Raw genomic sequence first — 283,363 nt, 5'->3', positions numbered from 1 at the left:
TAATCTTCACCCATTTACCTCCCTCCCTCCCTCCCTCCCTCCCTTCCTTCCTCCCTCCTTTGATTCTTTCTTCAAAAGCCTCCCAAACTCCTGCGTCCTCCTGCAGCGTCTGTTTGTTTGTACATCAATAATTTCTGGTGACAAACGGCGGCCTTTTCATCGCTCACATGCCAACCTGAAGCCTGACACGCTCACTTTCTTATTTCTTTTCATTGTCTCTCTTTTTTTGTTTTTTTGTTTTTTTTTTTAAAGTGAAGCCAGCGTTCGCTTCGACAGGTAGACGTCAGGTTTCTCTTTCTGTTGTCTGCTGAGATAAATACTCCTCCCCCTCCTGAACAATCAAACAAAGGAGGATTTAAAAAAAAAAAAACAAAACCCAAAACAAGCTTAATCCAATTTGGACCGCTGCAGAAAGTTTGAATAAATCAATAACCAACTGGAATTAAATTAAATGTTGACAAAAAAAAGCTTCCGTAAGTCTTGCGTCAAGCGGCGCGATCCTGAGCGAGTCTGCAGGCAGCCAGACTTTCTGGAGGATTGAGACTTCAGGGGGAAGACGAGGAAAACTAAAGTCACTGCATGATGCTTCCAGACCAAAAGCAAAAACAGAGACATCAACTCTCTTCTCACACCTTCTTCTTCTTCCTGGTCAAAACCTGGCAACTACATTACCCACAATGCAACTCAACGTTATGCGAGTAACGGCTCAGCTCATTTCTACAGCGCTTTTTCACAATAAAGTGATTTACTTGGTTGAAAACTGATAATCCTTAAGATTAGAATGAAATGAAAGTAATAGATAAGAACAGAAACAGTAGAATAAATAATAATAAATAATAAAACCGACGGCGGCGGCCATTGATGAAGGTTTCCTCCTACAGATGTGGCCGCTGCAGATGTTTCCAGCCTCAGTCTGAACAGAAAACAATCTGCCGCTTCGCTCTCGCCTCCAACGTCTCTGCGTTAGCGAGGACAGAACGACAGAAGGAGATCACACAATCACCAGATCCCCTTCTGACATCATAAAGGGAGCCAGATCTAAACACATCTCTTTGCACCACCTCGTTTATGTTGACAGACATAACAAAAGTACATTTTGCATGATATGGGAGCTTTAAAAAGAGATTTAAGAAGTGATGTCAGTGATTCTGCTGCCTCAGATCCTCAGTCAGGAGGGGTCCTGACTGCAGGAGGCCTCAAGTCACGTTTTAGTGTGGACCAGGAGCAGGAGCAGTCATTCTAGTTATACGTTACGTGATGACTGGGAGGTCACAGCTCGGACATGTGAAGCTGAGAAGCCCTCGTTAATTCTACCGCCGGCAGTACAAAGGTGAGTGGCAGCAGGTGGAGGTGTGCTACAGCAGCTCCACACACGTCTCCCTGTGAAGGTCTGATTATACTGCTGGATTATAAGAAGCTCTACTGACACATTCAGTAGGAGTCAGTCACCGTCAAAGATCCCTCACCGGCTTCCCACCAGCGACGTCTTCTTCTCATTCTTTTGAGAGGAAAAACAAATAAAAAGTGAGGGTTTGTGTTTCAGGTGAGGTGTTCCTGCTCTCTGAGACTCTTCTGGACGCTGCGCTGGTGTGGATGGGCCTTTAAATGTGTGTGTGTGTGTGTGTGTGTGTGTGTGTGTGTGTGTGTGTGACTGCAGACTCACTGGTACACGTGTACATGTTGTGTGTAACTGTACGTGTGTGTGTGTGTGTGTGTGTCCCTCCCATTTGTGATAGTAAAGAGAACGAGTGACATCCCATCAGCACCCTTCACCCCCCCATATCCACACACACACACACACACACACACACACACACACACACACACACACACACACACACACACACACACACACACACACACACAGAAGCTGCAGCCAAGCAGAGAAAATAGTTTGGCTGCACATCCTGTACTGCTTGTTTAAGCTCCACACTGAGAAACACACCAAACTCTCTCTGTTTCTTTGTCTCACTGTCTCTTTTTCACTCTATTTTGTTCTCTTTGTCCCTCTCTCTTTCACACACTTTACTTTCTCACACACACACACACACACACACACACACACTGTGGACAAAGCCTTCATTCAGGGGAGGTTTTGGTCAAGCGACTCGGCCTGCTGGTGAAACTCAACAATGAGACCGAGGAGCTGATCCAGATCTGACCGACTGCTTTTTACATCTAAATGGCCGTTTGTCTCACCTGGTTTACAGGATATCTTCTAATTAATAAGTTGATTATCTCTTTATGTTTGGGCTGACTGGTTTTTCTCTCTCTAATAGACTCATTCTGAGTCACGGAGGGCAGATTTCTGGGTCGAGTGACTTGTTTTAATTTGTTGTGTTTGACTGGTTTTAAGGTTTTAACTTCCTGCCCCGCAGCTTGACAAATTTACGGCAAGTTTGCCGGCTGTTCCTCATGGCTGACGGACTGTTGTTCTGGTTTTCTGACATGGATGGCTGATTTCTTGGACGGGGTAGCCTGGCCGTCATGATTACTTTCCTGGTGTTTTTTTGTCAGACCGTCCTTTGATATGCTGCATTACCCAAACACACCAACAATAGTACAGATAGTTTAATAATCTAATCCCCCTGAAGTTATCCTGGTTAACCTGGTTAACTTAGTTGGCCGACTGCAACACTAGCATTAAAAAAGAGAACTTTATTTTATTGGTTTCTTCTTTGGTCTGACTTTGTCCTCAGTTTGGTTATTTTTGACGACCAGCTTGAGGTTTGCCGGCCGTTTCTACTGACGACACTGATAATTGGGATAATATCAAACTGTTGGCTGATTTTCATGTTTGTTTCGTGTTTAAACTTTGACTTAAACAGCTGTTTATTTTCGGTTTGATCGGCTTTAACATGATTATAACATTAATTTGAATATGACAGACGGCAGCTTTACATCCGGCCTGGTGCCACAGTGGAGGAGGTCACGGTGGATGAATACGTCAAACACAGGACTTTTTACACAAGATATTGGTGTTTGAGTAGCGTTAAAACCCATTTATCACCCATTTTTACACTTCACTGACACGTTTTCATTATCATTTTGAGTTTTCAGCCGCAGTTTGGTTAGGTTTAGGCGCCAAAACTACTTGGTTAGGTTTAGGACAAGATCGTGGACTCATGGATGGGGCTAGAATAATGATTTCTCCCACCTGCCTCAACACTTGAAGGCACCAAAGTGGGATACAAATACAGAAGGTTGGGTACATTTAACACCTGGGTGCGAATGCCTATTCTACCCCGAGCATTGTGGGTAGCTGAGTTTGGACGCCTGAATTTCAGCTTTGCAGGATCTGGTTTGGTCAAATCTGTCTGTGCAGATTTACTGACCGGCTGGTTACATTTGCTGCCTGTTTGTGTGTCTGTGATGAAAGTTTAGAGAACAATACAGGACGTTTACTGCCAGACTGTGATGCAATCTGCATGTAAGTATGTGTGTGTGTGTGTGTGTGTGTGTGTGTGTGTGTGTGTGTGTGTGCCCCTTAATATGATGCAATTATAAATAAAGTGTGTGTGTGTGTGTGTGTGTAACTCTGTGTCTATAGATTGTGCCTGTGCATACATACAGCATGTGTGTGTGTGCAGGATGATGCAATGTGCAGCCAGCAGAAAGCGGCCACACACTCCAATAAACAGACACACTGGCACTGGCAATGTGTGTGTGTGGGAGAGAGAGAGAGAGAGAGAGAGAGAGAGAGAGAGAGAGTGAGGGAGTACTGTACTACTGCAATGTGTGTACTGTTGGTGCGTGAGCGAGTGTGTAAACAAGTGTGAAAGAGAAAGACGACATGTGTGTGTGTGAGTACTTTTACACATGCAAAAAGGAAAGATCTTAGCAGGAGATGTGTTAGAGCAGCAGGGGAGATGAGTGTGTGTGTGTGTGTGTGTGTGTGTGTGTGTGTGTGTGTGTGCTGACCAGCTGGTATTCCACATGTGGACATATCCTACAGAGCCAGGGACTCCTGCAGAGAGACCCACACTCCTACAGTGGATCTTTGCCCGGAGTGTGTGTAAATGTTAGTATTGTTTATATGTGTGTGAGTTCATAATGCATGTGTTTGTGTGTGAGCGCCTGCCAGTTGGTGGGTGTGTTATGAATTTGTAATGTGTGCATGACTCAGTTTATTTGTATACAGGAAGGAAAAAATGAAGAAAAGCCTCCAAATATATAAATCAGCACCTCTACATGTACGGGAGCCTCGTTCTGCTTAACGAGGTAGCCGAGGTGATCGCCTGATCCATATCTTACTGACTGTCATCACCATCCTCTTACAGCGTTAGAAGGACCTCAGACGCGAGTGAAATCCAAAAATAACCAGCGAGCGTGCCAAAAGAGTTCAGAAGAAAAGTTGAGGGGAAGAAGGGTTCAGTTGTGGCTTTACTGGCAGAGGGAAACCGTCAGCATCAGGTTACTTCACCGCTTCAAATTCAACGAGTTCAAGCAGCAGACTGTGGAGGCGACAAAGCCTCAGACCGGCAAAGACGACCAGGAGGACCTCCGACTCCTTCGGATGACATCAGGTGACCTACAGAAAGAGAGGCGACCCTACATGGCTCCACGGGGACTCGCTGAGGTTGAATCATTTCGACTACACGTGGATTTCATGCCTCTCGTCTTTGAGCGAAAAGATTCACCTTGCAGTAATCTGAGTTCGGCTTATGGCGGCACTGATGATATGGTGGGCGGGAAGAAGCGCGGTGGCTACACACACACACACACACACACACACAGCAGCAGCCAATGAGGTGTCTCGGTTTCTACTAGAGGTCCGCCCACTGATGAGCAGGTAGGTGAGACAGGTAGGAGCAGAGACAGGAAGTTGTGCTCCGTCATACTGTGACTGCACGTCCTGTGGTAGTGCTTCAGCAGCACGAGTACTTTAAGGTATGTGTTGTGAGGAGTCTGTCTGTCTGTCGTCAGGGCAATCACTTCTTAATATTGGCTGCATGTAAGGTTGGATATGTAAGTGTGTGTGTGTGTGTGTGTGTGTGTGTGTGTGTGTGTGTGTGTGTGTGTGTGTGTGTGTGTCCAGAGGCAGAGCAGTGAAGGGGAGCTAATCCAGTAAAGTAACAGAGAACCGACAGAGTCAGAGGTCATTATCATTCACACACCGCCGAACAAAACACACACAGACACACACAACACAATACTTAATCTGCTACACAGTCTTCACACACACACACACACACAAACACACACACACACACACACAGCTTTAGTCACAATATCCATCGTGCTGCATCTTTTTCACCGACTCTTTCTCTCTCGTTTACACACATGTGGAGCTGGAAAAACACTAATTCACCAGTGCTATTCCTTTTCTATCAGCACCCCCTCCCAACCAAACCAAACCAAACCAAACCAAACCCACTACACACCCACCCACACACACACACACACACACACACACACACACACACACACACACTTCTACCAGATGGGTTCTAATCTCCTGTTGCCATAAACAAACACAAACCGTTCGAAGAAGCAGACAGAGAGACCACTGAGTGTGTAACTTCTTGTCATCTAACATCCTGTTAATTCCTGCGACGGCGTCAAACAAAACTCAAACACACACACACACACACACACACACACACACACACACAGAGGACTTGGCCTCGGACAGACACGAGCAGAAAACAAGATAATTCTGCACAGATGTAGAGGTGATCAGAGGCCTTTGCTTTCCACACTGTAGTTTTACGACCACTGATATCTTGTATGAGGGCCGATGCGGTCGCTCTGCGGTAAATATGAGATATCAGTACGACGGAGGAGGATTCCCACCGAACAGAAGAGCTGACGGGGGAAACCGCAGCTACAGCCCGGATTGGCCGGCCAAAGCCCCGACCGTCGCCAAGTTAGCATCTGTTCCACCAGCATCTGCAACGCAATGGGTTTTCTCATTTGCTTCCCCGAGTAGAAGCAGGAAACGTGTTCGAGCGCCAACGAGGCTTTGACGGTCGCCAACACTAAAGTCTAACGCTGCATTCAAGCCACGTTTAGAGATCGAAAACTTTAGATTGTTCATGTTTTTCCAGGAGAAATTAACCAAAAACTTTTTGTCACCAATCTGTTGATTCTTCAGAGATTTCATTGTTTCCCAATTCCCAATTTTACCAACACAGATGTTTGGTAACTTGAAGGCTGATGTGGATGTTTTGTCCCCCAAGTGATGATAATCAATCTCTCCAATATGACGTGAACAACACTCACAGAATGTTTCATTGATTAATGCTAACAATAAGAAAAAAGCAGCTGGAAATATTTGGAAGTTTCACTTAATACAAAATGACAATCAAATGTAAAAATTTACTCAGTTGGGGCTGCAAATAATAAGAATATTCTGAGATTAACCAAAACTATGTAACTGAATAATGTTTTAATCTATAAGACATCACAAAATACTGAAGCACGTCGATCACAGATCAGGTTTCTCAGTGTGACGTCAAACAGCCTCAAAACTAAATATTCAGCTAACAATGAGATATTTTTTAAACAATTCTGCCTGATAAATAACTTTCTCAATTATCAATAGAGTAAATTTTAGGCTGGTTGAATAATCCATTGCTGTTTCAGACCTCATGAGATGATGAGTTTCTTTCTGAGGGACACTGGCGACTCATTCAGGGCTGCAGCTGAAGATTATGTTCATTATTAATTACCGTATTTCCACCAGTAGCAGTCAAATAAAGGCTCTCATGACGGCCTGGGCTGAGCTGGACATGAACAAATAAAAGCCGAAACCAAAAATATAATGTTATATAATGTGCTGCCACTTAAACATAATGTACAATTACTTCATTTTAACTGTTATTACCTGCATTTCATCAGAACAGCGTAACACCTGAACAGGAAGATGGGACCAGATCAGGAAACAAGGAGGCTTGGTACTAAAATATGACAGAAATAAAGAAACAGAGGCCCGTCTCTAATATAGTGCTTCAGACTAAAGGCCTGGTGCCGCCTGCAGCTGAGGTGAAAGAAACTGTTTGAGGAAAAACCGTAATCTGTTGATCGTTTTCTCCATTAAAAGATTCATCGTTTGGTCTGTAAAATGTCCTCAAATGTCCAAACAGGTTCAGTTTACTGTCACCGATGAAGAAAGAAGCCAGAGAATATCCACATTAGTGGAGCTGGAATCACAGGATTTGGATATTTCCTAACTAAATATGATGAATTGATTATCAAAGTGGTCTCCGATTCATTTATTAGCTGATAAGTAATGGACTAATCACTGCAGCTCCAGACCTTCTGCCGTCACCTCTTGGCTGAACTGAACCCGCCGACCCAGGAGGAAGCGCTTAGAAGATATCAAAGTTTCTGTACACGCACCACTGCTCTGCTGTAACTCTTCACGCCCCCCAGGGAAGAATTACTGGGACAGAATCAAGATGTTGTTACAGGGAAAACAGGCTCTGGCCTCTCGGAGAAGATTAACAAGTGTAATGCTGTACAGATGTAGACTCGGTGCGACTCCCACTCGCTGCACTGCTGACGAAGGAGAATCTGTAACATACACAAACACTAAGAGATCAACTAGTTTATTCACATTCTGCATAAACCACAGCATCAGCTTGCTGAGTTCAACTCCAAAACCTGCCTCATTTATTTCCTCTTCTGCTACTGGCTTACCACATTACCCAGAATCCTTTTCACCACATGCAGCGATGAGTGGATGAACTCTCTGACTTTGTTTGAGGGAAGCATTTCTCCCCTACGGATAATTTCTTTGCGAAAGCCAAAAATGTTAAGCACAATAACTTCAGTGTTCCCGATGACAGAAACCGAAGCCTCTAGGATGTTGTGAGCGTCGGCTTTGCACACACTCGGCTTCAAAAGCGGTGACGACGGCGCTCACAAGCCTCGGCGTTAATTAAACGGAGAAGATCCCAGCCACAGAGCCCTGACCTCAACCCCAGCCAACACCTTCGGGATGAACTGGAACGGCGAGTGTGAATCAGACCTGATCAGCGTCGGACCTCACTAATGCTCTAAATGGGATCAAATCCCTGCAGCAGGTTCAACATCTGGTGACAGAACGACTGAAACCAGAGGAGTGGGGGCTGTTAGAGCGGCAGATTAATGCTCATGGTTTTGGGCTGAGATGATCAACAATCACATTTGAGTGTCCACACACTTTTGTCCATGTAGGGAATTAGCAGCATAACTTTGAGCTCTTTGACTGGGCAATGCTCTCTGGGACTGTCAGCTGAAGAGTTTCTGTACTTTTGAGATATGTAAATGTGATTCTTCTCCTCAAAAACCGCCTGAATAAAACCATCTAGAGCCGGAAAAAAGAAAAAATCTAATGTAAATTTTGAACTCTGTGATCAAAGAATATGAAAACAATCTAACACATGTATTAGACATTCAGCGCCAGCTTTAGGTACTTGCCAGTTTTTGACACCTTGAGTATTGGAGTTCGATGCCAAAGCCCTACAACATCAAACACGACTGTCCACAGCAAGAATTAATATACGTCAAAGTCCTAAAAGGACCCAAACATGTGCAGAACGCTGCCAACAGTTGTGTAACAGTGTTCAGGGTGGATTTCTGCTTCAGGCATACACACAAATACTCAGTCCAGGTCCGGCTGTTTCTGCTGTTTCGACCCTTGAGGAGGATTTTTGTGGAAAAATTCATGCAGCATTATGCAAAATAGACTCAGAAATCAAGCTCACAAACAGGGAATCAACAGGGATAATATTGTACAGATGGAGCCATGGTCCAAGTCCCACTTCTCTGTGCTCTCCACACTGATATTGTTTCGTGCTGCGAGAGGAAAACGAAGCAGGCAGAAAAAAAAAAAGAATACTGTGTACTAAAACTGCTCGGAAAAGGGGGTTGAAGTGGCACTCAAACACAACCGACACAGGACGTGTTACAAGAAAAATCAACAAATGCAAAGCTGCTCTGATACAAGACAGATATTAAGCTGCACTGCCATTTTTGTCTCTTTCTCGCTGTTTCACCACCTCCGTCATCGGGGAATTGTTTGGAAAATCCTGCAGTACAAATGGATTGTTGGAGCATTGGGCTTAAATCAGAGTGTCTCTCTGCTCCTCCCAGCTTTTTTCTCCCCATCTTTCTCTCCCCTCGATCGCCGTCTCCTGTCTCTCTCAGCGGGACGTCTCAGGTTTCAAAAAGCCAAATTTAACAGCTCTGAAAAAGACCTTTTTTGGACACTGCTTGGAGTCAAAATACGGCGACCCAGAGGCCGAGTTCTGCACAAACCGACCGTCAAGAGGTGACAGAATAAACTGTGCAGGCGTGCAATGATTTGGGTGAACTTTGTCATGTTGTATCACCACAGGAAGAATAATCCTCATTCATGTTCAAATGTTCTGTAAGAATCTGTGTGACTAAAGAGCGATGAGGATTCACGGTCACATCGTTTCTGATCTTCATTACATTATTACAGCAACATGGGGAAAGGAGAATCCTACAGCTGTGGACTGTTTGGCATCATTTAGATGTAATCCAGCCTTTTAGAGTTTGACTCGTGTGACGTGATGCACACTTGCTGTATTTCAGCGCTAAGATCAAAGTTGAAGCTTGAAAGTTTGGAGGTCATTTGTTTTGCATGCTTTTGATCAGAACCAAAGGAGTTTTGATCGGACGATGGCGCTAGATGGTTAATATGAATGGACGAATTATCCATCCTACAGGTGTTCAGATTTTCACTCAGAACCACAAATCAGATGGCGAAAGAGGAAAAAGTCAAAGGACAGCCAACGTCGGTCAGATTCATCCTCTGGGGTTGGAATATTTAAGTCTGTATGAAAGTAATAACGGCCGACAAACTATCTGATGCTAACCAGGCTGCTAGCATAGCTGGCGCTGCCCATCACTGAACACAGTTTCCCATGGTACACCTGGCAGCACGACGCGGTGAAGCTGAAACAGGTTCAACTTCATGTCAAGATGTCCCGACCCCCAAAAACCAGCGATGAGAATTCACGGTCGCATCCTTTCTGGTGTGTACGCCTGACTTCCTGCCCGCCGAGGGATCCGTCTGAAAAGTGCCGCGGTGCTTCTGGAAGGTTTCATCCTTAAATCCTGGTGGTAGCAACTAGCAGGCAACAACCAACCACAGAAGCACAGAGTTGTTTTCTGCTGTAACACAGCTACATGAAAGCGTGTGAACATTAGGGACAGCTGATCCGCACGGTCGACCTCCCAGTTCTCCACAGTGGAGCGTTAACAAGCAAGAAAAACAGGGAAAGGCACTACTTCATGGTGAGGAAGTCCTAATACTAGAATCACCTACAAGCTTCAGGCTCTCATGACTGATGTTAATTAGGGGTGCAACAAACTCACAAAACTCACACTTTGGACCACTAATAAGCCAAAAAAAAGAGAAAAACCCCACTTCCTCTCCTCTAGCTGTGACTTTCACCAGGCTTTCTGCAGCATGAGCATCCCAGATTGATTCGCTGGGATTCACCGCGGCTGCTGATGTGAGCACACAGCTAGTTTTTTTTTGGTTAATCAAATCAACTAGTTGTGCTTCGGAGTAAAAAGCAGCACCTTCCATCTAGTTGGTAGCTTTTCTCTGCAGCTGTGCATCGAGATTTAGGGAATTATCACCTTAAAAAGTAACAGTGGGGGTAAAACTACATTTCACACAGATCAGAGATCAACTACGGTCCTTTACACCGCTGCTCTTCATTGATCCTGTCGAATGAATGATAAACAGCCTCAGCTCTCCTCGTCGTAGATTCTCCAGGTCTCAGAAGTCTGGACTGAAGCGCTGATGCCCTAAATGTACGGTAGGTGTTCAGCTGGGTGGAGATCTGGCGGCTGAAGACCGCAGAGTGCCACTCACATGGTTTTCATACTCCGCAGGCCTTGGTACCCTGAATGGACGTGTTTGTTTCTTCACTCGGTTATCGGAAGGCTTTGTGCTTTAATTTGTCACCCATCTATTCTGAGGATGTTGCCACTATCTCCGGCAGTTGTTATGAAAGTTGTAAAACCATAAGCCGACAGAATAAGAAAAAAAAAGTAAAACCAGGAAATGATATTTGGGGACATAAAGCCCATCTGTGCTCAGCACAGCAGACAGGAGGCAGATTGTGCTTCTGACTCGTTTCTGGATTAATCAAAGTGGAGATAAAGAGAAAAGAAGCCTCGAATTACATGCTGAAAAATAAGATCCCTAATGACCTTATTTAAACGACTATTAATCTTAAATCCTTAAATCTAGACATTAAAGATCTCTGCATGTGTTAAAAGTACCTGTCGGTTTGCTCTAAATGCTTCCCCGCTGCTGCAGCCTCCCTCCGAGGAGGCAGAAACGCTGCAGCCCGAGCTGCAGAGTAAATGCAGGTTGGGGAATCCTCCATAATGTTTACCGAGTTTACCGACTTGGCTGACGGCTGTGTTTTCTTATCCTCTAACAGAGAGGGTGATTTGACTGATGCTCGTAACAGATTGCATCACAGCAGGAGACGAACTAAAACGGTTTACGCACCGCGGCTCTCCCTAAACTGTCTAACAGTGGCAGCGCTCCACCTTGTAAATTTGGAATAGTAATTTTAGAAATTTCCCAGCAGTCTATCTCCAATTGGCCTTCACTGGGAGTAGTGTTTGATATCAGTGAAGCATCGCGGCGTACCACCTCTGAACGGCAGAAATATGATCTCAGCTCCGTGAAACCAAACACTCTCACTACACTTTTCAGGAAAACACCTGAGCCGCATTAAATTCTGTTTTTATTCATAACCCAGTTACCACACCAAGGTTTATTTTCCTCAGTCAGTCAATGTTCACACCGAAACACGTCTTCACACGTGTTTTTTAAGCGTGTTCTCCGCCGTGACATGTGACCCACACTGACACCGCTAACATGAAGGTGTTTCTGTAAACACAAAAACGCCAAAAAGAATGAATATCATAAAACCTGACAAAATGTTCCAGTTCTTTTGGTGTTATATCAGCACGGAGCCAAGCTGAATCTCACCATATCACATTTTTTCTAATAACTACACGACAGAAATGCCACTTTCACTATACACTCATTTCAGCTACTGCTGCGCCCTCGCTTTAATTGAGCTTTAGGAGAGGCAGCGGGTGCTCTGCAGCCTCTCTTTGCCTCTCTTTGCCTCTCAATCTACAGGTTATCTATCTATCCATCCATCCATCTAGTCCCTTACTGTCTTCCCTCCATTTCTCTTATGTCAGCTGTCTAAAAATGCATTTAACGCCTCTCAAAATACAGAAACATCCCGACTTTGAGTCCCTTGTGTGGGTCAAGCCCCGTAAAACACTACACTACTACATTTCCCATGATGCAACTCCAATCTTTTGTTATAGCAGACGATCCCTGACCTGTAAACGTACGTCTTTCAAACTCCACGCGCCCGATTTATGACGCAGACTTTCGACGACATTATCAAATAGTTTTTCCAGGCTGAGTAGTGACAAGTAAACTGATCTTTGTATAAAATCCCTGTAACAGAACATCTAACTCTCAGTTTTACATTATTATGGACAACTAAACAGCACATTTCCATTATATAAATGCAGGAAATAGCAGCCAGTTTTCGTCACTTCACTGTGTCGCCCCCCTCATGTCTGAAACCAAACTTACTCTCCAGAAAATCACCGCTAAACTTCTGCCCCATAATTTCTAAAATCACCTACCAATTTCTGCAAATTTCAAACCAAATTTCAGCCCCGGACTCGTGTGATTTCTGACAAATGCATCTAAAAAACTGAGCGCTGTTGATCATTAACAGGAGGTCTAAACGGGGGTCATCTGGGGGCTTTCTTCTGCCGCAATTAGCTTGTTTCCCTTCTCCATTTTAAACACAGCAGCCACATTTTCTTCAACTGTAATTGGATTAGTTACCTTTAAAATCTGCATTTCTGCTGTCACTTAAGTCCTTAAAAACATGTAAAATCTGCACCTTGCTAACCCCCCCCCCCACACACACACACACACACCCCCCCACACCCGCTCCAAAAAAGGAAAATCAATTTGTGAATGTTTTTTTTGTGTTCATATTATTATTTTGGAGGAATATCTCTTGAGTGGCACTCAGCAAAATTGAACAAATGTGTGGGTGGGTAGGTGGGTGGGTGGGGAGCTACCTTCCAGTCTAAAACAGTCTAACACTCATTACTCTGAAAAACACTTGACTTCATCATGGCCTCAATTATGTGGTGCTGGATAAACTCCAGTGTTACTGAGCTGCTTTCGCCGAACACAGGGGGGGCCGGTGGTAAAACTCCGTGTCTGGAAGAGGAGTGCTTCGCTGCAGCTTAAATCCTGACCTCCTTATCTTTTATGCACTGGTCTCCTAAGTATCTCTGAGCCCACAAGGGAGAGGCCCACAAGGAGCCACTTTAAACCTTCAGAGACCTCAAGTTGATTAAAGTTTGAAATTTTTTAGATCAAAAAAAAAAAAAATCTTAAAGTTTAAAAAAATAAATAAATCAGCAAATTGAGACTTGTTGATGAGACACTTCAGAAATAATAATTTAACTCCGCTTTGATTTATTTAAGAAGGGAATGACTGTACGTTACTTTATCTATTATAATTTCCTTTTTACTAAAACTACAGATATAAATGAGCCGCCGGTCGTCTGTTGCACGTGTCCAGAGTGATAAAGAAAAAAGTTTTCTGCTGCTGAACCTGGATTTCTCGATCTCTATCAGTGGAACAGCCTGATGTTGTTGGCTCAACAGAAAGCTCAGTGGCTGGAAGAGTTATGAAACATTTTAGAACTCATTTGCCTGGATGATTCCTTATGTCTGTAAACAGATAATATAATTGCCTACTTAGGCCTGATAAGTATGACGTGCTGCTTCAATCACCGCGCTCTGGACGAGCTACTGTGACTCATTAAAAGTCTGGAAAAAACAGGCCGAAGGGACCTTCAGGAAGTTAAAGTTGAGTGAAAAATAGCCGACTGCTGCTCTTTTGTCTTGAGCCCTGCTGCTGAACTGGCGGCTCGGCTGAACCAACTTTGCAATGCATCTTTAAAATAGCGTCTCTCTCTCTCTCACTGTTTCGGTGTCTCTCTCTCTCTCTCTCTCTCTCTCCTTCCTTCTGCGTCTGTTAAAACTGTGTGCTGCAGATTTTACACCTGTTTTTTCCAGATGTTACATTTCAGACACACTTTCCTGCTGCAGCCATAAATCAGCTGCTTCAGGTATTTATGTAAATTTCCATTCCCTCCTCTCATGCACCTCTAAATAAGAAGGGCTTCAGAAATAAGGAAGTGTTGCTGTAGAACGTCTAAACAATGGCTGCACATCGCAAATATTGACCCAGGAGTGTTAACTGATTAACACTCTGCCTCACAATGGACTAAAACCTCATGAATTAAACCACAGGACTTCTCTTAGGACCTCCAAAGTAAGTAAAAAAAGATAGATAATCATCTTTATCTTATTTGGTTAAAAGGTTGGCATGTAAACAAAGGCTCTCCTCGCTCTTCTTGGATGTTTCAGCAGCACTGAAGATCTTCAGAACTGCAGTAGAAGTTTCCCTTCCTGTGGCTTCACATTGGCTCATGTTGTACTTCCTGTTTTAATTATTTGGTTCTCTTCCAGGAAACTGTGCACCTGGTTGGGAACGAGTTGCTGCCCCAAGAGAAGGAGTACCTGGGGGTTTGGTTCACCGCTGGTTCACCTGGCACACTGCCGCAGCATCAGCAGGAATGTGGGCGATGTCCTGGACCGATGTGGAGGAGAGGGAGCCGAGCCTGGAGGCAAAGCTCTCCATTTTTCCAGTCTACGTTCCAACCCTCACCTGCAGTCAAGAGCTTTGAGTAATGACAGGAAGAAGGAGACTGCAGGTACAGGCGGCTGAAGCGAGTGCTGGCGGGACTCCGAGTAGAGACGCTGCTCCATCGTGGTGAAAACCCAGTCGAGGTGGTTCAAGGATCCGATTAGGACGCCTTACGGGCAACTCCCTTTGGAGATTTTCCAGGCATGTCCAACTGGGAGGAGACCCCGGGGCAGACCCAGAACTCACAGGAGGGATTATGTATCTTATCTGGTCTGGGAACGCCTCGGGATCCCCCAGGAGCAGCCGGAAAGTGTTGCCGGGGAGGATGACGTCTGGAACATCTTGCTTAGCCTGCTGCCCAGAAGAAAATGGACGGATGGACGGACGGATGGAGTTATAAGAAAGCAAACCACCTGTAAATTTACTCTAATGCACAAACGGGATGAAGGCTTAAGTTGCCTTGATGTAGAAAAAGTCCACAGAGAGACGAAGTGAACAGATCAGGAGTCACTAACTGTACAAGTGTGTAACAGACTACACACACTTTAACGTCTTCAGACTATGGGAAGCTTTTTTTCTTTAACAGTTTAAAACACATGAGAACTGCTATTTTCAGTGATTCTGAATCAATTCATGAATTCTAAAAATTAATGTAACGGCCTTGTTGCCCCGTGTTGATCGATTCTTCTCTGTGTTTTGTGTGTATGTGACGTATTAAGTGTGGTCCCCTGTGTGAGACAGCGCTCACCTCGACACCTTGAACCAGAGACTGACACTATGCTAGCTAACGTTAGCTTCTGAAATCAACACGGTGACGATAACGTTGAAGCATCCTTGGGTGAACCACAAATGCCTCCACTGTGTGTGAGTGGTTAATCTGACGCTGGCATCAGTGTATGACTGGATGAATGTGAATGTAGTTTTATAGCACTTTGAGTGGTCAAAACAACTAGAAAGGCTATAAAAGGCTGTAAAAGTACAGACCACCATTTGTCTCCCTTGTGAAACCAGACTTTTTATTATCAGACTTAGCTGACTGATTATTTTCAGTTTGGTTTCTTCAGCTTTAGGCACAGAAATGACTCGATCAGGTTTAGGAGGAGATCGTGGTTTGGGTTCAAATGACAAGTCAGCGCTGACTTTAGGCGTCACACTGGACCCTGAAGGGAAACGTCTCCCCTGTGTGACAGAAACATCAGACGAGCTTTATGTTCTCGACCAAGGTGTCAGTCAGCTGTGCCGACAGTCGGTGATGTTCGTAACGCTTTTGTTTATCTACCTTTGGGAGGGGGCCACAGAACATAAACACACACTCACTAAGAAATCCTATGTATGATTAGGGACAGTGGGAGCAGCAGTGCTGCTTCTTCTGCGTTTGGTTGTGGCCAGGTAAGAGCAGGGCCTGTCAGCTTTAGTCCTTTTCTTCATTTCTTTTATTTAGAGTCACACAGACCTGGTTAAAACTCCGAGTCAGCACCCTCACACACTTCCTCCTCTCTACTTCACCTTCTCTTTCTCCCTTTTTGGCTTTTTCTAAATCCAAGTTTCCTTCCAAATAAACAACTATTTCCCCCCCTGGAGCGCCAGGTCCTAATGATCAAACCTTATAAGTTAACGACGTCGTGTTGACAGATCGGAAAAGTTGGATCAAAACTGTGAGAGCATTTGGACTCATTTTGTATTTCATAACTTAATAATTAGCTTTGCAAGATGAATGCGGTTAGCCGCTGGGAGACGGGCGATGAAGAATTTAGAGAGTGCTCCGTACCCCATCACCCAGAGACGAGCGCTGCCGTCATGGAGCACCAAACTCTGACACTAACAAACCGACCAACCAACACACACACACACACACACACACACACACACACTGCTGCTAAACTTCAACCGACTCAGCCCACAGTCTGCTGCGTCTGCTGTGGATAACGATGGGTTTCACTGCAGCAGGGAGGCTGCTCTTCACTGCTGGAGACAAAACGCTAATAACGACCCAGCGGAGAGCTTGTATCAGGTGTGAGTTTTAAGATATTTTTATATGAGCACATTTACACCTTCCAGTGTTAATGTGGAGGCAACGCCTGCGTCCTTAACAGCGACACTGTGAGGGGGTTCACATCTAACACTACACTAGTGTCAAGGAGTGTTACATTTTAACTAGAAAAGAGCTGATAATTAACCTAAAACAGACTCAAAATACCGACTTTAAAACACCAATATGTACGTTTAATGTGTTTTGATGTGTAATTTTGTATTTGCTGGAGAAAACGTAGCTAAAGACCAACAGAGAGGCAGTCTGGATGTGTACACAGATTCTGGATGACACATTTCTCAAATCACAACACCCACAACCAGTTAAGCTAAATTTCAACTACAAAAGAGCCAATAATTAGTCTAAAAGGGAGACAGGATCCCAACTTTCAAACACATTAGCACATTTACACTTGGTGTTATGGGCCGATACTTTTAATGTGTTGAAATGTGCTCCGATTGCTCCGATTGATTGGGTATTTGGGTTTGCTCTAGAAACTGAGGATCTGAGAGGAACTTTGCTAAAGAAGAAGAACAGAGAGGGGGTTTGGATCTGCACACAGATTTTGGATGACACATTTCTCAACTCACTACACCCACGACCACACAACATTTCACAGCAGAGGGAAGAAGAAGAAGAAGAAAAAAGATCACCTAAAAGTTAAAAACTTAACACCCAGGACCTCAGAGGAAGAGCTGAAATCACACACAACCGCCAAGCAAAACAAGTGAATCACCACAAGTAAAATGTCTCCTGCTACAAGCAAACGCTGCAGCAGCTCCGGTGCAGATGTGTTGGTGGAAAACACAACAGAGAAAGATGCAAAAAGAGAAGGGAAGGCAGAAAACGGAGTGTTTTGGTAGTGAAGTTCAGCAGCAGCGAGGCTACGGTTTAATACTACAGCTCAGCGAGAGAGGCGAGCAACAATCTGCCCGGCCACACTGACTGCCCACACACACACCTCCTCCACAGGTGTGTGTGGATTTTTTAGGGTGAGTCATTCTCTCCCACGTAGTCGATACCTCCACCAGCAGTTGTGGAGATCCCATCAGCCCTCATACAGTAGCAGCAGAGCTCCTCACACTCCCACCGCCGGTTCAGATCCCTGCTCGCTTCCTGCAACAGCACCACCGCCGCCGCCGCCGCCGCTGCCGCTCAGATTTAAGAGTAGAGCAGCAGCATTTGGAGGTAACAGATGGCGATTTTATTAACAACAGTCTGATCAGAGAGTGACACCACATTAGGGCATCACATTAATCACGCCGTCTTTGTTTTCCGCAATTAATCATGAGCCATACCAGCAATATTCAAACATTTAGATCTGCTGCAGCTGAAATGTTGATGTGATGTGCAGTCAAATATTTTGATTCTTCACATAATCAAGACAAATGATGTCATTCACACGAGGTATCGAAGGAGCCGCACGCCAGGACTGTGCAGCCATACATACGGTGATGTATCTCCACATATCTGCAGACACTAAACCATCCAGGAGAGGAGCAAACAGCCTCATCCTCTCTTAATGCCCATTCATTTTTTTTAAATGATACAGTAGCTTTTTAATCAGGTTTCAAAGGCCCGAGGGTCATGAAACTCACTCAGCATGAAAATGGCAGAGGGAGTCTCCATGTGAGTCAGAAGAGGAGAAAAACCCACCGATTTAATAGACGCAGAGCCGATTCTGCAACCCCAGCAATGTGCCATTTGTTGGAAGCTTTCATTCAGGGTTCTTCACGGCACCTTTGATGCAAATATTTTTAGCAGGGATGACCCGTGTGCAAACTGCACCCATCACCGTGGCGGGTTAGCTCGGTGCTCCGCCCCTTGAGCTTTACAGAGCCCTTTCAATAAAGCAGAGGGGCCGTGAAAGTAGACCTTCCCGAGCACCCGGTGGGGCTGGCACCAGCCTGCAGGCTGGCTGCAGCCCAGGAAAACGCTGAAAAAGCTGACTGGACTGCAGCCAAACGCTGGTAAATTTTGACTTTGGATGGTCAGGTTCTCTGTGCTAGCGAGCCCTTGGTGACTATGATATGGTGCTGGAGCTGCAGTGGAATGATCTTATATACAAGCTGCAAAAGTTACTCTCAGAGATGCACAATGAACACAATACTTGCTAGTATTTTACACTCCAACAAGCCGTAAGTCAGGAAGCTACTATGTGTAACTACGGCACGACCGGCACTAGTGTTACAGAACAGCTGTCACCTTGAGGCTTTTTATACGCACCTCGTTTTAAAGGGAATCAAACGATTGAGACGAGCTGCTATGAGACAAAACACGTCCAAATTTAATCTCAGTTCTGACGACATACCGCAAAGATTTCCATTAAATTATGTTTAGGTGTAACTGATCCTATAGCAGCTAAAATTGTTGAGTCAAGTCTCTCACGGCCACATTTCTAGGCTCATGGTACAAAGTATAATTAGAGCTTTACTTTCCATCTGTCAGCCATGTTGTAGTTAAAACCTTTTCAGGAGCAGGTACTTTCATCAGCCACACTTATTAGCTTCACACTGGGTTTCCTGCTCACCATACCTGACTGGTGGTAGAGCACCAGATATGCTCTGACGGCTGGCGTCCTGGGTTTGTCGCTAATAGTCGTATTTCTAAGTTATCTGAAGCTTAATTAGGACTAACTAACTACAACTATTCAAATTCTCAGACGTCGATTAATTAGTAATCAACACCTTGACGTCTTGTGGAAAGTTGGGACCGTCTGGGTAGATGTCAGTAGACTCATTCATGTGTGGAGGCGACATCTAGTTTCCATTAGAGGAGCTGCAGCTGAAGGCACTTGAACAAGAACCACTCAGCTGCCGTGTTAGAAGACAGGAAGGACACGTCAAATCAAATATTGGATACTACAATGAATGCCAAATGAGCCTACTGGCAAGTTTGCACACTTCTCATGTAGAAACGTCGTCTGAAAAGACCGACTGTTTGCCGAGAGCTCACAATGTATTTGGCACTGTGGTTGTTTAAGTTGTGTCAACACTGTTTCTTGATGGTGGATCATCTTCTGTATTCTACAAGTCGATTCTTAGGGTAAAAACTTAAAATGAGCACCCAGCCTTAGATTTCAGACTGCTCCCTTCACGGGAAGAATCAATCGTTAGCAGTATATATTCGGCACAGGACTTCGGTGACGGCCCAAGATGTGGTTACCAAAACTTTTGACACAAACTGCAGAGCCTTTGTTGAAAAGTTCCCCGTTTGTAAGCGGTCCCAAATGGCACGACGGGCGAACGCAGCAGCAGCCTCTGTGGCAGCTCCAACTACAAAGTGGGTTCAGTTGAGCGCCGCGGGGGCACCAGAGGCTGCGGACGCTGCCATGTTTAAACGGTTACTGCATGAACCTGCTGAACTGAGCATGTTGGTTCCAGCTGAGGAGGGATCCACGCTGTTTTCCACACACACACACACACACACACACACACATCTCTGGCTGATTCAAAAACCATCTCAGATTCTCTTCTTTCCGTCATCCCTCCCGGCTCTGACTGGATATACAGTTTGAAGTACGTGTCTCTTCCATTAGTCCTCTTTCTGCAGCTCATTTCTTTTCCTCAAGTATCAAATCTCCTTCTCTCAACGCTGCTTCTCATTTTGTTCCCTCTGCTGTTGGACCATTTGATACTTCACTCTCTTATGTGGTTTTTCCTCATGCTCCTGTTTGCCTCTGCTCCCTCAGACCAGCTCTTCCTCGCTCCCTCCACACTTTTTCACTCGCCAAAAGCCTATTTGCTGAAAAACAGGACCTCTGTTTTAAATTTCAAACATGAAATGTCACACCTTTCAGAGTGTCCTTCTGACTTTTTCCCCTGGAGCCACTCTCCACCCAAAATAGGTGCCTCTGCCTTTTCTTTCTCCGAAAACCTCTTTGCTTTCCAGGTGCGACCCCCCCCCCAATCCTTGTCCACCGGCCTCCCTCCCTTTGTCCTCTTTACAATGCCACTTCTCTTCCTCATACTTCAGCAGCAGCCTTTACGTCTGACGACTTCTACATGCTCAAACACCAATGTGACATTTTCAGGACCTTAACGTTCGTTCTTTAATCCTGCCTACCGACCTCAAATTATGGAAAACAACAGAGAGCCAGAAGATAAGACAACAGGAAATTAATTGCTAAGTGATGCGGAATCGTGTCTGGAAACAGAGAGGGGGAGGAAATAAGCACATTTTATTGTGAAACCTCTGAGTGCAAACAGCAAAATAAGAGCCACACTGGATGAGTAAACACCTCTCAAGGCCTTGAATTGGCACCAATTGTGTTTCACATGGTCTTTTCTCACTCTTTGTGGGCCTGAAGGACACTGAGGGGACAAAAGATCGAGCTCAAAAGATGCGACGCTGGATTTGATTTCACTTTTCCAGTTTCAAGCGACTGTACCCGACACCAGCGTGTATTCTCTGCAAACACCTGTGGAGAGTCCGCCGGTGAAGACGAGACGATGCTCTCCGTTTCAAGTCCCTCTGAAACATTCAGTTCTTCCAACCAAACACGGCACTTTTTAGCTTTTGTTTCTTTAACCATCAAGAATCACTTTAGCTATAAGTAAATATGAGCTGACAGGAATATTTCCCCCTTGCTTCTCCTCGCAGACCTCCACACCGAGGATCTGGATCTCTCAGCCTCCTCCCAGACGTCTGATCAGATCCTCCTCTGACTGACTCATCGCTGCCGACTGAGGCTCTGAACTAATCTTTGGGATTTACACCAGTTTGCTTTACAGTCGTCACTCTTTACTACAAAATGTGGGCAGTGCTTTTACCAGCTGACGGGAAACACGTGCCGATGTGGAATAAAGACGAAGAGATAAATTGATGTTCTCCATGAACCTTCTCCATTTCTTCTTCTGTATGTAAAATTATCTTGTCCTCGTATCACCCCAGAATGTCCTGTACTATTTAAAAGCCGCTATTTCTCAACGCCAACACTAACCTGAAGAAACTTATACTCGTTATGTGTTTTCACACTGAGCTTTTGGACGTTCTCCTGGTTACATTCTGACATGTAAATTCGGTCTAGTAACACCTAATCTCCCTCTGTGTTTATCCAAGCTGTTCAGGTCTGGCCTGAGTTTGAGGGTCTGCAAACTGTTTGTTTTACAAGTGATCTGACTAGCTGGCTAATTAATGCCTGCACAGGATTCCCGCTTCATCTCCGGCATTTTTGGCCGCAAATATGTTTAAGTTGCAGCACTCTGCACTGCAGTTTAGAATTATTTTGGATTAACGGCGAGAGAGCAGATGATGGAGGCTGAAGCAGCACGGAACAATAAATGTTTGTTATGTTCATCTCACAGCGAAACAGGACTTTTATTGTCATATTACATGTTATCGTGTTTGTCATTACTGTTTCTATTGATCACGGAGGCCTGGAACATGCAGTGCAATAAATTTCCCATCACAAACCCAAAGGAGGCGTCTTCAAATCACTGAAGTCAGGGGAGATCCAACTCACACTGACACAAAGACATCAGCTGGTTCGTTTGTATGTTCACTTGATAAATCACTTAAAAAACTGAGTTGTTATCTGCAGGTGATTTTTATTAGCCGACATAAACGCTGCTGTGTCCCCGTAACAAGCTCCCCCCCAGCTTTAATCATCGCTTCCCTCGTTTCTCAAGTATTTGACTGCTTTCGCTGAGAAGAAGTCAGACCAGCTACAGAGCTACAAAATCTTCAGATTGGTCTTCATTTCTTTTACGACATTTTTATAATCAAAGCAGCGAACCGACACCACGGCGGCTCTTCTGGATCACGCAAGGAATATTTATAAATCGGAAACTGCACTTTATTTCACCAGTGATGGAAATGTGTGGCTAGAAAAAGCAGCTGCCATCACACTGAAACACCAGGTGGATCACCTCGTCCTTTTTTTTTTACGTCTCCTCCTGCTCCCACGCTCCACCATCCTGCAGGACCGCCATTACACACACACAACTCAAAGCCTGGTGGCAAATGCTTTAAACACAACATCAGCAACCTCTGAAAAATATAGATTTCAGACATTTTTATCTGGTGGTTAAAGCAGAATGACTCCAGGTCCTTTTGTCCAGACTTAAAGTGCTCTTTCCTCTACAGATGCAGCGCTGAAGTGATGTTCTGTGAAGCCATGGTTTGGTTTTTAGAGTAATAAGTAACGCCATTCATTAAAGACACATATCGGATTGGTTAGGTTTAGACAGGACCCTCCTCTGATTGGTCAGTGAGCAGGTAGCCCCGCCCTAAAGCCCCCATCTTACTTCCTGGTGTATTTTCCCCTAAATGGACCATAATTGACTAAATGAACATCCTGCTGTGCTGAAGAAGACTGTAAACTAGAGACTGAGAGCAGAAACTGTTCAGTGAGCTGATAAATCATTTTCACATTGACTTCCATCCAATGACACACCAGTGGAGTCGCCCCCTGCTGGACATTAGATATTAGCTTCACTGTTCAGACCCAGAAGCTACATCCACTCGATCCAAACAAGATAAAACCTTGATGGAAATGCTGCTTTTGATGCTTTGAACTGACGACAAATCAACAGGCTGCGCTGACGTACAGATTTCAAAATAAAACACCTCCCGGACAACAACAATAAAAAGATAAAAACCACCACTTACTGCACTTCCTCAGAGGGGAGGGGCTTCACTGGGGGGTGAGGGGGGGGGGGTCTGTCCGAGGCTCCACCTCCTCCAATCACTGTGTGTCCTCCTCTCTCTCTCTCTCTCTCCCTCCTCTGGATGATCCTCAGGCCAGCGGCACTCTGGGTAATCTCCTGTGGAATCTGAAAGCAGAGAGGGATGTCAACGAAGGAGCGTGTGTGTGTGTGTGTGTGTGTGTGTGTGAGAGAGAAAGTGTGTGTGAAAGGAGGCAAATCAGAGCTACTGTAAGTGTGTGTAAGTGCGACAGTGTGTGTGTGTGTGCTGGAGAGACGGATGCAGGCAGAGTATGTGGAGGTTTTGGTGAAGATGTGTGTGTGTGTGTGTGTGTGTGTGAATAGGAGGGGTGTGTGTGTGTGTGTGTAAATAAAGGAGTGGTGGAACCCAGTATGGGCCTTAACAACTGCACCACTACAACTTGGCCAAAAAAGAAGAGGCAGTGGTTACCGTGGCAACGTGTGCCAAAACGGCAAAGGGAGGAAGCGACAGAGAGAAAGACGGGGGGAGAGAGGGAGAGCGCGAAAAAGGGTGAGACAGGCGGCTGGAGAGAGCGAGACAACGATGAGGACGTGATCAGTGAGGCGTCGATGAGGTAACAGCTGACGTGACGTGACGTTAACGTGTTCCAACGCTCCAACCTACATACTAACACACGTCGGTCCTCCAGGGGGCGACACAGAGTCCTCTCCACAGATCAATAGCTTTAGACTAGAATTAAAGCTTTTTATCTTCCTCTTTTTAAGAAATGTTTGATTATTTGCCTTCAAAGTTTTATTAGAGAAACAAAAACAGCACGAAAAATGACTCAAAATCACCTCAGTGACTTGTTGATCCATCATCACGCCAAATATTTGATATCAACATGACGACACAGCGCCCTCTAGTTCGGCTGTAATAAACACTGTGACACCCAACCTGTGGGACAAACGGCCCCCCTCTCCCCTATTTTTATTTGTTGTAACTCAAACAGGCCGTCCTGGATCGAACTTCAGCATAAAACTAAACGCCGATGTCGTTTTCAGTGTTGTTTTCGGTCTGATGACCCAGTAAGAGATGGTGAGACAGTCAGAGACAGTAAACCCCCCCCCCAGACATACAGCCTCAAAGGCTGGGGGAGCAACAGGATCCCTGCCCATTGTCAACTAAATCTTAATACCCATGCTGGTGCCAGCCGTGAGACCAGATACTCCAAAGGCTTCCAGCGGTGCGACGTGGGAGAGTTTAGCAGGCTTCAACTTAATGCAAATGTCCTCTGAGCTGCAGCCGATGGCACGTTAACCCTCTCCAGACCGGCTCCAGCACCGGGACCGGCTCAGGAGCAGACACGGGACTCATTTTACAGTTTCAAGGGAGCCGTACTGCGAGGCTAGCCAGCGGGGAGGCGAGCCGCTTCCCTGGATTACTGCAGGCCAATCAGAGCGGAGTGTGTGGGTCACATGATCAACACTGACCAGTCAAACACAAGGGAGACAAACGGAGGCAGGAAAGACAAGAACTGAACACCTGGAAAGTGTGTGTGTGTGTGTGTGTGTGTGTGTGTGTGAGACCTGTTGTGCCAGATGTTTCTCTCATCAAAGCCAATTATCATCATGTAACACCGACTAGTTGAAATTTGATTAATTGTTCATATAAGTGTGTGTGTGTGTGTAATTGTGCACAGCTGAATCATGTACAGTCCTTGGGAGTGTGTGTGTGTGTGTGTGTGTGTGTGTGTGTGTGTGTGTCACCTTTGTATTCACACACATTGCACTGCATTGCATTATTTTAGTGCTGTGCTCAGGATTCCATTGACTTCAATTAATTCTCAACTTTAACCTTAAGGCAATGTCTCACTTTGGAGGACACACACACACACACACACACACACACACACACACACACACACACACACACAGCTAAAGTGCAGTCAACCTTCACTGCGAGCTGCTTTCAGCTATTTTTATTTCTTTTTCTCGCTGTGTGGATCGATGCTCTAACAAACCATTACATTATTCGAAGGGAACAACATAAAAGACAAAAGAAAAGCCTTTTATTTTGAAAAGGTCCACACTGTTAATCTCGTGTTAATGTAAAAACTTCCTTCAGTCAAATATCCGGGCATCTGTTTCTTTCTCCGTGAGGAGATTTCATCAGATTCCTGACATTTTTGGTCCCATTTGGTTTTGATGTACGAGAGAGAAAACGTGAAATCAATATTATGCTCTCCAAACTGGGCTAAAACACTGCTTTATGAACGTCAGCGCAGAGAAAAACATGTGGATCTGTTGCAGAGTTTCAGTGGATTCAGTCAGAAGCGGTGCGATTTCTATCATCACCGCTCCTGAAGTCTGCTGCAGAGAGAAATAAACTACGGCTGACTGAAGGAGAATGATATATGACCAGCAAACAAAGACGATACGTAGCAGGAAACACACACACAAAAAAGAATGCATTATTTAAATACACTCACTTAGGCCTCCACAAATGCTTTTGTTCCACCAGCAAACGTGTAAAATTGAATCCAACAATGATTCAATTCACTCTGAACGCTCTCTTTTATTGAAATCAGTTCCTCCAAAAAGTGAAACAGCTCTCACAAGAAAAAAAACCAACCTTTTTCACAGCAGACATTTTGACATGTCAAAGTGGGAAAAGCTCGGGTGTAATTAGCGTTAATGAATGCCGTATTGGGGTTTGAGGCTGGACGTGCAGGCTCACTTGGAGCCGCTCTCTGGGACTCTTAATGGAACGGAGCCTTTGTTAATGATCGTGGCTCCACCTGTGCTGCGGTAAGTCAAAATGTCTGCTGTGAAAAGGCTCCGTTTTAGTCGTTCAGCGGTGGTTTTAACCCTAAAACTTACAGCCAGGCAACGGTATGAATGCTTCAGAGGTGAGGCGAAAGCACTTTGATGACAGGAAACACTTAATTTCACAAGCCTGTAGGTCTACGTAACGCGGGGAGGGAGAATCTGATTTATTTCAACATGTCAGCGTGTCGAGATTCTCTGCTTCCTCCTGTTCAATCAATGTGTTTGACTCCCGCCAATCAGAAGAACCCTCTCAGCCCAAACACCTCGTCTCCAAAAACATCTTTTAAACCACCATTTTATTTTGAAAAAATAACGCGGTTTGGGTTTTTAGAAAAATGCTGCAGTTGAAGGAGGATCAAAGTTTATTTAGGTCAACATGTAAACACGACGGAGCTCCTTTAAGAGGGAATCACCAGCAGAGCTCTCCGCAGGATGTGGTGACTGTGTGTGTGTGTGTGTGTGTGTGTGGGTGACTGAGGCTCTGAGAGTGAGTGGATGAGATCATCAGAGGGCTACAGCACAGCAGGGAGAGAGAGAGAGAGAGAGGGGGGAGAGAGAGGGGTGAGAGAGAGAGAGAGAGAGAGAACAACAGGTCTTTTCCACAGAGTCTGGATCCCCCTCAGGAATGACCTCATCCTCCATCCATCACCAACCTGATACTAACCAGCTCTGCTCTGGGACTGTGTGTGTGTGTGTGTGTGTGTGTGTGTGTGTGTGTGTACAGTAGTGTAACAGCGCTGTGAGGCCCAGTAGTAGTAGCAGATCGTCTCTACACAACCAGTAACTACAGTGAACACACACACACAGACACTGAAGCAGCAGTCTGTCTGCAGCCCCTCATGCATCTGTAGCTGTGTGTGTGTGTGTGTGTGTGTGTGTGTGTGTGTGTGTGTGTGTGTGTGTGTGTGTGTGTGTGTGTGTGTGTGTGTGTGTGGCGTGGCTGCACCACCACACCAAGAGGAAGTTGTTCATTTCTTGTTTCAAAGTTTGTCTCCTGAGGACAGAAAAGCTTTTGTTTCCAGTTGGTTTTCTTCGCCGAACACGTCGATTGATCAGTTGATCAGTTGATCAGTTGATCTGATAATGTGCCATAAGGACCGGACCAGTGAGCTCTGAGGTTCTGTCACCAGAACCCTCACCGGAGCAGGAAGTGAGTATAAAAACATTACAAAAAGATATGGTTGGCGCTCACGTTGTGTTAGAGGACGTTTGTATGAAGTTATTAATAGTAGTAGGACTGATCTCCATATGAATGATCCAATATCAAGTGATTAAACCCCCATGATGATATTTTAAAAGGCCCAAAGCTAAAGACATTGAACCCCCCGTGAACAGAGGTCGACCAGGGTGAAGCCGCCCCCCCACACTTGGGTTAAGGCTCCTGATGGCGGGCCAGGCCCCGTGGCTTTGGGGTGAGCGGCACAGCTGGAGGGGTCCACAGACTAATGGGGGGGTTAAAACATGATACCCACAGCTGAAGGCCGACCGGCGACCGGCCGGCCACAGCCTCCAGTGGAGGACGACGGGAGGCCGGCGAGTTCAGACCAGTGTAACCGCTGTAGGGTCGGTTCTTAGGGTCAGATTTTAAGGGTTCTTGCAGAATTTACAGCATTAATTCTCAGAGAATCTATTTTTGTATCCACGAACAAAAAGGTACTGTGACTAAAACATCTTCAGTCGACTCAAAGTGGAAATCTGACCTCTAACCGGTCCTGCCGATCGCTTCTTATCTCAGATTTCCGATTGTTGTGTCACACCGTGTTGTGTTGCTTTATGAGCCCGGTGTTCTTGGCAGCGCCGTCACCAGGACAATACTTTCCTCGATCCCCGACCTTGGGAAATACCAAGGAAGTTCTCGGATGGTAACTGCCGTCCAAACTCAAAACAACTGAGCAACAACTTTGTCTGGAATTTAGCAAAGGTTAGATGTAAATCAGGAACTCCAAACACCAACACCTCAGTTAACAAGCTCTCAAATATCACCAGACATTCAGTGGAGCGTTACGTTTCTACCAAAACAATACTGGAGTTACATACTGCTAAGTCATGCTGACGATGCTGTTGTTATTACACAAGCTGGTGGTTATTCTGCTGATTTTCGGAGGATGCTCATGAACTGTGTGTGACAGGTTTGTTTATTCTGAACTCACAAGAAGACTTTAAAGGATTTCATTTAACTTTTCATCGTTCTGGAGCCACGTTTGTCTCCATCCTCCGCCCCCTTTAGGGTCTGCTGACTGGAACTGTGAATGAATCTCTTCTTTAATTGCTGTTTTTTGGGGTTTTGGGCCCCAAAAACAGCAACACAACACCACAAATCTGGACAAACTGTATTGTCCAGCGTGTTCACAGCGTCCTGTCCTGTCTATATGTACTGGACTGCGTGTTCCAGGTCTTGCAGTCCTTTTGCATCATCATACGTGAGGTCCAGCTGTCCCTGCTCTCTGTCACTGCACGCTGTATTAATATTTAAGTGCCAAAGTCACCGAGACGAATCCCTGTGCGTCCTGCACTTCCTGACTCTGACGCAGGGAAGCCTCAGATTAATGTGGAGGTTTTCCCGTCCATACCGCTCCAACTACATTTAGGCTGCTGCGCTCATCTGGATATTTTGCATATCTTAATTGGTGCTTACAAAACATGCAAATGAGCCAGTGGGCCCTAATTAATTAGCTTTGTGTGTTTTCTTCTTAAGTGGCAGTAGTGAGGGGGTGTCTATCTGTCTGTCTGTCTGCCTGCCTGTCTGTCTATCTGCTTTATTTATGTCCAAAACTGAATGTAATCAATCAGGTCAGTTTAAGAAGGGATCCTTGTGGATGTGAAGCTGCACAGACAGAAGAGATGACCAGCAATGTGATTATAACAACCATCTTCTCTGATTTGTTCCATAACTCTCTTTTTTTGGGGGGTTTTCATGCAGTTGAAAACAGGAAAAAAAGTATTTCCAGTGCAGATACAGAAGAAACAAGGAGATATAGTTAATAATAGTTATTGTTCACGTATGAGGAATAAAGGAGCATTACAAAATACTTTGCATATAAATACAGACTGAAGCGGTCGCTAACAGGTCGAGTTTGTTCTCACAGCCTCTCGATGAGAATGAGATCTTTCATGATGGCTGAGCGTCTGCTGCCACTTTGACTACAACTTCTGGCATGAAGACTGGTATTATTAGAGGTGGTTTGCACAAGATCACGTCCTTTAAATCCACAGACGGCCGTCAGTGGATTAACATCAGCAGGTTTCTCCAGAATGACTGAAGATTCTCTCTCCAAAGCGACGTTGTTATTCTTGGCCGGTGCCAGAATATGATGTGGACCACAGAGGAGCTCGTCACATCCCAGACTAATGAGGACTGTACCAGCGTCCGGGTCATAGCTCCTCCTAGATCCTTCAACCAGGATGGTTTCAGGTCATCTAAGGAGGCTACACATAACGGCTGTAACAGCTCCATTTACCTCCACCATCTGAACAGCAGATGGACTCACTTTGACAGTGGTGAAGAATGTGGGACGTTTAGCAGCTGAAGAGCCTGATGGAGATGGAGGAGACCAAACCAGAGCTAAAAGGAGACTTTTTTCTAAACATGTGCATGTGCAGTGAGCTGTGGAGGCTCAGGAGTGGACCTGATATTTCACCACCACATGATGAGCCTCAGGAATAAACAAATAAAACGATATAAATAGATTAATATAATCCAGTTCAACCTCTGGCAGCAGCCATTTATATCCACCCAGACTTCCTCAAACAATTGGGCAAACCCCCATCTGCTGAGGAAGATCATGTGATACGACCTAAAGCTCCAGAACAACCACTGAATGGAGCTAAATGGATCAACAATTGCCTCTAAATTTACTTTCAGTCTCAGCTAGTTTTCAAGCCCCCATGTTTAAAATAAAGCATGTGAGGCATTCAGCTGCACTGGTTTCTAAGTGGTGTAGCTGTGTGAATGAAGCACTGGCACACAGTTAGACCCGTATAATGAAACCCCACTTGAAATGACCAGTAGTCATAACAGCTGTGGAGGATTAACATTTAATTTTCCTCATTCAGATGTGCACCTTTTTCACACATTCTTCCGAATCAGTGAGAAATGTTCATCATAAAAATCCCATTATTTTACTTTGCAATTTACACAAAACCCAGTGTGCCACAAATGAAATCTTAAGGAACTGCTAAGGAAACCTGCTCGCTTATTTTTGGCTTAATGACAACGTATTACTGGAACTGTGGGGATTTCCACACAACAACAGCAACATGCGACACGCAGAGACACAACGAGCTCAGAATTTAGAAGTGAAATGTGAGCGAGGCTGTGTGCCGGCGCTCTGGGAACACAGACGAACACACAAAGGCCAGCGCAGCCTCGTCCAATAAGCTCCAGTTATCCTGGAGGGCGCTGATGGGACGCTGCTCTCCTCCTCCTCCCCCCCTCCTCCTCCCACCCCTCCCGCCTTGCTCAAGAGCACCTGGGTGGCAAAAAAATGTGTGTTTCAGTTTATCCTGTTTGAGATGGAGCCAAAGAGCTTAAAGTCACAATCTGCTGCTCAGGCATGAGGGCTGCCGGCGCTGCCAATCTGACTCCCATAACATGTGACGACAGAAAGTGATGATGGGCGGCGACTTATTCTGTTTTGTAAAATACTGTAAACACCTTAAAGACAATCTGATCTGACTGTAAATGCTTCAGAATGAGATAAAATAGTTAGGTTCATTCAGATAAAGAGTAGGAACAGGTGGAACAGAATAAGGTACAATTAGGAATATCCTTTAACATGAGGTGTCTCCCAACACCACGTCCTTCTATCTACCGAAAGGAGGATTAAATGTGTATCGAACATGCTGAAATGACACCTGTTTCATCTGACGCAGCTTATTCTTTCACAATAAACCTAAACTACTGATGAGATGTGGATAAACGTTTCACTGGAGATTGCCGCTCCCGACATGGAGAGACGACATCTGCACAAAATAAAAAACCTTCGGAGCTTCTCCTCTCACAAATGAGGACGACTGCGCGGTGAAGTTTTCCTCCCGAGTGTGACTGACTGAGTTGTTGTTCTCTGCTTTTCCACAACACAATGTAAGAACTCGGAGGGTTTTCCGGTCTCCAGACGTTCTGATGTGCTGCTCTGATTACGCTCTGCGAGGACGACGCACGATGCGATGAATCAATTATTGCTCTGAGCTAAACGAGACACATCCTGACGCGTCTCACATGGTCAGTTCAGTGACTAGATTACAGTGTATGTGGCCTTTGTTGTGTGCTGCTCTTTTCCCTCTGAAGGTTAATGCTATCAAAGCACTTGCACAATACTGAGGTCTCTGCCTTTTTCTGGGACAAACTCGGCTTCCAGCCACGTGTGATGCTGCTGCAGGGACGGGACGGGATTCTACTGATACCAACGCCGTCATCGATTCTGCTTATTGATGGGACTGAAGTCGGCCTTTTTAGCATCAAGGCAGACGTGCTGCTCTGTTGTGACATTCCTGCAGAAACACGACGTCTCATCAGGTTGCTGGTGTTTCCACTTTTGGCCTTTTCTGCTCAGGACCAACCGTCACTTCTCCAGCAGCTTTAGATAGATAGATAGATAGATAGATGGTGTTCCAATAGTATAGAAGTTAAAGTGACCACCACCATGAGTACAAACACTTAAATAAGTAAAATAAAATGTTGTGTGTTGCAGGTAAATAAATACAAAATGTAATACAGACTATAAACAGTGTACCAGATGTGATGTGCAGAGTAAAACCAAAGTGCAGCTGCAGCCTTCGGTCGTCATAAAGTTTACATTCACTGCTATCTTATCTACCGCTCGCCCAACCACTCACTGCTGATCAGCCCTTTATATGCACGTCCTTACTCGAAATGATCCGCCATTTTTATCAAACTCACCAGCTTAAAGGCAGATTGGACAGTTTGGAGCCGCTTCTTACGTAAATGTCTCGACACATTCATGAGCGATATATAACGATATATCTCCCCACAGATGAGCCTAATATTTTTATGTTCTTTATGTTCTTTACAGCATCTCAGACCTGAATAAATGTGTGTCTTTACATAGAAAATAGCTGTTTGATACTGTATTAATGTTCTGAATGATTTATAGAAAACCTTCAGAATAAGAGTATCTGGAAAAAATATAAATCCACAGCTAAAAATGTTTAAAGTTTAGCACAATGACTTTCTTAAAATCTTAAACAAAGCTCTTAAAGACATGAATGGTGTCGCTTTTTTAAAAAAAAAATCTCTCAGTCATTTGGTCCATAAAACATCTCACAGCAACGTTTTCAAAGTGCTTCAGTTCTACCGCCAACAGTCCACAATTCAAAAGTGTTCAGTTCACTTTGATTTAAGACAAAAAAAGCAGCAAATCTTCACATTTGAGAAGTTGGAACCATCAAGTTTTGGGGTATTTTTGCTTGAAACGCGACATTAAAGATGATTTGATTATCAAAAATGCTGCAGATTCATTTTTAACTGACTGAACAATCTGAATGTTTTTGTCTTAATACACCAGAACAGTGAAGCTCCCCTCCAGGATCAATGTGTGTGATGTGCTCAGGAGTTTGAAAACATAAATTAATAAAAAATAAAAGCATGAAAAACATCTGCAAAACATTTGTTCTACCTGAAAAATTAAGAAATGTACAAATTCTTTTTGAAATGAACACAACTTGTGACAATTAGATCTTCTCAGAGTTCAATCTGCACTTTCTGACTTCATGTCAGAACAATGACCGCTGCTGAATAACAAAGACGGCACAGATTTCATTACTGATCTGGACAGCGGCAAATTCCTCCCCCGTTATTGATGCAGGATACCAGAAATCTCGTGTTGGTGAGGACTCAATATGTCAGGATGACCGGAGCTCGACCGAGCTAATAACAGGCCGGGACAAAGAGACGACGAGCTGAATAAAGACGGGGAAAAAAGTCTCCCCCACCTGCTGAGAAAGTAATAAAAACAGACACAACAGCTGTGACTGATCTGGAAACACCGGGTTTACACACACACACACACACGGAGGAAAGAGTAAAAACATCTAATAAGATTTCATTGATTGTATTAGGGCTGTGCAAGTGTAGACAAGGCTTGCTCTGTTCCACACACACACAGTAAGAACAGCTCCTTTTCTTGACGCCATTAAGAGTCTGGCTTTAATCCTGTGGCTAAAAACAAAAACTTAAAGATAAACTAATAATACTGCATATTCAGAATGCAATAATAATCAGAAACAGTGTAACTGAAGGTATTTTATTTTGAAATGTCGTTCAGTTAAAGTGACTCTGCAGTAAACTGTGTTAAACCTGTCTTTTTTTTTTTTTTTTGGCCTACATTTGTTGACATTTTTTGGGAAACTGGCACCATTAAAAGTATGCCGAATTAATTATTAGCAGCCACTGTTTGCAGTGAACCCGTGAACGAGCAGTCAACTGTCACTGGACGACTCTGCCACTGAGGTAAACCTGAAAATGGGGCGAATCTCAGGCAAGTTCTGCAGTCTGATTTTCTATGGTTTCTGAGCAGAATCATGGACGTTCATTGTTGATTATGATATCCTCGTGAAATGACAGAGACAGTGAATCCAAGAAGTGTGTTTCGTGTCTGCGTGTTGAGACTTGACTCACTTGTGACCCAAAGAAGGAGTCCAATGTTTGATGCAAATTGCGGCACTCAGGCGCGACCGGCAATCAGGGTTCAGTCCCATAATCACCACCAGTGCTGCAGCTTCAGCTGCTCATAGACCGAATCAGGAAACCTCTTATTACATCTACACGTTTAGTTTAACGTTTAAAAATACAAACACTTTCCTGCACACGTGTTCGCTGATCCCACTGAGAATCAACAGTTCAGTCTACACGTTGTTTTAAAGGGGCAGTGAGCGTTTTAACGTCTTTCAGCTCCTCGTTTTGGCTTTGCAGCACATAACTTTGCTGTTTTGGTTCAGTCTCATCCAAGTTTGCCATATTATCATTTGAATTTTAATAATTCTGACTCTGACTCCACTTATCGATACCGATTCTTTAACAATTCTTGATTTCGGCTCTTTGAGAGGCAGGGTTTTTCTGACAAACTGAAGCTGAAGCTCCACATCCTGTAGATCCACAGCAGGTGTTTGGGGTAACAACAGTTACTGAAACTACTGAGAGGGAAATTTGTCTTGGAGCTGATCAGCAGCATCGTTCATCAGTTGAAGGACATTCACGCTGTAGCTGGTTTTCAGGGTTAAGTTTTTAAAAAAAAAACAGTCTCACACCTTCAACTAGTACGAAGACGCAGCTGCTCGGCTTTAAAAGAAATACTAGAAGAAAGGATCGTGTTTCAGCCTTTTCACATGAGCCTGAGCCTTGTAGATCCTCATTCAGGGATCTGCTGGATCCTGTGACTTTAGGGTTTTTACCGTCAGGACCACTCAGGTCTGGATCTCCATGTCTGAGGCTCTGAGGCAGCAGAATCACTGACATCTTTTAAATTCACGTCTTAATTAAAACTTTAAAAAAAACAACTGCTGCCAACACTGTTTTTATAATTACTGCTCTTATTTTTATTATTGTACATTTTATTCTTTTATTTTGTTTCACATCTCTGCAATCTGACTTTTAAACCAGTGAGAATTGAATGAAAGCCAATGGCTGCCTGGAGAGGAGGAAATTGAAATAAGCTCTGGGGCTGTGATTAGCCAATTTATTTCAGTTTATAATTTTTCTTTCGATCTATTTACTATTCTTTTATCAACGTAGTAATCATCAATAATATAACTTCAAAGATCAGTTAACAATGATATAAAACAAAGATTCCTCACATTTGAAAAGCTGAATCCAGGGAATGTTTGGGCATCATTGGTAATAACTTATTTATTATTAAAGACAATTTTTCTGCCAATCCTGCTTCAATAAAACCTGCAAAATAATCTGCAGTGAGGATGTAATATTTTAGTTTTTCTGTTAAATGAGCTAAAAATGTACAAAAAAAAAAGAAAAAGAAATGACACGAACTGTTTCAATGCCACTTCAAATGAGATAAATATCAGACATTCATTATTTAAAGAGTAATACCTTCACACAGGATGCCGTCTGCACCACTAACCCTGATCCCACAACAGCTCAATCTATTAAGCGCTGTAATACGTGTTTGGGCTTTAAATTCACATAATTTAAGATCTAAATACTTTGCGGTGTTCAGGACTGACTGTACCACAGGCCTCCGTTTATCAGGGAAACCCTGTCAGCTGTCAACATGTCTCCGAGCCAACGTCACCGCCACAAATTCCCGCATGTTGGTCGTTCTTTTGGCGATTAAAGCGGCTGTGGCAGGGTTCAAACTCCAGCCTGGGTTCGCTAATGAGCGAACAAACAGCCTCTAATAGGGCTGTGAATGCGTAAACAGACTAATGCGGCCGGTTGAAGTCCGCCTGGTGCAATGTGGTGCTGCTCAAGCCTGTTACCAACCAATTACAGGACAAGCATGGCAGAGCTGAGGACTGGGTGAGGAGGGAGGGGGAGGAAGAGGAAAGACTCATCACTATCACTGCACATGCTCAGTGAGGCTCTGGCGAAGGGGGTGTGGTTGCTGTTAGAGTGTGTGTGTGTGTGTGTGTGTGTGTGTGTGCAGAGGGGGGAAATGAAGCAGGGAGTGGGTGGGTGTTTGACTCCATTCCTCTTCCTCCGTCCTCCGGGGATCACACGTTGTTTGTACTGTATTTCTGCACCACATGACTTGCAGATTTTTTCCTTTTAAACATTTTTCCTCCCCTCTCTCTCCCTCCTCTCGCTGTGTGAGCGGCGGTCTTGCCAGGCAGGAAAGGCAAAACAGCTGTGGCAGTGCCGAGCAGTTCCCCATTAACCAAGGAATTATGCAAGCAGGAAATTCAAATAAGATGCAGATGAGTGGAAGAGCCAGGCTCCAAACCGAATACCTCTCCCCTCCCCGGAAAAAAAGAGACCTGATAGGAGCCTCCAGACTGCAGCCGAATCCGGCCCTGCAGTCTGGCTCCAAGTCCGCCAACTTCTCACCATTTCAACAGTTTGCTGCCACAAATTACATTAGTATAATAAATACCAATAATGATTCTACTGTGAGCGCCGCCTCCTCTGACAAAATGCCTCCTGGCACTGGGAGAAGGCAAAAGAGTGTGGCTGTTTAAATACAGAATGTGTAATGTTTTCACACCATTTAATCATCAACACATTCATCTTGAGAAATTAATGAGCTAAAACACACAAAACCATCAGCAGAGAAACTGTCTGTCAGTCTCTGCTTCCACACGAAGATCCGCCAGGATGGATCTGACTAGATCTATCTGCTGGATCGACGGTGGAAGTGGAAGCTTGGATGGAAGTGAAGAAGGAGAAACTACTAGAATATGTTTATATCTTGTAATGTTAAAAAAAAAAAAACACATTATTTTATCAGCTTCTTCCTGAACGCTCTGTTTTAGCTCCTGTCTCTTTAAGGCCCTCCCTCCTGCTCTGATTGGTCAGCCCCACACAAGCCGGAGCAGGCCCCGCCCACCAGCCTCGTCATCCGCTCCGAAGGGGAGCCACGTTAGCTTAGCAACACGCTAATGCCAAGGTCAACAGACTGACGCGACAAGTAAACAGCAGAATAACTTAACAGGACAGATCGGACTGACTCCAGGTCAGAGGTCGGTCTTATTAGCAGAGCTAGCGTTAGCCACGTAGCGATGGCGGACTGAAAGATGGAACAGGAGAAAGAGAGAGAGGACGGTCTTTTCCCTCTCTAAAGACACGTATATAAGCTGAAAAGACATTTTAAAAGTGTGTTTTGCACAATAAATCCCCTTTAAACTCAGAATGGAAGCTGACTAGAACTCTTTACCTTGTTGCTCAACCAGAATATGTGTGAAAGTTTCCAGAATCATCTTAAGGTCTGTTTAACTTGTGCAGCCAACGACTTATATGCCAACGCTTTTCTGTTTCTGCTTCAGACTGTGAACTGAAAAACAATGATGTTTCTTGAGGGTTTAAAGGTGGAAATGGCCACACAACACGTACACACATCTACTTAGTGGGGGTCAGGACACACAAGGGCTCAAACAATGAAGCAGCTCAAAGACGGTAGGAGGTTTGACTAATCTTTGCTCATTTGTTGCAAATGACTAGATACTAGATTTTAATTCTGGGTCTCTAAAATAAAACAAAGGAGATAAAAACAGCTCTCTGGTTAAACTGATGACGGCTTACACAGAGACAGCCATTTATTTTAAGAGGAGAAATGACAGAACAAACAAGTTTCTAAACTTTCTAAAAAACCACAATCTGACATTCACGCCAGCTGTGCAGAGATGAGGCAGTAAATCAGGACTCCACAACAACCATTTCTGTCATTTTTCATGAGAGCGGAAAGCAAAACTCTGACTGTCCTCCAGAAGATATATAACTGTATTCCAACATGGCCGCTCAACACGTCGCCTGAACTATTTCTGACCAAAGAGTGATGAAGCTAACGCGCTAATGTTCGCCACTGTAGTTCTTCATTAAACAAAGTATAACTCACATCTGGAAAAGCCTTCCTGGCGATCCGTCCAGATATTTAACATTTTAACTGGTCAGATTGCTCAAATCAGCGTCTAATCTCTATTTAATTGGACGTTTCTTTGCTGGCATTCAGGTTAATTCAAGATATTCAGACCGTTTCCCACCGCAGCACGCCGTGTCCACATGTGCAGCGACGCTAGATGCACTTAAATGTGCTCCATTGTGGTGGATCATTAAAACTGTTCTCGATAGGGAGCCGTAGATTATCAAGTTTTATTACGATCATAGAAGCGAAGTTTAAACCACATGTACAGTGTGACACAACAAACAGTGTAAATAAAGTTTAAACAGTCCTCTGGCGACTGCTTTTTCCTACAACGCTTTCATTCCTCCATCTGAACAAACAGTGATAGTCCTCTCCCAAATGGTTTTCATTATAAAAGGTAATAGAGCATCTGATTCCTATCCAAGCCTCTTTATCCTCCACAATACTGCAGGGATTCTGTTGCTGGGACACATGTTACAAATAACCCGTCTGTAATTTCTGTTTTCATGCAGTAAATACATTGGAAGTTAAACAGGAGTTTAGCCCCAGACGACCCTAAGAAACATACACTTTTCCTTTTCTTATGTAAGTGGGGAAGGCTTAAAGAAAGCAGAGTATTGTGTCTCGCTGTCAGGTCTTCTCCCTCTAGCCGCTGACCTCCTCTCTTTGTGGTTACTGCTCATGCTGTTGTCCAGCTTATTCTCCTGTAGCAGTCCTTGTCAGAGCCTCTGCATTGTGACATTAAAAACCAGCCAAAGTCCCAGATGACACAGCCGACTGACCTGACTTATCTTTATCGTTCTCCCCTGTAGGATGAAGTGGAGTCTAATAATAGCGGCGCAGAAACTTGGCCTATAGCCATACATTCGGCCTGGTTTTAATACCGCACTGCACACACCGGTGCAACACAAAGCTTCACAATAACCATATTTCCTGCCTCATAGACTTTAACGTTGCCTCTTTATGACAGCAATAATGCAGAGACACTAATGTGTGTGTGACAGCTTCAATATGGAAGCTAGCGAGAGCCGATACAGAACAACGTCCCGAGCTACGGAATAATTATCCCACAATGTTGTTGGTGAAACCAGGCAAGACTCAAGACGGTGCTGTCGGTAAGAATCAGAGTGATGACACACACACACACACACACATATTCTAACAGCATGAGAGCGCTCTGATAGGGCGGAGAGCAGCAGGGAGTGAAGACGGGAAAGCAGCCAATGGGGAGAGAGGATTGGTGGTCAGCCTACAGCGGTCGGCCAATCAAATCCGCCGTCCCGGCTCCCGGGGGGCGGGGCGGTCGTGTTGTGTTTTTGGCTCGGACAGGCTGCCACATTCCTGCCGTTCCCTCTGCTCCATTCCTGGGCTGGTGGCTGGGTTCAATAGGTGAAGCAGGGAACTGTGGGAAACTAAGGAGGAGGAGAGGAGCTGAGGGGGCTTGACAGGCGAGGGGCGAGGGGGGGGGGGGGCGGCGGCAGTGGCACGAACAAGCATGTTTGAAGACCTGAGGGGAAGGTAGCCAGGCAGGCATTAATGCCAGAGGAGGAGAAAACACAGCTCAGAAGGCTCTTCTCAGGGGCCAGCTCCAGACCTCTCCATGACTGTCAGAGTCTTGCTCAGCTGAAATCCTCAGCTCTTGATCACAAGCTGCACATGGCCGAGGCTTACTCAGTAGTTCGGCGGCCGTGTTCCTGTTTCCTGTCGAATTTGCTCAAACTTTCACTGATGTTCGGAGCAGGACAGCAGTAGTACAGTCTGCAACATACACACACATAAATGTCTGTGCAGACCTACGCAGAGAAGGGTGTTATGGGTAAAGTAGTTTGCAGAGCGTTGAATAGTTTGATCCAGTGTTTTGGGCCGAGGTGACGTTAAACGACGGGCTTGATGAGCCTCCGACGTCCAATCAGGACGAGCTGCCGATGAAGCACAGCGGTGTGAAACAGATCAGGGGCGGCCATTTTGGAGTCATAGGAACTGGTGTGAGCACAAAGTTCAGGACTGGAGGCCAACGGTGTTATAGTTTAGCATCACTCTTGTTTTCATGTGCTCATTTGGAGCTTGTCGTTACTTTTAGTTATCTTTGGAATATGTGGCATCAGTCAGAGAAGCCAGATTCGTAGTTTAGGAGACAGGAGATTAAAACACTTCATCTTCAGGCTGCTGTGTCAGAAATTTGAAATACAATTAAAAAACAAAACTAAACAAACTAATATCTGCACATATATACAAACAGCACACGAGGCACTGCACCACTCCTGGATGAGCTTTAGAGAGGTCAAAGGTCAAGGTCACCGTGCCCTCATCGTGCTGCCGAGCGAGCGTGAACGTGGCGAGGAAGAGGAGTGACAGGAAACCAGAAACACCAGAGCTGAGGACAGCAGGTGTGGGTTTTTTTTATTATTTTTACTGCAGGATGGAGGAGACGGGGAAGAAACTGGAGAAGGGAGGATGATTGAGGAGGAAGAAGACGAGGACGTGAGGTACTTCTTGAACAGATGAGTTTTCAGCCTCCGACACTCAGAGGAGAGTGACTGTGCTGTTCTGACTGGAGAGAGAAGGTCATTTCAGCTCTGAGGAGCTGGGAGGAAGAGGAGGGGAGGACGGGGACCAACCGGTGAACTGAAGTCGGGTTTTATAAGCCACCACGGGCAGAGATGGTCCACATAAACGGTGAGTTTAAGCTCATCACAGATCCAGTGGTGATGCCGACAGATTCCTAACACGAAACTGCAGCGGAGACGCGTTAATGGCCAAGTAGAATCACGTAGACTAGTTTGTTTTCTACTGTGATGGGATGTAACGATGCACAGACACTAGAAGGGTAAACTATTAGCATCAGCAGTCAGCGGCGTCAATCATCCCAGCAGCAACGTTACAGTTAGCAGGAGGCTAAACTGTTAGCATCGTCCAACATGGCCGCTCGTCTCCTGGTGAACCTGCGTCACCAACGTGTGGATGATAATAACGTTCCCTCCATGACGGAAGCTAACGAAGCTATCAGCACATCCAGATGCTGCAGGAACCTGAAGGCAGCAGCTTCATGGTGAACTTCTCTTCCTCTCTCAGACTCCTGGTGGACTCTGACTCCTGTTTCACTGTCTCCTCTCTGCACTGAACACAGTTCTTCCAAAAAGGCTGGAACAGAAACTTTTCCTGCGTTGAATCAGACTGTCAGCCACATCTGAAGGGACGTTTGTAGAGCAGCCAATAGGAGCGCTCTCTCTCTCTGAGAGGACCTGTGATTGGACGAAGCCTCCTGTCACCGGGTAGATTTACTAAAACCTGAAAACAGCCCAGAGGAGGAGCACAAGTCTACTTTTCTATCAGACCGGCTGAATTACAACATACTGGAAGGTTATTATGGGATTCTTTTTCCCAATTACACTAAAAATAACCTGCCTAGCCCAGCTTTAAGTACTTAACTTCGTACAACATCTGAACTTTCTGCTTCTTTCATGTTCAAAACAGTCTCCTCACTTTGGTTTTGATGCATTTGAGGGAAATTTCAGCCTAAAAAAGGACGGGACAATCAGACGCAGAGAAGTGATCCTTCGGTCGAGAGACCGCCGAGAGACATGAAGCAGCCAACATGGCCGACACATAAGGGAGCATCAGCCTGAAGAAGTACTGTTTGTACTTCTAACCCTCTGGTAAAATGTCCCATTCAACTCTTTTTACAAGTGAACAGCAGCCTCAAAGGTTAACTGAGGGTGTGCTGAGTAATTTGGCGTTTGATGCAGATTAGTAGTTTGCGTTGAGCAGGACGTGATGTCGCCGCCAGCCCGACCGGTCTGGTTTGGTAACATCTGGTGGATTTCTCTGCGTCACTGTTGATTCTGTCGTTCTGGCAAGAAACCAGCCACTCAGAGATCTGTGTGTCCTTGAAAAACAAACAAACACACACCAAAAAAAAAGATCTAGATCAAATTAATTTGGCTAGTAAAAGAGCAAGGCGTGGCTGCCGAATTTGGAAAACCATCTGCTGCTGCTGTGACTGGTGGCAAAGACAGCAGTTCATTTCCTGTCGTGGCGATGAGTCAGGCACAGAGATGGCAGGATGGCGCAAGTCCTGTGCCGCCTAAAAATAGTGCCCGTGGTTTACGCCTTGTCTACACTTCACCAAAACGTGGAATTCTCCACCACATTAAAACGCTAAGTGGGGAAACTAACATGCCTGAGTTTGGCTGCTCTTTGCCCAAGTTTCTGCCTCCCAGTGCGTCTGACAGCAGCACACACGCCACACAGGGCGGGAACACAAGGCAGCAACGGTAGAAAAACGCCACTGTGTTTGTGTTAGACTCGTTTTCTTTCCAAGTTTACATTTTGCTTCCTCTCCCATCTTTCCTGTAGCCTTTCCACTGTATATACGCCGTCTAATGAAGCAGAAATGCTGTGAAAATAACAAAAGAAAAGCAGCAAAGGTGGTTAAAAATACCACTGTGCTCAGGTTCCTGTTCCATCTCCACTGTGAGCGTTATGAAGTTAAGGTTAAAATATTTACAGCAGACGTCAAAAAGGCAGCACAAGTTTTATCTTTTCTTCTTTAACTACCAAAAAAAAAGACTCCCCTGCATGCTCTTATTTTGAAGAGCACTCACTTCCTTTGACTGACACACTTGACACTGCCCTGCTCCGAGATGAGGAGAGGAAGCCGGTGTGCTTTAATCGCTCTTCCATTCGGACTCACACTCTCTGCGAACGTGCAGAAAGTCGGTGTGACATATTACCGTGGATGTTGGGTAGCAAACAGCAGGGGCTCCACTCTCTACACACACCCCGAGTTTGTCTGTTCACATTTCTGTAACAGCGGCTCTGCAGACAGAGAAAGAGGTCACTATGACAAATACCGGCAGTACACCGACCTGCATACAGTACAACTCTGCAGGGTGGAAGCTGCAAAAAGAAAAATACTCTGCCCTGCTGCTTTCAAACACGCAGGCCGTGCTCAGACAAAGAGCCGGCTCCTGCTCGTGTAATCATCACTCTGCATTAACTACATTCAAAGTCACACAAAGTGTTTGCGTCCAAAAAAATAAAATAAATGGAAGTGAAATGCAGCAGGCTGTTTACGGCGGACTAAACACAGGCTCCATCCCTCAGGGTTATTACCAAAGTGATCTCTGAATATGCTTCATGCTTCTTTGTTGGGGCTATTGTGCTCTTCTAAATAGCGACACAGCTGAAGCACGTATGTAGGACGAACGGTATTTCCTTTAAAAAGAAAAAAGAAAGTCAAGTATAGACTCGTACAAAGGCTGCAGCAGCATCAGCATTTCACCGCACAGCTATCAAGGCCAAAAGAACTACAATGTTATTGTGATAAAATATATAAGAATGGTGATAATAATCAGTCAGAGTCATTTTAAACTTTGCCTATTGTGCAGTTCGTCTCTTTCTCGGTAAATACACTCCCAATACTGCCGATTTTCTTTTCTTCTCCACTTCTCCAGTGTGAGCTGAACCTCTCTCCTGCTTTCTCCACACAACTAAAGACCTCCATGGAACTTTTCTGTCGTCTCCAGCGACACAACGTCAGTACCAACACATCAGTGGTGGGACGTTACTTAGCTAGTAACACTGTGGGGTCGGTGCTCACCTGTTGGAGAGCTTCCCGACTCAGCCCACGACCACACAGACCACACAGACCACACAGACCTCTCCTCGTTCTGCCTTTAGACCGATTATCAGACCTGTTATTAGTGTGTTAAGGCGACAGCTGCTATCGGTAAAGTCATTTATGTTCTCCTGTGAATCAAAGACTGTGCACGCTGAATATAATTACAGCCCAACGCAGCCCACATGTGCAGGATACACCTGTTTGGTGATTCCAACAGGTGAAAGTATCAGTGGCAGGACTGATGTTAGACTCCACACATCAACCACATCTAACTTACCAAAGTTTTTCTGATGAATTCAAAGGTGCTAATCTGTTCAAAACGTCCTGATGAAGAGCTAATAGCAGCTAATAGTGACCTGACTTGGCTCCATCTTTCATTTCTGACTCATTTCAACTCCACAACTGAGATAAAACCCTTTCCTCGGTTCTGTCCACGCTCAGAAAAACTGTTTCACTTCTCAGATCTGTTTTTAAACACTTCTCACGCTTGGAGAGCGACGGAGCAGGACTTTCTGTCTCAGCTCCTGAACCTCTCTTCAGTCCGGCTCTGCTGAACTCAAATGCACTTTAGATGGAACCGATCGGGTTACTTGATCGATTGTGGATCTGCAGCATCAGGTTTCATCCCAACTATGAACCCCCCCTCCTCCTTGATATCATTTTAGTCCTCACAACAACTTCCTCTCCTAAAAAGGTAGACGGGACAGTTTGGTAAGCAGAGTAACGTCTTCACTGCCTGCGTCTGAAACAGATTCTTTCATTAGAGATGAATAAGCCTCCGTCGGGGAGTATCACGTTCGGCACGTTCGGCGCGATGCCGGCCTCGGTGGCAGCGGGCTTTTGTTCGGAGCGAGGGGACAGTGCGAGTAATGTCCGCCCTGATGGCTCTTTTAGTTACAGCTGTGGGAGCCGAGGCAACACGGAGGGCACAAAACAGCCAGACAGTGAAGAGCAGGATGGGAAGATTCACCTCACGTGGCCCGAAGATGTTCTGATGAAGGGAATAAACGTGTGCAGTCTCAGAAATATCTCAATATTTTGGAGGTTTTCCAGGATTTATGTGCAACAGGACGCCGATACTAACACCTAATAACCACACAGAGAGGCCTCTGTAACGTGGGAGACCTGAGGAGCAGTCAGAACTAAAAGATCAAGATGAAAACACACAGAAAGAGACCTGGGTTCAATAGATCACAGGGTCGGGATGTTTTGTTTCATGCAGCGGCTGCAGAGATGATAACGACCGTACTTTAAGTTTAAAAGAGACTGAGAGTGAGCAGGAACTTTGACAACAAGATAAAAACTATAAGTCCGTCTCATCCTCACTTGACAGGAAGAAGGCGGCATCTCCCGTCTACAAAGCTCCGATTGGTCGGCTCTTCTTCCAGCCGGGTAAACAAAAAGATGGGCAGTGATACAGAGGTCTGGTTGGCAGCAGTGAGTCGCCACAGCTCACCTGTCGGAGAGACAGGTGAGCTGTGGCTCTGAGGTGCAGCAGGAGGAATGTCCAAGGGTCTTCATCAAAGTCACTGAACACCAGTCTCCTCCAGTTAGGCTCCGACTGAAGCTGTGAACGTAGTTCTAAAGCAAAGACTAGAAAGGTGCTATACTTTACCATTTAATCATTTTTAACCACCACATCGAGCTGATGGCGCTCCAGGAGTGACCAGCAGTGAACTGGCGCACTGATCTGATCTCAGGGGGTTAAACCACCAACTCCCCACTAAATTAAAACCTGTGTGTAAAAGTTTAACACACTCTACGTCGATCATCTGTTTAACTTCTATCTCACGTGTGTTTTTCCTCCACTAACTACCTCAACCTGCTGCTGATCTCTAGTTACGTGGGAGGAGGGGGGGAGTTTTTGGGGCTCTTGTTACTCACCCTTCCTCCCATATGTCCCACCTGAACGAGACGACAGCGACAGTCTGATTCTTAGAAACGCTGCCTAAATAGAAACCTTCCTCGGGTTTTTTAAAACGGAGCCTTTTTGTGTCTCCGAGCGCCGCTGCCAAGAAGCTATTTCTTATTTCCACGGAGAGAGTGTGTGTGTGTGTGTGTGTGTGTGTGTGTGTGTGTGTGTGATGGAGGCTGAGCGTCTCCTACGTTTGGAGAGCAGCAGGATGGCAGGATGATCAAAATCAAAATAGAAGAGTTATTTTTTCCCAAATAACGACGACTTTACTGCCATTTGCATGTTGGGAACATGTGACCAGAAGTTACATTACAATGAAAACGTGCTTCCTGGCTGAGGTGCATGTTGGGAAATTACATTTAACATACTCATGAACTTTCATTCATGATTTTCTTCTTATTTCCCGATAAAGAAGTCTCTCCGTCTTTCACCTGCAGGTCTGAGGAGAATTCAGGAGTCAATCTAAAGCATCTGTTCACCTGTTTTCCTCTGTGTCATATAAAGAACAGCTGCTCCTGATGTTCGGCACACGCCGCATCATATAATTTAATCTAATGTGCTTAGCCGAGTAATGATATGTAATTATAATGTTGCTGCGATAACAGACACCAGAGATGGAGGTTTGTATCCACGTACACAGGCCATTATCAATAATATATCTATTATTACTGTTATTATTATTATTATTATCATCACCACCACCACCTAGGGTCACTTTCCAATTCCCACCACTTGATGCCAAAACTCGTCTGGGAAATAAAAACGTATCGAATGGCAGTCGACCGCCTGGCAGCCGAGACGGGGAAAAAAAAAAGGGCAAATAAATCAAAAGAGAGCCGCAGCAGAATGATGAATTCATCCCGCAGGTTATTTATTTCTTTATTCATCACAGGACTGGATGTAGATTCATTTTTCCAGTTGTTTACCAGGTAATAAAAGATGCAAATATTTGCAGGATAACCCCGTAAAGGATAATTGAGTTGTATTTCTGTGAATATAAAATGACTGGCTGGAGGTCGGCGTTCTGCCACCGTGAAGGGCAACGCTCCTGTTCTGATGTTCTACACTCTGAGCGGTTACTGGATTTACTGAAATTAAAATGAATTCTTAATACTCTGCATGATTAATTCAAACATTTGCAGCCCTGGTTGTGGCATTACGTAATATAAAGCAATGAGCTCTCAAACCTGAAAGTTATTCATAATTGATCTAACAGGAAAGCCCGGCGCAGCGTGGAGTCATGACGCAGCAGCAACTCTGCAAATAACCGTTAGATTTAACATTGGTTAACGTGTCGCCGTGGTTTTTCTTTAAAACCATAAAAAGATGAGCGTCAGAGTCATTCAGAGCCTCCAAAGTTTGGGTTGAAGAAAAAAAAAAAGGGGCAAGTTATTAGGAAACAGAAGCCAGAGAGCGTTTAGGTTTCCACTTGATGACTTGTATGATTTGTTGTCAACTGATTTTATGTTTCAGCAAATCAAAGTTGATCTAAAATTCTGTTTTTAATGAAATTCGCCTGGCGGACGTGTTGACAGCAGAGAGGCTGATAAACCGATGGAGGCAATTTGGCTGCTTTGAAAGTAAGAAAATAGACTTGTTTTCCCAAACTGCATCACATCTGGAGATTGAGACAGTGATACGATTGTTAGCGTACGTTATTTTCATAGAATTAAAGTTATATGACCCAAAACTTTTACTGGAACATCAGCTTGGAAAGTGTTTATGGATAAAACAACCAGGAGGGAAACAAAAACCCGGCAGACAAAGATATCCTGCTCATTACACTGACTTCTAAACGATTTCATTGATTTAACTATAGTTTTATCGCTTCCTCTGTCAGAACGTCGGCCTGTATAACACGCCGTTGCACAATCGGACCAATCAGAGTCAAGGATACAACAAAGCCGTCTAATAACTTCAAATAACCAGAGAGAGAATTTCAGAATCAGGTTTATCCAGTGGGGGGCCGTTCATTTTACACCTGGGCCTTCAGTGGCGTCCTACCTGAATCAAACCACCTCTTAACACCATCATTATGACGCCACGGCTATAGAAACCATCAGTATTATACAGACAGGCAGTCTAACAGGACGCTGCATCGCAGACAGGTATCTCATGTTAGGAGAATGAATGACGTCACTAAAGCAAGAAACCCAATTAAAAGAATTCAACAAGTCACCAAACACTCGAACCACCGACTCGTTCAGTTGCCAACACCAGACATTCTCAGCAACACAGTCTGCTCCTCGGAGCCTGAAAGCCGAGGGTACCGCTCCTAGTTGCTGACCTGAAAGTGGCGGACGAACCCTTTTCCCGGCTGGGACAGGCTCGCTAGCTTCGGGGGGGGGCGGCATTTCCTCAAAATGTCCAGCTTTTCTTGGAAAGTCCACCTTGAAAATGGATTTCTAAGTAGATCTGTGACCAAATGAACATCTTCTCCTCCGTCAGCCATTGTGGGTTAAAAAACTGCTATTAATACTTAGGATGATGATAAAGTTTTAGCTCGTGCAGGTCGCTACAGATAAGAATCACTAGCTTTGGCTAAGCTCTCTGACCAGCCAATCAGAGGACGTGAAATACTGACGTCATCGTACGTCTGCTAGAAGGCCCTAGGGTCACCAACTGGAAATCTGATTGGTTAAAGCAACAGTTTCATTGTGATGTATTTTAAGCTACGGGCGCCTGCACTTTAGATCCTGAAGGCCTCAGGGCAGATTTCTTTGACCCTGGCAACACATGATGGCTGAAACATGATTGGATAAAAGCTCTAATATAGACATACACTGCTGGAAGCCCCCCAGCCCAGAGACACAGAGACACTATGAGATGAAGAGCATAGACTATTAGGAATAATCTAAAATGATTAATGGGAAAATATTAAAACGTAAATCAGTGATTCAGAGTTTAGGCCAGCAGAGAAGGCCTTGCTGGTCCTGACGGCCCACCACTGGGTTTACCACCAAGTACGTTCTTACATTACAAGCAAGCTGCTTTGGTACGTTGGTGCATAATCAATGAGCATAAATCTATTAAAAGAATATAAAAAAAGAGACTTAAAACTCAGTGAATGACACATTCAGGCTTTCGTTTCATCACCGCCGCCACATAATACCACACGTCTACTGAAGGTTGACCAGCCGCTGTTTGTGGCCCTGAGCCGTTCAACACTTGGGACGCCGAATGATGAAATTCAGCTGCTGAGAGTTTGTGCATCACCTAAAAGACGTTACCAACTACTGAATGTGAGCAAACGCACAATAAAGACGTGCACTGCATGGAGAGTCTGCTACTGCACAGGTGAGCACATGAAAGGAGGCAGGTGCTGAAGCATCAGAGGCTCCCGTCCGTCACGTTTCCTTCATCGTTCTTGGAATCTGGGAAACTCCTCGTTATATTTTTCTTCTTGCCGCACTGACAAACACTTCGTTAATGGCAGCAGCTCCTTGTTTGTGCAGACGAGCTGCCGTCAGACTGAGACCGGAGAGTAGGAAACAACTCAGAGGAGCAGCTGAAGTTCTCTTGAGCAAGGCGGCGTCCTCTCCCGGCAGGGGTTTCGCGGTGAGACGAGCCCCGGGCGGCGTTGGCGGGGGCGGCCCCCAGGTGTGAACACGAGGAAACACATGAATATCAATAAGGGCGCTGATGAAAAAAGGGGGGAAGCGTGCTCAGTACGCTTCTTCTGGATAAATGAGGGTTTGCAACAAGGTTCAAAATTAACGATCCAGACGTGAGGGGAGGGGGTCCTTCAACAAATCACAGTTCAGGAGGGGGTCGGGGGGGTAATCTACAGGCCTCCGATGAGCCCATCAGTGCTGCTGGTCACTCATGTGTTGAGTAATTGAGAAAGACACACTGCAGACTTTAATGAGAAAGTAAGCATTGTTTTCTCTCTTCATGAATAAAAAATGACTTCTTGGAGATTTAAGGGAAAAGAATCTAAGTAACATAAGCAGCGATAACAAACACAGCATCTGTTTTTGAAGTGTTTCGCTCTAAACTTTCTTTCTTTTTTTTTAAAAAAAGAGAGAAAAGAATATGACACCTACTTTCTCCGGATGATTGATGGCATAAAAACAGACACAAACTCAGCTACTTCTTTAAAGGACATTCAGTAAATTGACAAAAGTAAAATGACAAAATGACACTTTCACAGAGTGTATTTTAGGAAAGGATGAATTCTGGGGAAGCGTTTCGTCCTCCACAAGACGCTCGTGGTGTGTTTTCTCTGTTTTTAAGGCTGAGCATCATTACAGCAGTGAGCCCTCCAACACAGGAGCTGTCCCCCCGAGGAGGCACCATCCACCCACAGGACACTGGTGTGAGGCTGCTCTGGTGGTCACTGCTTCTGCGTGGAATTATAAATATCATGCAAAGATTAGGGGAGTTAGCTGAACACCCCTCAGTCCGGTTTCTTCTCACTGGGTCTTCTTTTCTGTGCAGAAAGTCCCAACGACAGTGGTGACTTTGAGGGGATTTTCTGGCTCTGCACAAAACCGTAGAAATAATCCCTCGTTCTGAACTCAGAGCATCGACGCCTGAAGGTCGTCGTATAAAGTGAAAGACTTAGTAAAGTCAGACTGACCACATGTGGACAGCTACACATCAGTCACCACTAAATAATGCAATTTCTGAATGGAAGTTTGAACTGAAGCTGATATGCGATGAGACACTTTGTCTAGATTAAAGCTCCACTACATGTTTCTTTTCTCTGAATATATTTTGGACAGATGATGGGACGGACGTCACGCTGGGCTCTCTGGGACATCACGCCTGAGGAATTATTGTCAAATCACTTTAAATGATTTAGTCATTTTAAATATCTCTTTGTAATGTATGTCTTTAATCTCTCCTCACGGCAGCTACGCCGACTCGATCTGCGTCTCTCGACACAAATGAAATGCAAATGGAGTTCTTGGAAGCTGACCTCTGAGGAGAAACACTGATTAAAATGTTTGTCAGTGGAACAGTTAAACCCTGGAGAAACAAAGAGGTGTATCGCACCGTTTATTCAATAAAAACCTCCCAAAATACACTTTCTTTACTGTAATCAGACGCTGTGACCGTCTAATCTAATATCCTATCAGTAAAACTTATTTAAACGGGGGCACAGTTTTCACAGGATTGTTCCCGTCCTCCTTAAGAAAAAACACACTTTATTCTACAATCTGCTCTTTTTCCACTACATCCGACCCCCCTGACATCATGTGACCCCCCTGACATCATGTGACCTCCCCGTGTGGCGTGCAGGCCGTCAGCGGGCGGGTCGATGTTACTCTGATCCAAAACATAAAGGTGCCAGTGATTGGTCCAGACAAGCTCTTCGTCGTGGGGAGGAAGACGTGTTTGGTGGCGGTTTGTTCATCAGTCACACGGCCCCCTGCGGCGCCTCCTATACCCCCCCGACAGAAGAGGAGTCGGACTGTGTTATTTGCATGTTGCATTAATATTAATTCCTCTACTGAGCTCTCAGCTGACAAGCACACAACCACAACTCAGCTTGTTTTATCTCGTCTGCAGAAATAAAAATACCACATTTGCATTTCTCCTCTATTTTATTATGTGCGTTAAGTTTGATGATGTTCGGTACATTAAGACGCATCAGTGCTGTTTTCTGGTTTGTCAGCGTGTTCGATTTCCTCACATTCAGCCTCCTGCTGCCAGAAGTTTTCAAACAATTAGCAGCAGTCAGTGTTTCCCCTGGTTATTCTTGGCGGCGTGGAAAAGCACCCGAAGCAGCGTGCAGGCCACAGGACAAACTGCATTACTATTAATATTCCTGTTGTTACGCAGATTTCGTCCACACGGATCAATATTTATCATTAGGAGAGATTGCAGGTGATATTTCCCACTCACACAAACAGGTTTCTATTGATTCATGTCACAGCAGAAGCAGAAGGAGTCCGTGAATTGCGTCCGGTCCCTCCGCTGATGTGACTCCATCAGCCGTCCTTCAATTAGCCGGCATGGCGGCCGAACAGAGCGGGCGAAGGAATGAATACATTTCCAGCTATTTTTAAGCGTCTTCAGTGGCTGCTCTCTGCCGCACAGACGCCCGAGACACTTCAAGAATAAGGATGTCAACCTTCCAGAAAAGTAACGACAGAAAAATGGCCACAAAAATACCAAAAAAGCACGAACGAGACAGATGCAGATGTGGAAATTGCTCTAAGTGAAATCTAAGTGAAAGCATGTTTCTTCTACTGGTGACAGGAAATTAAAAGTGTTCTCCAGGCTCGTTGGGAGGAAAATGAGGAGAAACGTTGGTGCCGTTTAATAAGGCGACTGGCTTCAACCTCACCTGTGCACTCCGAGGTTCCCTGGACTGAAACTGACCGAGAACCTCTGCAGACATTTTTATATTCCTGCTGTGATAAACAGTGGAGGGAAGTCAGCTCAAACTCAACAAGTGTTCAGGTGTGTTACTGTCAGAGGTCTGGATGGATGAACAGCAGCTATAATCTGATCAATGCTGCTGTTTGCTCGTGACTTCATGCCATGTTTGGCTTTTCTGTCCTGATATTTCTTTCTTCTCATCGGCCGACTTCTAAGCAGACACGGAAGCGATGAGCTAATAATCTCCTGGTTGGCACGTTCACGAGACACTAACACATGCAAAGACGAACAAATCAGGATCTCCGCTGGTTTGATATTCAGCCAAACGCCACGCCAGTAAAAACCAGGAGGAGTCCCAGCTGTGACTGAGTGGAACGTGATGACTTTTATCAGGTTTTTTTATTTCTCACAACAGCCATTAGACCTCAGACTTCTCTGTGGGGGCCATCTGTGCTGCACTGGAAGCGTGGTTTTTATTTTTTGATGCTCTCACAGGTGGGAGCACCAGTCGGACGCGCCGCCTTCGCTGTGTTCCCAGCTCACCTCTTTCATCGGCTTCAGAGCCAAAATGTCACCATCACACCCCGAAGAACACATCAACGTCCTATTAAACCACCCTACAAACTACACGCAGCCTGTAAATCTCTTTTTGTTTCACTTTACGGTCCAAACAGACACGATATCACGTGACTAACGCCGTCTTCTAACTTACTACTAATGTGATACTAGTTGGATTTGGCTTCTTAATTTGCCATAATGACAAACTAAAAAAATAAAACCAAACCTGTTGGAGCTCATAAAGCAGAAACCGACCCCACCCTGGTGCAGGTGTAGCGTTACTATCTGCTCCTGTCATCTGTACGTGTGTGCATTATGTGCATCTTCTGTCACGTCTCCTTTGTCGAGCTATTTCACCACACATTTGTTGTTACGAGGGAGAAAACTGGAAAAAACAGCCTTTTATATTTGAAATGAATAATCAAGCGTGCAGAGGAAGATATGAATGTTTTGGAGTAGCAGCTCCAAGTTGGAAAATTAGCGTACGCGGGGAGAGTGCTTTTCACAGCATGAACAAATAAATATTGGTACAGATTATTTGTGCATAACTTTTAAAAAATGATTTCACAGTGCGTAATGAAAGCTTCTACAATAGCGCAGAATGTTTGCACGGCAGAAAAGAGAAGAAGAAGCAGATTCACAGGCAGAAATAATCAGCTACATAACGTCTGACAGAAAGACATGAGGTCCACCAACAGGGAACCAGAAGTGGAGATGATTAAAGGTGATCCAACGCCAAAATAAGAGTCTTTTTCCATGTGAGGGGGAGTCACAGAGTTAAATTTGGTCAAATGGGGATCCCTGGTGTTCATGTTCACACTAAGTTCGCCCCCAAACCCTCCCAGTCGACGTGGAAGGTGGGTCTGGTCCAACAGCAGCCGTGCAGATCCAGTACGGCGAGCGTGTGTGTGTGTGTGTGTGTGAGAGTGTGTGTGTGAGTTTCCCCATGAAGAGCTCCAGCAGGGAGGCAGGGCTGACACACACACACACACACACACACACACACACACACACACACACACAGAGTGTCTGACCAGCCCCGTGCTCTCCAGTGACTCACCAAACACACACGAAATCACCGGCACTTCACTCACTCACGCACAACCAGGCACGCTCGTACTCTCTTTCCCAAACACCCACCCACACACCCACACACACACACACACACACAGCCTCTCACTATTTCACACAGCACTGAAATGTGTACGAGTGTGTATGAGTAAGTGTGTGTGTGTGTGTGAGTGAGAGTGAAATAAAGGCAAAAAAGGAGTGAGTGGAAAAAATAAAAAGTCTGAATACGTGTGTGTGCAAGATGCAGCTGTCATGCATGCTTTCTGCATGTGTGTGTGTGTGTGTGTGTGTGTGTGTGTGTGTGTGTGTGTGTGAAATAAATAGCAGTTTGACAGAGCAAGAAAGAGTGTGTGTGTGTGTGTGTGTGTGTGTGTGTGTGTGTGTGTGTGTTTGTTCCAGCTCGTATAGCTGCCATAAACCCTCGTGACTGAATTTCATTCAGGGCAAAACAAACCCAGAATGGGGTCCGTTTCAGTCGTCACAAATAATAATAATAAAAAAGAGAAAAAACATGTGTCGAGCGGCATAAAACCAACGATGTGAACAGTCTTACTACAGGGTGTGTGTGTGTGTGTGTGTGTGTGTGTGTGTGTGTGTGGATTGGGGTGACAGGTCAGGTGGCAACAGCAAATCACAGCTGCACTTCCAAGGAACTGGCAAAATGTGTGTGAGTGTGTGTCAAAGAAATAGCAGCGTGTCAGAGCAGGAACAGGAAAAGCGAGTGTGTGTGTACGTGTGTGTGTGTACGTGTGTGTGTGATGTGATGTGAGAGGATGTGTAGAAGTCTCCAAGCGAGGAAAGGAAAAGCGCACGAGAGCTGTGTGAAGTGTGTGTGTGTGTGTGTTGGCGTTTGTGACAAATAAATAGCAGCCAGAGAGCAAGCGAGCGCGCTCTGATTCGGAGACTGGCAGCATGACTGACTGATCCCTGCATCCATATCATAGGATTAAAAAGCCTGACACGGCGGCGATACAATAGCGGCAAAATATGAGACAAAAAAAGTCGGTCAATGGAAAAGGAAATGTGATTATGAACCAGAAGAGGCGAGAGGGAGATAATATTATAAAATCTGACACACTTTCAACAAGAGCCATACAGTGCGGCGGCTGGGAGGAGGTGGGTGTTAACGCTGTCACCGGGCAGTATAGAGGAAGGAGGAAGAGGAGGAGCTGCTGCCAAACGTGAGCCTCTCCAGTGTTTTCCCAGAGCCAAGACACACTTCAGTCACACTGTCAGAGATGTGGTGGAGGGTGAAACCTGCCCAAATTCAGTTTACACACCTGTTCGCCTAAGCCTGGCACAAATCTGGCCCTCTGCACGTCCTTCAGACGGGGAATCAAACCGCAGAGAGTCACAAGAGGACGGCGAGGAAGGCGCGCACTCAACGAGCTGCTCACATTTTCCTCACAGGGGGGTGGGGGGGGGTCATAGGTCATTTTATGTTTGCCACATCGCTGCATATGGCCTGAACCGGCTCACGAGGCACTCCTAATTATTCATGATTTTATGTAACAACATTTGGGTAGAAAATTAGGTCGGAGAACATGCGAGGGAGGAACTGGCTGAACTTGGAAAAAGGGGAAAAAGTTTGATCATGAGCCGAGTCATGAGACAGAAACTCTCATATTATATAGAACAACGCTCATCCCGACACACACCGGTTCAATAAACACACCATAGAAACCAGTTTGTCCGAACAGCGACTATCTGCTGGAGGTGAAAGCTACAATATAAATAAAGTGGTAGTCAACAAGCAGCCGCCTGGCACACACTGGTTTCCATATAAACCAGTTAAAACCAGTCTACCGACAGCCTGCTCCTTCTACAGAACTGTTTCAAACCATCATACTGTTCAGACAGGCTGCTCACTTCTGCACAAACACACTGGTCTCCACATAAACCAGTTAAAACCAGTCTAACATTAGGACGGCTTTTTATAAATCAGCCCGTCACACACACACACACACACACACACACACACACACACACACAGGCAGCCAGTTCTTTACATAAAACAGTTAAAACCATAATACTGTTGGCTTATTTCTGCACAAACCAGTAAAAAACCAGTCTGTCATACACACTGGTTTCCAGATAAACCAGTTTAAATCCATCTAACCTGCCGCTTCCACACACACCGACAGCCTGCTCCTTCTAGAAAACTGTTTAAAACCATCACACTGTTCTGCACGAACACACTGGTCTCCACTTAAACCAGTTAAAACCAGTCTAACATCAGGACAGCTTTTTATAAATCAGCTGTAAACCAGCCTGCCACACACACTGACAGCCTGTTCTTTATAGAAAAACCAGAATATTGGTTCATTTCTGCAGAAAATGGCAGAAAACCAGTCTGCCATGAACAGTGGTTTCCATATAAACCAGTTTAAATCCATCCAACCTGCCACTGCCACCCTGCTGCTTATAGAAAACCAGTCTGCACACACACACACACACACACTGGTTTCCCTATAAACCAGTTAAAACCAATCTAACATTAGAATAAATGAGAGTTTCTTTACAAATCAGCTAAAAATCAGACTCTGACAGCCTGTTCCTGATATAAAAACAGCTAGAAACCATAATACAGCTCATACTGGGAGCTTATTTCTGCACAAACCAGTCTGCACACACACTGGTTTAACTGTAAACCAGTTCAAACCGATCTGACGTGCCACTGCCTCCCTGCTCCTTATATTAAACAGTGTAAATCAGAATAACGTCCATGCAGACGGCTTATTTCTGCAGAAAACCAGTCTGCTATACACACTGGTTTCCATATAAACCAGTTAAAATCAATCTAACGTGCCACTGCCACCCACACCGACAGTCAGCTCCTTATATAAAACAGCTAAAAACTATAATACAGCTCATTTCTGCAGAAACCAGTCTGCACACACACTGGTTTCCATATAAACCAGTTAAAATCCAGGTTTTTTTTCCTATAAATCTGCTGTAAACTAAGCTGCCACACACACAGACAGTCACTTCCTCCTTTATTTCTTTTAAATAAACTGTTTTAAACTCTAAACACTGTCCACACTGGGAGCTTATCTCTGCACAGACCAGTAGGAAACCAGTCTGCCATTAACTGGCGTGAAGTGTGTTCACCAAACAGGCAACCAGTCCTGCTGCGAGCCAAACCGACGCCACTCCGCATTAAACCATCCAGACAACACGATCCAACTAACTTAGTCCACTTATTGAACCAGTTTAAGGCGTAAAAACCCAATAAAGCGCCGGGCTGTTTTTACTGGAAACCAGTTTAGCACCAAACCGGTCGGCGGTGCGTTTACGGTCCGTTCACCGACGGTCCGCTCCTGAGCCAACAGGCGTCAAAAAGCGGCTCTTTTAGGGGAAAAAAACACCAATAAAACCAGTTAAAGATCCGACAACCATTTTAGGCGGCGGTGGGTTCGTGTCAGAGCCGGGCAGAGAGCGCCGTTAGCCGCCGGTGTGTCTCCGCACAGCCCGCTGACGGCGCCGTCACCTCAGATGACCCAGGCAGCCAGACTGGCTGTCTGCTAGCTAGCCCCGGATGAACCGCGCGTTCGGCGGGCAACAACAACGCTTGAACCGCCGCCGTGCCGCGGCTGGAGCACACCGGGGGGAGTGTGTCCGGCTCAGCTCGGCTCGGCTCGGCTCGGATGGTGGAGGACTTGGAGGGGGGGAGAGAGGGGGAGAGAGAGAGGAGAGGGGGAGCCAGCCAAAACAAATGCGTTTCCCGACATGAAAGCGTAACATCCAGAGACGGGCAGCCACGTTTGGTGCTGTGTGAGCGGGGAAGGGCTAAAGCTAAAGCGCCTAGCCGCACCGGGCTGCCCGTCACTGGCTGGGGGGCTAGCCGGCTAGCGGCTAGCTCCGCTGGCTAATAAATTTATTATGTGCACTTTCACCGGGGGTGGAGGGGGCACGGCAAAAGTTGGCTACCAAAAAAAAAAAAAAAAAAGAACCGGATGACACTCACTTGTCAGACAACTACCCCCAAATACAACCCCGGAGAGCCGCGAGGAAAGTTGCCTGACAGCCAGGTGTCTAACTGTTTTAATTCCAGTTTGGCTGCCGTGGAGGTTTGCTGGCTGATAGCAAGGTGATTCCCACTCTGGGAGCCTGTGATGGAGGGGGGGGGACGGTCGCTAGCAGCAGCAGCAGCGGCAGCAGCAGCGGCGGCGGCGGCGGCAGCAGCAGCAGCAGCAGCCCGGCACAGACACCCAGCCAGGCGGCTAGTCTGGCTGCAACCGAGCCGCTTTAATAACTTCACTTTTGCGGTCACTTTGGCCAAAATTAGTGTCCGGGAGTTGGATAAATAAGAAGTTCCCCTTGTGTCCTACCTGTGTGCGGTCTCTGGGTGCAGGGTGCGACAGCCTGGAAGTTGATTATTCCCAGATATCCAGAGTGGTGCGGTGCGGGGCGCATATAGCTAGCGCTGGGTACAGTAAAGATTGTAGCATAGCTAACCTAAAGACAACAGTAGAGAGGAGAAAAAAAAAAAAAAACCTCCTCGTTGCTCATAGGGGGGATCGACGACAAAAACCACATGATCTTTTACGTCAGCATATATTTGCATAGGATGCCAAATTTATGTTTGGCGTCCAGGTGACGTGAGAATGTACAGAAAAGTTTGCTCGTGGCGCAGCCGGACGCTGGCACGGCTGCTCGGGGTTGCGGTGGAGAGGCGCAGGCATGCTGCAGCCACGCACCCCTCCTCCCCCCCTTATGGGTGTGTGTGCGTGCCTATGTGTGTGTGTGTGTGTGTCCCCCTTCCTGCAGCCCCGGTCCGCACACAGATCCGCTTCAGGGCTCACACACACACACACACACACACACACACACACAGCACCGCAGCCCTCCTGTGTGTCCGTGCGCACACCTGTGGGGCTCCGTGGGCACTTTGCACCCACTTTGCGCCACTTTCCTGCGCAGCTGCACCACCTCCCCCCCCCCCCCCTCTAATGTACAGTCTGCAGGACGCCTCACCTGAAAGCATCTTATGGTCAGAAACTAGGATCTACATCTTCCTAAAGGTGGGAATAACATGCACAATAAGTGATATTTAAAAAAATAACAAAACACCTGTTTGATCCTGGAGCTGACCCCCCCCCTCCCACCTCCCCTCCCCTCCTCCCACCTCCCTCCCTCCCTAAAACAGCAGCCTCACCCCCCTGATGGGAGCAGCTCATGTTAAATCAGCATCTACACACATCTGATCGGAAAGAGGTGTGGAGGAGTGGAAGTTAAGTCCTCCACCCCCCCACCAGCACCACCACCACCACCACCACCATCCACACCCCCACTCCCTCCCCCTCCCTCCCTCCCCCTCACCCTTACACCCCCCCCCTCGTCAGATTGCTGTCTGCATTTAATCAGGCTCATGTATTTTTGATAAATGGGGCTTGTTGTCGCTGATCAGATGCAATAAACGCAGAAACATCCCCACGCAGGGCTGCGATTCCACGACGGAGAGCGACACCTACAGGCGGATCTGAGAGCTGCCCCCCCCCCACACACACACACACACACACCACCACACTGATGTCCCACTGTGGACTCTGTGTTTCTGATGCACCATGTTTAGTCCATGAGTCACCTCAGGAGCAGGACTGGACTCTTTGGCTCCTTCGCTGACCTTTGATATCTTTGTTCTTCAGGACAACAGGAGAGGAAACGAGTGTTTAATCCCCCTTTTTTAGCCTTTAACCAACCAGCTGCTGTTTAAAGGAGAAATATTATACATTATATTATTCAGACTGTTATCCAGCATCGCCGTGTGACTCTATTTATCACTGCAGATTTAATCCCTCCTTAAGATCAGAGGTCAAGTATTTGTAGCTTTTACTCCCTCTTATCTCCTTTATTGGTTTTATTATTAAATGTTTATATCCCTGTGTTTGCATTAGTGCTGCCTTGTTATCAGCGCTTTATCACTTTTCATTGATTGATTGATGGAGCTGATTTGCAGCAGGCCTGTTTGGCTTTTCAACCAAACATAGTTTTGTGCTTATTTAATTTAATATTATGGATATTTATGTCTGATAATCAGCGCTGGTTGATTAGGATGGGGTTTTTGTGGGTGAATAAATTGAGCAGTAGACCAACCAGGCAGCTTTCCAGGTGGTTTCCTGTTAAAGAATCAGAGCTTGACCAGCATTTCCCCCCGAAAACCTGTTAAATTACCGCATGTCGGCCGGATCAGTAATTGACCCTCCTTCTGCAGCAGCAGGTTTGCAGTCCTGCGGCTGTGAGCCAGTCAGGAGTTCATTCAAAGTCAAACACAACCAGGAAACAGATTATTAAGTAGCAGCTTATTTTCTAACATCACAAAATCGGTGAAAATACCGCAGGACCCCCCCTCGAAACACAGAACCGACGCCACAGCCCGAGCCATCTTTGCAGAAGAGTTGTCTGCAACTGGAAGCTCTCGCCAGTGTCTCCAGAATACACAATCAGGTAATGTTGCCAGGCAAAAGTGCCAGCTCTAGCCAATAAGCAGAGTTTTGGCCAACATTGCTTAGCAACAAAAGTTAAAAACTGAACCACTCAAAGCTTAAAATAGTCTTTAAAATAGTAATCAAGAGCCGACAGTGTCACAAACGTCTGCAGATAAAAAGCGAGCTGCCCTCCTCCAAAAAACCGAGAAGGTGGAAAGACAAAGTTTGTGGCGCGCAGACACAAAAGATTCCTGCTGCAGGTTGATGACAGTTAAAGGTCTGGTTTTTTACCTCTGAAACAATGAACGGATTTAAGGACACCTGTGTGTCTCTGTGTCTGTCTGTCTTCTTTTGTCTCTTTGTAGTTGCTGGTTGTAGTTTTTCTTGTTTCTGAGTAGTTTTGTGTCTCTGTGGACGTTTTGAGGCCGTTTGAGGTGTTTTGTTACTTTCTGAACTCGTTTTGTGTCTCGTGGTTGTTTCATGTGTCTTTGTGGTTGATTTGTGCCAATTTTCAAAGTTTATTTTGTCTCTTTGTGGTCTGTCTTGTCTCTGAGTAGTTTTGTGTCTCCAGTCATTTGCTCTTTTGTCTCTTTCTTAGCTGGTTTTGTCTCTTTGTGGTTGTTTTGTGTCTTTTCTTGTCGTTTTTGTATCTTTGTGGTTGTTTTGTGTCTTTTCTTGTCGTTGTTGTCTCTTTGTGGTTGTTTTGTGTCTTTTCTTGTCGTTTTTGTCTCTTTGTGGTTGTTTTGTGTCTTTTCTTGTCATTTTTGTATCTTTGTGGTTGTTTTGTGTCTTTTCTTGTCGTTGTTGTCTCTTTGTGGTTGTTTTGTGTCTTTTCTTGTCGTTTTTGTATCTTTGTGGTTGTTTTATGTCTTTTCTTGTCGTTTTTGTATCTTTGTGGTTGTTTTGTGTCTTTTCTTGTCGTTGTTGTCTCTTTGTGGTTGTTTTGTGTCTTTTCTTGTCGTTTTTGTATCTTTGTGGTTGTTTTATGTCTTTTCTTGTCATTTTTGTCTCTTTGTGGTTGCTTTGTGTGTCTCTGTGGTCATGTTGTCATCATCTTTGTAGTCTGTCTCGTCTCTGAGTAGTTTTGTGTCTCTTTCAATCAATCTTTATCTCTATAGAGCCAATTATTATATATATATATATATTTTGTTTCTATCATTGTTTTGGTTGCTGTGTCTCTGTAGCTGCGTTGTGTCTGTGTTTCTTCTGGTTTCTGAGTAGTTTTGTATCTCTGTAGTCGCTCTGAGTGAGTTTGTAGTTGTTCTCTTACTCTCTGCTGTCGCTTTGTGACTCAATATGCCAGTCCAGTAATCCTTTGTGTCTAAACTATATTTCCTCTCAAACAGTAAACTGAGAAAAGTCAGGTTTGGAGGCCCAGAACTTTAAAAAAAATAATAAAAAATCATCATTGAGTTTTGTTTTAATTCACTTCCACTCATTAATCAGGCGGCCATTAGGCTTTTTCAGTCCACAACAAAACAGGAAAATGAGCGACACTCCCTGGGAGAGAATCACTGTGGTTCCACAAAAAAAAAAGATCACGTATCTGCAAAAAGAGCCTAATAAAGGGCTATCAGGAGCACAAAGGGGGCTTTCAACCACACAGGCTTCACAAGAGGCAAAACACAACTGATGGAAACTTTCAAATCGCACACTGAAAAGTGAAAAACAGCACAAACACACTGAAGTCGTGTGGTTTTCCCGTTTTTTTTATTTTGTCTCGTGACAGGAGCGTTCGCAGCCGCTGGCCTCCTTCCCGCAATTAATCAAATGAAGCCGCCCGAAAAGGAAAAAAATAAAAGTCATTATTTGGTGTCACAGTTGGGCTCACTGTGTGTGTGAGCGGCCCTCCGCCCTCAGGACTGAGAGGGGAACATGTTTGAAAAGCTGCATCAGTAACAGAATAACAGAGGGGGGGGGGTAGTTACAAGGTAGAAGTTTGGTTTGGATTTAGTTTATTGTTCCATAAAAAAGAACATGTTTCAAGACAAATCACCACAAATTAAAATATCTGCTGAGCAAACACACGGTTTAGAAACATGCATGTTAAAGAGGGGTGCTTCATGATGAAGAGAGCCCCCCAGGAGTGATGAGCAGTGAACGACACCAGTGTCTGAGCACTGAGAGGCGGCACTGTGTGCGATATGAGCTGCTTCAGAGGCCGTGAAGAAGGTTTAGAGCACAATATGTGACACTAAAACACACAGTGCTGTTGTTGATCAATAGTGACTCAGCAGCTCATGTGTTCGACGGCCCTTTGAGGAGCAAACAGTCACACCGGGTTCAGATTACGTGATCTTTTAGTCCGTCGGTCACGTGAGGAGAGTCATAAATCTGATGTCGTGATTTCAACACAACCCCCGAGCGTCTCCTCCCAACATCTGGACGGAAAGAACCGACTGTGCTTTCTGCTTTCTGCCTTTTAGTTGCTCTTTATTTATTTTATCAACTGTACTTTCATGCCAGTAAAGCACCGGCTGCACAGGTCAGAGTGACAACCTGCTCCTGAAGCAGCTTCCTCCAGCTTAGATTCCTCCTGGCTGGATGAGGACGTGATGGAAAAGAGCTCCGAGTGGACGAAACTACAACCATCCAGACCGTTTACCAGCTGATGTGTCTCCAACAGCTCTGCATCTTCTCTGTGTTCCCAGTCTGGACGCCATGAATAATACAAGCGGGGATAAGGGAGCACACTCTCAGACAGTCCCCCCCCCTCCTACCTCCACCTCCCTGGAAGATGCTGATGCACTTTGTTGTGGCGTACGCAGAATATAGATGTCTGAAGAATGAACAGAGAGAAGTTTAAACCCCCGTGTTCACTGTGAGGGGTTGTGGGTTTCAAAATGTCGGCTGGAAAGTTTCTTCTGCTCCTGACAGAGACTCCCAGATCCTTCACATCAGCTAATACCTGATCAGATGGGGTTAGTGTTGCTTTTTTGGTTGTTTAAAGATGGTTTTTGCTTCATTTGATAGCTCAAAGTCTGGAGAATGAGAGGGAGGCGGGACGAGATGAACTCACCATGATAACGACCCCCCCAGTGTGCAGGTGAGCTCTGGTATCGTAATCAGAACACGTTTCCTCCCTTTTTTATGAACAGTGGCCCTTTTAGGATCCGTTCTCTGGGGACCATGAATGTCTAAACTTAATCTATAATAATGAAAAACTCTGCTGTTGTGATCTGTGCACGTTTTACGTTAAATATTCGGCTGATCTAAATAATGTGTGGTGTTTTGTGCCACAGGGCCAAACGCTGGTGCACCTGTGTGCTTTTATTTTCATCATCTTCACAGACAAAGAGCAGAAGAAGCATCAGCATCAGCATCAGCACCAGCTCTGTCACAGACGGGCTGATTGCAGCATCCTCAGAGCGAAGCGTTCTACAGATACATGAAGGTTAGGAGCTCTGGCTCTGGGCCCCCGTGGCAGCGCTGCACTGCTCACGTCGACTTTGTGCCTCGGCCAGAAAGTCAGAACCTTCTGAAGGGATCGAAGCCAAAGCTGCTGAGAGTCTTTGTCGTACAAAACGGTGAACGCAACCTTCAGACGGAGGCGTTCAGGGTCACCTTCAGTCGGTAAAAAGGACGCGTCAACTTCGACCTGGCACAGGAAGACGCTTTCTGTTCCTCTGCATTAAAGACGGCACATGAAAGCACGCTGAGCGTTTAGTGCATGTGTTTTCTCTCCAGTGTGACTGAGGCGGTCCAGGACCTCACAGGTCCACTCCAGGTGTGGGTGTCACCAAGTGGACTCTCCGCTCAGAATGACAACAACAGTCAAAGATGTGACGATAATCGATATGTGGGCTTCCATCGCCCTGTTTTCACACATGAAGGAGCGACATGGCAGCTTCCTTCCTTCCTTCAGCAGCTGTCAGACTGCACAGTCAGCTCTCTCTCACCAGCAATGATGTTCACCTACATTTATTCAGAGCGACCTCCCTTCACAGCGTGTATTAGTCCTATTTCTGTACTTCCTCTTGTTTAAATCCCACATCTCCTTTATTAGTTATTGTTTTATTGAACGTTGGATGTTTATTGAACACTCTAAATGTCCCCACCGTGGAACTAATAAAGGAATATTATCTCATCTTATCTTTGCATTTTGACAGACATGAAGCATAACGTAATAAACCAACTACAAATGTTGATGGAAAAAGAAAACTGGGAGTTTTGGAAATGTGGAAATGCAGTAAAACACATCCTGCTGTTAATAACGTCCAGCCAACACGAGGAAAATGTTCAGCTTCACCATCTAGTGGTGCAACAACCATCAACAGAAGTTATAATTAGTAAGCTGCCCCCCCACCCCCGCCCCTCCTCTCGTCTTCTCCTGCAGGTTTTAGTTGAGTCATCTGCTTGGCTCTTCTTCTTTGGTGCTCATTAGCAAGTCACCTTCCTCACTCTGGTGCGCCGCGGTTCTCCTTGATAGTTTATTCATCATGAGGAGGAGGAGGAGGAGGAGGAGGAGGAGGAGGAGGAGGAAGTCAAGAGCAGTGCGCTGTCTGGACACATCTACATTCAAATGAACTGAGGATTCATTATTAATACACACACACACACACACACACAAATATACACATGACTGTCCTCTGTTGCTGCGAGTGTCAATAATTACAAACATCAGCGACTCAGCACAGCACCAGAGTGTGTGTGTGTGTGTGTGTGTGTGTGTGTGTGTGTGTGTGTGTGTGTGTGTGTGTGTGTGTGTGTGTGTGAGCGGGCAGGAGTTTATCAGATTTTGCAAGGTTGATCGTCCCGACTTGTTTACACACAACCCCTCTTGTGAGCTGACGATGCAGAGAGGAAGAGAGGGGGAGAGAGAGAGAGGGGGAGAGAGAGAGGGAGAGTTTTCTGCTCGGCTGCCTCGGCTCTGTTTTTGTGTTTATTCAGATTCAGAGGAGAAGCTGAGCTGCTTCACCTGCTCTGCATAATAACATCCAACTCAAACCTTTGGGCTCATTTACACACAGATGAGTGTTTATAAAGCTACAGTGTCGGTACACACAGGCGGGTGTGAAGGGGTCGGCTGGGGGAGCGTGTCCAAGTCTGGGTGTGAAATCTAATAACTCCCTCCTCTGTTTAAAGGAAAAGCTTCACACTTTTCCGCATCGTTCTTCACTCCTGACCGTGTTCCTGCTCCACATCGTCCTCGTGGAGATTTGAGGATGCAGCGAGCATCGCCAGACGCTGTGGTCAATACTGAATCCATCCTGGAAATGGCAGACTCCACCACTACCAAGCAAATCACCTTTCAGGGAGATACTGGCGGAATTCAAATACATTTAATGTCTATTACAGACCACAAACATGGGGTTTCACGTGTGGAATGGCTTAAAGGGCAAAACCTTACAGCGGCTGTAATCGATGATTTGTAGCAACGTATCAAACGGCGGCGTGAAAGTCGTCTCTTCGGCCCACAGCGTTACTCTTTTGGTCAAAATCATGGTGTTGTTTTGAGAGAAAAAGCTGTAAAAAGCTGTAAGAGCACAGCTAGAGAGCAGCTGAAGCAGCTAAAGGGACAGATATTCTCCTCAGGGAGGTGGTGGGGACCAAAAACGGAGCAAAAACATGGAGCGACTGCGCTGAAGCCTCCAAATCGGTGTTGGAAAGCTGATGATGGATGGAGCCAGGCTAGCCGTTTCCCCCTGCTTCCAGTCTTTATGCTAAGCTAAGCTAATTACCTCCTGATCTCATCTTCAGAAACAAAGCAAACATGTCAAACTATTCCTTCATCACATTCCCGATCACCTTATTATCAAACGTTATTATTATTTATTGATATACTCCACTGCAGCGTGTTGGTGATTGTACTTATCATAATCACAATGTCCACTTAGTGGCGTTTCTGGAGCTTTCGGTCACATCTCATGATCTGCACCAGCAGATTAATTGCCCCCGGTCCTGATAAACAGTGTATATTTGAACATGAAAACAGAAAAATGAAATGTAAACGTCTCTCCTCATGTTATCTGTCAGTCTGATACGTCTCTTTACTTTTCATGACTTTCGGTCACATGGATTTTATTTCACAGCGACTCCAGTGAATCCTGATCTAATGTAATTGGATTTGTCAGATTTGGACCCAAATGTGAAGCGCATGTTGTCGGATTAAAGATTACTTCTCTCAGGTTATAAATAAACATCACAGCGTCTGCTCCAGGAGCCACGGCCTTTATATCAGCTCTTCTCTTATAGATGCACGGGAAACATCTCTGTGTTTTATATACGGCGTTCAGGTCGGTTTCCCTTCACACATCAGCAGACTGGAGCTTTGTGCTAACATGAATTCATTGGTATTAAAAGTATTTTCTCATTATTTCACAGTTATCACAGGAGAAAATTACAGTTTGATATCTAAAAGTTGAAAAAATAAATATATTTTGGGCTAGAAGAAGTCAAAAGACAACCTACAGCCTGTCCAAGCAACGGGGCTGATGGGAAATGTAGTTTTTGTTTCTTATTACCAGCTAAAAACGTTATGTGGCTGCTTTTTATGTATTTTACATCACACCTTTCCAGTATTTGTTTTATTTTCTTAAAGGCCCTCTCTCTTCTCTCTCTGCTCCCTCTCTCAGTAAATGTGTGGGAAAACGCACCGTTTTGATTTGGCTCCCTTTATGATGTCATCAGGCGATCGGTTGATCACGTGACGTCCCACCTGCCGGCTCCCGGGGTCATGAAAACGCTGAATGTGGGAGCGAAGGATGTTTCTGTTCTTCTAAAACAGATAGAGGCTAAATCATCAATCATTTAAACTTTTTCCTCCAGTGGGACCTAAACACAAATGTGAAGTTGAAAAGAAGCTGTCTCACCGTTCTCAGCTTCAGGGCGGGGCCGACTTTCTGACCGACCAATCAGAGGCGGTCACTTCTGGCTCCAAAAAACCAAGATGGCGGCGACCCTGAAGCCAAACTTGAGGCTTCACATCGGGTGGCGTTAGCTTGTTACAGCTACCCTCCTTCAGCAGCTGTCGGACTCCTCGTAAACCAAACGGCATCATTATGTTCATCAATATTTTTCTCCTCACTTAATGTGCAATACTTTTTACACCCCCCCCCCCCGTCGTGTACGTTGTCTCTATTTTTATACTTCATCCTGTTTGAATCCTACATTCTTTTTTATGTGTTCGTCTACTAGTTTATTATTTATTGTTTTATTGAAGTTCTATTTCTGCTGTTCTTTAACTTTTGCTTACTTGCTGCTGTACGACTGTGAACTTCCCCGCTGTGGGACTAACAAAGGAATATCTTATCTCATCTCATCTCATCTCCAGTCTGCGGTCCACTCCTCTATCAAGCAGCAGGGTGAGACAGTAACCAGCGGAGGTTTGCAGAGGCTGATCGGTTTGTCTTTGAATAAACTTGCTAATCTTTCACATCCAAGCGCTAATCAATAATGCAGAGGCCTGAGGCTGATGCAAAGCGATAGTGTGGGCAGCAGGTCAGCGTCAGCTCAGGTGGAGGTGAGGGCGGAGGAACCAGGTGTCTTCATGCACGACTCCTTTGGTTTTTATCCACGTTTGTCTGTTAGCAGCTGACTTTAATGTCGTCTGTTGTGTCCAAACCACCGACCCAGACACACGGTGGATCATTGATTTATTGAGAACCTGAAGGGTTCAGAGCTCCTTTCAGGGTTAATAACTAAACAGAAACTATTAAAGAACCTTTGTATTATCTGACAAACGAAGCTGAACCCTGAGAATCATGAGGTGATGAATTTATCTTCATGTCGTTCAAACATTTAAATGTCGCCGCATTAAAAACAGTCGACAGCAGCATTTATAAAATTAGCAGAGGAGGGTGACATTTAAATCTGTAAAACATCTTTAGAATCCAGAGAGAAAAACTAAAAACTGTGTGTCTGCTCTACGTCACCTTCGCCACATGAGGGCAGCATTTAGTCAGCGTGGGAGCAGAGCTGCAGCTTCACAGGAGAGGAGGTCAGAGGTCACTGCAGGGCCGAGCGAGGTTATAAACCCTGTGGCCAAGACAAGGTGCTCTCCAAGGTGTTAAAGAGGGAAGGGAAAGAAAAGGAGAAATATGTACAGATGCTGCTGCTTTTGTTTCAGCCGCTCTCTCACAGACCGACTCCAATAAAACTCTTCACATCCAAACAAAGACAATTAACATCTTCATCGCACGTTGTAATTTAACTGTAGAGGTTTTTCTAATCAACCTCATCAGAGCTAAAGAGCTGTAATTACTGTGTTTAAGCACTCTGAGCTCTTCTGATGATGACAGGCTATCACGAGTGTCCTCCCTGCAAACCACATCAGCACCAGATACTCACCAGCAGACAGGGACGACGAGGAGGGGCGACTAACAGCTGACATCTGTGGTGCTTTTAAAGGTGCAGTCTGCGATATTTTAGCACCGTTTAGCAGCAAAGTCAAACTAACTACCCGTGGTGGGTTGATTATTTCGCTGATTAATGCCAGTCGCTCCAGGCTGGTTTTATTTCAGCATATCTATGAGGCCAAGAGTGGGTGGACTCTGTCTATTTCCTGGAAACATCCGCGCCCTAAGGCCCCTGAACTGCCTGCTCCGTCCTGTGCTCGGTATCGATCCAACGCTGATGAAGGATTTGCTGAAGTTTGTGCCACAATGGTTCAAAATCGTACATTTATAAAGCTGCACGGGGGGTTTAAAAGTCTATTTAACCATTTTATGCATTCGTGTCTTTGGAAACTTTTCAATGTTCTGACACAAAATACTTTTCACGACAGCCACCACCAAACCTCTGTGACTTCACACTCCATTATCATGACGTTATATCTGAAAAACTGCCGGATTTATGTTCAAAACGTGCAACGAAACGCACAATAAACTACCCTGAAGTTTGTTATTTGTTATTCTGGATGTGTGGAACGATTAAGGTCTGTGAACAACATTAATATAAAGATATATATACAAGTATAGATGTGAAATACTGTGACGAAGAGTGTGAAGAAGAGGGGGGTGCAGGGAGGATGTGGATGTTCTTCAGAGAGCAGCTGCAGTCTAACAGCTGTGGTAGATTGAAGTGTTCAGTGCTGTGAAGCTCTGTGGACAGAAGCTGTTCTCCAGTCTGCTTGTTGTGGCGTGCAGTGATCTGTGGCGCCGGCCCGGGGGGGTCGTGTCCAGGGTGTGATGGTCTGAAGTGATGTTTCCTGACTCTGGATGTGTCTAAGTCCTGGATGGAGGGCAGGTTGGCTCCGATGAGTTTCCCCTGCAGGCCTGACAGTCTGATCCTGTGCTGGGGGGGGCCGATCCAAACCAGACAGTGGTGGAGGTGCAGAGAGCAGACTGGATGCCTGAGGCAGGATGGAGTCGATGTTCGGCCACCACTTCGGGTAAGGTGAGGGTGGGGCAGTACTGGGGGGCTCCTCCTGAAGTCTACTGTGCAGCTCCAGGTTGTTCTGGCCTCACCAGAGGACCAGCTGATCCTCGGCTCCAGGCTTTGACCTTCCTGTGTGGAGTTTGCATGTTCTCCACGTGCTTGTCTTGGTTCTCCGGCTTCCTCCCACAGTCCAAAGACATGCAGGTTAATTGGTGACTCTAAACAGCTCTCAGGGGGGTGAGTGTGATCAGTCCAGGCTGACCCCCTCCTCTCACCCAAAGTCAGCCGGGCTCGGCTCCAGCCCCCTCACAGATTAGCAGTGCAGACGATGAACGCTGTGGAAAGTGAAGCTGACAGAAGTTCACATGAGGTTCAGAAATGATTTGGTTGTGATAGAAGATGGATACTAGAAGTGTGTGTGTGTGTTTCCTCTGCTGGAAACTGTGTGAGAGCTTCACAACGTGCAGAAGAGGCGTCTGGAGATTATATGTGTGTAAAAAATGTGTTTCTACTTCTTATTAAAACAGAATTAATTCTGATGTTCTCCTACTTTAGGCACTTATCATTTTTATATTTTAATTTGTTAATATAAATCTCATAAAGCTTGTGTTCCCCCACACATTAATGTGCAGCTAATTTAACTAAAACAGACAAACCTGGCAGTAAAAGTGTCTGTGCTCCTCTCATCCAAGAGTCTTTACCTCGACCTTGAAGAGGGGAGAGAAGACGATGATGGAGGGAAGTTAAAAGAGGAAGAAGAAGAGGAGGAGGGGATCTCTTGAACTGTGAGGCGGCTGCAGCGTCGTACATGTGATCAGAGTGAGAACATCAGGCTGCTGCTGCTGCTGCAAACTGTGATTTTAATGCTGATCAGAAACGGCGTCGGACGTTTCTCCAGCTGCACAGACATCACACACATCCAATAAAAAGACAACATGGTGGAGGAGCTGCTGGGAGGCTTGTTTGGCCTGAGGGGGGAATTAAACGTTAGAGGGAAACCTCCTCGAACTGTTAAACATGGTCCTGAATTAATGATCATTTATTGGTTCCTGATGGGAATGTGTGTGAGCAGAGGAGCTCCAGTCCTCCCTTAACTCTTCTCCTTCCTCCTCCTCCTCCTCCTTCATGTGCTTTTAACCTCCTCAACTTTAAATTCCCTCCACTTTCCTCTGAAGTTTTCAGGCCTCAGTGTTGAATCCAGTAAAAGGCTTCAGGTCTGGAAGTCGTGTGCAGCATTTCATATTCCCTCAATCGGATATTCGGACCGTCGACTGAATATAAAGATGATGACATGACGGAGCTGAAACCACGAGCTGTAAGAAGACGTGGCCGCGGTGACGTCACCTGTTGCTTTACAGGAGACGCCATCTTGTTTTTTATTTGGAGCCACAAGTGACTGATTGGCTTCCTGGTGTATCTTCCTCTAAATGGGACCATCACTGACTAAATGAACGTCCTGCTGTGCTGAAGAAGACTGTAAACTAGAGACTGAGAGCAGAAACTCAGCAGGAAAACAAAATGAATGCAGATTTAAAGCACGTCCACGTTGGCTTCACCTCACAGTCTATGGCAGAAACATCTGGATCGCCCCCCTGCAGGATAAACCTCTCCCCCTCCTGGATATTGGATGGGAACTAATAAAGTAAATGAGAGAACCCACACAGAGGAGAACAGAAAGGCTCCAGGCTCAAACTGCAGCCCACAATCTCCTTCTTTTACATTTTAAAGGTCCTGTGATGCTCGTTTAACGTCTTTAACACTTTACTTTTCTTCTGTCTGAACAGAAACTCGTGCTGCTGAGGTCAAAACGACGGCGGGGACAGTCGGCCTGCTGAATGGCTGGAGGAGGTCACATGATCAACAGATCCCCTCATGACATCACAGTGTTTTCACACATATTCACTGACAGATGGAGCAGGAGAAACAGAGAGGGGGTCTGTTTCCTCATAGTTTGGTGTTCTGTAAGAGTCCCTGTGGACACATTGATGTCAAAAGGACATGAAAAAGTGCATTTTGCAGAAAATGGGACCTTTGAATTTATCGTTGCAGCCTGTTGGGGAGGAGCGGAGGGCAGGAACATGTGTGGATTAACCGAGGTCCTTCCCTTTATGCTGGGATGTGATGAAGAGACGTAAGAGGGCGACCAAAGTATAAAAACATCCGCTGAGTGACTGAAATGTAAAAGTCTCTGCTGCAGCGACAGTAAAACACAGAGAGCAAACAGCGCCGCTCGGAGGCAGGACGTTTCCGTGGCGACGCCAGAGGTAATTGATTTCCCCCCACACACACACACACACACACACACACACACACACTCACATACTCACATCAGTGGCTGCTGTAGCTTTAACAGCCGGATGTTTCTGGGATTCAAACTATCATCTTTTTCCTAAACACTGGTGGCTGATGGGAAATGTAGTCCAACTTTAAAGAAACAAGTCTAAACATAATCCTGTCTTCTCCTGCAGACTCACTTTTTTTCTTCCAATTATTACTTCATTATCATGAAATACACGGAGAATATTGAGGATTAAAACGAGGTGATTCATTGTGTTTCACACCCTCAACCGCGGCGACTTCCTCTGAGGGAGATGACTCATTTATGAAAGTGGTTTGTCGGTTTGTGGGTAGGGAAATATTTTGTAATGTTCAAATGGTAACAGAGGAGGAGAAACCTGCTAATGTACTGTGGTAAAAATTATCTGGGGCAAGAATTAGGTTTTTAAAATATCATTTACAACACTAGTGCTGAGTTTAAACGCTGCTTACTCAAAATCAGCAACTCACTATTTTTGGATATTTAAAGTATTTTAAACCTGGGCTCTACTTTTTACATACTTTGCTCTGTTTGTTATTCTAAGTGTGTGACAGCATCATGGAAAGGATCCCTACAGAGAGAGACCTGGAAGATCTTTTTGGTTTAACCACAAACAGCCGTTATATCGCTCTCTGCACACACACCAGACTACATTCACTAAAACAGGGATTTTAGAGAACAGGACATGAGTTTTGCGAGGCTACCAGCTGTGACTTGCTGGTGTTTGAACGCAGTAACTCAGATCTAAACTAACTCTTTAAAACATTAAAGTCATAAAATAACAAACAAACTAACCAATCAAGGAAGTGGCAGATCAGCAATTCCCAAGTTCTACAGAGTAAAATTACTATTTTTGTCAATGGAGTCTTGTCCATGATATAACGGCTGTTTCTGGTTAAACAAAAAGGATCTTACAGGCTTATTTCTACAGGGATCCTTTCTCAGGGATGAATATACCTTTATCCTTACAACGCTTGACTAAGTGCACTATATTATATTCCTCCACCGGTCAGCAGTGATGTTCACGTCCAGTCAGACACAGCTGAGCAGTTTAGTTCCCGTCTGGTTTAAGCTCTGACTGTATTTATAGTTTTGGTCTGAAGCGGCTCCATGAGAGCAGAAAGCAGGAGGTGTGATGTTGAACTCAGTGCTGCAGCTCACCTGCTGCTTTTCAATCAGCTTCCTGCAGCTCGCCGAGCGCATCGGAGGGCCTCAGCTTCCCGCTTTAATTAGACCTCAGAGCTGAGTCCCATCACCTGCTGAGGGACGGCGACACGCTCACCAAACAGTCCACACAGACGACAACAGCAGCAGCAACGGTCCAACTTCAGTTTTATTGTTCTGAGAAAACCAATACCAAGTAAAAAATAAATTACTTCCTTGATTTTATTTTTTTTTAAGCATATCCCGGTCCGAAGTGCGGAGGGAGATCTGGAATGCCGTTTTTACTGTGTTCTCCTCGCAGACCTGAAGGCCTCAGAAACACTGAACTGAAAAGGTTTGGACAAGCTAAAAGTGTGCTTGAATTCTGGACAAATTAGTTTGGTCTGACGAAGTGAAACATGATCTCCACAGGTTAATAAACGAGGCACAAAAACAAGTGGAACTTCCCTTTATAGAACTGATCTCCAGAAATCGATTGAGCTGCGGCGGTTCTGTGTCCTCAAATCTGTCTGAAAAAATGAACCCAGAGACTTTTGTCCTGGAACAGATGGCATCCAGTTTCACTTAAACGAGCGTAATGATAAATTTCACTACTGGAGGCAGATCAATCCACAGAAGAAGAAACCAAACATGGTAAAAAAATAAAAAAAACACAGCTGTGAGACGACTCATCTGCTCAACAGCTTCTGGCAATTAAAACAACATCCAGAAATACTTTTACCATCTTACACGAGCTGTTATGGCCTTGTTTTTACAACTTCTTTCTTTGTTTTTTTTTTTTAATCAACCTTCTGAAATACAGAACATCAGCTTGAGCTTAACACTGTTACATCAACTGCATGTGAAAAACAAGAAATCATCTTTACATATGACAGTAAAATGGCTCTATGGGGTTAAAAAAAAAAAAAAAAGATACATCACATGGTAAATGGAAAAGCAAAAACATGCAAAACTTTACATAAATAACTGTTTTTAGTCCTGAAGCTGAAAACTACCTGGCTGCAGAGTTTTGGAGCCTTTAAAACACAAAAGTGGAGGTAATAGAAAAAAGCTGATGCAGGATTTTGGGGTATGTTGTAACATGAGCTTTGTTTTATTGTGCTTTACTGTAGCAGCTGTGTGAACATTAGCTGTTAGCTTAGCCTCTGGGCGCTGCACATCAGATCAGTGTTTATTGTATTTTGTAGAATTTGTTTTTAGCAGCTAAATCTGGTAAAAAAAACTGTAAAAACTGTTCATTTTAGGTGCTATATTTTGGTAAATGAAGCCCTGATTGACTTCTGGTTGTTTTGCAAACTAATAAACTTACAGCTGAAACTTTTGGCCAAATATCGTCTCATGATTTTGTGTCTGAACGTTTTCTCTTCACTTATCACATCCTTCTCTTCACGCCACTAAATCGCACATGGTTTCTGTTCCCCTTGTGAAAATCGTGCAGCCGTACACGTGTTTCAGTGACGCTGTGTGAATCATCATCTCTGTATGTGTTTGTGTGTCGCGATGAGTCCTCTGCTGTCGTAAAAGCTGAAAGCGAAAACAGCCAAACGTCAGTGTGAGTTCGCTGTGACCTCCAAGTGTCGGGTTTGCATTTCTGCATCATGAGATTTGAGACGAGATCATTAGGAGGCACTTAACACCAACCAGGCAAAGAACAAACAGACCTGAAATCAGTCTGGTGACCAAATGTTTGAGAAACAGTTAACGGAGACAGAAAGCAAACGGTGAGGTATGAAAACCAGTTTAGCTCAGTCCGGTCCAGAACAGCCGTCTCTACTGAGACAGGAATAACAAAAACTAACCAAACAACATTAACCTGTTTCCTTGAAGTTAATTCAATAGCATAGATGAGTTAAAGTAGCCCCAACCCACCCCGTCCCCTCTACAATGTCCATAAGAAATCCTCTACATCAGGCACTTGTTGATTAGTCCATACCAGCTCCAAACCGCCCAATCAGGACCGGCGAGCAGCCCTCCGCCACCCAATCACCTCCTTTCATTTAATTAGTCCAGGCAGCGTCTTGGCTCCTCTTTAGTCTCCTCTTCGACCCCGCTCTCTCCTCCTCCCCCTTCAGGCTGCGGGTGCCGCGGTGGACGCCGGGGGACCTGAGGTCGACGTCGTCCAGGGCGGGGTCGTCGGGCGCCACGGGCTGCGGGGCCGGGTAGTTGGGCTGGTAGTAGCGGTAAGGATCGTCCTCCTCGACCTCGCCGTAGTTCTGGAAGACGTTGGGCGGCAGTTGGACTGCGGGGACAGCGCCGACGTCAGTGACATCCTCACCCTCTGTGTTGCCAGCCAACCAAACCAGGAAGCGAGCCAAGCCGGAGCGCCGGGCGGACAGTCGGTGAGAGCCCGAAGCAAAGAGGGACGACCCCCGCCACCGCAGGAGCAGACGTTTGGACCAGTTTGTTGGGTTTTGATTGGGTTAGCGAGACAGGAAGAGGGGTCAGGAGAGGAAGGAGCGAGAGACACAGAATGACAGGGTTACCAAGGGTTACCAAGGGTTACCAGGGGTTACCAGGGGTTGCCAGGGGTTACTGAGTCAGAGTTACCAGGGTTACGGACTGAAAGCAGCATTAGAGGGAAGGACACAACTGCAAATCAAAAGTTAAAATCAGCAGCAAAGACTTGAAGAGTTTAATGTGAGGAATTGTGTGCAAATGTCTCTCAGGCAGGTTTTAGGTTTGTTATCTATTAATTCACATTCAAATCGTCAATATATAAGTGATTTAAAGGTTTCAAGTGGTGTTGTTCAAATTAAAGGTATTCAAATACTCGAGGTTAAAATAACGTGCAAGTTTTCTTTTCTAAGGCTGTCGTGCAGATGAGCTTTTAGGACCTCAAATGAGGTTTATGTTTTGTGTTACGGGAGTTCATATTGAGTCGGTGGAGCCGGCGGTTTAAAGAAGGGGCACCGGGTGATCGTAATCTAGAAGGAAAAGTCAGGAGAGGACGAGCGTGTCAGTGCGAGTTCATAGTCCGACGTCTGGGCTCAGTCAGTTCAACCAGCTAAAGGATGAATCTGATGATGTTCTACGTGTTTTTACTCAACGAACCCCATGAAAAGACCAAACCTGCACTGAATGTGTCCTTCTGACACACACACCGTCCTGCTGCCCCAAACACTCACTACAGCATCAAACGTGGATTCATCCACCGCTGAAAATAGTCCCCAGCAATAACACCTGCTTCAGGGAAATGACTGAGGAGTATTTTAAAAATAAAACTCCATCCTTGGAGCAGAGAGTCAGAAAGTGCTGAGAGAGTTACTGCTTTTGGTCTTTTCACAGGATTTGTTGACAAAACCAGAAAAACAGAAGAGCAGGGTTTATTTAGAAAGTTTAAAGGACTGAAAACTTTTAGTGAGAAGATGATGAATGAATTCTCTCTCAAATGACATCTGTGAGCATCGCTGCACAGCACTGCGGACTGTTTCACCTGAAGTGTTCAAAGTCTAAATGTGGTTTAAAATAGAAAAGCTGCAGAAACTGGCTTTAATTTAATTAACTCTAAAAAACCACATTTAACAGAAAGACTTTGTTTTTGTCTGATTTTCTGTTTCATTTTCATTTCTGCTTTGTGTTTCTTTCCCTGTAAACCATCTTCTAACTGTCGTGTCTTTATCTTTTTGAGAGGAGGACACTGTGTGTTGTTACATCCTGTGTGGACAGGAAGCTGCTCAGCTCCATCACCTCCATCACCTGCAGTGGTGGAGCAGCTGTCATCAGTACTGACTGATATACTCTGCTGAGGGTCACCAGGGGGAGAAGTTGTAAGACGAGGTGACGGCGGACAGACAGACAGACAGACAGACAGACAGACAGACAGACAGACAGACAGACAGAGGAGAGACACACAAAGACAAAGACAGAGGAATGATTAGAACATGCAGACGTTACTCACATGACGACCCCGCAGACGGCGAGCTGCACAGCGCCCGTTAGGCCGCTGTGTGACCTTTAACCTCAGCACACATCAGGGGTGAACACAACCATGCATGTAACAGGCAGAGATGACTCATGCTGGGTTTTCTTTAACTGTATCAGTGGGAGAATTAATTACACCAACGTGTTTCCTGTGTTTGAAAACCCGTGTGCGGTTCAAATGAGCACAAAGCGTCCTGGCGCTGCTGAGCTGATGGTAAAACTGTGAAAACATAATTTCCCATGCGTCTTTCCCCGTGAACGGCTGAGAAAACACAGTTTGAGCCGACGCTGGAAATCAAATTAACAGATTGAAAAGCTGCCAGCAGCGCCGAGCCGTCACCTGCAACTTCTCATGTGAATTTTGCAAAGAGATCTGATGCCGAGTCCTTTTTTTTTTCTAATAGCAACATAAGTAGAAGAAAACCCTCCATGCAGCATCTGTCCAGCACTCAGCAAACCCACACTGACAATACTGAGCGACTCCACAGGAAAGTCTCAGTCCGGAGATGTTAAGATGCAGAATTCATGCAGTTTTAAAGGGCTGGTTCACCCAATTCACTCTGAATACTGCCGAGGCATGTAGACGGATTTTATTTGTTGAGGTTTGGAGATTTTTGGAGACGTCTTTGAGATGAATTCTAGTGACTGTAACATCATTTGTTGAGCTAAATCCATCAGAAACGACTCTTAGAGACCCAGTGAGACCACAGTTCTGTAATATCGTCATATAACCCACTATGTTTTTTATTTCTAGTGACTTTTCCTGCACTTGAAGGCGTAAAAAGAGATGAATCCAATTAGAGATGGTCAAGAGCTCAGAGTTGTGTGTGTGTGGATGTCAGCTGGTAAAATACTTTGTTTATATCTCTAAAAGAATGTGGCAGAGGTCTAATTTATAATTCATTAACATCCCTCGTCCTCCAGGGTGGAGGCCAACCGTCCTCTACAGCTTCCTCCATCAATCTGAATCCCTCCTGAAACGATACCCTGCCTGATACACCTGCCTCAGTCACATTAAAGAGGAGATCGATGACACAGTGGCCGGGTCTGTAAATGCAAATGTGAAGCTACACAGCAACCGATTAGCTTAGCTTAGCTTAGCTTAGCATATAGACTGGAAACGGATGAGAGCGTTAGCCTGGCTCCGCTAAAAGCTAAAGTGCACTAAAGCTAACATGTTAAATGACGGTTGTTTAATATGTAAACAATATAAAAGTGTAAAAACAGCATGCTGTGGGTTATTTGTCTCACTGTATTTTCCAAAAATGTTGAACTATTCCTTTTGTCTAACTGTCATTTCACTGGATCCAGCAGACACCACTGTGAACAGATTTCATCTAAATGACATCTTTAGTAGAAAATCTTCCCATGAAGCCTCAACATGTGACAGATGTGATATTTACAGCTTCTTCTAATCAATGATTTGGGTGAAGTGGCCCTTTAAGATCAGGTTACCCTGACGACAGAATTGCTGAGTTGATGGTTTATTTATGAAATGATATTTGAAAGCTGAACTGGTTTTCAGATATCATCACACACACACACACACACACACACAGACGCTGAATTCTGCATTTAAAGGTGTTTTCACCTCCAGACAGTGTGGGATGTAACGACGGTAATGGCATGCAGCCCGTTTAACTCAGTGGCAGCTTTTCAACATGAAAAAGGAACCAGATGAATTAAACATTTCACTCGATGACCTTCAGCCCGACGGAGCGCGCTCACGCTCAGACACACAGTTCACATCGTCCACATATTCAAACGCTCTGATGGGTTTTAAAGCAGGATGTTTCTACGGCGGGCGTCATAATCAGATACAGCAGAGGCACGGCGATGGAGGCTGAGCGGGTCGTTTATGATCTTTTATTAAAACGTTAAATGTCTGTTCGTTTATGGGTAAAACTGCAGTAGGCAATATTCTATCATTAGGACTTTGCAAGTCGGCAACAATATTTAACTGAAGGTTAAGGCTCCTTTAAAACTACATGTAGTTTAATGTTTCTGCGTCTTGTTTTCATTGTGTTTTCCGTCCCTGTAAAGCACTTTGAACGGCCTCGTGTCCGAAAAAGAGTCTTTAAAAAACTGGACTCAGTCTGAATCAACCAATCAGGCTCCCTCTCTGTTTGGCTCAGTGGAGCACACACAGAAGTTGTGCCACGATAAATCAACACGGTACATTTCCAACACTTTTGCCTACAACGGCGTATAGTAGCCAAAAGCAGAAACACCCTAGAGGTAGAGGACTGACAGGGTCGACCTGGACGTAAGGATCAGAGAGTGGTCCCAGCACATGTAGAGCTGCAGGGCGATGGACAGCCAGAAGGTTCATGAGAAGTCATTAGAAAGGCCACCCAGTGTTGAGACTGACTGCTGTGTGGTTCTGCAGAGACGCCTGCTGGTGTTTAAACACCTGCTCAGGCTCTACGGTTACTTATTCAACTTCCACTGGCGGCACGATCACGACAACTTAGTCACACAATGAAAATCAGTCAGTTCAAACAGGACAATAAACTTTCTACATGACGCCTGTCGTCGTTAATAATGACCTCAAACGGCTTTTGATACTGGTTTATTATTTATGGTCACTGTGGTCTGGACTGTTTATCATTATGTTAAATCCCCGAATGGACCAGAGATCAGTGCCAAACGACTGTTTAAGAACAGATATCAGACGAAGTCAGGGACTGGAGAGCGATACGGAGGTGCTGACAGGCTTAGCGGAGCGATACGAGGCAGCAGAAGGTTTTTATTGCCTACTGCAGGTTTAAAGGTGTTCAGTTATTGTCACCTGCACACTGCTTATACAGAGAAGGGAGGTGTAGTCCAGCATTTCTGCTGGACTACACCTCCCTTCTCTGTATAAGCAGTGTGAGTCTAAGACGTGTCAGGTGTTCCTGCTTCAGTACTTTTCAGTGACACATTCAGACCTTCAGGATCACCTGCTGCTGTTCTGGATCTCAGGGACCCTACGTACCTCCAACATTGTAGCCCACACAGGCGTTCTGGTCGCAGTAACCCGGAGGCCCCGCGGCGCCGACGGGTCCGGGGACGCCGGGCCGACCAGGGGTTCCGGGATTTCCAGGCCGCCCTAAGGAACCCTGGCTGCCAGGTCTGCCCTGCCCCTGGGAACCTGGAAGGGGGGAGGGTTTAGTGAAGGAGAGACCTGGAAGACCAGACTGAGGCTCAGTGCAGCTCAACTCACCAGGAGGTCCTGGAGGTCCTCTCGGGCCTTGGACTCCCACACCTGGAGATCCTTTCTCTCCCTTTTCTCCTAGTTGACCTGGACACAAGGACAGACTGAGGTTTTCATGCCTGTGTCTATAGCACCTGTACGTAGCCCCCTCTCACAGGGGTGGGACCCCTACAGGTGTACATCTAAACTCTTCACCTCTTTCTCCTGGTTGGCCGTTCTGTCCGTTCTGTCCTGGGAAGCCAGGTCTTCCCGGGGGTCCCTGCTCTCCCTGGGCTCCTGGGTTTCCCGCCCTGCCGGGCTCTCCTGGGGGTCCTGGCACGGTGCGGATGGACACTGGTGGACTGGGTACGTGGTTCAGGATGGAGTTGTAGCGCGCCATGTGGCCTGAGGACAGGAAAAGGGATTTATTTCCTTACTTAGGAGGTCAGAGCGGAGCTGACCTGTAGTTTTGTCTCTACAGACAAATGACTAAATTGCATTTCCTGATGTTTTCTGTAACGTCCTCACTGATGCTGTGTTCTGTAACGCTCCCCAGAACCTGATTCCAACCTAAAACTAGGTCTCAAACTGTCCTGGAGGTGAGAAACTCTCTCTATCTGCTCACCTGTGCAACATGTGAAGCATCTCCAACGACTACATCAGAGCCACCACCTGCTCTGTAGCACTACTCATTTGTTTTCTTACTAGTGTGATACCTCTGCAATACACCTGAGTATATACATCTTATATCTATGTCTGCACCTCTTATTGCTCATGTAGCTCTTTAAATAACAGATTCTTTAATATTCTGCATTGCAACAATCTCTATATCTGTGCATATCTTTATGTTTACATGTTTATTTTGATTATGCAGCAACACGCCAAGCTGAATTCCTTGCACTGAAAGCAGACTTGGCAGTAATCCTGGTTGCGATCGGACTCTGAGAGCACCGTGTGTGTTTCCACTCACTCTGAATCAGCTGCTCACAGACCTGCCTGGCGATGGCCTGGACCGACGCCGTCGACTGGAGGTCACCCTGGACGCACACAAGCAGACGCACGGCTTATATTTGTAGTTTCTGCGCTAATGTAGATGAGCAGGACGATTAAGGAAGCGTCTTAAAATATAATGTTCTAACAGCCTATAGACACATTTTACTCTCTCACACACACAAACAGTGAAACAGCTTCATCAAACTCAGAGGTACTAATGTTAATTTTCTTTTCTTTTTTGACATCTGTGCTGTGGTTGAAGTTCCTGAGCTCATAAACGGGAGTGTGAACATCCTGTGTGTGAAGATGTGACGTCACCGTAACAGATAAATCCTAAACCTGATGAGGTATTTTTGTTTCATCGCCCTTTATTACTTCAAATGAATCATTTTTTAAATTTTTTATCTGACGCCGATCCTGGAGATAAAAACCTGTCCAACTTCACAAATCATAGGTGATGGATGAGATTAAGAGGAATAGCTCACAATTAAATGTAATCCAATGCAGCCAAAAAGGACCAAACAAACAAAAACACAAAGGGAAGTCCAGTTTAAGCAGAAAGAGTCGGTCCAAAGCTGATTACAGTCGGCCGTGTCTGTTCTGTGTCTATGTTCTACGTCCTGTATGTACGTTGTATGTTCATCGTCCTGGAACTGGTTTGTTTTAGTTGCTTTATTGGCCCGACTCCTACTTACCCGTTCACCTTTGTCCCCTTTGCCTCCAGGAGGGCCCTGCAACACAGAGGAGACATGAAGTAAAGGATTCTCCAGTCAGATCATCATCCTGACTAACCGTCACAGCGACGACTGTAACTCTTGGAGACTTTGTTCCTCCTCTTCTTCAACCCTCTGTGCCTCCATGAAGAGGACACTGTGGCTTTGAATGCTGCACCCTGATTATTGTTTGCTTATACAGCTGCCAATTCAAGACTTTTACTCTTTGTCTTTATCTATTCATGCTGTGTGGACATCCTTCCATCTTACTGTAGAAGCTTTTATCCATCTGTCATGAAAGAATAAAACCAACCAACAAAAAAAACACGCAGACGCACGACCAATCAAAATAAATGTGACAGTCGGCTCCTTTGAGTGAAGCCTCAGTAACCTTGCAGAGAAGAGACTGACGGCTGGATTAAGACAAAGTTATCTGTTGTCCAACACAAGCCTTCGTCACATCCAAGCTTTTTAAAACACAACAGATGGTCAGAAATGTCCACTTTTATTTTGAAAAACCTCTTTTTTTACGCCTCATTTGAGCCATTTAAAAACAATGTTTATACAAACAGCAGCGCCGACAAGAAATGAACTAGATTTTCCTCCACTAAGTTCACATTAAGACCTGCAATTGACAACAGTGTGGTGATTAGATAAGAGGGGGGGGGGGCCTCTTGTAGTCCACCCACGTATCTGTAATTACATGCTTGACAACATTTTTTCTCCCATCGATGCAAAGTAATTTGTCAGCAGTTCGTATCAACCTGCCACAGAAACTCATTTCTTCGTTGGTGGCGCAGTGGAGACGTGATTTACTGCCTGTGAACATCGACTTTAATCAGGACTGAATGTCAAAGCTGACGGTGGTCACATTCTGACATCGACTCTGACGCAGCGTCAGCAGAAGTGCTTTTAGAGAGTTTTTATGTTAAAGGTCCCATTTTTCTGCTCATTTGTACTCGGAGCTCCTGCTAGAACAGATTCTCATGGTTTACTGTTCAAAAAACACTGCTGCTGCTGCTTTCAGCCTCTGTCTGAGTTGTAGAGGAACAGATAATCTGTTTTAACTTCTCTGAGAGCTGGTGGACAGCGAGGTGGATTCAGGAGGTTTTCACTGGTGGAGCAGGAGAAATGGTGTTTTCTCACATTTAGGGGTCACGGATTTATGTTGAAAAGACATTAAAAAGAGCATTTTGCATCATAGGAAACCTTCAAACATATTTGAACCTGAATGCAGTTTAACTTTCCACTGGAGGAGTCTAATCTAATCTAATCTAATCTAATCTAATCTAATCTAATCTGCCAGTTTAAACGTCTCCAACTGTATGATGACATTTACAAGAACTTAACTATGAGCAGCCATCACAGAAATGTGAGACTGACATTAATATGATATGAAGATCTTAGATGACACGCATGCTAAATTAGAAGGTCGGGGGGGGGGGGGATTATATAATCTAAGTCCTCTTCACTGACACATCAGAGCCTTTTGTGCATTATAACACTGCTGAAGGCTGCAAGGCCCCTTCAAGGTGTATATTACTGAAGGTATATGAGCTTTCAGTGGTTCTCTCAATTACAATTCATCACATTTCTCCAGCACAGAGAGAGATTTGGGAGGCAGCCGGCGCTCTGGGACGACTAAGACTCCCAATTCAGCCGTGATTCTGTCTGTAAAAAGAAAATTCTATTATTTATCCAAATGTTAGCTGATGCACAAACTCTACAAACTAAATCTGATCATATGTCCTGTAAAAAAAAAGAGGTCAAAGAGAAACTGCTTCTGACAGAGAAAGGGGAGCTTTTCCTCCTCAGCTGGTCCATCTTTGGTAAACAGAGTTTAAGGGGGCGGGGGGAGCCTCAGGTGTCGACATGGACACCTGTGGCCCAGACAGGATGCTGTTAATCTGCACACACACTCTCACTGCTCTGTTAAGCCGGACCATCATGACTTCTCCAGTGTCTGTCCTGTTACAGGTGTAAACCCAGACCGGGAGGGAAAAGGTTAATGAGTGTCCAGTGACAGACTCACCGGTGGTCCCAGCTGTCCCTGTTTTCCCGAAGGGCCCGTGTTACCTGGAGCACCTGGGGCTCCTGGAGTCCCCTGAGGAGACACAGACAGGTATGAGGAGGAAGAACCAGGATGTAAAGAGTCGACTTATCGTTATTATAGAGTGAGAGAGTGAGAGAGTGAGCGAGCATCACTTGGAAGGTAACTATACAGTATTTAGCACGATCACGATCTAAAACAGCTGAAACACTTCGTCTGTTATCTAATCAATCACTTTATCGAGAGAAAACCAATAAGCAACATTTGCCAAATGTCAAAACAAGTCTAGCTGCAGATTCTCTAATGTCAGAGGGGTGTTAAATGTCTCTGCAGCTCTTATTTTGTAAGGTAAGGCTACAGGAAACTTTAGTGTAAAGACATAGGGAGGATTTTACAGGATCTGTCCAGTCTGCAGTTCGTCCTCACAGACATCAAACTACAACTCTACAGCTCTCTGTCTCCTCACCTGCACGACAGATGAGCAAAAGCACAATGTGAGGATCACTTACGATGGTTCCTGGGGGGCCCTGTCTGCCCGGCGGGCCGTCTTTACCAGGCAGCCCCTGTGGAGGAGAGGACATATGATAAGTCTTAGTGGTTATTTGTCTGATTTATTCATCTCACGTTTTATTTCTTCTGATAGCTTCGATGCTCATCTTATTGGCTTTTACCTGATGTCACCCTAACTTAATATTTACATTATAACATTACATTAGTACTGTAGTTTCATGGACAGCTGGAGCAGTACAGAAAGCTGTAGTATCAGACTGAACATAGATATCAGTGTATTATTACTATTATTATCATCAGGATACTCACTCTGGACCCTGCAGGTCCTTCTCGGCCCACAGCTCCAGGTCTGCCGGAGACCCCCTGAAACACCAAGAGGAGAGCAGAGGTCAGTGCAGGTCTACATCTTCACCACTCTAGCAAATAACAGCACGTGGAAGTGATGAAAACTGAAGAGGTAACTTCTTTATTATTCACTCGTATCATACTTGATATGTACTTTAGGTGATTTGCCGTCTTTTTTTGGATGATCAAAGAGTTTTATTTGTGTTTTTCACTACTAATCCAGGCGCTGCTCTACCCCAACCAAGGGTCTTTTAGATGAGCATCACATAAGTTCTAGCTGGGACCCTTTAACTCTTTGTCTCTTATGCTATCAGCTTTCCAATGAAGGCAACAGTGGTGTAGAATAAAAAACACTTAAACCTCTTGTCACTGTAAGACTGGATCTTCTTGGAGGAGCAGAAACAGATTCGAACTGCAGAAATCAACCTTTTGCAAACGGCACCATTATTCAAAACCTGACTGGCTGTGGGAGGAAACAGACCCTCTACAGCTGCACACCGCCCAACGTTGATTCATTTAGAATAATCTCTGACCTAAACTCTTACACATACAGTTCTACCAAGGAAGCCACAGCTCCACAAAACAAAAATCTACCCAGACAAGAACAAACGTCAGTCCTAATGATAAGTTTGGCAGCTGTTTGGTCCTTATTCTGGAAACTGATGTGCAGCAGTGAGAAGCTACAAGCGACTGCAGACGTTTGGGGTCGTATTAATATAACATTCATAAGTTCACATGTACGACTAACACCTGAGTTTACATCCTGATCATGTAAAAGTATTATAAATATAATATAAGATTATTTGTTCAGTGCTTTTCTTAAAGAAAACATTAATAATATATAGATAAATATAATGAAAAGTGAAAATAAGAGTTCACAAAGTGCTTTAAGAGGAGATTTAAAGTTTTAGGAAGAGATTTAAAAGTAGTGACACATTTAGCAAACCAAAGATCCCAGAGGTCGGAGGTCTGGACTACACAGGTGAGTAGATCTTCAGGGTCTTTTTGACACTGAATTAACTGTAAGAAACTTTAATCCCACATAAATCCAAACATGCTTGTTCCTCAGCTTCAAGGTGCGTTTGCACTTATTCTAGTTTTATTTATTTTACCTGTGCTCCCTGTTGTCCAGGGTCTCCTTTCTGTCCTCGCTCTCCTGCAGGACCCTGCAGACAAACATGACAGGTCTCTCCTGAGTGTGTGAACAGTGGATTATTAAAACAAGAGAGTGTGTGTAGCACCTGAGTGTTGTTGTATAGTGAGATGTGTGTGTGTGTGACTGACTGGGGGTCCTATGATGGAGCGTCCGCTGGGTCCCTGTGGTCCTTGGGGTCCCGGAGGTCCTGCCACACCTGTATCACCTACTGGACCAGTGGGCCCCTGCAGACACAGAGATGCAGGGTGTGTTACGTTAGGCTGCAGAGAGGAAGGGAGCGCAGCCACCTGTTGAGCTGTGGGCCGCCATTTTGAATCCTCCTGCTTGGCTTTAAGGGCGTCGCCATCTTAGTCTTTCAGAGCCAGAATCGTGTTCGAGCAGGTTGGTTGGTCACAAAGTAGTCCTGCTCTACAGCCCCCCCCCCCTTCCCCTCTCCAGATGTAGTTTCATCAGATAATTAACAGGAGAAGCAGCGAAGAGACTTAAATAAGTGACAGGCCCAGAATAAAAGAGTCTCTTTTCTAACTGCTGAAGAAGATATTGAACTCTACAGAGGAAGGAAATACTTTGATGTGAGGGAGGGGGGGGGGGTGGTTTCTAAGATCAGCAGAGAAATCTCTGGTGAATGTTTTAGCTTTTCACTTCACAGAGGGTTTATAACCCCCCTCGCTGCTCTGCGTCGCGCCGTGGCCACAAGCGATCTGCGACTGAGACTCAAATCAGAATGAAAGAATACAGTTTGTTCCTTAAAACCGACAGAATATGTCGCATCCGCCGCAAACACTTTAGTCAGAGCAGGCCGGACGCTGCACCGTGTCGTCTAATTCAGATTAAAACAGAACATTTGGCTGCACGTGTTTGTTTGTTTGCCTCACACACAACCTGAAAAACAGGTTTGTTCCATCAAGATATCAACATTATAAAATCAGATCTAAAGTCAAATAAGTAAATAAATAAAAAGATAGTGATAAAATGTGTGTGTGTGTGTTTTCCTGTCTGCTGAGACCTGCTGTGACGCAGCAGTCATATTTAAGGTTCATCTCCAGAGACTCTTCAGTTGTCTCAAGCATCAAAATGCACGAGGACGGAGGACAGCGAGCGGAGAGACTGGCCGACCGGTCGATCTACCAGAGCGTGGATGTGCCAAAGAACGGAGGTACGCAGGTATTCAGTCCTGTAATACACATTTATTCTATATCTACTCTAACTCTTCTTCTTTCCACATGAGCTCGTGACAAGGAATAACTTTTATTCCAAGTCTGGGGGACATTCACAGAGGCAGAGACGACTAAACTGAGCGTATCTGAAACACCAGCGTGCAAAAGTACAAGTGAACACATGAGGACAAATGTGTGACGGCCTCGACTCGGAGAACAAAAGTGAAGGAAAGGATCTTAAATATCAGCAGTGATTTACAGCTGTGGTTTAATTAACACTTGTTAACCCTTTCATGCACAGAGGTCACTGCAGTGTGCAGCTATTCAGAAGTATATATATATTGTATATGCATGAGTTTTATTGATCAGCCGCTACAGTGAAGCTGCTGCATCATCTCATCCACTCAGAGTGAAGCCAAGATGGCCGACAGACAGCCAGAAACACCAAGGTGCTTATTTCTTTCTTTTCAAACGTTCTAGAAAAAGAGACCCTTGCAGGTAAGAAACATATGGTGACATCAAGTAACATCTAAGGAGTCATGCAATTGCTAAATTTTCCAAGTATTGATTTTATAATGGGAGGAAATTATGATTAATCACATGTCCACTGAAGTGTCCATCATGCATCAGTAGCTAGATTTAAACTACTGGACATGTAAATATATCTTTATAAAATTTGGGTTAAAAAGTTCAAATCTTGTTTTTCAGCCTAAAGAAGAATAAAAACACTTCCTGACTGAGGTTATCATAACTCATGCATGAAAGGGTTAACATACACCTGTTATTTACTGTGTACTTGTAAGTGATGTGCATAAACACCTTTGTAACCAGTCCACATAATGCTTCTTTCTAACTGTTGTATTATTGTGTCTCTACTGTTTCTGATTATTTAAATTTCTCTTTCTTCGTTTGTTTGCCTTCATGTCTATAGAAGTTTATCTTTATCTGTTCCTGGTGTAACAGGAACGGTTAGACGGTGCAGAAGCAGACATCCCAGCTTGTGTCTTTGTGAATGACGGCTGTGTCTGTTGGGATTATGTCCTCACTTCAAACATTAAATGTGTTGTCTTTAGGACAGCACCGTTCAGAAGTGCAGCACTGGTTCAGTCCCTGCTGTGCCTCCTGCTGACCGTCCTGTCCAAACTCTGTGAGGAGCGTCAGCGTCTGCACGTTTCTAGTCACTCAAACCTGAAAACGCTCGGCTTGACTCTTGTCTGTTGTGGTTTTCACCAGATATTTCAGTCAGTCTGGAACACAGCCGGCTCAACAGCCTCTATAAGGAGCTGCAGATCCGCTACGACAACCTGAGCACTGAGCAGCAGATCAGTCGCTGCCACCATCAGAGGAACCACACCGGTGACAACACTTTATCTTCTACTGTCTCTGTGTTTAAATGTCCATTCATGATCCGCTTCTTCTGCATTGTGTCTCAGGGTTTGGATTCTTTATGTAAAGCACTCTAAATGAGCAGAAATGTACTTCACTTGTCGTGACATGACTTGAGAGTCGCTCCAGAGTTATTTGGTTGTGATGTAATCTCACACCAATAATCCCTCGTGTCTTGTGGCTCACACTCCTACAGGGTCTGGGGGCCCATTTAGAGTTTGAATGGTTTCAGGAAACCAGAGTAACATCAACAACATTTGTATTAAAGTTGTTCTATATTCACGTTGCTCACGAGACCATCAGGGAGGAAAAGGCCTTAAAGTGTTTTAGTCGCAGCTCTGAGAGCTTTAGAGGGATCTTTGACTGTGAATCCACTTTGACCCTGAGCCACTCCAGGTCTGAGTGAAAGGCTTTGATGGTAAATACAGAGGTTACATCACCAGGTTATGAAGCTGTAGATAGTAGATATGTCTACTGCTTATACTTCATTCATGAGGAAATGATGGTGGTGGTGATAAGAGAGTATGTTACATCCTCAGCTGCTGCAGGAGGAAGGAATTAAAAAAAAAAAAACCTCTAAATGTTCTGCATGTTCAGTGTTTGAGTGTGAATCCTGCCAGACAGAAGAAAGTCCCTGCACACAGGTCACGACGTGATCTGAAGACGTCACTCAAACGCTTCACTGACGGTAAGTCGTTGTTGCTTAAAGGCTGGAGGAGCTTTCAGTGCAGTTTTTACTAGAAATCCACTGAGACCACAGTAACTTCCTGACTATTTCTAGTCTGCATCAGCCTCAGAAAGGTGAAGTGAAAGCGTGCAGTCTGCTGCTCTGCCACATGAGGGCAGCGACATGCTCCTGTTCAGCCGTCTCTGTGCTGCCCCCCCCACCACTGAAGGAGGGAAAACTGTGAGAAAACCACCAAAAAAAAAAGAAAGAAACTAAGAGGAGTGTCAGTTTGTTCTGAGATTTGTCCCAGAACAAGAACTGCATTCATAATCTCACACCAATAATCCCTTGTGCTTTCTGGTTTTGTCTCATAATAACAATGCAGCGCCTCTTCTACGGGGCCTGGGGGGCTGGGAGGGGGCTGTAAATCCTCCTTCAGTATATACTGACCCACAAGGAAGACAGACACAAACCAGCAGAGGAGCCAAACAATGGATCTGTGTGCAGATATATTAAGTTTCCTGATGACTTTTCTCTGTCTCCTCTTGAGACCCTCCATTAAAAACTAGACACAAACTTAGTTTAACACTAGTCTTGGTCTTAAACTGTCAGGTTAGACGAGCCTAACTGAGCCTGGAGGAAGGTCAGTCAGCCACCACACTGACCTGTTTCAAACCTGATTTAACTAAAAGGTGTCAGGGTCGTATTCAGAGTCCACAGCAGGTCGGACCTAAAGTCTGAGGACTCAGACATGCAAGATAGAGAAGTTTAAAAAGGCCTTAACGAAATAACATCATATTATATGATATAAGTCTCTGCTACGTTCCAGCGTGACGCTAACAGCATCCGTTTTGCACCAGTGGAAGATTTGGCCTGATGGTGGCAGCAGTGGAAACATCAGGGACCATCAACAGACGGTCTGATACCACAGCAGGAAGTCTGGTTCAATTAACCAATTCAGAATCAGAATTACTTTAATAATCCCCCAGGGGGAAATTGTTTTTTGTTTGTACAGGTTCAACGATTTCCTGTTTAGGACGAAGTGTTAAACAGGAAGTGTGTGTGTGTAGAACTATTAATATATGTATATTATTACTTAAAGTCACACTTTGTGAACAAATTAAAACTGTTATTTACATTTTTACACCCTTTCCTATAATATGATATGTTACATATCATAACAACATATTGGACAATGCAGTCTCTTTTAAGGGAACCAGGCCACACACACACACACACACACACACACACACACACACACACACACACACACACACACACACACACACACACACACACACACACACACACACACACACACACACACACACACACACACACACACACACACACACGTTTGTATTTTAGTTTCTTTGGTACTTCCTGAGTCTCCTCTACTGAAACCAGAGAAAAGTTGAACCAAGAAGCAGCGACAGCAGCACCAGTGCACTGTGTCACTGTGTCAGCTGCTCTTGGCTCCTCTCAACATGTCCTCAGATGTTTCTGCCAAAGCAGATTCATCGAAGGTGACGTACAAGAGGAAGGAGCAGGAGGACGAAGCAGAGTGGCTGGAGAGGGAGGTGGACATCTACGAGAGTGCAGAGGCAGCCAGAGAAGATCCCACCGAGTCACGGGGAGGAGGTTAGTGAGACTATTATACTATGGTCCTGTTACTTTAAGACATGCAGCCCATCACACATCTATGTTTCCATGGTGGTTAGCTGGGTAGAGGAAACTCAAACTGGATCTAAGGTTTTGTCGTTTTGGGCATCACTCCTGTGGCGAGCATAATGTCTGAGATAGACCAATAGAGTCTAATAGAGAGCAGGCAGCTTTACAACAGAGAGCAAAGAGCAACCTGAAGACATGAAACGACCAATTCTGAGTCTGTTGGGAAATTAACTTAACATTCAAGATGACATGAGAGTGTTTAAATCTGTCTGACACACAAACAACCAGATTATAGCAATGAAGCAATGAGTAAAACTGTGTGTGTGTGTGTGTGTGTGTGTGTGTGTGTCTCTTTAGGACCACACACTGAGAATCCTCCTCCAGCCGTCCGGAGACGCCCTTTAAACGCTGCTGCCCTCAGCGTAGGAGTGCTGTGCTCTGTGGTGCTAACAGGAATCATCCTTTTATCCACATTTTGTAAGATAACATACGACATCTCACAACCGCCGAGCACCAAACACTGAACTGTGCACTCGAGCGCACAGGAGGACTTTTAACAACAGGTTCAGATCTGTGTTAATACAAAACAAACGAGCCATATGGAGTTATTTGTCCCTGTGATCATTCCTCCTGTCCTTACGGCCCTACAAACACTCCCCTCCCTGGTCCTTCTGCCGCGGATCAGCAGGGAAACTGTCTGTGGAAACTAAACACAGACCCAGTCAGTGTGGGTACATCCTCCACATACAGGACATGAAATAGTGAGAGAGACGTTGAATAATGAAGAGGAAGTATCTTAACTGTGACTGTAGTGTGAAAGGAGCTGGTCTGTTTCTCATGTTGTTGTGGTTCTCACCAGATATTTCAGTCACTTTGGAAAAAGACCAGCTGCAGACTAAACACGATGCTCTGAGGAACAACTACAGCCGGCTGCAGGGACAGACGTCAGGTAGGCAGGGCTTCAAACACTATACAGGTGCACACACATCGTCTTACCTACTGTTGTGTCTCTGAAGGCTTGGCAGTCAGCAGCAGCCAGTTACAGAGCAGATATCAAACACTGAGTCAAAGTCACAGCCAGTTACAGGACGAGGTGAAGCAGCTGAGGAGCCGAATCAGAGGTGAGGGACTTTTAATCCCACTGTTTGAAGCCACTGAGATGTTTCTGGGTTTGTTAGACAAAGTCACTTACATAGAAAGTGATTATCTGAGGGACAAAGTATTATGTAAATGTGTTTGACAACATGTGTTTGACCTCAAGAGAAGTGGTGTCCCGAGGGATGGAGGAGATTTGGAAGCAGCTGTTATTTTACATCCGATGAGAAGAAAACTTGGTTTGACAGCAGGAAGAACTGTTGGGACAAAGGTGCAAACCTGGTGGTCATAAACACCAAAGAGGAACAGGTGACTGAGAGAGTGATCTTATAAACCACCGTCACTTCCCTGTTGGTTTTGTCTTGTTATGTAAGGAATCAGATTTGTTTCAAAAGTTTCAAGCAAAACTTATTAAAAGTCAATCAGAATAAATGGATTTGAGAGAGAAAAAAATTAACTCAAGCAAAAAATTATAACCTTCAAAATAAAACATGTCTCTTGAAAACAAATAACTCTTTTATTTTGTTCAAGGATGTAGTTTTGCTCTCACCCTCTCTCTCTCTCTTTTGGTTACGCTTCTGGCTTTTTTGTTTGCGCTGCCAGATTCTTTGAGTTTTGACACAAACCTATCGAGTGGGCGGGCTCTTTCAAGGGCGCGTTCCTATTGGCTGTTGAGTTTTTGATGGGGATCACTTTAATCTTGAAGCAGTTGCTTGTATCCCCCCTATGCTTCCTCTTCATGCACGCCTTACATGGCGAATGAAAGATTCTTTCTCCCACTTGGTGATTAGAAAAAGTTCAAAAAACTTTATAGACCCCAGGAGTCAATTCAAGCAAACAGGGGAAGAACCTCCGGGTCAGAATCTGGCAGCGCAAACGAAAAAGCCAGAAGCGTAACCAGAAGAGAGAGAGAGGGCGAGAGCAAGACTACATCCTTGAACAAATTATTTGTTTTCAAGAGACATTTTTTATTTTGAAGGTTATAATTTTTTGCTTGAGTTCATTTTTTTCTCTCTCAAATCCATTTATTTTGATTGACTTTTAATAAGTTTTGCTTGAAACTTTTGAAAACTTTTGAATCTGATTCCATAGTTATAAACATTATTTTCTGTTTTCCTTCATTACAAATGTGGATGCAGCCCCTCTGTGTGTGTGTGTGTGTGTGTGTGTGTGTGTGTGTGTGTGGTGCAGAACTCTTTACTTCCCTTCATCAGTTCTGATTTACACACGATGGGAAGTGGGTTTCTTTTCAAGATGACTTACTACGACAGAAACACTGAATCATCTTCTCTTGTTCACTGAAAGAACTTGGTCACTAAGCTGAGCTCGACTGGAGACCACTGGATCGGTCTGTGGCAGAGAACGCGGTCGGTGTGGGAGTGGGTGGACAAAACACCGCTGACAGAAAGGTTAGGAATCAGAATAACAAAGGAAGGTGTGATAAAAACACATGGAGTGTGTGGGGACTCTGGTGTTTAATGTCACTGGACCCATAATGCCTTGTTTCGGGGGTTATCTGCTGTGGGTGACATGAGATTACTGATTACTTCCAGATTATATCAATCTGCAGAGGTGAATTCTAAGTGTTGATGGTCTCAGTCACACATAATAATAATAACAATTATAATAAAAATAATTATAATAATAATAATAATAATAATAATATTAATAATAACAATTATAATCATAATCATAATCATAATCATAATCATAATCATAATTATAATTATAATTATAATTATAATTATAATTATAATAATAATAATAATAAAAATAATAATAATTATAATAATCGTAATCACAATCATAATAATAAAAAATTAAAATATCGTAATCATAACAATACTAAAAATCATAATAATAATAATAATAAATAAAATAAAATAAAATAAAATAAAATAAAATAAAATAACAATAATAATAATAATAATAATAATAAAGATAATAATAATAATAATAATAATAATAAAAATAATAATGCTAATAATAAAAAAATAAAAATATCGTAATCATAATAATAATAAAAATCATAATAATAATAATAATAATAATAAAAATAATAATGCTAATAATAAAAAAAATAAAAATATCGTAATCATAATAATAATAAAAATCATAATAACAATAATGATAAAAAAAATAAAAATAATTATATCTGTTCTGCAGGTTCTGGGCAGCAGGTTTGCCACATGGCAACCAGGAGAAACATGCAGCGTGCTGCGACCGACGAGGACGGTGGACACAAAGCAAACATCGAGACTCTAAGAAGTGGATCTGTGAGAAGTAGATCCAGATAGATCCTGTGTATCGTTGGGATCAGCTTTGTCAAATCAGACTCATTTACACTTGTTTATTCTGTGCTGTGTGTAAACTAACCTGGATCACAGAGATCCAGTTCCTGCTTTTGTCAATAAAATTAACTTTATAAAGAACTTAGATTGTTATTGGATGTGATAATACAAGAGAAGAGGTGGACCAGGACAGGACAGGACAGGACAGGAGAGCGACCACAATAAGGACGACACAAAGTGAAAGTAAATGCTCAGTGTTTAACTGAGGGCTAATAAAGAAGTGAAGCAGCACCCCAGCGCCTGATGTTCTCACAGCTATCAACAGGAAACTAACTCTGGTCCGGAGGGTAAAACATTTCTTTGACAGCATCCAGACAGCAGAAAGACACACGTTCACTTCCTGTCTTATCTGGTCAGATCAAATGCTCCCATTTCTAAAAAAGAAAACCAGCACCACTCACCACCGGGCCTGGCTCTCCACGGTCGCCCCGGGCTCCTCTGATTCCTGGGCCTCCCTGTTTGAAGCACACACACACAGCAGGAGGTGATCAGAGCACAACACATATGAGTGTTAAAGTGAGAAGTGAGGAGGACAGTGCACTGAGATGAACTAAAGTAACTCAGACTGTCCATCAATCATGTGATAAATGGCCTCCTGCACTAAACACACGCTGGCACATTATTTCCTGATGCAAACATGTGACGGCGTGCGTCGTACAGCGGATCACAGAATCAGTTAGATCAGTAAATCCAGCAAATGTGGTTTTCAAGTCAGTGATGTTCAGCCAGATTTCCATTAGGTCTGATGAGGAGGTGCTGATCCAAGTGATCTAAGAGATCTAAGAGATCTAACTCACTGGTGGTCCAGCAGGGCCGGGGGGGCCTTTGCTGTCCTGGGTGCAGGTGCAGGCTTTGGGCATGGCTGGACAGTCTGCCTCCTTCCTCTGGAGGATCACAGCGAAATGGAGATGACACGAGGAAGGCAGAAAAAAAAAAAAGATATGGTAATGAGATGGTGTGATTGTGATTTAACATGTCTACAAGACAAACCTGAGCTGTTTAATAGCAGCTGTGCAGCAAAGTCCTCATTTAAAAGTCAGTAAAGGAGGGTTAGAGAATGAACTTTGACCTCACCAGACCAGGAAGTTCGCAGCACTTGTCCCTGCCGGCCCACGAAGTGCTGCAGACGATGTCAAAGACCTGGAGCTGGAACTGCAGAGCAGGAAAACACACTTTACTCTACACCTGAACACCTGAACACCTGAACACTGGGAGGGTTTCATACAAAGACCTCAGTGAATATTAACTCTTTAGTGAGACAAGTTCACAAGAAGCACTCAGAGCTGACTCACTGTATTCTGTAATCTATAATCTATAAAATGACAGTTCATAACTAACTTTACATAAAGAGCAAGTCAAGACCAAACTGTTTAATTAAGAGAGCCACAATTCAATAATTCACAGTGAAGGAGTCTGGAATCCCCACATGAGCAGAACTAGGAGACAATGGTGAGAAAAACTCCCCTTTAACAGGAAGAAACTCCCCTTTAACAGCAAGAAACTTTCCTTTAACAGGAAGAAACTTTCCTTTAAGATAAAAACTTCCCTTTAAGATGAAACACTCCCCTTTAAGAGGAAGAAACTCCTCTTTAAGAGGAAGAAACTCCCCTTTAACAGGAAGAAACTTTCCTTTAACAGGAAGAAACTTTCCTTTAAGAGGATGAAACTTCCCTTGAAGAGGTAAAATTCCCCTCTAACAGTATGAAGCTCCCCTTTAAGAGGAAGAAACTCCTCTTTAACAGGAAGAAACTTTCCTTTAAGATAAAAACTCCCCTTTAACAGGATGAAACTCCCCTTTAAGAGGAAGAATCCTCAGACAGAGCCAACTTCTCTTGTGGGCAGCTTGATGAGTGGGAACCACAGAGGAGCTAATGTGTCTCAAACAAACGTGACAGGAGTCATCAGGGGGCATTGAAATCAAAATATGATGAAGTGTTGGCAGGACTACAAATCACCAGATGTCCTGAGGTATTTTAGTGCTCTGAGTCATAATCCCGTCTCTAGTGGAGAAAATAAAAAGATTACCACAGGTTTCCTTTAAACCTTTTTTTCAAAGGTGTGTGTTTTCAGTTTGCCTAATTAGGTGCAGCGAATTCTGAGGTGCAAAATTAGAGTATTAGTCAATTAGAGTATTAGTCAGGGCCGTCATGTTTCAAACTAACACAGCGGGAGGTGATGAGCCTCATCTCGTCTTGTAGAAACATTCAAAGAAGCAAAGTCGAGAGAAGAACATATTCAGCTGCTCCTGGAGGCCAATGTACCAGGAAAGTGTTTGTCCTTGAAGAGGAGCTAAATTGGTCCTTCTTTTCTGCTTTATTCTGGTTCAACAACCTCGTCGTCTGCGAGGCTGCCTCGTTAATGTGTCTACAAAGTGTGTAATCAATAAAAAGAAGGGATTAGCAGCTGGGTTAACGACCTTTGCTTTCTGCTGTAAGGTGGCTGCTCAGTTTTGGGTGCTGACACGACTGTGGCCAGTGGAAAGAATTAAAAAAAAAAAAAAAAGAAACCTCAGTGTCAAGGGTTTTTCCTTCAAAGGGAGAAACCAATCAGACACAAGGTCTGCCTCTCTGGGGCTTCTGGGGGAGAGCAGCTGGAAATTGATTTGTTTGCATTCATAAAGCAGCTCAAGGAAATGGATCGACTTTGATGAAAGCAGCTAAACATGGAGGAAACCACGGCAACAGCAAAAGATCAAACACCGCAAGTCATAATTTATGCTACTTATTACTACTGTTGCAAAGAAGACATCAGATGGCCTTCTCTGGGAATATCAGTGTGACAAAGCCAATCAGGATGCTGATCGCCTTCCTTCCAGACGGTCGTCGGCTTCTTTATCACCTCACTGCACTTTGAAAATCAACTCACAGACGACGGAGGTCATCAGTCACAGCGAACAACAGTCACAGGCGACAGACAATCAGAGAACTATGAAGAGCTTCCTGACATCTCAGAGGTCAGCGGGTCAAATGCAGGTGGGAAACAAACACGAACACCTGAGTCTGACTTTCACACGTCTGATTATCAAATGACTGCCAGGTAGAAAAACTGAATTGTGACGTCATCCGTTGGTTTGTGGACCGCCTGTTTCGGGTTTAGGCATTTTGGGCATCCCCACCCCCGTGCATTAGGGTTCAGCATCCCCCTCCTCTGATTGGTCAGTGAGCAGGAAGCCCCGCCCCCCTCTTCCTGGTGCATCTTCCTCTAAATGGGACCATAATTTACTAAATGAACATCCTGCTGTGTTGAAGAAAGTGATCAGGGAAATGTTTTTTCTTTTTTTAAATATGTATTTTAGTATTAATTATATTGGTAATAACTCTCCTGTGTGTGTGTGTGTGTGTGTGTGTGTGTGTGTGTGTGTGCCGTCCTCACTGGAGCAGAGTTGTCCTTGTTCCCTCGGGAGCGGACCATCCTGCCCAGCACTTCCAGCCCGTCTATGGTGATGTTTCCCGCTGCGTTGATGCTCTTCTCAGCCACCATCTTGCAGTCGATCACCACTCTGGCGCTCGTCTTGCTGATTGCGATGTGAAGCTGCGAGAGAGAGGAAGAGAGAGAGAGGAAGAGAGAGAGAGGAAGGAAGCACCCCGACATGTTCACTCAGCCACTTAATCGCTCCCTCACACCTGTTTGAAGAGCTTAAACACTGTGAACACATGAAACAATGAATGAAGATATCTGGATCATCTGGCAGCTCATCAGCTTCACCACACATGCTAGGTGCTAACGTGTGTGTGACGCTGATGACAAGACACACGTTAATTAACACGATCAATAAGGAAGATGGAAAGAACAGCTTAGATTAAAGAGCGCACACATGTGGCACATCAGAAGCACTAAACCGGCCTACACTAAACTCTTCATCTGATTCAGCTGTCACGTCATGTTTCTATCCAGGAATGAGGTTAAGAATCATAAAGAACCATCCTTGAATAGCTGTCAGTCTGTTTTATTGATTTACTGTTTTACTCTCTATTGTCTATTTGTGTATTTGTGTCTATTTTGTATGGCTGCTACCTTGGCAACAGATTTCTAATCTCAGTGGGACTTCCTGCTTACATAAAGGTAAATAAAGGAATAAAATTAAGTGGGTGTTGAAACAAACTACTGTGTTTTAATACGGCGCACAAATTAAATAAAAAAATGTAAAAAAGCCTCAAGTAAACATGGTTTGTTGAGGCAGAATGTTAAAATCAAATGAAAGCATTAAAAAGTCATTTTAACAACAAACACATTCAAGTTTTCAGTAAATAGGCTGAATTATGTTTTCACAGTGTACACACACACACACACACACACACACACACACACACACACACACACACACACACACACACACACACACACAGAGACACACACACAAAGAGACACACACACACACACACACACAAAAAAAGAGACACACACACACACAGAGACACACAGAGAGAGACACACACACACAGACACACACAGAGACACACAGAGAGAGACACACAGACACACAGACACACAGACACACACACACACACACACAGACACACAGACACACACACACACACACACACAGACACACACACACACACACACACACAGACACACAAAGAGACACACACACACACACACACACACACACACACACTCACACACACACACACACACTCACACACACACACACACACACTCACACACACACACACACACTCACACACAAAGAGACAGACAGACAGACAGACAGACAGACAGACAGACACACAGACAGACACACAGACAGACAGACAGACAGACAGACAGACACACTCACACACTCACACACACACACAGACACAGACACACACACACAGACACACACACACAGACACACACACACACACACACAGACACACACACACACACACACACACACACACACACACACACACACACACACACACACACACACACACACACACACACACACACACACACACACAGACACACACACACACACACACGCGGCTTTGTTACGGTTTATTCAGGAAAAAGTGCCACCTGATTCAGACTGAACGCCTCCTGCACCGTTGCAGCAGCACATCCTGCAGCAGAGGAACTGGGACAAGAAGCAGGAGAGCACGTGGACGTGAAACTAAAATTACCTCCTGGAGCGACTCGGCTATTTATAATCAGAGGGCGCACTGTCACCATCACGGACGGTCGAGTGCCGCTCTGTGGGGAGGATGAAGCGCCGCCTGTCTGCGCCGAGCGGCTCCTCGACACCATTAACCCTCCTCTCCTGTACGACAGCGGCTTCAGTGGCTGTGCAGACATGCTCGTACACACCTGCACGCACCTGAACCCGATTAACTTTCCCCTGTAAGCATGCGTTTGTTTGACAGGGAAACTGAAGACGTTGAAAGGCTGCTGCATCCACACCACAGGAATAACTTCCATTTAAACCTCAGCTCTCTATGGGGGACAATTACAAACACCAACAGTCCAAATAACACACACACACACACACACACACACACACACACACACACACACACAGCTCTAAGGAAACAGGCCGTGACCCTGAGAAACCTGCTCTGTAATTTCCCATATTTCTCAGTGAACTTCTGAAATATAAGCCTGACTTTTATTGGCACACTTAGAAATTAAACACTCTTAATCTCGACGCTGAAAGTGAAAAGTTTCCAGTTCGGCTCCTCAAAGGTCTCCTGAATCCTTTTACTGTGTACTGTGTGTGTTCGTCCTCCTGCTTCAGCGCCCACAGGTGGTTTTAGTGTATTTGTAGTTTTCCAGGCAGCAGAATGCAGATTAACGGCGTCGCTCCTCTGTAACACTGAGCCTCATTTCCACGTCTGACAGTTTGATGTCTCCTTTCATTAAGGCTCCGCTTCCACTTTGAATCGAACATTAATTTCATCTTCACAGAGACGTTTAGCTGCAACCTAACGAACCGTGTCACACTTCTACTGGAGGAATTCCTTATTTATCCATCAGTCACGTAGTCTTTATTCATTTCAATCGTCTTTACAGATCTATCAACTGCTTCTTAACTTGTTATATAATCTTTTTTTTAATCAAATATTGGTGTATTGGAGTTACAAGTAATCAAAATAGTCTTTCATTAGTTAATAGTTTTCATTTTCTTATAATTCTGTGGGGATGAAACTCTTAAATCTGCACGTTATGCATGAAAAGTGCTATAAAAACAAAGTCAAAGTTGATGGACAACTTTTAATGTGAAGATGACGACCTGATGATCTTCACTTTCCCGTTGCTGCTGTTTATTTCCTGTATGGGATATATTCAGATGTGTATATTCTATATTTGATCCTATACGTGTCTGTATCTTTACGTTGTGCTACCCTGTGATAAAGACTAACACACCATCACAGGCTGAATATAAACTCCAGGATCCTGATTGAGTTTTACTGGGACGTGACTCAGTGAGTGAAGAAGAAATGACTTTCTAATTTCCACGTTAGGATGCCTGTGGTCTAAAGTCCACTCATTAACGAGGCTGCTGCTGAGCGTCGAGTTAAAAATATCAGGAACTTTGGCGGTTAGAATAAAATGTATATCCAGGGAAGGCGGCTGTGAGTGCACCGTCCCATCAGAGGAAAAAGCTCTCGGCTCTTAGTCAAATTAGCAGGATGACTTTAGTTTATCTAGTAAGTGTGAGGAACGTTACAAAAACTGAACTTCGGGGACCATCGAACCTTTTAAAGTTAGATGAGACACGACAGCCACCAGGTGTTTCTGCAGAGATGACTATCAAATTAGTGATGTTCTCTGTTCAGTCTTCAGGCTGGAGCTGCAGCTGCTGGTCCTCTAGGATTAAAAAAACACTACCCACTATATATTCAGGGGCGCTCACACACACACACACACACACAGACAGATGCAGCTCGCAGAACTGAAGGTGAGGATGTAGGAAGGATAAGCTCTGCTGACAACAAGCAGACAGCAGTGACTGCGGATCAGTCGGAGAGTCCCTCAGCACCGACACACCGACACTAACACAACACGACGGTGAGCGGGTTCAGGCTCAGGGCGCGACTGCAGTCAGCCCGTCACCGCTGCAGCTACTGTCTGCCTGCTCGGGGAGGTTTCACAGGAGGTGAGGGAGGGAGAGTGTGGGAGGTAGGAGGTGAGGGAGGGACAGCCGAGCAAACACACGAATCAATGCACTGTCTGAAACACGAGGAAGGCCGTGAGTTCATCTGTTCACACGTCACTTTGCCAACCAGCAAACACTCCTGTCAGGGTTTCACGGCACTGACGGTTATTACACCCTGAACATTTACTCATCTACGGCGTCTCCACTCCTCAGTTTACTCCTCACACATGCAGCGATAGAGAAGCGAGGCTGATGTCACCGATCTGCATCCTCTGATAGAGGAATTCATCTCAGCAGCGAGGGATTACCTCACACATCCCCAAAAACAACCAGGGGGGGTGTCCTGGAGGATCAGGTCTGCAGAGTGTGGATGCCAAACGACTTCCAAAAGAGGAAACACATCAAGGCTGCAGATGATCAGTCAGGAGGGAGGGAGGGAGGGGGGGGAGGGACTCTGACCTTATGGAAGCTGCCGTAGAAGAGCTTTTTGATTTCTGGCCCTTCGAACGTGACCGTCTGGAACTCTCCCTTGTAGTCGTTGTTGAAGAACGTCAGCGTCTTTCCTCCGTCTGCAGGACGACACACACAAACTGCACGTCAACAAAAGGAGTGGGAAACACTTCCTCCAGTTCCTGTCGCCTCCGTGTCACCATGGAGCCACGCTAAGCTCGCTGGTCATTCAGTGATGACTGTGATTTGTTTGTGATAAGAGAACTGAACCGGCCGCCCCCACAGGGCAGGTGTCTGACTCACTGTCCAGGATGACGCCCACCAGCGGCTCGTTGTTCTTGTTGAGGATCTCCCAGAGGGCGAAGGGCTCCTCTGGAGTGTCGGGCAGCAGTCTGAACAGCAGGGTGATGGTGTAGTCGGAGGGCAGCCCCTCAGGGTGGATGTACCTGTGAGCCACAACAAGAAGCTTCGTTTCTATACTGCCACAGTTATTCTTTTTCTATTTTATTTTATTAGTAACAACAGAGCCCCACCCCTGCAACAGTATTACTGTACCATCCATTTCACACAAGGAAAGAACATTCAAACTACAAATAATAAACATATAGACAATGATGTGGGCTCAGTGTCTCTACACTGGAGTATCAGTCATTTTGTCTAGAAGGAGTTAAATTCCTGAGCACACCCTTTTGTATTTTCTCCAGCGTCAAATGATACGTAAGGTCTTTGATCCATATTTTAAAGGTTGGAGGGAGTTTTTCCTTCCATTGAAGCAGGAGAAGTCTAAGAGGCTAAAGCCTGGTGACTGATATTCACATCTTGTGGAGCTACTCCAAATATTGCAAAGACAGCAGAAGGTTTTATAGGCACTCCCTAAACATCTGAAAGGGTTTTAAATAATAATTTTTGGGCAAAACCAAAGCATGTGTGAGAGGGTGGCTGGTGTTTGCCCACACAGGATGGATACAAGGCGTAAACTTTGACCTTGAACTGGATGATCCTGTGTCAAAGGTACTATTCTGATGATTTGTTAGTTTATTTGTTTGGTCATTTAAGAAGGGACAAAGCAGATTAATTAACACCATTTAAGCATCCTGCGAATGTGCCAGATCGATCTCTTCAGTTTTTATCTGCAGGCCCTGACAGGTCGGCTCAGTTACCTGGTCGGCTGGGCCAGAAAAGCGTCGCTGTGCAGGTGGAAACAGGGGAAGGTGTTGAAGGTTCCCGGTACCATGGAAACACCAGACATGCTGCTGTACCGATTCTCCATCAGCCCAAACAGCTCCATCATACGGAAACCTGACGACAGGCGGATTATTTATTCCCCAGGCTTTGTTCAATACATTTTTATATCAGCACAATTGTTTTTAAGTCATTATTTTGTGTGAAGTTGTCGTGTCGTGTAATAAACTGGATAATAAACTGTCGTTATTGTCCTGCATCCTCCAGCTTTTCCTCATATGGACTTAAATAGTTATTTAAATAGAGTTGTTGTGGACAGTTTAGTGCTTTAAAACATTAGAAGCTGTCATTCTTAATCACTATGATGTTTATGCACATATATATTATCATTATTATTATTCAGTTCTTTGTTGGTGTTAGTCTGTGTAATTACTACAACCTCTTATTGCCATTTGTGATTTGCAGAAATATTGTTTATCTCAAAAACAATGAACCATTGATCATTTAAAAAAAGAAAACACCAGTAAATACAAATGCAACATCATGAAATTAGCCCCGTTTCAATGTGTATATATCCCTCTAGGGCAGGTCTGGTGATTTAAACTGATTTAAATCAGTATATATAGTAAATATCAGTGTGTGCATTTGTTTTTAAAAGAACAAGACGACCCAGAGAGACTCTGGGTTTTGCTGTTGTGAGTGTTTGTCTCTCACCGTTTGACTCATGGAGCCAGACGTCAGGGTGAAAAAGAAAAACCAATTCAAACAGCCAGATTCACCAAACAGGCTGCACTAACCTCCCTGTAATGTAGGTTTTTTTTTTACTCCTCCTAGTAAATGATCAGTACGATGGAGAGTAAAGCAGATATTGTGTGTGTGTCCTGCTCTGCTCGTACACACTGAGCATGTGTGTGAGCACGAGGCCACCACTGTTCACAGCAGAGTATTTACAGAGGGTTTCTCTCTCTTCTTCTCTGTATCGGTGCTTCAAAGCACTGGAAGCAGTGAAACAGTGTTTTACCTGGCGTGGTGCTGCCGCTCATCGGAACAGACGGACAAGCTGGGGAGGATAAAAAGAGGCTTGGTTAAGAAGACACATCCCTACAGACTCTGACCAGAGCTTCTCAAACACTTTGAGGTGGTCGCTGTCACTCACTGGCAGTGGCCGCCTCGCACACAAACGTCACCAGCTTCTCCTCGATCTTCTGAAAAGCGTCCAGGTCGTCCACGAAGAAGACGTGTCTGTCACTGGGTTTGCTGGCGATGCTCACCAGCTCGCCGTAGTCGGCGTCAGCGAAGCCGATGGCAAACACAATGTAACCTGCAACAGGAGGACAGAGGGGGGGTGAACGACCAGAGGAAGAATGTGGACGAAGAGTCTTCTCAAGGTGAATTTCACACATCTGCATCAGATTTAAGATGTAAGTTTCTGCGTGTTTCCTCGGGGACCATCGCCACAGCTCTCACCTTCCATCTGCATCTCCTTGGAGACCTTGTTGACGTCATCCTGGGATCGGCCGTCGGTGAGGACCACCAGGACGTTGGGGATCCCCCTCCTGACTCCTCCCTCCGCCGTGAAGATGTTTTCCTTCACGTGCTGGATGGCTCGACCTGGTTGGGACGGAGGGACCCGTCAGTGAAAAGCACGGTCGCAGCGTTCAGACAGAAAAAAACGACGATTCAAATCTTTTTGGAAAATGCTGTGATGACACAATCATTTCAAACTGGTTTCTGTCAGTGTGACGAAGAAAAGGAAGGAAAAACAACACCTGGGATCCAAGAGCATCTTAAAAACCTAATCCTAATCTAATAACATATATATAATATTTTGTGATGGGCATTTTTCATGTAATAAAAATATTTAATTCCACTCATTTCCAACCTACACAGTGTTTGTTGGAGGCTGTATATCGATGGTACGGTTCACAGAGCTGCTGCACGACTGTTACATTTCAATAAAGGAACCAAGCAGCACCGAGTGTTTCACATACATCCAGTTATCAAATAAACCGGAGGCCTGTGGGAACGCCGGGAAACAGATTTTAATTGCAGTGTCGCTGTGATTGAGCGCTCTGCGACTCCCCCAACTGCTGTTTCCTGATAGAAAAGGAGGATTAGTGTTTTACAGTGTGACATTAGCAGTGGGAGAGTTCCTCCCCAGCAGAGACGCTGTTACAAATCTGTTCTCTGCAGTCTCGTCCCTGCAGGAGAGCCGGCTGCGCTGCTTTGTAAACACTGATTAATGACTGCACCTCTACGTTTTCCCCACAGACGTCCTCTCATTACGCACACACACCCCCCCCCCCACCGTGGAAATATAGGCTTCTTTGCACTTAATCACACGGAGGAGATTGCAGGTATTAATGCAAATATGCACGTGTTCTTGTGTAAACGTGTTTTACATGAACGTGTGCACGGAGACGTGTTCTCACAGGGGTGGGGGGGGGGCATATTGATACAAGAGCAGACACACACTGCACGCAGATTTAATTTTGTGTTTGCCTGCAGCTCGATAAGTATTGATAATGTTATTAGGAAGTCATGAGTGTGAGTTCAGGTGTGTGTGTGAACACAGCGGCTCACACAGGTGTCTCTCTTTGGACTCACAGATGATTTCTTCTGGGTAAAAGCTGGATTTTATCTACAGCAGCTTCTGTGTGTTCCTGAAAATGACTAATTGAGGATTGTTCGTGTCTCCCTCCTCTCCGTCTGCTGTGAGCTCACCTGTCTTGGTGTTTCCTCCCTTGTAGGAGATCTTGTTGATGGCGTCCAGCAGTTGCTCCTTGTTGCTGTATGAGTTCAGTTTGAACTCAGTCCTGGCGTCGTCACTGAACTGGGCGATGGCCACCTGTCAGGTAACACAGGAGCACAATTAGACGACAAGAAGAAGAGCAAAGGTTTAGTTTTAAGGGTCAGTTTTTGGTGAAGGTGCATGTTATGCTTTCAAGAAACATTTTTCTGCAACCAAGTGTATTTTTTCAATGTATAACAAAGAACAAATATGATTTCATTCATTTATTCTAAAATCTCAGAGCTTTACTTCATGTGTTTAAATAAGAATTTAACAAAACTCATCAAACATCATCGTTCATACAACATCTCTGTCTTCAGCGGCTTTGAACAAACATTATTTCCTCCTGAACCATCAGGTCCAAGACAGAGAGGACTGAACAGAGAGCGATATAACAGCTCCGATATTTGAAATTATGTCCACTAAAAGAGCTTGTTTGATCCACTGACAGGCTCAGAGTGTTATTCTAAGTGTGTGACAGCATCATGGAAAGGATCCCTACAGAGAGAGACCTGGAAGATCCTTTTGGTTTAACCACAAACAGCCGTTATATCATGTTATTTGAATCCACCAGACTCCACTGAAAAAAACAATGATTTTACCACGCAGAATATATGGGAGTGGCTGGTCTTCTGCTGCCTTGATCTGTTAGTTCATTTGTGTTATTGTGCAACTTTGGTGTTTTTGGCTTAGCTGGAATTCAGCACAGTATTTGTGCCACACACAATAACACAAACAAATGACATCACCGAAACAGCAGTAGACCAACAACTCCTGTTTAAAATCCCTGTTTTAGTGAATGGAGTCCGGTGTGTGTGCTGTTTGTGGTTAAACCAAAAGGATCTTCCAGGTCTCTCTCTGTAGGGATCCTTTCCATGATGCTGTCACACACTTAGAATAACACTCTGAGCCTGTCAGTGGATCAAACAAGCTCTTTTAGTGGACCTACTGTGATCAGGTGGTCATTGAAACCAGTTTGCTGCCTGTTCTCTGCTGTGTACGCAGATCCCAGGTTTAAAAACACCTTCTTTAAAGAGCAGATGTGCTGTACAGTTCACCTAAAAGATAACTGTGGTTGAACTGGTGTTGTGCCTGAACTGAAGAGGTGAATACAGAGCGACACATATAAACCAGGAGCGGAGCAGAAAGTGAGGAAAGCTGCTTGATGCAGAGAACAAACTGGGCTGCGGTCGCCTGGGAGGCCACACAGGGATGTTCTTTATTTGTGCATAAGAAAAAAAAGATAAATAAGAGCAGCTCAGTGCGGCTTATTACCAGAATACAGCTGCTGCAGAAGGCAGAGCTGAACGGAGGAGGACTGACGAGAAGGTGGCTGTTCTAACACAGGCTGAGCTCTTGTGCTCGTTTGTCTGCTGCAGTTCAAGGCTGTTTTAGAGGTGGGGGGTGGGGGTGGGGGGGCACAGTGCAGTCAGTCTGAAGGGGGAAGTCCTTTCTGGACCACAAATAAACAGCTGAAAGAATAAAACTAAAAACAGCTGGATAAATAGAATAAAAATGCCTGAAGATATTTAATGTATTTGCAGTTTTAATCAATGCTGATAAGAAACAGACATCTTTACTCTTAAAGGATGAATTGATTAATTAACTTTCATGACTGATTAATGATTTAAAGGACTAGTTCACCCCTCCTTCAAGCGTGTAGGTGGCCAATGAGGATTCATGCTCCCGGTATGTTTGTCCGTTCTGGGTGCAACATGGCAGCTACAGCAGAGGAAGACCAAGTCCTCATGTATGAATAAAGGGCTCATTCTACACTCTTAGTTTCAGGTGATTTATCATTTAGAGGAAACAAAGAGACAAAAGCAGCAATTAGAAGAAGTCAGACCAAATGTTGTTGATTAATCTTTAACCTTTTCTCTCAGTTATTTGTTCTTCGCTGCCATAAGCACAATAAAAAGATGACTTATTAGTGCTTTCATTTGTGTAAACTTAGAAATATGAGTCATACAAACCCATTTCATTAAACTGGGCTGTGTTTCTGCTGATAACAGCTGTGGTGTGTGCGGCATGCACTAATACTGACGCTCTCTTACATCAACTAAAACAGGCACAAAGCAGCTCGATCCCCAAAGAAAACTGAGCCTCCCTCTGTGGTGGTTCAGCTCTGTGGCTGCCTGTCAGTCAGACCAGTACCTGGGTGCCATCGGGGCCGATCAGGTCCAGAGCCCCCGTGGTGCTGTACAGGAAGCGGATGATCTTCAGGAAGTTGTCGTCGCCGATGCTCCAGGAACCGTCGACCAGGAAGACCAGGTCGGCTTTAGCTGCCTTACAGACTGGGAGGGGGGAGAGAGGGAGGCAGAGGAGGAGGGTGAGGGACGGAAAACAGGAGTTTCTATACAAAACGGTGTTTTTATACGTTCGCTGTCTCCATCTGCCCGAGAGGAAGGGCACGATTTTGTTGTTTCGACGAGGACGAGACGATGAAGGGAGGAAAAAATAAAGAGATGGAGACCAAATGTGGGGGGTGAGAATTAAACTGGTGCACTTTATTTTAGGTTTATTTGCTTTAAATACATTCATTAATGCAAATATTCATGTTTTTACTTATTAAATAACTTGGAATGAGTCACATTTCTTGGGTTTTCTGTGCTCATGTGTGTAATATTTTCTCATGTATGTTCAAGTTTTCAGTCTTTTTTATAGAAATATGAAATGTGGTTCAGAACAAACTGTGACTTTAGAATTACAGGAAGAAAGAGAAAAACTTTCTCAGTGCAAATAACTGATGTTTCAGTGGTTATTTATTCTTCTGTTCTCTGCTGGGGGAGGATGTAAACATACAGATGTCTGTGCGTACAATATTTACTTCTCTGTCGTCTTTGTCTTCCACTTCTGTTTCATCGGGATGCAAACAAACAAACTTTGACTGGATGGAGACTCAGGAACAAAAGAAAACCCTTTGACTGACTGGATCTGAGGGGGTTCGACTTGTAAATGATTGAAAATGTCTTCAGCTCATTAAATTCAAAACAGAAAGTTGCCTCCGCCGCTCTTCACCAGTCAGTCAATAAAAACCTGCCGCACTGATCTGCAGACAGCTTTAATTTAGTCACCTGCTCTTTGTTGCTGCACTCATCCAGTTTTCTGGAGCTAGAACCGCTAATGTGGATTCAGTCTAAGCTGGTTTATGTCGGCTGTGAGACAGAAGTTAGTCTCAGGCTCAGGTTTAAATGTCTGAAGGTTTTATTCATTTCTATGAGATCGTTTGTCGACCATTAAATTAATCTCCAACTATTCTGATCGCTGATCGTCCGTTTGACTGATGACTTTTGTTTTTAAAGTCAGAATTCTGTGATTCCAGCTTCTTAGATGTGAATATTTCACATTATATTAGTGTTTTTAGTTTATTTTATGTGTTTTTTGTCGTTTTACCTGTTGTGCTGTGTTTTTTGATGTGTGGGGGTGTTTTTTAATGCCTGACTGTTTTTATAGCCGTGACAAAAGAAACATTTCTGTTTTTACCTGGAACAGACAATAAAGCTGAATTAAATTGAATATTTTCTGGTTTCTTCGTGACAGTGACGTGAAAATCTTCAAAATAAAAAAGACATTTGAGGACGTCACCTTTTCTGACAACAAATTGATTCATGTAGAAAAGAATCAGTTGCAGAAAAGGATTTACACTAAATGGTCTTCATGTCTCTCTATAGGTCTGTTTACTGGGAAGCTTCACCTTCATTCATAAAACCAAAGCTTCATATTTCTTTCTCTCACTGCGAGATTAAAAATACCACATTCAGATATTCAGATGAAGCCGGAGGTGGAGCATCACTAACACACACACACACATGAGACAGAAACACGGTTAGTCTGTAAGCTGATAATGTTCCCTGTGTTCTTTAAACATGCTGCTGCTGCGGTGAAAGAATGTGAAGTGCGTGTTTGTGGAGATGAGAACGAGTGGAAGAACTCACCAGGTTCACTGTTCAAACATTTATTTTAAATTACCCTTCTGTTGAAGATTTATCTCTGTAATTATATGCTCTGTGTGTGTGTGTGTGTGTGTGTGTGTGTGTGTGTGATGACTGGAACAGACAATTATCGGCTCTTTCTTCACCGTATTTAGACGTCTTTGATTCTGTGTTCATCTGGCAGAAGTTACTGTGTGTGTCGCTGTGTGGGAGTTAAAGCTTGTTTACTCTGCTTGTACAGTGTCTCACACACACACACACACACACACACACACACACACACACACTCTTCACTTCGACAAGTCACATTTTGATTTGTATCAGACGAAATGTGAGCGAACAGTAAACTGAAGTTAGCAGCTGCATCACTTTAGTGAGACACTGAAAGAACTCCTTTAGACACAAATGTTTTTTTCTTTTCTTCACAAAAATCAGCATCACATCTTCTGAGGGAGGTTTGATTGTGTTTCTGTCACCAACAGCTGCTTAAGTTTGACTTCCTGAAGTGATGCTCGCTCCCAAAGCTACGGTGTGTATAGAGTTTGTCTGGATAATTAATATGGCAGCTTATGAAGCTCCAGCTTTTGTGGCTAAACCGTCAAGTGGGTGTACTGAAGAAGCTGCAGTGTCGTTTCTAGTCCTGAAATATCCTCTAGTCACTTTCCTCCGACAGGAGTAACATCAGATGGTGCAGTCTGGGTTCTGTTGGCCAGATTAAATCACTACAGCTTACAGGTGATAACTCAGCTCTCACCAGAATAAGTGTTAGATGTTTAGACGTCATAGTGAAGCTGAACTTTGACTTTTTTAATCTAAACTCTGAAGATAAAATGCCATCACTTCATCCTGTTGGACATCTGTGTGATATTTTGTCAAAAGTAGCGTATGAATTCTTGACCTAAACGTGTTTTGACCTATTCAGTGCATCGCTGAGTCCAAGTGGAGGGTTTTGGTGAATCTGAAGAGATTCCCTAAAAGGTTTTCCTGAGATTTCACATTCACAGGATTGTAACGGAAAACGGAGACGATGACGAGTGATGGAAGAGGTTTCACTTCATTAAAAACACAAATATAAAATATATCACTGCCTCTAGTTCAGTAGAAGCTTAAAGCAGCATGAAGTCAGTGCTCACCTTCCTTGGCAGCGGGGATTGTGGGTAGAGGTGTCGTCGTGGGGGGCTTGGTGGGCGCTGGGGTCGGGATGGGTACTGCATAGACAGAACACACACACACACACACACACGGAGACATGAAAACCTGCAATCATGACCACATTCATCGTAAAAAACAATAACCACACGTTATATGACCCAAAATTAAATTTCCCCTCAAAAACAACTCAAGAGACCCCCAAGCCTCAGCCAGCCCACACACACACACACACACACACACACACACACACACAGACACACACACATATAACACACAGAATGTGTAGAATAACCTGCAGCCCCCTCCCAGACACACACACACACACACACAGTTTATTCATTCAGCGGTGTTTAGGCAGTAAATCAGCTACCTGAGGCTGTGAATTACTAGTGATGGCAGGGAGGCAGCGTTCAGTAGTGGCACACACACCAGACTCCATTGACAAAAACAGGGATTTTAAACAGGAGTTGCTGGTCTACCGCTGTCTCGATGACTTCATTTGTTTGTGTTATTGAGTGTGGCACAAACACTGTGTTGAATTCCAGCTAAGCCAAAAACACCAAAGTTACACAACAACCCAAATGAACTAACAGATGAAGGCAGCAGAAGACCAGCCACTCCCATATATTCTGTGTCGTAAAATCATTGGTTTTTTCAGTGGAGTCTGGTGGATTCAAATAACATGATATAACAGTTGTTTGTGGCTAAACCAAAAGGATCTTCCAGGTCTCTCTGAAAAACAACTCAAGAGACCCCCCAAGCCTCAGCCAGCCCCCCCCCCCCCCCCCCCCCCCACACACACTTATAGAATAACTACATTGAGCTCTGTGCTTTCAGCTCCTTACCTTTATTCTGTGTGGGGGGGCGGGAAAACTAGATAAACCTGTGACTCTCACACACTCACACACACAGTTATTCATTCAGCGGTGTTTAGGCAGTAAATCAGCTACCTGAGGCTGTGAATTACTAGTGATGGCAGGGAGGCAGCGTTCAGTAGCGGCTGCCTGCAGCGATGGGAACAGTCATTTGGAGAAAAGGCTCCGGCTTTCATTTGCATCAAAACAAAGCAATAAATCTTTGTGGAGGCTCTCTGCAGAGCTGCAGGACGGAGGGGAGCAGCTTCAAGCAAACAAATATCTGCTCTGGGGAAGGAACATCTCCTTTTATTCCTCCCTCTCTTCTATCTCTGTGGTTATTTCTTTGTCTTACTTTCATTTATTCAGCCGCTCTTCTCTTTGTCGCCCGCAAAACTATTGTCATTTCCCGTCTTTTATATTCTTTATTTCCTAATTTTTTCTTTCCTTCCCCCTTTTTTCTTTGTCCTCACTTCATTAATTTCAGTACGTTATGGAAAATAGACTTGCAGAGACACTAACTTTGTTCCTGGAAGCTGATCCATGTGGGGAACATGATGCCTGCTGTGATTTTTGTCAAACTTTAGTTATAATTGCCTTTTCGAATCAATAAACACCTCCAGATGCAAACCCACTCAGAAAGGTAAGAACTGTGACTAACTGAAGCACAATGCGGTAGATATGATCGTTTGAAAGATCTACCTGCCAGGGAGGCCGAGAATCTTTAAAACCTGCTCTTTAACAAAAGGTCATTATTGATGAGCAGTCTTCATTATTTCTAGAAAGTTAATTAAAACATGGAAGATCACAAGTTTCACAGCAGGTTAATGACAAACAGCAACAACTAGCGTTAGCGCTGCCTGTTAGCCTGAAGCTCCTGAAACACATCTGTTATTTCATCCATTCATATGTTTTCCAGTTGTATCGACGTGGACCCCTCCCCGTTCAATATCTGATGAGGTCTGAGGAAACACTGAATCACTCAGTCATCGATCAGCCTGATCTGTGACCTCCAATATGGCCGCCACAAGGTGCGGTGGTTAAACAGCACACAAACACTGATATGGAGAGACAACTTTTATATTTTTTTAAGTGCTACTTTCTCTTCCTACTGCGTCCACATAGTTTGAATTGTCCCAGCTGTCACCTGAACGTGCACCTGAAGCTTTATCTCCACGGCTGCAGCATCAGCAGTATGTGTGAAAAGTTGAATATCGATTCTCACACAGACGATTTCACTGCAGATTCACTGAAAATAAAACCCCCCAGAAAAACAGCCCACTGAGCCCAGCACCCTCCCCTCCCCTCCCCTCCCCTCCCCTCCCGTCCCTCGTCTGCAGACAGTGGGTCCTGATTAGTGTTCGGGGCTGCCGGTGCAGAACAAACGACTCATTCTGAAAGGAGCGAAGAGGATTCAGCTCTGTTGGCTTCCACGAGGATAAAAGATGTTTTATGTTGAAAATGACGTGATCGTCCTCCCAGCCTGCAGTGGGCTGCTTTTATACACAATGACAGCTGACAGCGGTCTCTCTATGAGTCTGTGTTTTTATTGTTTCCTGACAGATGTGTGAGAGCATCTGAAGGGGAGTTTTGGAGGAGGTAAAGTGTCAGTGCTGTATGATGTGTGTGTGCGGATAAACATGTGAACTAAGAAATCCTCAATAAGACTTAAAGGAGGACTCAAGTATTCTTAAACCTGCATCTATTCTTATATATTTTGGGTTTGAATTTACAAATGGGGAAGAAAAACCTTGTGGAATTGGTCCGGTAGATCGAAGTAGGTCCACTAAAAGAGCTTGTTTGATCCACTGACAGGCTCAGAGTGTTATTCTAAGTGTGTGACAGCATCATGGAAAGGATCCCTACAGAGAGAGACCTGGAAGATCCTTTTGGTTTAACCACAAACAGCCATTATATCGCTCTCTGCACACACACCAGACTCCATTGACAAAAACAGTGATTTTAAACAGGAGTTGCTGGTCTACCGCTGTCTCGATGACTTCATTTGTTTGTGTTATTGTGTGTGGCACAAACACTGTGCTGAATTCCAGCTAAGCCAAAAACACCAAAGTTACACAACAACCCAAATGAACTAACAGATCAAGGCAGCAGAAGACCAGCCACTCCCTTATATTCTGCGTGGTAAAATCATTGGTTTTTTCAGTGGAGTCTGGTGGATTCAAATAACATGATATAACGGCTGTTTGTGGTTAAACCAAAAGGATCTTCCAGGTCTCTCTCTGTAGGGATCCTTTCCATGATGCTGTCACACACTCAGAATAACACTCTGAGCCTGTCAGTGGATCAAACAAGCTCTTTTAGTGGACATAATTTCAAATATCGGAGCAGTCCTTTAATACGGCATCAGGAAAAAAAAAGGACGTAGCTCAAAGTGACACACACATTTATTTATTTCGGTGTTCGGTGTGAGTGTGTGGCTGTGGTCTTACATGTCTTCTCAGTTGTGGTGACTGCAGGCCCTTCGGTCCCGTCCTGCAGCTGAGAGTACACACTTATCTTGTACTGCGTGTTGGGCTTCAGGTTGTTGAAACAGTGTCTGTTGGCTCCTCCGCTCAGCTTCGTCTCCTGCTTCTGAGCATCTGCAGCGAACACACACACACACACACACACACACACACACACACACACACACACACACACACACACACACACACACACACACACACACACACACACACACACACACACACACACACACACACACACACACACACACACACACACACACACACACACACACACACACACACACACAACCTTGTTATCATCCTGTAGCTCCTCTTATCAAAAATGCCTTATTAGGATCCTAATTATTATTACTGTACTGATGTTGTCTTGTTAGAGCCCTGTAGGCTGAACGTACACCGGCGGAGAGCAGGGTGCAACGATTCTCCAGCTGTTGGAGATTACTTAATAATTTAGAATTACACAGTACGGATGTTATTTCATGACGGAAAATCTGCAAAAGTAAAAGTGTGCATTTAATGAGAGCATCTTCTCTGCATTATTTACCAAATTATGATTGAACATATCCTTATTTCATCAACACATCATCTCAAATCGCTGAGCCAAGCTGCTGAAGAGTGATGAAGATGACGATGGACTGGTGCAAGAGTGTCTGTGTATATTCCACATGTTGATGATTATGAAGACTAGCATCAAATATTGAACCTCAGCGGATCCCTTTAGCTCGTATCTGTGATTTGTTTCTGCTGGTTTGATTTGTTTTCCCTCCTCTCTTTCAGGGTGAGATGTTTCAAACGTCCCTCAGGACGGCGGTTTGTCAGCAGCTCCGTCTGTGTTTCTAGATTAAAATTAAAAGTTCCACAGTCAGAGAATAAGTGACGAACCAAATCCAATTACTGAAGTGATCAACATGTGTTTGGTCAGGGTCCACTGGCAGCACGTCAAACATATTTCTAGGAAAAATAAACTATTATCCACAAAACAAAGCGTTCACTGACACAACTTCATGGCAGAAGGTGGAGGGAACATCAGAATTAAAGAACTGCAGCACTGTCAGTTTATAAAAAGTTTTATAAAATACATCATCAGGAGAAGCTAAAAAAGAAAACAGCTCGTATAATCCAAATCAGGTTTTCTGTTTTAATCTGCTGATGAAAATTAACTAACATTTACACTAATATTCAACTCTTATTCTGAATTTGATGCAGGCCACATAAAAAACAGATTTAATTTGGATTTTCTAAAGTCTGCCTGATTCTGAGTGCAGCTTTTTCCAATGAAGACGTGTTATATGCTGATATCATTTGGATTTCAGGCCTGCTGGGAGATTTATAGAGCACATCTGGCCTCCAAAACCTCTCACCTGTTCAGGACCGTTGGGAAATACACCAGCTTCTAAATACCAAAAGCCGTTGGACGTGAGTAATGAGGGCATTTTACGTTGGTAGGATTGTGCACGGCTGCATGTAAATGGGAATATTGGTGGAATATTTTGTGCACGTAAACGCTCCTGAGAGTCCCTGAGAACCAGGGACCAGGAGATCAGTTCCTCTCCAGCTGCCAATCAGATTTCATTACAGATACCAACACCTTACTTTCCTTCAGCACCTTTTCTTGCAGCTAATCCCACAAGAAAAGTTCTCCTTATTACATTTGAAGGTGAATAAAGTACAGGAGAGTAAATGAATGAAAGAATAAATACTCTTACTGTAATATTAGAGGTACTGATTAGGTTTGGACTGATTAATAGTGCCCTAATTCTCTAAAAAAGGAGATGTTGGGTACCGTGACCACGTCAGGATGGTTTAGTGTTAATGTCTAATGAGATTTTGTAAATTATAATACAGAAAAAACAAACACAAATGGACAATAATCAGGAAATGTGTGAAACAGAGTTTAACAACGTCCCCAGACCTTAGTGTCCTAAATAAAGGGAGGTGAAGGGTTCTCCCTCTCTATTTCCCTCCCTCCTTTACCTCCCATCCACACCAAAACACAGGATGACTTTGCATCATTTCTCTATTTCTCCTGCAGCAAAAAACATTTCTCTGGTAATTATTTACCAGCTGCACAAATATACATCCTCATTTAGCTCCACCGTTTGCTGGGAGAACCAATACCTCGGAGGTCCCCGGAGAAACACAGTGGAAGTGCAGTAATATGGGCCTTTTATGTGACGTTAATGATGGCAGTGTTGTCGCTGGAGGCCCGAAGGTGATGAATAACAGCCATTACCGTCCTGTTTGGTGGATGACGGCCGAATTAAAAGTCAATCTTACCTTTGAGGTGGCGACTGAATGGTGGACGTGCAATCGAATCAGGGCCACACCATCTGGTGTTTGATGTTATTTTGGTGTGTTGGAGTGTGTCATCAGTTTCAAACAATTGGGAAAACACACAATTATTTCTGTTGGCGCTGAGCCCGCTGGCTGCGGAGAATCACAGCCAAGAAAACAACTTCAGTAATTGCAAAGGCTTTTTTTTTTTTTTTTACTGAGGTGACTTTGGTGCAGAGTCAGTTTTGACGGCTGAAGAGGGAGATTAATACATCAAAGTATATCAAACAAAAAAAGAACTTCATGAAGAGTTTAATAAGACCCTGGAGGTAATTTGAAGACAGGGTATAAGTCTCTTAAGAGCCAAAAGAAGTCTATTGAGCTGTAGATCCAAAACGTTCCCTGCAACACCCAATCTTTGAAAATATAAAGTTCAACCGTCACAGTCAGATGACAGACAGATGACATCTTTCTGCATGGTGAAGCTCTAAAATCTAAAGAGATGTTTGTATTAAAACAGTAAATCAAAACTTGGGCTCCAAAGTCTGATTGGATGGAAGCCAATGAGAAAATGATTTATCAGCTCAGTGAACAGTTTCTGCTCTCAGTCTCTAGTTTACAGTCTTCTTCAGCACAGCAGGATGTTCATTTAGTCAATGATGGTTCATTTAGAGGAAGATACACCAGGAAGAGGGGGCGGGGCTTGTGACTGACCAATCAGAGGAGGTCATAACTAAATCTGACCAATCAGATGTGGGGAAAAAATCTCAATCTCACTATATTACCAGAAAATGCAGAAAGGAAATATCACGGAGGGATTTCCAGTCTGCTTCTGTCTCCTAACACGTCCACAGAGGGACTGAACGACTGATCTGACGTTTAATAAAAGGTCGACTCAGACATCAGCTGCACGGAGACACGTTAGCTTCAAAGACGCCTCTTTGTAGAAGAAGTAGAGAAAACTGACTAGTAAAGAAGTAACTAACTGTGCACTGTAGCACGTCTTGTGCTGGCCGAGCCTCTTTTGTGACTTTAACAGAGTTAAACAATAGTTTTATCAAGCAGACGGCGACAATATGATCATAATCATCCAATGACCTGACAGTGACGGAGGCATCTGCTCATTCACTGTTGGACTATTAAAAAAACACCTGAATTTAGAGCATCCAACAGTGTGGCAGTATCTCATGTGTGACTTTCTGAGCTTCATCACATGGGTCAGACATAATTATAAAGTAATGCTCAGAAAACTGGGTTTGATTGTCATCTACGTCTGCATCCACACACACACTGAACTTGAAATAGAAGCACTTGTTCCGTGTTGTTTTCACCAAGTGATTGCTTTACAATCAGGGAACAGGCTGCAGGCGCAACCAGAACGTCATCAGGGAAACCTTGATGAGAGGATTCTTTCTCTGCACCTTCAAGCTTCGCTCTCATAACAGACACAACGAGGCTTAATTACTGTCACCGCCGTCCTCCTCCCCACACATACTTGGCAACCATAATACAGACCTTTTGTTTTTTTTTTTTCTCCGCTGTGTTTTATCTCACGCAGCAAATGTAAATGTCAGCAGGCCTGCGACCCGTGAGCCCTCCCTGTCTGCAGAGAGGCTGATATTTCACAGCTGAACCTTTAAGGCGTCAGCTCGGCCCTGATGGGACACAACCGTATCTTTGTCATCTCAGGCTGCTCAGGGAGTTTCTAAATTGGACGCTCTCTCTCTCTGTGCTGCATACTGAAGCTCCCACTGATGAAAGCATGCAAGTATGCTTGAAGCCCCCCCCTCCACCACCACCACCATCTTCCCACCAATGCAGATATGCAGCGTAGGAGCTTTATGGGAAAATCCGTGGAAGAGAATCTCAGCTGCATATACAGTATTATTTACACCGTCCCACTCCCCAGCTGATGGAGCGGTGGTCACGTTTAATAAGCTCCACTTCAAATCCACCAGATAATCCAGAGAGCCTCGGCGGTGGGGAGGCAGGAGAGCAGGGAGTATCTATGTGCATACAGGATATTTGCATTTATATGAAAGGTTTGTTTTGGTCTTTAGGTCTTTATTATGTCAGAACTCTTTCATTCATCTCATTTTTCACTCAGCTACACCATTAAAACAAGTTCAAACAAGAACACGTCGATGGTAAAAAAGGTTTTTCTTAAAGGAAATAAACTCGTTTACCATCTTTCAGAAGTGTAGATTAGTTTAGTTTAATCTCTGCCCTCCGCTGATATCAGAGCTGTTTCATAAGTTTGAGATGCTGCAGGTGTCTGCAACCTCAATGTAAGTTATCCCAAATTATTTCTGTTGATACATAAAATGTGAATATGCTGATCAAAAAATATCTTTTGTCATGCCACTATGGTTTCACAAGCAGATGCTGCTTAATAATAATAATAATAATAATAATAATGTGTTTATGGATTTATTCTCTGGGTCAGACTGGATTGAAGATTCATGTCGGCTTTTGAAACGATCATCACGACAACATGGACAACATATATATAAACAAAACAGTGAGAAGAACATGTGAAGACGTCACAGTCTGCTGTACCAGTACTCACTCTGCAGGGACTCGACGAGCACCCTGTAGGCGCTGGCGTGTCGGTGAGGCTGCCACTGCGAGCACAGACCGGTCATCCTCACCTGGTACGTGCTCAGGTTGGTCACCCCCAGGTACACTGCAGGACGGGGAGAGAGAGAGAGAGAGAGAGAGTGTTTCCTTTAAGAGCAATGTTTGCACGGCATGTTCATATTGTGGCTTTAAAACGGGACAGAAGTAGCACTGAGATGTAAAAAGCAAACTCTGAGCTTCTTCTCAGCTCTAAAAATGTGCCTTAAAGACTCGTGAACATTCTTCTCCACTCGCTGCTATTATAACAAAACCGCACACGACTACTGAGCTCACATCTGAGAGACCGCACGGCATCACGCTTCCTCATGACACATTTAAGAACGTCCGGCCAATTGGCACCGACGTGGGAGCTATTTACAGACAGTGAAATATAACTTCACTGTCTTTGCTCCAGAAGTGCAGCTTATGTGCACACACACACACACACACACACACACACACACACACACACACACACACACTCACTCTACTTATGCAAATGGTATGTGTGCACTTTCATCGTCCGGCCTTTGAGGGTGCACTTGTTCCAAGTTCACAGGCATTAGCAGGCAGGTTTGTTTGCAGGTGAGTTGGTAATGTCTGTGTACATCACAGAACATTTCACATTCCCTCTGAAAAAAACACAATTTCCAGTTCAGCCAAATATCTAATCTGCATCATTCTGGACTCTCTACAAATGCATAATGTATCTCGACATAATGTTTATGCAAAAATTCTCACATGATTTATTTAGAAGACACACAGAGATTCTTAATTCAGCATGTGAGCAGCGTAGAGAGACTGGATCTATCGTTGTGATAGAACCTCCATAGTAACGCTGACACAATGACCAAACAGACCCAGAGCAGCAGGCTTGGTCCAGACAGTCCAGAAGAGCATCTGCTTTACTGCTGACGTGACCCCAGACACTCATCCACTCATCCAGACTCCACGTAGAGCCACAGCTCCTGTGTGTTGGCTGAGGTAGTTAGGACATCTGCTGTGAACACCTCCCAGGAGATGACCCCTGAGCAGACCGAGAGCAGCTGGAGGGATCACATACTGTATCCCATCGAGCCTGGGAACGCTGCAGGACCCATCAGGAGGGTCCGGGGCGTGAGTCTAAGGGGAAGGATGCACTGCAGCTCGGCTCAGATGCAAATCAAACAACACCCACTTTGAATTTTGCCTTTTGCAGTGAACATTATGAAGCTGGAGGAGACATTTACGAGAACAGACGGCAATAATTTCCACTCAAACTTGGGTGGTTTTGGCAGGAAATGGCAGACGCTTGTGAGCAATGCATCCTGGTACATGTAGGCTCTGCTGGCACAGAGAACTCAGCTGTGTCTGCCAATAAAGCACGCACTGAGGTACGTACTGCTTCAGCCGACTATATTTACCATCAACGCAGATTGGAAACCCACAGGAAGTTTGGCAACAGCTCCCTTTAAGGCCACAATGAGTTTCTGAGGATTTCTAGACTTTTATCCGCTTGCTTTTGATTGTTGAAGAGATGAAATCCATGAACTCACTTATCAGCAGCTCGATGACTTTGACAGTCAGCAGACATGAAGAGCATCGGCACTGTTCATCCATCACTGTGCACAAGCTAAGCTAAGCTAAGCTAAAAGGCTTCACAGCCTAGCGTGTGACATTGAAGCGTCGGTCCACCTCTGCTGGTCCGTTGGCTTCATTAACATGCGGCTGAGTAGAGTGACAGTCTTCACCTCCTGGGATCCCACTGGCCTCATATCATTATACGCTCTTTTCAACTCCACCCATCTCTCCATCTTTCTTCATCCCTTCCCCATCTTCTTCAGGATTAGTGCCCTTGTTTTTCCTCCCCCTCTCACACACACACACACACACACACACACTTAAACTTGTCCTTCAAATCAACCAAGAAGTGCTTAATTGTCATGCAGGCGAAGGAGACCTGCCTGCGATACATTTAAACCCACATGTTGGGGCATTTGGGCCGACGCTTGCTGGAGAGTTGTTACCCAGGGAGAAATGAGGACGGATGAAAGGGTGGAGGCTCAGCGCTCTGCTCAAGGACACTTCAAGCAGACGTGTGCTCATGTCGCTTTGGGCGTCACCAGATCAAACCAGAGACTTTTGAGTTTCAGAAAAAGGCCAGTCTGCGCTGAAGTGGTTAATTATGATGCAGGAGAGGGAAATCCAGGCTCCCACTCAGATGACTGGACTTAAGAAGCTTGATTGATCCAACGGGACCAGACAAGAGCCTCAGGAAGTGTCCACTTGGGCGGCGGGATAACTTCAAATCTATTGCATAAAGTCCGACGCAGGGCTGATGCAATTAGGAGAAGCTGCCATTAAAAGATGGCTGTCAGATGGATATCAAGATATCGATGTCTGGCTGCCGCTCCGATTAGATTAGAGGAGATTGTGTCATTCACGTGCAAGGTATAGAAATGAGAGACGATGACAACAAGCCGATCTGAGAGCACCACTGAGAGACAAACTGGTTTCCTGCTGATCAAAACTTATTACACACTTTTATTGTGTAATTATACACAGAAATTATTAAAACATCTTCGTGAGCAACCGCTAAATAAAGTTTTTCTGTTTCTGATGGTAAATGTATAGTTTCTGGTGATGGAAGTGTAAGTAATGAAACCACTATCCTTTCCATATCATCCTTCACGGTAAACCACTCTCCATTCATAACGGAACAAAGAAGAATAAAGCAGGACGGTAACGTTAACAAGGCCGCAGCTGGAGACTCCTCCATCACCATCTTTTTAATCAGCGGTTCTGGCTGAATGGATGATGGTCGCAATAAAATTTCCAAGAACTTATCCTATAATTAGTTGGCTCAGATGGGTATAAAAGAATTAACATCCACAGCGTCTGACTGGCTGTTGTAATTGGTGAAAGAAAAACAACTTAAAAAGACACAGCTGCCACTGTGCACATGGAGGTCTGGGGAAAAATAACCCTCACAGACATAAAGGCCAAAGCCGGCATTCAACAGCTGAGCGACAAAAGGATGAAGAGATGAAGAGATGATTGTAAGTACGATGAATGAGGCCGTCTGCAGAGCATCAGCAAGTACTGCAGTGGTGGTTTAAAGTTTGGGGAAACTTTTCAAATATTCAAACAGGAAGTGCAGTTTCATTTGGTTAAATATATATATGACCAAAGCTGGACTCTTATTCTGAACATATATGAATATTTACTTTACAGAAAAGTTAATTTGATGTAAGAAGCAAAACACAAAGATTATTTTGTGACATACAGGATGGAAACAACTACAATCAGACTCTAAAGCTGTTCATCTTCCTCTGAGAGGGACTGAAGCACCAGATGAAGTGAAAACAGAGGGTGGACTTACAGGTCTTGGCCCTCCCCGAGAGGGCCTCGCTGGATCCCGTGGTGTAGGAGGCCATGACCTTGACGCTGTACTCCGTCCCGCTCAGCAGGTTCACGATCAGCATGGTGTTCACATCGTCCCCCACGAAGGTCTCCAGAGCTCTTCCGGGAGCTGCGGATAAATGAGGAGACAAACGGTCAGCGTTCAGGGACGATCGTTACCTTCAAGTCCAGAGAGCAGGAGGAGATGGACGGTAACTGATGGAGAGCACCAGTGACAAGGCAAAGAGACACAGGAGTGTGTAGATGGATCACTGGGAGGAAGAATCCCACAGGCTGGAGTTGAAGGAGAGGCCTTCAGGTTCAGCTTTGTGTTTAGATTTAGACAGAAAACAGAATAACTGGAAGTGTTCACGTGGTATTTTGTTCATGCTAATATGTCTGTAAATCTTTTAAATACTTTCCCTTAAACTTAGATTCAGACGTTTGGGTCACAAACATAATGTTCCTCCTGGCCTGTACGTTCTTAGAGAACTGAGGTTTCCATGATGCTTGCTGCAGATGTTCATGGTCTCCAGAGGACCTTGTTGTACCACTGACCTTTCTTTTAGTCACATGACATTATTGTGTGTAATAATCACTGTCTAAGAGGACTTCAACAAGTTTTAACATGCTCACAATTAAGTTTCAGGTTGTGGCAGCTCCCTGCACGTTTAAATGCCCTCATGTGGAACTTGTAATATCTAAAAGCCATTTTGTGAGTGTGTGAGTGTAACTGACCAGAAACAGGCTGGTAGACGACCCGGTAGCCCATGGTGGGCGACGGTGGAGCGTCCCAGCTGATCCTAAAGCGGTTGTACCATTCCTCCGACACCCGCAGGTTCTTAGGGGCTGAAAGAGGAACTGAAGAGGGGAAAAAACATCTCTTATTAAAATCTTGCTTAAATTTTCACTGAACTTCTGAAATGTTGGCGAAATTAAATATGGATCAGTGCATGTTCCCAGAGCCTGAATTCATGCAAAGGGACGGGGATGAAAAAAAGATGAGGAGAAAGACGAAGAGATGGAAACAGTGGAGGAAACAGATAGAAAAAAATATGATGAAAGAGCCAATAAGAAAGAAAGCACATGATATGAGGGAGGTAAAGCAAACAGAAACAATCTTCGGATAAAGGACGTTAAAGAAACACAATGTTAAAACAGTGTAGTTATAAAGTCAATCAAATAAAACCAAATCCATTAATAAAATAACTTCCAAAAATATAATTCTTGGCTTGTCAAAGTGATTAAAAAAGTCCTTTATTAAAGGAAACTGCCATCGCAGTGCAGAGGGAGAAAAGTACAGGGAGAAACTTTAAGGAGAAAACCAAGTTGGCAAGAGGAAGATAATGAGGAAGTCAAAGGAGGATAGTTTGATAACACTTAATACAATTCCAGCAGTCAGCACAGTGAAAAATGTGAGTGTCTCCGCCGAGCGTACGGTCGAATTAGTCCGTCAGAAAGATACTAAATCCAGAGGAGTTATCGCCGGGATGACAAGTGGGGCAGAACTTTGGAAAGCTGAAGTAATGGCAGGATGGCAGTGCTTTAAAAAGTTGTGATTTGGAATCCATCTGTGCGCTCGCATACATCTGTGACCCCTCTTGCAAGTCAAAAATCCTCTGCAGATCCCTTTGCATGATGGGAAACGTGAGGATCAGCTGCCTGTTCTGTCTCACCTCCCGTCATTCCTCTCCGAGTCTGATGAGCTGAAACCTGCAGATGATCCCGCCTCATTTTTCCTCTTCACCTCTAAAAAGCCCATCACACTCTCTGCGTCTCTCTACCCGCTCTCACTATCTGCTGCCCCCCCTCATATGGTCAAACCCCCCATGCTAGACCTGCTTCTTCAGCATTATCTGTCTTCTCCGCTCCCTTTAGCTGGTCCTGAGGAAATTACCAGCATCCCCTGAGCTCCTTCTGCCAGCTCTCTCACGACGTCTTCACCTGTCAGGCGTAACCGTAATGAGAAACTGGAGATTTAATGGCCACAAAATGTGCGACCAGAGGAACTCAGTCACTGTCGTTTTACATATTCTGCCTCGGCCCGTTTAAAGGTGCTCACCTGGTAGACTGGGTACCACAGAGCTAAGTCCTTACTGCTGAGTTCACATCCGGTCTGGACCCCCATTTCTTCTCTTCGCTGATCTATCCAATGGTCCAATGGTCCTGCATGTTTTCGATGTTCTCCTTTTCACAAACACCTGACTGACACCATCAGCTCGCTCTGCAGAAGCCTGATAAGAACCCCCTCACCTGAAGAAGCAGGTGTACTGGAGGAGGGAAAGGCCCCAAAGACCTGGATTGGGAAGCACTGGGGATGAAGGCAAAGATGCTAAAAATAAAAAAGCTTGTTAATTAGAGCTAATTAAGGTAATTCCATATGTCCTGAAGCTAATATTAGAGCTAGCCTTGATTAACCGTTAGCCTAGCCACCACAGCCTGCCTGACTAGCTACCAAATAACACTGACGTTCATTCTGGCCATGAAAACTTTGAATGAATCACCAGTTTTAAGTCTTTTCTTCCAACCAGCTCACTCTGCTTTCCCATCTCAGCCCATATAACGACCTTAAAATCCTTTAATTAATGTGACCTTGTGGCTTCAAGTCCCCAAATTGTTTTCACTTTTATTTCTCATTTACTTTCATTTCAAGGTCTCTGCCACTGTCCCGTCGTTTCCCTCCCACTGCACATCTCCTTCAGCGACCAAAGTCCTTTCAACATTTCTCTTTTTTTTTTAAAATCTCCTTGTGCTTTTGCTTTTTTTTTTGTTTTTCGTCCTAATCCTCAGATTGCACATCGTTATCACACTCAGCTCTCACAGATTCAAATCCTCTTCTCCTCTGTTGAAGCTTTTGGACTTGGAGAATCCAGATATCCTCTGTTTACTCCTTTACACCAGTGAGACATCAACCCATCGCCTCAAACCTCCAGATTAAACCGGTCACTACTCGCTCCGTCCTCCTTGAGAAAATGAAAATCAAGCATTTTCTAATTCTCGGTCAAACCTCCCTGAGCGATCAACCCATCCCTCATAAATACATAAGCCCAATTTATACTGACTCTTCTGTCATATTATCAATGTGCCTCTCTCTCTCCTCTCTGTATTCCCCCCACACCCCCCTCAGCGATCGGCCCATCCCTCAGTGGATCAAACTCTCAGATTATTCTGCCTCTTTTGTCACATTATCTGTCTTCGGTTTGAGGCTAAAAAACCAATCATCCTCTCTGCATTCCCCGTCATGCCTCCCTCAGCATTCACTCCATCCCTCATAGGTTCAAATCCCCAGATTGCACCGGCTCCCTTTGTCACCTCATCTATCTTCACTCTGAAAAACCCAATCATTCCCCCTCTCTCTCTCTGTCTCTGCATTCCCTGTCGCTCCTCCCTGGGCGATCATCTCATCCCTCACTCGCTAACAGGATCCATTCATCATCAGCGGGCGTCGGAGGCCCCATCGTTTAAAAACCGGAGAACGTCGTTAGCATCTACTAATGTGTGTAATGCGCTGCATGGGGAGACGTGATGGGACGGAGTGGAAAGATGAATGACTTGAATTTAGCGTTTCCTCCTCGCTGAAAGTCGAGTGTTTGTTCTGTAATGCTCTTGGCAGCGGAGGGAATCATTAGCCTCTGCTGGAGCAGTCACAGTCACATCCAACAAAAGGCAAAGAGAATACCTCCGACATATTTCTGTCTTCTGCTCCACGGTAAAGAAAATGGATGTTGCATATTAAGCCAGCGAGACAGCAAGCTCTCTCTTTTAACTCCCCTGAAATTGTCTCGGGTGAGCTGAGCTGCAGGACGGCTTTAAGAAGGATGAATGTGTGCAGGATGCTCCTCTTCACCTGGAATGAGTGAGTTTAAACAGGTTTGGCTGAAATGTATCACAGCGTTTTAGGGGTCAGGTTGCTGCAATTCTAAAGTATTAGTCTTAGAATCAATGAGGAATATTACAATAGATAAAACTGTGTAGTTATTGCTGTAAACTTTACAGCTCCCATATCCTCAACAGACTCCAGTTTGACTTTAATCACCCAGATGTTTGAATGTCAACCACTAAAATATTCAGCATCTAAAGGCGTTTAAATAGATTTACTCTTTACAGTTGTTTTGTTCTCAGAATAATATCAACTTCAATTAACAGGTTTCCCCTTCGTGTCTCTAAGGGTTATGGCTTCTCGTAAAAATGAATCTCAGGATAACGCCCCCTCAGTTCATCTCCACTCCCCCTCTGGCAGCAGTCCTGCTCCATTTTGTTCAGCAAACGAGGCGCCCTAAAGGAGATGAATAGCTAAAAGGTTTCTGTTCCACTTAAATTGCAGTGTTTGTTTCGGGGTAATGAGAGTTTAGTTTACGACCGCCACTGTGGGAGGAAATATTCCATTCATCTTCATTTCACCTAGAATTAAGTCTTCCTCTTAATAGCCTGGCAGAGGTTGGAGTCTCCCTGAACCACAGCACTGTAATATTTACTGCTGTTTTCTGCTTCCTAAGCTCTCCCAAGTCAACGGTACTATTCCACCAGGCTTCCCCTTTTACACCAACAACTGCTTCTGTTGGACGGCAAGTTATGAACACAACACTGACAAATCATCACCTTCTAATAGCAAGAAGTTGGTTCTTTACACATCCAACAGCTTTGGAGCAACATTATCTTCCATTTTTGGGTGTTTATGGTCACTTGGCCAATGTTAGTATATTATATTATATCTACACTCACTAAAAGTTAGGGATATTCAGCTTTCAGGTGAAGTTTCAGGATGAACCTAAAATACATTCTAACCTTTCCAGGTGAACTTAATGTGACCTTCTCTAAACCTTTGAATGCACATGTCCAACTGTTCAGTGTCTCAGTACTTTCTGCACCAGCTGCTGTTCTCTAACAAGAAGCTTAACAGCAACATTCACAACAGGTTTGATCCAAGAATCCACCAATACATTTCCTGCTTCAGTTAGAATTGGTATTTAAACAGTCCTCCTCATCCTGCTGTTCACATTCTGACATCATGAGACCGAGACGACACCTAACAGTTGATCAGCAGCACCTCAACACTGGAGGCTTCAAACAGGAAGTCCTCAGACGGAGGTGTTCACTGAGCTTAGAGGGTCACAGAGTGTCATCAGGAGGTTGGAACAGTGATACAGAGACTGGAAGAGTCACAGAAAGGAGAGGAGTGGACGTCCTTTGGCCACATCCCAATTTATTGAGACACTGAACATGTTTTGTTGTGGTTTACCTACCACTGTTGGTAGATTTTCTTTAAATAAATTGTTTGAGATGAATAAAATCACCAGTGCATGCTGATACTTAAATGTCCTACTTTCATGATATAATATCACTGTAGCATTCACTTTTTACATTTTCCATATATTTCACCTGAAAGTCAAATATCCCTAACTGTCTGTGAGTAGTGTATATTAATGATTTTGGTCTCTGCCTATTCCATCACTACACTGCTGTGTATTGTTGTTGCTGTCCGGCCCACTACTCTACTGTCAGGCTTCACCCTTTCAGTGAAAAACACCGACTCTACACCACCTGCTCCGCTGTAACCAGGCAGACAGACACAGTTAGCGACTGCTTGGAGAACAAAGCGGAGCACGTAGCAGCTAAAAGTGGTGATATGTCGGCGTTGTGTGTCACAGTTTGCCTGCAAAGTGGCCAGACAGTGGCAGGAGGTTATCGCAGGCTGAAAACAGGAGAGAGACTGAATGAATTAAAAGACTCAAACGAATCGAACATGAATGACTTACGCGTCCGTCCCATTTGTGCCGCCGTCGGCCCGTCTCCCTCAGGGTACACAGGAGTGATGGAGACTTTATACTCTGTATCTGACAGCAGAGGCTGCAGGACCAGGCTGCTCTGACCTGTGGGCACCGTCCTCTGGAAGCACAAACAAGGTAAAGCGTCAAATCAACGTTCATGTGACAGAGAAGCTCGTGGATGCAAAAGACAAATGCATTGACTTTGATGGGGTCGTGAAGGCAAACTCTAAATATTTCTCCATCTGTGACATTTTTGGATATTTGGATATGAAAGAACAGAGTTACAGCACATCAACATGAAAATCTAACAAATTAAAATTCTTTTTAAATCTTTGTGTTTTCTCAGTTTTTAAAACTGGATCTCGTTACTTTAACCACATTTAAACTGTGAAACCAGACGTGTGGTGTGATGTGCTGGTGGCAGGTGTTGAACCAGCAGGACGGTCCGTCTGTGGCTCCACGCTCTGCAGGAGAAACACATCTCAGGCCTTTAATGGGGACTTCCACTGTGTTTAAGCTCGTTCTGAAAGGTACAAAGTTTTTCAAAAAACCCTTTTGTTGTTTTTTCTCCAGGTGGAAAAAGAAATGTATTAGCCTTTTAATGGAGGTGAGGCTCCGAGAGGTGCAGCAGTGACGCCTGGTGCTTCCAGCTGCTGCAGAGGTTAATTGTGTCCAGGTTTCCTCCTCACCTGTCTGTGAACTCGGCCTTTTGTTAAAACCCATCCCTAAATGACTCACCGGTCCAGGTGAGCCGCCGTTCTCAGACCGGAGGAAAGCTCATCTGCTTCTTTACCCCACGGGCTTCTTCTTCTTCTCTCTCTTCATCTCTACCTCCAACTCTTTCTTCTTCTGCTGCTCTCTCTCCCTTTGTTTCTCACTCCCTGCCTTATCTGCTGTTTGTGAATTCTAATTACTGAGTGATTCATTCTTATATTTCTTCCTATTTCTCTCAATAAATCAGCATCACAATGGAGCCGTCCTTCTTTTTCTTGCTGGCTGATGTACAATAGCCTTCTGTTATACAACATATAGTTATAGAGCTGAAACTATTAGACATTTAATAGATCAGCTGATTGACAGAAGAAGTAGCAGCAGCTCTTTAATTAGCTCAATAATCAGTTCATTTGGTAGTTCAAGCTTCCCAACTGTCTCTGGTGTGTATCATTGAGATGTCGTCTGAGTTTTTAAAATTTTCTGACAGCTGCTAGAGCGAAATATTAAGAGACAATAATCTGCAGCTGTTGATAATTAAAGTAATCCTGAGCAGCCCTGATACATGCAGTGATAACCACTGAGAGTGTCCCACCCCTGATCCGGTTCCTGACAGGGCATGTTAGAGCTAAAGTACCGAGCACCCAGCGGGGGGGCCAGCGAGGATCTGCCGGGATTTTTCAGTGGCTGCATCTGTACGATAACTCAGAGCAGGACTTCTTGTGACTCATAAACAAACTTAGTGAAACAGTTTCCTCTATAGTGGAGGATGAAGATGTTTACTGGTTAAACTACCAACGACAGATCCCTGCAGAGCCACGGTCCTCTATCACAGCCCACAGGAACAGCTCCTGAAATACTCTAAAGGACTCTTTGGACTTCTAAAGGGGAATAAACATCTGACAAATCAAGGTGCTTCATCACAGTAATGAGTCGAGATACTTTCCTTGTCTAGTTGTGTGTGTGTGCACGCGAACCACCTCAGTCTAACCTGTTTCTCTCTGCCACAGTCTGTCTGCCTGCCTGTCTGTCTGCCTGCCTGCCTGTCTCTCCTGGTCTGTCTGTCAGCCACAATTTGCATTCTGGGCATGTCCAGTCCAGCCGAGCTTCATCCACAATCCCTCTACTTCCCCAGAAAAAAAATACACTTTCCCAGACATGTCAGTCAGACAAACACTGTGCGCCTTGACAAATCAATTTCAGCTCCGTCTGATGAAAAAGGCAGCAAGCCTCTAAATTGTCACAGAGCCACACAGTTGGAAGGACCACCTTAAGCTACACTCCTTTTACCCCACTTTGTAAATGCAAACATGGTTTCATAAAGTATTTATAGGATTCAGAAACCCAATCTAGTTTTGACAGAGGCCCTGTGCGGGCCCAGAATATTAAGTCCGATCCACCTGAGACTTTGCCGGAGCTGCAGCGCTTGAAGGCAGACTGCATGGGGGGGGGGCAGGTCAAGCACACAGGTGACGGCCGTCAATTTAGGGTGGCTGCTCCGGTAAAGAATACGACAATACATGTGGTAAATAGAGAAGCAACACAACACAGAAGCCACTCCAGAGAAGAAAACATTAAGACTGCTTCAACTGCCGTTTACACTACGACAGAGCCCCGGGGGTCCGGGTCCAGGACCAGGGAGCGCTCCGGGCCGACGGCTGCAACCAGTGGAGTGAATCAAAGTCCGACTCGAGACCAGAACAGACCCTCAAACTCAACAGTGACCATGTTTCATCTGAAATATGCCCCAAATATGTCACATCCTACTGGATGAGACCGCTGTGCTTTTCTAACACTCTGCTTTTTGTGATATTTCATTTTTATTTGGTTGTTAATGTGAGTATTGTCGGTATTTTCCTGCTTTTCATGTAAAATCTCTACTTTCACACCTTCAACATCCACCAGGAGCTCCCCAGTGGGACTCCCTTTGGTGGCTGGACTGTCTGAACGTCACGATCAGCTATCAGCTCTCACCACAAACCATTTAATGCACAACTCTTTTTAAGCCTGTGCCCCATTTTCACATGTTTCAGGTTTGAAATGACTGGAATTCGTCCAGGAGAGCGTTGTGTTATATCGTTTGGTTTAAAGCCACCAGACTCTAAACGGTACTTCAGTAGTTCTACATGTGAGTTGCTGGTCTACGACTGTCGTGATCAGTTAGTTTGTTTTATTGTGTAAAACTTCGAGGCGGCAGTAGCAGTCAGAAGTCACTCCCGTCAAAATCATGACTTTTGTCAATGGAGTCTGGTGGCTGTATATACAACAGCTGATCTTACAGGTTTGTCTCTGCAGGGATCCTTTCAGTACTATGGGCTGTTGCTCAACTGCCACAATTACAAACTACATTACTTTGCTGTCATACAATCAAGACACCTTAACGACAGGACTCCTGTTTGGGGGCTACAGAGGTGTATGACCCTGCTATGACATCACATGGGACGGCTTCTGTATGGAGAATATTAAATCAGTGGGACGGCAAAGGAGGGAACTGAGGTTATGTTTGCACAGTAAATACTAACGCAGCTGTTCTGTCTGGTATCAAAGCTCAAACAAGCCGTCTCATTTGTGCTGTAATTTGTTTGGTATTACTAACTAAACTACCACTGTGAGCGTAACAGACACAAACATCCATCCATCCTTCCTTCCTGAGGCAGAGTGTGAATGATGGGGCTGCATTCTTTGTAACGCCATGATGCTTTAAACTGTTTAATCCTCCCTTGACCACGTTTTTACCTCCTGGAACAAACATTGTGTTGTGGAGCAATAACAGCAGAAACTCTGTTTGCACACAGTGGAATTGCTCTTGATGCCCTGCAGCTTTGGCTTATTGGACAGCGAGCGAAGCAGCGCTGGGAAACAGCAGCTTCCCCGTGACAGCTGCGTGGGGACAGATGGCGGCAGAGACGGGTCGCCCCGCGGCCACGGTGCAGATACCGACATCTGGTAGAAGAATGACAGAGCCTTCTGAGCGGCCACAGCCATTAACTTCTATATTCATAAGCTTCCAGAGAAAAGAAAAGAGCTCACTGCATATCTGGCAGACACACAGCAGCAGGAGCATTCAAGTGGAGTCGTGTTTGTGTCCTCCTGACGAATATCATCCAACATTCACTCTCCTTTTTAGCTCTGGTTTGGTCTGCACCAACTCATCGGGCTCTCTAGCTGTCAGATGCTCCACTATGTTCACAAGCTAGTGTCCAACTGTGTGTGTCTGCTGTTTGGAGCTGGCCAGGGAACAACGAGGCTGAATCACACAGAGAGACGTGCCATTAAACTAAAAATGATGCTGAAGATGGTAAGAAGTTTCTCTACGAAGTGCCCCTTTAATATTACACAGATTCATTAACAGACATTAATCTTTACATCAATCACCTTCAGACAAAGTGTCCTGAAAAGCGACAGGGAGACTCGACTGTCAGCAGCTCCGACTTGTTTGGCAGTGATGGGAGTTTAAATGGAAACGCTGAGTTTTTCAGGTAAACGTGATTTGAGGTCTAAAGAAACAATGTCCGAGATATTTCAGGACAAAAACAAAAACTCTGCAGGTCGTTCAGAGGAAAAATGTCAGAAAGGCAATTAGACTGAAAGAAAAACACTCCACAGACAAAGTTTTGGACTTTAGGAGAACTTGTGCTGTTTCTCTTTTAGTTTAACATTTCTACATTATAAGATCCCCCCCCCCCCACTTAAACCAGGCAGGAGAAGGTGATTGAGCCCCGTTAGTGCAGCTGTCCTTCAAACACCGCTTTGGATTTGGCCGGACGTTGGACAGACGTTGCATCATATAACTGCATCTGAGGCATTTAAAAGCTATGAGGGCCTCAGTCCTTCAGGAGGGATGCAGGCGGTGCTCCTCTCTCTGGTGGGGGGGCAAAGAGGGGCAGCACTCGGACTGCGGTGGGGCGTCTTCTCGTAGATTCCCTTTAATGTGTCAAACACATTTAAAGTCTGTTTCTATCATGTTTGAACATGACTTTACTGCAGCAGATATGTGTTTGATCGAAGCCTGATGTGATTTAGTTTGACTACTGAGCCAAAGTGGACGAGATGTGAGCCGTTTAAGACCAAACATTCCACCAGTGAAGCTGAAGTGGGAAAACTGCCATCAATCACATGGAAATGAGTTCTTCTCTCTGCAGCCACGAACCACAGAGTGGAACTTGCTTTGAACAAAGCAGCAGAGGAAGCCGGCCAGTTCTCTCCCTCAGCAGATACACATCGAAACGGTAGCGACTGAGTGCAGCACTTGGTGATTCATAACCTGACCGGGTTGCCAAACAGAGCCCACAGCTGTTCGCACTTTGATAAGAGATCTCATTAAACAAGCCGCCAGCGCGGGCAGCTGGCCGCTCTTCGCTGTCAGGATGAAGAGGCCGATGTGGGACCTGTGGTGAGAGTCACCTGCAGACACACAGCGGCTCCCGGAGCACACACCTGTCTACCCACACCTTCTACAGCGGGACACACTGTTAACAGCCACTATGGAGCCGTGTAACTATCCAGCTTCAGTTTCATGCACTGACTGATTACTGATTAGAGGAAGGCAAATAAAGACACCACGTGATGACGGGCAGAAAAAAAAACTATATGTCTTAATAAAGATGGAATTGACAATAATGTGTTTATTCTATTTAACGCTTTGACATAAACTGAGTTTCTGAACTGTTCAGTGCTTCAGTTTGGTACGAAGCCTGGAGAAGGTTAATTATTTAGTATTTTCCCGAGAAACGTTTGCTTTCTCTCCAGAGCCTCCATTAAAGAACAGGACCTCGCATCCGGATCTGAAAAACAGAAGTCTGATTGGATGGAAGTCAATGAGGAAATGATGAGTTTCTGCTCTCAGTCTCTAGTTTACAGTCTTCTTCAGCACAGCAGGACGTTCATGTAGTAAATTATGGTCCATTTAGAGGAAGATACACCAGGAAGAGGGGGGCGGGGCTACCTGCTCACTGACCAATCAGAGGCAGGTCATGTCTAAACCTAACCAATCAGAGATGGGTCTTGAAATACATATAAAATAAATCGTTTCCAGCTCCAACAAACCAAGATGGCGACGGCCAAAATGCCGAACTCGATGTTTAAAAATCTTATTTACAGTCTATGGTTCCCCCACAAAACTGTGGCGTTAATCCAGAGAAACTGAGAAACACTTGGGTGGGCGGTGGATCTGTAAACTTTGTACTGCACTGGTTCGCTGATGAAGCCAAGTATTCTCTTCAGATGTGTCTCACTTGTGTGAGCAGCGTCCCTGCTGCCAGGCACAGATTTAATGTTTTTATATTCCAGGCTGATCTCAAAATAAAACGAACCTCTCCCTCGGGTGTGTGCGCTCCATTGTTGTGGTTGTTTTCCTGCTGCCAAACTGACCCTGAACTGCACGGACTTCAATGAAAAAGTTTTGCAAGAGAACACACCCATCCGGTTTCTCCTCTCCCCCGTGTCCAGCTCTCTCCATAGACTCCTGGGGGATTGTGGGACACTGGGAGTTTACCTTTGTCTGTGAGGTAGTTAGTTACCATGTAAGCTAATGTGTGTGATGGTAACAGGTCCTCGTCATAGAAGCTGTCAAAACATTTAACATCCTTGGCTGAGTTCAGAGTGAACAAGCCTGACAAAAGGTGGTAACATGAGAGTTAAGCTCAAGGTCCACATACCGTGTGTGTGTGTGTGTGTGTGTGTGTGTGTGTGTGTGTGTGTGTGTGTGTGTGTGTGTGTTCCTGATGTAATCCTGTAAACACTGAACTTGTAACAGACACTCTTGATCTCAGTGAGACTGGCTGAGCACATGAAGCTGAACTAACTGACAGTAATGAGGACAAACATACTGTAAATGCACGACAGCCATTAAACAACCAACCTTTTTTTTTTAATATCCACAGATTTGGAAAATGATATTAAAGAGGATATTTAGTTCCTGATTTCACAAAATGACACAACATCTTTCCAGCTCTCACTTCAGGGAACTCATATCAACACATTTAACGTTTGCTTGTCAAGCATTTCACACACAAAGTACATTTTCCCCTGCGTACTGAAGCTGCAGCAGTGTTTGCTTTAGTATAAAAGCCCTCTGCACCTTCCTCTTCCTCTCCCTCTCTCTCTCTCTGTAGGTCTGCTGTGGCTCATTAGTATGAAGACCTGCCATTCTCTCGCTTTCCCTCTCTTTCGAGAAACAAACTCTTTGAAGGACTGCCACTGTTTTCATCATCATTATCCTCCGTCTTCCTCTCGACGCGGCTCTGAAGACCTGCCATCAGCTTCAACAACACCGTCTTTGTCTCTCCCTCCTTTAATGGGAAGGCCTGCCTTCCTCTTCATCAATAATCTCACTCACTCTGTCGACAATTGACACGTCGAAGGTTTGGCTTCGTTTAAATCAACACCTCCTTTTTGTTCTCTGCACGACTCCCCAAAGACCTCGTACACCTCCACAAATCATTTGCTGTCCAACTTTCACACAGAAACAGTCCAAGACTTCAAACTTTCCCACTATTACAGCCACTGACCCTGAACTGGACCAGCTGTTTGTTCTTCCCTCAGCCTTTATCTGCTGTGGCCTCAAACACAATCCACAACCCGAGAGTCAAAACATCCACAGGAACTTCTCAAACCACCCCTGCTGCATGATCCACTTCCTCTCTGCTGATCCTTTTATTTAGGGTTAAATGAAAAGTGGACGTTTGTCGATATCGGAGGTAAAACCTGTGTCTTGTTTGTGGAGCTGATGTGGCTGTAATTAAAGAATATAAATATAAGACGACACTATGAGACAAAACATCAGGATGAGTACAAAAAAGAAATAAATGTGTTGAAATTTGACTGTTTAAATTCATCTTTCTGACTTTTAGACACTTCAGTGAATGTTAAGCCTGTTCGACTTCTATATTTTGGCCCCTTCTTTGATTGAGTTTGACACCCTGATATAAACAAAGATCAACCATCCCATCACCGCTTTAAACATCGAGACGTTACAAAGGTGAGGTGAAACAAGCTCCCTCCTCCTCCTCCTCTCTCACCGTCTCCTCTGCCCGGTCTCCCTTGGCGCTGACGTAGTTCAGTCGATAATGTCGGATGTTCCTGGAGTCCACGGGCTGCCAGGCCACTCGCACGCTGAAGGTGGTTTCCTCATCGATCCTCATGTTCCTCACCCCGTAACGAGGCGCTGGAGGATCAGAGAGTCAGAGTCGCACACAAACAGCAGCAAAACTGTCACAGTCTGATGCTTCTCCACCTTACATCAGGAAAAAACTCATTCTATCATAGGCGCCATCAGGTTTGGCATTTCATTTACTCAGGTTTTCAATTTCATATCAGCGTCTTTTCAAAACCCAGGAAAAGTTCGTGTTACAAAATCTCTGACAACCGTCACGACAGATGTTTCATCATCCATGTGAAGATGTGGGAGAAGGTTCAGTGAAGCAGCGCCAGCAGACCTGAAATCTGATATTTGCCACTTTGCTATTTGATATTTTAGAAGTTGTAAACCTGTTTTTCTACACTGTTACATGATGTCCCCCTCAGAAACTCCTTCTTTCCCTCTGCCATCAGGCTCCTTAACAGCCAACTGTTTATTGTGCTCACACTTCCAACTGTGGAACTGCTATGCACCTTATTCTCCTGACATTTGTGCACCTTTATACCTAATTTGCACATTTACTTTATGTTAATAATGCTGCACATTATGTAAATATACTTAGATTAGTAATAGTAGTTTATATTTTATCTTCTTCTCCTGCACACCACTTTTTTTTTTACTCTTGTCTCTCACTTACACTCTTATGGCATTCAGTGTGGACGGCAAAGTAAGATTTCAAACCCAACATGGATGTTAAATATGAGCGCACATTATGCTGTGTGGAGAGGAGACGAGGACGGACTGACATCATCACAACAGCTGGAACAAAATGTTTACCTGCCGTGGTGGTGGTCGTCGTGGCGACGGTGGTTATTCTTTCAACTGGAAATCAAAGAAAAGTGATTCACTGATCTGCTGATGAAACAATTCAGAGATGTTTCATGAGGAGGTTTTAGAGATGCGGCCATGTTTGTTTGCTTCAATCTGGGGAATAACGTCTTCCTCCAGCAGACATAAGAGGAAGATCCATGATGTAAGGAAACACACAGAGCACCACCTGTCTGACATCCATAACTACGATGGGAGACCAGAAGTGCTGCAGTGACGTGTGATTTACCGGTGGACTCTACAAGGATGACCTCGTCACTCTCCACCTCGTTACTGTAGATTGCAGCCAGCAGGACTTCGTACTCTGTGAAGGCGTCGAGTCCTTTTATCAGGTAGGTGTTAATGTTTCCGTTCACCAGCACCTGAAACAGACGGGGAACAGTTTGACGTCATGGCAACAGACTCCCCCCTTTTGTATTTAATACCACATCACTGCCATGTGACGCAGCAGCAGACGGAAAGATCACAATCCAGACGAGAGCCGGCAGATAAGTGACAGGCCAGCAGGTGAGGACGCTGATAACTCTGGTCCTGTGTTTGGATTATCATCTCGGAGCTAATCTCCCGGAGAGACTCATTAGAGAGGCCACTTTTATCTGTTTATGTTCATCTCCGCTGTCGTTTTACGTCTTAATCGAGCTGTCTCCGGTTCACCACGTGTGAGATGAAATGATTTGTTTTGAATCAACAGGAAGTAAAAACACACAGCGGCGTGTTTGTGGTGTGAGGAGCTGCACTGGTTCTGATGACATTTAGATTTGAAATAAAAAGCAGCAGCAGCGATGAACAGCTGGATCGTCTGACAGAAATAAAAGAACAGTAATATAATCTAATTATATCGAGCATGTTCAGTCTGAGGAAATCAGCGGTTTACTCTCCTCAAGGTAATACTTCAAGTGAAGGAGTGCAAGGATCTTTAATTTGCTGATCACTGGCAGCAATGAGACGGCCTGCAGAGAGGAGGTCAGAGCCCTGACATCTTGGTGCCAGGACAACAGCCTCCACCTCAACGTCAGCAAAACACAGGAGCTGATGGTGGACTACAGGAAGAGACAGAGAGAAGAACATGCCCTCCTCTTCATCAGTGGGTCTACGGTGGAGAGAGTCAGCAGCTTCAGGTTCCTCGGGGTTCACATCAGCGAGGACTTGACCTGGTCTCACCACACTGACTGGCTTTTCTTCCTCCGCAGGCTGCGGAGGCTCAACGTGGACTCCAGGATCCTCTGCAGCATCCTGACCGGCTGCATCACCTCCTGGTACGGCAGTTGCACCGCCCTCGACTGTAAGGCTCTACAGAGGGTGGTGAAGACCGCACAGCACATCACCAGGACGATGCTGCCATCCATGGAGGACCTCTCCACCCAGCGGTGTAGGAAGAAGGCCACCAGTATCACCAAGGACTCTTACCACCCCAGCCACAGACTGTTCTGCCTGCTGCCGTCTGGCCGTCGGTACCGAAGCAGCAGGCTCAGAGACAGTTTCATGCACTGCCCTATTTTGCACCTCTATTTATCTATTATCTATTTAGCTGTACATTTTATTTTATTATAATTTTTTTAGTTGTATATACCTTATATATATATATATATTACCGTATTTTTCGGACTATAAGATGCACTTAAAATCCTTTAATTTTCTCAAAAATCGACAGTGCGCTTTATAATCCGGTGCACCTTATGTATTAATTCTGGTTGTGCTTACTGACCTCGAACTGATTTTATGTGGTACACAGCTCTCAATCTGTCAAAATGTTTTAGTCAGACTTTGGTAAGCTACGAAGCCGCACCGCTTGATGGATTGTTTCTCTTAATGCGCCATATAGTCCGAAAAATACGGTACTTACTTGATACTGTTATCAGTGTTACTGGGAACCAGAGACACAAGAATTTCACTGCCAGTGACTGCTTCATGTAACTGCTGAGCATGTGACAATACAGTCTTTGAATCTTGAATCTCAGGACGAGCGAGGGCAGTTTACATTGTAGAGAGAGCTGATGCTGAGAGAGACGCTCTGAACTTCCAGGACCGCCGACACTTGAGAAAAAGAAGGAGCCACGGCGTCGAGGCACATGAGGACAGGTGTGAGCAGCAGGAGGAAATGGATAAACGGCATCTGAACACTTAAGATGATTTTATCTTTGATTCTGTTCACCAAATGCTGCTTATTTTCCAGTCAGCGTGGGTTTTTTATGTCATTTAAGCCTTGAGATGCCTTGTTTACTTCCACTTCTGTTATTTTAGTTGCTTTATCCCTGTAAATAATTTGTCTGAAATAAATGTTATTCACTGTTTCAGCAGCTTTTTCTTGTCCTTCGGTGTCAGTCCTTTGGTTTAAACTCATTATATTAATCCCTGTGTTCCCCTCGACTTTAAATAAAGGTCGTAACACACACACACACACACACACACACACACACACACACCTCTTCACTGTCTCCTCCATCGGTGGGCGCCCAGATGAGTCGGTACAGCACCACATCAGACGCCGGGTGCTTCCAGGACACCCTGAAGCTGTCTGTGGAGATGTCACTGCTCCTCAGGTCCAGCGGGTCTGGGACGGTCTCTGCACACACCAACACACACTTATGGTCACAACAGACCTCATACACTTCTGTTCAGTTTACATTCTTTCTGTACACTACAAGACTTATAGTATGTATTAGTTCGTACTTGTGGTGAAGCTGTCCGTCACGGCCTCAGCTTGTCCCTCATCGTAGATGGCAAAAACACCGACTGTGTACTCCGTCAGGGAGGTCAGGTTTCTTAGCAACCAGCTTGTCACGCGGCCGACATCCACCTGTAGAGACAGGACCAAATAACTGTGGTGTCCTCAGTGGTTTGGTTTGTTCTTTTGGCCCAAACGTGGAGCCTGGGTGGTGTTCGGCTGTCTGATCCCTTCACAGTGCACTAAAACTCACAGCATGTGGATCTTTACAGACATGAGATGATTCGGACTCCCCAGAGCGGTTACCGTCAGCTGAGCAGAGTGTCTTTGTGTGTTTGACCCTCTCACCTCATTGGTCACCACGCCGTTGGTCTTGACGTACATGACCCGGTAACCTCTGACCTTCCTGGAGGCGGAGTCCCACGCGAGCCGGGCGGAGCCGTGGTCCACGTCGGAGAAACGCAGGTTCCTCGCCGGGGTCAGCGGCACTGAGGGGGGAGGAGAAGGGGGCGAGCGGCTAAATGTTAGCACACATACGGTAGTAAACTTCCACATCCGGTCTGGGCCGAAAAAGGGTCGATTATATCTTAGTTCCACTGCATCCTGCTCTGAAGATGATAAAGATGATGGTTGTTTAACACTAAAGGTTTCCTTTTATCACACAAACCTGCTGATGACCAAATAAACAGAAAGTAATAATTATATCTATATAAATAACTGTTCCCCCCTCAGGAATGACCATTTAATGTATTCAGTACTTCAGTCTCTAATGTAGGGATTTAAATTAAATTACATCGTCCAGATATTTGTTAATTTGATAACATCTGCAGGAGAAACAAGAAAACACAGAAGCACCACAGTGGAGCTTCAGTCAGAACAGATTTCACACACACGGTCATTAGACTCCACTATTTTAATCATAAAGTGGACAGAACTTCACTAAATCCGTCTCCCTCTCTCCCTCTCTCCTCTCCCCCCCCTGAGGTACTCTAAGAAGACCTCTCACCCTCACTTTTTTCAGCCAGGAAATCTGATTTACTCTCAGGGGGCTCAGAAACTTTTATGCTTAGAATTAGTGATCGGTTTTCTTTAAAAAAAAAAGAAATCAGGATTGTGCCCGCCATTCCTTCACCTCAATTATACTGCAGGTCAGAATAAAGACAAAGCAGCAGAGAGAGAGAGGAAGGTAGGGAGAGCCTGCCTCTGCTCATACTGTAGGTCAGCGTAGGAAAGAGGAAGATGGGAAATTAAAAAGTTTAGTTATAGGCAAGTTTCCAGAATGATGTGTCCATATAAAAACATCACAAGGACCATTGGCAAAGATGTCAGATGCTCTAAATGTCTAAAAGTTTAACAAGCTATTCCAATGCAGGATCGTTTTTAGAGATTCTCTTTCTTCACTTCCACATGTTCACTGAATCACTGCCCACAGCTCAGTAGGCTGGATGTGTACAGAGAAGTAGATCCTATGAAAGTCGATCCTATGAAAGTTGCTCAGTGGTGCATTAAAGTACCTGGATCTTCCACATTGTTGGGACCATGGTGGACTAGCGGCTCGGCTAGCTCTCTGCTATGATGACTGGGAATAAAATGCTTTAATCCTGCTGCTCTTCTAGACTTTCTAAATGTTATCAGACTGAATGGATCAAACTCTGAAGGTGAAAAGAGTCATTTTGTTCAGGCTAATCCGCTGATTTACAGGCGTCTCTGTCACAACGTGAGGACCAACAGCATCACACGATGGACGCCATGGTTGTAATCACACGGTTTGGTCACTATGTCACACTAAAAAGTCTAGCCAGTGGTGGGACACTTTTGTTCAATCACAGGTCCTCTCAGAGAGAGAGAGCGCTCCTATTGGCTGCTCTACTAACGTCCCGGAGCAGAGAGGAGACAGTGAAACAGGAGTCAGAGTCCACCAAGAGTCTGAGAGAGGAAGAGAAGTTCACCATGAAGCTGCTGCCTTCAGGTTCCTGCAGCATCTGGATGTGTTGTCTTATTATAGTAACTCTTGTGGACACAGATGTACTATGAAAGCAGCGTTTGTTGCTAATAATTGGCGGCAGTATAACAGTAATCAGGGACGACTGGAGCTGCTAATTTCATTTTCCTCTAACATGTAAACATGCTGCAGTGGTGTATTAACCTGTGTGTGCAGGTTTACCATGAGAGCAGGTGATGCTGAAGGTTTATGCAGCTAGTTAACGTTAGATCCTCAAATCACAGTACGTCACATCACAGAGTTTAACAAAGACAACGGGGCCATAATTGTCATAGAAGGCTGCTTTACAGTGTTAACTCTGTGTTGGCATCACAGTGAGGAGCGCTGCATGTGTCCATCTGACAGAGAGGAGAGCTGCAGGCTCAGATTCATGCTTGTTTCCTTTCTTTTTTCTAGCAGTCGAAGATCTCACTATTCCTAGCTACAGCAAAATAATAAAAAATCTACTGAATAATGAAGTGAAAACCTGATTATTAGACTAATACTAAATAATTCCAGTTTAAGTGTCCTGCTCTTCTGATCTGCTTTTAACTGTAAATCTACAAAGTGCACCACTGAGTCCGGCTGCTCGTCATCATCATCACAGCCGATATGAAGTCTGATTCTGCAAAATGAGCTTTTACTTTAATCTTTCTCTTGCCGCATTTTTTATTTTTTTTTGTATATCAAGGCTATCTCCTGTTCTGTGTAGATGATGTGGCCTCTTTTCACCGCAGAGACCATTAAAGCTCATTTTCTAAGCAAAATGAAAGAAATAACAGTTGAATAACTGGATGAAATGAAGGACGAGAGGCTTCCGAAGAGATCCAGTCTGAATAATTATGAAGAAACACACTGAGCCAAAACTCATTAACTCATGTCCCACATGTCCACATGCATTATGTGTTCAGCAGAAAGCAAGACATGGTGCCTGTGACCACCAGCTGATGATCAGAGCCCAAAACCACGAACACAGACACATGGACACAAACCACAGATCATATCATCCCATTAAATATTTTCCCCAGTGAAGCTGGTTCCTCCCACTGTCTTCACATAACTGCTGATTTATTAAGAACAAACAGGCCGGACGTAAAAGTCCTCTCGCTCCCTCACACTGTGAACCAGACTGAACCTGAGCACGTTCACTGGGGTTACCATGGCTACACATACAGGTTATTATCCACAGGTATGCATGTCTTTATCAGAATGACGTCTCTTCCCTGGGAGAATTAAAAACAGTGGAACTCACAGTACAGTCCTACAGCTCTATTTCCATCAGTCCTTTAACGTGTCGATGATCCGCTGCACGACGTCTGTGTGTGTTAATATCACAGATTTTCTGCATCAGAAACTAAAAACATCCAGTGAACACAGTTTGTGCTCCACTAACACATCGATGCTTAGCGTCCTCCCCTCAGCCGTATCACTTACAGAGATCGCTGTCAGGGAAAGAAAGAGTTGAAGGGGAGCACTTTCTACAGAGGACTTCTATCCACTGGTCTGATCTCAGGTGTGCAGCAGAGGTTACCATGGTGATCTAACCACAGCACTCTGACCTCAGCATACCTGGGCTCACTTCACACCACGGCCCTGAGGCATGATGAGAGCATGATAGCAGCTGATCAACAGGAGCAAAAGCAGATCTGACTGTCAGAGGGAGCTCATGTGGATATTCTCTTGCCCTTAATGAACAAACGATCAAACACGCATGAGGAGAAATAACGAAGGACTGACTGACTGACTGACTGACTGACTGACTGACTGACTGACTGACAGACAGACAGACAGGTGGATGGGTGACACATGAAGTCCTGCTTGCACGGATGAAGGAAAGTTATTTGACCATGAGAAGTAATTTGAGAGAGACCTCAACTCCCTCAAAAACAGCCACCGTCTCCCTGCAAACGGCCGCCGGCGTCCTTATCTGACCTGCATTCAAAGCCTTCCACGCATCATAAAGGCATAAACATGCCCTGACTTAAAGCCACAAGCCGCAGGCCTTAAAGGAGACTTTATAAAACGCTAATTAGTGAGCGTGGTGGTGATCTGGGGAAGGCAAATAGGGGAGGGACTCTCATCAAGGCTGAAAAACTCTTAAAAGTGAAAGTGAGGTGCAAAAAATAGCCCCAGAGGGGGAAGCTGGAGTCCTGCTCTGCGCTGCCTGCCAGTTCTGTCGGAGCAGAAAATGTGGCTGGACGTGGCTGCTGCTGGTCTGAGAGAAACACAGAACTGCAGCAGCTGATTTGACTGATTAGAACAACTTCAGGCAGAATGAGGGCTGATCACAGGAATCAGCTGCTGTAGTGTCGGGAGGAAAAAGAAGCCTCCTCCTCTCTCCCCTGGTTGTTTCGCGACACTTCAGATCTTCAGAAGCCCAAACTTCAGTGGAAGCTTTCAGAAAACAAGTGCTCTTCATACATTAACACCCAGTTTCCTTCCTACAGAGCATCACACAGTACATCTAAACACCCTGAGGGAATGAAATGTGTGCAGAGAGTCTGTCTTTGTGAGAACATTTGATCCTGTCCAGACATTTCCAAATGTTTGAGGGTTAAGACCTTGTGGCTTGTTTGGCCAAAACATATCGTAACATTTGCTGCGTTTGCTGTAAAATATGTGACTTATTGCTTAGTGTCTCTTCAAAGATGAGACATGATGAAAGAAAAACCTCCAGGAAAAAGACTAAACGTATGAGGAGACCACGTGTCCCATTAAGAGCTATCTGTGATAAATGGTTCCCTCAAATGACTAATGATTAATTCATTCATTCATTCATCATTCCCACGAGGGGCTCCTGAACCGTGAAGCGGAGCGTTTTATGACCTGGATGACGTCCACATTACCACATATTTGTACAGATCTGCTATCTCCAACAAATTCAAGGCGTGTTGAGATAACACAAGAATGAGTTTCACAGCCAGAATCAGAGAGCGAATCTACAGATCTACGGGAAATCAGCCCCGAATCTGCCTCCAGTCCGAGCAGGGAGTGTCCCGGACGAGGACGGATGGAAAGCAGAAGTTAGAGGACAGGAGCAGCTCAGCACGTTGGTCAGAACGACGCTGTAACACTGTGTGCTCCCCCCAAACTGGACTGATTAACCACAACCATCTGCACCTTCACAAAGCTATCAGAGGGAACGTTTGGGTCATCGGAGGGTGGATTTATTTATAGGTTCATGATTTACTTCATGACTCACATGTGGTCTGCTGGCTGGTCATGGGGTCGCTGGCCTCCTCTCCGTACATGGCGTAGACCGTCACCGTGTACTCTGTGGCCGGAGTCAGTCTCTCCAGCTCCACCTCGTTCACCAAGTCCGCCACCTTCACCTGCACACACACACACACACACACACACACACACACACACACAGGTATCTCTCTTTGCCACCATCTTATCTCGTCCATCATATATCATCTTCCTCTCTGCATATCTACTCCTCCATCCTGTCCAGACAAGCACAGAGTCAAGCTGTGATCTCTGAATGTGGCCGTGCAGCTCCCTCAGAGCAGGTGGGACCCTGCAGACTCCTCCAAACTATGCGCCTCGTGTCCTGAGCTGCAACACACGGCCGAGTCAGAGGCAGACTACAGTGCAGCTGTTATCGGCCGCAAACGCTGAAGTGAGCAAACTTTCACCTTCTGGCAGAAACAAAATGGATGCTAAAAAAAAAAATATATAATAATTAAAAAAAACAAAATCAGCCAAAATGGAGGCACTAACAAATGTTTGTCCATCTGCTCCTCTCTTCCTCTCTGCTCGGCTCGTTAATACATTTTCATTTTGGACCCTGGGAGTAAAAAAAAAGAAAGTACTGCCAAATGAAGAGACATGCTTCATGGCTGACGCTCTCTTGACAGGACTCTGGCTCCAACAGCACTCATGTTCCAGAGTCCCTCCTCCTGCTGACTGAGCCTGAAGTACATCAACATTACATTTAACTCTACTTTTAAATCTCCATGTTGTTGTACTATGGATGCTTTAAGGATCAAATCACACTGTGAACACTAAAGCTAAAGACAAGAGAGAAGTGGTTCCTAGTTTTCCAGCATTAGGAGGCATGTTGGTGCTGCTCTGTCACACTAGCATCCAAACACCCACTTAGTTGGTCTGTTTTCAAACACAGATTAAAAAAGTTCGGCTTTGGGGTATCAGTGAAATCACTGTTCCTCTAGACAGGGGGGTCAAACTCATTTTAGTTTCCCTTTGTTTTAGTACAAGAACATTCTGAAAATGTTTTATGAACAACCTGAAATTTGTCTTCTGTCATTTTTACACTTTAAAAAGTCGTCCCGGACCAAAAGCGGCCCACCAGAGGGTCCAATCCAGCCAGTTTATGACTTTAACGCTCACCAGCGTCCTTGTCAGCTCCTCTACAGGAGCCAAAGATCTTCATTTGGGAAAAAAATGGGACGTAAGAGGAAGTCTGGGCGGATGAATGTGAAGTGGGACCCATCACAGCTGACTGTGGGCTGAGCAGCCTGTCAGCAGGCTTCTTCCATTTCTATCTCTAAACACTGAGAGGAAAGTCTGAACTCTTTGAGTAGAGTTCAATACAATAATGAAATTCTGGGTTGGCTTGAGGAGGAACATGAGTTCATCACTCTGTCACACACTGAATCCTCGTCGCTGCTGGTTTTTGTGGAAATCGTCTGTTTTAGTGAGTCGGGTTCAAACGTGAAACCTTCCCATCATCGCTCTGCTGCTCAGCCTGAACTGGAGCCCACTGCTGCTCTCTAGAGAGTCCTCCGCTGAACCAGTGTGGATGAAAACCCCTTTATTGGACTCTTTGGCCCAGACGAGCCCCCCCCCACACACAGGAGGACCAGCCGGCTGAGCCCGGGCTGTGAAGGTAGCGCCGGAGAGCCGGGTTCATCCTCACCGCTGGAGAACATCCATCCGGATTCTGACTTCCTCCCTAAATTGTTTTTTTGAGCTTCCTGCCTGGAGGGGGGCGTGACAGCAGGCTTTGTGAGGGATACTGGGACACCTCTCCTCCTCTACCTCGTCTGTCTCGTCTACGTTAACTGCTGATGTTTTATCACCTGTTTGCTTATCGTTTCTTTTTCCAGTATTCAGTTGTTCTTCCTCTGATGTGCAGCTCTTGTTTTGCCCTCCGGTTGGTCATTTAACAGCTTTTCAAACTAAAGTAACGAGGCTCCGGGTTTGTTTTCTCGTGGTTGTTTTTGTGGATCCGCTGAAAGGCTGCTGGGGGGGTGTTGTGTTGTTTATGATGCTGCCTTGAGAGGCTGGAGAACCACACGGCTCAGCTAGTTTCCTCTGTTATTACTATTTTTATGGTTCTTTTAAAAACTGGTCAGGAACACCAACTTCTTCTTGACCAGCACTAACCAAGTTCACTCCCACCACCATCTGACTTCTTCCTCTCACCTCTGTCTCACCTCCCTTACTGAGCACCGTAAAGGGTACAAACATTATACTCTTATTATATTAGAATGGGAGCAAATCATCCTTTATAGCGTAAGAGATGATCCTTTCAGGCGGCGGACAGAGACAGACGCTCACAACAGGTGTTTTTAAAGATCAGCCTTTAAAATGAATTTCCTTACTACCAACAAACATCAAAAATAGATTAAAAAACAACAAAGTGGATCCTGCATGATTATCAGACTGAGATATAACTGGATGCTCCAGTGCTGCTGATCCCACGTGGATCAGGGAGGTTTGTGGAAATGTTCCTTCACTGTGATTAATGATCATTTATCAAACCGCTCATCCAGAAACCAGCAGCACTAATGCTGCCTTCATGTCTGTTAGACAATAGATTACAGACATTTCCACTCACTCTCTTCTTTAATGAAACAGGAAAGTGGAAGTACTAAAGACGTGGCTGTTGTTACACTCTACCTGAGGCAGGTGTTTATGTCTCATGTCATAGACTGAATGTAGATTTTACACTACAAGCTCTAATTGTTGTTTTACTTCAAGATTAATAAGATTAGATGTCTTCAAGTTGGAGGCACCGTGTTGATCTCACACCGGTGATTCAGACTGTATTTGTTTAATCAGGGTGTAAATAAATGAGTTGCTGTTAGATGTGTGGCCATGACGAGGATAAACTGGGCGTCACATGTGTTAAACCACCTCTGCAGGATACAAAACATGCTGCAGAGATGATGCATCCGCAGAGCAACTCCTCATCAAACGGTACAGCAAACACCTTTTCCATCCTTCTGTCCGCCTCCTAAAACCCTGAAGCTCTGCCCCACACACACCTCCACACACACTCCTTACCTCCTTCTCGTCTGCGGGGTCTCCCTCGGTCAGCGGGGCGTACAGGATCATGTACCCAGAAGCCCCGGCGGCGGCCTTCCAGCGGACCATCATGGTGCTGTGAGTGATATCAAACAGCTCCAGGTCGTTCACCATGGGCAGGGCCACTGCAGCGAGCACACAGTGTTTAGTTCTTTAAAACAGAACACGTCAGCTTTAAACGGCACAAGAGATGAAACAACACTTCTACATAATGACATAATGAAACAGGACAGACGAGCAGGAGGCTGACTTGGATTTGAGTGGACATGTTGGTGCAGACTAAGCTGGATCCTGTGCTGTGCTCCGTGTGCCCTGTAAAAATGCCTCGAGGAAAGTCTGGAGCCACCACACTTACCACTGTGCTTAAAGAGAATACATTCTAGCCTGTGGGCCTGTAACCGTGACACTTTAGGGAAGCAAGACAAAGTCTGAGGTTGCAAACGCCCGAAAGCACGCAGATATAGCATACTGATGCTAAGATCAGCGAGCAAACGTCGATGATCGATGGTCAGATTATTTGTTGACACCAGTTTGCTCAGGCCTCCTCATACACACCACACTCTCAGAATCTAGAGATATATAGTTCTCATCTCTTCTATCCTTCAAATCCACCGACCTCAGCACACGATCCAGCCTGCCTGCCTTCAGAGATCCCTCGACGTCGGCAGAGCTGGTTTCAGGGACAAAGTTCCTTCTACATGGAATGAACTGCCCTCAGACTTGAGTCATTCATTACCCTCAGAGACTTTAAAGCCTTATCACCTTGATTCTTGTTCATTATTCATGTCAGTGCCTCTTTAATTCCTCTTACTGTGTAATTGTTCTGTGTGTCTTTGTGAATCTTACAATATGACCACAGATAAAATAAATCCTGCAGCTCATCTTAGACTTCACTTTTAGCTTCAGTAGGTTTAAATAATATCCAAATGTCTGAAGGATGCTGCAAAACTGAAGTTTAATGTTTGTATATTTTAGCCAGTCTGTGTCATCAGGTTACTCTCTGCAAGTAAATAAAACTGTATTTGGGGATCTTACAGCTCAGGTTTGGTCTGATGAATCTGTTTTAATTCAACAAACAGCCTCATTTACTGCCTTAAATTAAGAGGCAAACCTTTGTGGGTTAATTTCAAATATTAGTCCAAAATATCTACCACACCCCAGAGTCTGTTATTTTGGTGTCACGTTTCATCTGTTGTCTCCGCCAGCAGTGGCAGCTAACAGCAGCGGCCAAACCCCATTAACTTTGGCACAAGGTCGACACACAACTTAGCATTCATCGTCGACAGGCAGGGAGGAATTCCCCATCATTCATCAGTGAGTGTCGGGCTGAAAGAGGCCGGAGAATTCTGCCAGGCTCTGGTGCAGCGTTTCAGATGTCAGAAGACGGAGCCTCAGGCAACACAACCAGAACTAGAGCTCACCACGGGCGTCCTGTCAGAGGTGGAGGATCAGGGCTGCCATGCATAATGCAACACCTGTGCAGCCTTTATGGCCCAAATGCAGTGTCTTCTGTTGTAGAGCAACACATATCTGCTGTTTGATCAGTGTTTCTATCAAACACGCTGCAGCTCGGCGGTAATGAACTGGACGTATACGCTGCTCCTCAAGATGTTTTCTGCTCAAGCACACAGACGCTTATCCTTCCAAACACATACTTACATGTAGTGGCACTTCCTCTCAGGGCCTCGCTGGCAGAGCTGCGGTAGATGGCGAAAACGGCCACCTGGTACTCAGTGAGAGAGTTCAGGTAGTTCAGCTCCACGCTGTTCTCTGTCCCCTGCACCACCTTAAACACAGAGCACACTGGGCCTCAGCCTGGATGCTTAAAAATAAAGATCTTCCAGTCCTGGTTAGTGCTTATTTAGCTTTGTTTTTTGTAGTATAACGCTGGAATAATGGCTCAGTCCGCTCAGGTTCTGTGCTCTTACTTCCTTTGGAACAAACGGCAGCACTTTGCATGTCAAAAAGCATTAAAATACCTAAAAAGTCTGTGTTTATTAGGCATCCACAGAGTGCGCGGCTGGAAATGCACCACATGTTGCTGTAGGCACTCAGCTCTTCTCCAAAGAGATTTAAATTGAGTGGAACTAGATCAGATTAGCTTTGATGAAACCTCAGTTTTCCTTGTGGGAAAACTGGGCCGTTCCAGCTGCAAGTAGTAATAAACATCAAAGAGAAATGGGATAAAAATAAGAGGGAAGAGTATAAATATAAATACTGAGGCAGAAACCACACATGTATGTGGTAGGAAGACCTCCAACAAAGTCTAGCTCAGCCTGCTGCACCGGGGGTCACCTGGGGAAACACCTGCAGAGTAACCTGCAACAGCTAAAGGCAGCAGGATCTATTCTAGCACCGCATAAGGAGGCACTGGGTTTTATCATAACCTAATTGTTAACTTGTGGAATTGACCCTAAAAGGTTTTATCTGAGCCGCCCTAATTAAAATGGGGCCCTTCGTTAGATCAGCATCTCGGCATTATGTTTGTTCCCTGCTGGGAAATCAGGAGCAAAGATCCTCCAATTAAGGTGAAACAAGCAAAGTCCCTCTCATCGTCGGTGAGGAGCGAGAGAAACAGATGAACCAACTGTAAGACAAGCTTCACAGGTACTAAGAACAGCTGGAGTCAGGAAGGATGAAGGGATGCAGACTTCAGCGGCCGTGTGAGGAGAAATAATGATACTGAGATAATGAAGTCATTTTCATCTGAGTAATAAATCAAGCTAGAAATGAAAGAAGTGAGATACTTTCTCGTCCGGCTGTCCTCCGCTGGCTGGGTAGTAGACCACACGGTATTTCTCCACCTGGCCCGGCGCGTGGGTCCACGTCACCCGAAAGCTGCGAGCCGTGATCTCAGACGTCACCAGGTTGCTGGGCGGAGCCACGGAGGCTGGCGGGGGGGCGGGCTCTCCTCCCCCTGGAGAAGAAGCACAGAGAAAGAATGAATAAATGAATAAAAGAAGAAATAAAAACTTAACCCTTTCATGCATGAATTATGATCCTTACCTCAGTCAGAAGTGTTTTTGTTCATCTTTAGGCTGAGAAACAAGATTTGAACTTTTTTTTTCCAACCCAAATTTTATAAAGATATTTCTACATGTCCAGTAGTTGAAATATAGTCAGTGATGCATGTGGACAATATAAAATCAATCCTTGGAAAATTTAGCAATTGCATGACTCCTTAGATGTTACCTGATGTCACCATATGTTTCTGACCTGCACAGGTCTCTTTTTCTAGAAGGTTTGAACAGAAGAAAATGAGCACCTTGGTGTTTCTGTCTGTCTGTCGGCCATCTTGGCTTCACTCTGAGTGGATGAGATGATGCAGCAGCTTCACTGTAGAGGCTGATGTGCAGCTACGCCATCAAAACTCATGCATATACAAGAAAACAGCTTTTGAAGTGACCTCTATGCATGAAAGAGTTAAACACTGTATGAGCTGCTCACACCAACCTGGAACAGCTGAGTTAAACTAACTAGGAAACCTTCACCTGCTGTTCTAAGCAGCTTAGATGAGACTGCTACTTCATATTAGATGGGGACTGGGTTTTTATTGCTCAGGGATCTCCTGTGGTCATAATTACAACCAACAGCATCACCAGAGTGATCACAGATCACGTGACTCCGGCCGGCCGAACCTTTGATCTGCTTGTCGAGCTGCTCCACTCGCTCGCAGATGGTCTTGGTGAGGCCCTCCACGATGTCGCTCATCACGCTGAAGTCCGCCACGTTGTAGACGTGGGAGTCCTCGGGAGGAGAGGCGATGGACTTCAGCTCGTTCTCGTCGGCGTTTTTCACACCTGAAGGGAGAGAGAGAGACAGAAAGAGAGAGAGAGAGAGAAACACAGGCAGACACTCAGCCTTTAACACCAAACTCTGCCTTTCAAACTTGAGTTTCAAATGAACGTGTCATGGTTTGAGTTGACCCGAGTACTTCTAATGACTAAAAATCTTTTCTTTTTTGCTCTCTTGGCTACGTGCTCTGCCAAAAACTACCGACTTCCAGGATCCTCCCTGGAAAGCTGTGAAATGACTCGTTAATTAGGCTGAAATGTGTTAAAGGGACGTAACTGTGGCATTTCAAGTTTCAGCCAGATAACCAGAGTGCTTCCCCTGCTGACTGTCTTCTAAAGCTCACCGTGAGATTTCACATTGATCTCCTCTTGTTTCAGTTCAGCGTAAAATCAACTTGTAGAGTCCAGTAATCCATCTCAGTGAAACCTCCCTCACCTTTATGTTTATTAAGGTGGCAAATAATGATTGTTTTCATTATTGATTAAGCTTTTGATAATGAATCCCCCCCCCCCCTCAGAGCCCAAAGGGACATCTTCAGATCGCTTCTTTTGTCTGATCACTCTACACTGATGTTAAACAGAAGGGAAAAGGATGATTACCTTTCTGTGGCTGCAACATCGGCAATACGCTTTGTGATTACTGACTAATGAGCTCATAATAAACCCATTTCAGCACGACAAGAGCACAGAGCGTTTCAAAACCTTTGAAATTACACTGCGACTACAAAGGGAAGAACTTAATGGTTTGATTGGACAACAGAGCTGTCAAAGGACCAGCGTAATCATAAGTGATAATCATAACTGCTCAGTTTAAAGGTGTCAGTCTGTAAACACTCTTAGTGTCGCTGGGACGTACCAATGGCAAACAGTTCTATCCCAGCCTCCTTCAGGCTCCACGCGGGGGGGACCACGTCATCCTGCGACTTCCCGTCAGTGATGAGGATTCCTATCTTGGGAACGCCAGGCCTGGATCCAGACTCTGGTTTGAAGCTGTTCTCCTGGATGAAGGTCAGAGCCAGACCTGGACGGACGGGATACAGCGAAGACACACGAAAATTAAACGGGCCTCTGATCTTTACTACAAGGAACTGGAAACAAGCCTTCGGTGTGCTGCGCATTTGTATATTTGGCAGTTGAGAAAAAAGATTGTACATCTAACAAAAACAGGAAATATAACACTTTAGCTTAGAGAATCGTCGTCCTATGAAACATAAGAAAACTGTGGCAGAGCATCAAAAATGTGTGCAGAAAACTAAAACAACTAAAACCAGCAGCGTCTGAAAAGATCTTATGTTCTAATCTAGCAAAAAACCTGACATCAAAGCATGTTTCGTGTGTTTTAAATTGTAATGTGCAATAAAAAGATCTGTATTATGAGAATATTCCTCTCAGATCAGTCTCCCTCCTCCCAAAACACTCACTGTGGTCCACATAAGTCCAGATTTTAAACCAGGCAGCAAACACATACTGCGACTGTATATCAACTCCAGACGTTACTCATCTGCAGGGCAAACACTTTAATCATGCAGAGCTCAGTCTCCACAGGAGCACCGAGCCCAAACTCTGGTTTAACTATCCGACATAATGAGTGTTCAGTCCAGCCAGTGGGACTCTAAGCTGAAGCCGACTCGTTATCGGTTGGACAAAGCGACATCATCCACCGTTAGAAATGACAGTCAGCTGAACTTTAGAGCCACTTAGACCAGTTTTTAAGGAAGAGTCCTGAGTGAGAGCATGGGTGAATTACAGTTTCTCTGCCAAGATGAAGCGTCATTATCACCTCGACATGCTTTTAGTCTCATAAGTGTGTTCACGTCTTGAGCAGTTAAGTTCTGTTGGGTCCATTAATGACTTTACAGGAATCTTCCTCCACTCCTAACAGACCAACAGTGAACACTATAATTCAGCTTGTTGACCAGCTGTCATAATGCCCGTCGACTCTCCGCTCTCCCTTTCTCTGCATTAGAGTAAAGCTTCTGTCATGTCCCTCCTGCCCTGCAGTGACCTGCTGCTGCCCGTCAACTCAATTCAGTTCAAACTGCAAAAGGTACAATTCATAAAATCAAGGAAATAAAAGAAAACTATCAGCTTCCCCTCCCACCTGCTCCCTCATTAGCTCCACAGCAGACACTGACTGGTTTACAGACCTCTTTCACGTCGGGCTTTTTGACTTGGCAAAGCAGGAGAAGTGTATCCACTAATGTTAACGATGGCTGTGTCCCATTTAGGTGAGTCGGCCCCTGGGTTTGGTATCGTACATGCTGGCTGATCTGAGAAGCTTCTTTAATGGAGCACGGCCATCGTTAATGTTAATAGTTACATCTGTGCTTTATCTGCAATGACAAGCTAAAGTACCCGCTGTGGAGAAGGTCTAATGTGCTGCAGCCTAAGTGCTGCAGCTGTTTACCACTGCAGCACCTGCCTGGTTTTACACACACACACACACACACCATGATTTACTGAATCAGAAATAAAAGATATGTCACAAGGGTGGAGCTCTCCTTCCTCGTCTGATTTCTATCTACAGGAGTTGCTGCTTCTCCATTTAATTCTTCAGTTATTTCTAATCAGCTTACAGAAAGCTGATGGTTCTAAAGTAAAGCTGAAGCTCTCATGCTGCCGTGTGGGATCAGACCCATATCAAAACTTTTACTGAACCACATTATTGTCTAATCAGCTCCGGGCTGTGAGATCACAAACACCAAACTGAAACTAGCTGCACTGCGGTGACTGTAATCAGCCGAGGTGGAGGCCTTATCTGCCAACTCTGATGAGCGTGGAGGACCATAATAACCAGAGGGAGGCTGGGGTTTGGTCGGCAGCGCAGCGTACCTGTCAGAGTGTTTCCTCCTTTGTACGGCAGGTTCTTCACAGCATCGATCACGGCCTCCTTGGTGGTGTGAGCGTTAAGATGCCACTCGATTCTGGGATCTCCGCTGTACTGAGCCAGGCCTGCACACACGGTCAGACTGAGGTGAAGAGGCTATCGCAGCACATAGAGACTTCAAAACATGCAGCCTGATTTGGTGGCTTTGCAAACTTTGGGATGTCAAACCAGAAAGTCAAAACCTCCTCACCGATCCTGGTCTTGTCAAACTCCACGCTGAAGGCCCGGACCAGGTTTTCCAGGAAGGTCCTGACCAGCCTGAAGTTGATGCGGCCGATACTCCAGGAGCCATCCACCAGGATAACTATGTCGGCTATGGCCGGAGTCTTACACATAAAGCCCTCGTCAGCTGAGGGTGAACACACAACACACATTCACAAAAGGTTTACTGGCATGGGGGGTGTAGTTAGAAATAGACAGATATGAACCAGAAACCAGAAACGGGGTGTAAAACACGGACTCACTGGCCCACAGCACACACACCATACGTCTGTGGTGGTGAAAGTAGGACAATTTGATGTGCAGCTTCTGTCCCAAAGTATTACAAAGTGTTTCATTAATTCTAATTCAGTTCAGCGCAGTATAATTAAACCCTGGAGGAGCGAGGTACTTAGTTTTAGCAGATGAAAAATAAGAGCCCACTCTGTTGTTTGTCTCAACAGTTTATTGGGTGATAAAACAGAGCAGACTCTAATGAGGCAACAGCAGTTCATTTACAAACGTCGGTCCGGCTCACAGTGAGCCAAAGGCCAACCGAATTAGGAGGCAGCCATGTTTCTATCAGCCCATTTCTTTCAAACAGAGCTCAGGAAGCCTCTGTGGGAAAACAATAGGACTGTTTAACCCCATTAAACCCAATAATCAGACGTAATAAACACCCACTGCCCCGGTGCAGCCGAGCAAGGCACCTACACCTCCGGCAGCTGCCCCGGGAGTATGCAAGGTACGTATCTTCACCATCAGGCCGCCCCTGAACATTTCGTTTAGAGAAAGAAAGACTTTTCTGGAGGTAAGAGAGACAGACATTAGCAAGTGCATTCAATGTGACACCAATACTTTGAAGCTGGATTTAGAAGAACTGCTAAAAATGAATCTAAATGATGCTCAGGTCTGTAACCACCTTCCTAAATGTTAGCTGAGAACACTACATTCTCCTCTTATCCTCTTTTAGCTCATTGTCTTGGTTGTGCGGCAGATTACTGTAAGTTTCAGTCTCATAAGAGCCCTGCAGGCAGCTGTGTTCACGCTCCGAGGAACCCAGTGTGCATTACCTGCTCTGCACCAAATGACGGACAAAGTTACCGGCAGGCAGAGATTCTCATTGAGCCAACGGTGCCTTGTTTCATTGTTCCTCTCCTACCAATGAGCTCAAGAGCAGCAAATACACAAGGCTTAATAAACCCACATTAGAGCACAGGTACGTGGCCAAGAAGAATTAATAAAGACAACAACAGCACAAAAAAAACAACCTTCACACTCGATTAAGCACAAAGTGTTAGTATAACAGTATTACTGTTTTTATTACTTGTTCTGTCGGGAGAAATGTGAGCATCAGCCGCTGAGGCATTAGGCTTTAGCCTCCGTTTAGATCTGACACATACTTGGCCCGGCGCTACTCTGAAAACTACACTGTATATTTGTACCTGCTGGCATCCTCCAGATGTATAAGAGAATATTTCTTTCAGGTTGCAGCTTGTTTAGGAGCAGGAGGGGTTGTGCATATCTGTGTGTGTCTGGAGGGCTGGCGAGGGCATTCTTCTGCAGTCATTTCATTCATCGTTGACAGGAACTAAGAAGTGTATCACTCCTTACAAGTCTCTACAGTGTCGGAATTCAAACCTCCTCCTCAGTCTACCAGAAGAGTGTCGGCGCTGCCGTCCAATCAGACTTCAGCGGGCAGATCGAAGCGGCGACACTCAACCAATCGATTATCATCATTCTGTCCAGAGCAGCGAAGTAACACACATACACACATTTAAATTAAACACCTCTGCATGTGTGTTCTCTGTGTTAACACTAGAACAGCAGAAACATTTTATTCTTCCCAGCACAGTTTAAAGCTGTAACATGTTTGCAGGCAGCTGGTGGAAGATTCCTGATTTGGTTTTTCTGTTTTTACTGAGCTGTGATTTGAGAATCTGTTGGTTCATTTATTTCAGAGAGGACGAAGCAGAAATGTGATCATTTACTACTATTCTGCAGTGAATCACCTTCTGACTCCCTCTGTGTCGTCTTTAACAAAAACATTCTTATGGAAACCGATCAAACACATTCAACGTGTATTCTATCTGCAGCTGCACACGATGATCAACAATGTCTGTCCCCTACTGGTGTGTATATCTGTGATCATTCATTCATGTCTAATTAAAGCATGACGATGAACTCCTCACACCAGGGGGGTCCACACTTTCACAGCTCGCAACCTACTTTTAAAATGATCAGGTCAAAATGATCCACCTACATTAAAAATACTAAACATATTTCTATATATACTGAGTATATTTGGGGGTACACTGTAGCAGTAATGCACACAAGTGATCAGAGTAACCTGCCTGCGACCCGTAGCAGAGAAGAGATCACAGACTGGCTGCTCTGTACGTCAATCAGGTCGCAAATGCCACTTTTTTTCTGTCTTTGTTTAATTTTTTTTATGTCATGCAATCTACCCGCACTTCCTCCGCGATCGATCGACGTATTGGACACCCCTGCCTCACTCACCACCAGAGGACAAAGCAACGACTTGAAGGTATTACAATTAAATTCAAGTTGATTTTAGTCACATAAAATAGAGGAAAAGCACCAAATCCTCCCATTTTTGTTCAGGCTGCTGTTTGGACTTCAGATCATTTCAGCACTTTAGAAGAATAGTGTTTAAGAATCCAACATTAGCAGCAGAGAACAAGACAAAGACAAAGACAAAGACAAGCCCCCCCCCTGAATCTTTTCCGGTGCACTGTAGCATGGTGTAAGTGTGTACTGCAAAATGTCTGCAGATTGTCAGCAGAGATCTGTATTCATACGACAAATTCCCGTCTAAGAAGCTGGAGATAAAGGTGGCGAACCCTGAATGATGGATCGTGTAGAAAGGAGGGGCTTAAACAGATTTAGGGATGGGGAGTCAGTACAGGAAGTGAAACTGAAGGGCAAAATAGTGCCTTTGAGTGCCAAGTGAAAGAGAACTAGCTTCCTCTTAATAGCACGTCTGGGAAAACACTAGCACCTGGACAGATGGTGAAGAAGGAGAAGGACAGTGAGGGAGAGGAGGAAGTAATAGAAAAAGCTGCCACAGATGCATATTAAGAAGTGACTCTGCTGCGAATACCAATTCCATGTTCCTCCCTGCTTGATTTATTAATCCTCCCTTTGGCATTTGTTTTCTTTTATTTCTTGTTCTCTGTAAGTTTGCTGTCCTGATTCTTTTGCTTTTACATTATCAGCAGCACTGTTCTGTTGTATTAATTATTTATGCTGTAATTGCAATGTGTGTGTCTCCATTTTGACTTAGCAGCTACTAATTATACAAGAGCCTACAAAAAAAAAAACCCAGATAAAAGTAAACGGGATAAAGAGAGAGAGAATAATAAATAACGCTACTGAGAGGTTGGAAAAGAAAGAAGATAAAAGACAGATAAATAAAGAGAGAGAGACTTCAGTGCTGAAGAAGAGATGCCCGTAGTTCCTGAATATTTTAATGTCCATGTTGGAAGAAGAAGAAGAACAACGAAAATAAGAATGAAAGAACAAAAAGACTCCTGCTGAATCCTCGGGGCTCCACTTCATGTCTCCATCGTTTTTCCGAGACATTTCTGAGGCGTCACAAATGTGTTTGAAATGTTCTTCACATGCTTACATGAACAATCACATGAAACAAACCTGCCTCACATTTCATCTCACTGAACAATTCAAACGTGGAAATACTACAGTCACAAACTTTTATGGAAAATCTAACATGAATATAACATAACACCTTATGGTTCAGCTGTTAAATTACTGCACATTTGTTCTTGGAGATGAACAGATTCTTTTGAAAACACAGTTTTAGCTCGACTCGACTCGACTGGTTTTCCATTACAGTAGCGTTCCACCTCAAAGTGGGGGGGTCGTCATAGCAAGGAGGCCCGAAACTCCGGTGGTGTAATTTGTATGCGACACAAACAAACACAACTGAGGACGTGGAGCGTTTGGTTTGTGTGGATCCGTTTAGCTCGTTCACAGAAATAATAAAAACGCCCGGTCTGTTTCCAGGGTTTAAAAATGGTGAGTTTGATTCTTGTGAACGAGTCACACTCATGACTCATCCACTCCCTGGCCAATCAGTGGCCTGCAGTCTGGTGATGTCACATTTTCGGCTCGACTCAGCTCGCTTGGAACCCCGGCAGGGGAGGTACTAAAATAGTACCTGGTACCAGGTAGTATCACCTGGTGGGAAACCAAAAAGGTCGAGTCGAGTAGGTACTAGTGGAAAAGTGCCATTTGACTGCTGCCTCTTTACTAAATATGAAAACAGTGACAGAATCAGTCCTAAACTGGTTCAGTGAGTTCAGTAGTGTAAAGCTACGGCACAATAATCAGTCTGAACGTAACCCAGACAGTCAGTGAAAAACAGAAACCTGCTGAGTCACAGGCTAAGATGTGAAGATTTGAAATAAATTAAAAAAAACAGCCAGCAAAGGCTCATTTTGACATCATTGACTTCACCTTATTTCAACACATTAGGTCACAGTGTGGGGGAGCGCTCACTTCTCCTGCTTCTGGACATTTCCTAATGTTGTATAAGAAACCAGAGGAGAGCATAAAGCTTTTAGACGAGCATGATGAAAGAGTAAAAGCCCAGTGATGCCTGGTGAGGACGAGCTTCATGCTTTGTCACACTTTAGGAACCTGCTCCTGGCTGCTGGCAGCTGTTTCTGCTGTTGTGCTGCTCTGATGAAATAAAAAGACTTCAGCGATACGATCTGAAGTGTCCTGATGTGAGCCTGCACGGCTCAAAGCTGTGAACAACACGGACAGAAGAGTCTCAAGCATCAGAGAGAAAAAGCTGCACCGCCACACGTTCCCCGTCTACCCCGACCTTTTCCTACATTAGTACTAATTGCCCTTTGGAGGGGACGGAGTCTTAAAAAGGAAGACATGGAGGGGAAAGAAAGAGAGGGAGAGGGAAAGGGAGGGAGGGAACTGCAATTTGCAAAAAAAGAGAGGTTTGTTGACAGATTCTTCACCCGGAGCCGTGAGCAGAGAGGCTCCTGCGGTCCTGAGGCCCCCGGTGCTGCTCCACAGGTCAGAAAGTCAAAATGTCGCAGGTCTGAGGCACATCCTGAGACAGCGAGGGTCAACACTACCAAACAGGGGATGTGACCCGAGTTGGCTGGGTGTAAACAATATTCTAATGAGTCCTCTCTGTTTACTGACATCCTCATACATATTCATGACTGCAAGCTGGGCTCACAGGCTGATGCAGGCTGTGCTCAGCCAGGATCCAGAGCCCCCAAATATATAGATCAGGGGACTAACTGTGTCAGGGTTAGAGGTGCACTCTTCCCCTTCGTCAGTGGATAAAGTAAAATACTTCATGTTCCCCTCCTCGTTGTTTGGGCTTTTGACTTTCAGCTTTGTCACCAGGACAGAATCTTAAGCAGTGATTGTTTTTTCCAAGACATGCATCATCTCTGAAGTATGTGATCACACCTGCCTGAGCAGCTCCTTTTCAATTTTGCAAAAGTTGCACAGGAAACTCTTTTCTCCTCAGTTCGCTGGGGATGAATTTTGAAGCGAGCTGCCAACGCTCCACCTCCCAACCAGCGAAGGTCAAAGCGAGGTCAGGGCTAAGCTCATAGCTGGAGGAGGGAGCTGCGACTGCGAGGCCAATACCTGCCGTGTCAAAGGTGAGCGGCTACTGCGCCTCAGGGCTTCGTGCCATAGATTCATTTCTGCTCCGCTAATTTACACACAGGGTCAAAATGTCAGCTGCCTCTGACGCTCCGAGACGACACGGCAGCTCGTGATACAGACTTCATGTCCGGCTCATGTGGGAGGTGTTACAGGTGTTACAGGTGCAGTGGTCGACAACACGAGTGTGATACTTGTGCAAGGACCAAACAACTCCTGTCAATTTGTGACTTCAAAGAAAGGTTCACCCTCCAAATACAGTTTGAGTTTAGAGTGTGCTCGTTAGGTAATTACTATAACTCTACATTTTAATTACAGGACATTAAGTCAAGATTATACGTCCGTAAATGGTTTTGAATGTAGTCGGTAGATATATTTACCTTCTTCAGAACTAATTTCCGGACTATTGAGCGCACCTGAATATAAGCTGCACCCACTACATTTAAAAAGAAAAAAAAATAGTACATATATAGGCTATAAGCCGCAAGTGTCCACATTGTAACATGAGATATTTACACAGGAAGATTTTTTTAATTTTTAATTAAATAAATGCTTTTTTTCCGAACAGTGCCTGTAACACAGCAGCAATAAAAAATACTGTAGCCTACCAGAAAAGTCACTGACCGCTATCTTCATCTTCCTCCTGCGCACTAAAACCACTGAAGTCGTCTTCTTCAGCCTCAGAAAGACTTCGTCACACATTTTCTCAGTCTCTCTTTCCTTGTCGCTCTCAATGTCATGTCTTCTTGCGCTTCCTGCTAGAGCGCCCCCTGGAGGCCGTTAGCCCGTAAAAATTGTTTAGGTCGCAGGGTTCAAAGCGTGTGAAATTACGGTAAATGATCTAAATTGATATACTGTCACGCCCTGTCTCTGTGAGTTAATGTAGTTAATATTCATTTGTTTATTTGCACAAAACAAAAGAGAGAAATATCTAATTTTCACATACTAATAATAGATGTATGGCTAATCATGTGGATCTGATTACTGATTACAGATCAGTAGATTTCATGACATTACATTCTGTAGAACAACATGCTCAGGGGCTGTGACGACGCTCTGTTTTATTTAGCATGTGTATATTTTCCTTTCTCACTTCTGGAAGAGGCATGAGGTCTCCAGAAAGACGCAGAGTCACAGCACGAGTTCATTTAGCATCTTCTGTCATGTTGAGGTCTGAACTACTCTGGGCTCTGTTTTAAATAGCTTCACACAGACAAAAAGAACACATTGTGACTCTTGTGAGTGCTCGACGGCAAATCCAGGGCTTTCTACACTTAGACATAATGAGAAGAGGGCAACCAGCACCTCGAGCTAATAACACCGAGCACCTAATTTCTCTGGGAAACATGAAAGAGGAGCAGGCTGGTTAGGATGCAGCTGCAGATCCCCTCTGAGCCCCAGACGACGGTTTCTAATCTCACGTGTCTCTTTGCATCCCGGTCACAGGACATCTGTAAACCGGAGGCGAACATCACTGGAAAACCGTTTGTTTGTTAAAGGGTTTGTTTAGAATGAACTGGGTCTCAAGATATTAGCCAGGAAGTAGAAAAGGTGTTATAGAAGTCAGGTCTTCGTCAAAAACCAAACTGGGGAGCCCCTTGAGCAAGGCACTGAGCTGTGAGTGTGTGAGAACAATATAAATGTAAAGCGAGGTGGAGCAGAGAACAAGCACTCTCAGCACAAAGAGTGTCCCTGCAAGACTAAAGGTTACAGATTAATGGCAGACCCTCTGTCATGTGCACAGTTTGCAGAAAAAGAAAAGTGCTGCAATGCAACAAATCTAAAACTAGTTCCTTTGAACATTCATTAACACTTTTCCATATAGAAATCTCCACAGGACACAAATTAATCCTCTGTTGTTTGTTGTTGTTGTTGTTGAGGCAGTTCCAGTTCCCTCTGGAGAGGAAGTCTACAGCTGTTCCACTGCAGCATATCAGGCAAATGATGTGGCTGGATGAGCCTCAGGTACAAGCTTACAGTAGATTAATGCACATCATCACTGTCAAATAACTCTAAACAAGGACAGGAAGGCTTGTGAATCATCCCTCGAGTGCCGAAATAGGAATGCGGCTCTATATCGGAGGCTTCTCTCTAAAGGACAGTGTCATCGTCCTTTGAAATCTAATTTATGGTCAAATTGAGGCCAGACTATTCCCCCAAACATGTCTTCATTAGGCTGTAAAAAAATAGTGAAAATGCTCCCCTCTGTCCGTCTCAAAGGCATCCTGAAAGTTGTTCCCGCTCTGCTGCTAAAACGTGGCATGTTTACTGCCATCCCATTTACTGATGCCATTACCACGATCACTCTCAGCGCGGGGGGACTGTGATTGAAAAAGTTGGCTTTCGGGTTTCAGGTCGTTGAATCCGACGCGGCAGTAAATAATTTGCATGCAAATGTCTGAAAAGCGAGAAAACCTGAATGCTTCAAGTGAGCAAAAGTCCATTTTTCAGAGTAACTACACCCTAATTTAAAGCAATCTTTTTTACCACAGAGCCCATTTCAGCCCTACACATCTGATTCTGCATTAGACAACTCACTAAAATATCCTTCTGAAAGTTTGCAAGGAGCTACATTACTGCTGAAGAGTGCAGAGCTGAGACTTCTGACTTTCCAAAGAGTTCTAAATTACCCAAAACACAGAATACAAAATGAATCCTGCTCTGTATTTCACAGCTTTGTGCATCTCTAAGATTAGACATTTAGCTTTTATTAGTGTTTATTTGACTTACTTTGTTTTTCAGATCACATTTTTTGCAGCTAACTGCTGGATATTAATGTTTCAACACATTTCCATAAGATCTTTACACTATTATACACCAGCACACACAGTTCTGTAAGCCTTTTATCCCTTTGAACACACTGCTGTCATGCAGCATTAACAGCCCCTGAAGCCATCTCCTGCCTGTGAACTGTGCATCAAACACAGCTGGACGGTCCAAGTGTAATCAGAGTGCATCAGGAGCCACGCTGAGACGGACTGAGAGCGTCAATCCCCGTGTTGTAATGAGACAATTATCCCCAGACTGTTTGTACAGAAGAATCGTCCAAATTAATCCGTAATGACGCGCCGGCCGTCTGATTGCCCCCACGGAGAAAGGAGCACGTCCAGGCAGCGGGGGCTTCCTCTGATGAGATGAGCAGTGAGTTTGACACATGAAGAGAAGGAAATCTGACTTTGTGTTCCTCAGCCAGTGGGGGAGATATGAGAGGAGCAGGCGATCCACTCCACAGGTAACCTTCTTTGAGTAAAATCATGTGACTAACTGTCGGTGAAACATACTTACACCTTGATATGGTTGCTAAATCCCTAATGTGCAGTTAGCTCGGCTTAAACTTCCCCCAGTGATCACATCAGTGCCTGTTCTCACCTCATTAATTATCATCACTCGAGTAAACCTGCAGCTCTGGAAGCGTCACCTGTTTGGAGCTCCTCAATCACTCATTTACATAAAAGATGATCAAACCTTTGTGAACACCTTTTGTTTTAACACTTGTGGAACTACAAGCACATGTTAACTAGCATAGACTGTATATAAGAGTTTTAAGGTCGTCGCCATCTTGGTATTTTAGAGTCAGAAGGGAGGTTTCGTTCCACAAACACCCCCCTCTTCCTGGTGTATCTTCCTCTAAATGGACCATGATTTACTGAATGAACGTCCTGCTGTGCTGAAGAAGACTGTAAACTAGAGACTGAGAGCAGAGACTCAGCAGGAGAATGTTCACTGAGCTGATAAATCAGGAGAGAAGTCGGCTCATTTCCTCGTAGAATTCTCAACAACTGGACATCTGTTTGCAGCCAGCAGGTTTAAGGTTCTTCAGCATCGTCTTCACTTTCAGACCCAAACCACACAGTCAGTGTTAACCAACTGAAAGTGGATCTACAGAAGGGAGGACATCACAGTCCTACCAGCACAACACTGGAGCTGCAATGGAGGAACTCACTTTAATCTAATTATTTAGAGTTATGGAGGACTTACACACATAACTTTGATTAAGTCTTCAAACTGAAGACCAAAAAAGCTTTACAAAGGAAACCATCTTAGAGGGACGGGTGCATCATCTTCAGGTGTGTCACCAAAATATAATATAATCTAATATGTCCAAACATTCATGAGAACACAAACCAATGCTTGTGGAAGCTCTTCTCAGATGAATCTCCACACTTTTTCAGACAGGATTAACATTCACAAAGCGTGTGCTCCACCATCCACTCCTTCAGACAGGGACTCCATCCAATCAGAGCACAACAGAGTGAACTGGCTGAATGTGAGCCGCTCCTGCTACAAACTAAACAAGCTGCTTCTTTACCACGTCTGCCTGAGCACCAGCTTTGTCCCACAGCTCTCAGGTCACACTGCTCATTTCTCTGCGTCCGTGCAGCCTGTGTGATAAACTAACCTTGACCTTTACTCCCGTTAGAGATGACAGCACTGACGGTTTCTTTGCTGAGTGTGAAAAACAAACTCATACAGACCAGTAAAAGCTCTTTCTTGCCTTCATGATATGTTTGACTGAACACTTGACTCTGTACAAAGTTATTATTCTGGATGTTACATCTGGTACACTTGGTCCTGTTTATAGTCTATATTAGTCTTTGTATTTATTTACCTGCAGCACACAACATTTTGTACGTTTTTATTTTGCTTATTTACTGTTTGTATTCATGGTGGTGGTCACTTTAACTTCTATACTACTGTAACACCAGAATCTCCCCCCGGGGATCAATAAAGTACTTCTATCTATCTAGACGTGTTGGAGAAGATGTAACTTTGTCACCAGCTGATATTAAAGCTGCTCCATCGTGTCGCACAAGCGGCGACACACCTGTCACCGAAGCGCTGCTCACAATTCTTGTCGACATATTCTTCACAGGTACGTCGACACCTCCGGGGACGGAGTTCACACTATTATCAACACTGAGCTGAGAAGAGGCAATCTGAGAGTGTGTGTGTGTGAGTGAGAGAGACAGACAGTAAGTGAGTGTGTGAGTTATAGAAAGAGAAAAAGAGTTTGATGTTTTTTTAATGAGAACTCCTCAGCTCATAGCTACGACATGAGATGTTGTGCACACGTTGGTTATGTCACGAGCACAGCGTCTAGAGGCCACCCAGGATAATACGTTAGCTAGCTAGCAAGCAAAAACACTGAGAACTACAGTGACAGTTGAGAGAGACAGAGAGTGAGACAGAGAGTGAGACAGGCAGGTCACTGAGGCTTTCACTGTTCATTCTGACCACACATCCGTTCTTCTCCAGACGTGAGCAGCTGTTTAAACTCTGGGATCTTAAAGTTTGCTTCTATTTATCTGTTCGTTTCGTTCATTCGGCAAAATGGCAAAAACAGAAAAAGGTTTTTTTATGCCTGGCTGTTAAATGTATAAAATATTAGATTGATGGATCGTACCGTGACATTATGGTCTCGACCATCACATGACGTGCTGCATGGCAGGTTTCATATTCATCTAAAGAGCTAATTCAGATCAGTGTGTATACTCTTCTTACCCAGGAGGCTTTGCTGCTCACTGATCGTTTAGACTGAGGCTACAGGAAGTAAAGTGGTGAACAGGTAGAGAGCGCTGATTGATCATGAAGAGGTTACCAATGAAAGACGCATGGGCAAACAGCAGGACGGCCGTCAGCACAAAGCCAACAAGCATCAGTGGGACAGAAAGTGGACTCCTTGTTAACTGGGGGACGACTACTACTGCACAGGTAGGTGGGTGGGAAGGTAGGATGGCAGAAGAAAATGTATTATCATTCAAACAAACGTGCAAGGACAAATATAATTCATCTGCCACTCACATGAGAAGGAAGGAGAAACTATGAGAGAAAGAGAAAGGCCTCGTCAATGAAGAAAATTAAAAAAGATAAAGGAAAGGAAATGAAACAAGACTAAAGCAAAATCAGGAGTAACAAAAAGACAAAAACAGAGAGAGAGAGAGATACAGTGAGGAAAAAGGAAGGACAGAAGAAGAGCAGGAGTGAGTCAGAGTAAAAGGATGAAGCTGGAGTGAGATAACGACGTGGAGAGAAAGAAAGATACAGAGGAGGGAAAAACAAGGGAGTGGAAGAAGAGAGAAAGCCTGAGACAGAAAAACAAGGGAGTGGAAGAAGAGCGTCAGTCTGCGGTAAAAGAAGGAAACAGTGATAATGAGAAGGTGACAAACACTTCAGCACATTACGATGCTGATTAGATGTAAAGACAGAATATATTGTACTGATAAACACTGGCTTCCTATTTAAATCCACACTCCAGACGGCTCCACACACCCCGTGTCGTCCTCCCTGCCCCCCCCACCACCACCCGTCTCCCCCCCCCCACCCCCCACCACCACCCGTCTCCCTGCATCCCTTCATTTCTCAGCTCTAAATGAGGATGTCACAGTGTCCAATAGAAGGTGATGGTGATTCACCTGCGGCCGCCTTGCCTGCATTACGCCGCCCCCCCCTCAGATTGCACTAAATCAACATCACTTCTCCACTCTGCCCCCCCCCACACAGGTGATTAAGTGGTTCATCATTCATCTTTATTTGTGGCCTGTTGAGCTGAGCTGATGTCTCACATCACACGTACAATCACGACCCCCCCACATGTAGTTTAATCAGATTTCCACCTCGTAAAATGTTCATTCTGCCCCACAACTAACCACTGAACATTATTCTGTGCCCCCCTCCCTCCTCCTCCATGCTACCTGTTCACTCAGGTGTAGTAGCACCTTCGACCTCTTCAGGTGTTTGTTATCCACACACACACACACAGCTTGTGCAGACTAGTTGGATAAGATTTGTGTATCCAGATAAGAGTCTTTGCTCAGATATTCTTTTATCTAAACAGTTGTTGCATTTAATTCAGGCAAAGTTTATCAGGTTGCTGATATATAAAGAGTCCCTGAGCCAAACCATGCTATGTTTACTCTGTTCTATCATGTTGCTGCTCAGTGTGTACTCACATGTGCCCAACATGATTAAACTAATATTTATTTTCATTCCCTTGTGATGGAAAGTGAAGCTTTTTCTGGTTCTGATTGTGTTAAGTCTGTAAAGCTGTCTGAGACATCTGGTACATTTAGCTAAAAAAAAACCTTTTAAATAAAATTAAAAAAAAGCTTTCGCAGAGAAAACATGTTCATATTCCTGAAACAAGATTTTCAAATGATATCCAGCACTGCACAGCCGGTAATAATCTATAAACCCCTTCTGAAAGTTATCGACCTTCACAGTATTTCCCCGCCTACACATCAGCATTTGGCCGAATAAGCAACAAAACAAATAATTCTGTTTGCACGGCCCCGTACTGTGCACACGAGACGGACAACCCCAGCAAATCAACATGTCCAGTTATTGACGTATGCAGCAGTGCACGTCCACGTCTTCACCGTCCTTTTGCTGCCGTTGATGCCGACAGGTTTACCCAAACCTGACCACATCATGGCAGCACAGACACCAGCTGTCCAGGTAAAGAAGGAAACATAAACTGCTTCATTCTTGTAATGGATGAGGCAGAAAACGCTGAAGGTGTGTGCTGGAGTTATTTTGACAAAAAAAAACTTGGACAATTGAACTTATTCCAAAGTTTTCAAAGGGTTTTTGAAGATTAATTTGAAGATGCATTTTTAATTTTAATCTTCACTGCTCAGTTTACATTAATATTTTAGGTATTTAGCTGCTGCTGGTTCCTAAATCCACCTAAACACAGGAAAGGCGTCCGCTCAGCCCGATGGGTGCAGCACTAATGCACTTTTGTGGACACTTAATAAGGTCCCTGATGAAAAGGCACACAGCAGTGATCTATTAATGCACAGGCTGAAGCGTGTGGATTCTTTTCCTATTATCGCACTCGGATGTCTTATATCTCTGGTTCTCAGCAATGAAGGTTCACCAGCAGGCTCGTTCAGGTCGACTGTCAAAGACCACGAGAGGAAACACAAGCAGAGTTTTCTGAAATAGGATCTGTACTTGGATGAGCATCATTTTAAAGTCCCGGTCCACCTCATTATGGAGTCTGTTCTTCAAGCTGCATCCGACGGTTGGAAAACGTTTCCAGACCACACAGCCGGTGTGAACGCATCCAGGAGTGTGAAGCTAAATCCTCCTGGACAAACGACGAGGGGGGAACTGATGCTGAGACAAGAACACAGTGCTCTCTCCAGATAACTGAGGAGGCCTGAACTAAACAACTGTACACACACACACCTGAAGAGTGGAACATGAGCTGTGATTTCATTATTCGTGGCCTGTCCTCTGCTGACATGGTCTAATTACTGTGGACGAGGAGTTAGACCTCAATAGATGTCAGTCACACACACACACACACACACAGGTCTGCTCAGACTGAGTGTGTCTATAATTGAGCCTTTGACCAAAACACTGAATATTGAATATCAGGCTGAACGAAAAAGTTTTCCACTCATTCCAGTTACAGTAAATAACCCACGGACGGAGTAACATGAGTGGGAAACGTGTTGCCGGAGTCACTCTGAGGGGGGAACACACCACACCAGGCCTGTTTCCTCCCCGGTGATGCACCACAACCGGCTCCAGGGTGCGTGGGTCTACACCTCACCTCATATATGAACATAATAATATCACCAAAGTCCCATTAGTAAGATGTTACGTTACTTTATTACCGCTAAAAGTAATATATTACTTGTGGTGGTCATGGCAACACTTCCTCGCAGCACTGCTCATAACTGCATTACCAAACAACACTTATGTAACTCTGATGACCGAGAAGGTGACAAAATGTTCTCTTTGATGGATTACGGAGCTTTCCAGTCCAAGCAAGTTGATTTACATGGTGCGGTGAGCAGAACTAATGGCTGCCTAAAAGAACCTGATCTAAAAAGTGACAGTACTGTGAAATGTGTGAGATTTACAGTTATGGGTAACACACACACACACACACACACACTTTCCAGTGTGATTCCTGTGCACAGGTGAGCAGACTAGAGCGTGATGTAACTCAGACCAGCAGCCGTGATACAAATACAAACAGCGTGTGCTAATTCAGGCGGGTCACTGAACCGTGCCCTTGGATAATTTGGATTCCAATGGGGTAAGATAGTGATAAGAGTGATACAGTAAAAACAGAGGCTCAGTATGTTTTTAGAGAACCGCAGCGAGCCCACACCTGCCTGCTGCTGCAGCGCTGCCAAGACGATGCCCTGAAAGGTGACACCGAGCGCAACTGCAAACCTGAAATATCCTCAAAACGATCAATGCAGAGCGCACATTTTTAAAATAAATCTGATTTCCTGGAGGTTCTTATTTAAGCAACAAAACAAAAACCTGTGTGTTCAGAGTCCACCTGTGAGGTTTTCAGCCGATCACACACCTTCTGAAGAGTTTAAGGATGTTCAAGACAAATCTTTACACCTTTAAAAGTTCAACACAACCGTCTCCATCCCAGAGTAACGTGTCAATCAAGCTTTAGTCAAAAAAAAAAAAAAAAAAGAGACGCTCGACATCCATCGGCGAACCCATGGGCAATAGCTGTTGCCACGGCAACTACCGTGAGCCGCACTGTTTGTTTTTCCTGATCTCCATCATCTTCAGGAGGGATGAAGTTATTCTGTACGAGCTGTTGTTCAGAAGCGCTGCTCGCTAAAATAAACCACACTGTTTTAACCCTTTAAAGCCGGAACCAGGAAATAATTGCCAGAAATTTCTAATTTTTTGAAACTAGAGTGTTTATTGAACCTTCTGACAAACTACAAAACAAAAATAAATAATTTTTGAGAGTGTTAAAAGTCTTAATTTGTATAATTTTTGCTACATCCGGCATTTTTGTGCAATTTATGCTCAAAGTTTGTTTATCTGAAACAAACAAAATCATATAAAACACAAAAAATATCACACTGATGATGTAGAGGTCTCAAAAACTCATGTATGAAATATGATACTTGGCATTAAAGGGTTAAAGCGGCTCATTTCTCCTCAGGCCTGTGAACTTTAGAGTCATAGTTCAGCTCCGGTGCCTGTCTGAGGACTACTACAGACTAAATAAAGACTGCTGAACATACTTTAGAGGGACTTTAGAGGTCTGGTTCATTTGTCTGTGGTCACGGAGAAACGTGAAGGTGGCAGCTTTACTCCGACACGATATCTCATGTAACTCCCCCTCCTGCCATCTTCTGAGGGGACAAGCCCGGACATAAAACGCTGGCCTGGCTGTCAGAGCAGAGTTTTAGGCGTGGCACGTCATCAGACGTCTCCAGAGGGAGCGTCACTTTCCAGGTGTTTCTCTAAAACACATCCTGAAAGGGTCAACGGGAGGTTCTGCCACAGCAGGATCTGGTGGACTGGTGATGATTAAAAGGGATCTGGGTGCTGGAGAGTGTCAGGATGTGACAGCTGAGAGCTGTTGGATTCATCTCCTTCACTTCACTGACAGTAAACAGGCACTAAAATAAAGAGAAGCTTTTCTTCACCTTTACTTCATACAGACCGAAGATGAAGTTTGACCAGTGCGCCGACACAAAGGTCGGCAGGTCGGGTGTCTAAACCTCCACTTGTTTAACAGTCAGTGTCTCCTTCATCTTCATCTTCATCTTCATCATCTTCTCCTCCGACAACTCACAAAACTCTGTGTTATATATGAGAATCTTAAGGCCTCGATCTGCACCGTCTATTCATTACAAGCAAAAAGAAACTTTAGGAATAAAGATTCATCTGTAACTTTTTCTAAAATCCTGTTACTGTGTTGATAACGCAGTAAAAATAGTTTTTAAATTACTGAGGTGACATGAAAGATTCCCTATAAATGATATCCAAGTCATCCATAGGAACAGTCTGAAAAGTCTGAGCAGATTTCAACTTTGATCTGCGTCCTCTCAGAACTGTAGCTGCTAAACTGATATTCACTCATTGCAGATGTTTAACTATCTGCATGTATGCGAGCCAATAAAAGACAAGAAACTGAGGTAGAACATTGTCACATATATGATTTCAAACATCACCGTTGGATAGTTTGTCCACCAGATCAGTAACAAGCTCATTTTCATCTTAGTCACAACTGTTAAACTCTCAAATCTTTTATCACATGCAAGTACGTTTGCTTAGACTGATCACACATGACAGATGGAAACAGCTAATTACACCTGAGCTTCTGTAGTAGCTTAATCTTAATCCACAGCGTCTGAACCCTGGAATATAACTGGATCACTATTGGAATCTGCAGTAACTGCTGTGAATCCATCTAATTGCAGCCGAGGAGCAAGCGTCAGACCTTTGAACCACCACCTCTGGGGCGTAAACAGCAGAGCCTGGCGGCCTTCAGGGCGAGTTAGCGGTGCCCTGTGAGCACCTATGTGACCTGCAGAGACGAGCGTGCAGACGTGCACGACGACACCAGCAGACAAACAAGCGAGCAGCGAAATGCTCAGACTGACAGCCATGCAGGCAGGCAGGCAGGGAGGGAGGGAGGGAGGGAGGGAGGCAGCTGTTAAAAGGGCTGAACAGCAGCAAGACAGCAGCCCAAGACCAGGCCTGCGAGGCTGGAGCTGAGGTATTCAGCAAGTGTGGGCAAGGAGCGAACCGGCAGCTATGAACCCGGAAAACCAGGCAGAGAGAGGTGAAGCTGTGAGAGGGGAGAGAGAGGGAGGCAGAGACGAAGAAGAGAAGGGTGAGGAGAGGAATACAGGGCGGGATAAAAAGAGTGCCGAACTGAATTTGATATTTTAATTGAAATTGAATTCTCATCACCTCCAGAAGCAGCAGCAGTGTGTGCAGGCAGGTGTGTTTAGGTACGATCGACTCCCCTCCTAGAGCTCAGGCACAATAATAAGCCTGTAAAGGTGGAGGTTTGTCTTCTGATCCTTCAATATTAGAGAGAAGATCGGTGGTGAATTCAAAGTGCAGCATCGTGGCTAAGAGAGGAACAAACAGGAAGTCATCCCACGTAGCCTTCAGATTTCACCTCAATATGAAAACTCATTCATTGCATGAAGTGATACATAAACAGTAAGTCTGTGTTTTCATAAGGAGGGAGGAGGGAAAAAAGAGGAAAAAAGCCAAAGATCAGAGAGAGCAATGAGGAAAAGTGATAGAGAGGGAAGAGAAGCGCTGTTCAAACAGAGATAGTCAGGAGTGAAGAGAGAGCTGGGGGGGGTTTGACGACGGGGCTGTGTGGGAGGAGTGTGTGGGTTCAATAAGACGAGCGGAGAAAGAGAAGGTGGTGCTGGGGTGGAGTCAGATAAAAAAAGCAAAAGCATTTCATCACCGGGTGGCTCCTCTCTCCTCCATCTGTCCCCCTTCAGCCCCTTTAGCCAGTTAGATCCAGCTAACAGGTGACTCACACACACACACACACACACACACACACACTCTGCACATGCTTCACACACACACACACACACACTCTGCACATGCTTCACACACACACACACTCTGCACATGCTTCACACACACACACTCTGCACATGCTTCACACACACACACACACACACACACGGACATGGTTGCCTGTACAGGAAGGACCCCTGAGTGTTGAGGATTTTGCTCCTGCCCAGTCGCTCTGAGGATGAATTATGACTCACTGATTTCTCTCACCTCCACATGATGAAGCGGTGGAGAACGTACAGAGGGCAGCAGTCAGAGCAGGAACACTGAGCAGTGGAGCCAGCAGCAGAGTTCTGGAGAAAGGACGGAGAGTCCAGGATGGATGGAGAGATGGAGCCGGCGAGGACTGAACTCTGCAGAGGAGTTCATTCATTGATTCATTGGAGGTGTGTTTCAGCAGAGGGGGGGGGGGGGGGGGGGGGGGGGGGGGGGGGCTGTAGCTCCGTAACACAACCTCATCAATCTGTAGCAGACGTTCTTCACACTGCAGCCATATTTTACATGTTTGCTCATGTTTCCAGCAGCATTTTGATAGAACCATGATATCTCCAGGTGACCAGTGACACCCGTGGTGCAGGCAGACTGCAACATGTTTAACTCAGGCTCTGCTGACCAACTTTCTGAATGAAGCCCTGAATTATGTAGCATCAGAGGGTCCTCTCTTTAAAAGGCACATAAAGGCCTTCGGTCTGATCCTCATCGACTGCAGACTGTTGTTGCAGACTCACACAACCTCCATTTAACGTGCAATTAGTGTTTAAAAGATTAAACAATTGATCCAATTAATAACATTTCTTTTAATTGAAACATTTGCTGGTTCAAAAGTGAGAATTTATGGTTTCATATGAATGTAAACATCATTTTCTGCCAAACTGACTTCTCCCACTAATTTTTTCTTCATAATAGTGACAGAAAAACTCTCCCTTCTTACTTTACTCCACTGAATATTTCGGACATTTTCCGGCCAAATGGCGACTCTCCCTGCCAGAGAAGCCACGCGACGCGACACGACGCACCGCGGGATCTTTGAAACACATCACCCACTGTTACTATGTTGGTCCCAGTCAGAGCTCCACTAATGGCCTCCCTCCTCCAGTGACGGCTTCTGGACGCCTTTGTGTTCACATGTGACTGTGGTAAAGTGGAGGAGACAGCTTGAGGGAGAGGATGCAGGCAGTAAGCAGAGAGAACACACACAGCAGGTGATTCTCTCACTAGATTCACCTCCAGCTTCTGAGTGAATTATGGAGCAGATACTCCATGTTGGAACTTATATGAAAGACAACACATCTAACCTGAGGTGGAGAAGGAGGCTCAGGACCCAAAGGCCAGTCAGCAGATTCCAAAACAGGTAACACATCCCAAATTTCCAAATCAAGCAGGACAGATACTGACATCTGTGTTCATTTTCACCCTCTAGAAGTGCTGCGACAAAACATGGAAGCTTTGACTATTTGTCCCGTCTGACTTTGATGTGCTTCCTTTTACAGTTTTTAGACTAAATATCAACATCTATTTTATGCAAGTTGTGTTTTTTTTGGTTAATAATGTAACATAACTTTTACCTGAACATGTTCTCATATTATTAATAACTGGTGTTAAAACAAATAACTTACAATATTTACTTATATTCTATTATTACACACCAACACTTAGCGTTCATATTTGCTAACATTAGCATAAAATGTGCTTTATTTTTTACCTAATTTGTTTCTGATGTAGCAGTAAAACCTTTAAGTCATCTAAACGTATGTACCCTCTAAACTAAATACTTCCTGACTGGGACATTAGTGATGCCAGTTTATTTCTAATGTCGCCCTGTGCAGAAAATATGTGTTTCACATGCTGCTCTGGAAGCGTATGTTTCTCATAAATGAAAAAACATTTTTAAAAATATAGTTGTTAGACTGTTAAGACCGACACGACGTGACACATGCAGAGAGGAGAAACAGAAGGACGCTGACGCAGAGCAGCAATCTTGCAACACCCAAGCAGCAGTAATGAGTCAGACAGAGGACTTTTATGGAAGTCCTAGCTGTAATTATCTCCACGTTTTTGGATCACATCCCTTCAGACTCGCCGCTCGCCTTCTGCCGCCGCTCTCTCTGCCTTAACTCGTCTGGAGAAGCGAGTGCAAACACAGCCGGTGGAGTCTAGCATCCATTTTAAAACATCTGTCGGGCCATAAGTGAGGAGACACGGCTGACGTCGGATCTGTTACAGTTTGGAAACGCGTCACTCAAACATCTCGAACATCAGTGAAGTTCTGATGCACAGAGGCAGCTGTTCACTGCTGATGCTTCTAAATGTCCCATAATGTCACAGCACATTTCTTAATTAAGGCTGCTGCACTGGACTTGATCCTGATTAATATCCTAAGAACCACTAAAATCCATCCTCATGCTGCAGCCCTGTCAGCAGGTTCAAGTCATCTAATTATTACCCAACATAAGCCATCACAGTTCTGATTCTGAGCCACGGAAACACGACTGAAACTAATCACAAAATGTGAAAAACGTGGAGCTTTTGATTCTGCGGCAGCTCCTCATTTTTAAATTCCCTGCAGTAAAAGTCTGTTTGTGTCTGAAGCTCGTTCCTGCACCTTGTGACCACTGAAACACATCTTGAATCCTCTTGCGGCCGTTGCTCACACTCGCTAATTTCTCCACGAGAGCAATAAAGTTTAATCTAATCTCACGTCTGACGCGGCCGCAGTGAGAAAACTGGTAATTGTGTGAAACCTCAGACGGGATTAAAATGACCCCAGGAAGTCAGAGTTAACTCAGTAATTTCAGTCAGAAGCAGAGAAAATTCCTGATTGGTCTTTTTTTTTTTTACCTCCAGACAGCAAAAACTTTACAAACCCATCACCAGACCTTGCCAGGAGAGGTCTGGTGCTGCTGGGAGGAGAAGAAAATCCCCATTTAGAGGATTCAGGCTGTAATTACATGGGCAGCGATGAGGTGAGGAGAAAAAATGAGATTTGTACAATTTCATCAAAAGGAAATCTAAACTTGCTACAACAGACAAAAAAAAACACGACGGGCTGATTGAGACAGCAACAAGTAGTTCAGATCCTCTGGTGAAGAAAAGATTTAAATTGCAAAGTATTTATCCTGTTGTGACGATTTTCAGAGCAGAAGCTGTAATTTGGGTTTGAGGCAGCGGCGGAGCGTCTGCCAGGAGTCCCATCTGCACCATCATTAACACCATTCCTCCATTTCAAGGCTTCACAACACAACACAACACAGCTCCACTCACACAAAAGGGACACATCGCATTTTCAAAAGCTGCAAAGGAACAAGAGGCTTCTGTCGGCAACACACGGCGAGGTCACCATCCCCCAAACTAAATGTTTAGTGAATTATTTTTTGTTCTGATGCACAGAATTCACAGCAAAGAGCTTTCAGTGCACCAGCCCTCCAAGCAAGGAGCAACACCTTTATGTGGTTGTGTTATAAATGGCGTAGCCCGGTGTGGCTGACAGTATGGAGGAGAGTCACAGTTCAGGAAGTCAGGCTTACCTGCTCGTTTCCTCGTTCCCTGTCTTTTGCTGGCGGAGGCTGATTGTGCTGCTTACCATCACTTTCAAAATGATAATAGGCTTGTTTACCACACATTTGCCCCATTACCGCAGGCTCTTGCTCGACTTCCCCTTTGTTCGCACCATTTCATTTCCTTTCCCTCTGGAACGAGGCTCGATGCTTCTCGCCGCTCGGGCCCCTTCTTCCGTCTTCATGTGTGTGAAAACGGTAATCATAAAGCGTCGTGATAAAAATGGCTGTTTCCAAAAATGGCCGGACAGACGGCCTCCGATTTGCAGGCCGAATCAAACTTCTCCTCAGCTTCCACTTACCTGCTCTTGTTGTGAAATTGCTCTTTTTTTCTGCGTCTGAATGAGGTTCTACATTGGAGCAATCCTTTTAAAAACTCTTGTGGACAAAAGGAGGAGGCGGCTGTGTCGTCTACAGGAGAGCTGAGCACAGAGATGTTTCCTCTCAAAGTTGTTTTTGAAGAATCTCCTTGTTGTTTCACAGAGGGGGTCTTGACCACAGGTGGAGGAGTCAGTCTTTTCCCTTTCAGTGTTTCTGTTCACCTGGTTTGCCTCCAGTCTCCAGTGGATCTTACCTTCTGAGATCTCGTTGTTCTCCTCGGTGACACGGCTGTCTTTGGTCCTCTGGGACTGAACCATCTCCACGCCTGATTGCTGAGCTGGTAGAAAAAGACACACAATGCAAGGATCTACATTAACGAGTGGATGGAAGAGGAGAAGCTTGTCTGCCATGTACGTCAATCAACTTCTGCCAATGAATCAGCAAATAGAAGAGAACAGACCGTAAAAATGCACGAGATAATTAAGTGTTTGAGGAGACAAACAGAAGACGTTAAGAATTAAACTGACCAGAATACAGAAATGTAATAAGAGTGTATTAAAGCTGAAAGAAAGAATCCAACTGGCAGCGACTGAAGAACATCAGATGTGCTTATTTTGATTGATGAGGCAAAGTGAAATTAAAGTTCAGAATCTCAGTGAACCGACACTGATGGTTTCTGTTTCAACACCTCCAATGTTAGTTTTTTAGTAGGAAGAAGTGAAAGCAGTAGCACCACACTGCAGACTGTGACTGAATAAATATACTTCCCATCACTCATTTGAACCCTTTTTGTAAGAGACATAATCTTTCGCTGTATAAAGATGAACTACTACAGCACCATGCTGACACCTGCCCCCCCCCCCCTTTTTGATCTCTTCTTCACTTAGCTGGACTGCCAGACAGGTTTTAGTATCTGCTGCTGCCAGAAACAGAAGCAGCACCAGTGACTGTGGCGGTTAATGTCAAAGAGCCACATCCACATTAGACCTCATAAGTGCTGCACCCTTTTCCATTCAGGTGGTGGTGCAACAGCAGAACGTTTGTCAGTACAACAGCCCGTGCAGTAGTGAGCTGTGTCTTTACTTCTGGAGAGCAGCATGATATTCTAAACGCTGAGTCAAAGAGCTTTTTCACCTGAACACGAATACATTAGTGGAGGAAACACAGCAGCAGCACCTGTGGATTTCTGCATTAAGACTCCCGTTTAAAAAAGGTCTAAGTGTAGTATCTCCTTTTCCCTGAAGCGCAGTACGACAAGCAAACATCAGCAGGTTGCTGAATGTCAGTGACTGAAGCAAAGTAAACAACCCACTTGGCATATTTCTGCATTCACATCCACCGCGGTGAGCCGAGGCTGCTGCTGCTGCTGCTGTTGTGCTTATTGTTGTTGTTTTGCTGCCGTTTGAACTCTTTCCTGCTTTTTCTCCGTCCTCCACCGAGCACGCACCGTAAACAGCATTAGCCAAATAAACTAAGTCTAAATCTGGCACTGGGTCACATAGCGCGGCCAATCACCAATCAGTGATGTCACAGCAGGTATTCTGCCAATCGCAGCTGACGGGAAAACACCTGCTGTGACATCACTGATTGGAGGTGCTGATCAGATCAGCAGCAGTTTTCTGTCACATGTAACCTTCCACACCAGAGAGGTTGTCGCTCTTTCTTCTACATTTCAGTTCATTTATATCCACTTATATTCAGCTTGACCTCCGTAAACCTGCAGGCTAGAGAGGTTTTTCTGGACTAACAGCGTGTGAACCAGAGGAGTCACATGGTGGAGGGCTGAACATGAACACTGACTGTCTCTTACCTTCATGTTTGGCCTGTAGTGGTTTGCTCTGCTGCCCTCCACTGACTGCAATTATCTTAAAGTTGTATTCTTTGGAGGGGTCAAAGTCCTCGACGAGCAGCTTCGCTTCCTGCTTTGACACCTGAACCTCCTTCTGCTTTCCACCTGTACCAGGGCGACAGAAGAGCAAACATCTTCACCATCAGCTGCATTCAGAGGATCAGAGGGAGGAAACGGTTTCGAAGGAATAAACTTCCACGATTCAGTTAGTTTCAGTTTCATAGGGAGAACAAAACAAGTGAGTGAGCCGAGGCAACGTTTGTCCACCTGCATTCCACAGGTACAGGTTTCTATGGGACACAAACAAACTGCTTGCACGGCATTGTGGGATTCCCAGCAACGGTGGGGTAGTCTTTGTAGAAAAAGACTTGGTTTTCAAAACCACAGTCACCGTCGCCATTCTGATTTTGAAGCCAGAAGAGCTGCATGAGTTTTTTCCCCTCCCTTTCCTCTGATTGGTCAGTGAGCAGGTAGCCCCGCCCCTAAAGCACCCCCCTACTTCCTGGTCTGTTTTCCTCTACATGGACCATAATTGACTAAATGAACGTCCTGCTGTGCTGAAGAAGACTGTAAACTAGAGACTGAGAGCAGAAACTGTTCACTGAGCTGATAAATAATTTCCTCATTGACTTCCATCCAATCAGACTCCTGTTTGGAGCCAGTGGAGTCGCCCCCTGCTGGACATTAGGCTCTAAAACACTTTTGCTGACCTTCTCACCTTGGCGTAGTGATATGGAAGTGCACTCCAGGACTCGTTTCAGGTGCAGCTGAGCTCAACTCAACCCTCCTGAGACCAAAGCCTAACTGCTAACTGGCTGTAACGAAGGAACAGTGTGGCTTTTTCATGTGTAATTTATAGTTTCCGGACAACAATGGAGCACAAGTGCAAAGAGGAATGAAACAGAAGGATGTCGGCAGGATAACGCCATCACTCGGTCTCTTCGGGAGAATTGCTGCTCATAATAAAAAGACAAAATGAACACCTGCCTTCTGCTTTTGTTGGAAAAACTTTAAATATATGAAACAATTTACTCCAAAGTACAAGCTGTTTAGTGCCTGTAATTCTAGTCCCATTGTTCTTTTCTCCCTGCAGTTAAAAAAAAAGCTGCTTTGTGATAGTTTACATTGTTTAGCGTCCTTTTAAATGTGCCGATCACTGTGCAGGACTCACACAACTCAAGTGTAATTACGTTCATATACATTCAAGACTTGCACCACCTGTTTTAGCAGCTGCAAGAGAAGAACTTCAAACTTGAACAACAAAACTTTCTAATTCCCGCAGGAGCAATTAAACCTGCAGACTGACCTCTTTTCATCCTTCTGTCGGAGACGCACGCCGGCACCCAACAAACATCAAATGTTACAGCCTTGTGTTATACTGAAATATCAATGTGAGAGGCAGCTACAGAGTGAACTGTGGAAGTCTGTTAACACCTGACCCGTCCTGGAATAATACCACCAGGATCAATAGGAATAAAAAAGTAAGAGGAGACAGACAGAGCCGACGGTAATGGACAACTGATAAGAGGCACAAAAGAAAGAAAGAAGAAGTCTGTCAAGAAGTTTAGGAGGCTGAAACACAGACCGACAGACAGACAGACAGACAGAGTGACAGGATGAGAAGAGGAAGGAAAACAGAAACCATCTTTTATCATGTAGAAACTAAACCGTCAGACCATGGTGCTGACTCTCACACAGACACACAGCTCTCAGTAAGCTCTAGTTCTGCTGTTAGTTATGTGGCCAACAGGACTATACTTGAAATACTTACGTTCCTCTGGGCCTCGAAGACATTTTGACATGTGACTCACACCGAGGGCAGACAAATACCTGCAGGTGCATGAATCATCGCATACTGTGCCTCAGCTGAGCTGCAACAAACCACTAAGAGGCTTTTTGCAAATGCGTTTACGTCTCAGGTCTGTGAACTGCTCTTAGATATGGCTTCATGTCTGAAGGCTCAAGAAGTGGCTCTTGATGGACGGGAGGATCAAACTGCTTATGTCTCACTGAGCCACAACACCATGAAGTCCTGTTCACTGTATGCTTGGTATCTAAGGCGACACACTACAGATGTCACCATGACACTTGCCCAGCGGCTCACTTAGAGTACGACAAATACTTTGCAATTTTTCTGAAATGAATGCTTGAATATGCAAATGAGGCATTACCAAATCAGAAATACTCCAATCAGCAGACATCTCCAGAACAGAAATCTGAACACTGCATGAAAAGAGGAAACTTTGGATCTCGTCTCTTTCCATAAATCAGAAAAACTTCCAACAGCCATAAAAAAAAAAACAATTTCCCCCCCAGTTTTTTAGGAATACAATGTTATACAGATCAGGTTATGAAAGATATATGAACAGGCGCCTCTTTACGACTGTTCAGAATACAGAGGGGGATAAAAGTGGGAAGTTTGGAGTCTAAGTGCTGCTGAAGTGGAGATTTATGGCTGTGAGGAAACAACCTTTAGAGATGTGGATTTAGGGGAAGGATTTCAAAGTGAAGGGACATAAACACGGACTGAAGGAAGACGTGTCGCCGATGCAAAATCTCAAACTTAAGACCAGTTCTTGAAAAACAACGTTTTCGCCTGAAGTTAAATAAGCAAGTGGGAGCAAATGTGTAGTTCAAGGACACTTCAGTACATCAAATTAACGACCTTCGGTTATCGAACGGTGTCTAAAAGCAGCGTATCGGACTGTTGGTGTACATGTGAGCTGCACACGCCTACGAGCCTCTCAGCGTTACTGAATAATATGTGAACATGTTACATCTGAAAGGGACACGGTTGCATAAAAAAAAATTTAAAAGAACCATTTTAAAGTCCTCGGGCATCACAGAGCGAGGAGGGGAACGATTAACTTTATTAGCGCCTGAGGTGGCGACAGCTCATCGCAGCAGCAAACACCAGAGGGGAAACAAATAAGAACAAAAAGTCAAAAGGTATAAACCAGAGCACGGAGGAAAATGAAGTATGAATAAAATAAAAAATCTTATAAATCAATCATATAAAAGATGCATTCAGCATCTAGAACTGCAAAATGTGCTTGGCTGTCATAGCAGCAGCAGGTTTGGCAGAAGTCAGCAGATTGCAGACGGACGTTTCTGTTTCCTGGCTTTGAGGGAGAGCAGATACTGCAGGAACAACACAAGCACATTAGTTTAAGAAGAGTTTGTGATGACAGAAAAGTGTGGTTACATTCAATTTGCCATCATTTTGGAGGCCTTCTCATTTTCTTCTACGCTTTGCTGCTGCTGCTGCTGCTGCAGAACGAATGTTCCAGATGGGATCAATGAATCCTCTTAAACTGTTATCAAAGAAAACTTCTTGATGGAAAAATTAATACTTCAGAACTCTACTTTCCACCATCTGCTCCTACAAAATGGCTGACAGCACAAACGCCAACACACTGAGGCACTTTTTAAAAACAGGAATTAGCCCTGAATGACAAAAAAAGTGCTTCTTCTCCGAGTAAAAGTTAAATTAAATGATCCGTTTGCTGACACATTCAGGCGATAAACATTTTGTCTTCATCTGTTTGACAATGTGAGTCATGTTTTTAACTTCAGCCAGGAAAAGTAAAGCTCGATGAAAGCTCGCAGCAGAGCTCTACAACCCTCACTGTTAGAGAAAATTAACAACCGCTCCCTTACTGCCTCTCCACCTCCGTTACACCCGTGCTGATATCGGCGGCCTACAGCGAGAGGATGATCTCGTCCCAGTCACCCACCTCCCTCTCAGCCCAGGAGCCGTCCCCCTACTTCCACCAACTCTTTAAAATCTCATGTTTTTTCTCCTTTTCTCCAAAATTAAGCACTACCCAGAGGCAACATGTTGCACAGCGAGCTGTGTGGGCACGTCTCAGAAATGAGGCCATCGTTACTTTGGTGAAAATGTCAAGCCAATTTAAATATGTGTGGGAATACGAGGCTACACTGCTCGATCCTGTTCAGCTGAAAAGCCTTTACATCATGTGACAAAAGAGTGCGGCCTCCCAGTGGTGGAGGGGGGCTCCCCGCGGTGCTGTTATCATACAATAGCAGGAAAACGTACGCCCAACAAACCTTGAACGCAGCGTGTTTTTGTTCTTCGACAGAAGCGGCAGATGATTAGATTTCTCCCCCTGCTGCACCTTCAATTCATCTCCATCCAGCATCCCTCTCTCCATCTCACCGCCTCCCTCCATGCCTCCCCGGCTCCTTCACCCTGCCCTCTGGTACATCCCTCTTTCTAGACTTCTGTGTCATTCGACTCATCTGGCCTGGCCACAGTGGATCACTGCATCCAGCAGAGTGGAGGTACATAAAGGGGATAAAACCTGATAGCATGGATCTGTGGTAAGATATTCACCTGATGAAGAAGAGGCTGATTACAGGATCTCAAAGCGTCATTCTTGAACTCAGTCATCTTTGTTGGAGAACGCTACCGTAAAGCCATCAACCGTGCGCTCAATTCTACTGACGGAGCGAGTTTCCACGTATACCTGTGGTGTGGGGCTCATGGTTTGGCTGGGAGAAGTGATGAAACCACCTGTCAGTCAAGACAACACGCACCAGACACACCTTAAAGCCTTAATACCTCCTAAAGGTGCTCGGTGTAGTTACTAGTCATGCCCCAGAGCCATATCCTGTCCTTCAGTTACACTCAGGGCATTTAATTAGAGAGAGGGACTGAAAACAAAATAAAAACTCTCCAAAGGGAACATTTACTTCACATTGCGTTATATAAGGCGGCTGACACGGTCTGAATGGAGCTCTGAGGAGCAGCCGTCAGTGGTTCTTCTCCCTGCTGCTGGCTCCTATCCACAGATTTGCTCATCACATCAAAAAGTCTTTTCTTCCTCCCGTCTTTCTGATGCAGAATAACTTTCCTTTATTGTGCCACGCAGCTATTATCTAGTGAAATTTTACAACATCTCCACAAACCCACTGAGGGACCCGTACTTAGCCTCACAGCTTACTTTGGGAATCCTTTAAACTTTAAGCTATAATTACACGTCCTTCACAAAAAGAATTCTTGAAGCTTTCCGTCACTAAAGTAACAGGGCTGGAGACGGTTTTTACAGCTGTACATGCAGCTGCACCTTTTTCCCACTGTAATAAAACCTCCCTGTGCACTGCGATGTCTTCTTCAGAGGGAATAATCACCAGAACCGAAAGGAAAGAACTGAAGGAGGAGAAGTGATGAGGAAGAATCTGTCTGCACACTCATTTCTATCTACAGTAGTAAGTATCTCATCATAGCAATAAAACAGAGGACTTCAACCACCTACAGCTATTCATGAACGCACACCACGATCAGAATAACACACTCCTTCTACAGGTCTACACGAACATCCTCTATTTATTCTCTCTCTATCTATTTTTAACTTCTATATGCAAATGAGCAAAGCCTAAAATTAACCTAAATGATGAGGAAGTGTTGCCGTGTACTTGTCAGAGAAACGTATAAATAAAGATGGAACAACAAACATACGGTAGAAATATAAATCTGTCAGAGTCCACTGAACATTCAATGACCTGCACCAACACTAAAGACGTCCACAGCATCCACAGCACTCTTTAAAAACACAGAGCGATGTCTGTTAGAGACCAAGGCGCCATGTTGGAGGACTAACAGGCTGTGAAGGTCATCCCCTCCTCCTGAAAACCAAAAGCCGACTGTTTGAACTGGTGGAGGTCAAACGGTCAAACGACACAGTAGCAGCTGTGAAAATGTCATAAAGGAAAATGATAATTACAATGTTAACAGCCCCCCGATGTCCCATTTTATAAATTAATCACACTGTGATCATCACACGGCACAAAGTGAAGGCTCGTGGCTTTGCATCGCACCCGTAAACAGTAAAAACGCCTGCGGTGGACCTGTTTTCACTTTCACCAGAATAAAAACCGTGGCCACAGTTTATGATTCTAATCGCAGAGCAGCTTGTGAACTGTGAATGTTTGATGACAGTCAAACTATCACATAGACTTCACTTCTTCAGGGTGTCAGAACATTAGAACCAACACAATGTCAGTGTGGAGTCAGTATCATCATCACATTCACCGGGATAAAGCACAAGTCACTAACTTAGCGACGCAATCAGCATCCAGACGCACTTCTGATCATGCAAACACAAAATAACTCGATGGCTCCGTGTCATTAGATGAATAATACTCACAGACGTCGCTGTAGCACGGAGGGAAAATGAAGAATAACATCTAAAGGAAATGGGCTGCTCATGATCAATGTCCTATCACAACGACATCCAATCACCCCATGGTGAACTTATTTCCTACTTCCTGCTTCCTGTTTCCTACTTCCTGCTTCCCATTTCCTATTTCCTGTTTCCTGCTTCCCATTTCCTACTTCCTGCTCAAAAGAAACACACTTTAAAATCATGAACAATATTTCTCCGTCTAAAGAATTACTCAGACTGCGCTTTAATATTGATGACAATATATGCACATTTTGTAAAAATGATATTGAAACTACGGACCATGTATTTTCCTCATGTGGTATAATACAAACGTTTCGGCTTAACATTCACAAATGGATCAAACAAAAAATTCCATTGCTTCCAGCTTCTATCTCTAGAGACGATATAACCTTTGGTTTGATCTTGCAAAACAAAAATGATGACAATAAAGCATTGAAAAAAAAAAAAAAAAAATCCTACTTCCTACTTCCTGCTTCCCATTTCCTGCTTCCTGTTTCTAGGTTGCTATGGTTACAGCAATACCATATCACACTGAACTGGATTTCTGGGGGCGTAACACTCTTAGCTAGCTCTTCAGATACTGTAAACCCTTCCTTCATGGGCGTTACAGTGTTCAATATGTTTGCTGAAACTGTTTAGAGAAGTGTCGATTCAGCTCAGAGGGTTTGTGGTGCTGATATCTCTCCACCCATGTTGGTTTGGACGGGTCACAATCATGCTCCTCATTCATCGAATCCCAGCTGCGCTTGAAATAACACAGAAGGTGAATTCAATCCCAGACAGCTCCACAGTCACATGCTGAGCATCTCCACACCAGCACTCTGAAGCATTTTCACAGACTTGTGGAAAACTCGTTGAAGCCTTCGTCAATAAATGGAACTGATGGTCGGCTGCAATCGACCACAGGTTACATTCCCAGCAGCTCCTGTATCGGCTCCGTCAGACCTGCTGGGTGGCGACGGCTCTCTGAGTGAGTTATGAGGTGAAACTCACATAAAAACGTTGATTTGTTTTCCCTCGGGGGGAGAAGTTCACCTCCTGGGCTGCTCTGTGCATAACTAGGATGTTTGTCCTCACCAGCAGAGGACCGATGCCAGTTCACATGATTTGTGAAGAGACAGAAGCTTTCTTAACCTGCATTCAGCCTCCTGATGTGAACGTGGAGAACACGTCTGTCCGAGAGAAGAGGCAGACTTCCTGGGATCAATCAGGTCTAAACTAGAGTGATTCTGCAGAGAGGGAAAACTCCACCAGCTCTGAAAAGATCCTCAGAACCTTCAAACCAAACAGTTTTGTCGTGTGGGTTGAATTTACTGGTCCTCTGATCTTCTGCAGCGTGTTTATTACGAATGAATCATTGATGAGGCAGGGATGTGAAATGTGATGTTCACTTCTGCCCAGTTTGCTGTGAGCCCTCACCACACAGGCGTCATTCTCACTAACAACATCGGACAAAATGTTAATTAGATGAAGAAATCAAATCTCACCTCCTGCTGAATTTAGTTAAACATGAGATGTCGCAGTCCTAAAATCCTCCCTGCTACAGAACCAGAAGTCCTTCATCTGGATCCTTATGAAGGGCCTGTGTCCACATAGCGTTCTCTCTTCTGAGCATCAAAGTCCCTTTTCAACTGTTAACCCCCCCCAAGAGAGGAAGCCTGCGCCTTGCATCTTTTTTCAGAGCTCCATTTTTTGGTGCTTTGACACTTCTACATGAAAATCTCTGCACTTTTCTGAAAGGTGTTGGTGTCACCAGCACAGACCTGGTCATATAGGGGGGGGGTTGTTTTCTGGTAACCAAGGTAACCAGGAGGAGAGAAGCTTGTTTTATCCGTGTCCTTCTATCCACAGCTTTAATTATGACATGTCAGACGGAGCCGTCACAGCACAGACAGAGGAGCTCACTGGTCTGGAGGCTGAGCGGACTGCTGTGGTCTCCGGCACGGCGCTGTGCGGCGGTCAGGCTGACAGCGGGGACGTCCACTTAGCGGTCGTAGTGACCAAACACAAATAGATACGAGCGGTTAATGAAAAGCAAAGAGGAGACGCTCGTCTCTCATGTAACGCTGATCACAGATATGATATGTTGTCATGGAAACAAAACTGACGTGTTTCTTTTTTCTTTTTCCTCACCGCACCCTGCCAGTGTTATTCTGCCACAACACAAGCACCATGTGGACACAGGCCCTAAACAGATCCTCATGCTGGGGGGGGTGGGGGGGGCACCATAATTTAATTTGAGACCTTGCACCACAAAGCAAAAAAGTGTGGAGTGGAAAGTGAACTCGTCTTCTCTCCATCTTAAGGGTAAGAACATAAACTATGACCGGACAGCAGGAGGAGAGTCACCGTACAAGCGAAAGCCTCTCCAGGTCGGGTCGGGTCAGCGGGGGGGGGGCTCTTACCTGGCTGTGTGGTGTAAATGACCTTGTAGCTGTCAAACTCTCCTTTTGGCTCTTTCCACGACACGTGCAGCCTGCTGGGGCTCAGGGTTTTGGCACGAAATCTCCGCGGCGATGAAACTGGACAGAGAAAGAAGAAAACAAACAGCTTTACACAGTAACTGTCCGTTTGGAGCACGTTGTATTTGAATGATAAATGAATGAGCAGAAGATCCCCGTCATGCACCGTCCCACCTCCTCCTCCTTTATTTTTAGCTCAGTATTAGAAAACCTGCTGTCAACAGTGCATATTAGTGGAACACGTCCACAACAGTGGATGGAGTTCAATTCACTCAGCGGCTGATAACAAAAAAGACCAATTTCTAAACTGATTAGGTTTAGAATTATTTGATTGAAGGATTTATTATTTTTAACCCCACATGTATTAATTACACAGTGGGTCGTGCCAAACTGCTGCTATTAACAGATGTTGTGCTTAATAGTGACAAATGCTGTTTATTTGTCCTTAAACTAGCAGCTCACAGCTCAGGATGTTGTACAGAGCTGCAGGTTTCACACACTCCGCCCTCTTTCTGTCTAACTCCTGCGTGGTCGTTCATCCGCGGAGCACAAAATACATCTGTGACTGCGTTAAGTTAGATTGAACTCCCTCCAGAGTTGCGGCGGCGTACAGACAGTCGCTCCATCTGTGTTTTTAAACAGTTAGGAAAGGGAGAGAGAAATAAAAAATAAACGTAAAAAAAAGGAGAAATTGTATCTCATCCAAGCGGGAGGATACACATCAGAGAGATTAGTTTGCACAGATGTCACATTAAAAAAGCAAAGTCTCATTCTCCTCCTCATCCTCCTCTTCCTCATCTATTGACAAGCTCACATGGTGCCTCTCTCTGTGGGGATGTGACAGGCCGTCGTCTGTGTTCCACTTACCGTCGGCATCAAAGCGACACCCCTGCCTCTCATCCTGATTAGTTGTTGGCCCTGTCAGACGCCTGGAGGCCTCTCCCCCCCCACCCCATCACTTTCCTCCCCGTATCTTTGCCTCGTTTTCATTTTGCCTCTCCGTCCTCATCTCCTCATCTGTCCCCTCTGTCTCTCCCTCTCTGTCCTAATCTCAGCTTTGTCATCTCTTTCTTTCGGCGTCTCTGAGCTTTGAAAGTGAGGATGAGGAAAAAAAGAGCGAATGCGACTCCCTTTTAACAAGGTGCAAGGTGAGGAAGAACAAAGGGCACCAAAGGGAAAGGCACTGGAATAGCATCTGCTTACTATTCCTCTCCTGTCCTAAGCAGGAGTGTTTAGATGTACAACACATCCGCTGAGCTGCACAACATCCATATACACTTCACAATGGCCTCGACCTGTGTGGAAACCCTCAGGAAAGGCAACAACACTGTTAGCGGAACATTGTTTCCTCACAAAGGAGCACGGTCGTATTTCACAAAGCTCCTACGCAGTGTTGTTGTGTTTTCACATTAAGACGCAGGTTAAAACACTGGAGCGAGGCCATTGTTGGGCGCTGCAATGCCAAAAAAAACACATTTCCAGGGTCAACAACCACGACACCCCATCACTTTTACACCGTCAGAGCCAAATCCCAGATAATAAATATGTATCCAGAAGAAACACATTCCCAGATCTAATTTAGTTAACTATGAAAAAAGAAAAGCCAGGGGGTGGAAAATAAAATATGAAACCCACAAACTCGTTCCTGTGTTTGTGTCCTCATTATGAGGTGAGCCATCTGCTGCCGCCGACTTCTTTAAATACCTACAGTACTGTGAGTGACGCCTGCTAGAGCTCTGAGGCTCGAGCGTGCAATAAACAAGAGGCTTAAAGAGACGGTTCACCCACAGCAAGACAAACAAAAAACAGAGGCGTACGTACATACTAAGACTTTTCATGGCTTTATTACTGCGTGCATACATGTCGTCTCTACATATGCACACTTGGATGTTAACAGAGAGGTGTTTTGTAACGTGCCGCCCGAGATAGAGAGACAGCTTTGTTGAAGACGCCACAAGTTCGAGGAGAATGCGTCTCTTTTCTTTAGCTTCTCTAAACTTATTTATCCACTTCCCCTGCAGCTTTCTCCACAATAGATTTAGCCAAGCTGATCATAAAACACCTCTGTAGAGTTCTGAGTGAACCGCCTCCTTATGCACGTCATTATTTGCAGACTACTCGTGTAGGTATGCAAAGAAACTTGAGTTCAGCACAGGAAGGATAATCCTGATTTCAATGGAGAGAACGTGAAGCCGGCGCATTCAACAGCAGGCAAATATATTTATATACAAACACATATAAGGAATACTGTACCAATTATCTCACCAACCTGGGGATGAGAATGAGGGCTGCAGCTCAGGGTTTAGCTCTCTGTCTCGGAAACAAAGGACATTCTCTCGTCTGGAGAGAGCTGCACAAATCCCAAATGATTCGAGAAGCAGATTTCGCACCTCTGTGTTTGTGGTGGAGCTGCTGATTGTGTGTTTGCGTGTGAGTCTGCATGTGTGTGCATGAATTATGAATGTTTGTCTGCAGCTGGAGGCGAGTGTATTCTGGTGTATTCACATAAAAACCTTAGTGAATCTTATTCCATGTGGCTTTGCTGGGTTTTTCTCCCCCCCCCCCACACACACCTCTTACAGAAACCCGTCTGTTCCTTTGCAGCAGCACACACACACACACACACACACACACACAGAAGCATGGATCTTCTCTGTGAGATTGTATTGTCATGCAGAGACAAGTATTGGCTGCTGAGCAAACAGCCTGGTGGAGACAAAAAGCCGCGCCTGTAGAGATGGGAACTTAATTCTCATCTATTTTTCATGGAGAATCTTGTGCAAACAGCAGAGCCGACTGCTGCCGAGGGTTGGAGAGAGTCGGTCTGTCACGCCCACCGGGAGTCTGCAGAAAGTCAGACTGGCAAAGTTTTCACTGTGTTTTAAACTACCGGTGAGAGCAGGAGAATCCAGGGGACATCATTAGGCAAAGGGACGGTGCCGAGGTGAGCACAGAAAGTGGAAACATTTTTTTGTCTGTGAGTAGGAAGCCTGAAGGCACGACGGGAAAGTTTCTCAACTCAAAGTCTCTCTTAGTTTGCAATAAGCCAAAGTGAATCCTGGGTGACTAAAAGTCTGCGTCTTCTTCAGCCAATCGATTGGTTGGAGGTGTGAGGACACTAATGTATTCACTGGAGATACACGAAGAAGAACAAGATGCGGCGACCTTGTGAGCTTTGAAAGGCGCCCTAAAAATAAAATGTATTATTATTATTATTATTAAGATGCACGAAGAAGAACACACACGTCCTCCTTCTGCTCCGTGCTCTATCATATTATCACTCCCTAATAAATACATGAAATACTGGATTAAAAAAGGCTTTTGTCCTTATTAAAGTACCACAGCCAATAAACCAGCCGACCAGCAGACATCAGCCCTAGTTAGTAACTGTCTTTTGTCTTAAAGAGGCTGCAGAGAGCATCACAGCATCAGTGAATCACTTTAACTTTCACAGATCGGTACATTTACTACACTGCTTCTCTCCCACGTACAGGGCGTGGTCCTCCAGAGCGAACTGGAGCTGAAGCTCTGAGGCTTTTTGGTAAAAGGAGTCAAACACTGCTGGAGAAAAATCATCTTCATGTCAGAATTTGGTGTAAATTGGAGATCCAATTATTTTTCTATTTCATACATGGACAGTTTCCACTTCTGTCCCCACAGCTTGTGATTACATTCATTAGGAAGTCAGTAGCTCTCCGAGTGAAACTTACAAGACGTCACCTAGAAAAAGCAGCACTGAACCACGCTGACATTTGCCCACATCCCCCCCCTCCAGGAACAGACACCTGCAGAGAGCTCCTCCATTATTTCTGTAAGCAAGGAAAACAGAAGAAGCCTCCACAAAGCCTGAGCAAAGCCGCTGACATCATTCTTTCACCTTTTTAAATGGGGGATTTCATGACAGGTGTTGGGTTAGAGCAGGGGTGTCCAAACTACGGCCCGTGGGCCAACTGCGGCCCGTGGTCCAATTTTCATTGGCCCGCAGGAAATTCTAAAAATGTATTGGAATGCGGCCCACACATGGAACCTGCCCTGGACTGTATTGTACTTCTTAGTCTCACCACTAGGTGGAGTAACGGTCTTGTACGAGGCAGCTTCTCTATAAAATGAGTAATAGAAGAAGAAATGTGCTACAGGTGACCCAAGATGGCCGAATTAAGGAAACGTAAGAGAGCAGAAAGTTTCAGACGCAGTGTGCGATGAGAGCACAGCTAATAACTAATGAAGATCACTTTTACATTACGGAGGAGCTGCTTGATGTTAGCAGTCTAAAGAGCACCAGGACGGGGGAGGATGTTTCTGAAGCTGTGCCAGGTGCAGTTGGCATGATGGGAGTTTAATGGGAGGAGCTGTGTGGAGGTACGACGGATGGAGCTCCAGCTGGGACAGGGGAGCACAAAGGAATCTACGGTGTCCGCCGAGGGGCAAGAAAGTGGAGGTAAGGCTGTTGATTCGAGCACCAGGGCTCTAGCACAGACTATTTCAAGCTTCCCTCTCTGATGCTGATGCTGGTGTTGGTGTTTGGGGGGGGGGGTGCTCTACCATTTGCTCTACCGTTCTCATGTGCGCTGGCTCAGTCGTGGCTCTGTGCTGCAACGGTTTTATTCCCTGAGATCAGAAATGGACCAGTTCTGAAGAGAGAAGGACCTCTTCATGAGCTCAGTGATCCTCTCTGGTTGGCATGTTTAGTGGATCTCACTGATCACCTGATCACACTGAACAGGAGCCTACAAGGCAAAGACCAGCTTGGACCTCAACTAATAAATGAAAGCCCACTAATTGAGTCATATTCAGTTATCAAGCAGAATTTACCTACATTTGATTGTTTCACCTCTAGTGGATTAAAGTCAGCAATACAGCTCACTTCTAGTGAGTGGCCCTGAAGGTTTGGACACCCCTGGGTTAGACAGTCACTTAGAACATGACAAATCAATTACGGCCCCAATAACAGCCCAAGCTCTTGTTTCTATGTGAAACTTGAGAAGCTTAAAAGCCAAAACACAGAGACGGTATCTTTGTTTCACATCTCTGGACTGTTGCTGGTAAAAGCTTGTGTTCACAGATCACCATGAAGTCAGTTCATCCGTCTTAAACTGCTGAAAAAATCCTCCTCTCAACTTCTCTGACTCCTGTGAGACCGACACAGAGCTGAGGAGTTTCCCGGTGGAAGCCCTCCAAGCCGACCGTAACTCCTCGGCCCCCCCCCGGGTCGGCGGTGTAGCCGGGACGAGCACACTGTGGCCTCCCCACGGAGGAATGCTGCGGTTGGCCCGGCTTCGCTCAAACTCTGGCCAAAGCCGAGCGAGTGTCCTCAACGTGACACAGTTATTCTGTGTAAGTGTCAGGCTGCACCTCCACTGAGCGGGAAACACTTTCTCATTTAGAACTGAAACCAACATTTAATTGAAACTGAACCGCAGTTCTTTTTCTAAATCAAATGTTTTCTGGCTCCATTTTCTCAGTTGTGCTTCTCACAGTGATAAAACACTAAACTTCTTCAGGTTTTACAGTGTTGGCTGGACTCAAGGACGCCGTGGAGACACTGATCGATTTCTTAAGAAATAATAATAATAATAATAATGATAAAAGATAAGAATGACAACAAGCTTTAGTTGTGGCTCAGTCCTCACTGGCAGAGTTAAAAGACAGAAGATACAAACGGTTCCTTGCTAAGACAGAAGTCCAGGAGTGGTTATCAGGTTATCAGGTTATCTAGGGACGACCAGACAGTGTGTTCAGGTGTAGTGTGTTCAGGTGTTGTGTGTGTGTGTTCAGGTGTAGTGTGTGTGTGTGTTCAGGTGTAGTGTGTGTTAAGGCGTAGTGTGTGTGTGTTCAGGTGTAGTGTGTGTTAAGGCGTAGTGTGTGTGTGTTCAGGTGTAGTGTGTGTGTTCAGGTGTAGTGTGTGTGTGTTCAGGTGTAGTGTGTTCAGGTGTAGTGTGTGTTCAGGTGTAGTGTGTGTGTTGATCTGAGAACCATATTTTAGTAATAAAGTGTACTCAGACATGAATCTAAACCTGCTGGCTCCAGTTCGATCACCTGCAGGGGCCAAAAACACTGAAATAAGTATTTAGTGATGTTCCGTCTGAAACAGGACATGATGGGACGAGAACAGGTGATGATGCAGGAACATGCAGTGATCAGTAAATCTGATCACACACACCAACTAACAGCTAATCAGCTTCCTTCAGAACCTTTCAGACCCCTGACATGCCTTCATGGTCTGACTCCACCAGCACTGAGCAGGTTCAGCCCTCATAACAACCTTTGAAAGCTGCTGGCTGTGAAGTGTGTTCTAGTGCAGCTTAAATAGCCAACACACATCCATCCTTTTCTCCTGCACCCTCCTGCTAAATGTGACGTGAGCCCAACGGTCAGATCTTCTCTGTAATGAGGGGAAACTCACTCAGCACAGTTCATTTAAGACACATCATGAATATCAATCCATCATTTGCATTCGCACAGAGAAGGACCGCTTGGTAAAAAAAAAGGGGTGTAGCAGCTTGTTAATAGTGGTGATGGTGTTAAAGAGACTCCTGCCTGTCTGGTAATGAGGTAATGAGGGAGGTTATGTTGCTGATTGCTGGCTGAGGTTAACAAGGTGAGAGACGGCCTGCCGTAGACACACACACACACTGAAGTTAACAGATGTACAGAAGTGAATTAATACACACGTTCAGCACAAGTGGCTTTTAATTTCTAAAACGAGATTGAGGACTCGTGCAGATTACAGAACTCGGTCATTAAAATTCCCTTTGAACACTTGAACACTCCCCCAGTTAGATACATGAGACGTGTGTGGATTATTTACAGAGGTGACAGCATGAGCCACAGCAACAGTGAAACACAGTTTAGGAGTTTGGCATCGAAGCCTTTCCCTTTGGGACGGACACACGTGGGTAAACGCAACATAAAAGAAATACTTTGAAATAAAAGTTTCTTTGGAGCAAAGCTGCACATCAAACCTGTGACACAGAAGTGAACCTGCTGGATGGAACAGTGAGGGCAGAGGAGTCTCCATAAGAGGCCACGCTGAGGTTCACCATGCTCACCATCTGGAGCCTAACGCCTGCTCAGCTCCTGGTTGGCACCAAACTGGGAGGGACTAGGAAACCCTGTCCTGTCTGGCCCTCCAGGAAACTGTGTTAAAGATAAAGTCTCGATGGGCCTATCGTGAAAAATCCCAGTTCTCCTTGTTGAAGGTGGGATCAGCTGGCCCACTTTTAGCTCCACATGGTGCCACTGTGGGGCCGATCAGCTCTGATTAGCCCCAGCCAACTCGGCCATGTGTGGTAACCCCCCCCCCCTGTTGGCCTTGTTGACCCCTGAGTGGAGGGCAGGTCAGTGGAAGCACTTACCTTGGCCCCCGGCCGGCTGAGGAAGCTCAGAGACGAGAAGGAAGCCCAGCAGGCACAAGCTGAGCCTGACGGAGAAGTGCATCCTGGTAGCAGCAGACGGGAGGAAAACGAAGCACCTGGCGGAGGGGGAGGACGGGTGAGGAAGGAGGAACAGGTGATGAGACGAGGAGGGGAGGGTGGGGAAAAGATGGAGGGATTAGAGCACGTTATCTGGATGGTGCTAGAACTTCTTCTGCTTCATCTAAATGTGCATATTTCTAGAAAAGCATGTGACTTTATCAGGTAAAATGTTTGAAAAACTGAATGGAAACATGAACAGACATTCACAGGAAAGCCCCCCCCCCCCCCCCCCCTGGACGCCCCCTGCTCCTCCCACCACATCTCTTCCAAACTGATGCCCCACTACTTGAATGTATCTTCCAAACCCATGCAGAAGCAGGTACATCACCAGCACGATAAACACAGGCTGTCTGTATGAAGTAGTGACATCACAGGATGAGTCACATGTTGCAGGTGTGCAGGTGTTCCAGCTGCAAACATGAAGCACTTTACCTCCCTGCAGGAGGCTGGAGGTGCAGCAAGTAGCTCAGCAAACAAGACAGGAGACACCCAGAGGACTGAAGGACCTTTGTTTTCAGCCACTGCTGCTGCCAACTTTTCATTTCAGGCAGTTTTCCATTATTTACTGATGTGACAGACAAGTAGAGCCTGGAGTGTTCACCGTGTGGGTGCTGAGGCAGGCTGGGCTCAGGTGAGCCAGCAGAGGGAGGATTACAGGTGTGTTTAAAGGCCCCGACACAGGGCACCTTCAAAATAAGAAATCACTCCTCCACCCAGTGATCCTCCACCCAGTGATCCTCCCTCAGGGACTTCCAGCATGGCTGGAGCTCACTGTGGTGTTAAGACACCTGGTTATTTCATGTCCCACTCACATCACGAGCTTCTACATAGTTAGAAACATGCAGCCGTAAACCAGCGCGGCAGGAAGCTCACTACAATCACTCCGAGACCAGATCAGATCAGATCAGACCAGATCAGATCAGATCAGATCAGATCAGATCAGATCAGATCAGACCAGATCAGATCAGATCAGATCAGATCAGATCAGATCAGATCAGACCAGATCAGATCAGATCAGATCAGATCAGATCAGATCAGATCAGACCAGATCGATCCTTCTCCTGTCCTGTCCTGTCCTGCACACCCAGACAAAAGTCACATCCAGTCATTCCCAGATCACTTTCAGTTCAGCCCGGAGAACAGCAGCGGAAGTTGCTCCTGATTGAAAGCAGCGCAGGTGAGATGAGCCCGGTGCGCAACCAGCAGCACGCGGGGCGGTGGACCCAGGAGGTGGTCTACAGAGTGTGTGTGTGTGTGTGTGTGTGTGTGTGTGTGTGTGTGTGTGTGTGTGTGTGTGTGAGGATAAGCAGCTCATGTACCTTCTCCTCTGATCATATGTCTCCGGCTCCGCAGCTCTCTCTCCTCCGGACGGCTCTCTGAGCAGCTCTCCGGTCCCCCTCAGCTCCTCTGATCCGCTCTGCTCTCCAGCTCCGAGCTGCTGCTGTCGGTCCGGAGACGAGCTGCAGACACCGACACGCGGAACTACCGGCTGCACCTTTCAAAATAAAGCTCCAGCTGACTGCCACACTTCTGTGGGCGGGACAGCCCCAAACCACCCTACAGTAGCCCAGCCAGCAGCAGCCATGAAGGGAAGGGAGCACAAACTGATGTCAATAGATTATTATTATTATTATTATTATTATTATTATTATTATTGGCTGTTGCAACACCTGAATTTCCCCCATGGGGATCAATAAAGGATTATTATCTATCATCTTATCTATTATTATTATTATTATTATTATTATTATTAATAAATAAAAAAGTGTTTGGCTAGCTGAGCTGATGTTAACCTGAGTACATTAACATTGTGTAAAAACCCTTCTAACCTCTAAATATCATCTGGTCTTTAAGGTTAGAAAAGAAAAAAGTTGTGTTTGTTCATTATTTAGAACAAAGTTCGTGTTTTCATGGGACATCTTAGCCCCGCCCACTTCAGCTTCACTCAACCAATCACATCCTGACATGTTCAATACGTCAGAAATATAGAAATAATATTACAGATAAAAAATCAGACTGCAAAACATGTGTATGAATAAATCACTGCAGTCACTCACTAAAATGATAAAATGATAAATAATACAATCATAGCTGCAGCACACATCTATTAAAGGTATAGAGTGAGATGTTTTAATTTGAAGGTGGAGTGGCCCTACTTCCTGCCTGTGTCTCTCTGTCTCCACCAGCTTCACCCTGCTGACGGGCCTCTCCTCTCCTCTCCTCTCCTCTCAGTTGAGACTTGCAGCCCACTGCTGGGTGTTTCCCGCCTCTCTCACCCTCCACCCCTGCAGCTACTCATTCCTTCTGCCTTCCTTAATGTGAGGCGAGGCTGCAGAAAAATGTGTTGGAGCAGCAGGCGAGCCGTGGGGGCAAAATGTGTATTTTTGTGACCCCTGGCTGTGTGCTGTATGACCCCCCCCAGGGCTGCTCTTAATGCGCTCCTTGTAAAAACTTAAGATGAGGATGATGGAAGTGGAATTTACATCCTTAATATAATTTCTTGCAGGTTGACAGCTGTAGTTTATGGGTGGGTTCCACTAGGCCACCGCGGGGGGAAACACTGTAAAAGCTCCTGTTCAGTTTATTTCAACATGTGTCCCAACACTCCCAGTCCCATCAGCGTGGATTTTATACCTGTGCTTTTCTATTTCAGCTTGTTTTAAAGTATTTAAATGAGTTTTTCTCACCTGCACACGGCCGCAGCCTGTCTAATGTTTCATGTAAAGCATCTTTATATTAGTCAGTGTCACGTTTAGAAGCAAGTCATAGTTTGCCTTTTCTTTCACCAGTGTTGTATAATGGTGCTTGAAATCCTGCAGTTGTTCTAGAAACGTCCTCGCAGAGCTGCAGGCTCGGCTGTGCAGGTGTCCTTGTCTGTGAGGCAGCAGAGCCTGGAGTGAATCATGTGTCTGTGTGAGCTGCAGGTGAGGCGCTCAGCTCAGCTCAGCTCAGCTCAGCTCAGCTCAGCTCAGCTCAGCTCTGTGCGTCTGTCTGCTGACCATGTCGCCTTTTACCCACAGTGGAACCGAAGTCTCCTGTATTATCATAACCATGAATATTTAACAGTGACATTCAGTGCGCTCCCTTCGGACTCTGAAAACTACAGCTTGGATAAACAGAGTTTCCTCCAACAGGAGTGGAAACTGTTTCTTGCACCTGAACCTGATAGTGCTTCATTTGTTTCCATTACTGTGAGAACAGTAGCACGAAGCTATGCAAGGTCACTGTCAGAATATATAGTAATCTGTCCGTATAAATGTTTTCAAGTAGGATCTAATACGTTCTTCACGGTGGGAGATGAAACAGGAAAATAAACACTTTGCTGCTGAAGTTCAGATTCATCTTTAATACTCTGTTGTGTGAAGAAGCTTTGCTTTCTATAAAAGAGGAACATGAACCGTCCTTTTGGAAATAATGACTCAGTGCTCGTACCGACACTTTCTATCTGATGGAGGACGTCGTGCCCACACTTCATCTTCTCCCAGAGAGCTGAGACGTGACGACATGAGAGGATAAACACAAACCGACCGACCGACCGACCGACCGACCGACTGAACCTAAAGATTCAGATGAACTCCAGTTTACTTTTCTCTTCCTGCTGGAACTTTCTTCGTCTGCAGAGAGCCACAGGTACGCTCACACAGCATGCTGTGATTATGACTGAAAGGACAATAACAACGAGTGTGTGTGTGTGTGTGTGTGTGTGTGTGTGTGTGTGTGTGTGTGTGTGTGTGTGTGTGTGTGTGTGTGTGTGTGTGTGTGTGTGTGTGTGTGTGTGTGTGTGTGTGTGTGTGTGTGTGTGTGTGTGTGTGGTTACATGCAGCAAAATGAAAAAGCTGGAGAAATGATCCATCTCTCAGTGACAGGAGGAGAACATGTTGTTAGATGATGTTAAATCCTATAATACAGTTCTAAGGAATGATATTAAGATTCTACCTCATATTATATCCTATAGATGTGACCGTTTGATCTTTTTAGTGTCTTTACATGATGAACTGAGGAACTTTCTCTTTCCAGGATTAAAAACTTGCAGCTCATATAAAACACATAAAGGAGTTTTGTGCCGTAGTATCAATTTCCCAAACTACTGAAGGCAGAACGAGGCATCCTGCCAAAAGGAGGCTCCTTAAAATGAATGGATGCTCTGTAACGTCAGACAGGCCCTTCGAGCTTACTGCACGTTCAGCTGGATCTCTAGTGTGACCGTTAAAGTTCTCTGTTCCGTCATTATGGCACATTTATGTTTTCATCACTGTGAGATGTGAAACATCCGCTGAGAGGTTTATGTTGCCTTAAAGTGTTTGTCATAAAGAGGAGCTGGTTCCCTCTGAACACCACCTGCCTGAGAGCAGCTACACAGCTACAGTGGCTTCATATGGAGGTATTTACACAAAGGAGGGTCGATCAGGTTTAACCAGTGGAAGGCAGCACAAGAAAACTGATTCTTGCCACAATGGTCAATTATCCCTGTCTGTCATTATTAAATGTGGCTGTCAGGAGCTCTGTCTGTTATATGAGACACATAAAGAAGACATGTGACCCCTCAGGTCCTCTGTGGAGCTGAAACCATCCTTAGTGACACGTTGTTGTGCACATTGTGTCCAGCAGACTCAAAGGTTCACAGTGTATAACTTTGTGAACTTTCTCCTTCATGCTGTCACTCTTTCTAAAGTAGTCACATTAGATTCTGTGCGTCACCAGTAGAGCGAAAAGTTTAGTCCGGCTCCGAACTGGAAGCTGCTCAGCACAGCCACAGTGTCGCTCCAGGGCATCTCAGGGGCCTTTTTGTGGTGCTCTTGTTCCTCCACATCAGATCCTCCCTCCTGCTTGTTGGGATTCAGCTCACTCACTGCAGCAGCCACTTGTTTACATTCCATTTGTGGACCCATCCACCACAATCACAGCGCGGCTCTCTGACGCCGGCGTTGATGCTGGAGCGACCGAAATCGCTCTTGAAAGACAGTTTTGCAGCGTCGTGCACCATTTCATGTCTGGTTCAGGTGGCAGAGAAGGCACACTCGTTTAATTGTATTCATGTTTCTTTAAGGTGAACTTGATAATATTGGTGTCTAGAAATACACTTTTTGATAGAATCTTAGCCACAATGGCAGCACACCACATCCATACCACCAGAAAAGGAGCCACAGGTCAAGGCTACTTTGCTAAAAATAAAAAACGGTCACAGACTTTGGTTGCACCTGATTTGCATGATGTTTGATGATGATTTCCATGTCTGAGCCGTGTCAAGGCTGAAGAACCCTCCTTTGACCTTCCCCTGTCCTTTCATTTGCATTTTCTCTTCATTATGAGACTGAATTTAATAAGTAAAATCAATAATGGATCAAAGCTTTGACCTTCCTAGAAGCCGCTGGAAGAATCCTGATGGTTTCCATTTGATTAAAAAACGTTAGAAATGATCATGAGATCTCACTCTGCACTCATCTCCTTTCATCATGAGCTGTGTTTATTTCAGTGGTTTCTTTAAGCTGTTTGTTTCAAGTGTTTCAATTGACTCTAATGGTTCCCGTCACGTGTTGCTCTGGTGTCGGTCATGCTGTCCTGTGGTGTGTGATGGGTGGATGAGTTGTGTCCTGGTTTCTTCTGGTTGGTGATGGTGTCTAGTGGATTTAAATGCATCATGTTAAGGTTTCTGAGGACATCTAATGGATCCCACTGCAGGCTGTGAGGGTTTAAATCAGGGGTGTCAAACATACGGCCCGCCGGATGACTTTGCAAAGACAGGTCATAATGTTTTATAAAAATGTGAACATTTTCAGAATGTACTTGTACTTTTTTTGCACGAAAACAAAGGGGAAAATTTGGAGTTGTCGTTATTTATAGGTTATTATGCTGTGATTTTACTGGTTCAGCCCACACTTGAGATCAAATTGGGCTGTATGGGGCCCCTGAATAAAATGAGTTTGACACCCCTGGTTTAAATGGTTTCCAGGTTGTCTTGTGATGTTAACTCCACAACGATCTTCTACAGTAGGTGTGTTTGTATGGAGGTTTAATCATAGACATCATTTCATAGAGTTAATTTGCATGATGCTGTTGGGAAATCTGCCACATAGCACACAGACCCTCAGTGCACGTTGCACAGCTAACCCTAACCCTAACCCTAACCCTAACCCTAACCCTAACCCTAACCCTAACCCTTCTCCAGCTGCTCTACTTCTCTCTTTCCATCGAATGTGTCTCTACAAGCTCGGAGTCAAAAGCCACTCAGCTGGAATTCTCTAAAATCCCCTGGAACTTTCAGGAATGCCATCCTGTCCTACTTATCCAGGAGACAAGAGGAGAGGATGTGAACATGACAGGAGCCTGAGAGACAGTGAGAGCTGGGATTGGTTGGGAGGGAACCCTCCCCCCCCCGCTACTATTGAAGAGCTCATGAGAAAGGCACCTGAAGCTGAAGCTGAAGCTGTTGTATCACTAACATGAAGCTGGACTGAGTGGAAACGTTATCAACCTGGATGTGAAGCAGCACAGACGACACAGTCCTCTTGACCCTGTGACCTTTGACCTTCCTAATGAACTTGGTAATAACCGTCAGCCACTGGGAGGGTGGTGCTGACAGGAGGGAATGTCTGTAATGACAGTGGTTTTCTGCCTTTCTCTCATTTTGGGGGAGTGTTTGACAGACTGGAGGAGAAAGTTGAACAGTGCAGCACCGACATGACGATATCACGTTTGGCAAAGGAGACCAGAACACATGAGCTGATACCTGTATGTTCACAGCTCAAACATCCATGTGGACTCCTCTGCATACCTGTCTGTAGCCTCTTTAACTCCCAGTGAGTGTGATGTGTCTGTAAAGCCTCTTTCATTTCCCAGCGATGAGTCCACAGATAGATATCAGCTCCTTTCTGAACAGCTCACAGCACAGTGGAGCGTCAGCGTCGAGTCCACAGCTTCCTTCTGTCGCTCCCCTGTGGACAAAGTCAGTTACTGCAGGCTGAGAGTTTGCAGCCCAAAATGAAAAGGTAACAGCAACACATAGACTTTCAGCAGGATCTCTCACTTTACTGCAGCTCAGTTCATCAGAATGATTTAAAAAAGGAAACTAAACTGAAAATAGGGATAGACAGAAAAGAACCAAAGCAATTACGCTGTAAAAAAACCCAAGATGGTTCATATTCATGTTGAACCTCACTGATAAATGAATAAATGAAGGTGTGAAGCAGGTCTTCACTCGTCGGTGAACTCTTCTCATCGCGTGTGTGGGTGAAACAGAAGTGAGGTGTTGGAAAAGGTGAGCGTGAGGCAGCTCTGACCTCCACGGTGACCCCTCCATCTTCTGGCTCCAGCTGTTTGTCTTCACGAACGCACGAGACCTCTGTCAGCATGTCGCTGTTAATCATTCAGAGGATTCAGGACTCAGAGGAATTCCTGAATCGCCAGAAGAGTCAGTAAATCAGTCAATCAGTTTGTTTAGGTTTTATTTGTGTTTCACGTGAGAAATGCAGAGAATGTAGCTTCACAGTTAATATCAAAGAAATAAAAAATAAAAAGGAAAGATGAACAGAAATATAAGTAGAATACAAACATCTTAAATAGTGATACGCCTCTGATAGCTTTATCCTCACACTTTTTAATGAGGATATTTAGTTTCTGGATAAAATCCTCAGTACCTGGTATTTTAAAATAATGTCCCACCACCATCCTCAGTGAAAAGCATCCTTAGAGATGCAGGAGGAGACCAGAGACCTCACTGAGTCTCCAGAATCACTCTGCAGGGAGCGACGCGCTGCCTGCTGGGAGACATTTCACTGTTATCAAATCTGGAGTCGACGACACACACAGGAGCTCAGAGAAGCCTCAGAAACACAGAGAGAGAGTAGAGAGAGGCAGGAAGAGATAAAGGGACGGGAGAGAGACTTCAAAACAAAGCACTTCACTTAAAGACGCTGTTGATCCACCTCACACAGTCTTCACACTCCTCACTTCCCTTCTGGGAATCGGACGCCGCAGGGAGTGGATGGAAAAGTAAATATAGCCGGGGGAGGGGCTGGAGGGGCTGGGGGGGGGTGCACGTGTTTCTAGGTGTGTGTGTGTGTGTGTGTGTGTGTGTGTGTGTGTGTGTGTGTGTGTGTGTGTGTGTGTGTGTGTGTGTGTGTGTGTGTGTGTGTGTGTGTGTGTGTGTGTGTGTGTAAATGCTGCTGTAACACATGCAGGTGATGTGTTTGTGTGTGTTGGAGCGACGTCACCAGCGTGAGGACGTCCAGCATCAGTTTAGGATGCAGCTTCTCTTAAATATGGGAGCTTGTTTCTCCTGTCAGCTATCACTCAGTGTGAGGAGGTCGTCCACAGAGACATGTGGAAGAAATAATAGAACTAGTCATTAGGTCTAATTAACACCCACCCACAGCCGGACTGTGTCTCTGAGCCTGGTCATTCAGGCAAACACACCTCTCTTTAACCCTTTGAGAGAAGAGCTTTTCCCATTCAATTCAACACTGATGTCCTATTAATGAACAGTGGATTAACATCAGAGAGGAGAGAAATGTTGTCTTTTATCTAACAATATAATATAGAATATTTCCTGCAGATGTAAAACTCCATCTCCAACCAGCTGCTTGTTTCACACTCACTCATGTGTCTCAGACCCAAAAGGCAAAAAGCCTCAACGTACTTGCAAATAACTGGACTGTGTCTTAGTTAAGAAGCTCCACACACCGTAACATCGTTGTTTGACTGCACTGTACTGACGCTCTCTCCTCCCAGAGGCCTTTTCTGGGAGTCCTGCCCGACTGGAAGGACTTTTGGATTGGACTCCCTTCTTTGGGAGCAACGTTACAAGATGAAGCTGTCGATCTAAATGTTTTATCCTCAGCCAACCGTTCTGAAAGCAATAGTTCAGTTCAACAATAATCTGAAAGCAGAATGTCTCCCATGTGATTCTCAGCAGGGCCGTCACCCGGATCATTACTGTGTACTTGTAGTCCTTGGAGGAAAACTTCAGACGGGACACACATATCGGTAACTGTTTCCTAAAAACCAGAACATTGTACGTGTCACTCTCAGCTTCCCGTACAGTCAGTGGTCGCTCTCCTCCATCACCTCCATCACCACGGTTCTGGGTCCGGTCAGGATCAGGTGGCTGACAGCGCGGTAGTCCATGTTGAGAACATTAAGCCCGTTGACTGACACCACAAACTGACAAACCTGCAGTAGGAAGTAATAAGAGAAGAAACGAGGGAGTCAAAGACAGATTCACTGGTGGAGAGCAGATTGTCTGTCTAATAAGGTCTAATAAGATTCATTACACTTTCTACTCACAAATGTACGGTGGCCGGGAGGTGCAAAACAATTTTACAATACGAGAAACACTTTTACAAAGCTGGAGACAAATTTACATTTGAGAAAACAAATTTACAAGACGTGAAACACTTTTACAAGTAACTTTTTCAACCAGAAAGGGAATGTACCAACTGTCGAGTAGAACCGGAAGTGATAAGAAGTTCATGGCGACCCACGATGGACGGCAGTCAAGTGGTCTTTTGCCCGTTTTGTGGCGAACATATGAGCCGATTAACGCAGTACATTCCCTTTCCGGTTGAAAAAGTTACTTGTAAATTTGTTTCGGCCGCTTGTAAAAGTGTTTCGTCACTTGTAAATATGTCTCCAGCTTTGTAAAAGTGTTTCTCGTATTGTAAAATTGTTTTGCACCTCCAGGCCACCGTACAATGAGTCAGAAATGTCTGCTAAATATTTAAATAAAGACCCTGCAGTTCTTCTACTGGCCACTAGATGTCACATAAACATTAACACTTGTCTTAGAAGTGGAGCTTAGCTCTGTGTCACCACACCGGGGCCTCGGTGTGTCACTTTGATAAATGAAAGGAGCTTCACTAACTTCCCATGATGCCCACCTTCATCCCAGCAGCAGCAGCCGGGCCGCAGGGCTCCACGGCCTGGACGTGACACGGCCTGTTCCCTCTCACCACAAAGCCCCAACCCACTGCATCGCCCACGATCTGCAAACACACACAGAGCTCACACATTCGTCTTCTCTCCTTCTTAAACCACTGATTCCAGCAAGGAGGTCGTTTGCAGACGACAGTTGTGAAATACTGAATGTGCAAATAAAAGTCTTTTGCAAAAGAAGTGCGGACATGTAGACGTGCTGTGGTTCACTGTACTTAAGAACAAGTTCAGAGTAGTTCTACTTTCTATTCTATGCAGCTTTACACTTTTACTCCAGTGAAACTTGGAGCAGCTGTTTTTTCTGAAGAAAAGCTTTTCAGAGATACGTTGGTTCTCACAGGACAGCGTCACAACAAACATAGGATGATCTTATAGACCATGATGCATTGCTGCAGATTGAACTATCCAAGAGTTTATGCAGTTGGTAAAATGAGCTCGACCTTAAGGAACATGTTACTGCAACATGGGTACTTTTACTGTGAGCACTGAAGGTTTATTGTGTTGTTTCACTTCAGTAAAAGAGAACAACGCTCTCGTTCCTGCTCCGTTAATGAAAACACAGTTTTTTCTTTTTGCATTAACAGTAGAAAGAGATGAACTTGTCGACGTACTGTGAATGTTTTCTTGATGTAGGGTCCTCCTGGTCTCTGCAGCTCTTCTGTGCTCACTGGTCTCTTCAACACTGAACATGAAACAAAAGCCAACAGTTACACCACAGATGATGTATTTTCAAGCCTTCGGTCTCATCAGGCAACAAAAATGACTTTAATTTTGAGTTCCAACATGATAATGATGTAAAATAACAGATTTGGGTGCAGCACCGGGGCACAGTGTCCTCTGGGGTTATGGTGGTCTTCCTCACCTCGCTGACCTGACGCACATGTCACTTATTGATTAGCTCTATGATTGACAGCTCATCTCCTGACTAAGCTTACTAACTCAGTCTTTGTGTCTTTGAATGTGATTATCACATTAGTGACGTTCAAACATCTCTTAAGATGTTGGTTTAAAGGAGATAATTTCTGACGTAACACCTCCAGCCTGTACAGGATTCATTCTGGTTTGGTTTTTAGTACCTGACTTGGGGTTGAAGAGCACTGGGGAGGAGGAGGAGGAGGAGGAGTTGTTGGCCAGGCCGACTCCTCGCCTGCTGTATCTGCTGCCGTCACTGCTGCTCCTCAGCCGGCCTCCTCCCTGACCTCCTGCAGCCGCCTTCACCTCCTTAGAAGGAGCCACTGACGGAGGGAGAGGAGACCATCACGCACTCGCAGAAGTGATCAGGTGGACAGTTCTATGACCCACTTCCTCAACTCAACTCAACTCAACTCAAACAGCCTTGATTACAGCCCACGCTTACTTCTACAGCAGAGATAAGACGGACAAGGGAGCTCAGCCTACTACATTTTCATTGTTCTTCTTTGCTCACTGTGTGTTAACAGACCTGCCTTCATCTGGAAACACAGAAATGAACCAAGATAAGAGGATTTAATGTGATTTAGAAGTCAGTAAATGTTAAAACCTGCTCTGGTTATCACTCACTGAGCATCACAGCTGCAGCTTCAGCTCAGTAAACCTGCACACTGTGTGAGGTGACGCTGGAGATCAGCAACAACTTCAGTTTGTTAAAAGTCAGATCTGTATTTTTAAAGACATCAGACCCAGAGTGCTCCTGAAGCTGTGTGTGAATGGTTCCTCCAGTCCATCCACAGCAAACACCGACTGTCCATGTTCCTATTTGTTCTGAATCCCAGAATAAGAACTACTTGTTATTGCCAGGTTACACTCTGCTGCCATGGTGAACTATGGGAGTAAGACGAGTGCTTTATAACCTGGGAACCTTTTTCTGCATGTGATCACCTGCTTTCCCTCCGTCTGTCTCTGCGACTGTGTCATAGCTAAGCATTTAAATAAGTCATGACAGACCATCTGATGATGTGGGATGCAAACCTGGACCTCCATCACAGTCAGCTCTTCAGCCTCCTTTCAACTCTTGTCTGATTCTTATTGATTTTGTGCAGAGAACCAATACACGGCGTCACGTTTACAGTTAATCTACCGAGATTTAGAGGATTTACTGATTTGAAAATATTGCATGAAGAACTATTTATTTCATGCAGTGGCCACGGTGTGTGTTCTCATCTCCACACACACACACACACACACACACACACACACACATGTTTAATTGCAGTGACGACCTCCTCCTACACACAGATAACAAAACGACAATAAAATGATAAAGTCCACGTGTTTGTCGTTTGATGGAACGTGTCGTGCTGGAGCCCTTCGTCTCGTCACAATAACAACACTTACCGTTCAGGATCATACAATTCATCCACTACCTCCTCCCGTTGCCATGGTTACTGCACCGCATAAACATAACGCGACGATTGTCTCCAAACTCTCATATTCTCGTTCAGAGGAGTCGGTGTGGCTACTATTAACTCAGCTTTAGTTCCTGGTTCACTTCTCTGTGAAATACAGAAAGTGCCTTTTAGTGCACACCACTTTATTTGAGGTTATTTTAAACTGATTTTAAACTGGATCCGTTCTTGGTTTTCTATTTTGCGTGCAGCTACTTTACTTAAACACAGACCTGACTGAGGAGGTCTGTATTTATTGACCTGTAAAAACATGCTGAAGCAGTTTGTTCAGTCATGACCCACTGCTGAAGTTAATCATATTTCATCTCAAATTGGAACATTTCAGATCAAAACAGCAGATTACAGTGTCTCAGGTGTGGCTCTGGCTGAGGATGCCTGCTGCTTTCTCTATTGTCAGTTATCCAATAAGTGCCAAAAACATATATAGATATTCAAGGCAAAATAGAATGAACCATTTTCTTGCATTAAATAGGCAAATGCATTTAATGATGACTTCGTTTCAGGAACTGTGAAGCTCTCTGTCGCAGTATGTGGCTGTGGGGATGTTGATAATCTGTAAAAGGGCCTCCTGGAGATGTAAGCTGAAGCAGTTCCTACCTGCCGTACGAGGTCCCATCTCTCTCGTGTCAGTCGTTTATCCAAACGCTCAGAGGACGAATCAGACCTTTAACTGCTCATGGACAGGACAGACGCTCAGGCAGCCTGTGACGGGTGTCAGTCTGTCTCTGCCGTGGACCGGTGACAGCCACCAAAGTTTTCTTCCTATCAGCTGGTCAGTTGAATCTGTCTGTGTGTGTTTACAGATCTGAAAGCGAGCGTAGTCACCCGCTCAGGAAAAAAAGTGTGTGTGAGCTAAATATTAAACCCTTGAACAAACAGACTAACCCTGAGCAGGAGGGGGGAGGAGACACTTCAAATAGAGTTTTTCCTCTCTTAAATACTAAAGCAGTATCAACGATATACCACAATGTATGAAAAAAAAGTATGTCTTTGTTCATCGGTCAGGAAAACCTGATTCTCAGACACAAAATAAGATTGTTTTTAACTGAACCACAGCACAGGCAGTGAAAGATGCTGCACGTATGAGTCTCATCTGCTGTTATTGTTAATATAATAGTCTGAGTCTATAATAGTTATTTGTCCTGCACCACACAGAAAAATCTTTACTTTGCAGAAAAGAACAAATGTTTCCAAAAATTGCTAATTAATTCTGTAGAAATGTGGAGGACAGAGAGAGAGAGAGAGAGAGAGAGAGAGAGAGGTCTTTCATTTGTCTAACATGTTTTAGTGTTGGGCCTGAAGGACAAACAGTCCTCCAGGTAGCTGGTTTGGTGCCACACACACTCTCCATCTTGCAAAATAATGTGCTCAGTTTGAGCTGTTTGGCAAAGAGCCACATGTGTGAGGATGTGTGGCTCCTACTTCTGATATCTGAACCAGAGCTGACTGTTCCGTAGGAGGCTGAATATTATCAATAATATCTGTGTTTAACCTTTTGCTCCGTCGGCCTCTGCAGGCTCCGGTTTGTGATTCCCGCTGATAAAAGAGTGGATTTCTCCATAAAAACTCTGCCGTTGAGCAACTTGAGCAGAAGCTTTTACACAGAAAGAGTTTTCCGATGGCTCTGCAGCACACCGGGCCGACACGTACAGTCTGGAGGTGAGTCGTCGCTCATAAATGAAGCCCGGTTGCCATGCAGACTGTAGGAGGCTGCAGCTGGAGAGGAAAAGGAAACACAAAGATCATTTCTGCTCTGCTGGGCGGAGGAGAATCAGAACAAAGGCGAAAGCGGTGGAGATTTCCATCGGTCGATGCGGCGCAGAGAGTGTAGAGAAGACTCCTATATTGTGTGATGAAAATCCCCTGCTGTGACTCAAAGGTGCTTTCAAATGTGCAGAGTGTGTTTTCTATGAATGCAACCCCAGAGCTAATTATCCACGCTCTTCATGTCTCGTCTTTAAATGAATGTAGATACATCTGGATAGACGCTCAGTGTGTAAATGCAGAAACAGCACTTCAGACAACGTGTCAGCTGAGTCACTTGGACGACAGAGCCGCCGTCACCGTCACCAGCAGAAGCAACAACAACATGCTTCAGACTGAGCAAACACGCTCCTGATAAATCCACATTCTGTTGTGTCTGCAGGAGGAACATTCCTGACCCTTCAGATCACTGCCGATCAGTGATCAATCAGGGTTTCTGTTTCAGTTCCCGGTCATGAGTCAAGCAGCCAACATGGCGTCTCAAACTGGAGATAAGAGCGCAGCAATCGTTTGAAGGACAGATGATGACAGAAAAACCTGCTCGATGCTGTTCTGTGTTCACCCAGTTCCACACATTCACTTTGCCTTTGCTTGGAGTTATTGATCGATAACTGATAGATATTTCCTGCTGACAGTGAGAGTGTAGGTAATGATACAATCTTTGTCGTAGTCATTAACAAGAGGTTCGCTGTCATTTCATGTGTGGCGTAATTAAACAAATAGCATTTTTATAATATCTTCACCACTATTGGATGGGTTAAGATGACATTTTACATAGATATTAATGGTAATTGGATGATAAATCAATCGCTTTTGCATGTTGGCATTTCAGTGTGCAAACATTAGCATGTAGCTCGTGCAGTTACCTGACCTGGGTGTCAGGTTAAAGCTGAGACAGAGAGAGAACTCACTAATATACATGAATGATATACATGCTGTCTGTTAACCTCACTGTGAGTCAGGGTTATTTATCTTTACTGCATAATCTGATAAAGGCAAATGTTCACCAGCAAACATCTGAACTTGATGAGTTCTTCCACCGTAAAAAGAAGTCTGCATCACTCCAACCATCAGTTAGACAGTTTTCACTCCAAGAAATAATTAGCAATGTCAAGTTCCATGACCTAATTTTTCTGCCCTCTGTTTCGGGAATCAATAATTTCCACTGAATTGTTTCTGTTCCTCTAATTTCAATAATTAGAATTCTGTGAAGCTCTGGAAGTATTGCTAGAGGTCAATGAGTCAATACTATGATAGCAGCCTTTTTCTTTTTTATTGATTCATTTACATGCTGGGTTTTGTTTTAACAGTATTGGATAGAAAAAGTTTACATTCCAAGGAACCAACCAACCAATCAACCAACCAAACAAACAAACAAACAACCGACTAACCAACCAACCAAACAACCAACCAACCAAACAACCAGCCAAACAACCAAACAAACAAACAACAGACCAAACAAACAAACAAACAACCGACTAACCAACCAACCAAACAACCAACTAGCCAAACAACCAACCAACCAACCAGCCAACCAAACAACTAACCAACCAAACAACCAAACAACTAACCAACCAAACAACCAAACAACTAACCAACCAACCAAACAACCAACCAACCAACCTGTCAGCCAAAAACAAGCTCAGCAGGCTCCTAACCCTTGGCACAGTGACCCTGAGGATCCTGTGATAACACACCAGCACGTCTGCATCACTGCATCATTTATTTGTTTACTTGCCTTGTAGAAGCAATTAAATCCAATCAAAGAGCAGCACTTGTAAACGGCACAACCTGATAAGAGTTCAGGGCCCTGAGATAACTGGTCTGAAATCATCTTTCCCGCTCGGACTTTATTTTCATTGGACACCCCTGAGGTTCACACGCAATCTGATATATTTCCTCCACAAGTAGCTCTGATCTGGTGTTTTTCTTTTCAGCCACATTTTCCCAGTTCCCACCTGGACCTGAATGCACCAAGGGAACTATGGAACCGTACACAAAGCTCCCCGTGCTGCTTTAGGAAGCAGGAAACAGCGTGATGATCGTACTGGAGTGAAAGGTAAAGGTGAACAGACTGGGGTCACAGATGACTGAATAAAAGTCTCCCACTGTTTCACAAAGTGAGACACACAACTATTAATCAAACACAAGAATGCTGCTGTGGTTTGAAGGAACTTTGCCTCTTTATTCTAAGCAGACTATTGGTGCTGTTGCTCTAGTGTTTCCCACATACTACACACCCCAAAATGTACCAAATGAACCAGAGGTCCATGGGTGTAATTTATTAGACTTCACTTAATAAACACATTCTCCGTAGTAGTCATGATACAGTTGTACGAGGAGGGTCGATGATGCATATTAGCATCAGTGGTCGGTTTGCATGTGACACCAGCATGGCAGGATTAAAGAGTGGTGGTCATTTAGGCTCAGGGATTTAAGGTCAGCCCCTAAACTCTCCCCTCCTCAGTGAAAGTGTCCTTCAGCAAAGCAGGTTAAACGTCAGAACAGTAACTAGAAGCTGAAGTCTGAGTCTGTACATCTTATTTGGAGGATTTGCCGTAACTCTATACGCGTCGATGATGCTACGTTGTTCTCGTAAACAGCTCAATGATCTAATGCTCTTGTGGCTCATTGATCTCACGGATCAATAAGCTCACAGGCTGCAGGACTGAGCGCTGCACAGTCAATATACAGAGAGTTCTACACCAACTTCCACGTGATGTTTAGTCATTATTGACTGAATGTGTGTATTTACAGTAGGTATCTGACATTCCCCTCATGTGAAGGGCTCACAGCTTACAAACCCTTCTGGTTATCTCACTGCTGGACGCTCAAAGTTATGATCTTGAAACATAGTAGGACACATTTTAGTGGGTGTACAGCAGTGTTACAGTATAACGAGGACAGTTATCCAGTTATCCTTCATGTGTATTTCATGTGTGACTCTCGTCTTTTTCCTTCCATCTCCAGCTCTTGCTTCCTGTTCCTGTGGCAGAGATTTGCTGCCCTCTGCTGGGAAAAACCTTCTGACACAATTAAGATTTTATCACCTTGTCGTTTTTCCCTCCTCTTTTTGTCCTCTTCTTCTTCCAGCTTGTCGGTGTCTCCTTCATTTTCCTTGTCTTATATCTCACAGCGCTCCCAGAACTACATTTGTCCACTTATATTTCTATCTCATGCACCACACAGGTTAAAGATGGAGATCTCAGAGCTCATTGCTTGACTGTTTCTCTTGTGGGAGGAAGTGTAGAAGAAGGAGAAGAAGATAGAAGGGAGGAAAGAAAGGAGTCACTGGTGTGTTTAACGCTTCAGTACCGGAGGTTTCCAACAGGGAGCGTCAGTGTTTGCTGCAGAGCAGTGAGGCAGCACCATCAGCTGGGACCTGCATGGACAAAGACAGGAACTGCATCAAAGGGAGAAACACTTTGGTGGCTTAACAGATTAAATGAAACGCCACGAGGAACCCCTGCACACATCTCTTATCTGAAGTGCTACACACTTAACATATGACTGCGTATAACCTCCACACATTTTTCACCATTTTAGCTTTTTCGAAGTCGTCCCAGCACATCTGGAGCAAAACAGTTCATCTCCAACCTATTTTACTTCCTGTCACACATCTGCTTAGGACCAAACTACGACGACACATTACACAACACACCCTGAAGGAGAGCAGCCTCAGCAACCCCCCACCACCACCACCACCCGCTGAACACAGTTTTAAACATGACATCACCTCCTTCACCTCCTCACAACAACACAAAGTCTCACTGTCAACAACCTACAGACCTCCGAGAACTTCACTGAGCTGCTTGTTATCTCTGTTTTACGTCTCAGGCCAAAACACTTGAAGAATTTACAGTAAACCCTGAAGGAACCTTTCAGTCTTCAGCTGGTAGAAGCTCGAGGAGTCGAAGCTGCTTGTAGCTGCTCACAGACTGAATCGACCTCCTGATGATGTGAAATGTGCTCCGACCTCACTGCTTTGTCATCTAAATGAAGAACTGTGCCGCTCTCCTCTGCCTTCGGTTGATTGGTTTATTTCCTCTGCTCCATTTGAGGCAGCTCACCACTTATTACTGCACTACATCTATTCTCTGTTTTCTAGCATCAATAGTTCAGATTAAATTTTTTACATTGCTTGTTATCTTGAATGTTAATGTGATGCTTTCATTGCCTGTGTAAAGCACTTTGAATGCTTTTATATAGAAATGAAGCTGCTTTATTCATTCCTTTATCTCTTGATTCCCCCAAAATAAGGTTAAACATGTGCTTGAGAAGGATTTCTATGTTGACTTTACTTTAAATGTGAAAAATGTTTCGTGCCAAACATGACAAATGATCTCAAATTAAAAACCCTGACTTGTGGAAATGATCATCAGTGTGGGTGATATAGGACATTTATGATAATTGATACATGTGAACATTGGAACAGGCTGTCTGTGTGTGTGTGTGTGTGTGTGTGTGTGTGTGTGTGTGTGTGTGTGTGTGTGTGTGTGTGGGTGGGTGGGTGTGTGTTTGAGCATAGTGAGGCAAATATTAACTTTGTCCAAAGTACATTACTGTTCCTGAATTTCGATGCACAAATGTCAGCAGAGTTAATGTATTTGAGTCCCACTCTGAACTTCAAACTCTCTGCAGGAGCATATATGGCCCATCTCTCATCTGGTCCAACAACAGCAGCCATTAAAGGCACATTTCACTGCTTAATCTCCAGTTGTCTGACTCATCAGACACATGACACTGAATACACGTCTGATGCACAAAGAGTTTGGTCCAGACCTGCTCTTTATGGAAAGCGTCTCGAGATATCACTGTTATGAACTGGTGCTATATAAATAAAGATTGATTGATTGACAGGTCCTGGAACATAACACAGAGTTGATTCTCGTCTCTTTTCACCTCTGCTGATGGAAACAGCAGCACAATTTTAACTTGGTGATTAAATGTTTCTCTTTATGACACGACTTCTTTTAATTTTCATTCACATATACGCATCTATATCAGTTAGTTAATTATTCACTGCACGCTTATCGAAGCACATGACGATATAATTGTGATATGTAGAGAAATCAGCTTGGGCTTTGTTTATTGTGTGTTTTGTTTGTTGGGAGGAAAGAGCTCAACATCTGCCATCAATACATCAATACAATATCAAGTGAAACATGATCACTGTGATTTAATGTCCACTGACCAGGTCCTCACACACTGTGAAGGAAGACGAGCACGTTTAGTTCATCCTGAACGAGTATGTGATGTTCTCATGTGTGTGTTATTGATGTGATATCCGTATTTTATTTTCAGATATCATGGTTGTCACCAATATATCATGTTGTTAGTTGTTCCAATGATTCTTTTGCAGTTTAATCTAGATGAGTTTCATCATCAGTCCAACAACCAGTGACTTTCTGATGCCCAGAAGAAAAAGAAAAAGGAAAACTGAAGAGGATCTTTGCTAACTTCCTCCTCTCTTAACTCTTATGTGTTTTTTTTTCTCAAAATGAGAGAAAATTACAAATCACTTTGCATGTTTAATGGTCACTGACTGTGTCTCATAATATTACATTTATTGTCTTTAACATCAGGCTCAGATTGGATGTAGGTTCAGTCTACTGTGTTCTCTACAAAACTATGCACATGTAAGCACAGTTCATGAAGCATCTGTTGTTCCTGTTCCTTTCAGCAGGAAGTGACCTACTGTACAAGGAGCTGACGAAGGGACTTTCAGCCACTGCTCAGGAAAGGATCATTGCAAAACATTTGTGATTTATTGAGTGATGAGTCGGTGCAGTTTGGTGACTCAGTGTCAAAAGATTTGTTATTGCGCCAAAAACACTTAGATTGACTTCCTCAGCGAGCTTTATTAGCTTATTGTGATTATATCATTATAGAAATATAATAGTAAAGACACACTGGGCAAAGATTATACTGCAAACTACAGTGAGGAAGAGCTTGTTTGTACCCACATGTAACATCTGGGTCCTCTTCCTGTGTCTCCTCTGGAGCAGTTTATCAACTCCTCAGTACCACTGATCTTTGCCACTTGGCCACTGAGCAGCTTGTTGGACTGGTGCTGAGGTTGACTGTCTGACTCTGTTCGACATAAACTTTGTCTTTGTCGGTCAGATATACTCTGTAGAGCTCGTCTTGGTAATTTTAGGGTATTGTGGACAATGTGAGCTGAAAGTTGAGTTGACTTTCATGTTATCGTGGGGTTTTTCTTCATATTTTGGCTTTGCAGACCTACTGACTGTGTTCCCCCGAACATTATAAGACAGCCAGGTATATTTAAACAGCCAATCGCATTTTCCCAACTGCTTCTCAGCCAAAATGTGAGCTGCTGTGACGTCAGTCTGGTCCGGAGGTGACTGAGGCCTCCCTCAGCCAGAGGAGAGAGGCTTAATATCAGCGTAAGCTCGTCCTCAGGCACTGGAGCCTGATCCAGGATGACATTAGATCATCGTGATAGACAGAGCGTGAACAAAACAGCAAATATGACCTCCTGCACCTGTAAGAAGATGCACTCACACCATTATTATATTATTATACCATCAAAATGCCTCTTCAAGGTGTTAATGCTTAAAAGCCCTTCCCTGAGCTGACATTAAAATAAAACATAACGTGTTTAATGGAACATGCTTTGAGTATTTGTGGAGGGTTTGTTGGAAGTGGCATCTAAAACTACTGTCTCCTACAGTAAAATAAAAAGTTTTTAATGCTGTTTGAAGAAAACTAATACAGAAATACATTTTAAATTCTCTGAACACTGCACATTTGCACAAAATACCTGTTGTGACAGCACAATATTCATAAAACTATATAAAAACCTACAATTCTACAACTTTACATTGAAGAGTGGGGGGAAAAGAGGCCCTTTTGTTGGGGAGTGTGGGCCGTACCTGTCCAATGGATGCAGAGTCCAGGTGCACTGAAACTCAAGCTGCAGTCTGACTTCCTGCCAGGATCAGCCGGATAAGCACGGCCTCGGGCGAATCAGATTGTTTTGTGGCTTATGGAAGGTAATCTGTGCCGGGGGCAGAGTGTGTGTGTGTGTGTGTGTGTGTGCTTTGTCATTCACCTTCAAGACGCACAGACGCTGCACAACAGGCCTGAATGAGGGCTCATTTCAAATCTCTCAAAACGTCTGTGAATATCTGTGTGTGTGTGCCTACGTGAGTGTTTATGTACAGGACGTGTGTGGTCTTTGTAAGATGAGGATGTTTCCCCCGAGGTGGTAGATGTACAGATCACTTTCAAAGCCGAGAGATTTGTCCCCCGCACCCCCGTGAACAAAATGTTCCCGGCAGAGTGCAGGCTGTCTGCAGAGCCTTTCAAAAGCTGCGGCGTGTTTTGATAGCAGCGCTGTGAAAAGAAGCGTAATGCTGTGGCTTTCTGTGGTATTCATCCAGAATCACAGAGCGGCTCAACATCTCGTGGAGGCTGATACGAGCCTGGCAGAGAGGTGTTTATCTGTGCAGAGACGACTCTGAAGAGGAGAGCCCTCTTCTCAGCGCGCCGCCTTTGTCTCAGTGTTTACAGTGAGGCGTTCACATGTCTCCCTCACAGCTTAGCCCGCTGTTCCTGCTGCTTCAGGTACCTTTCAGGCTGTATCACCTCGTGCTCCCTACAGGGTCAATCTAGGGATTTGGGGCCCCGCTGACCTTATGCAGCTCAGCTCACCTGTGTCTTTGTTCGTTTCATTTCTGTGTTTGTCTCTTAACTCGTCTACCTGTCACTACTGTGGACAACGGTTAACACAGAGCAAAGCTGGATTTATGGTCAGTGAAGGGGTTCGACATCAGATTGAGGGGTGGGTGGATGTATTTCACCCAAGGTGGCATGGGGATTTTGTTACCTTTGGACACACACAGGCTGTTTTCCCCCTTTTTTCCAGTATTTGTGCTGCACTAAGTTATCAGGCTGCTGGCAGCACCGACATATTTAGTTTACAAAAATCTATCTTCTCATCATTCTGCAAGAAAACCAACAAGCCTACTTCCCAAAGACCTTAAACTTTTCTTCTAACACAATACTTTATGTTGTAAAAGCATTGAAAATGTTTGCAAAACTGCAGGCACAAGGTGATAATAAGCAGGGCACAGCTGTGTCCTCGTTGGCTGTTAATAGAAGATGAACACAAGATCTCTGAGATAAGTTTCCTTAAAACCAGTTCAGTCTAAAACAAATGCACCATGGGAGCACGTAAGAGTCACTCTGTTTCACCATCACAGTGTTATTAAACCACATTGTGACCTTGACCTCTGACCCCACTGCTGAAATGTGAGCATGAATGTGTGAATCAGATGTTTAAATTAAACAACACAACACAACAAAGACCTTTTTTAAGAAGCTGTAGGGGGAAGCAGGTCTTCTCTGAGCTCTCAGGTGCCCGTTGAGCACAAAACCCAAACATTTGTGATTATTATCTAGGATGAAACAGACAAGACCAGATAAGCTTTGTGACGGTCTGTGCTCACACTGCCTCTGATAGCCTGGAATGAAGATTAGCCTATATAGTAAACATGGAGCAAGCAAGCAAGCAAGTGAGTGGGAAAACTAATGTCCTCTGCACATCTGCTGGTGTGTGATTATAATACAGGTATGATTAATCTTTCTCCAAGAACTCAAAATGACAAGCTAGATAGAAGAGGCACATAACGTTTAAACAAATACACAGAATATGCAAACATTATTAATGAAGAATGCAAAACAACAAACCTAAAAATCTTTGAATTCTAAATAAACTGTGCTGTTCTTTTTGAAGACCCACTTGAAGCATTTAATTCTCTTGATCATAACATTTAATCAGAAAAACTGTCCTCATTATCACTAGATGAAAAGTTCATTAAATGGTTTTATGACTCAGACAGCAAGTAGTTTCCAAAGACTCCAAATCAAGTCCTCTTAAAATCGGTAGAGGTGTCCCACAAGGGTCTATTCTCGGTCCTCTTTTATTCACAGTACACAAAAAACAATACCATTTCTAAATGTTAAGCACATTTTTAAGCAGATGATGTTATTCTACATGACACAGGCTCTTAACATGAGCTTGTTTTAAAGTCTGACAGAACAAAATGTATTCTGTTCTCAAAGTCACCGGTCCAAAGTTTTCAAAGAGACATTTCTGACGACCATTGTACAATTACCATATGTCTTCACTTGATTATGGTGTTATTGTATATATAGATGTCTCCTTCTCTGCCTTAATTCCTCTTCATGGTATGATGGTACAATCTGGTGCTTTATCACCGACCGTTGTGTGAAAAGGTGACAGAAGGGGTTGTGCTGAATGTTATTTATCTCTATGGCTCTGCTCTCTGGTCTCATATATACTGTAAATGCACCACTTCCAGAAACCAGTTTAACCATAATCCTCCCTACTGATGGACTGAGCTGCAAAAAAAAGGGGAAACTAGGTTCCAACAATACAGCCGGACCTTTAATCTGCTACCATCATCAGATCAGAAGTTTGGTTTGTCTACCCAACAGTCTTTTTATCTGTACACAGTCATTACTGGTACTCTCTGTTTGTTTTCCAAGCATATTGCTCATTTCTAACTGAATGTCTGTCTGCTAGTCTGACTTCCTGTGATGTCAGCTTACAGTTACTGTCGTTCTGCAATTTAAAAGCAAAGATCTTAGGAAATCTGAAGGATTCGTTTAGTCATTCAGTTCGTTTTGTCAGCACTTTTCAATTAACACAGACATATTTATTAAATATGAAACAGTTGTTCTGGATCCTAGAGGAGGTCTTCTGGTTCGCTTTGTATTAAACGGCTTTGGAAGAAATCATTACAGAGGTTTTAAAGCTGTACTCTTCATATTAGTGGCAGCTCATGACTCCATGTATCCTTCAACCACACCAACCATGACTGATGATTTTGGTGTCCATGTTGCCAATAGTTCCCCCAGCAGATCCCCCATATTCCTTTAAGACACACTGAACATTGAACATTATACAACCTTTCCCTCCCTCAGAGTGCCTCTCTCTCCCTCTCTCTCCCCCTCTCTCCCTCTCCCTCTCTCTCTGGGTGATCAGTTCAGTGTGCTGCTGACTGTGTTGGACTCCGGAGCGTCACGCCGACCTGACGCACTCTTGTACCAGAGCGCAGCTGTCACCATTACTTCATGCTTATTGGCCCAAGACCGAGAGAGGCAGAGGCAGAGCAAAGGCAAACAACGTGGGAGAGAGAGGGAGAGAGAGAGAGAGAGGGAGAGAGAGAGAGAGAGAGAGAGAGAGAGAGTTGGACCCCTGCGCTCTGCTCCATCGATCCGCAGAGGCGCACAGCGGAGCTTCTAGAGGACGTTGGCCACAGTTTCTGAGCTTTCATTTGTTTTTGGGGGGAATGCCAAAAGTGGATTCACGGTTTGGACCATGCTACTGGGAAATTTGGTACGGTAAGACTGTGACATTTGTGCTGTTTGAACGCCGTGTCGCTTTGTTTCAGCTTTCCTTTGGACGGCTGAAGCCTGTCCCAGCTCTCCCCCCTCCTCCCCTCCCCTCCTCCTCCTCCTCCTCCTCCCCCCCTCCTCATTGGGCTCTCGCAGAATTGATGTATCGACCTTCACTTCTGAGCTTCACCTGAAGAGAAAGGGAATTACATAACTGGGCAGAGATGTGAATTATGGAGCTGCTGTCTTCTCGGTGTGGTGGACCAGATGTTCATGGTGGAGATGAGGATGATGAGGATGAGGATGATGAGGAGGATGAGGATGAGGAGGATGGACGGCCTGGAACAGCACATTGTCAACACTGACGCACACATTTTCTTACCTGGGGGTGGTAAAGTTAAGCGGAAGCTGGAGGTCAATGGTTAGCTGTCCTCCTCCTCCTCCTCCTCCTCATCATCATCATCACCATCACCACATTAAATAACTGTAGATTTATTTGGAAGACACCTGAGACACCTACGGAAGTATTCATACAATAAAAACTACAGTAGGTTTTAGATTTGTACTGGAATACTTCAGGTGTTACCATGTTCATCTCTGTTCTGTTCTCTTTATCTTTTTAGTACAAAGTCACGTCTTACACTGTCCCTGAGTTGTGACCTTCCTGTTGTGATTTAAATCTGTTTAGATGCCTTAAAAGTTAAAACTGTCCATCAGAAGAAAACACTGTTGTCCATAAAGTTGGAATAATTGTTCAGTACCTCCAATGTTGTTGTTGGAAGAGTTTGATCAGTAAAGTTGAGAAGATATAAACTTTATTTATCAAGAATAAATCACACTGTCCCAATCATTTCATGAGAAGAGGTGAAAAAACTTTATGGGCAACAGTGTAGTTTGTTTTGTGTTGTGTCTTTTTCCAGTTGTTCATCATGACCCACTTGGCAAAGTGACAGCTGCAACTGCTGCTTAATTCAGTGGTTCTGGTTCTGAAATGCATTCCAGGGAACTCCAGGTGTCCCTGACAGGTTTCCAGGAGGTTTCCTGGAGAATATTAGTCCAAGTCCAGAAAGTTAAAGAGTCTTGGGCTGAGATTTAAACATTGAAGTCATTTGTGAAGCAGTTAAACATTTCATGGTGACGTCCTCTCACACGTGAGGACGTTCTGCTCTTCTCTGCTTCATGTCGTTGTAAACTGGACGTCTCTGTGCTTTGAGCTGTTGATCAGAAGACTTCATGTTGAACTTGGACATTTGTTCTTTGGATATTTCACAGTCCAAATGATTCACTGACAACAGTAAACACAAGCTTCAGCCCAGTTGTTGTCTAAGATAAGCTGTGACGAACCCTGAGTAAATGAATTCAGCAGGACTCGGTGTGAGCCGGCCTGCAGGAGACCCTCTGTTTCTATTCGTTTACATCCTTTAGATAAAGATAAACGTCACTTTCTAATCACCGGCCTCCTTGTTCGACTGTTCTGCTGTGAATCCAAACCTGATTTTTTTCTGTGTGAGCCCAACTTCTTCTCCTGCTTGTTTCTTTAATATTGTGCCAAAAAGCCATTATCCTGGTCCTCTGTAGAACATATTGACGTTCAGTTAGTCTTGTTGATATTTGTGTTCATGTCCCATTTTATTCTAATTTATTGTATTTTCAACAAAAACATGTGTCTCTGGTGTGTCTAAAGACCCCAAAACTATGAGAGCTAACTGCTCCATCTTCCAGTAAATATGTGTTTGGCTCCCTTCATGACGTCATGAGGGGATCTGTTGATCGTGGGATCTCCTCCGGCCCTTCGGCAGCCCGACTGTCCCGCTGAAAACCTCCTGAATGGAGGGTCAAAGGCAGTTTTTTACTTCTAAAATGGAGCGTGCAGATGCTGAAATCTGTCTGCCATGAGAAAACAGAACATTAAACCATGCACACCTGTTCTAGCAGGGCCACCTAATGACCTTGACACTGAGCAGAATGATCTGTGATGTTGCCCTGGACATCTTCATCCTCACAGCACACTGTGTAGCCGTGGTCGGAGCCAGGCTCTTCTCTCTGAGCCATAGAAGGAGTGGAGTCACACAACACTTCACTCTTTCTAGCGTTGCCATTCCTGGCTGCCCGTCGACCTCTGACCCTGCTGGTGAGATGCAAACATGAATGTGTCTCACAGCAGAGAAAGAAACAAACTCCTAGTCAGGGCGACGAGGTGGGAGTTTCACGGCCTCATTAGGCTGACCTTCGACCTCCCTGAGTGGAAAGTGGACAGACTTCCCTCTCCGGAGACAATAAATAATCATGTAATGTGTGTTTTTGTAAAGTCTGCTCTGTGGTTTTCTGCAGGTAGGGGTTGTGTTCTGTCTGTGGGGTACTGACGTCAGCAGAGCTTATGTTTTTCAAGCCAGTCGACCTGGAGAGGGAGGAGACAACCCACCGGCTCACACTAAAGGTGAGAGCAGCCCCGACGCCATGTAGTGAAATACAAGCAGATTCTGCAGGCGTTCAGTCACCAGGCTGCTGGTTTACGTGTTGTAGCTCTGAACACTGCTAATACTTCACATTTTTAGCTTGATTTGTCACTGATTCAGTGTTAACACTCACCGTACACTGCAGAAAACCATTATATTAATGAATTCTATTAATCAAAAATATAATTCTGAATAGAATCCAGAGGAAAAACCAAACAAACATGGATGTAGAATCAATCTTGTGACTTTAGTTAACTTTACTCTACAAACAGAGAGACATGAAGTAGAACCAAAGGCTTAGAAACAGCTTGTAGTTATATATGATATGTGCAGATTGATGGCCTTTAACCTGCAGGCGCTCTGTTTTCACTGCACATAAACGAATGGACCTTCCCTAAAGATGCAACAGGCTTCTAGTGAAATAAGAGGAATACTGTGTATTTGCAGCACTTGTGTCTAACTGCGGCTCTCCCCCCCCCCCTCCAGTCGTCTCAGAGTGGGTCAGCTCAGCAGGCTCCTGTAAGGGGAGGTGCTTTGAGCTGGAGGAGGCCAAACCTCCAGGATGCAGGTGTGACAATCTGTGTAAAACCTACTACAGCTGCTGCTCCGACTTCGACGAGCACTGCCTGAAAACAGGTCAGTGTGACGTCGCCCTGCCTCGGCCACCCTCCTCTACGCTCTGACCTCCTCTACGCTCTGACCTCCTCTACGCTTTTAAACGGCTTCTCTAACATGCTGAGATCAGGGATGTTTCAACATATAACATCTGCCACTGATTGTCAGTGTTCGTCCGGCTTTAAACATACATTTCTGTGTTCAGTAGCTCATTTCATTCCTTTTCTCTAAGCACTTTGTGTTATGGTTTGATATATCGAATGCATATAAAGCTGTTATACAGAGAGAAATATGCTAAAAGTTGGATGAGGCCCAGAGTTCATGCTGAATGAAGCCCTGTGGTGGGGACTGTATGTTCCAGCATAAGGCTGGTGTTATTCTATGTTTTCTATAGTGATTCAACAGTGATTCAGTGCATCCATCAGTGATTTATGACTTGTTTATCCTGCCTGTGGCACTCAGGCCGAAGCCCACTGCTTCTTAAACTACATTTAAACCTTTAAAAACACTTCACAAATATAAAGGTCAGTAGTTTTCTAAAGCAGCTTCTCACTGTAGTTTTTAACAAGGAGGAAATGGTGCTTTTGCTTGGGACTATTTTCAGCGGCGGATTAATCCACATGTGGTGCTCCAGTGAGTGTTTGGGGCAGCAGCACGATGTGTGTGTGGAGTCAGAATTAACTACAGTGTGTGTGTGTGTGTTCATGGTGATGAAGGAACATGTCAGCCAGAAGAACAGATGTGTTAGAATAGTTTCTGGACGACAGTGGAGCTCTTTGGCTCAGAGGAAGAAGAAACACTGTGACATCCATGCAGTTCTTCTTAGGAGATGTTGTCTTTGTTGATTTTGATCTTTTCATGAGATTTGTTGACGTCCTTTAAGTCTCAAAGCTGCGATGGATGTTTCTGTTCATTCAGTTTGAGGTTTATTTGCACATTTTGCACAGACATTCAAACAGATTCAAATATTTATCGCCGCTGCTACTCGTGATAGTATCATGCATACACAGCACGAGAGGTGCTTCCTGCTGTAGCTTATATAACAGGAACAACGAGCAGAATGCTAATTTGCATCTGATGCTAATTTAGGCCTTGGCCCAACGAAGAGAGTGGAGCCACAGTTTCATCTTGAAAACATTAAGCGCACAATGGCAGACCAGTTTGTAAAACAGCTAATGAATCCTACAGCCAAGATCTGCTTTGCTTTTGATCAGATGATTTTCTAACAGACGGAGGTTTCATTTGTCACAGGTCAATGCATTTATTCATCACGCTTTTCAGCAGCAAGGCTACTCTAACGATGTGATAACAGATGAACTTTCCTCCCTCCTGCGTCTCAGCGGGGGGTTTTGAGTGCACGGCGGATCGCTGTGGGGAGGAGAGGAACGACGACCACGCCTGCCACTGCTCAGACGACTGTCTGGAGAGACGAGACTGCTGCTCCAACTACAAGTCGCTCTGCAAAGGTACTTGTCTCTGTTTGACTGTGTTTGACAGTGAATGTGGCTGGAAGTCGGCGCTGTAATCACTCTGTGCTGGTGTTTCCATGTGAGGTGAGACTTCATGGGTGCAGGGAGACTGTGAGGAGATCAAGAGTGCTGAATGTCCTGCGGGGTGAGTGTGAAACAACTAAACACAGCAGTACCAAACATGCTTCAAATCATTTCCTATGTGATCATTATCTACCACATGTAGAAGAGTCTGTCCTTCAGTCCCCTTCAGGAGGACTCTGAATAAAGGATGTTCTCTAGTTGATTGAGTCATCATTTATCCTTTAAAAAAAATACAGAACTTTTCACCCAGTTACTCTTCAACATGCCACAATTGCCCCTGATAAACTTTGTCTCTGCATCCCTGTCGTGCTCAGCTTCATCCGGCCTCCTCTCATCATGCTGTCAGTGGACGGGTTCAGGGCCTCCTACCTGAAGAAGGGCAAATCTGTCATCCCCAACATACACAAACTCAGTACGACTTCCTCGTTACTTCTTCATCTTCGTCTCATTTCCTAAATGCAGTCGTGATCTTAGAGAAGAACGCACACAGCTGTTTTTACTAGATGTCATTAAAGCTTTGCATGTGTTTCCTCTTAGGAACGTGTGGCACCTCCTCACCCTACATGCGACCTGTTTACCCATCAAAGACCTTCCCAAATTTGTACACGCTGGCCACAGTGAGTGAGCCTGTGTAATGTGCTCCGTGTCTCCATCATGTCCCACCAGAAGGGACTGTGAAGCAGCCCTGTTAATGTGTACTCCTTCTAAGTCAACACACATGTTTGCCAACAGCCATGTTGGAAAGGTCCAGCTGCCTGCCCGTGTTGTGCCGCTGCTGCAGCTCTGCTTTCTGACATATCAAATGTGGTGACGTTGCTCTGTCTGTCTGCAGGGTCTGTACCCAGAGTCCCACGGGATAGTGGGGAACACCATGCACGACCCGGTGTTTAATGCCACATTCAGCCTGCGCACCAGAGAGAAACTGAACCACCGCTGGTGGGGCGGACAGCCTGTGAGTACACCCTGCGTACCAGCTTGTGACTGGAATCAGTTTGAGCTCACAGGCCGGCTAAATAAACCAGAATAAATGAAAGGAGATTCAGCTTGCACTGGTTAGGTTTAGGTTTTGACACAGCTGAATGAAAAGCTCACAGGAACTAGTTTCATACCCTGGAGGTGCACTGAGTTCTCTTGATTGACACCTTTTCTTCATTCAGACCAGAAGACTGACATCTTTGTCCCTAACCCTAACCCTAACCCTAACCCTAACCCTAACCCTAACCCTAGCCAAGCTCACCTCCACATCTACTTTACTTAACACAACATGTGCACCTTGTACCTTCTGTATTGTAATTGTAAGCACTAAAACAGTAGAGATGTTGTTCTCTCAGGATCAGTTAGCTTTAAAACTCCAGTGATACTAACAGTGGAGCAGGTTTAACCCCAAATACAGACACAACAAGCCGCTTTTCCCTGCCTGCAGCCTTTAAGGTCCCACTGATCTCCTGGGTTCAGACAGATTGATACCATAATGATTTTCTCACCTGAACCTTGGTACGATGTCAAGTCTATTGAAGTAGTGTGTTAAAGACGGCCACACTCAGAGTATGAAGGACCTGAAGTTCTGATATCCTCTTTCCTTTTTCGCTTTTACAGATCTGGATCACAGCGGAGGAACAAGGAGTGAAAGCTGGCACTTTCTTCTGGCCTTGGTACTTAAGTTAGTACTGGAATATTTCTCAATAGCTTCAGACACTGAACGCAGCAGGTAGCTCACAAAGCTTCAGAGAGCTGAGAGCTGAGAGGGAAGTTCAGGAGGATGCTCACGTAGCTGTTACTGGTGGATCTCAACAAACTCATTACACTCGTGGGTGATTTAATTATGATGATGTGGTAAACACTGGAGCAGCTGGAGGATTTAAGCCTCAAACACAGCTGACAGAAATATCAAATGTGATTACAGACGTCTGAGGCAGAACAAAGACGACTAATTTAAAGGGAATAGAGGATTATTATGATTAAAAATAGATTACTTTGTCATTACTGTGACAGAAAGCAGGAATGTTAACTAAGAGTTGATCTCAGTTTTCTATCAGTTTGCACATTTCCTCTTTATGTCTCTTAAATGACGGCACAGACGGATCAGTTTCAGACGACATTTGCATGTCCATGACCCAAAGATCACGAGCAGCGCTCATCACATCCTGAGGCTGCCTGACAAAGGCCCTAAACACACACACACACACACACACACACACACACAGAGGACAATAGGCCCACACACTCCGACACAACAGAGGCCATTGAAGACAGAAACAGCAGCTTGTCGATGCACAAAGATCAAAGATCAGTGAAGTCAAAGTGGTAAAAGTCAGACTGGTTTTTAAATGTTGATCGTTGCACACAGACGTTGTTATAGATCAACTTCCTGTTTCCCTTTGTGTCTGAGGACTGGAGGTTCTTTAAACTCAGTAAATCAAACATTAAATTGGTGTCGTGCCTCTTGTCTGCAGGGTGATTCCTCTGGAGAGGAGGATTCTGACCATCCTGCGCTGGCTGCAGCTGCCTGATGATGAGAGGTATCGGGATTTTCTCCTTTTCACAGACAGCATTTTCATGTTTTTACGACAGGAGGGTAAACGTGGGTCCGTCTCATGGTGGAAACTTTGACTCGCAGCAGCAGATAAAGCACAGGTGGAACTGATAACATTAACGTTGGCTCATTTCCAACAGAGTGTCCCAATAAGCCAAGTCAACACAACATGAACCACAGCGGGGCTCCAGAACAGGGCCACACAGTGATGTGATCAGTTACACTCGTGTTCAACAAGTCACACTGTCCACCATAAACACAATATCATCATTATTCTGACTGGTTACAGCAATTGATCATTGATTATAATGAAGCACTTGGATGATGATACATGTATTTCTCCTCCAAACAGCTTGTTTTCACCTTAAAACCTATTTAAATACCAACATTAGCTTTTCTGAAGTTGTATTTGTTGTGTAAGGTGATGAATAAAACTATAGGAAGAGGAAAACTATAAGAAAAAGACTCATTATGTAAAATAATCCCTGTCCCTGTTCAGTGTGTGTGTGCTTTTAATGAAGGCGTGCTCATGTACACGTAGTTTGAAATGTCTTACATGTGTTTCTAAGTCGTGCTGTGTGTCCTATAGTCAGTCAGGAGTGTTGGTGAGCTGGTGTCTCTTAAACACTTGAAGATAAAGGCTGTTTTTAGTGCTGAGCAGACGCTGGGTCAGTGGGGGGGGGGTCACGAGCTCAGGAGTGTTTTTAGATGCTCCCAGCCAGAAACAACAAGCTCAATGACAGGTTTTAGGTATATTAATTCAAAAGGTGAGAACCCTGACTGAGCTGTGTGTGCTGTCTCTCGTCAGGCCGTACGTCTATGCCGTCCACTCAGAGCAGCCCGACACCTTCGGACATCGTCTGGGGCCCCTCAGCAGTGAGGTGAGTGTGACGGCTGACGGCTGGAGCTTCATCACATCAGTACATTTCATTTTTTCATCTCTTTTTTTTTCCCCCTGCAGCTCGACAACCCTCTGAGGGAGATCGATAACATCATCGGTCAGCTGATGAACGGCCTGAAGCAGATGAACCTGCACCGCTGCATCAACGTCATCATCGTAGGAGACCACGGTACGTATGACCGTTTCCTGCTCTGTCTCTGCTCTCTGGTTAAAGCTGCTGTGTGTCTCCCCCTCCTGGCACTGAGGAGGTAATTATCTATCCAGAGTTATTTATCTATCTCAGAATATTCTCCTGGACCTTGCAGCTCCCACTTATTGTAGCCTACTCCGTCACTACAGTTGCTCGATTTAAAGTCTGTCTAAATCAGCATTATGTGAACTTGTTTGTTAACTTCTTGAATGAAATGGACGTTTATTTGTAAAAGTTCTGCACTCCAGCTTTAAATCTACTTAGTTTAGTCACAGCAGAGTTTATAAGGACAGAAAAAGCAGGTGCATCAGTTACTTATGATGACACTGGGCTCAGCTTTAGAGGAGTGGGTCATCCTCCAATCAGAGGATCTGTGGTTCGACCTGTATGGACACTGAACCCCACATTGGTCCTGAAGCATAATCATGGACAATCATCTCAGGGATTAATAAATAAAGTATAAAGTATATTGATTCATCAAGTGTCTCACTTATAGGCCCTTATAGTTCACTGAATAATTCTTCCTGGAACTACTTTCTACACAAGAAATAGTCCCTTTGACAGTGAAGTCTGGAGGTTTTGGGAAAGACACACTGCTGTCATGTTTTCAGTCAGCGTGAACAGAAAAGCAGGTGAAATAATGTGTTTTTAGCTAAACGGACTCTTTGATGGTATTAATAGAAACCCTGGTTGTCTTTTCTGTGTCTCAGGTATGGAGGAGGCCCACTGTGACCGGACAGAGTTTCTCAGCAGTTACCCGCTCAACATAGACGAGATCACGCTGATCCCCGGCTCGCTGGGCAGAATACGACCCCGCGACCCCAAATCCACCACATGTAAGATGAAAGTGAGCGGTCTGAGCGCTACGCTGCATCAGATGTCTTACAGGTAGTCTGACATGGTACTTTCTCTTCCAGATGACCCAAAAATTGTGGTTGCGAACCTCACTGTGAGTACAATCTTCCCTGTAACGTCTCAGACTGTCCAGAGTGTCCACAGAGACGGAGGACGGTCGGTCACCTCTGTGTTTGTTGTTTCAGTGTAAAATGCCAACTCAGCACTTCAAGCCGTACCTGAAGCAGCATTTACCCAAGAGGCTTCACTACGCCAACAACCGCAGGATCGAGGACGTCCACCTGCTGATGGAGAGGAAGTGGCACATCGCCAGGTAAAGTGATGCTCTCCCCCCCTGAACCAGGTCTCAGGTCCACCTTTAGGTCTAATTGAGCTCAAGATCAGGTTCAGCCTGAATTCCAGCCCTTAAATTTAGAATAAATGGGCTGCTATTAACTATCTGTCTTCATTACTGATTAACTGCGACAGAGGACAGGAGCTCGTGAAGGGATTCTTCACAATGTGCCTCCATGTTCTCCAGTATCACTAAAGCTTTCATGTTTTCAGCTGAAGGAAACAGAAGCATCTGATTGCTGCAAACATGTTTCTGCTTTTGTTCCAGGAAAATGCCAGAGAAGCTGAGGACTCGGTGTGGTTTCTTTGGCGACCACGGCTTTGACAACAAGATAACCAGCATGAGGGTGCCGTCCAGTTCTTTAACTTCATGCCTCTTGTCTCTCCTGGATTACAGACTGTGCTGAGATGCTTTGTTACTGTACAGTATAATACCCTGAGGTTATGGGACAGCTGCATCTCACCTGATAAAACAATAATAGAAGTGCCCAGCTACACTCCCCGAGTCCCTCACTTTCTCCCTAATGACCTGGGATCATTTAAGCACCACTTTGTGGAGCTACTGTTGAAGCAGACGCTGCTATACTTCATCTTAATGCAGCTTTAGCGCTGATTTCAAAGAGAATTCCTCGGTTTGATGTTTAATCTCTTATCCTCCTCATGCAGACCATATTCATGGGTCACGGGCCGAACTTCAAGTTCCAGAAAAGTGTGCCGGAGTTTGAAAATATAGAATTATACAACGTCATGTGTGGTAAGAACTTGTCGCCTGGTTTATTGTAAGGAATTTAGTCAGTATGGTCATAAATAGACATGTTAAGAGAGCTCCACACTGGTTTGATGCCAAAATGTTCACGATCAGATACGACAGACTGACTCTCTTTCTGTCCCTCTGTCTCAGACTTATTAGGCTTGAAGCCGGCTCCTAACAACGGGACATACGGCAGCTTGAACGATATGCTGAAAGACCCGCCGTACCGCCCCGACATGCCAGAGGAAGTGACGCAGCCGTCACCAGCGTCACCAGACTCCGGCGCCGCCGTGACCCACGACCTGGGCTGCAGCTGTGACGACGAGGTCAGAGGACAGCAGTGTCGCAAAAAGCTAGAGATGAAAGCTGCTTGAATCGATATTCATGGGTGTTTTTGTGTCACAGAACAAAGTAGAAGAGATGATTGAAGCCTTCAGTCCTGCTCCAGAGGGAACCTACAGCTACAGTAGGTGTTCAGTCCCACATTCTGCTCATTTACACCTTAATACTGTGTTTGGAGGTCCTACCTGAACAGGTTTACAAGGTTTAATCCTCAAAACACACTTTATTTTTCCCATAGCAGACATTTAGCAGAACAGACTAGAGGGTCTGAAGGGCCTGAAGAGCTCCGATGATCAACAAACCCCCTCGTGGCATCATAAAGGAAGCTAAATCTAAATGGCCTATTTTCATTTAGAGCACAAAGAGAGACAGGATGGTCTTTTCTCAGAGTGTGACCGTCTGTAGGAACATGAGAAAGACACTGTGTGTAGCTGTGAGGAACACTGGATTAAAGTAAAGTATTCAAACTCCAGCAGTAGTTTTTGTAGTATAAGTATCCTACAAGTCCTCCTGACATCCTGAATAAACACTTATCACTGGAATTCAGTCAGTCATTTAGTTTTCTCTGCAAAATTTAGGCATTATTTCTACTTTCCACTTCTCGTCAGCGTTGATATTAATCTCTAGCTTTTATGCTGTGTGTGTGTGTGTGTGTGTGTGTGTGTGTGTGTGTGTGTGTGTGTGTGTGTGTGTGTGTGTGTGTGTGTGCAGACAGCACCCACCTCCCGTTCGGTCGTCCCGCCGTGATGTTTGACACTCAGTACAGTTTGCTTCATCATGTGGAGTTCATCAGCGGCTACAGCAAAGAGCTGGCCATGCCTCTGTGGGCGTCGTACACACTGCCACGACAGGTACACACACACTCACACACACACACTCACACACACACACACACACACACACACACACTACACAGTAAGTCCATGTGTGCTCACATCAATATCGATTCCTTCTAATCAGGCGTTGATCCTCATCCACTGGTTCTAGGTGACCATTTGTCCCTGTGATCACTGTGTGTGTGATCAGCACCTTCAGCAGCTCTCATATCCCTGTAAGCTGATTCTTCACAGTGAACACAGTGAACACAGTGAACACAGCGAACACAGTGAACACAGTGAACACAGCGAGCGATTTTGAACTCAAGCATCTGATTTAAAACCCTTTTTAAACGCTGCACTGTGAGTCTACAGAGTTCTGCAGCCGTGTTCCTCCCCAGAACAGGTGATGGTACTGTAGGTCCTCCTGACTCACTCCTTCATGCAGCTAAACTGGGTGTGAGGCTGTAAACAGGACACACAGTGCTGTGTGTGTGTGTGTGTGTGGGGGGGGGGGGGGGGGGGGGGGGGCCCAACATGACGGAGCTGCACAAGCATGCAAACACACACACACACACACACACACACACACTCTGTATCTGAACGTTATTTTGTCTGATGTTTACAGGAACCTGCTGCAGGTTTACAAGGTGCAGCTGCTCACACATGCGACACACACACACACACACACACACACACACACACACATGAATACATGAATGGCTGCACAGAAACACACACAGGCGAGCATGTAGGTGAACACCGGAAACACATTTCACTTTCCACGTTGCTCCTGTACAGTTTGACCCTTTCTCTCTCCCACATCATCATCATCATCATCATCATCATCATCATCATCATCATCATCATCATCATCTCTTTTGCACGATGCATCTTACATGCATGTCTGAATCCAACCTTCTTACTGAAGGACTTACACGAGAAATTCGACCAAATCAAAACCAGTAAAATCCACTTTTCCACCTCTCTCTCTCTCTCTCTCTCTCTCTCTCTCTCTCTCTCTCTCTCTCTCTCTCCCGCCGGGTGTCTCTTAAAGGAGGACATGACTCCCGTCCCTGAGGTCTCGCTCGGCGCTCAGTGCGTCCGAGTCGACTCCAGAGTGTCAGCTGATCACAGTCAGTCCTGCACCGCCTACAGCCAGAACGACCACCTGACCCACGGCTTCCTCTTCCCCCCAGGTACACCCACAGGACGACCACGCCGTCACTAACAACTCTTCCTCGTCTGTCGTAGTGTGATGAAATCAGCTTGACACAGAATAAAATATCTTTATATGACTACATTCCCAGCTAAACACAGGCAGACTGATTATTATTAAAGTCACTCAGCATCACCATCAGTGTTTCCCTCCAGTTCACTGATATCTGTAGATGTTTTCACATCATGTCCCGGAAGTTTCTCTCAGATATTTGCTGCACTTTTACATGGAGTGTTTATGAAATGATAAAACACCTATTTACTTATTCAACGATTGTTTTACTGCAGTTTTATTGGGTTAAGTAACAGAGAGGAAGGCTGCACCTCTGTCCCTGTGCTTCTTGTTTTTAGGGAGTTTTGTGATTTTTGGGTCGACACTGTTATGACGTTGGAGTCTTGTGTCTGGGCGCTCATCGCACTGAGGGAGAATTATTTAGGGAACAGTATTTTTGGTAGAGGTTTTGGTCCAGTTTGCACTGTGTTTATATCAAAGTTTGACATTTCTTTTTTAGAGCATGTATAAACATTTCACATGAGATCACTTTGTTCTTTTTGGGACTGTGTGTTACCTGCTTAGTCTACCATCCAGAACAGGCGTTACCGTTTACGTTCACTCTCTTGTCCCAGCATTGTGTCCTTTATGATGATCTTTACTTTTATGTGATATTTGTATTCTACTCTGTTGCCCATAAAGTTGGAATAATTGTTCAATACTCCCAGTGTTGTTAAAGCCTGAATCCACAGTCTGCAAAGGTTCGTTGTGGTTTAAGTTTCACTGTGATCTGTTTGGAAGAGTTTGATCAGTAAAGTTGAGAAGATTTAAACTTTATTCATCAAGAATAAATCACAATCATTTCATGAGAAGAGGGAAATTTGATTCCAACTTTATGCGCAACAGTCTATATATTTGCATTCTTTCCTTCTTCCACAGTAACTCCTCTCAGGAGAGATTCAGTAAGAACTTATCTCATCTGGTCTTCCATCACCTCTCTGGGATTTTTCTATGATGACAATATTTGCCATTATCTTATTCTGACATGTGAAAGCAATAAGAATAAGAGGATACTCATGTTTCCATGTAATTTCTGATGACAGAGCTCGCGTCGTCTCCAGAGTCCAGTTACGACGCCTCACTCATCACCAACACCGTCCCCATGTACCCCGCCTTCAAGAGTGAGTCACACACCTCCGCTCACTTACACTCTGATCACACTATTGATCCACAAGGGAAGAACTGGGCAGCTTTAGTGGTGAACAGTGTGCGTGTCGGCTCTTTTATTTAGATCCAATTCAGGCAGATGTTTTTCTCTCTGCTTTTTGATTCTTAATCCAAAATATAAATCAAGTAATAAATGATGGTGTGTTATTAGTGGTTACGATACCCCGCTGGTGAACACATTAATGCAGCAATGATTAATCCATTAATATGATATATATGGCTCTGAAATGATCAATCCTGCATGATGATAATAGAATTATTACTTTTTTAACTTGAAGTAAACTGTTCCAGATTAAATTCAGAATATCAGAAACACCTGACAATACAGACTAAACTGCTAAATTAAATCCAGAAGTTTGACGTTGAGTTTAAACAAGAAGTTTGGAGGAACTTTGTGGCTGATTTAGGGGAAAGAACAGAACCAGTCTGATCTTCTGCGCTTTGGCTTTTGTCGAGTGTTTGAGGTCTTTTCTGCCTCCTTCAGCGGTTGGTCATCGTCATACGTGCGTGTCCCTTCTCTCTTCCTGTACACCAAGAAGAGAGGAGTCATATCGTATGAGACAAAGGACAGAGAGGTGGTGATGTCAGGTCTGAGCGAGGACGGCCTGATACCCATTGTTTACAGAGGGAGGACTTCTCAGGGCCAAACACGCTGCCACGCTGAGCCGCTGCCTCACGCAGATACACATAATCCATCATTGTTGTCAGCTCTGTGTGTGTGTGTGTCTGGAAACGTTCCTGTTTTTCTACCAAGGCTGGGAAATGTTTGGCTTGCTTCAGGACTGAGGAGGAGACAGTAGATTCAGTTCCCAGATCAGGATTTTAAAGTGCCAGAGGGGATCGTAAGAGCACAAAATATGTGTGACTGATGTGAAATAAAGATTAGAAGACATTTTAATTGTCAAGTCCATTTAAGGAAGTGTTTGTCCAAATGTCCTTCACAGAGTTTTCTTCTTCTTTTACTCCTCTCTCCTTCTCATCCTGCAGCTGTTTCATAGTTATAAAGCAGTGAACACAATAGTTGTGTGCAAATTGTAAAGGCAAGTTGTTAAATTCAATTTAAAAAAAAAAAGGTTTTGTCAGCAGAATCCTTTTTTATTGTTCACCCATGAGATTATTTTCAAATATGAATTAACATTAAGATTATTAAATAATAATCTACTGAATAAAAGCACCAAAACAGTCTTTTTACTGGATGCACACAGAGATGTAGATACTTCTGCTGTGTCCTTGTGTTGGTCAATAGTTACTTTAGTCTTTTTTTAAATACAAAACATATTAAATGAATTGACGGCTCTTTCAATAATCCTTGAAGTCATTTTTCATTTAAAAACGTTTCCTGTCCTGATTGAAGCTTCTCAGATGTGAAGCTTTGCTGCTTTTACTTAGAATGATCTGAGTCATTTAAATGTGGTTTTGATAACGTGGGTCTCTTTGGGATCATTGTGACCACATTTCTCACAGTTTTCACCATTTTTTGAAGGTGAAAAAAGCTCTTAAACAGTATTTCAGTCATATTTCATTGAACGGTGACTTCAGCCCTTTAGAGAAGCTCTGAGATACCAGATACAACCTCCAGCTGCGCTTCTTATGTCTTAATATCAGGTGTAAATAATGATAAGTTTAGGATCAGTATTAAGTATTAAATCACTATTTGCTTCGTGTGCAGGAATCTGGAGTTACCTGCAGGGGACGCTGCTCAGGCGCTACGCAGAGGAAAACAACGGCATCAACATCCTCACAGGACCCATCTTTGACTACAACTACGACGGCCTCCGGGACACCACGGAGAAGATAAAAGAGTAAGGCTCAATGTCCGTCTGCACTTTTAGCTTTGACTAGAGCTGCATCATCTGAGAGCTAAAGTCAAAGCTGAGCTTGAAAGTTCAGTATTAAGGGAAAATTCAGTTCATGCAGCAGCACAAGATCAGACACAGATACAGACAAGACGAGATATAGAACTAAAATACACAAGAATAGAAATAAAGTAGGAAATGTGCAGCAGTGAAACGGATGTCTCTCGTGCCATAAGTCACCTGGTCCTCTCCTGGTATGATGAGAAACGTGTGTTGTTTTAAAGAGACGCATTTATTGTGTGAAAAAGTGGGAAAGTTTTGAGGTCCAGCATGAAATATGTCTTCCTAATGTGTCTCATTAAAACAAGACAACCTTTTCATTATAGCAACCTTTTTTAACCTTCACTGGCTGATAGCTTCATATATCAGCTTCTTGGTATTAAAGGTCTTCATCATCTTTTATTCTTGTGTTTTTATCTGTTTGTGCTTGTGAAGGGACTGTTGGTGGATATTAGCATTGGTAAAGAGAAGAAAAGGTGCAGAGACAACAACACAAATATGAGAATATTAGAAATAATACAGTTTGTAGATGTGTGTGCTGCACAGGAAATAAACAGGAAAAGTCAATCTCATAATTTCAATCTCATAAAACACCCCTCAGTTTATTTCTGTGACCCCGTCCCTCTGTCCAGGTCCTCGGCCGACGCCCCCTCCGTCCCCACCCACTTCTACACGGTGGTGACGAGCTGCCAGGAAGCGAACCAGACGGTGGAGGAGTGCGAGGGGCCGCTCAGGGTCTTTTCCCTGCTCATCCCACACAGACAAGAAAATACTGAAACCTGTGATGTGAGTTCACCTCCTGCCCCCCCAGCAGGAGGCAGCACCCTCCCTGTCCATGCTTTTTACTGCACTACACTCCTCTGAGGGCTGCTGGGAACTTCACATATAAGCTCTTTAACCTGGCAGAAACCAGTCCATCTGAAAATGAATCAGAAATAGAAACCCCCCCCCCTAAAGCTCTGCTGTGGAAGTGATGGGGCCCAAAGTCCACAGTCCAAATGTTTATCTTCCGCAGTTTGACTTAGACAATGATATCTTCCAATATTACAGCATTTTTACCTCAGGAATTTCCTCTTTGTGTAACCAACCCCCCACGTCAGCCCAGCTGTGGAAACACACGGAGGAAACTTTACGCTGATGACAGTAACTCTAAAAACCATCCACTTAACTTGAATAACCCAGACTACTACTGAGGCCTGTAGAAAACCTAAAGTAATGCAAAAATGCTGCTCACAGCTTTTTACAGCGAGTAAAACTCTTTTAGTCTAACGCACTTTACGGTTTACTTTTGATACTCAAAGTCCGTTTTCCTCATAATACTCACAGCATTATTAGACTTTCTTTTACTCGTGTCAGAGGATTTTCACAGGGTGGGACTTTTCCAAGTTCCAAGGAAACTTCCACTGATGCAGTCGCAGAGGAACATGTCTGACTGGTCATTCTGCAGTTTGCTTGTCCAGTAAACAGACTCCACTGTTCTCTGATCTCTGAGCGACACCATTTTAAGACAAATCGATCAGGAATCTGAGAAGTGGCACTGTTTTTATTTTGGGGGGGGAAACAAAGCAAATATGACGTTTTTAGAGAAGCCAAATTAGAGTTTTTCAGGGCGCCTCTGCCTCATGAATCTTTACATGATCATTTTCTACATTTTTTACATTTATTATATATAAAGATATACTTTTAGACATTTCAGATCATTTGATGACTGCTGATTGAGGACTGACGTTTGTAAGTTGCCTTTTCAGTGCAATGGTTTGTGGGACTTTTGTCAGTCCCGTGCATCATGCTGCTGCTGTCGACCTGACAGTCATATCAACACATGCATGACCGCTGCTGCTGCGGCAGTGAGTCATAGTAGTTTCCTAAATATCTCAAACATCTTTATACCAAAAGTCAACTAGAGTTGGAAAAACTGGCTCTGCAAAAATGTACAATTGAAACAACTCAGTGACTCAGACTCAAATGGAGCCTTAAGCAATCCTTTGTATTGAACTGTTTAAAATTGTTTAAATTGTTTCCAACCCCAGAGAACGCGTGGGTCTCTTTAGCGTCATTTCCCCAATCTATTGATCCTCAGAGGCGACAGGTTGCCAAGAGGAGGAAAACAATCCCATCAAAAGATCTCTCTACGTACGCTCAACTGTTCCAAATGTGAAGGTGGAAACTTTACTTCAAAGATTTGAGGAAAGGAGCGTGGCAGGTATGCAGGGAGAGTTTGGTTAGTCCAAAAGACATGAGGAAGACATGAGGAAGATCAATGTTGTTTTTGTGAAGAGGAGTGAAGGAGGACCGGTCTTTGTCTGGCAGGGCTCTAGGGTTTGTTTGCTGGTTTATTAACACAGGATCTATTTCGTGGTTAGGATCCGACTCCTGTAATGTCAAAGATATTCGATCTTAAGGCTGAGTACAAAAACCCCAACCACACACACACACACACACACACACACACACACACACACAAGGGGTGCTCCCCCAGGATTTCAGCTGGCATATATATATTTTTTTCTTTCACAGTCAAGGAAAACGTGAGCAGTCCGTCTGCTGTGACTAATCCATGACATTGCACTCAGAACAAACAATTTTTTTTCATGTTAATTGAAAGATACCATTTCTCCATGAGTCACGCTGAAGAAGCGGTCGACAGATTGGAGGGATAATCTTCCTCTCGATGTTTTTCTGTTTCTGTGGCTTTAGCTCCGTATGACTCCAGTGAAAAGATTCAGTTTATCTTTGTGAAAGTTGGGTGATTACTTTTTCTACTCAGACACGTCGTTGCCCTGTTTCAGGACGCCGTTTGTGTGTCATGGTTTGGTCACGTTTAGGCAGCTAAAACACATTTAACAGCACTTGGTAATGGAAAGAAATCAGTGCTGACCTTCGTTATGCACCGATCCTCAATCCTGGCTGGATGCTTCGTACGCTCGAAGACACATGAATGGAGTGAGTGGATGAATGAATGGGAATATCTTTGTGTTTACAATGATTGACTGTCCTGAAAATATCCTTATGTCTATGAAAAGTAAAGCCGCTGTGGTATTTACTGCTGAAGTAACCCTTCTCATGTGTGTGTGAAAGCTTCTGGTGGCCAAAGGTCAAAGGCCACTGTGACCTCAGGTCAGTCACATTGTGGTGAGAGCGATATCTCGGGAAACGCTTAACTCAAACATTCAGGCTTTCCTTGTACAAAACAAGACCATAATAGAATCTTGGACACCAGCTGTTTCCAAAACACTGAATCCAGCTGAGTGATCTCATTGTGTACAAGAGCTTGCTGGAGTCTCCTCGCCGCGGTCATCCCATCGGCTCAATCCGCTCAATGTGCGTCGGCCTGTAATAATCTAGCAGCTGTTCTGTCTGCAGGTAGCGCAGATTAAAATTCAAATTAAAAAGCAGATGATAGAAGAGAAGAAAGTAAAACTGAAAACAGTCTGTGCTCTCAACCTTTTCTCTCCTTTAACCAGAAGACTGATCGTTTCTCTTAGTAAAATCCTTATTACAGGAAAAGGAAACTTGTTGTCCAGTGTGTTTTCAGGGAGGATACCAAGGATGAAAGATTAAATTATCTTTTGCTAATGATGGTAGAGGTTTGGGCAGTCCAAGGACACATGAAAAAAGTTCTCTAACAAGTGCCAACTCCTGCAAACTCAGTGGCCCTTGACTGAAACAGAAAGGGGAAAAAGGGCAGAAAATGAAAGTAATCCTGGTTTGAGGGAGGGACAGTTTTTTTTATTAAAGTCATAAATCGTGACATAAATACATGAGACAAGTATATGTGGGTGTGTTGGCAGCAGGGCAAACCTGTAATATGTTCTTGTGTAGGCATCGCTTGAGTGAATGCTTGCTCAGTATTTTGAGGCGAAGTAAAGTATTAGGTGTGTCCTCAGACTCCAGTGAAATTAGTGATTCCCTGTAAAGCTGCATTCATCCAGTCTGTCATTTGCAAAATGATGGATAAAAAGTAAGTGCTAATTATAAACTGGTTTGTCCTTATTCTTCTCTTCTTCTTGGCTCAGACGCCAAAGCGTTCCAGACAGGGTTAAAGTAGCAGGAAAGGACTAAACGTGGTTTCGCTGACTATATTTCGCCCCACAGCTTCACACTGAAGTGAAGAAATGTTGGACTTTAGATCTTTTTTCCACTTTTAAACCCAGCAGCTGCTGTTGATATTACCTCAGTGCCACTAGAGGTGGGTTAACCATCAGAGGACAAATGGACTGCAGTAAAAATCACAACTGTTTACTTTAATGGTATCACTTAAGTAAAGTACAAGTAAGTGAAACTTGTATCAGTGTTACAGTACATTTTTCCATTGTCCATTTACCTGACCAGTATGACCAGATAAACAGGAGGCAGTGGTGGGGAGGGAAGGAGAGTGGGTGGACAAACAATAGATCTCCAATAGTTACACAGTACAATAGAAAAGCAGCATCAAATATAGTTATTAAAAACTAAAATACTGTAGAGTAGATTCTACACGTTCAGTTAACCATAAGTGATCATTCAAATATGTTGGAACTAGATATTATTTCAATCTGTTATCCAGCACAGGTTAGGGCTGAAACTAATGATTGCATTCACGATCAATTAATGTGCACACTTTATTGGTCTATAAGTTTAAAAAAAAGGATTAGAAAAGGCATTTCTTTAGCTCAGTCCAGCCAACAGTCCTAACCCCAGTCCAGGGCTGTGTGGTCATCCTTAAGCTCCTCTTAAGCACCACAGTGGTGCCTTTATAATCTCACATCATATGAACTTGGAGCAAAAAGGAAGCAGCTAAAGGGGTGCTGAGCTTTTGGCTGCCTTAGTGTGTCATAAGGAAGTGAGAAAGAGAAGTCACACTAGAGCAGAGGTCACATTTACCCACAGCTGTCTGAGGTCTTCATTCTTTTCTTCTTCATTCTTCCCTGAGTTAGCTGAACTGTGTAAAAATGTCTTTAATGTGCCAGCTAATTTTATAGACCATAAAACATCTGCAAATCCTCAACTAATTTCATATGTCAACCCATGAGCAGAAAGTCAAACCAGTGACAGAGGCCACAGACATACGCGATGACACATCCTGTCACTCCCTCTGTTATAATAACTGTTCCTAACCTTTAAAACAGCTTGTGTAACAAAGAAGCAAAAGGTTAAAATGCACGAAACACTGTGACTAAAAGAAAAAACCCACTGCATCACAATGAAAAGCTGAATGATGACAAGTGATGTCGTAATAGCTGAGTGGAGATATTTGCTATTCTCTTAAAATGTAATATATTTTTATGAGTGGGTTTAGTTTGTAATACACACACACACACACACACGAGCTTTCACAGCCTGCCGTCGCTTTCATGGTTTATCTCAATTTAATTCATCCTCTTATAAGCTGCAGGAGTTGTAAAACACTCACTGCACTGTATTATATATTATCAGTGATGTTTTTCTCATCTTTGAAGTTGCTCAGTGTGATGCTCTGCTCTGTGTGCGTGATGTACTTTGAGCAGTGGGAGCTGATTTTAATTAAGCAGCATCATTTCAAATGGCCGCTCTTTCATTAGAAGACACTAGAATAACCCTTCTTGTTTGTACTTGCTGAACAGCCGCGGCCCAGCTGGAAACATCCTGCAGCCTTGACAGAAACTCAGAGTGAAAGGAACCCCTGGCATAACAGAACTAAGCTGTGCCTCTTCACGACTTTACACTGTCACGGAAAGCTTCATTCACAGCACAGATCAGTGAGCGTGACAGCTTGCAGGTCAACGGCTGATTGACAGACACACCCAGGTGTGACGGAGCAGCATTGTGCCTCTTCAGCCTGTGGGTGGTGAATTCCATGTTCTAGGAAAACACTTCAAAATGTCACCATGTTCTTTTGTGCTCTTTGGCAGAGTCTGGCTGTGTGCTAACACGCAGTCATCGTCACATTTATCATCTAACAGCCATCTAACAGTTCAGTTCCTTTGGCTGCGCTTGTTGGCATTACACAGTACAACCAACACCAGTAACAGCAGTCAGCTGTATATACCCCATCCTGCCTCTCCCTAAATGTTCCCATCAACACTTTTCTGTGAAGAGACAACAACTGTGAGCAGTTTTAGAGAAGTTGGACCCACGTTTGTCACAAGAGGTTAGTTGCCAGGAAAAAAAGGGAAAGAATCCAGATGCAGATCTTGACAGTTCTCCGGAAAACACAACCAAGCACGCACTGATGAAAGGATGAGGGAGGTGAAGACAGGTGAGGCGAACAAGGAGCAGGTGCAGACAATCACAAAAGTGGGGCAGCACACAAGACTAGAAAACAACATAAGCAACTCATATCAGCTGCCATTCACGGCCAAGCTAGCATGCATTCAGCACTTGTTTTAGCACAACATATGAAACATTTCAGCTTCAGGTGACAGAGCAGAGTTCTCAGCCTCTCTCAGCCTGAAAGTTGGTGCCCAGTCCTTTAGAGAAAACAGAGGGAGCTGTTGTTTATTGTCTTTCTCATCTTTCCATCCTGGTTACAAACTCTCTCTGCCCTCGTCTCTTCCTGCGGTCCGAGGTTTTCTCTGCAATGTTCCACTGATCTCACAAGACAATCAATGAACTTCTTGTTTGCGAGTATATTTAAATCCTCAGCCAGCATCATACGACCGATTACTTTTGGTGCTGCTTAACATATGACGGCATTAAAACGTGGACATCAGTCTAGTGGCTCCTTCAGAGTTCAAGGAGAAATTAGTTCATCAAACTTTTTTCCACCCATAAACCTCAGGTTTAGAACCTCCTGTGCAGACGCTCGGCACATTTTCCAGTTCCATTATCTGTTGTTTCCACTTAAGATCCGAAACTAATGAAGAGAACCAGTATTTTCTTTCCTCTGCTCTGTCCATTTTCCAGAGAGAAGACAAGAGGGAAACATAAGGGACATTTGGGGACAAAAAGTGTTGTTTAAATCACTCTTACACTTACACTCTTCAGCAGGTGGAGGGTAAAGAGTCACCAGTAGCGTTACACGTCGACCTTTCCTCCATGCCTCGAGCTAATCTCGCTGTCACTGTTTATTGCTCACTGGAGACCCTGACCTTTTGCTGTTACTACTGTGTGAACTATCATAAATCCTCATCAGACCACTCGGCGCTGAGTCATCAGCAGCAAAGTTTATGCAGCATGTTTCCAGAGTGGAAGTAACGGAAGAAAATCTTAATAGAACTAGATGTTACTTCAAGAACAGACAAGTTCTGTATTGAAACTAATCAATGGAGTCTTGTTGCTTCCACCCAATGAATTCAAGTCCAATATTCTCTCCTGTTAGCTCGAGTTTGGTCTCTACCAACTCCAGAGGCAAACATCTGGTTCTGTAGCTCCTAGATGGTCCACTTTCTTCCCCTGCTGGTCTGGAAACCAGTTTGATTCTGACAGAGCTGCACAATAAAAAAAAAAAATAGGATGATAGATGAAAAAAAAGAGCTGCGAATGTTTTAAAGCTGAACATTTGGGAAATGATTATCAGTCGGTTCAAGAAACAACCAGACTACTTTGGCAAATCAGCTCTGGTACCATGAGGAGTCTGAAGGGGTCTGAAGGGGTTTAAAGGGGTCTAAAGGGGTCTGAAGGGGTCTAAAGGACTCTGAAGGGGTCTAAAGGGGTCTGAAGGGGTCTGAAGGGGTCTGAAGGGGTCTGAGTAGAGACACATGTGAGCGTCACTCAGTCGTTCTGTTTGTTGTGCCACAGTCTGTCCTGCTGGTTTGAGCGGCACCGTAACTTTATTTTTGAAGGAATTTGTTATTCTGCCTTTTTCTTTTTGGGATCTTTATCAATTTCATTTGGAATTTTGATTCCGACTGCACGGTTTCTGTCTTGATTTGAGAATGTCTTTATTATTTCCTTCTTGCTCTGGATGGAAGGGTCCAGTTGAAGGAGTGGAGGGGGGCGTCCTCCCTCATGGTAGTTCCATATTAACTATGCCAAAGATGGATTAACACTGATATTATTGTAAGACAGCCATATGGTCAGATTTCAGATAGACCATCTTAAGTTCATTAGCTGCACAAGCTGTCTCCCCTTTAACCATCTGTAAAGAATTCTTTCTTCTTTCCAGCTAAATACCACGGCCCACCTCGTTACGGTGGGCCGTAACCGCTGACTTCTGTCTGCACCAGCAGGTGTCTTCTTGTGAATGTTGCTCACTACAGCTTTTAGTTGGAGCTTTTAGTCCTGAGGGCAGGGCGGCTTAATGCGTGTTCTACTGTGTCATTCACAGTCTCTGCAGCAAAGGCCAAACACACCACCTTGGCAAGGTGTTAAGAGTTTAGCTGAAGTTCACTGTGTGCAGTTAAACTGCAGTCTGTACTCTCACCAAGTGGAAATGCACGTTCATGTCATGGCACCAAAAATGCCTTTGACTTTTGAGATCTGCTGACTTTTCCTGCACCTCCATGATGTTGGATGAATTGCCACAAAATGTGTGTTCGCACTCCAGTGGGATAACTTTGGTGATCATCTAGCACCATAATTAGGTCAACATGTCCTCAGCTGTGCTGCTAGCATTCTCTGGTTAGCATCCAGCTAGCTATTCAAAGCATCACTCTGTCTCACAGAGCCGCTCCTGTGGACTCAAAGCATGCACCGATCGTTCTGTTGGCTTGGCAGTTCAGTCTCTCTAAAATAACAGACTCACTCTGTTTCCAGCTGGTGAAGGCTATGAGTGAGTGAAGTGTGTGGACCCGTAGCTATGGTGGTATTTTAATGCACTTTTCCGACAAAACCAAGCGAGCTGAAGGGAACAAGGGGAACATTTGAAGCACACTTGATCTGTAGTTTGGACTCAAATGACCACATAGAGAACAGACTGTGACCTCTGCCCAGTTCTTCAATTTTGTAAAAAGCGTAAATACACAAGAAAATTTACAGTCATCAGATTTGTTTGTCTGAATCAATGAATACTGGCAGTAATCAGTGCAGAGCACGCACTGGAAGGTTTTTTTTGGCTCGTCATCAATCGAGGAGTGTAATGATATTTATTTGTGCAACCGCTGAATCAAACAGCCTTCACAGTAATCATCATGTGATTATCAGATGAGCGTGTGAACAAAATAGGAGCTAGGAGGTGACGGGTGTTTTCGGTAAATGATCCTCAACTTAATCTGGAAAATATTGATCCATGGAGTTACCATGGTAACAGATACCTTTACATCAGAGCCTAAACACAAAGCTTTTAGGTTTGTTGCACTAAATTTGTGTCTCATATCTCTGAGATCATTTAAGTCGGAGTAGCTTTTGTTTTGTTGTTTTGTTAAATGATTCTATCTTGATTTTAGGGCTACACTGTCAATCAGCCTATCAATAATTGCTTGAATAAATCAGTGAGTGATTTACTTATTAAAATGCAAATGGAAATAGGGTCTCAGAGCCCAATGTGACATCTTGAAATTTCAAATTATCTTTCGACTAATCAACTCCATTGATGAATCAAGCTAATCATTTTAGTACTTATTCAGGTTATTTCAAAGAATAGCGAAGGTAAATATTCTGTATCGTTATTTTCTCTTCAGTAAAGCCGATTAATTCCTTGCATCCTACTTTTATCTGTGCTCCGGATCATTTAGGGTAGACATTTCCAGTTTGGTGTGCACAGATTAGTAGTTATTTTGCCAGAGCCTCGTGCAGGTGTTGGAAGGTTTGTCTCATGTTGCATGTTGCAGGAACTCTATGTTCTTGGCTCTGCTTTGTCTGGACAAATGTTCGGTCCGAGGAAAGGTCACGTCAATCTTTGGGGTACCCCCTCTCATACATGAAACCAGATATTACCCGCAGAATATTCTATATGTGGAAGCCTTACTCTGTATTCTTTGGTCTCTCATCAACACCTGCGATGTTAGACTCCGAGCTCTTAAACTACATAATGTTCTTGAATGCATCTCTTCATTTGGATCAGCCACTGAAAGGCGTCCCTACAGCTGCAGGTCACAGCCTGTTCCTGAGGAGTTGAGCAAAAGTCAGCTGGACTTGTTGAAGGTACTTGAAGACGTTTCGCCTCCCAGCCAAGAGGCTTCTTCGGCTCTGAACTGAAGACTTTTGCTCAGCTCCTAAGGAATCCCCACCGCTGGTTACATAACGTTTAATTAAAGTAAACGATGCATGAGTCATGTGTAATTGTGTGACCCTTCTGTAGGCACACAAACAGACCTGCTGCCAAGTTTAGTCAATAATCATTACTGCATTTTTTCAGCCCTGCGTTCCATCCTATATACTCACGTTCATTCGTTACCGAAAACAATGTATTTACTTTATCTTTAATTCACTGCGTTGATGATGGTATGCATAAATAACCATTTCCTGTCTGTGTCTCTGCAGAGTGCTGGCGATGAGTCACAGTGGGTCGAAGACCTGCTGAAGCTCCACACGGCCCGAGTCCGGGACGTGGAGATCCTGACGGGCCTGGATCTCTACCGGTCTACCAACCTCACTTACACCAGCATCCTGAGCCTGAAAACCTACCTGCACACCTTCGAGAGCGACGACTAGACGCTCAGAGACACAGACACACACACAGATACAGGATGTAGCCCTTTGTAGAAGTTGCTTTTTCACTGCATGCTCGCTGCACAGCCAGCGCACCGTTGTTCCACTCCTGAGGAACTGCCCGAGAGGTGCTTGGAAAAGGGAACACAATTTTGAAAATTGAAAAGATTAAAAGAATGGTTTGATAAATAGTAGTTTGGAAGATTAAAACAGGAATAGAGCACATTCAAACTGTCCAAAAGATCTGAGAAAGAGTAAGCTAGCACAGGAAGGATGCAGGATGGGAGACTTCTGGCATTTCATTACTACCGTTTATACAGAACGTCCTCACACACACACACACACACACACAGATCAGTGTCTTTGCCCCTCAACTATTAACACTGAATACGTTACGTTTCTACTGTCCATCCAATTGTTGCTGAAGAATTGAAACATAACATTAGTTAATCCTTTTAGCTCTGATCTCAGAATATCAATGTGAGGACTTCAAATAGCAAACTGCACTCAAACTAAATTTGATTAGATTTAACGCCGTATGGAAATTAGTGGAAGCCAGCGGCTGCCCGTGTTGGAAGTTGAGAAAATACTTTTAAAAATCTAAAAGTCTACAGCAATAATCAGCAGTAATGTAAAGGATTTATCATTCATGGGCTACAACATGTAAAACTGCAGGTTTGGGTCAGTAAAGGAATAGTGCGACATTTTGGGAAACCTTCTTATTCTCTTTCTCGCTGAAGGTTACATTGACATCACTGTCATGTTAGCAGCTGGTTAGCTTAGCTTAGCATTAAGTCTGGAGACAGCTAGCCTGGCTGTGTGTACAACTCACTGACTAACATGTTATATCTCGAGTGTTGACTTTCCAAAATGTCAAACTATTGCTTCAACATGCAGCAGAACTAATTAATTAATCTTGTCGGAGATAAACACAACACAACACAACTGGTCATGCATACACCAGAACAAAACCATAAGCCATCAAACATTACTCAACTTCAACTGATCCTTTTCATGTGGGTGGTCTCAAATTGGTCACAATTTAGAATATCGTGGTACTAAAACTACTTCCACCATGGAAATATTTTTCTTTGTGGTTCACCGCAGGTTCTTATGATTGGCCAAGAGGAATGTGTTTTTACAGTTTGTCAAAATAAATAAGCGTCAAATAAGCGGAGAGTCAGACAAGCATATTTCCCAAGAAAAGGACAGAAGTGAGAAGTAGAAGAAGAAGAAAAAGAAACATGAACGGACCCTAACTGCAACCATTTTCTCTCTATTCACACATCCTCCTCCCTCCCTCTGTCTCAGCTGATCATCTAGGTGTATATTTTTATACAATTTATCATATTTATTACGTAGCATCATGATAATAACAGCACCTAGTGTTACTGTATTAATCATACAGTTTACTGTAATAAGATTTAAAAAAAATAGATCACTGACGATGTTCTTTCCTTCAGTGAGGTGACAGGATTGATGCGCTGCCTTAAAGGAAAGTAAGGCATCTTATTTTTTTGTATTTTGGACGTGGTAGCATTCACCCAGCAGCCACTCCTCAACACAGAGGCCTGTAACATCAGTCCGTGAGGCAGGTTTAAGTCCTGTCTTTGCAATGTGACTCAAGGAAGCTAAAACTACAAACGTAAGAGCCTGTAAAACAAAGCAATTTTCCTTTAATTCAGTGTCAGTATCCCACCAATACCGGTCTCATTTCCAGCCTGTGACCACAGTCACCTCATCTCCTTATCTGACTCCCTGCATTCACACGTTTAACTTCACACAGATAAAGCAGTCAGAACCTGCATTTTTCACGTTTAGTATTTGCATTGGTAACGTTACACTGATGAGTTAACATAGCTAGCGATCAAGGTAATCAGTAGAGCAGAGAAAATAATCAAGAAAAAGTCAATGCAATGACTTCCCAAACTGTAGATGATGTCATGTTTATTCCTGTAGTCTTTCAAATAAAAGCTGTAAAGAATCGGAAATCTTTGAATGACTGGAACTGACTTCTTCCCATTTGTCTGACCAATCAATTACAGCAGCAGTGATTGATGATGGTGTTTGTTTATAACAGCATGTGCAGAGTTTCTGTGGTTGTTCAACTGCAACTCTCTGCTGAAAGCAAACGGCCGATTGCTCGTGTGTGTGTGTGGCTGACGTCTACTGTGCCATGAGTGGGTAGTGTTGGATGTTTGGAAGTGACGTCAGGTTTCAGTGTTTTTCTGTCGGCCATGTGCAAAGTAGCACAAACACTGGTGACTCAAGCAGAACACAAGTGCTGCACGTATCAAACACACCTACAATGGGAGCTGTAAAACCTGCCAGCTCAGACGAAGAGGAGTTCGTTCTAAAAATAGTGCTCACTACTTTAGTAGGAGCATCCTAGTAGTAGGACAATCATATTAAACAACTCTCTGTGTTCACTTCTCTCTCTGCACACTGACACACTAAACATCCAAGCAAATATGCAACAGAGAAACATCATTTATGTGGCAAATCCAACCTCCCATGTGCAGCCTGTGTGATGGTGCCCAACCCGGCCCACGGGGACGACTTTGCAAAAGTGTAAAAATCACAGAGAAGACAAATTTCAGGTCGTTCATAATGTTTTGTAAAAAGAGAGTTCATGAACATTTGTCATTTTTTGCACTAAAACAAAGGGAAACATTTGGAGTTGTGGTTATTTAAAGGTTATTATGCTGTGAATTTATCAGATTGGGCCTCTGAACTGTGCTGTACTAGGTCAATATACAAGAGCTGAAACCAGGGGCGTAGCACCAAATTCTGGGCCCTGTACACTCTCAATGTCAGTGGGCCCCATCCCAGTGGAGCCTGTTACTATGACAACTAAAGATAAAGAGAAAAAATAATATAAAAATAAAAAAAATCAGATACTGATTTATAATGTGTCAAGTGATGGTTTCTCTCTCTCTCTGTCTCTCTCTCTCTGTCTCTCTCTCTCTCTCTCTGTCTCTCTCTCGCGAACCAACATACCAACGTAAGGGGGGGTCGGAGGGGGGAGCTCGCCCTTGAATACTTGAACAACGATCTCACCTTGTCTTTGCTCATCTCTAATCTCAGCCTGAGCCTCATCTTCAGAAGAGCCTCCAGGACTGGCCACTGCTGCTCCTGCTGCTCCAGCGCCACTGTTTGTTTCTGCAACTGGTTAATGTTGCCAGCTAACGTTAGCTGGCCCATAATTGTCTTTATACGTACAGCCGCAAGCAGCCTGGTTGGCAACTAGGTAAGCTAAAGACTTCACGTGAGCATACAAACATCGTTAACTTTAATTGGACTTTGCATAACAAGCAAACTCGGTTCACCTTTGGGAAAGAAAGCAGCCAACAGCTGCCACTGCCTCCCCTCATTCTGCCTTCTTTCTTTTTCTTTCCTCTTCTGATACTTGTGCTCCTTGGGCAGCATGATGTCTAGCCCCCAGGTCATTCAATCTGGGCTCACTGACGCCGGTCGCTGTCGGGCGGACTAAACCATTTTGCACCTCCAAGAGGGGGCCCCCAGAATGTCCAATATGTTGGGAGGACTTTGACATGAAGTTCATTCTCTCAGTTGATGTTATCAATATATTTGAAATAAATTATGACACCAATTAATTGGAGGGCCCAATTCATTTGAAATGAAAACATCACAAAAAAGAAAAGGATTTTCATGGGCCCCTCTCCCTACTCAGGCCCTGGGTAGTCAGGTCCACTTTTCCCCCCCACTACCAAGCAGCCGGTGGCTGAAACACATCAGATCTCAATCAATAGAGAATCAGACAGCACTAAACATCAGGAAATTTTCATCTGTATCTAAATCTGGTTGACGCTGAGATTTCTTTCCAAGAGGGAACCCTCCCCCAAAAAAGGGGATGAACTGAGGGCATCCAGGAAATACAGAGCAGTTTATTTGTGACCACAGAAGGACAGACAACCAAAGAGCCCCGTTTCAGGACTGAGGTAAGCAGGATTTATCAGTAAATGGTTTTTATTGTCTACGACATAAGACGACCACAGTCACGTCACTTCAGCATACTTGGAGCGATCTTTTTATTGAACTTGCGCTTGTCGGCCCCCCCAACAGTGTTTTACACATTCCTTGTCATTTACTGTGTGAGTCCTTGTGTGTCCACCATCTTGTGAATTCATTTGTACTCATAAGACACTCATTTTCATTTGTGCAATGGATTTAATACGTTTGTATGAGTTTTGCAAGCCAAAGCTATATTCCTATGTGTCCTCTACCCTGCAGCCAAATTCTGAAGCAGCCCATCCTCCTTTACACAACCCGGGCAAGCCGTAGTGAGAGGGGTGGCGCTGCTGTTGCAGGAGGACGCTTGTGGTTGATGCGTCATCTGAGGCCGGCTGGAGTTCGTCAGATAGACTAAAGGCCTAAAGACATCCACTGAGCCAGTAAAGGATTCTCCTCTCCTGCCCACATGATGGCAGCCCTGGAAGAGCTACAGGAAGAAGTAGTAGGAACGTTATATACCATGACGAGAGACAATTTGCTCAGAGTGTGTGATTTCCTTGACATATCAGGTGAACAAAGAGCAGATGTTGAGGGAAAGTCCCGTGTCTCACTAGTGACTCATGTAATGAAGCACCAAATAAGAATAGAACATGAAAGCTCCCGAGACAGCTTGCAGCCCACGTATGCAGCTCAGCTCCAACAGCCAAGCCCATGCAGGCACAAAGACTTGGAAATCTCTGGTCAGATTGGCGAACCCGGCCAGAAAGATAAACTGTTGTTCTCTAGCCTTTCTCGTCAGATTGATAATGCACTGAACAGAGGCTATCCGGAAATAGAAATAGTAGATGTTGTAATTAGAGCTATTTCTCCAGGATCCCTACTACGCAGCTATTTGGAGGGAAAACACCAACTGACTCTTCTCACACTTCCAAGAACAGAGTGACACAGAGCTTTACAGACAGCTGGCTTCAGACACACAGAACAGTAAAGAAACCCCTCAGAGTTTCCTCATGCGAGTCCTAGATTTGAGAAATACTTTTTGCCTCCCAAGAGTCAGAATCAGGACTTAAGTATGATCCAGCTTTAGTCCAGCACATGTGTCTGCACACCCTACTCTCCGGTCTGCAGAATGACAGTATCAGGATAGATAAGCAGCCCCTATTGCTGAATTCAACGACCTCGGATGAGCTTTTGTTAGAGAGGCTAAATGTCGCTTGTGCTACAGAGGCTGAAAGAAGGAACAAAAGAAAGTTGAGGGGACCTATTCAGTATCTGGACCGTCCTTTCCGTGCTCCACGGAGGTGTTTTGTCTGTCAGCAGACAGGAGGAAATGAAAGATGCATGCACTGCTACCGGTGTGGGAGTGGAGAACATTTCTAAGCTGGATGCAAAATCAGAGGCATCAAACCATCTAGGGAGGCTCCTTTAAACGGGCAACAGTTACCACCAGGGGACGGGTGCTAACCGCAACCAGCAAAGAGTCCCAGGAATGTGCAAACTGTGGCAGAGTTGAAAAAGACACTGTGTTGTTCCAAACCCTGTCAAAGACTGAACTGGGCTGAACACAAAGGAGGATGTGCCAGTGGAAAGAAATGAACTTTCTGTCCCTCCCAGCTCAAGTTGGCCACCCCCGCAAAGTCACCTCACTAGTTGGCAGGCAATGCCTTGTTGAATGTTTCCTGAATGGCCACCGACTGCAAGCTCTATGGGACACTGGCTCTCAAGTGTCGATAACTGATGACAGATGGAGAGAGGAATACTTTGCAACTTCAAGGATGAGAGGCACCTGTCTCATCCCATCGTAGGGTTCAGTGTTATTGAATCCGTTTTGACAAAGACTGAGAAAACAACAACAGTACACCGCAGTGAGAAAAGCTTTCCCAAGTCTCAGAAGAAATAAAGTGAGAGCTTTCATACAGAACAGAAGATGAGGAGGCTGCAGTTTCAAAACACAGTGGCATCCAAATTAACTGTTGTTTCAGCCAGACCTGAACCCGCAGTGGCCAGATGGTCTTGAGTTTTATGACTAGTCAGAGTCAGGAAAGGTGAATTCCCAGTCATCATAACTGATGTTCACAACCCAACTGACCGTGACGTTATTTTGCCAGGGCACACTTTGATTGGCACGGTGCAAACCATCCCAACAGTGCTGCCCGCCCAGATTTTTGAGAAGGTTGTAACACCAGCCACAGTAAGTCACACCAGCACGAACCCCACAGGTAACTCATTAGACCAGGGGGGGGGCCACACTTTATCGGCTCGTGAGCTACTTTTAAAATGACCAGGTCAAAATGATCTACCTACATTAAACATGCTAAACATGTATTTATTTCTATATATTCTGAGTATACTTTATATACACAATATACGTACACTGCACACCTGACACTAATGTAATCCTTGGTGTTACACATACACACTGAGTAACTGGAACATTCAATACATTTATGGTCACTATCTTACTCTGATGACTACCTCACACTGAATGGACTCAAATCTCCCTTCCTGTCCTGTTCCCCATCCCAGAGTATCCCTTCTTTAGTAGATATAAATTGGAAGGCTAGCTAGTAGCTAGCGCGTTTGGCCGCACATGTCCCTGCCGGGGACCCGTAGCAGAGAAGAGATCACAGACTGGAGCCCTGTACGTCAATCAAGTTGCAAACGGGACTTTTAAAAATTATTTTTAATATTATTATAATGTCAGGTGATCTACCGGCACTACCTCCATCGACATCGACGTATTGGACACCCCTGCATTAGAGATGTCTCAGATGTTGAATGTGCTTCACTCATTTTCATCTGTGCAATGGATTCAATACGTTTGTATGAGTTTTGCAAGCTATTTATGTGTTTGTATTCATGGTGGTGATCTATCTATCTATCTATCTATCTATCTATCTATCTATCCATCCATCTATATCACTGAGCAGAAACTGTAGAGGACATGAGTTATGCCTCCTAGGATTACAGATTACAGAGGGTGTGTATAATGCAGTATGTTCATCCTGATATGTAGTTGTGTTACCTGTAAATTGCATGTGATTATGTATTCGAGTAAATGTTGAAACAACGAGTTCACTCTGTGATTATTTCTAGCAGAAACGCACCAACATTTTGGGAAATGAAGAACAACAGCTCTGATTGTCTGTTGATTGATTATTTCTCACAGGTCCACAGGTAACAGCCACACTTTTATTGAATGAAGCAGCTTGTTCTGATAACAACATAACAATAACCAACTCAGTTTCAAGGTCGGTGACGCAGACACTGGTTCGACTACTGAGTCATAATAAATCAATGAATCATTCTAATGATAATAATCAACATAATAGTCTCTGACATTTTTTCCCCAAGTGAAAAAACAAACAAGCTCTCCGTCCTCACTGGGAACAATACAGTCAGAGATGAAGATGAGACACTCGATGAGACATTAGTGGGTGAGAAAGATGCTCGGAGATGACTGGATGAAAGGAAAACACTCCTGAGCTCTAACGCCCGTCCAAGCAGGCTTTACTCTGCAGGGAATACCACAAAGAGGCCGCATCCACATTATAATCGTTTGTTATAATGAAAGTCATAAAAGGATGTCATTGTTTACAGCATGAACTTTGTCTTAGCGTTGATGCCAGAGCAATGATCAGTGTTTGTATACACCAATTGATTTTTAAAGCTTAACATCTGCCAGCACTTTAGTGTTGAAATCCATAAAAGTGGAAAGCTTTACAAATTGGGATCTCAGGGAATCCATCCAACGGTCCAGATGTTCACTGTGATCCAGAGTGTAACTGATGGACTGATAACAACAATATAAGCAACATGGATGGGAAACCTGTGTGAAGGCAGTAGTGTGGGGAGTGGACGAGCGTGTGAAATGTGATGCGGTGGTTCGGGTTCGGGAGGCAGACACCCTCTCTACATTTAAGAGTGAACTAAAAACCTTCCTTAGTGATAAAGCCTATAGTTCAGGACTGGATCAGGTCTTGGACCAGCCCCTAGTTGTGCTGCTATAGGCTCAGACTGCCGGGGGACTCCCATGATGCACTGGGCTCCTCTCTCCTCCTCTTCCTCTCCATCCTGATGCTTCATGCCTCTTTAATGTCTCTTACTAACTTGGTTAGTCTGTGTTTTCTCATCCATCTGGTTCCTGTGGATCCTGGTCCTGGTTCTCCTGCTGTGGTTCTCAGGTTCCTGTGGATCCTGGTCCTGGTTCTCTGGCTTCATGAATCACTGCTGCGGATCGTCGGCCACTCGTCATGTTTTTCGGTGCTGATTTATTAGTCACACTGCTGTGGTCCCTTGTGACTGAGCTCCTCATCAGGCCTGTGAATGGATCAGAGCGGCGGTCACACCAGGCTCTGCACATTGCTCCAATTTATTGCTTTCCTTGCTTCAGTGTCAATCAAAGGAGGCTTCTCAGTGCAGAGGTCGTGGTTTTTGATCATTCAGACTGTAATCAGATCTTATCAAAGCAAGTGTTCAGACCCTGAAGTGACCTCTAGCATCTCTTTTACTGGTCTTATCTCAGCATCATAATTTATTTAATACTGACTACTTTTGATGTAGTTAATCTCCGTATTTGTCAAATAACCCAATAAACATTTCCAGGTTGCCAGCTGTTATTCAGAACCATTCAATGGCAGCCGTCTGTTTAGTGACTCCGGGTCTTAGCTTATCATTACCCACACGTCCTCTCGCTCATATCAGGAGAGTGGCTGCAATTAAAAGGTATCAAAAGCGCCGGCATCCGTGGCGCGACACACCAAAAACAGGGGAGCGCGAGGTTTATCTCCACACTCTGGCAATCATTCACTTATCTGTTCACACCTAGTCCAGAGGTCACTGCTGCTGAGGTGGATGGATGTGAATCCCTTTCTGTCGGTGTGTGTGAGTGTGTGTGACCGCTACAGAGGATCACAGTCACACAGTAGACATGATGCAGATGAAGGAGTCGCAGAAAAAGAAGATCGTTGTGAGTATCGGCTTTGGTTTTCAACTTGTGTCACTGTGACTGCACCCCAGTACTGTGCTGCAGATAAAGGAAATAGTTTACACATGTGTGCTGTCCCACTGCTTGAATATAATTCCCATCGTGCACCTCTGCGGTCTTTATTCCAGTCAGCGCCTGTTTGTCTTGTTCAACATGTGGCTTTACTGCAGGACCACCGTTTGATTAACAGCAATCATTTTAGATCTGTGATTTTTCCACCATTTAAACTATTGTCATGAAAAAGCATCTTGATACAGATGTGGAGACAATCAACAATCCCTGTAAAGAAGTTTTATTTAATTTATTATTCAACATCTTCTTTGTAGTTAAATGGAAATGTTGCTCCTGCCAAACCCTGTTCTTTTCACAAGCAGAGGTCGGCCGTCATGCCCTTTTGATTACGTGCATCAGAGACAAAAGAATCTGTCTGATTTAGTGTGTGTGTGTGTGTGTGTGTGTGTGTGTGTGTGTGTGTCACAGATTGGTGTCTTGGCTGTATCAATTGTGACTCTAATCCTCGGTCTTGGACTTGGTCTCGGGTTGGATTTGCAGAAATGTAAAAACAAAGGTACACACACACACACACACACACACACACACACATGCCCTTTCACATACATGACAAACATTTTCCAAAGCAGGTGTGGAAGGATCTGAATCTCCTCGCTCACAGTAGCACCTGTTTGTCTGGATTATCTTATCTCCCCCCTGCTCCTCGCTTTCATGCAACTTTTCATGACATATTTTCCTTTTTTTTTATGACCAGAAGTCAGAACGTCTCATACGTACAGCGACTCATCATTTCATCATTGAATCTTGTTGATGTGTATCAGCTGTTTTTAATCTTTGCTGTGATAAGTGCTGCCTCATGGGAGTATGACTGAACAAAAACATGTCAGACAGATTATTAGGTTATTTATGTCCTTTGTGATTATAAATCAGTATCAGTATCAGTGTTGTGTGAATGTAAATACAAAGCAAATGTTGAACAAACGAAAGAAATGGCACAAGAGGAGAAAGAACGGTGGCTTTGAGGCCCAAAATGAGTTTTAAGTGATTTCTCCAGACATACCATGTGTGTTCGCAGCAGTGTGTCAGAGCACGTTTGAACACCTTAGTCCTCTGTGGTTGGACGACACTTCATACAAACTGTTTGGGAAATTACGCAATTTAAAGCCCAAATGTTTTGCAGCTGTGGTATCTGGTGTGTGCATCTAAGGGGTATGATTTATGATTGGGTCGGTTTGATGTCTGCTTAAGATTATGAATAAGAATACTTTATTTATCCCAGAGGAAATTGTTGTGCCAGAGTGCGGTACAGAGGTCAAGTCACAACAATACAAAATATTGAAACACAAAATTGAACAGAAAAACACAATAAAATACAATTAAATTCAATAGTCTGTCCCTTTTTAAAACAAAAAGTACAGATTGAAAAGTATTATCGAAAGGAATCAGACCTTGGAAACCATGACCTAGGCAGGAGTGACCTGACATTCCTTTGCATTTTAACAAAGACACCAGATGTTGAGCTCGGTGGCCAAAAAGGGTATATAAGGTGACCAGAGAATGAGCTCGAGAGAAGACGAGGACAGAGACGGCTGATTCTGCTGGTGGTTACGCTGTCTGTTCCTACAACCGGCTTAGCGTCTTCCCAGGCTTCCGTGGTGCCTGTTAGACAACTGATCTTTTTGCAATAATCCTATTTTTATGCATTAAGTCGTTGTCAGCGGACGTTTCCTTTCATCAACTGCACATCATCGGCATCAGAGAAGATACAACACACTTTTTCTTTTCCAGCTGTGGTTTGTGAACTCTGTCTGCTGGTTTGGAGTTGGACTTGCTGCACACATGGAGTAGGTTTCCTTTGGTTGGTTTTGTGGCCACCTGGATGAGTTAAGGTGTTGTGACTCGAGCGGTTTTTAAATTCATGTTGCAGACATACAGACAGTCCAGCAGTCAGTGTGTTTTATTGGAGAAATTCTGCACAGTTTAATCAGGAAAAACAGCTGTTTGGTGTACCTGAATGTTTGATGCAGTTATTTCTCCAAAGAAATGAAAGTGTTGTTGACATGAGGAACAGGTTTGTCCTGCCTTCACTACCTCAGCTACTACAGTGTCAGACGCTCCAGGCCTGTGCTGACTTTATTACAACCTGTTTTCTCTCAGTTCTATGTCTAATGTTTTAGGAAACCTACACCCTACGTCTTGTAGTAGTCACACATTACTGGAGCTGCTTTGTGAGCAGAAGAAGAAGACACGTCACCACTAAACACTGAGTCACTGCTAACTATGATTAACACTGAGCTATTAAATAATGTTTGTCAGAGTACAGACGACAAAATGAAGAACATGAGAATGAAGTTATTTCAGTATTGTGAGATCCTTGGAGAAGGTTTTCATGGTCATTGAATCACAAGAATAATGTGCTGAAACACGTCTTCATTTCATGAGAACAAAGCAACAAATACAACAAAATGAAGTCATACTAAGAAATAAAATACTGGTCTGAGATCATTTGTTGTCATTACAGGTCGAAGCAGCACAATGATACCTGTGTGCTATTGCTGTACTGAGGTGTTTTTCCTTGAGATAGATAAGATGAGATGAGCCAACGAAAACACAAAGCACTTGCGATGGAAATTCCAATTCCATTATCATTACTATTACACATACCTTCTTCTAAGCCAACGAGCCCCATTGTTATCCAAGAGATGTTAAAAACATACACCTTTGCACTGGGTGACCTGTTCCTTATTCACTATCAACACACTGCAGGTTAATTTGATTCAATCCACCACACAACAGTAAGTAGTAAACATAGTAACTGTGTCTTTTTATAATAATAAATGAACAGCAGCACAGAAGGGAAGACAGACAGCACTGACAGACTGCCTGACATGTTACTGCATATATAAGACAAACTGGAAGAAAAAACAAACCTTGTCCTTTATTTGCACATTCATAGAAATAGTGTATTTTACAATTGGAGTTACTATGAATTGGAGTTACTCTGAGTATAAAGTGTGTAAACCATGGTCAACAACGCTTTTATCCTTATGAATAGATGTAGAATGTACCATACAGTAAGCGGGAACTTTTTCCCCAAGAAACAAGAATAGTTAAACATTTACAAACCAGTTGTGTTGCCGTAGATTAAAGAAATCCAAGAACAGCTTCTATTCCTAATGAGCTGCTAGGCTGGACCCTTGTAATGTCATGGTTGTTTGGCATCTGCAGCCTTCCCTCACATGTGGGAGATATGCAGGAAGGACTTCCCAGAACACAGAAGAACATATAAAGAGGGTGTTGCCCTGTTCTTCTGTTCCAGTCATCCCCCACACGTCCTGCAGGAACCGATGCTACGAGCCCTATGACCGAGACACCCCTGGCTGCAGATGTGACCAGAACTGTATCACCAGCAACAGCTGCTGCTATGACTACCATGACATCTGCACGGTCCCTAGTAAGTCGCTGCTTCTTATCTTACACATTGTTTTGTAACAACGAGCATCTCCTAGTACACCTGGCAAACCTCTGATGCTCCAATCTGGGCCTTTTTATCCCAGAGACAGGCCGTGTTGTTATTCAGTTTCTATTGCCCTGGAGAGCAAAACTCCAGGGCATCACTGAAAAGCCAGTTTAAAAACAACGTTAAGATTTATGATCAAGTACTGCAGCTTTGATTGGACTTTAACAGAAAACAGAGTGCAGTCTAATATCACCGTTTGCTTCAGCCCAGCAGTGGGAGTGCACGAAGCTGCGCTGTGGAGAGAAGAGGCTGCCGCAGAGCAGGTGTCACTGCTCCGATGACTGTCTGTCTGCAGGAGACTGCTGCACAAACTACAAGCATGCCTGCAGCGGTGAGAAAGCACACCGACAGATCTGATGAGACAGCATGAAGGAAGATCAGAAGATTTTAATTATAGTGTAACACTGGTGTATTTAAGTTATCGCACACTTGCTCTGAACGCTCTCAGATCACCGTAGATCACCACCAGACACAGAGACAGTTTGTTCCTCAAGGCCGCCACCCTGATGAACTCTCACTAGCCACAGAGACTCAGGATCCACTGTGCAATAGTCCCATACCTGCACATTGCACTATATCTGCACTATATATCTGCACCACACCTACCTCCACTGTACATACTGTTGTTAAGAGTACTTATATTGTTCTGTTCTTATTCTTATTGTTTTAGTTTATCTCCAATTTTCTTACTGTTCCACCGGAGTCAAATTCCTTGTTTGCTTGTACAAACTTGGCCAAGAAAGTTGATTCTGATACTGATGACACACCAATAGAGATGCTGGCAGATCCGCCTCAGGGTTAAGGTTAGGGTTAGGACTATGACTTTATTTCAGTGTCTCAGCTGCCACCACTGGCTGAGCACCTCATTTGATCTTTATTATTTTGTTTGTGCAGGAGATATTCTTCTAATCCTATCTGACTTGAAATGTGAATACAAACAAAAGGAGAAACATCAAGTGTGACGGCCAGTGTACATCTAATAAAGTGATGTTAGTGATGCGACATGTTCTGTGTTTTCCATCCTGCTGCAGGACAAAAACTGTGGGTGGAGGACGAGTGTGAGGACCTGTCCACCCCCACATGTCCAGCACGGTAAAAATGGATGTTTAATGTGAAAGACTCGTAATCACAAATCTGGAAATGCAAAAAGATTTCCTTTCATTTCTGTCTGAAATTCTGCTCTCTGCTCTGCACCTGAATTAATGCTTAATGTTTGTGTGCTGCTGCTCATTGACTGGGGGGGCTAGAAGTGTCCTGTGTTACCAGCGATTCATCAGTCATAGAATGACTTCTGATTACTTACTGACAAACGCTACGAAGACGACTATATCATTACGTCTGTATTTAACTTGTGCTCCTCCTCATGACTGGATTTCTTTGCCCCTGACAGCTTTAAGCAGCAGCCCCTGCTCCTGGTCTCCTTGGATGGACTGCGAGCTGAGTACCTGCAGACATGGAGCGCTCTAATCCCTGTCCTGGACAAACTCAGTCAGTATCAACCACGTTATGCTCTAATCCACTTTTCCTGTTTGTGACTGGAGGGCGACATTAGTACATAGTTCTCAAACATGCCTGTTTACTGTAGGGAGGTTACTTTAGGTTACTTCTGGTGAGGAAGGCAGTGAACTTGCTTTGCCTTTACAAAAACCTGCAAATTGTATTTTATTGTAGTTCCAACAGAAACAGAAACCTTTTTTATGCAGATAAACATCCGTGCTACTTGGAAAAATCAGGGTTTATTTTAATAAATTTAAATAAATATGTCGTCATCATCATCCCTGTGGCTCTCAAACCTCTCTTTCAGTTTGACTTTTCAGTTAATGTGTGGGTTTAGTGATGAGATTACCCATCCAGCCAGTGAAGTGGATTGAATCTTCTCCAGCTCAGTTCACCAGAACACTCACGGTTACCTCATCTGTTCTTTCCGCCATAGGGAGGTGTGGAACATCTGCACCCTACATGCAGGCAGCCTTTCCCAGCAAGACTTTCCCGAATCACTACACCATAGCAACGGTACAGACTCCTACACCCACACATGGACACACCGCATGCAGACAATCCAGAAAATGACATTGTCTGATTTTTAAAGAATTTATTTGCAAATTATGGAGGAAAATAAGTATTTGGTCAATAACAAAAGTTCATCTCAATACTTTGTTATATACCCTTTGTTGGCAATGACAGAGGTCAAACGTTTTCTGTAAGTCTTCACAAGGTTTTCACACACTGTTGCTGGTATTTTGGTCCATTCCTCCATGCAGAGCTCCTCTAGAGCAGTGATGTTTTGGGGCTGTCGCTGGGCAACACGGACTTTCAACTCCCTCCAAAGATTTTCTATGGGGTTGAGATCTGGAGACTGGCTAGGCCACTCCAGGGCTTTGAAATGCTTCTTACGAAGCCACTCCTTCGTTGCCCGGGCGGTGTGTTTGGGATCATTGTCGTGCTGAAAGACCCAGCCACGTTTCATCTTCAATGCCCTTGCTGATGGAAGGAGATTTCACTCAAAATCTCACGATACATGGCCCCATTCATTCTTTCCTTTACACGGATCAGTCGTCCTGGTCCCTTTGCAGAAAAACAGCCCCAAAGCATGATGTTTCCACCCCCATGCTTCACAGTAGGTATGGTGTTCTTTGGATGCAACTCAGCATTCTTTCTCCTCCAAACACGACAAGTTGAGTTTTTACCAAAAAGTTCTATTTTGGTTTCATCTGACCATATGACATTCTCCCAATCCTCTTCTGGATCATCCAAATGCTCTCTGGCAAACTTCAGACGGGCCTGGACATGTACTGGCTTAAGCAGGGGGACACGTCTGGCACTGCAGGATTTGAGTCCCTGGCGGCGTAGTGTGTTACTGATGGTAGCCTTTGTTACTTTGGTCCCAGCTCTCTGCAGGTCATTCACTAGGTCCCCCCGTGTGGTTCTGGGATTTTTGCTCACCGTTCTTGTGATCATTTTGACCCCACGGGGTGAGATATTGCGTGGAGCCCCAGATGGAGGGAGATTATCAGTGGTCTTGTATGTCTTCCATTTTCTAATAATTGCTCCCACAGTTGATTTCTTCACACCAAGCTGCTTACCTATTGCAGATTCAGTCTTCCCAGCCTGGTGCAGGTCTACAACTTTGTTTCTGGTGTCCTTTGACAGCTCTTTGGTCTTGGCCATAGTGGAGTTTGGAGTGTGACTGTTTGAGGTTGTGGACAGGTGTCTTTTATACTGGAGGAGCTGGAGGAGGTGTCTGGGGCCAGGGAAGTTTGGGCATCTCTGCTAAAACTGCTGCCCCCGCAACCCGACCCCGGATAGGCGGCTGAGAATGGATGGATGGATGGATCTTAACTTTACGGGACCAAAAAAGAGCTCTGAGGTCTTCCAATCAGTGCCTGCTTGAAGTCCCCAGGACAAATTACAAACATTGGGGTGACCGATCGTTCTCTGCTGCCGCACCCAAGCTCTGGTATTTGGGCTAATTGGGGCTTCTGACCTGTCCCCCTATCATTGCAGCTGAGATGCTCTGTAGATTAGAGGTAAAAGCATCACCTGCTGTTGTTGCAGGTGTACCCATGAAGCTCAGGTACTTTGATTCATGTTCCTGCTTTCATCTGCAAAGCCATAGCAGCAGTGTGGCTCCAGGGATGGCGGTGTCCATCAGCTGGTCCACCACCGTGGCTCAGACTGAAACATCTCACTAAGAAATGCCATGAAATTTCACACAGACATTCGTGTTCCCCAGAGGATGGATCACAAGTGAGCCCCCCCACTGACCCCTATCCTAACCTATTCTTCACACTGTCCTTACATCAAGGAAATACACTTCTAAGTCAGGAGATGGTGCTCTGGAGCCTCAGTGGGTCCATCAGGGAGATCATAGCTACCAGCACAGCTCAGACAGGAACAGGCTCTGGCCTGAGCTAGACGCTAACTGCTGCCTAACCCGTGTGACCCTCACCATCAGCTTCTACCGGGTCTGCTGCCAGTAATATAGACGTTAGTTCGTCTCGTGTCATCCATTTCATGTTGTGGTAATGTCAACAAGCCAGTCACGGCCTGCTCTGGGTTCAAAGGCAATGTAGTTTTAGAAGTTCATGAGAAATCAAGCGATGCTCTGAGCAGTTTGTTTTGACATGCAATTCTGGAAGTATTTCAGTCCAAATCGTTCCAGGTAAACGAAAAGCCACAGGATTTCACGCCACGCTACTCTAGAGGTTGGCAAGGAACAGGTAGTTTTCTACGCCAGCATTCACCTGCACTAACAAATCACTGTCACCCATTCAGAAGGATCCGGAAACTGGTTTATATCCAAACATCTGTCACACACACACACTTCTCTCCTCTCAGGGCCTCTACCCAGAGTCCAACGGTTTGATTGACAACACCATGTACGACCCCGTGTTCGACGCCACCTTCAGCCTGTCCAGTCCAGAGAAAGACAACCCAGACTGGTACCTCGGCCAGCCTGTGAGTTCAGCTACATTTGATCTATTTATTACAGCTCAGATGATGAATTTGCTGAAAAGGTATATGTTTCATTTCAGAGGAATGACACACTGTCATCACACTGGTCCTTGTGTCCTTTATAATGGTTGTATAACAATAGAAGAGGATAGAATAGACTACTTAAAACGATGTGTGCTGTCATTATAGTCTGGAAATACTGTATTCCTATTGTACTCCGGCTCTTGTCTGACAACGATTTATCCTCTGGAGGCAGGTGCCAATGTTTGAGGGCTTCCAGAATAGCTGGAAGACAGATAATGGATATCTCTCCCAAGACATCTCGGCTAATCTCTTTGAACACATGTCTGCATAAAGAGATTACATTGCGGCCAATTCATTTTTCCCCCTCACCTCTAAATGTCTAAATATGATTAGTCAATACCACTCAGACTGCAAAAAGAAACCAGACTTTGTCAGAACAAAAAGCAGCTGATCCACATCAGATATAGAACAGGCACCAGGCTTGGTGACCAACCAAGAATACAAAGACCAAACTTTACATTTGATGTGATATGTAGCTTCAGTTATTCAGTGGAAACAGGAACAGCAGATGAAGTAGACTCAGATTCACGTCACAGTTTGAGAGTTAGCTGTGAATTAAAGTTTGATAAGATTGAGCTGAACTTCTGGGGAAAAATGACGTTTGAGATTTCATTCCACTGGAATAGACCAGCCAAGAAAAACACATCTTGTAGTTGAAGGTTCAACTTTAACTGTAAGTGTGTTTTAAATGTAGAACTTTAGTTTGTTAATAATGAATAACTCATGTCAGATTGTATGATCGTGCGTTGGTCCATATTTCCTTGGAGATCATCTGTCCTGCTTGTCTTTGTAGATTTGGCACACAGCAAAGTACCAGGGGCTCAAGACCGGGACTTTCTTCTGGCCAGGATCAGATGTCAAAATCAACGGCAGCTACCCCGACATCTATGAACCTTACAATGGGTAAGACTGTTATTTAGTATTTAGCAATAAAGTAGCCGCCACATGATCTCAGCTGGTAAAGTAGTGTACAATCAGGATGAGGGCTTTGTATCTGTGAGTGGGATGTCGTCCTGGATGTCGTTCAACCAGACAAATAATGTAAAATGGTATTTAGAAATCAGTGGATTCTAACAAATATCAAGTATCAGTCACAGAAAACCTCAGATCTGCAATGACATGGGCGTCATACTGTAAAGATTTACGTAATATTACATGATATGACGGTCACAGGCCATGATTAATGTGCAATGAAAACGATGTAAGATAACATCTAAAATATAAACACCTGCCTGAGGAGGTTTACGTGCCGAGTGGCCTGTGTGAAAATGCAGCAAAGTCACTATTTCCACATTTGGGTTTAGACGAAAGAAAAAGTAATGTTCTGATGTCAAAGTCTGTTAAAATGCCTTATAAAGACACCCTCCCCCCTCTCTCTCTCTCTCTCTCTCTCTCTCTCTCTTATGCTTGTTATTTTAGTAAAGTGCCTTTCGAAGAAAGAGTTTTCAATGTACTGAAGTGGCTGCAGCTGCCAGATGACGAAAGGTTGGTTGCTTCTGCATTTAAAAGCACTGAGGCCCATATAAGTGGACTCTGAGTACTTCCATTTAGCAAAGACCATTAATGGTGGCCTCGGTGCTAAAATTAAACTTTTTTTCATTTGTGTAATCTCAATGACCTTTTTCCTCCAGACCAGATTTCTACACGTTGTATCTGGAGGAACCTGATAAGTCTGGACACAGCTATGGTCCCGTCAGTGGAGGGGTGAGTCACTGAGAAAAGAGGACATCATTTTTGATCATTTCTTGGCCTCCGCTCACAGTTGAAGCATCCATGAACGGAGATCAGGAGAGGACAGTGCATGAAACTAAATCATCATCATATCAGACTCCTTAGCTTTGCTTATGTTCACTACAAACAATCACAGATTAAACTGTTTATAGCATAATTAAAAAGTCTGAAGTTCTCGGGCCACAGATAGAAGGTCTCCATAAAGATTTAATGAGGCCTGTAATAAGACAGATAAAACTACCTCAGCAGAGACTCTTTATGAGCTTAATTAATAGCTTAGACGGTGTTGTGTGAAACACTCATGTATTTATGCATCACTTTCCATGATCTAGATAATGGGATCTGCTCACAGGCCCTCGCATTTACTCCTGCTGATCATGAGCTTTACTCGCTGTAGGAGAAATGCTTGTTAGGGCAGTTTGAGATGGCAGGAAGCCTTTAAATATCAGTGATCTTTCAACTTGTTGAGTATTGAGCATAGTTTGGGGTTGAAATAGTTGTAAAAGTACAAAAACTTTTGGAATTGGACCAGTAGATCCCCTGTGCCACTAGCTGAGAAAGGGTGGAGAACGAGCTATAATGACTGTAAAGTAATCACATCCACTAAAAGTGCTTGTTTTAGCCACTGGCAAACTAGCATAAACTGTCTGGACACCAAAATGCTGACAAGGGAGACTGGCGGTTAGAAGAAGTAAAATTTATGTGACAGTAAGTAGTAGGGAATCTGGAGCTCAGTTTCCAGGACGAGAGAACTTGGAAGGTAACTGGAGTCTCAGGGCCAGGGGTGAGAACGAGTTCTGGGGGTAACGGCCGATCTGGCGACGAGTGGAGGACTGAGCTGGTCTTTTAAAGGCTGGAGAGGTGGAGGTGGCTTGATTGGAAATCTGACACAGGCGTGTGGAGACTGCAGGTGTGTGGAGCGGTGACCTGGAGTAACCTCCTCGACACACATAAGGGAGGGAGACAGGGGGAGACAGGGGGAGACACAGGGATCCTAACACACATTGCTCTTCCAAGTGTCTAACATCATTACTCAAACGATTCCTGCAGAGACAGACCAGGGAGATCATTTTGGTTTGAGCACAAACAGACTTCAAACCCACCAGTCATCAACAAAAACAGTCTGCAGATGACGACACAGATGACGGTACTAGTGGAAACGTGCCATTAAGCTAGCCCCCCCAAAATAAATGGCTAAACGAAAAGTGGACTTTGAAAACAGACTTTCAAAGCAGGTGGGGGACAGAATTGTGGAGCTGATGTAGCCATAATTAAAGAATATAAATATAAGACGACACTATGAGACAAAACATCAGGATAGTACAAAAATAAAAAAATGATTTAAAATTGTATTTATTTTATTGAGGAAAAGTTGTTGAAGTTTGGCTGTTTACATTCATATTTCTGGATAAAATATATATCATATTATATTATATACTATGATAAAAGAGTATGATAAAAGATAATTAGAGTCTTCACTAAATGTTGAGCCCGTTTGGCCTGCGACTTAGACCATGTTTTACATTTTGGCCCTTTCTTTGATTGAGTTTGCCCCCCCTGATCTAAAGAGACTGCAGCACTTGTTATCAGTGTGTTTGTGCTTTTGCTGAAATGTTCCTTTGATCCTAAACCAGTTTGGTTCAGTTGGGTGTGATAGTGCAGCCTCGGCTAAATATAGTCTATGTAAGTAAGTAAGTTGTTTGAGGAACTTTAATACATTTAAAGTGGTGAGGTAATGCTAGCGGGGCTATAAAAGGTAAGAAGGAAGTCAAACAAAACAAAAGGTCGGCCCTGTTGTTTTTACTTAATTACTTGGGATCTATTTTCAGCATTGGATTGATCCACATTTGGTGCTCTCGTTGGCTCCCCTTACAGCAGCCTGTTTGCAGGTAGATTGCAGGTATGGATGCTGCCATACACCTATTATCTTTCACGCAGAGCTTACCAGACTAAGCTGTGATGTATGAAATCAGGCTCTCTGACCGCTTGATGGAAAGACGACAAACATCTGATCGGCACCAAGAACGTCATGCAGACGTTGTTGATGTCTGCTACAGAGACAGTACCAGATCAGCAAGCCATCAATAAAACATGAGGGTGTTTGTTTAGGGCGGCTTCGCGGCCACAGAGAGGTGGTTTCATCATGGATGAGCGCAGGTCAGTGCTCTAAAATGGCAATATCATCCCAGGGTTAACTGATGTCGTAATGAGGGTAATGGCTTCTACTCTCTTTAGTGTATAAAGTAAAACAAACAGGTGAAATAACACACCCATACTGAAAGCGTATCCTTAGCGCTGATCTGCTGGTGACGTTACTCTGTGGCCCAGGTCGCAGCACAGCGGCACCAAACCGCCCAAATATAACCTTACAGCTGCCGGGATCGGTCACTGCACATAGGAGTGTGAGCCCACAGAAGCTCTTTGTAGTAAGTGTTTCAAGTGTCTTGTCCCAGGTATCTAACTCTAGCTGTGCTCCTGACTCAGTGACTCAGCAGGAGCCAAGCAAGCAAGTGATGGGAGTTGTAACAGCAACTGGCTGGCTCGCTCTGGCTTGAGCAACGGAGACGCAGCAAAAACAGTAATTTTAGGTTTGCAGTAGACATAGCAAGACCTGCCTCAGTGATGATCAGTGGGAATGATTATAGCTTTGCAGAATTTAGACTAAAATAATGATCTCATCTCTTCTGGTATGTCTTCGTGCTGTATTGAAGTAATCTGCCAGCTGTTGAATGTGTGTGTGTTTTATTTCCTGCAGCTGATTGAGGGACTCCAGGGTGTGGATAAGATCATTGGTCAGCTAATGAACGGCCTCAAGCAGATCGGCCTGCACCGCTGCCTCAACATCATTATCGTGGCAGATCATGGTAACACAATTCAACATGGCTCTGCAAACATCTTCTCTCCATCACCCGCTTTATTTAAAACTAATGTGTCACAGTGAAGTTATGGATCAAATCAATGTGCTGATGTGGGTAGGGATGCGCTGGACTGATTGACATGAGGGTGAAACTCATCTATGAAGATGTCCTGTCTGATATTTTGAGTCACATTTATACAAATATGGTGCCGTTTCTTTCTTTCAGTCATCCATTCATTCATTCATTCATTCTCAATTGCTCTAAAAACACTTTTAGAGACTTTGAAGTGCTTCACATTGGGAGAGAGAAAGAGTCTCACTTTCAAACGTGTGTGTCAGCAACGTCGTTTCAGTAAGATGAACAAATAGTGACGCTGCTAAAAGGGAATTTGATCATTTTCCAAAGTGTAAAAGGTCAAATTGAGAGAAAAACGTGCCAAATCACTGGTACATGTATGTTGTCTTAAGTTCATTAAGTTCAAAGAGATTATGGAATAACATGAGAGCAATTAATTCAACAGCTCATTGCTTTTGCAGGCATGGAGGACACGAGCTGTGACAGGAAGGAGGTGCTGCAGGAGCTGGTGGGAGACATCAGCAGCTACTGGGTCACCGAGGGTCCATTCGGACGCATCAGGGCCAAAAACAAAGACGCAGTCTGTGAGTAAAGGCAGCGAGGCGGCACCACCTCAGTGCTGCTTCATCGGTCCAACAAAGACTCAGGGCTGCACAGACACGTACAGCCCTTAGTCAAGAATATGTGTCAAAAGCTGTTCGTGCCTGTCAACTATGAAGATCTGAGATATCATACATTATTCTGAACAGGTGAATGAGTCACTCGCGTAGATATGAATGCTGAAAAGGCAGATTAAATAAAAACCAGCATGGTCGATTAACATAGTATAATGTGTAATCCTGGGTACAGACTTCCTGTTGTACAAATGATTAACAACCCCAATCTCTTGAGGTCAACAACTACAAATCAACCTGTGACACAGTCTTACACCATCTGGCAACAATCCATCAGTCTCACTTCTGACGTTCGAGAGTTAAAGTTGCATGAAAGTGACACAAAAGATGACTTTAGTCTCTTTCCCTCTCTGACAGTGGACTCAGCTGGACTTGTCGCTAACATGACCGTAAGTATTCAGAGCCCCCACCAACACCTACGTCTTCAACTATTAGAAGAAGGAGTCACTTACGGTTTGTCAACTATAAGACACAAACTCAGCTAAGCTTTGTGTTTCTGGTGAGTTCAGTGTAAGAAGCCAGACCAGAAGATCAAGCCGTACCTCAAGGCCAACCTACCAAAGCGCCTCCACTTTGCCAACAGCCGTCGCATTGAAGACGTCAACGTCCTGGTTGACCCAAAATGGCTGTTTGAGAGGTATCCATCGTGCATCGTTAGCTAGGCAGCTTAACTTAACTAGAGTTTAGACCTCCTTTGAGAACGATCACCAAGCAAAGTGCAACAACGCATAATAAATGCCACAGATTAAAATCACAGGGTAGTTAGGAACCACATGAAAGGTGAGAACAGTGAGAACAGATTATAGCAAAAGGCATCACACGCTGGTTTTCACCTCGTGCTATGCTGCCTGGGAGGTGAAATGAAATCAGACCTCGGAAACATACAATGGAAAACACAAGACATTACTTCAAAGTCAGAAAGAGATTACTCATCTTGCCCATAGGTGTGCACGCAGCCCCTAATTGAAACCAGTAGCTTTTAATAGTCGCATCCTGGCTCATTGTCAACTGAACTGAACTGAACAACATCTGTGCCCTCCCTCCCCCCACACAGATACCCAGGGTCTCTCACATTCTGCTCGGGTGGCACTCACGGCTATGACAACGACGCAGAGAGCATGCATGTGAGTACTGAGGATTCCTATAACATATCAGTCATCAGTGATCCCTGTGAGACGTTGACAAAATGTGTTTCTGTCATTGAACATCAACATTTAGGCGTCTGTGCTTAGTTTTACTGCAAGTTATAGTTTTTAGGTTCACATTTCTTTCCTCCTCTTTCCTTGCAGGCCATGTTTGTCAGTTATGGACCCAAGTTTAAGTCCAAAACAGAAGTTGAGCCCTTTTCCAACATCGAGCTGTACAATCTCATGTGTGGTGAGTTTATGGATGAATAGTAAGCACCCAAATAAAATATTATCTAAGAGCAGTCAGATGGACCCACAGAGATCTGAAGCTTGCGTGTGATAAAAAATGTTTGTCCTTTCGTTTTTTAATACTAAACTTGTCCTCTTGTTGTTTTCGTCACTTGGGAGGTTGAGGTAATTGTACATTCAAGTATTTGGCAGATGAATAAACATGCACCGGACTGAGATGATAGAAAATCAAACACAAAGGCCAAACAGGGTGCCAACATGGAGACTGTAGAAAGAAAGGCGTGATTGTTATAAAACTGTGTTCACTGTGACGGGCTGCTTGTGTCACGCGTGTGATTTCAGTCTCTGCAGATTGATTTTGAAGCTGAAATCAAACAAAACCTCTCTGGACATGTTTGGCTACAAGTACACACAGTCTGTAGTTAAAAGGATAGTTGGATTTTTTTGAAATCGTCTTCCTAGTCAGTGTATCGCCTACAAAAGACAGCGGTCAGCACACCCCCGGTTTGGAGAGGCAGGCAGGAGTCCTGTGGATGGATGGACGCTGTATTTAGAATACTGCCACCACTTTATATTGCTGCCTGACAGGAACTGAGACCATTCCTTCTTTTCCTCCAGACTCCATTGACAAAAACAGTAAATTTTACACTGCTGTGTATTATCACTCATTGCTGTCTGGATCGATGAACTAATGTGTTAGTTTGGATCCAAATGAACCATTTGAAACACTAAAGTCACGCAATAACACGAGTAAACTAACTGATTGAGGCAGCAGTGAATTAAAACTGCTGTGTTCTGCAGTGTAAAATTGCTGTTTTTGTCAATGGAGTCTGGTGTCTTTGAAGACGAAGAGAGAGAGCAGCTTCAGTTCAGGGCCGTCAAACGACAACATGAAAATACAGCGTTCACTTAAACTGGTGCTTTTTTCCTGCTGCACATATTCAGACTATGGATGAATACAATCCGAACTATCCCTTGGATAGAACTAAACAAATCTAAACCGTCATCCCTTCCATGCAGATGTGCTTCAGATTTCTCCAGCTGTCAACAACGGGACCCACGGCAGCATGAACCACGTTCTGAGGCAGCCCCACTACAGACCAGCGCCCCCCGCAGAGCAGAGCCGAGCCACTTCCTGTCCGCTGATCAGCCTCGAGCCAGCAGACAGCCTGGGATGCTCCTGTCCTGCTCTGGTGGGTGTTGTCTTACACTTAGATATTGCAGAGTAGCGTCACACCGAACTGGAAAGGTGGAAAGGTGTTTATTTTACGTCTCGTGCCATCGTCCAACACTACGACAACTTACACTTATGGTGTTTGTTGTGCCTTGAAATGCAAAATACCACAAAAACAATCTAGTTATACTTAAACTCTGTAAACTCCGTAAACTCTGTTTCTAACCTCAATGCCATCCTGGAAAAGACAGCTGAGAAATGACACATGGACTCCCGACTGCCCAGGCTGTATGAATGTATGTATGAATCTAGGTTTCTTTGGGCTGATTCATGGGTGTCACAATCAGACCGCACCACAAACTCAAACAAGAGGCCAGCACTCTCACCTCTTAAAAATACAAGCCACAGTGGAAAAAATGTCAGCTGGTCAGTGGCACCAGTGCTTTACCACATTTCATTTAGCCTTTCATTTAATCTTGAAGCTCCTGCCAACTGTGGGATGGCAGTCGTGTAAGGAAGTCGTTCTTTTCTGGTACCGTTTCCCTGTTGACTGCCCCTGTGACATCTTTGAGATGAGTTCTGTGTCGGAGGAAATGGAGCTTAAGCAGAGCAAAAGCCAAAGTCTTATCTTTGTGAAACCAGCCTCTGCAGCAGATGTGGAAAATCTAGCACACGCCTCTGCAGAATGTGGTCGTTTCTCTGCCAGAAGGTGAGCGTTAAAGAACTGCAGCTGTTTCAGGATGTTTCTGCCAGAATCCTGTCAGATATAAACACAGAATATCCCATACAGACGTTTCCTAGAAACCTAATGTGTCCCAGAATGCAAGTGAGAAACTTACCGTTTGTCTCTCCTGTTGTAGCTCCTGTTGATCTAATCTGCAGGTGATCTGCTTCCCAAAGGACTAAAGATTTTGTTGTTGTAGTTTAGGAGCCCTGCAGACGTGCAGCTGATGTTACGCTGCTCTGAAGCATTTTTAAAATCATCATCTTGTCGCCATCTTGATTTTGGAACCAGAAGTGATGGGAGTTGTATCCCCCCACCTCTGACTTGGTAGGCTTAGGCATGACTCACTTGTCATTGGTCAGACACAAAGTAGTCCCACCCTAATAACTCCTCTGCTTTCTTTCCTGCTCTACTTTCTTCTAAATGGAACCATAATGTCTAAAATGAACATCATGCTGTGTTGAAGACGACTTAAAACTAGTGACATCGGATTTCCACAGAAAGTCAGATGTAATAGGTTTAGAGAAAATACTTTACAAAAGTAGTTAAAGTCAATGCAGCTGGTTTTCTAACCTCAAACTGATGTTTAAATAACATTTTATTTTGTTTTTAACACCTTAACAGGCAAACATGCTATATTATATCACATTTAGCGATGTATGTGTGAATACTGTGCTGGATGGAGCTTCCATTCATTTCCATGGACACTTTTCTTTCTTTCTCTTCAGAGTGGAAATACGATCAACAGCCGTCTGAATCTGACGACACAGGCAGGTGAGGAGGCTCCATTTTGACTGTGTGCATTAAATGTCTATAATCTACCAATCTATAATTTCATTCTCCTGATTTTTTTTTTAAATTCTAGATCACTTCCTCAGTCAGTGTCCTCAGTTCTTTCTTGCAGTATAACCAATAGATGCAGTTTGACCAGTCACATGTCCAAACGTGAGCTGCACATAAGTCATGATGACAGTGATTTTGAGTGAACTGCATGTCGTCTTTTAGCTGTTGCGTCGCTGAAGAAGAACCTGCCGTTTGGCCGTCCCCAGCTGCTGCAGTCTAACCAGAGTTACTGCCTCCTCTACCAGGAGGGATTCATCACCGCGTACAGCCACGGAGCCCTGATGCCTCTGTGGAGCTCCTTCACCGTCGACAAGCCAGTAAGTGTGTGAACGATGAAGGAAGACATGATTTTAATACTAGAAGATTCTGATGTTTTCAATCTGAATCCTCTAAAAATGTGTTTTGATTGATTTGAGGAATGTCCTGTAATGTCGGGGTTTTTTGGCTAAATGAATCCAGGCTTTTGCTGTAGGAAAACAAGCTTCAGATTTCAGATTTCATCAGATTTCATAGGAATGCTCAGCGTGGATGGTTCTATGTTTATTGCATATGCACAATGCATTCAAGAGTAAAATAAGCCACACCTGCAAGAATTTGGTCAATTGCAGGAAGACAGTAAGAAAAAAGAAGGTTTAAGGCTATTTGCATGGCATTATTCTGCTATTTACACCCAGTAAGTCGCAGTTTGGTTAGGTTTAGGGTTAAAATAATAATACTAATATTAATACTACCACTATGCTACTGATTGTAGACTGCAGGCACCTGTTTGGATAAACTAGGGTTAAATTGAGGGACAGTTAACGCAGTTAAAGCAAAAAACTACAGTATTCATTCATAACCTATACAAGAGTCTCATCTTTAACATGCATGCCAAGGTTATTGTATACCCCCCCTCTCCCATTAGAAACAGTGTAAAACAGCTACATGTGATTCCTGAAATGGGCGTGAACGTCGCTCCCGGTCACCTTTCACTCCTGGGATGGTGTTCTGTGCGTTCCTAACTAAAGCATGGATCTGTTTCACTCTCAGACAAATATGGACCCGTTACCACCAGTGACGCCAGACTGTTTGAGGGCTGATGTCAGACTCCAACCGCTGCAGAGTCCCAGATGTGATGAGTACGACGGCGCTGGGAACCTGACCTACGGCTTCCTGTACCCACCCAGTACGCATCAGCACTCCCATCTCATGTCAGCAGTAAAAACAATTACATTGTGCAGGAAAGTACCCGGCGAGCTGACGCTGTTTTTACTCAGAACAAACCCAAACCTCTCAGGGCCGAACGCACGAGGAAACAATACAGTACATGTCGTCTTTCAAACGCCCCTTCCCCAGGTCTTATTCCACTTTGAGCCTCGTCTGCATGTTACAAAAACAAAGGCCTGAATTCAGCCAATAGACCGTTTTTTGGTCTTTTTTAAAATGTCTTATCTTCCTTATTCAACTCCTCTGTCCACTCTTATATTGTCTGTCCTCCATTTCCTATTTTCATTATGTTTTGTTTTTTTAACATTCTGAATATAATATTCAGACAGGGTTATCATTGTTATCTTCTCATATATAGTGTTGTAGCATTGCTCACAGCACATTAACTGGATGGTTTACTGGTAAATAATGCAGACTTGGAGCCAACACATTCAGAGGGCCTGTAAAGGGTCCTCGAAATTCTCCAGTATTAATTAACTTAAGTAAAATCAGCTGCAGCCTGCAAGGTAGGAAGATGGAAAACAACAAATTCAGAGCCACTGGCACTGTCCCTCAAGGATTCAGCCAGAGTTCAGTAAAAAAAAATGATCTTGACTAACAACGAAGGAAATTAAAAGTGCGTCATGATCAGCACATCACATCAGGACCATTTCACTACATTTCTCTTCGCTGGCCATCTGCTCTGTGTCAAAAGAGTAGATGTCTGGCTGGGTTCATTCTTGACTCATTTTGTGAGTTGTTCAATTCAGAAAATCACAGTATTTTGTTAATGAGCCAGTTTGTGTTTTGTTGCGTAATTCAAATGCACAGACTTTAAAGTCTTTACTCTTACGTTAAAGCTCCAGACCAGAATACAAGCTCCACACACTGCAGTTCAAAATAATGGCAGCATTGTTCTTTGTTCACTGAATGCAGGCTTCCAATGAATAAGTCTGTCCAATTATCCTATCTTAAACAGAAGCTCCACAAGGGTACTTTTCCAGGAGGTTTTCCTCTAACTCCTCCCCAGTCACAGTTTGCCATCAAATACCACAACAAAAGCATTGATGTTGTGTAAGCAGGCTGGTAGTCTAATTAAGAATAATGAAATCCATTGAAATGGATCTACCACACTACCTGTCTCATCTAGATTCTGTTTTTCTTCCTCTTTGTCCTTAATTGCTAAAGTGAGAACACAAAGTTCTTTGCCTCTGATTCCACTTTGACGCTTAGAATTTATATTGAGCTTAAACAGTCACATTTAACTGTTTAAACTCTGCAGTAGTCTTGTAGCTGTGCACAATTGCCAAACACATGAGGAGTGGAAATAGAAAGGATCTTAACTCAGCAACACCGTTAAGTTCAGTGAGATTCCTCCTCTCCCCCATGTTTCCCAGTTCAAACATCATCGTCGTGTTTCCACAGATCTGAATGCTACAGTGGACGAGCAGTTCGATGCCCTACTAACGAGTAACGTGGTGCCGATGTACCCCGAGTTCAACAGTAAGTTATTGCTGAATATCTCGTCAAAACTGTGCAGCGCACATCCCTTCTTTCCCTTTCAGTCTTCTCTCCTCTGCTCTGTTAGAGATCTGGGACTACTTTCACGGCACCCTGCTGAAGAAATACGCTTCTGTTTACAATTCCATTAACGTGCTCACCGGCCCGGCCTTCGACTACAACTATGACGGCCAGTATGACTCACCGGAGCAGATCCAGCAGTAAGAACTTTTACGATTTTAGCATAAACACTTTTGAGCATCTTCGTCCTCCAAGGCCAGTGGCCTTTGTTTCTAAGCCCTCACTTTATCCACAGAGAGCCACCTTAAACAAATCCATTAAAAGAGCCATGCACTCTCTGAAACAACTGAAAATCTAACCTTTATATGACAGCAGCCACATCATTAATCCATCGTCAGGGGATAAAACACAGCCGTGTGTGTATGTGTGTGTGTGTGTGTGTGGCCTTCACCTATAAATATCACAGCTAAAAGGTTTTGCTTATAGTGTTTTACCTTCTAGACCATATGTGTCAAACTCAAGGCCCGTGAGAGCTTAAAAGGTCTGATTGTCTTCAAATAAAAAAAATCAAAAGGGTGCATTGACCATAAACTACATTTCCCATAATGCATGCCAATTATGTTACCCGCGAAGTGACGGCATCCCGCCATTAACTTGCAGTGTTTTCACATCAATGCGATTGATGTGGAATTTAGAAATACAAACAATGACACAAAATGTCCAGGAAGAGAAAAACGGATGCAGATGGAAGATCTGTTTCAAGAAAGACGGGAAGGCGAATACATGTTTGTGCTTCAAGGAGAAAAACTGGCATGTCTTTTGTGTTTATGAGGCGGTGGTGGTTGTCAAAGAGTCCAATCTACGTCGGCATTTTGACACCAAACACGGAGCGAAGTGTGCCAAAGTGTCGACGTTTGATTGTTGATTGATGGAGTACTGTGGGTTTGATAACCTGACAAATTAAAAGGATTTGTTAAAATAACAAACATATTTTTTTACATCTATGCAAATGTAATATTTGTAAGTTGAATAAGTAAAAAATTCAGAGTTATTTAACATTAAGGAGTAGTTGCATTTATTTTACATTACATTTAGTTACATTTATACTGTCTTCCAGTTACATCTGGCCCTTTGAGGGATACCAGTATGCTGATGTGGCCCTCGGTGAAAAGGAGTTCATACAATATACACATAAAACAAATGTTCCCATCCCATCACAGCATTTGGAGCATTGCATGAGAGTTTCAAAACCCTTAAACACATAATCAAAGTTGGAAGCACACTATTGTAGTCTTTCTTTGATGTCCTTCTAAGTGTTTGGGATCTGAGAACTTTAGTGGCCTGGCAGTAACCCCACCTAACACATCACAGATTTACTGGGACACAGACTGTGAGCCAACAAGCACAAAACGATCTATTTAGATGATGATGATGATGATGATGATGACCGGGATAGAGCACGTTGATTAACATAAGTGACGAGGAAAGAGGAATGGAGCATTTCATAGTGGTGGGTTATTAAAAACCCTGGTCAATGTTTACTTTTTCCCGGAATCTCCAAGGTTCATTGCAATTAGGGCAAATTGGCTCATGAATAAGTCTGTATGTGGTTTGTGTGTCTCCAGGTTTGTGTCCAACACAAGCATTCCCATCCCCACACATTACTTTGTGGTGCTGACCGGCTGCATGAACTCCAGCCAAGCGGTGACCGCCTGCGATGACCGGCTGCATACGGTGTCCTTCCTGCTGCCTCACCTACCCGACAATTCGGAAAGCTGCGGGGTGAGAAATCATAAGGTCAGATGACAGCGTGTTCAGTCAGGTGTACTCTGCTGGTCACCGCCCACTGGACCGGACAAACACACTGAAGCCCTTGGTATGGTTAGGCGGAGGACAGAACTGTTTTTGTCTACGAGCAGCCTTTCATGCTGCCTGGTCCTGAACAAAGAGGCAGTCTGTTCCTGTGTGAAAGGATGAGGACAGTCCCATTTACTGGCACAAAAGTACATTTTAGTGTCAAACTGCCTGTTAAGATTATTGTTCTTATTATTGTTATATTTTTTACATTATATTTTTCCCGTTGAAATCTGGCAGATAGTTTGTGAGATAACTTGTCACATGAATTAGTGGAAACATTGGTTTGATAGTGTCACAGGAGAGAGGGCCAGAGAGTCAACAAGACCATCTGGGGACAATGAATGCCTGCATGAAAGTTCTCTTGTTTTTGAAACCACAGAAAGAAGAAAAGCAGCTCTAACACGTAGACACTTTATCACACTTTCTTTTGACCTTTGTTTGAAACCATCAGATTGTTGATGGCGTGTTTGTCACTCTTTGTTTTGCATGTGCAGAGCACAGAAGCTGAATCTCACTGGGTCGAAGATCACATGTGGTTCCACCAAGCACGAGTCAGAGACATCGAGTGGATCACAGGACTGGACTTTTACCAGGGCAGCGGTCAACCAATCCAAGAGCTGCTGAGGGTGAAGACCCGTCCCACCGCTGCCATTCAAAGGAAACAATGAAATGGCTCATTTTCACCAAAAGAATCAGAGAGATTAATGTTCAATATGTGTAAAATATCTGTAAATTGAGTAAGTAGTCTTTAATTGTCAACACTGAACTGAAGGAACACTTTATTTATTTACTTTTGAATCCTAAACTTAAATGGAAAAGTACATTTTTGCATGATGTAATCTTACATTTCTTTTGCAATCTGCACTCTTAAATCTTTTTTTTTGAGCTCACTGGACTTTTGAAACCATGATCACACACTTGTTTTGTTTGAGAAAACATTAAATATATTTTTAGGCAACAGTGTCCACTGAATCAGTGCTGCTTCTGAATTCTTTCTAAATGTTTTTCACGTGTCTGATGACTACAAGTAAAACCCCCCTAAGGGCAGCAGAAGTTTCACAAGTGGCAGTGCTTTAAAGTTTTCCTCACACTTCTTGTTTATTTCAGTGAACTTTGTAAAGCACTGTGAGACAACTCTGTGGTGATATTGGGCATATTGGGTGGTGATATTTTTTGGTGCAAAGTTAGTGTGCTTAGTCATTTGTGTCAATAAGAGAGCCAAAAAAGTCTGGACATTTGAAGGAATAGCCAAAACATTCCCTCTGAAGAAAGAAGCCGTCGTTATGTTTTCTTAAGTGTGTTTTTACCCCCTCAGTTTATCTGTCTGCCTCCAGAGGCGCTGAGTGCACCATGAAATATGAGCCCTTTAAACAACAGCATTAGAGGCTCTGTGTAAGGGGCCGCGAGGTACCTGGAAATCAATTAAATTAGAGCTACATTAATAAGAAATAAGTGTTTCAATACAGGAAGGGGTAGTCATGACTGCTGAAAACAACATTTAGTGCACTTCAAAAGAAACTAGAAACTACTTGCCTGCGAACATATTTGCATTTGCATGTCCTCAGAGAACCCCGATCCCCATTCTCCATCTGTCTTCCTGGCCATGCTACCAGATTCTGGACATGTAATTAGGAAAATCTGGGCTACAGAAAACACTTGCACATGGTAATGAATGTGAAGCAATAAGTTTCTTGTTTAGCTTGTTTAACTTGAAGATGAGTCGAGGGGCCAGCCGAGCGTTTCAGTCTGTGATGACAAAATGACCATTCAGTAAGTTATACGGCTTTAATCGACACCAAGAGTATCGATGCCAGTTATTTTTCAGATAGTTTTATAGTTCAAATTTACAACACATACGGTCTTTATCAGAACGTCCACGTAAAAGGTATTCTGTTCATTTACAGTGTTTCATCCTCACACGCTGCCTCAATATTCAGTAATTTAATGTGTCAGGAATCTGGAACTTAACAGCGAGCCAACTGGAAAACTACTGCACAGACATCCTTTTTATGGGTTTAACTTTCAAACAATGAGCCTCACTGAGGTAATTAGAATCAGGTTGGAGAGATCAGTGCATGTCTGAGTCTGTGAATTAGACTACTGAACCTACAGGTGCCTCATAAAAAGTCCCCCCTGTAGTTTGTAGTGTCTGATAAAAGACCTCCTCTGTGTTTTCTCCCTCCATGGTGAGAGACAATCTTTGTCTAGTTTTGTGGTTTATGATTTAATGCTTGCAAAATCCTCTCTGAGGCATGTAGTCCAAACCTCAGAGCTGCATCACCAACAGATTCCATTTCATCTAATGTGACAGACAAACGGCATGAGACTCACAGCGGAACAGGACAACCAATCAATGATCTTCATCATTAAGTCAGTAATTGATTGAAACATTTCCTCATTACACAGCATCACCTTTCCTTTAAAAGAGTTCATCAGCATTATTTTTTCTTTCCAGAGGTCGTTCACATCACAAAAACCTCCTGCTGTCTGGTTTGTTGCCAACCGTCTTGACTTGGTCTATAAAGATCAACTGTCTCACTGAGCTTTCTGGGGTCACTAAGGCCAGAACGAACTAAGATTTGGGAAAGAGCTTAGTTGAATTCTTTTCCAGTATTCAACGTCAGCTTGTTCAGTTCCTGTCATGTCAGTGCCGTAGGGGGTGCAGCTGGTTCTGGAATTGGAGAGACTGCAGATTGAACAGACAAAGGCTCTTAATGCACTTAAACACTGCTGATGTCTCACATGTGACGATAGATGCAGCTGTCACACGTCGGCTCTGACCTCTGGGTAAACAGGATGTAGCGTACAGTGTGCTTGTTAGGACTGCAGGAGGCTGGAGGCAGACGTTAGGCGCTGACCAACCAGGTGTATATTTATTGTGTCATTTGGATCCCCATCAGGTCCATGTCACAAACACGTACACATGCTTTCACATACATGAATACAGGCCTAAACATCCCTAAACTCTCACTGGGTCACACTGGGGTCCAGGACAGCTGGTGCAGCACCAGTCTGTCTGGATGTCTCTATATATACACTCACTAAAAGTTAGGGATGTTCAGCTTTCAGGTGAAGTTTCAGGATGAACCTAAAATGCATTCTAACCTTTCCAGGTGAACTTAATGTGACCTTCTCTAAACCTTTGAATGCACATGTCCAACTGTTCAGTGTCTCAGTACTTTCTGCACCAGCTGCTGTTCTCTAACAAGAAGCTTCACAGCAACATTCACAACAGGTTTGATCCATGAATCCACCAATACATTTCCTGCTTCAGTTAGAATTGGTATTTAAACAGTCCTCCTCATCCTGCTGTTCACATTCTGACATCATGAGACCAAGACGACACCTAACAGTTGATCAGCAGCACCTCAACACTGGAGGCTTCAAACAGGAAGTCCTCAGACGGAGGTGTTCACTGAGCTTAGAGGGTCACAGAGTGTCATCAGGAGGTTGGAACAGTGATACAGAGACTGGAAGAGTCACAGAAAGGAGAGGAGTGGACGTCCTTTGGCCACGTCCCAATTTATTGAGACACTGAACATGTTTTGTTGTGGTATACCTACCACTGTTGGTAGATTTTCTCTCAATAAATTGTTTGAGATGAAGAAATCACCAGTGCATGCTTCTACTTAAACGCCCTACTTTCATGATATAATATCACTGTAGCATTCACTTTTTACATTTTCCATAAACTTTTTGTGAGTAGTGTATTTACACTGAACAAAAATATAAACGCAACACTTTTGTTTTTGCTCCCATTTTTCATGAGCTGAACTCAAAGATCTAAAACATTTTCTATATACAAAACAACAACTGGTGGACATTCCTGCAGTCAGCATGCCGACTCCTGCTCCCTCAAAACGTGTGATGAACTGCACATCAGTGGCCTTTTATTGTGGCCAGCCTGAGGCACACCTGAGCAGTAATCATGCTGTCTAATCAGCACCTTGATATGACACACCTGACCTGTGAGGTGGGATGGATCATCTCGGCAAAGGAGAAGTGCTCACTAACACAGATTTGTGAACAATATTTGAGAGAAAAGGGGTTTTTTTTGTATATAGAAAATGTTTTAGATCTTTGAGTTCAGCTGATGAAAAATGGGAGCAAAACCAAAAGTGTTGTGTTTATATTTTTGTTCAGTGTAGATATAAAGTATGATACGAGTCATTGTTCTCAGTACGCCTCATTTCCGGCAGTGTGACTCCAGTCACGCTCATCACTGTGGTCATTTCAGGTGAATCTACTATGGAAGTTTTGCTTTGACTGGTCATCAGTTAAAATATGTGAGTCAGACAGCAAGTAAAACCAAAACCTGAAGTCTGCTGGGTTTATCTGCTTTCAGTTGGTGAGTCTAGCTCCTCTGAATGCATTTACTGACAGTTACTGACCAAACAATGGGATCGTCCCACCGCTGTCATCTCCTCATGAGTCTCCAGAGCCTTTGCTTCAGTGAAAGTACTGATAACCACATTTTTGTTTCTTACGTATGAAACATTAGGAGCATTCAGTCATTTATTATCTGTTTATTTATTCATACCGTGTCCCTTTTGGGCCTCCATGTGCACTACTTCAACTCCTAATCTAACCTGATCCCCTCAGTCACAGAAACCTTCAGTCTGGCTCTGACCACGTAATGATTTTCCTCTTTTGGCTCTTAAGTGGACTCTTTGCCCTGTTTATCTTCTCCATGTCTTACAGCAGGAAAAGGATGTTTTCCTCCTCATAACCCCCTGATGACCATTAAGTCATGCTGTGTCAGGGCAACGTGTGCAAGCTGCTCACACAACATCTATAAAAAAGGCTCTGAGTGATGTCGACCACACGCCATCGGCGGTTACACAGCGAGCTCAGGTGTAGCAGGACGACTCATCTGATACGAGCAGGAAACACCGATGATCCTCAAAGTCGAATCACTTATTTGTCCACATCTAAGGCTCCACTTGTCTGGTGTTTATTTGGAGATGACGTCAGCGACAGTTTATTGAATCTAAGCAGACAACTTAGGCTGAGCCGCAAATATCCTGCTGAATCTTTCCGTTCCACACGAAACCTTTCAGTGACAGCGGCAGGCGTTTCCCTGGATTGAGTTTAAAGTAGAGCTTTCATTACCGCTTTGGTCATGAAGAACAAATGTGGACAGCGACAGGAAAGCACAACTAAAATGACAACAAACAGACCTGGTAAAACCTGGTGCATTTCGCAAATCAGAGCTCTTCTTGTATTAAAAAAGAAAATAAGAACTATGCACGCTGTTGTTGTGCTGTTTTGTCTCATATCACACCATGTCTGCTTGCTCTGGAGCTCCTAATCCCTGCTGTTGCCTCACAGGCATCTCATCCTCCTTAACGAAATCACCTCGGCGGAGTTCAGCAGATGCTGACGGCGTCTGAAATCCAGCGAATGATGCAATAAGGAAAACTGTAAACTCAGTCGCTTGTTGCTATGAAGCATCTTGGGATTTCTCCATTCATCACCATCATCATTACGTCGCCATGTTGTTGTTTTTTTTTTCCTTCTTTTCGTTGCTAAGGTGTTTTGCACCACTGTTTCAGTGAGGTTAAACAGGATTTTCAGTATGAAAACCAAGAGAGAATCTTAAATATGTAATTGAACATTAAAGGAAGCCTTTAGGAGAAAACCTCCGGGTGTACGGCCCCTGCTCCGGGGGACTGACTGTGGTTTGGAGTGAAATACCTCTGACATTACACCCACCTTAATACGGTGATTCAAGAGGGCTTTTTAGGGAGTGTTTGCCGCTCAAATGTCTTCCTGCCAATGAGAACTATTGACTGTGAGCCTGTGGCACATAATAAATCCCTGCTGTCATGTTTAACTCAGTTTTCACTCCAGACTGTCTGATCTGTAGAGCTACTGCTGCCGCAACACACCTTGTGATTCAGCTCGTGGCGGTGACCAAATACATTTTTAAAAAAAAATCATGAACGTTACTATGGCAACAGAGAGCCATGACAAGCAAACTGCAGAGTGCTTCAGTCTGAAAATACTGACATGAAAACACGTCACATTTCTCAGCATTTCTCTTCAGACTTCACGGTGATTTATTGATCCCTTGTGGCAACGCCTAAGGGTCACAGGCCGGTGCACACCCGCACCACATGCGGTAAATAATACAGAAGCCATCTCCACCCATTAGCCACACCGCACACAACCGGCAAGACAACTCAATAAAACAAAAGATGTAAAACATTTCCAATCTGAGTCCAGTTCAGGGGCAGCATGGCGGCGCAGCGGTTTTTGCCTCAGAGGAAGCTCAACTACTGCTGACAAAACAGTGCTCTCGAGCTTTTGTCAGGGTTCTCAACAATTTCTCCTGATCTACTGTATCTACGGTCGCTTGGGCTCTAACGCTCTGATGCCTCTTACATGTCGCTTTTATGAACTGCTTTTGTCACGTGGTTTGGCATGATGTTTTTATTGGATTGCTCTTCGATCGAGGGAGCAAATTTGACTGATTCTCATCCTCTGAGGCTACGATGAGCTCCACGTCAGCATCAGAATCAGAATTCCTTTAATAATCCTCAGGGGGAAATTGCTTTTTGTTACACACAGCTCCAAAAGAATAAGAATAAACTTCAAACACAAAAGTAATGATAATGTTTGATGTTTATTCTTATTCTTTTGGAGCTGAGGCTACGATGAGCTCCACATGGCCTCCAGACTCAGAACACTCTCACTAAACTTTGTCAAATTTCATTCAAAGCTTCACACTAACCCTCAGCACTGTACAATCTGCAGCATGTTTTAATGACTTTACAGTGTGTGTTTCTAGCTGTAAAATCCAGATGATGTCACACCGAATCTCATCCAACAATGACCTCATGAAGGTCATTTTAAGTCCAGTTAAAGTGAATTAGAGAACCACTTCTCATCAGCAGTCCTTCCTTCTCCTGAAAGCATCATTCAGTGTTACACATGTGACTGAAGCACAGTCAATCCCTCGTGTGCTGCATGTCTCCCTGCTCCAACACACCTGATTCTAATTACTACCAGGCCTCTGCAAAGCTTGATGACGAGCTTGAATGTATTTGTATTATTATTATTATTATTATTATCATCATTATTATTATTATCATTATTATTATAATTTATATAACACATCTCCTCATTCTGAGTGTACATGTTGTTATATATTATTATTATTGGTAGTGGTAGTAGTATTGTTGGTATTATATAGTACAGCGCCTTACTATGATTGTGCATGTTGTTATATATTTTTATTAGTAGTGGTATTATTGTTATTATTATTATTATTAGACTTAGACTTAGACTTCTTTTATTGATCCCCCATAGGGGGAAATTTACATGTTACAGCAGCAACAATAGACAAGAAAGAGTGAATAAAAGCAACATTGGAAAATAAAGCAATAGCAAAATAAATATGTGTTGTGATGATAAATAAATAAGACTCTGGACTCACCTGGTGCAGTAATTTACCTCTGTGTTATAATTTGTAATAATAATTTGTAATACATCTTTTTTTTTATTCATACTTTTATATATTTATATTTTACTTTGTGTTTGAAGTTTATTCTTATTCTTATTCTTATTCTTTTGGAGCTGTGTGGAACAAAAAGCAATTTCCCCCTGGGGATTATTAAAGGAATTCTGATTCTGATTCAGGGAAACACTTAAAACACACAGGCCA

General features: G+C 44.4%; 5 protein-coding genes across 5 annotated transcripts; 3 read left to right on the top strand and 2 right to left on the bottom strand.

The window, feature by feature from the left end:
- Positions 1–74,442: 74,442 nt before the first annotated feature.
- On the bottom strand, positions 74,443–194,010 carry LOC139215277 (collagen alpha-1(XIV) chain-like). The gene is made up of 47 exons (XM_070846190.1): positions 193,929–194,010; positions 186,517–186,633; positions 177,864–178,007; positions 176,307–176,390; positions 154,144–154,302; positions 153,899–154,018; positions 151,923–152,087; positions 150,911–151,072; positions 150,020–150,189; positions 148,932–149,058; positions 147,252–147,397; positions 144,196–144,325; positions 139,361–139,500; positions 139,018–139,144; positions 138,771–138,910; positions 136,577–136,709; positions 136,297–136,341; positions 135,401–135,546; positions 127,659–127,788; positions 122,641–122,763; positions 121,883–122,032; positions 118,472–118,588; positions 113,590–113,739; positions 110,267–110,341; positions 107,356–107,495; positions 105,135–105,258; positions 103,878–104,021; positions 103,567–103,731; positions 103,432–103,470; positions 102,389–102,527; positions 101,532–101,674; positions 101,238–101,347; positions 97,067–97,225; positions 94,769–94,846; positions 94,492–94,578; positions 94,096–94,149; positions 85,496–85,591; positions 85,324–85,377; positions 84,176–84,229; positions 83,866–83,919; positions 83,339–83,410; positions 81,289–81,324; positions 80,571–80,637; positions 79,817–80,005; positions 79,631–79,708; positions 79,403–79,558; positions 74,443–74,782 (listed from the first exon to the last, which is right to left on the bottom strand). Exons 1-47 carry the CDS (start codon positions 194,008–194,010, stop codon positions 74,502–74,504), a joined length of 5,601 nt encoding a protein of 1,866 aa, XP_070702291.1. The 3' UTR covers positions 74,443–74,501.
- Positions 86,442–93,697, top strand: LOC139215219 (C-type lectin domain family 4 member A-like). Its single transcript, XM_070846110.1, has 9 exons — positions 86,442–86,523; positions 87,758–87,880; positions 90,075–90,218; positions 90,606–90,725; positions 91,108–91,197; positions 91,265–91,369; positions 91,510–91,652; positions 92,649–92,752; positions 93,510–93,697. The coding sequence occupies exons 1-9, from the start codon at positions 86,442–86,444 to the stop codon at positions 93,628–93,630; spliced, it is 1,032 nt and encodes a 343-aa protein (XP_070702211.1). The 3' UTR covers positions 93,631–93,697.
- A 9,077-nt stretch (positions 194,011–203,087) lies between the features above and the next one.
- Positions 203,088–207,020, bottom strand: LOC139216063 (DEP domain-containing mTOR-interacting protein-like). The gene is made up of 5 exons (XM_070847119.1): positions 206,960–207,020; positions 205,055–205,213; positions 204,590–204,660; positions 203,924–204,028; positions 203,088–203,216 (listed from the first exon to the last, which is right to left on the bottom strand). Exons 1-5 carry the CDS (start codon positions 206,976–206,978, stop codon positions 203,088–203,090), a joined length of 483 nt encoding a protein of 160 aa, XP_070703220.1. The 5' UTR covers positions 206,979–207,020.
- An 11,179-nt stretch (positions 207,021–218,199) lies between these two features.
- Positions 218,200–245,074, top strand: enpp2l (ectonucleotide pyrophosphatase/phosphodiesterase 2-like). The gene is given in 26 exon segments (XM_070845985.1): positions 218,200–218,470; positions 218,472–218,519; positions 220,850–220,955; positions 221,461–221,610; positions 222,930–223,055; positions 223,143–223,203; positions 223,457–223,554; positions 223,680–223,759; positions 223,975–224,094; positions 224,739–224,794; positions 225,596–225,661; positions 226,484–226,556; positions 226,637–226,745; positions 227,477–227,602; positions 227,684–227,715; positions 227,807–227,934; positions 228,223–228,301; positions 228,621–228,708; positions 228,856–229,031; positions 229,111–229,171; positions 229,759–229,898; positions 230,920–231,061; positions 232,176–232,253; positions 233,969–234,101; positions 234,788–234,941; positions 244,476–245,074. Coding segments are annotated over 26 exon segments (2,817 nt in total). The 5' UTR covers positions 218,200–218,254; the 3' UTR covers positions 244,647–245,074.
- An 8,474-nt stretch (positions 245,075–253,548) lies between these two features.
- On the top strand, positions 253,549–276,605 carry LOC139215468 (venom phosphodiesterase 1). The gene is made up of 25 exons (XM_070846441.1): positions 253,549–253,587; positions 254,086–254,173; positions 256,937–257,071; positions 257,343–257,468; positions 258,169–258,229; positions 258,528–258,625; positions 259,071–259,150; positions 261,476–261,595; positions 262,470–262,579; positions 263,096–263,161; positions 263,308–263,380; positions 266,163–266,271; positions 266,802–266,924; positions 267,372–267,403; positions 267,524–267,651; positions 268,069–268,138; positions 268,304–268,391; positions 269,411–269,583; positions 271,017–271,062; positions 271,294–271,448; positions 272,161–272,296; positions 273,742–273,819; positions 273,905–274,037; positions 275,463–275,619; positions 276,189–276,605. The coding sequence occupies exons 1-25, from the start codon at positions 253,549–253,551 to the stop codon at positions 276,360–276,362; spliced, it is 2,598 nt and encodes an 865-aa protein (XP_070702542.1). The 3' UTR covers positions 276,363–276,605.
- Positions 276,606–283,363: the final 6,758 nt, after the last annotated feature.

Source organism: Pempheris klunzingeri, chromosome 16 (assembly GCF_042242105.1).
Source record: "Pempheris klunzingeri isolate RE-2024b chromosome 16, fPemKlu1.hap1, whole genome shotgun sequence".
In the NCBI taxonomy this organism is placed as follows: Eukaryota; Metazoa; Chordata; class Actinopteri; order Acropomatiformes; family Pempheridae; genus Pempheris; species Pempheris klunzingeri.
Note: the sequence above shows the minus strand (reverse complement) of the source record. Positions and strands in the feature narration are given on the sequence as shown.

Bases quoted from the DNA above. Each gene is read 5' to 3' on its own strand.
- LOC139215219 (XM_070846110.1), top strand. From the start codon at position 86,442: ATGCACGAGGACGGAGGACAGCGAGCGGAGAGACTGGCCGACCGGTCG. The intron at 91,198-91,264 runs GTAGGCAGGGCT...GTGTCTCTGAAG, and splicing joins GCTGCAGGGACAGACGTCAG to GCTTGGCAGTCAGCAGCAGC. The intron at 91,370-91,509 runs GTGAGGGACTTT...TTTGACCTCAAG, and splicing joins GCTGAGGAGCCGAATCAGAG to AGAAGTGGTGTCCCGAGGGA.
- LOC139216063 (XM_070847119.1), bottom strand. The intron at 204,661-205,054 runs GTACTAAAAACC...TTTCATGTTCAG, and splicing joins GCTCTTCAACCCCAAGTCAG to TGTTGAAGAGACCAGTGAGC. The intron at 204,029-204,589 runs GTACGTCGACAA...GTGTGTTTGCAG, and splicing joins ACATCAAGAAAACATTCACA to ATCGTGGGCGATGCAGTGGG.
- LOC139215468 (XM_070846441.1), top strand. From the start codon at position 253,549: ATGATGCAGATGAAGGAGTCGCAGAAAAAGAAGATCGTT. The intron at 258,626-259,070 runs GTCAGTATCAAC...TTTCCGCCATAG, and splicing joins CCCTGTCCTGGACAAACTCA to GGAGGTGTGGAACATCTGCA. The intron at 273,820-273,904 runs GTAAGTTATTGC...CTGCTCTGTTAG, and splicing joins GATGTACCCCGAGTTCAACA to AGATCTGGGACTACTTTCAC.
- LOC139215277 (XM_070846190.1), bottom strand. From the start codon at position 194,010: ATGCACTTCTCCGTCAGGCTCAGCTTGTGCCTGCTGGGCTTCCTTCTC. The intron at 139,145-139,360 runs GTGAGAGGGTCA...CTGTCTCTACAG, and splicing joins ACGGCGTGGTGACCAATGAG to GTGGATGTCGGCCGCGTGAC. The intron at 138,911-139,017 runs GTACGAACTAAT...TGGTGTGTGCAG, and splicing joins GACGGACAGCTTCACCACAA to AGACCGTCCCAGACCCGCTG.